The sequence below is a fragment of the Canis lupus genome, chromosome 10 (assembly GCF_011100685.1).
Source record: "Canis lupus familiaris isolate Mischka breed German Shepherd chromosome 10, alternate assembly UU_Cfam_GSD_1.0, whole genome shotgun sequence".
NCBI lineage: Eukaryota > Metazoa > Chordata > Mammalia > Carnivora > Canidae > Canis > Canis lupus.
The window spans coordinates 28,676,737-28,959,704 of record NC_049231.1 but is presented as its reverse complement, the minus strand read 5'-3'; the positions used below and the strand labels follow the sequence as shown (position 1 = coordinate 28,959,704).

The 282,968-nt window shown below is 49.9% G+C and overlaps 5 protein-coding genes, 3 long non-coding RNA genes and 1 other non-coding gene across 13 annotated transcripts in view; 4 read left to right on the top strand and 5 right to left on the bottom strand.

The window, feature by feature from the left end:
* Positions 1-11,554, bottom strand: part of TXN2 (thioredoxin 2) — a 12,969-nt gene extending 1,415 nt beyond the window's left edge. For both annotated transcript variants that reach the window (XM_038550687.1, XM_038550688.1), the window contains exons 1-3: positions 11,398-11,554; positions 10,378-10,631; positions 8,301-8,424 (exon numbers count right to left, since the gene is read on the bottom strand). In XM_038550687.1, the coding sequence (XP_038406615.1) occupies positions 8,301-8,424; positions 10,378-10,631 (378 nt within the window). In that variant the 5' untranslated portion in view covers positions 11,398-11,554. The remainder of the gene's footprint in view (positions 1-8,300; positions 8,425-10,377; positions 10,632-11,397) is intronic.
* A 243-nt stretch (positions 11,555-11,797) lies between these two features.
* LOC111097833 lies at positions 11,798-13,081 on the top strand. 2 transcript variants are annotated; one of them, XR_005365172.1, is made up of 2 exons: positions 11,798-12,647; positions 12,893-13,081. It is a non-coding gene; the product is annotated as an uncharacterized LOC111097833 (long non-coding RNA). The 2 variants fall into 2 exon arrangements; XR_005365171.1 differs by having other exon boundaries at positions 11,798-12,653.
* Positions 13,082-35,604: 22,523 nt separating this feature from the next.
* Positions 35,605-50,798, bottom strand: FOXRED2 (FAD dependent oxidoreductase domain containing 2). Its single transcript, XM_038550686.1, has 8 exons — positions 50,236-50,798; positions 48,067-48,318; positions 47,634-47,897; positions 46,340-46,506; positions 44,052-44,217; positions 42,558-42,799; positions 40,815-40,985; positions 35,605-37,657 (listed from the first exon to the last, which is right to left on the bottom strand). Exons 1-8 carry the CDS (start codon positions 50,781-50,783, stop codon positions 37,413-37,415), a joined length of 2,055 nt encoding a protein of 684 aa, XP_038406614.1. The 5' UTR covers positions 50,784-50,798; the 3' UTR covers positions 35,605-37,412.
* Positions 50,799-54,524: 3,726 nt separating this feature from the next.
* On the bottom strand, positions 54,525-68,548 carry EIF3D (eukaryotic translation initiation factor 3 subunit D). The gene is made up of 15 exons (XM_038550684.1): positions 68,398-68,548; positions 65,882-66,014; positions 65,538-65,583; positions 64,558-64,694; positions 63,802-63,887; positions 63,123-63,195; positions 62,091-62,203; positions 61,060-61,192; positions 60,362-60,509; positions 59,458-59,588; positions 58,513-58,598; positions 58,301-58,430; positions 55,615-55,757; positions 55,154-55,437; positions 54,525-54,669 (listed from the first exon to the last, which is right to left on the bottom strand). The coding sequence occupies exons 2-15, from the start codon at positions 66,002-66,004 to the stop codon at positions 54,656-54,658; spliced, it is 1,647 nt and encodes a 548-aa protein (XP_038406612.1). The 5' UTR covers positions 66,005-66,014; positions 68,398-68,548; the 3' UTR covers positions 54,525-54,655.
* LOC111097659 lies at positions 55,143-63,936 on the top strand. Of its 2 annotated transcripts, XR_005365631.1 has the most exons (4): positions 55,143-55,890; positions 56,942-57,075; positions 57,201-57,344; positions 57,487-63,936. It is a non-coding gene; the product is annotated as an uncharacterized LOC111097659 (long non-coding RNA). The 2 variants fall into 2 exon arrangements; XR_005365630.1 differs by having other exon boundaries at positions 55,145-55,890; positions 57,201-63,935.
* Positions 68,549-96,844: 28,296 nt separating the features above from the next.
* Positions 96,845-208,481, bottom strand: CACNG2 (calcium voltage-gated channel auxiliary subunit gamma 2). The gene is made up of 4 exons (XM_038550683.1): positions 207,698-208,481; positions 110,648-110,731; positions 98,605-98,745; positions 96,845-97,533 (listed from the first exon to the last, which is right to left on the bottom strand). Exons 1-4 carry the CDS (start codon positions 207,906-207,908, stop codon positions 96,998-97,000), a joined length of 972 nt encoding a protein of 323 aa, XP_038406611.1. The 5' UTR covers positions 207,909-208,481; the 3' UTR covers positions 96,845-96,997.
* MIR8827 (microRNA mir-8827) lies at positions 98,513-98,655 on the top strand. Its single transcript, NR_128770.1, has one exon. It is a non-coding gene; the product is annotated as a microRNA mir-8827 (primary transcript).
* Positions 208,482-208,989: 508 nt separating the features above from the next.
* On the top strand, positions 208,990-238,252 carry LOC111097658. Its single transcript, XR_005365170.1, has 2 exons — positions 208,990-209,383; positions 237,749-238,252. It is a non-coding gene; the product is annotated as an uncharacterized LOC111097658 (long non-coding RNA).
* A 13,328-nt stretch (positions 238,253-251,580) lies between these two features.
* On the bottom strand, positions 251,581-270,046 carry IFT27 (intraflagellar transport 27). Of its 2 annotated transcripts, XM_038550681.1 has the most exons (7): positions 269,830-270,040; positions 263,254-263,333; positions 262,815-262,874; positions 261,478-261,537; positions 259,381-259,498; positions 258,311-258,420; positions 251,581-251,807 (listed from the first exon to the last, which is right to left on the bottom strand). In XM_038550681.1, the coding sequence occupies exons 1-7, from the start codon at positions 269,861-269,863 to the stop codon at positions 251,709-251,711; spliced, it is 561 nt and encodes a 186-aa protein (XP_038406609.1). In that variant the 5' UTR covers positions 269,864-270,040; the 3' UTR covers positions 251,581-251,708. The 2 variants fall into 2 exon arrangements, with proteins under 2 accessions (XP_038406609.1, XP_038406610.1); XM_038550682.1 differs by lacking the exon at positions 261,478-261,537 and having other exon boundaries at positions 269,830-270,046.
* Between the last annotated feature and the right edge of the window lie 12,922 nt (positions 270,047-282,968).

Here is a 282,968-nt window from a genome sequence, read left to right as displayed (position 1 = left end):
GGCTCACGCTGAGCTGCTCCAGGCAGGCCCCGTCAGCACGGTCTCTGTGTTCCCATCAGCAAAATGGAGCTGCTGGCAGCACTTACACCAGGTCTGGGGCTGCATGAGCATGGCGAGCAGAGTCTAACATGTGCCCTGCACCTGGCAGGGCCCTCAAGTGTCAGGACCTGGCAGAGGGCCCAGTGTGCAGGAGCCCCCGGCAAGTGGTGGCTACGGGGAGCACGTCAGGAGCTTCTAACACAGGCCCCATGTGAGCCACATGAGCTCGTGGCCGTTGAATGGCCAGCAGGGTCCAGAAACTCAATGACTCATGCTGGACGGTGTGGGATGAAGGCCTCGGCCATGTAGGAGCTGAGGTTTATTTATTAGGGGGATGGAGGCAGCATTCTTGGCCTATGAAGCATGTTCTCAAGTTCCCTCAGGGGACCCGTACGGATTCCATGGCATGTAATGAGGCCCACTGCCCACTCTGGCATCAAGCATTTTCTGCGCCCTGGGCTCCCTGCCTGACATTTGTAGACATTTTTTTTTTAAAAATGGGTAAACAGAACAAGATAAACATTCTTTTCTTACACATGTTAACTACAAAGTAACAACAGCAATTTACACAAACATCTCAAGTCTTCACCAATTCCGAGTACTGTCCTGCCCATGAGTCATCCTGGGAAGCCAGACTTAGGAGTCAGGATGTTCAAACTGTGCCCAGGTCAGTTACAAAAGGAGCTGTGGGCCTGACAGGCCGCTCTCCCACCTCAGCTGGGTGCCACCCACCAGGTGGCAGGCCCTGCCCTCCTCCCCTCCTCCCCTCCTCGGCTCTGGGTGTTCTCAGGCTCTTGCAGGGAGTGTCCTGGGGCTGATGCAGGTGGTAACTGACACACTTCTCAGAGGGAAGATGCAGGCAGACCCATCTGGCAGCGGCCTGACCGTGGGTGCTGCTGCTTGTGGCCCTACCACTAGCTCCTGCCCTCGTTGTCCATGGCTGTAACACAAGAGGTGGCAGGAACTGCAAAGGTCCAGCATGTGGCTCACCCTGTCTCCGGGCACAGGCCAGGACCCAGAGTTGTGCATTTATTTGTTTTTTCAAGATTTTTTTTGGGGGGGGGACGCCTGGGTGGCTCAGTGGTTGAGCGTCTGCCTTTGGCTCAGGGTCCCACATCAGGCTCTCTAAATGGAGCCCGTTTCTCCCTCTGCCTGTGTCTCTGGCTTTCTCTGTATCTCTCATGAATAAATAAATACATAAATAAAATCTTAAAAAAAAAAAAAAGATCTTTTTCCCAAGTAATCTCTACACTCAACCTGGGGCTTGAACTTACAACCTGAGATCAAGGGTCACACACTGGGGGTGTGCCTGGGTGGCTCAGTTGGCTGGGGGTCTGCCTTTGGCTCGGGTCATGATCCTGGGTCCTGGGATTGAGCCCCGTGTCCAGCTCCCTGCTCGGCAGGGAGTCTGTTTCTCCCTCTCCTCCCCACTTGTGCTCTATCCTTCTCTCTCATATAAATAAATAAAATCTTTTAAAATAAGGGATCCCTGGGTGGCGCAGCGGTTTAGCGCCTGCCTTTGGCCCAGGGTGCGATCCTGGAGACCCAGGATCGAATCCCACATCGGGCTCCCGGTGCATGGAGCCTGCTTCTCCCTCTGCCTATGTCTCTGCCTCTCTCTCTCTCTGTGTGACTATCATAAATAAATAAAAATTTTAAAAAAATTGTAAAAAAAATCTTTTAAAATAAGAGTCACGCACTCGGAATGGGCCAGCCCGGCTCCCCAGCTGTGTTCTTATGCGCCCTCTAGTGGCCTGTGATGGCAGCTAGGGCACCTCAAATCCAGCCCCTCAACTCGGGGACAAGGTGCAATCACTAACTGGATCTTACCCAGGCCCGTTTCTTCAACTGATATAAAAACTATGTCGTATATATGAGAAGCGGTCTAACTGTTTTTGCGTGTCCTCTAAGTAGGACTATGCTCGCAGTGGACTCCATTTTCAGACTCCAGACCAGCTCTGTCACGATCACGTTTGTGTAAACTCATGTGTGTGTAGGCGTGCACACGCGCGCGCGCACACACACACAAACACACACACGGCCACACTGCAGTCAGACGTACAGCAAACTCTCCAAGGTCTAGTCATGACTGACCAAGGGCATTCTTTGAAGTGTCAGTCTAAATCAGACGAGTACACACAGCAACAGGCTGGCCAGAAGCTGGTTTTCCAGGCCACTGCTGTAGTACCCGGGGTGGGACTGGACCGACCTCCCTCCCGGCAAGGAGGAGGATGTGGCTTTGCCGATCCTGTGTTTGGCTCACAAATCTGGAGGGGCTGGTGCTTGTAAACACTGCCTTAAATGGAAGTGCACAGGTCCCTGGCGCATTCCTCTGGAATGTGATCTGAGTGTGAGGGGGCCGTGGTGGAACAAGAATGCTGCTTCCCTCTGAACTCTAGCAGCACCAAGGGGACTGAGTGGCTGGAGGAAAGGTGAACAGACATGTTAGGATGCGCTGCTTCTCCTGCTCTGTGACGCCACCTGGAGCCTTCGAGGCTGAACCTGAGACCCTGAGAAATCAGGGCGGGATGAGTGTGTGTGTGTGGTTGGTTCCCACTAACTGGCAGCTCTCGGGCCGCACTGCCACTGAGCTCGATGGTCCTGCTCAGTCCTCCCCTTCTGTGAGGGCCTACCGAGGGACAGACACAGTGACAGTTGTCACAGCAGGCTGGCAACCTCCTCAGCTAAGTGCAGAGCTGACGCGAAGGAAAAGATCACTGTCGGCCAGGCTGCTAGACCGGGGGTTCCTCAAGTGTCAGGGGTGACACTAACCACTTGCATCCTCTACTTCATGAATTCTCACCTCAAGGTGGGGCTTTCAACATGAGAAGACGGAGGTACAAAAGCTGAGTGACTAAGTGACAGAGCTGTGGTCTGACACAGGATCCGTCTGGCCCGGCTGTCCGTGACGTCTAACTGCCACACGCTGGCCTCAGAGCTACTGAGTCCCAGCAGGGCGAGGAAGCCCACGTAGGGAAACACGGGAAGGCTGACTCCACGCTTCTAATGAGAAGCCTCTGGACACAGGAGGATTCTTGGAGAAAGTTATGAGTATGATTATTACTTTTTTTAGGATTTTCTTTTTTGAAGTAATCTCCACACCCAATGAGGGGCTTGAACTCACAACCCCAAAATCAAGAGTTGCATGTGCCACTAACTGAACCAGCCAGGCACCCCAGGAAATAATTATTTAAAAAAATCAAATCCTGGGGCACCTGTGTGGCTTGGTTAGTTAAGTGTCTGACTCTTGATCTCTGCTCAGGTCTTGATCTCAGGGTCAGGAGTTCAAGTCCCTTGCTGCGTTCCGTGCTTGGCACGGAGTCTACTTAAATAAACAAACAAAAAAATCAAATCCAACTATATGACATTCTGGAAAAGGCAAAACTATGGAGACAGTAGGAAGATCAGTGGTTGCCAGGGGCCCAAGGGGAGGAGGGAGGGAAAAGGTGGGGCACAGGGGATTTTTAAGATGGTGAAACTCTTCTGTACAAAACCGTAACGGTGGATGCATGTCACTGTACGTTTGTCCAAACCCATGAGATGGACACCAGCAGGTGTGAACCCTTGCACGCCCCCAGAAGGCTAGCATAGGACTTTGAAACTTTTGCATCTTGATGTTTGGTTCCAAACTGCTGGCAGTGGTCACAGAGAAGATTGTAGAGAAGCAGAATCCTGGGCTCTTCCTAGACCTACTGAATCATCCATCATCTGTTTTTAAGCAACATCCCAGATCATATGCATGATTGTGAAGCACTGATTTAGAATACTTTCAAAATAGGGGGATATAGTAATGATTGAATACAATACTTTCTAGCACCAAAACATAATTATTCAATGAGATGTCTATGAGGTTAGATGAAACACTAAGAGGAAAAAAATTCAAATAAAAGCTTAAACCACTTCCCCCAAATCCTGACAGTGATTGTGTTGGGATGGCAAGATGACAGGTGACGTTTCCCCCTTATTACTTATTACCTGGCTGTTTTTCTAACGTTTTTTAAAGGCCTTCTATATATGAGGAAAAAGTAAAAGCATAACAGCTCCAAGTGTCAAGTCCAAAAAAGCCCCAGAGGAAAGCATAAAGGCTCAAAGGTCCACATCTGGATCTGCTCTTTGCCCCCAGTAGCTGTCAGGGTCTGAACGATCAGGGAATGCCCGGCCATTCAGTGGGGACGAAGAGATGAGAGAGGAGAGAGCTTTTCATTTGGCCAAGCCAAGGCAGTGTGCAAATGGGGGTGGGGTGGGGGACACTGAAACCCTGAGGCCCCCAGCCTTTCCCTTCCTTCTCCTTTGGGAGACAGTGGAGTCCTAGGGTGGATGACGAGCTGAAGCAGAAGTGTGGTACAAGGGGAATGTGTGTGAGGAGGGAGACTCACCCAGAGGGTGTGTGCCTGGCTTGGGGGAGGTGTTCTGGAAACCTCAGGTAGAGGCACCAAATTCCTTGAATACAACTTAAAGCAGTTTCTCCCACATGTTCACCCAACACTTGGAAAAGGAGGAAGCTGTCTCAGGAGATACTAGGGATCTCTCAACTCAAACATCTCCTTCAGGCTCTCTTCCAAAAGTACAGGTGTGAAGGAAGGAAAGGGCTGGGGGAGGGGGTCAGGAAAACCCTTGCTGGAGGTCCTTAAGCACAGCAGTGACATCCGCCCGGGGCTTGGCAAAACAAGGGGGCTGGGACCAGGTGACGTGGGCCCAGCTGTCCTGAGGTCCTGTGTGACTGACACACTATCTGGACTGCAGAGCACGGAAGGAGGGAGCCAATCCTGTAACACACGCTCTCCAGGCCTCATCACAGGACCTCAGTGGCCAGCCCAACATCACCAGGCTCCCTAGAATGCAGGTGGGGATGATCTTGGGAACCTTATCACCAGTGTGACCACTGTTGGAGGGAACTGGGTTCTTCTTGCCATCTGCACCGGCTAACCACAGATCCTGGAATATGGCTGGGGCTCACGGCGTGTCCACTGAGAGTCCCACTGGCTGAGGCTGACTGCTGTGCTGGCAGGAATTGGCCTAAGACACCTTATGCCTGCCAGTTACCCCGGGGATGTCCTAGCCGCTCCAGCCCTAAGCTCTGCCTCGTGGCCCCTGTGGGCCTTGGACAAGTAGGACAAAGGGAGGAGCATCTGAGTGGCCAGTAATTGCCCCCACCCCCGAAAGATCGGCAGGAGATCTTTAAAAAAACACCTCGGGACACCCAGCTGGCTCAGTCAGTAGGGCATACAGTTCTTGATCCTGGGTCTGTGAGTTTGAGCCCCACATTGGGGGTATAGTTTACTTAACACAACAACATCAAGTGATCCCTCCCCGACAAGCCCTTGTAAGCAGCCCTGAGTCACTCAGTGCCACGGATAGTCTTCTTTCGGCAACACCCCTCTCCCAAATGCAGTGGTCACCAGCGGCTTTGCCTCTGGCTGGGGCAGCCTGATGTTCGGGTGGGTGATCACTCCCACTCCAGTGCAACAGGCAGCCAGCCTATTCTCACCCTCGCCCCTCGGGGGCTGGCTGGAGGTGGCACCTCCACTTGAGCTGGTCTCATGAGAGCCGAGCCTGGACTTATAAATCCTGACAAGGGAACAGGCCCCCTCTTTCGGTCACTGGAAGGAAGGAGGGATGAAGGTTCACGCTGGCCGGGTCCAAGTACCTCAAGAGAACCAGAAATCTGGATTTTGACATGAAATCTCTGTTATAAACATTAACAGCTGGTTCAGTATTTAAAAAAGAACCCAAGTTAGATCAAATGTGCCAGGGAGCCAGATCTGGCGACGGGACACTAGGCATGACCCCGGCTCTGTAATAACAGTATCCTCAGCATGGCTGTCCAGACCCCTTCCCCTCGGTCTGTGGCCGACTGTCACCCCCTGTGCTCTCACTCCCTCCTCAGCTCTCCACGCTGGCTACTGGCCACAGTGCACTTCTCCCCTTTCTCCGGCTGTTCTGGTCTCCAAGGCTGGAGGGTATCCCCAATACTCCATGCATCCCCTGCTCCGGGCACACATGCACTGCTATTCTATGAGCAAATCGGGTTCACTTTGACCACAGGGCCTTTGCATTGGTATCTGCTCTGCCTGGGTTGTTCTTTTTTTTTTTTTTTTTTAAAGATTTTATTTATTTATTCATAGACACAGAGAGAGAGAAGCAGAGACACAGACAGAGGGAGAAGCAGGCTCCACACAGGGAACCCGATGCGGGACTCGATCCCGGGTCTCCAGGATCACACCCCAGGCTGCAGGTGGTGCCAAACCGCTGAGCCACCAGGGCTGCCCTCCACCCCTTTAAAAAGATTTTACCTATTTATTCATAGACACAGAGAAACAGAGGCAGAGACACAGACAGAGGGAGATGGATTGTTCTTCCAAAGTGCTGCCTGGGTCATTTCCTTACTCCCTTCAGGTCTTTGCTCAGATGTCAGGCTTCTCAAGGAGACCGTCCCAAGCCTGCTTTTATTTTTTAATTTACTTATTTTTATTTATGTATTTTTAAACTAAAGCTCTACATTCAACATGGCACGTGAACTCACAACCCCGAGATTAACGGTCACATGCGCCACTGAACCAGCTAGGTGTCCCTGCCACACCCACCCTTTTAAAAATGAAACCCTCCCCAGCCCCATGGTTAGCCCCATCTCCTTTTCCTGACTTATTTTTTCCCCATTTTTTTTTTTTTTTAAGATTTTATTTATTTATTCATGAGAGACACACAGAGAGGGGCAGAAGCAGGTTCCCTGCGGGACTAGATCCCAGGACCTTGGGATCATGACCTGAGCAGAAGGCAGATGCTCAGCCACTGAGCCACCCAGGTGCTCCTTTCCCATTGTTCTTGTTATCTAAAGCAGGCATCAGTGAACCATGGCCCATGGGCCAAACTCAGCCTGCTGCCTATTTGTGTGAATAAAGTTTTATTTGCACACAACTATGCCCCTTTGTTTATATACTGTCTCTGGCTGTTTCTTCCTTCCTTCTCTCCCTTCCCCCTTTCTTCCGTCCCCTCCCTCATTCTTTATTTATTTTTATTTTTAAAAAATTTTATTTATTTATTCATGAGAGACAAAGAGAGAGGCAGAGACAGGCAGAGGGAGAAGCAGGCTCCATGCAGGGAGCCGGACATGGGACTCAATCCGGGAACCCCAGGATCAGGCCCTGGGCTGAAGGCGGTGCTAAACCGCTGTGGCACCGGGGCTGCCCCTTCCGTTTTTTTAAGGAAAAAAAAAAAAAAAGAAAAAGATCTTTACTTATTTATTTGAAAGAGAGAAAGAAAGAGAAAGAGTGCACAAGTAAGCAGATCAGGGAGACGGGGAGGGAGGAGCAGACTCCCCGCCCGATGCAGGGCTCAATCCCAAGACCCTGGGATCATGACCCGAGCCAAAGGCAGACAGACATCCAACCAACTGAGCCACCCAGGCACCTCGGTCTCTGGCTATTTTCAATGGCAGCTGAGTACGTGCAGTGGAGACCAATGCCCTGTAAAGCCTCAAGTATGTTCCACCTGGTCCTTTAGAGAAAAAGTGTGCCGACCACCCATCAAAAATACTAGAATGCAGGCTCCATGAAGGCAGGGATTTTCTCAGCCTCGTTCACTGCCTTATCAACAACCAAGTAACAGCACCTGGTATTTAAGAGAAAACACACCTGCTGAATGAACACACCCCCCAACCAAACACACGAGACTCCCTCCTGTCTCAGTGTGTGCCGTGCTCTTGGCGTTGCTTCTCCATGCATCCTCCGTGGCCCCACTCAGAGGTCCCCCTAATGGGAAGCATTTCCCTTGCACCCCAACAATCAGTGTCTTCTTCCTTTGTGCACCTCTGCTCTCAGCACTTCTCACCATACAGTGAAATGATCTACCTGTTGTTCTCTTGCTAGACTGAGAGTGCCTGACACAAGGAGTTCATCTTTGTTGTGCCAGAATCATGAATGCCTGGCACATGGCAGGGCTCCCACACAACTGCCAAATGAATATGTGCATGGATGAATATATGAACGAAGGAATGCATCAATGTCCCAAGCCTTAGAGAATAAGCTGGTGTTTTGGATCATACATTCCACTTCCTAAAGGTGGTGAAGAGATATAAGCAGCTCAGAGGACCAATATAGTCACACCTGCAAAGTGCTCTGAACTCCTGAAAGCTCCAGAAAAAAACTGAGACATCCCTTATTGGCTACCTGGTGGTCCCCAAGACATGTCCCGCACCAGCTATCCCAGGGTCACAAGCACCCCCAACACCAGCTGCACAGCGGCAGCTCCCCGCTGATTCATACCTCATATTCCAGGGCGAGGTCTGTGTGGTCATCAATATCCACCTTGGCCATCACCACTTTCCCATGCTGCTTGGCCACCACCTTCTCTAACCTGGGCCCCAGGATCTTGCACGGGCCACACCACCTCAGAAGGGGAGAAAGGAAGCATCTCGTCACAAGAGTGCTCAGCAATCCATCTTCTGTCTCCCTAGAACCTTCCTTTGACCCACATCTTTCTGAGGGGCATTTTGTCCTTGTCAGCTCTGTTTACAACCTTTGAATATTAACCTGTAACGTTGACATGCCCAATGATAAAGCCAGAACTCTGCAGCAGGGGGATTTTCAAAGGTCCCAGGCTTCTAAAACACAAGTCCTCATTGGAAGACGCTGATAAAGGTTATTTCAGCACGCGTAAGAGAAATACACCACCGCACAGAAAAATATGAAAGTTGAAGTTAAAAGGTTTGGGTTCCAAAAGGGACTCCTCACCAACCAGCTGACTGTTCTAGAGTCTCAGTTTCCTCTTTTGAATAAATGAGATTATGTCTCTCAAAGCAGTGATGAGGCTGTGGAGTTATTTCAGACAACCTCATGGACCCAGAACTACAGGGAGAAGCCAGTGCCAGGGGGAGTCTACAACATGCTCGTCGCTATGCTGGGACCTTCTCACCTTTTACTGCCCAGAACCCTCAACCCCACAAAGGAAAACACCTTCCTAAGAAATGAAGGATCCTACAAGTTAAGGAACTCATGGCAAGGTCCCAGAGCTGGTTAGAGGCTGGTGTTGCGTTCCAAATGTCTTCTTTCATCACTGGGTTATCCTGTGTCCTCCCCCAGGCCCTGGGTCAGCTGTTAGCACTGCACCGATCACAGGTGCTCCCCTCTGGGTGGTGAGCCCTGTGAGGACAGGTGGTATGGATAGTGCCGGGCACTGAATGAACAAACTCACATCTTACTTTGTCAGAGAAGAAAATGAGGCATAATCCCATTTATCATTCATTTTGGAAGTCCTCTCTGGAGTGCTCACTATACCACGATGGGAGAAGGCTCTGCCTGCCATGAACCCCTGGCCCATGATGGTTATTTTAGTCTCAGCCTTTAAAACGCTTTACATTTAGAGATTTCAATTAATGAACTCACAAGTTTGCAACACCTCATCTCCTATTATAAGTGAAGAAAGGGAGGCATGAGGACATCAATGGCCAGCCCAAGGCAACATGGTGAGTGAGAGAAAGAACAGGAAAGAAAGCAAAACAATCTGTCAGAGATTTGCCCAGAAGGCCTCCCAACGTCTAACCCAGGCTACACCAGGATGCCTCAATCTGAGGGGTTTGTCCAAGTTCTTTTGTAGCTAGGTGGCTAGTCGGGACCCAAAGTCCAGAAATGAAAAAGGCCAAGCTAACAATCAGGTGGCTAGAAGCATTGAACTACCCCTACAACAAACTTACATACAGCACTGAAAAGAAAACCCTGCCCATCCCCTGCGTGCTTGGGCACCACTGTGGTGCCACTGATAACTTTTTGCCAGCCCTTCCCAGTTTTGGTGGCAAGATGTTAAAAATCAACTCATCCGCAGGGTCAGGAACTGGTATACACCCAAAGCCAGAAAATGAGATAGTTAGTCCTATTTTTCTTGCTTTGGTCCAAGCTGAATGGGGACTCTCAGCCATTTGGGCAGCAAGACACAGAACATGAGTGTTTCTCAGCTTGCTCCAGTGACAGTGAGCTCTAAAGACTGTTGACTGGTCTGTGTCCTATCAGACTACACTCCATCTCTGAGAGCCAGGACTGGGTCTTACCCGTCTTTGTAATGAGACTATGCACGTGAAGCATCAGACGTGGGACTGAGACATGACAGCTACTCAATAAATCACTTTTTTTTTTTTTAAGATTTAATTATTTATTCATGAGAGACAAAGACAGAAGCAGAGACACAGACAGAGGGAGAAGCAGGCTCCTCACAGGGAGACTCCATCCCAGGACCTAGGATCACGACCTGAGCCGAAGGCGGATGCTCAACCACTGAGCCACCCAGGTGTCCCTACTCAAATTCCTGAACAAGTAGCACCACGTTCTTCTGCTGACCCCCAGGACTCACTGTGCATGGAAGTCCACAACCACTGGTGTTTCGCTGTTGACAACTCGGTCTTGAAAGTCAGGTCCATCCTGGATGTTGAAGGTCGTTGTGCAGACTCTGGTGGTGTATATTGACCGGGCTTGGGTGGGTGTTGCTGTCAGGTGACCAGGGCTGCACGGCAGGGCCCTGCAGGTGAGAGGTGCCCATCGACCCTGAGGGGGCTTCCTGGAGATGACGGAGGCCAGGAACCTCCTCAGGAGAAGTCGCTGAGCCATCTGTGAGGGGGAAAGGCAGAAAGTTCGGGAAGCCAATTCACCAGGAAAAGAAAGGTTATTTGGGTGGTCCTGGGGGGAGAGGGGCGCCTCAGGATTTCCGGGCCTGAACAAAAATGCCAAGAAATGACATATAAGATTTTGAGAGTAGAGGTTAAGCGAAGCATCAGAATCAAAAAGCAGAAGCAATCCTACACCAGGACAGGAACACTGGGCTGGCAATCAAAAAGCAGTCGGGATATGGACGGGACTGGATCAGAAGGGAGGGCGGGAGCTCCGCTGGTGGAGCCCCTGCTGGGGCAAGGGCAGCCGCGCCCTCCCGCGCCCGCGCGCCCGTCCCCCGGGGTCACCCGCGGGCAGCCGGGCCCTACCCCGGCGACGAGCCCGGGCTGCGCGCGCAACCAACCCAACTACTAAAGGAGCGTCAACACTGGAACCCAAGGCCGTCTGCAACTCTCTATCACTCGTTTAGGAGGCCTTCTGACGGGAAATTAAGGGGAAAGGGGGTTGTCCAAGGATCAGAAGAGGAATCGCAACAGCTCGAGGGGAACGAAGGGGCTCGGCAACAGGAGGGAGTGTGGGGTCCTAAAAACCAAGGGACGTGTCTGACGGACTGAGTCCGACGCCACCGGGGATCCCGGCTCCGCGGGGGGCAGGTCCCCCCGCCGCCCGGGGCCTCCGCCCGCTCGGCCGCCGGCCAGCGGAGGAGAAGGCCCGGAGCGTGTCTCCGCCGCGACACCGCCTCGAGCCACCCCCACGAGCCTCCTACCTCCCTGCAGCCCGAGCGGAGGGATGCACTCACTGCCCGGCCCTCCCCGCCAGTCAAGGGCACGCCCTTCGTCACTTCCGGGGGGAGGGCCTTTCGAACGTCACTTCCGGGGACAGGCAACCCGGAACGCTTCTCTCCGCAGCTTGAGGGGTGGCTTGGATTTCCCACCAATGGGGATGGCGGGAGACGGCACAGCGGAAGGGGTGGAGCCTCAGTTAGGGACCGGAAGACGGGCTTCTGGTGGGGGAGGGGAAGAGAAAACGGAAGAGGAGGCGGGTTCGCAGGGGGAAGGACCGGAAGAAGGGGCGGGCCCTCGGGCGCCCGGAAGAGGGGTGGCCCTCGGGGGCGGGGCCGGAAAAGGCGGGCGGGTCCTAGAGGAGGGTCCGGAAGAGGGGGCGGGGGAGGAGTCCACGAGCGGAAAGGGCGGGAGGGGGCGTGGCCCCGGGCGCTGCAGCTCCTGGGCCGCCCCCCTCTGCCTCGGTGCCCTCCGGAAACTGGAGGAGCCGAGGACCCCCGCCCCGTTCCGGGGAAGGCAGGCTCGGTTCCGGAGGCGGAGTGCTGGCTGCGGGCTAAAGACCCCGAGGAAGGAGGATGCTCCGGCACGACCCCGAGGTTTCGGGCAGCCGCCCTGGCGGGGGCCCTGGCGGGGCCGCTGTGCCCAGTCGGTGACCTGGCCAGCTGGGCTTGCCTCCAGCCGGTCTCTGGGAGTCGCTGGGGCCCGGGTCTGTCCAGGGGGCCAGGCGGTGGCGGTGGTGCGGGGAGGGCCACGCGGCCCCGGGGACTCGCTGCGGCCCCGCCTTCCCCGCACCCGCCGTCGCTGCGGTGGACCCCGCCGGACCCCGACATCGCCACCCCGCGAGGCCTCGCCGATCTAGGACCATCACTGCCTTTTCCTTCCCTGACTGCTTAACCCGAACTGCCTTTGCGGGGGCGCCCGGTGGCTCGGGCGGCTAGGGTCGGCCTGGGGCTCAGGACACGATCTCAGGGTCCTGGGGTCGAGTCCCGCCTCCGGCTTCCTGCCCGGCCCGGAGTCCAGTCCGCTTCCCTGCCTGTGCTCTGGCAAAAAGAAATAAGAACTTTAAAAAGAGGAAGAAGAGATGCCTTTTTTCTCTCTCCACTGGGTGGAACACCTACTCATCATCACTTCTTTGAGCAGCGTTACTTGCCTCCTCGTTTTAGGGCTTTGTTCCTGACTCTCGCGTATCCGTCCTTGGTGCCATCTCTTCCCCCAGACCACAGGCTTCCTGACAGTAGGAGTTCGTGGCTCTTACTTGACTCCCCGAGCCCCGCAATCTGATACAGTGCCTGGCTCACAGGGGATGTTCCCGAGAAGCTTAGTAAACAGAATCTCAGGGAAAGGTTTACAGAAAGGTTACGGACTTGTCCAAAGTCAGGGGGCAGGAGAATAGGCAGAGCCCCGTCTCACACCTCCAGTGGGAACCCCTTAGAGCTCCAGGGTTTGCTTAAATGTCTCTCCTGTCCCTGAATGTTGCAGTTGCTGCGACGGCTGGAAGGGGATTCCCTGTACTCTCCATGGGAGAAAATGCCACCAGATGCCGGACGAGCATCATCTTTGGAGACCCTTCCCTGAGCCTCCTTGAGCGGGAGAGATGCTCTTCTCCAAGCTTCCCTAGCCCCTGTGCACCTTATCAATCATCACACTCAACACGCTGCGGTTACTGTCTCTTTCTTTGTTTCCACTGTCTTTATTACTAATATTTTAAAAAAATGTTAAAAAAAGAAAAAAAAATGGTATCTGGCTGGCTCAGTCGGAGGAGCATGTGACTCTTGATCTCAGGGTTGTGAGCTCAAGCTTCGTGTCGGGTGTAGAGATTACTTTAACATAAAAATGAAAAATCTAGGGGTCCTGGGGTGGCCCAGTCGGTTAACTGTCTGCCTTTGCCTCAGGTCATGATCTCAGGGTCCTGGGATTGAGCCCTGTGTGGGGCTCTCTGCTCAGCAGGGAGTCTGCTTGTCCCTCTGCTTCTCCCCCCACTCACGCTCATACTCTCTTTCTCAAATAATTAAAATCTTTTAAAAAAAATGAAAACTCTAAAAAACAAAGAAACCTAACTCATTCTCAGTTTTCCAACAGCTCTCATCCTTCCCTCTGGCACACACAACTCCTGACCTGTTTTCTCAGGGCCAGTTCATAACTGAACCTGTTCACTGGGTCCCTCCCCTGCTTATCTCAGGGCCTGGTGCCGTAGTAGGTGCTCGGCGATTATTTGTACCACAAGCAGAGAGCAGGAGCATGAATCACATCTCCTTATCCCAAATCCCATTTTCCCTGCCGTATAACAGGGCTCCATTAGACCCTTCCAAAATCGCTACCATAGTCAGTTTTGTTTTGTTTTTTTTCCCCACTTTGTCTTGGCCATACATGTTCTCTGTGCAGTTGGCGGGCTCATGCCCTCACTCCCCTGGTGTGCACAGCCATAGCGTGTAGGCCTCCTCCCCTGGGATGGGCAAGGAACTCTTTGGAACAGGCCTATCCCCCCTCTGGTCATCGGCTGTGTCAGCCTTTCACTTTTCTGAGTGTCCCTCATGGGCAGGAGACCAGGAGAGTACGTGGGCAGGCCTGGCCCTCTCCACTCTGTCTTGCTCTGCTTCCCCCTGGCCTAGGACTGGAGCCAGTTGTGGTAATCCACAGCGGGAGCCCCAGTTCTTCTGGCCCCTCTGACGTCAGCGCCCCTTGTGTGCAGCTGTTTCTGCTAATACAGATGCCATCTGGTCGGGGTGCTTGCTTCCCCTTTGCCCGTTATTTCTGTTTCCCTGTATCTCCTGCACTTTTTCTTCCAGTCACCTATTCATCCTATTCATCAATGTCCACTGCATTTTCTGGAAGGCCAAGTTCCCTGCGTAATTCACAGTCCAAACTCCAAAGGGGGACAAGTCCTGTTTATCCTTGTTCCACAGTCATGTGTCCTCTTTGGCCTCTGTCTTCTCATCTGAGAAATGGGAAGAATGATGCCTTCCTCCTAGGGCACTGTGAGGTTGTGGGAAGAACTGAGAACAGGGCCCAGCACATTGTCAGTGCCCGAGGAATGATGAAATCTCTTCCTCTCTCTTTCTGCAGGGAGAGAGCCTCTGACAAGGCTGCACTCACAGTAAGCCACAAAGGGGCTCCTCAGCTCCAGGCTGGCGTGGCTGCCCATCCAGAGCCAACCTGGCGTGGGTCCAGCTCGGGCACCACGCAGGCTCAGGGCACAGGTGTGAGAGGAAGGGAAGGGAGCCAGGGCTGCTGCCTGAGCTACGGGGTAAACCTTCTCCTGCTGTCTCTTGCAGAGATTTATTGCAGTGCTTTTCAGACTGCGGTATGTGAGCCATTGGTGGGTTTGTGAAATCCATTTAGTGCATTGTGATCAGCTTTTTTTTTTTTTAAGAATTTATTCATTTCTGAGAGAAGAGAGAGGCAGAGACACAGGCAGAGGGAGAAGCAGGCTCCCTGCAGGGAGCTCGATGTGAGACTCGATCCCAGGACCCCAGGCCCTTGAGCCATAGGCAGATGCTCAACCACTGAGCCACCCAGGCGTCCCTGTGATCAGCTTTAAAATAAACAAATGGAATTGAAAATGTCAGAGTACGTTATAATACTTTATATTATAAGTATTATTTTGTGGAGCAGTTGTCGGTGTTAGGTCTATATCTGTGTGTCCTGGGTTGTGATGTAGAGCGTGTTTCTTACTGTGGGTCATGGTCAGAGGGTTTGAAAGCTACTGATATACTGGAGAGTTACCAAACGCCTGACACTGTGCTCAGCACCCTACAGGTACCAACTTATTTAATCCTACAATCCTGTGAATCTCCATTTCGCAGATGGGGAAAATGAGGCATAGAGAGGTGAAGTAGCTTGTCCAGGGTCACCCAAATAGTAAGAGGTAGAAGCTTAGAAGTGCTCTATAGCCCCTAGTAAGGGGCTGATTGGATTCTAGACAGGTGCTACCCCCGCTCCGCCCCCCCCCCCCCCCCCCCCCCCCCCCCCCCCCCCGACCAGCCAGCCAGTCTAGGCCATCCGACTGCAACTGTGGGGCTTGGACCCCCGGGCAGGGTGGGCGGTGGGCAGCCGTGGTTTTCAGCAGCGGGCGTCAGCATCGGTGTCCACACGGTGGCAGTGTGGCTCTCACAGTGTCCCCAGCGGGCCAGGCAAGCTGGGCCCAGCCCTGGGGAGCCAGCTGCCTCGGGTCCACAGGGCAGGGACGGGTGTGGGAGGCAGGTGCGTCTCAGTGACCGCGCATCCGAGGATCTCATAGCCGAAGGGAGGCACTTTAGAAAAAAAACACCGCAAAGAGAGGTAGTGGGCCACAGTCTAAGCTCAGAGTGTTTCCAAGAGGTGTCTCTCCTAGAGTATGTGCTTTCAGTTTCCATTTTGATGGTAATTTTTTTAAATTTTATTTATGAGAGACACGCACAGAGAGAGAGAGAGAGAGAGGCAGAGACACAGGCAGAGGGAGAAGCAGGCTCCAGGCAGGGAGCCTGATGTGGGACTCGATCCTGGGTCTCCAGGATCAGGCCCTGGGCTGCAGGCAGCGCTAAACCACTGAGCCACCCGGGCTACCCGATAATTTCTGTTTTAAAAAAATTGTTTTTATGTGGGCAGTCTGGGTGGCTCAGCGGTTTAGCGCTTGCCTTTGGCCCAGGGTGTGATCCTGGAGTCCTGGGATTGAGTCCCACGTTGGGCTCCCTGCAGGGAGCTTGCTTCTCCCTCTGCCTGTGTCTTTCATGAATGAATAAATAAAATAAAAAAAATTGTTTTTATGCTTTTGCAGAACAATTAGAACTGTAATGTACATTTTGCAGTTCAAGAAGCCGGTTTCCTGTTCCGTTGTGATTCATGTTCTGTTGTGTTTCCAGCAATCACAAAATGTCTCCTCCTCACTCCTTTCTGAAGGTGAAAACTTGACACCAGGGCAGCAATGGAACCCTTAACTCCCAGACTGGCCACTGCGCCTTCTTGGGATGGCGGGTCTGGGGTGCAGGGACTCTCGTGTAGGTGGGTGTACGCTGTCGTCCCCACATGCCCACCCGGGTGCCCCCCTGTGGACACTTGCGGGCTGGGGTGCCAGGGCTTATTCCAGATCCCGCTCGCTGTTGGGGTGAGGCTCCTCACGTGCTCTTGCCCAGGCAGGTCTGGTGGCTCAGATTCTGCTGATGTGTGTTAAACAACTCGGCTCTGTGCCTTTATCTATAAATAAGAGTTAACATGTACAAAACTCTGGAAAGGTATCCTTTAGAATCAGCCTTTGGCCCTGTCATGGACTTTTCTTGGAGGTGCCAATCACAGAACCGAGCTGGGAAGGTGGGCCCCAGGTGTGCTGGCGTTAGATCGGTGGAGCCCAGGTTGGTGAACACACGTGAGCTTGGAGTCAGATGGACCTGGATAGAAATCCTGGCTCTGCCCCTTACACGCATTGTGATGTAACCCATGTAAGGCTTGGTTTCCTCATCTATAAAATGGGGCCAGCAGTATGTACCTTAGGCACTGTTTATGGATGGCAAGTCAAGTCTTAGAGAGGTCATGTGACTTACCAAAGGCACACAGGTAGTTACAGGTGAGGGCAGGCTCACATCCAGATCTTCTGACCGTGTGTCCTGAGTTCTTGCTGCTGATTGCAAGGATGTGGTGAAGCTAGGTCTGAGGGTAAGTATATTTGTCTTTAGCTTGTGAAAGTGTCACTGACAAGAATTATAACAAGGTCCAGTGAATAAGAATGACTTTCGCTTCCTGAACCTTTGTTTGTTTGTTTGTTTTTAAGATTTTATTCATCGTTTTATTTTAGAGAGAAAGAGAGCGTGAGGGGAGGAGCAGAGAAAGAGGGACAAGCCGACTTCACACTGAGTGCTGAGCCCAATGTGGGGCCTGATCCCGCTACCCTGAGGTTGTGACCTGAGCCAAAAGTCAGACACCTAACCAACTGAGCCACCCGGATGCCCCCTGAGCCTTTGCTTTACATGTAAAATTGGACCAATAATAATACTCACCAATGTCTTCAGGTTATTGTGAAGTATTAAACAGGATAATGCAAGTAAAGGGCTCATAGTAAGTGCCCTTAGATTTCAATCTTGAAATTTATGGAGGGTCGCATTAAGGTCCAGCCTATGGTCTGTCTTTGTGAATGTGTACCCAGAAAAACTATCTATTCTATAGCTGCTGAGTGGTGTGTTCTATAAATGTCAATTAGGTCAAGGTGGCTGATAGAGTGTTGGTTAGCTTCTCTATGTCTTTACTGAGTGTTCTGCTAGCTGTTCTATTAATTGTCAAGAACAGGATGTTAAAGTCAGGTATGATTGTGAATTTACCCATTTCTCCCTTTAAATCTGTCTACTTTCTCTTCATTTATTTTGAAGCTTTGTTATTAGGCTCCTGCAGATTTAGGATTGTTGTGTCTTTCTGATGTATTGACTGTTTCACTATTATGGAATGTCTCTCCTTAATGCCAGCAATGCTCTATGTGTTGAAGTTTACTTTATCTGCTATTTATTTATTTTTTTAAAAGATTTTTATTTATTTATTCATAGACACAGAGAGAGAGAGAGGCAGAGACACAGGCAGAGGGAGAGGGAGAAGCAGGCTCCACGCAGGGAGCCCGATGTGGGACTCGATCCCGGGTCTCCAGGATCACACCCCAGGCTGCAGGCGGTGCCAAACCACTGCGCCACCGGGGCTGCCCCTTTATCTGCTATTTAAAGAACCACTCCAACATTCTTAGGATTACTGGTTGTTTAATATATCTTTTTTGATACACTGTCAGCTTATCTGTGAATTTATATATAAGTGCATCTCTTATAGTGGCATATTGTTGAGTCTTGCTTTTTAAAAATTTTTAAATTTTTAAATTTTTTGCTTTTACTTTTTAAGGAGACTCCACACCCAACGTGGGGCTTGAACTTACACCCTTGCAATCAAGAGTTGCATGCTGGACTGATTGAACCAGCCAGGTGCCCCTGGGTCTCACTTTTTTTTTTAATTTTATTTATGTATTTATTTATTTATTTATTTAGAGAGAGAGAGAGAGGACACAGGCAGAGGGAGAAGCAGGCTCCATGAAGGGAGCCCGACGTGGGACTCGATCCCAGGTCTCCAGGATCACACCCTGGGCTGCAGGCAGCGCTAAACCGCTGCACCACCGGGGCTGCCCCGGGTCTCACTTTTTAATACATTTTTACAATCTCTGCCTTTTAATTGGAGTATTTAGTTCATTGACAATGAACATAATTATTGATATGTTTGGATTTAGATCTATTATGTGACTATTTGTTTTCTGTTTGTTCCATATGTCTTTTGTTCTTCTGATCTCCCTTTCCAGATTTTCTTTGGGTTAACTAAACATACATGTCTTAGAATTCATTTAGGGGATCCCTGGGTGTCTCAGCGGTTTAGTGCCTGCCTTCGGCCCAGGGCATGATCTTGGAGTTCGGGGATTGAGTCCTGCATCAGGCTCCCTGCATGGAGCATGCTTCTCCCTCTGCCTGTGTCTCTGCCTCTCTCTCTCTCTTTCTGTGTCTCTCATGAATAAATAAATGAAATCTTTAAAAAAAAAATTCAATTTTAATCTATTTACTGATAAATCTATTTGCTTTTTTTTTTTTTTTTTAGTTGCTACGCTAGGGATTGCAGTACAAATCCTTTGCTTTCCACAATCAAACAGAATTTTTAAAAAATATTTTTATTTATTTATTCATGAGAGACACAGAGGAGAGAGGCAGAGACATAGGCAAAAGGAGAAGCAAGCTACCTTTAGGGAGCCCGATGCGGGACTCAATCCCAGGACTCCGGGATCACACTCTGAGTCAAAGGCAGACGCTCAACTGCTGAGCCACCCAGGCATCACTCAACTTAGAATTAATATTAATATTGTGCATGTAAAATAATGTAAGAATCTTGTAAGTGGGTACATCCATTTGCCATCTCTTCCCATCTTTTATGCCATGTGGTCATATGCACTATATCTCTACACTAAGAATCCTATAATTCAGTGTTGATATTTTTGCTTTAAATTATTACTTACAGATGATATTAAGAGGAAAATGCAATCTTTCATATTTACTCTTTTTTATTTTTTTAATTAAAATTTTTTAAAAAGTAATCTCTACACCCAGTATGGAGCTCAAATTCACAACACTGAGATCAAGAGTTGCATGCTACACTGGTTGAGCCAGCTGGGCACCCCTAATATTTACTCATATATCTGTCCTTTCCGGTGCTCTTCAGTTCTTCTTGAGGAGATCCAGGTTTTCATCTGATATCATTTCCTTTCAACCCAAAGAACTTAATTTAGTATTTCTTATAGTTCAGGCCTGCTGGAAATTGGTTCTCTTCATTTTAGTTTATCTAAAAATGTCTTTAATTTGCTTTAATTCTTGGAGAATATTTTTATTGGCTATGGAATTCTGGTTGATGTATTTTCTTCCCTTCCTGTTAGCATTTATTTTTTTTAAGACTTTATTTATTTATTTGACAGACAGAGCACAGGCAGGGGAGCAGCGGAGGGAGAGGGAGAAGTAGGCTCCTCATTGAGCAGGGAACCTGATATGGGGCTCAGTTCCAGGACCTCGGGATCATGACCTGAGCATCATGACCTGAGCTGAAGGCAGATGCTTAACCCAGTGAGCCACCCAGTGTCCCTCTTGTTAGCATTTAAAAAATGCCCTTCACTGTCTTCTGGCTTCCATAGTTTCCAATGAAATGTCACCAGTTCCCATGTGTATAATGTGTTGTTTTTCTTTAGCTGTTTTTAAGATCTTTTGTTTGTTTATCTTTGGTTTTCAGCATTTATGTAATATGCTGGAGTATAGTTTTTTTTTTTTTTAATTTTTATTTATTTATGATAGTCACACAGAGAGAGCGAGAGAGGCAGAGACACAGGCAGAGGGAGAAACAGGCTCCATGCACCGGGAGCCCGATGTGGGATTCGATCCCGGGTCTCCAGGATCGCGCCCTGGGCCAAAGGCAGGCGCTAAACCGCTGCGCCACCCAGGGATCCCTGGAGTATAGTTTTCTTTGTGTTTATCTTGCTTGGGGTCACTGAGATTCTGGAATCTAAATTTATGCATTTCATCAAATTTGGGGAAAATTCAGAACATCATTTATTAAAAAAATGTTTTTATTCCATTTTCTCTTTTCTCTCCTTCTGAAATTCTGATTACATACATATTAGAGCGTTTTATATTGTCCTCTCATAACTGAAACTTGATTTCCCAATTCTCTTACTCTGTGTTCATCAGATTGGATTATTTCTTTTCCTTTTAAATATTTATTTAAGTAAGTTCTACACCCAACCTGGGGCTTAACTCATGACCCCGAGATGAAGAGTCACACACTTTTCCAACTGAGCCAGCCAGGTGCCCCTAGATTGGATTATTTCTATTGATCTATCTTTACATTCATTGATAATTTCTTCTGTCATCTCCAATATGCCATTAAAACTGTCAAGTGAACTTCTGATTTCAGGTATTATATCTTTTTAGTTCTAGAATTTCCATTTTTATAAATAGTTTTTATTGGAATGCCTGGGTGGCTCAGTGGTTGAGTGTCTGCCTTCTTCTCAGATCATGATCCCGGGGTCCCAGGATCGAGTTCCGCATTGGGCTCTCTGCATGGAGCCTGCTTCTCCCTCTTCCTGTATCTCTGACTCTCTCTGTGTGTCTCATGAATAAATAAATAAAATCTTTTAAAAAGTATTTTTTATTTCTCTATTGATATTTTCTATTTATTTACTCATTGTGAGCATTCTCTTATGTCCTTGAGGATATTTATATTAATTGCTTTAAAATCTTTTCTGATATACCCAGCATCTGGGTCAACCCCATGTCATTTTTAATTAGTTGCTTTTCCTCTTCAGTATAGGTCATATATTCCTATTTCTTTATATATCTAATAATTTTTGATTATATCACATTGTGATTGAAATATTCATTGCAGATACTCTGGATTCTGTACATTTCTCCAAAGAATGTTGATTTTGTTTTGTTTTGTTTTGTTTTGTTTTAGTGGAAAGTTAACTTGGCTCAATTTAAACTCCCAGCTCTGTTTCTTTTGTGGTGGGCAGCACTGAACCCTGTTCATTTTTCTGCCTTAGCTGAGCTATTTATTTATTTATTTTTGTTTTTTTTTTTTAGCTGAGCTATTTATAATTCACCCTACACATGGTTAGTTTAGGGGTTAGCCAGAGATTTCTACAGGGTTTACATGCAGAATTTGGGCCCCTTTTCTGTGTCTTCAGGTAATTTTTATTTTTTATTTTTTTGTTTTAGTAAACTCTACACCCAATGTGAGGCTCAAACTCATGACCCTGAGATCAAGAGTCACATGCTCTACTGACTGAGCCAGCCAGGAGACCCCTTCAGGTAATATGCATATACTGGGATCCCCAGGCGGCTCAGTCAGTTAAGCATCTGACTCTTGATTTCAGCTCAGGTCATGATCTCAGGATGGTGAGATAAAACCCTGCATCAGGTTTTTATCTGCAGCAGTATACCCAAAGCCTCCTTCATCTGCTTCCCCTCCCTGTTCATACTCTTTCTCTCTCTTTAAACAAACAAACACGGGGGATCCCTGGGTGGCGCAGCGGTTTAGCGCCTGCCTTTGGCCCAGGGCGCGATCCTGGAGACCTGGGATCGAATCCCATGTCGGGCTCCCAGTGCATGGAGCCTGCTTCTCCCTCTGCCTGTGTCTGCCTCTCTCTCTCTATCATAAATAAATAAAAATTTATAAAAATAAATAAATAAACAAACAAACACGGGCATCTGGGTGGCTCAGTGGTTGAGCGTCTGCCTTTGGCTCAGGGTGTGAACTCAGGGTCCTGGGATCGAGTCCTGCATTGGGCTCCCTGCAGGCTCCCTGCTTCTCCCTCTGCCTATGTCTCTGCCTCTCTCCTGTGTGTCTCTCATGAATAAATAAATAAATAAAATCTTAAAAAAAAAAAAACCCAAACAAACAAACATCCATATGTTGGGGCATCTACATCCACACTGGGTGTAGAGATTGCTTAAAAAGTAAAACCTTAAAAAATAAAAGAAAATATTCATATATTATCCAGAGTTGTTGTCTGTGAGAGGATTTGGTCCAATCAGGGATATTCCACCATTATCAGAAGTGAAGCATAAGTGCTTAGAAATGTTTGCTATTATTATGAACATAATGCTTTTTTTCTTTAAAGATTTTATTTATTTATTTGTTTGAGAGAGAGAGAGAGAGAGAGCCAGGGAGGGGTAGAGGGAGAAGCAGACTCCCTGCTGAGCAGGGAGCCCAACACAGGGCTTGATCTCAGGACCCTGGGATCGTCTCCTGAGTCAAAGGAAGATGCTTAACTGAGCCACCCAGGTGCCCCTATTAACATAATTTTTCAATATTTTCTGAGTAGCCCATAAACTTACCACATGAAGAATGTACTCAGTTGTTCTATGAGACAGTAATTATTCAGCTCTGTGACACAAGAAGCAGAAGTTGGGGTCAGGTCAGGTTTCATGTCCCTTATTTTTACTTTCTGTTCACTTTTACACACATGATCTATATCACCACTATTTTATGTTTTCTGAAACTCAAAATTCCTGGAGCACAGTTATTTCTTTCTTGGAACACGGTTCGAACTATTTTTATGTTTAGAAAAATGGTTTTCTTTGTTTAGAGCTTTCCTTAAGCTTTCCAACTAGATCCAAGTTGAAATTGGCCTTGGAAAGCTGACCCCAAGTCTAGGGGTCATAGGGTAAGAAGAAACAGGGGCACCCAAGATGGCTAAGTTGGTTAAATGTCCAACTCTTGATTTCCTCTCAGGTCATGATCTCAGGGCTGTGAGATCGACCCTTGCCTCAGGTTCCATGCTCAGCCTGGAGTCTGCTTGAGATTCTCTCTCTTTCTCCCTGCCTCTCACCTTGCTCTCACTCTCTCTCAAGTAAATAAATAAATAAAATATAAAAAAAAAAGTAGGAAGAAACAGCTGTTCTGGGTGAGTTAAGATGTTTAGGAGCCTACACAGTTGGCATACATAGCTTCCCCCAAGGAACCGGTTACCTGTCTGTAAAGATGACTCAGATTATTCTCAAAGGAATCAGTAACAGCTTCTAAGGAAGTCATTTTGTTTCTATTCTAGAGGCCAGGGCTTGGTCCAGTTGTTCTTATCCAACACAAAGATTCACTGAGGTATATGTAAGGGAGAGAGCCCACTGTTATGGGTTAAATGTTGTCTCCCCAAATTTGTATGTTGAAGCCTTGATCCCCAATGTGATGGTGTTTGGAGGTGAGGCCTTTGAAGAATAATTAAATTTAGGTGAATCTTGAGGGTAGGGCCCCCATGATGGGACTGGTGTCCTTACAAGAAGAGGAAGTGCAGTCTATTAGCCGTGTGAGGTTATGAGAAGGTAGCAAAAAGGTGTCCATCTGCAAGCCAGAAACAGAGCTCTCCCCAGGAACTGAAGCTGTCAGCTTTTTGACCTTGGACTTTCCAACCTCTATAAGTATGAAACCTAGATATCTTTTGTTTAAGCTACTCAGTCTGTGATATTTTGTTACAGTGTCCTGAGCTAAGACACTTACCAAGAGTTAAAAAAAAAATATATATATATATATGCACATACATATATATATACACACACAATATATGTATACATATTACAAATATATGTTATTATATATTAAACAAACAAACAAACAAATAAATAAATTTTTTTTTGAGCCAGGATACAGTGCTATAAAAGGTTGGTTGAGGTCTGACTTCAGCTCAGGTCATGATCCCAGAGTCCTAGGATGGAGCCCTGCATTGTGCTCCACGTCAGCAGGGAGTCTGCTTCTCCTTCTCCCTTTGCTTCCCCCCCACTCACGCTCTCTTTGTCTCTTAGATAAATGAAAAAAATCTTTAAAATAAAAGAAAGATTCTTTCTCTCTCTCTCCCTCTGCACCTTCCCTTGTAAAGAAAAAACAAAAGCAGAAACAAAAATAGTAGCTGGAGTTAGTAAAAATCCTAACTCAAACCATGTTTTTGACCAGAAGATTTTCAAGTAGGTTATTTAACCTTTCTAAACCTTGTTTCTTTAAATATGTAGAATGAGTATAAAGTTGAAATCTTATACAATTGAAGCATTAAAATGCAAACATTCTTGGCACGTAGTAGGCATACACTAAAGGATGCTTTTGTCTATGAGAAACAGAATGCCTATCCAAAAGTGGCTTATATTTGAGGTTTAGGACCTTATAAAATGAGTAGTCTGAAGGTAGGTAGTTTCAGGGTGATTAATTCAGGGTTCAGTGATGTTAGGGCTCTAGGTCTGCTTTTCTGCAACTTTCTTGGCTTCTCCCACCTCCACGATCACTGGATGGGTTTCATGGCTGCAAGCATCATATCTTCCCATCACATCCTCCCAAAGCAAGTAGATTTTCTCGTCCCACATTATGTGTCTTTTAAAAATCAGGCAGGACAAGGGCGCCTGGGTGGCTCAGTCAATTGGGTGTCTGACTCTTGGTTTTGGCTCAGCTCATGATCTCATAGGTTGTGGGATTGAGCCTCCAGTCAGGCTCTGTGCTCCAACATTGGGGGGAGTCAGCTTGAAGATTCTCTCCTTCTGCCCCTGCCCCTACTCATGCACGTGAATGTGTGCATGCGTGCTTGCACTCTCTCTCTCTAAAATAAATAAATCTTTTAAAAAAGAATCTGAAAAAAATAAAAATAAAAATAAAAAATAAAAAAAGAATCTGGCAGTACAGTCTTTCCCTGAGACCTTCCTTTACTTTTCCGTGACCAGAACTGGGTGACATGGTCACTTCTAAACCAATAACTAGGGACAGCTGGGTGACTCAGTGGTTGAGCGTCTGCCTTTGGTTCAGGGTGTGATCTTGGGGTCCTGGGATCAAGTCCCACATCAGACTCCCTGCAGGGAGTTTGCTTCTCCCTCTGCCTGTGTCTCTGCCTCTCTCTGTGTGTCTCTCATGAATAAATAAATAAAATCTTAAAAAATAAATAAACCAATAACTGGCAAATGGGGATGGATTAGACCAATTGCAGGGCTCATTCTCTGGAGCTGGCCCACTTGTCCTGAGCTCCTCCAGCCATACCATTCTAAACAAAATCAGGAAGCTGCTAGCAAGGAAGGAATGAGGGAAAGGCTACTGGCTAGGTAGCTAATAATTACATTATTTAATAATTATAATAATACATATTAATTATATAATAAATTATATAAATTATAATTTATATAATAAAATGCTGGAAATTTATAGAAAACAGTAAAATAAAGTACACCTAGTCTCAGTAAATGAGGGGTTCAGACAACTCAGTGATTCTGGTGATGCAGAGATCAGGAGAGAGAAAAGCCAGAGGCAGAACTTATGGAAAGGTTGTGTGGTGGAGACTGTTGTCTTCCGGAGTAACAGAATTTCAAGTTGAGCCTAGACTCTTTAGCTAAAGACTGTATCTCCCAGCGTCCCTTGTGGTTTCCCCTGGCTGTGTAACTAGGTTGTGAGAATGGAAGTCATTTGTTCAACTTCCAGGCTGTTCTTTTAAAGTCAGGGCCAACAAACTTTTTTTAAAGGTCCAGATGATAAATACCTTAAGCTTTGCAGGGCCTAAAGTCTCTGCTGCAACTGCTCAGCTCTGTTGTTGTTAAGTGCAAAAGCAGAAATAGACAATGCATAGATGAATAGACATGTCTGTGTCTCAATAAAACTTTATTTACACAGATAGGCAGAAGGCCAGATTTGGCCCGTGGGTAGTAGTTTACTAAATTCTGCTCTAAAAGGATGGAGCAGGGATGCCTGGGTGGCTCAACCGTTGAGCGTCTGCCTAAGGCAGCCCAGGGCATGATCCTGGAGTCCTGGGATCAACCCACTGTCAGGTTCACTGCAGGGAGCCTGCTTCTCTCTCTGCCTGTGTCTCTGCCTCTCTCTCTGTGTCTCTCATGAATAAATAAATAAAATCCTAAAAAAAAAAAAAAAAAAAAAAAAAGATGGGGCATGCCATCCTTTTCTCCTGATTAGAAGGTGGGTGCATTAGCTGGAACTGGAGTAACTACTTTGGACCATAGGCTTTAAATCATGTGTTGAAAATGGTGGAGAAAAAAGGTAGGAGTTGGAGTCCCTGACCCTGCAGAGCCACATATCTTCTCTGCACTGTTCATGCCAACTGTCACTTGGGAAGGACTAAACATATCTTATTTATATCACTTGGATTTTGGGCCATGCAGTGGCCACCATAGCTATCTTACTCCATAGAACCTGAGAGATGTAAATTGTGCAACTATTTCAGGTATCACTAAGGAATAAAAACACTTCTGTGCCCATTATTAAGCTTTGTTTCTCAACTCCAGATCCACTCTTACATGTGTTTTGTGATGACAGCGCTAGAAACCTGTGAACCATGGTGCCTCTGCCTGCTGGCCAGCTTCTGCTGCTAAGGATCATTTGAAGGAGACTAGAAGGCAGGAGGATGGAGAAGGGACTTGTTCCTACCTATTTACTTCCCATTCTTTTTTTTTTTTTTAATTAATTACTTTATTTTAGAGACAATGTTCATGAGTGGGGGGAAGGGCAGATGGGGAAGGGAAGCAGACTCTTCTGAGCGAGGAGCCCCGAGGCAATGCAGAGCTTGATCTTCCCACCCAGAGATCATGACCTGAGCCTAAACCAAAAGTCAGATGCTCAACTGACTGAGCCACCCAGATGCCCCTTGCTTCCCATTCTTACCACTGTCCAGAGCGCTTGCCCCCCACCCAGGCAGCAGCCATCACCTCCAGCCTCTGGTTTTCTTCAGGATCTCAGAACCAGATTCATTGTACCCCTCCACTAGGTAAGCAGCACCTCCTTTTCAGAGGTTTGAGTCCCAGCTACTCCCAACAGTTAGCACATCCCAAGGAAGTGGTGGTGCTGGTTTTACACTTAGTATTCCTGAGTTATCTCTGCATTCCCTTTGCCTTTTCGGTCTTCAGTGCCTGTATAACAAATTCTCTATATTAATTTTCCTCACTTGAAATGTGTTGTGTGGCTCCTGTTTTTCTCATTGAACCAATCATAATAAAACTGTCAGTTATTACACTAGACACAATGTTTCTCATTAGAGTTCTTATTCTACGCTTATTGGAAGAGCTCTTTTTGATTGAATTTTTAAATTTTTATTTATTTATTTAAGATTTTGTTTATTTGGCAGAGAGAGAAAGAGAGCACAAGCAGGGGAAGTAGCAGGCGGAGGGGGAAGCAGGCCACCAGCTGAGCAGAGAGCCTGATGTAGGACTAATCCCAGGACTCTGGGATCATGACCTGAGCTGAAGGCAGATGCTGGACTGACTGAGCCACCCAGGTGGCCTGATTGAATTTTAAAAAATATTTATTTTAGAAAGAGGATAGAGAGAGAGAGAGAGAGAGAGAGAGAAAGAGAAAACGTGCGTGCATGTGGTTGCACAAGGGGGGAGGGGGAGAGGGAGAGAGTTTTAAGCAGACTCCTCACTGAGTGCAGAGCCCCACTCAGGGCTTGATCTTATGACCCTGAGATCATGACCTGAGCCAAAACCAAGACTCCAAGGCTTAACTGACTGCACCTCCTATGTGCCCCCAACTGATTGATTTTTTAAAGATTTTATTTTTAAGTAATCTCTATTCCCAATGTGGAGTTCAGATTTATAATCCTGAGATCAAGAGTCACATGCTCTACTGACTGATCCAGCCAGATGCCCTTCTTTTTGACTTATCTAAAGAAAACTTAATATATGTCTTGTGCCTATATAAAAAAGAAAACACTAGTGAATATGTTTGGTAAGAAATTTCTAAACTTCACACATTCAGAATCCAGTTCTTCTGAATAATTCTTGATTCATTGACATCAATATCCATATTTTCTCCTAAAAAATACCATCCTCTGTGCCAAAAAGAAGGTTGGTGATATAATAGTTCTCTTGAGTGTTCCACTATTGACTCCAGAGTTTTCCCCAGTTATTGATATTACTTCTAAAAGTTTTGATGTTAGCATTTTCTTCATCTTACCAAAGTGTCAATAGCAGGTTTTTTAGCAATAACCAGAATTTGTGTTCTAGCATTAAATAGACCCTAAGTGGTGTATTGACCAAATACATTAATTGAATGAGGGCTGAGGCTGTTCAGTCTTCCTCTAGCAATAACAACTACATCATCATTGCCACCTCATTGGCCATGATTGTAAAACCCATTTCTAGTTTGAGAGTTGAATCTAGTGTGAAAAAGGCATATTTTACAGTCTAAGAACTGCAATAACATGGGTGGCCTCATGTGTTTTTTTCCAACTTCAAACAATTAAATCTGACATTATCTACCTGAAGGTAGTGTGGGACCCCACAGGTGAACGACTTAGTCCTATAATCCCAGCCCCCACCCCTTCAGACGCCAATCACAAGTCCAGGTTATCACCTGTCCTTCTGACAACTGGCTATAAATTGGAAGTTCCCATAACTCCCATCCTTGGTTTCAGTTAATTTGCTAGAGTAGCTCACTCAACTCAGGGAAACATTTCCTTACATTTACCAGTTCATTATAAAGGATTTTGTAAAGGATACAGATGAACGACTAGATGAAGAGGGACATAGGGCGAGGTATACGGGAAAAGGCACAGAGTTTCCATGCTCTCTGGATTGCCACTCTTCCCATATCTCTCCATGTGTTCACCAACCAGGAAACTCATTGCATCTCTTTGTTCAAGAGGTGTGTGTGTGTGTGTGTGTGTGTGTTTAATTTAAGATTTTATTTATTTATTTGAGATAGAGAATGCAACCGGTGGGGTGGTGTGTGTGGGGGGCAGTAGGAGAGGGAGAAGCAGACTCTCTGCTGAGCAAGGAGCCCGATGTGAGGTGGGGGCTCCATTCCAGGACCCCCAGGACTATCACCTGAGGTGGAGGAAGATGCTTAACTGACTGAGCCACCCAGGTGTCCCTGTTCAAGAGTTTTGATAGAACTTTCTTTTCTTTTCTTTTTTTTTAAAGGCAATCTTTTTTTTTTTTTTTAAAGATTTTATTTATTTATTCATGGGAGACACACAGAGAGAGGCAGAGACACAGGCAGAGGGAGAAGCAGGCTCCATGCAGGGAGCCTGATGTGGGACTCGATCCCGAGACTCCAGGATCACGCCCTAGACGAAAGGCAGGCGCTAAACCACTGAGCCACCCAGGGATCTCCTTGATAGAATTTTCAGTACAAAGATATGATTGATGAGAAATCACTGGCTGTTGAACTCAAACTCCAGCTCTCCTTCCCTGGAGGTCAGGGGTTGGGGCTGAAAGTTCCAGTCCTCGACTCATGTGCTTGGTGTCCTTTCCCTCCCCCATCCCATCCTTAGGGACTTTCCAAAAGTCCCCCCATTAACATAAATTCCTGCAGGTCTCAAAAGGGTTTGTTAGAAATGGCAAAAGACACTTTTATTGCTCTTATCACTTAGGAAATTCCAAAGTTAGGAACTCTGTGCTGGGAATGGAGATGAAGACCAAATATATATTTCTTATGGCAAGCCACAATATCGCAAGTGGGAATAAAGGGGAGTAGTCAGGGCATGGCATTTATGTAATCCCTCAGCACCCCTCTTTCTTTATCCTGAGGACTTCTTGTTTAACATCTGTCTTCTCTGTTGGACTATAAGCTCTGTGATGAAAGGTATTCTGATTCTTTTATTCTCCATTTTAGCCCCTGATGCGCAGCACAATTTACTATCACTTTTAATCTGTTATGAATGGAAGCTCCGTCATTCATTGATGTAGGACCTAGTCCTGTGCCAGAACACAGCCAATGTTTGTTGAAAGACAGAGAGAAAAAGAATGAAGTGAGAAGTGGCTTTAGTTTTTGGTGCGTGAATGGGAGTCCTGTAACCCGGCCCCCAAGGATGGCCCTCTTTGAAGCTTGTGGTAGTTGGGACTCTAATGCAGCAAGTGTCAGTGTTTGAGCAGGCAGTGAGTTAGGTTCTAACAGGATGCCTGGTAGCCAACAATGAGGAAGTGCTGGCCAACCATTGGAGCATCCCGTTCCTGGCAGCCCTACCCAAGAAGCCAGATCAAACCAGGCAGGCCCACAATGGTGGATGCCTGGACAGGAAACCTCTGACCATATTACGAAGAAAAAGCATGAACCCCTGCTTCCCTGCTCTAAGTGATGAATATCCTGCCCCCTTAGTTCACAAGTGCGGCTAAAAGAAACCCAAACCCGGGGAACTCAGCTCTCTTTGTCTTGAACCTGCCCACGCACACATCTCACTAGTGTGCTTTCCCTGTAATGAACTTTTCTGCTTGTGTTGCTGGTCCGCTGCGCTGAGTGTTTGTCCTTGAATTCTTCTCAAGACAAGACAGAGATCATTTGGTGACTCCTTTGAGAAGCAACTCAAACCTGCTCATGGAAAGGGTCTTGTTAGCTTGTACAACTGGCATGCTCAGGATGCAGCCAGCTGGCTTGGGCACAGGAGGATCAGAGCCCCAATAACAGGAGCTGCAGGGCTCCGAGGGCTTTTCTTCACATGTTTTGGTTTTCTCAGCATGTTGGTTTCATTCTCTATGTGGTGGGAAAGATGGTCATCACCAGTCACAAGAAGTCTGACTCTGGGTGCACAGTCTGAGAACAGGAAAGTAACTCTCCCTCTCAGTGTCCCGGCGTCAAGTCCCAGGCAAGGCTCTGATTGGCCCTGTGTGGCTCTCTTGTCCAGCCGTGGCTCATTCTCTGATTGGCCAGTCTGCATGATGGGGTCTACCCCAGGGTGGGTGGTCCCAGAGCACTGGGTGGATGCCGAGTGGGTTCTCCCGGGGAAGGCGTGCAGATCACAAACATACTTGTACTAAGGAGCTTTTGCTTCAGGTCCAATAACAATCCTTCCATTTGCCATATGACTCCTTGATCTGTTTGTGTCTGACAAAGTTGGGGAGTCTTTGATGCTGGAGGATGGTCCCTTGATCAAAACCAGTTGTGTTGGGCCAGTTGAGGTGAAAATCCCTTTCAAGGGCGGAGTGTTTGATCTCAGTGAAATACTGGTTTGTCTTGTTGACATGCACACAGGACTCGGCAGGCTACTTGTGGTTGTCCTGAGGCAAAGGTGGACATCAGACTCCAGAGTTTTCCACTTTATTTCAGGCAACTTCCTAACAGCTGCTGAGTCTCCGTGCGCTCTCTTCTTTTAACTTGCTCATGCTTCTCTTTCCTTCATTTTTCTTTTTTTCCTTAAATAAATTTTTAGAAAGTATTGATTGATTGATTGATGGATCAGTTGAAGTACTCTCTACATACAATGTGGGGCTTAAACTCAACCCCGAGATCAACAGTCACTCGCTTTTCCGACTGAGCCAGTCAGGCGCCCCTCACTTTTCTTTATAACTGATCCCTCAGTGTATGTACACTAAATGGCGCAATACCACAGCTATATTTTACCAAGAGTTTTTCCACGAGTGTGCTTTGCAATTGTGATACACTTATTAGCAATTGTCAGCACAGGGGCACCAGAGTGGCTCAGTCAGTTAAATGTCGGACTCTTGATTTCGGCTCAGGTCATGATTTTTGTGCTGGGTGTGGAGCCTGTTTAAAATTCTACCTCTCCCTCTGCTCCTACCCTCTCTAAAAAAGCAAAAACAGAAACAAGAAACAATGCTAATGCAGATAGTGGACCTGCTTTAGAGGTGTACCTTCACTGCAGCCACCTTCTAGCCTCTCCATGGTGTCTGTCCGTGTTATCTGCTGCTGTGTAACAAGCCACCCCAAAACTTAGTGGCTTAGGACAATAAGCATTTTCCTTACAAATATGAAATGTGGGCATGGCGTGGCAGGGATAGCTCATCTCTGCTCCACATGGGGACTCAGCTGGGACTGGCGGAGCTCTTTCCAAGATGGCACATCCACGTGGCTACAAGTTGGTCTGGGCTATTAGCTGGAAGCTCAGCCAGGTGCCTCACTTCCTCTCTACATGGGCCTTTCTCAGTATGGTGGCTGGGTTCCCAGAGAAGTAGTGGAAGCTGCCAGTCTTCTAGGGCCTGTGCCCAGAGGCTGGTGCGGCATAGTCCCAGGAGACACCTTAGTTCAAGAGGAGGGGACATAGATCTCACATCTTGACAGGAATTGTCAACATTTTTTACCATCTTTAATGTACCACAGTGCTTCATAGTGCAGGCTTCTGGACTCTTCTTCTTTTCCTGGTAGACTTATTTAAAACTTAAACAGGGGGATCCCTGGGTGGCTCAACAGTTTAGCGCCTGCCTTTGGCACAGGGCATGATCCTGGAAACCCAGGATCAAGTCCCACATCAGGCTCCCTGCATGGAGCCTGCTTCTCCCTCTGCATGTGTCTCTGCCTCTCTCTCTGTGTCTCTCATGAATAAATAAATAAAATCTTAAAAAAAAAAACCCCAAAACTTAAACATAGGGGCACCTGGGTGGCTCAGTGGTTGAGTCTCTGCCTTTGGCTCAGGTTATGATCCTGTGGTCCTGGGATTGAGTTCCGCATCAGGCTTCCTGGGAGGAGCCTGCTTCTCCCTTGGCCTGTGTCTCTGTCTCTCTCTCTGTGTCTCTCACAAATAAATAAAGCTTAAAAAAAACAAATTTAGACATAGCTGGTGTTAAGGGGGCTCATCGCATACATTTTCGTAGTTGCTTTATTTCTAAACTACAATGACGGATTATAATACACTGTGAACATTTTATGATAGATTGTTGCATTGTCTTTTTTTTTCTGGGGGTGAGACTTTTCTGCATCTAATTGATTTACAATGATTTGGAATGACTTGAGAGATTGGGCTGAGACAGTAATATCTCAAAAAGAATAAAAAAAACCCCAAACAAACAGGTGACAGACTTTTGAAACATTTTGCAATGAGCAGGAAACTTGGGGCTTTCTCCAGAAGTGCCGGCAAATCGGTTTTACTTCTGCAGAATTGAGAAAGGAGCGAGACAGGATATTCTGCTGGTCTTTTTTTCCGTGCTTAAATACATCTGCTATTTTTTATTTCAGGATTGATGGATTCGTCGCATGATGTACTTGGATTAAATACTTGGGCTAAGCCTCTCGTATATTTGCCCATCAGCTTCACTTGGTGGCAGATTTACATTCCGTCTGGATGCCAGATTGAATTAAATGCTTCTTTAAAGCCTGCAGCCTGACAAAAACCTTTCCCCAGTCAGCATTTTTACTGTATTAAAAAAATTAGCATCTGCAGGGAAATGATGCAGCCTACAGTTTCTTTTCTAGGGAAGAATCCAATTTAGCTTTTGGGGGATGATATTGTAATTGGTCAGAGAACTGAGGATCCTAAATGAGGCTGGAGCCTGGAGGAGGTGGTTGCTTCAGACTCCAGAGCTTTCCTCGTCCCATCTGAGTCACCCTGCCCCACCTGAATCACAGGAGATCTGGTTGACGTTGTGGATGAACACTCTTTGAGGGTAACTTTTGGCGTAATCAGCATTTCAACACTTCCCTGCCACCCTGTGGGACCACACACACTTTATTTACTGTTTCTTAGGTTTGAGAATTGCTTAGTCCCTTAGCCAGTGTTCAAGAGAAGGAAACTCATAGGTGACATGGCTGCTTTAATGATTTAATATTTAGATAATGGCTGGAAGGAAGTGGATTCTGGAAGCACCTGGCCACTGACCTGCTGTGTAATTGTGCTCAGCATAAGAATGGGGAATAGGATAGGAATAGGGGATAGGATTATCTATCTTTTAGGGTTGTGGTGACAAATTAATGCAGGTGGCTCTTCAGTGCATATATTAGTTGTCTATTGCTGTGTAATGAAACAACACCCCCTACTCTGCACCCCAAAACTTAGCAGCTTAAAACAACACACATTATTTCAAAGTTCTGTGTGGCAGGAATCAGGGAGAGGCTGAGCTGGGTGGTCCTGGCTCGGGGTCTCTCATGAGGCTGTGTTCAAGGTGGTGGCCAGCACTCTGGTCATCTACAGGCTGGGTGGGAGTAGGATCTGTTTCTAGGCTTATGCACACGGCTCTTGGCAGGCCTTAGGCTCTTTGCCACATGGACCTAACCATACCTGGATGCCTGGATGCCTTTGCAACATGACCCAAGCAAGTGATGGGGCGGGGGGGAGGGAGGGGGGAGACAGTCTCTTGGTGGGTGAATGCTAGTTTTTTAATGACCTAATTTTGGGGGGACACCTGGGTGGCTCAGTGGTTGAGTATCTGCCTCTGGCTCAGGTCGTGATCCCAGGGTCCTGGGATCGAGTCCCGCATTGGGCTCCCCATGGGGAGCCTGCTTCTCCCTCTGCTATGTCTCTTTCTCTGTGTCTCTCATGAATAAATAAAATCTTTATAAAAAAATTCCCTTCTCTAGAGGGCGTATATCTTCCCCCTCAACACTGGGTGCGTCTTCCCAGCCTGGGAGGACAAAACCATGGGCATGACCAGGACTGGAGCAAAGCATATTTCTTGGAGCTCCCTGCTCCTCTTGCCCCTAGCAATTTAAAATCCCAAAAGGAGATGATTTAAAAAAAAATAAATATTTATTTCACTATAGAGTGTAACCACAAATTTTGACAAAAGAAGAAAAAGGAAAGAAAAATGCCTCCATAAATCTAATACAACTACTGTTGACATTTTCTGGTATATCTTTTCCAGAGTCTCCCCCGCCTGTGGCTTTCTAGTTTTATAATAATAAGTAGCTCACAACTATAATCTCATAGCTTGCTTTTCACTTGACTTTGTCACACATGTAGCTTTGTGGCATGATCTTTCACCATCTCTGAGTTTTTGAGAGCTGTGTTGTATTTTCTTAGGTGACTGTCCCATAATTTGTTCATTCTTTTTTTTTTTCTCACTAACCCCATTCAGTTATGTATTAAAGATATTTATTATTTATTTTTATGTGTATTATGCTGGCACTATTTTTACCCATGCTATTTGCCTTTTAATTTTTATCTTTTTCTTTAAATGGTCACATTAGTCACATCACTTAAGTATAGGGGGTGGTGCAAGGGCACCTGCCTGGCTTGGTCATGGAGAGCATGACACTTGATCTTGTGGTTGGGAGTTCGAGGCCCACATTGGGTGTAAAGAGTACTTAAAAAGAAAGATATTTCACCTGAAACTAATACTCTGTATGTTAACTGGAATTTAAATAAAAATGTAAAAAAATTAAGTACGGGCTGGAACCGTTAAGCCTTCTCCTTTGGTGAATTATCCCATTGCTTCTGAAGTTGGACAGTCCTTTATTATAACACCCTGTCACTTCCAGTTTCTAAATGGCTTTTAAAAACTGCTCTGGAATTAATTTTGAAGTGCGGTATGAAATAGGGATGCAAAACGAGGTTTATTTTCTTTTCCAAATTGCTGCCTGGTTGTACAAGGAGAACCAGGGAAGGCATCTCTGATCAGCTGAACCATGGAACCATGTCTAAGGAAACACAAAGAAGGCTGGCTGAAATGTTGGTACAATTAACCACATGGCAGATGATGGGAGAAGCAGCAGATGTCACATAGTTGGGCATTCGTGAATTATTTGTTGCAGGACCTCCAACTTGATGGGCACAGGGCGCTTAGCTGCCTTCAGTGGCTGGGAGGTGTGATGTGCGTAGCACAGGGCTTGACATTATGGGAACAGTCCTAGTGAAGAGATTTGTTTTGAAAAAGGTCTTGGGAAAGGAAGGGTGGGGGGCTGAAGGGGCCCGAATCTGGTTTATGTATCATCTTTATGCATATGGTGAATCCAGCTTTCTGGATTTAGGGAGACATCTTTACATGTTTCGGCCCTGGGGAAACTATGCCAAGTACTGTTACAGGGTAAGCACCTCTGGACAGGCTCAGGCTGTCGAGTGTCACTGCTACAACTGCACGCGGCTGGAGGGAGAGGTGTTTGCACATAGGTCGTGGGGCCCAGTGGTTGAGGCCAGGAGGAAGAGGACGTTTCCAGAAACGTGGATCCAGAGAGCTGCATCCCTTGAATTCTGAGTGGATACAGGGCCCCGCAGAACCGGTGAGAAAGTGATCATCAGTTATTTCATGTACAAATGCTTTCCGCAGCCTACTCCTAAATGGGTCAAGAGTGCCTGATGGGAGTGTGTAGGAAGGCAGCAGAGTCCTGGCAAGGGAGAGAGTGAGAAGGGCTGGAGTAACCAGGAAATGCAGTTAGAAACGCCTCCTTGCCCACGCTGAGCCGGGCTCTGTACAAACAGCCAGCGAACCACCTTGGAAAAGATCCTCACTGAAGGACGGCATGGTGACAGTCTTAAAAACTTGCTCGGGCAGACCAGGGGCACGGCGTTGTGCAGGAAGCCGGAGGGCAGGGGCAGGGCAAGGTGCCCAGTAGGAGAGAGAAGACGCAGATGTTGAAGATTGAAGCCAGGGAGTGCAGTTGTGGGGCGGGAGCCCCTCAGTGCTGCTGCTGAGGCAGAAACCTTAGATAAGGTGGCCTTGCGGGAGCCGTCCTATTTCTGTCTGGTGACAGCAGCCAGGCCTGTGATGATAAGCAGGGCTGCCCCCACCTTCATGGCTTCTGGAAACGGGTGGGGGCGGGGAAAGGCAGACTGGTCAGGTGAGCAGAGTGGCACAGGCCTCGGGGCTGTGGGATGGGGCTAGGGACGCCTGGCCGGACCCCTGGAGTCGCCTAACTTCTCTGAGCTGTCTTCATCAGGGGTGACAGTCCCACCCACCCCAGGTGGTGGAGGGTATTAGAACTTCTGTTTGAAGTGCCTGCCACAAACCCTTATGAAGATGAGGACAGCTCCACCTGTGCCATGGCCCACGGGCAGGCAGGATCCCGGTTCATCTGAAGAGTGGACCAGAAGGAAATGGGACTGCTGGGCACATGATGGGGAGAGAACCGAGCCAGGGTGAGAGCCGGGTGCTCAGTGGCAGTTTACTTGCAGACAAGCCTGGCTTGTGGAAGGCGGCTCTACCTGGCAGGTGATGCCCTTCCCTGGACCCCGCCTCCTACGCACTGAAGGACCGGACCAGAGGGGAGACCGCTGCACGGCCACCCCTCCACCTCGACACGCTCTCCGTGTGGTCTGGTCACTGTGAAGACCTGAATGGTCTTTGGCAACCATGTGTCGGTGGGACAGAGGGGCTGGCTGTGGGCCTGGGTGGGAGTAGCATGGCTGTCAGAGCTCCTCCTTGTTGCCGTCGAGGGGCTGGACCGGAAGCCCTGGGGCTGGGGAGCTACCCACTGGCCGCTGGCCCCCATCCTCCCGGGGCCTGCCCACGGTGGCATAGTCCCGCAGGAGCCCGCTCTCTATTCCGTGCCGCCGGAGGCTCTCGGTACCCATGAGCCCCTGCATTCTCAGGTACCCTTGCTGGCAGAAGGGTGGCAGCTTCTGGTGTGTTAGGGCAAACAGGAAGCAGGATTCTACACAAAAGCAAAAGGAGATGAGAGGGTAAGATAAAGAGGTATGGGGAGAGGTGCAGGATGTGTGGGTGCTGGTGCCCCGGGGCCTCACCCAGTGCCCTCCACCCCTTAAGCTGGGGAGCTGACTTCTGTAGATCTCATCTCTGACCTGATCAGCCACGGATCCTGACCCTCCCCGAAGTCCCAAGAATAGGAGGCTGCCCTGACATTCTGGAAGGACGAGGCTCCAAATGGAAAGCAAATCACAGAAATGACTCAGCTCCCAGAGATCAGGGCCCAACAGGCTGCTCTGCAGGAAACCGGCACCGGCTGGGAGCTCAGCCACTCAGGAGCAAACCCTCAGCCTCTCCTTCTGGAAGCTGGCCTGGCTGGGCTGGGAGCTTGGGGCTCAGTGGTATTCTGAACTCAGAGCTGCCTGCAAGGAATTATTCCCTCAGCGATCTCTGGGTTGCAAATACTGCGTGTAAAGTGTTGTTGTGAGCACGGTGGGTCATGGAAAGAGAAAACGTGTGAGCCCCGGTCTGTGCCACGGTGGGAAGCTGGTGCAGGGGTCCAGGCAGCTCTACTGGGAAACAGCTGTGGATGTTTATCATTCAGACACATGAAGAAACCACCAGAGAAGCTAGAAGTAGTTCCTTCTGGGACTGAGGGTGGAAGTGAGAAACAGTCTTTTAGCTGAGTGCTTATATAACTTTTCACTTCAACAACAGAAAAGATGAAACAGTCTTCTTGGGGATTTAGAGACAGGATAGGAAGGAGCGAACGTCCAAAAATTATTCTGAGTCGTTTCTCTCAAAAGAAATGGGCACCTTACAAAGGATGTTGTGAGGCTCACATGGGTGAACAGGCTGCAGAAAGCCACACAAATGGTACTTCCGACTTTCTGACCTCTGGCACCGAAGGCCCCCGGCAGAACAGGCAAGGCCAGTCCTCTCTGAGCAGGGAGGACTGCAGATGCAGGGGGAAGATGGGAGGGCAAGTACCACCTTCTGATGACCTATGCTGCCCCTTTTGCAGGGGCCGGGGGCAGAGGAGCCCTGCAGAATCCAGGGCCAGAGCTAGCTGCTGCATGTCAGCTAAGTGGGCAGAGAAAAGCCCACTCTCTGCCAGCTGGCTCCAAGTTGGGAGAATTCTTCCAAGCTGGACACGGTGATGCTCAGAGGTTTGTAGTGTTGAGCAATACCTAGGGAGCGGGAGCCAGGAGGCTCAAGGGTCTGGATGATGCAGCCAGAACCCAGGGCAGGATACGCCCCTGACCAGCACTGCTTTGTGTGCTCCTGACACCTTGAGAAACAGGCAGAGGTTTTTTTGTTTGTTTACAGGGGAAGGTTTTGTATGGAGATCTCTAGAGCTGCGTCATGTACCATCCTGGGTGAGCGTGTGGTCACAGCTGACAGTCTGCAGAAAGCCAGCACTTCAGAGCTGCTTAGCCCTGTGCTATGAATCACCTCTAGGTTTATTTAGACTATGGGCTTGCACTACTGTTTTATGCCATCTCTCTTCATGTACACATTTTTTTATTTCAAAGTTGATTGGATCTGAAACAAAGACACTTGCTCTCTGACCTGCAGGCCAGAGACTGACCATCTGTGAGCTGGTCTTATTTGAGTAGTGCCTGATACACAGCTAGTGTTGTATGATAGAGAAGAGTAGGTAACCTAGGCATTCAGGGTGTTAAAAAAAAAATAAAAGGCAAAAATTTGGCTTAAGTTGGTTCTCCCTCTGGATCATCAGATTTCTCTGTCAGCTACTTTCCAGTTCACCAATTCTCTCTCCATCTCTGTCTAATGTGCTACTTTATCTTTGAAGTTCCCCGTCCGCATTTATTTATTTATCCCCTCTGCCTTTTTAAAGATTTATTTATTTGAGAGAGAGAGAGAGAGAGCGAGTGAGCATGTGAGCAGGGGAAAGGGGCAGAAGGAGAGGGAGAATCCCAAACAGACTCCCTGCTGAGTGTGGGGCCCCAATGGGGCTTGATCCCAAGGACCCCAAGATCACGACCTGAGCTGAAATCACGAGTTGGACGTTTAACTGACTGAGCTACCCCAGCGCCCCTAGGCTGAGTTATTACATTTTTTTTTCATTTTCCAGAAGTTTTATTTGGATCTTTCTGAATGCTGCCCCTTCCATGTTTCTGATAACTTTTTTCATTTCTTTACATATTTTAGACTTTGTATCCTGTTTGTTACTATTCCAATTCCTGTAGTCTTTTTGGTTTAATAGAGAAGTTTGTTGTTTCTACTGACCCTCCCTCATGGCAATTTGTATCCTTATGTGTTATGTGCTTTTTCCTTGGGGGGTGGGGGTGGTATTGGTTCAACTTACTTGGAACTTTATCTGTGGGAATTTTTTGACCCCTGTTTTGTATGTATGTACATATGTATTTCTTCAGTTTTAAAGTTGGTTTCTTCACAGAAGACTTGCATTTACTTCTTTGGTTTTTGCACCATGATGATAGTATGAGGTTTGGCCCCAAACTCACATGAGTGAGGCAGTTAGAAATTCTCAGGGGAGGGATACCTGGGTGGCTCACTGGTTGAGTGTCTGCCTTTGGCTCAGGTCATGATCCCGGGGTCCTGGGATTGAGTCCCACACATCAGGTTCTCTGCAGGGAGCCTGCTTCTCCCTCTGTCTTGGTCTCTCATGAATAAATAAAATCTTAAAAAAAAAAAATTCTCAGGGGAGATTTTCCCTTTATCTACCCAGGGCCAAAAGGATGAGTCTCCACCATCTTCCTCTTGAGAGTGTTTTGTGTTTTCTAGCTGATCCACTGAGATCCAAGCTTAAGAGAAGGTCTCTAAACAGACCTCCTATCCTGTTCCAGCCTCACCTTCTCACCCCCAAGTGCTGGTCAGTTACCCAGACTCTAGGCTACTGATTTTTGGCAGATATGCCACATCTAGTGGTAGCTTTATACTTTTCCTAAGAGTTCCCCTTTTCTCCTGCCAATTCTTTGAAAATGACATCCTATTCAGCAACTTCAAGTGTGCGGCACCAGGAAGGGTTTCTGTGAACATCTGATCTACCTTGTGGATAACAGAATTCTTGGTTTTGGGTTTCTAGATATGAATCCTGAAACTCCACAGGGCATTGGTCTATTTGGTCTTTTATCAATCCCCCTGCACAGTTCCTTGGCCCTTCTAGGAACTTAGGTTACCTGCATAGAAGCTTCGCAAATCAGTGTCCAGACAGTTCTCCAGGAAGCGCCTCAGAGGTAGGATGTGCCCCACTGGGGCGGTCCAGTCGGTCAGGAAATCTTCCACAATGTGGTGGATGGCCGTGGGCCGAGGCAGGGCCCAGTCAGCAGGGCGGAACCTCACCTCCTGCTCTGTGGGGAGGAGATGGGGAGCCGTGTCAGAGTGTCAGAGCCCCGAGGCTGGGCTTCCCATCCTGGAGCTGACCATGGGATCCCCACACATTCCAGGCACTTCCCTTGCCCCCTTGTGCTCGGCTCTCCTGACACACTCCCTGCGGGCAGTGGCCAGCCTCTTCAAGGGTCATCTCTTGTGTCTATAAGCTCGGCATGAGGAAGAGGCTACATTTGTTCCTTGTGGTATCAGAAAGCAGAACCAAGAGTAATCACTCGCACTTAGTGTTTTTCTAAGATGCATGCGGACTCAGGTGCACTGAGCCTGTCTCAGAACTGTACTTTCTACGAGGAGACTCAAAGGCCCTGCATCAGAAGGGGTCTGAGAGCTCACCTAGTCCAGCTCCCGATCTGGTGGGGCCTCACTCCTGTGGTGTCCCAGGCACACGGCCACTAAGCCATGATTCGACCACCCTTGTATCGGGAAACTTGGCTTTAGGCAACCCATTCCATGTCGGACAGCTTTGACTACTAAGCCTGTGTTTCTGTCACTTCTTCCAGCTGATACTATCTCTGGCTGTTTGTAGAGCATCATCTTCCAAGTGATAGCTCCTCAGTTTCTGAAGCAGGGGATGTGTTCTGTAGGGGGGTTCACCTGCTGCTAGCTACTCTGGGCCAGGGACTGGGCTTGTGTTCTGTGCTTCTTTTTTTTTTTTTTTTTTTAATTTTTTTATTTATTTATGATAGTCACACAGAAAGAGAGAGAGAGAGAGGCAGAGACACAGGCAGAGGGAGAAGCAGGCTCCATGCACTGGGAGCCTGACGTGGGATTCGATCCTGGGTCTCCAGGATCGCGCCCTGGGCCAAAGGCAGGCGCCAAACCGCTGCGCCACCCAGGGATCCCTCTGTGCTTCTTTAAAAAAAAAACAACACTTTTTTTTTTTTTAAAAGTAAGCTCTATACTCCCTGTGGGGCTTGAACTCACAACCTTGAGATAAGAGTCACATGCCCCACTGACTGAGCCACCTAGATGCCCTGCATTCTGCATTTTTCATCTCATTTATCCTCACACAATCCTATGGTTATTCCCATTTTGCAAGTGAGGAAGTGGAGGCTCAGAGAGATTAAGTAATGGTCCAAGGCCACACAGCACAGCCTGAGGACACCTGAGAAAGCACATCCTGAGGACACTGCCCAGCTCATATGCATTTAGGCTGCATACTCCTATTAACCACCCCCAGCTTCTATCCCTGTTCCCTCTGGGAGTCAGTCTCCAGGTTTCCTCCCCCTCCATGCCCAGCCTCCTTTGGCGACACATAGCAAGACAGTGTTCCTCTTACTATGTGGCGCCTGGAGGAGGTCACAGCACTGTGTAGCCTGCCCAAGTCACACGGTATGCGCCAGAATCTGGGGACACCGTGTCTTATTCCTAGGCCTTCCGCCCCATTTGGTTTCTGGGTGGTGTCCCCCAGTGTCCTTTGTCAGCTGGGAGAGTTGTGTGAGGGCTTAGTGATGGCAGGTGATAGACCGTGGGGTCCAAGCAGTGCCTGGTCCTAAAGCCCGTGCTCGGGGTACAGCAGAGGCCTGGCTCACCGGTGGGGAGGTGCCGGTAGTAGTAGATGACGGGATGGAGGAAGTTAGACTGCCAGGCGTCTTCTGTGTGCCCCACAGACCGGTCATAAAAGAAGACGTCCTTGTCAGGCCCAGAGAAGTTTCTGCCGTACTCCATGTTGATGACGAAGAGCCCGTGCTGGGCCTTCCTTCCTGTGATGGTCTCCAGCTGCGCCAGCATCTGCATGGGAAACTCCTCCAGGTACTCAAAGGCTGTGGCGTTCCTGGCGATAAGAGCAGTGTGGGAGGGCCAGAGCCTCAGTGCTGCAGCAGAGGAGAGAGGGGCCTGTGTGCACGTGCATGTGTGTGTGTGTCTCCTGTACAATCCAACAGCATACAAGCTCTGGTCATCCCCACGCATCTCATTTTACAATTACTGTAGCAGCCGAGCCCTGGCTTACACCTGGGACAGACTCCAGAAAACTCTGAGTAACCCGAGATGTACCTGGGGGAAGGAGGACCCAGGCTGAGAGAACTCTCGCAGAAAAGCCCTGGGAGGGGGTGAGTGCCTTGGTGTCTCTGAGGGGCAGGAAGGCGGCCAGCATGGCCAGAGTGGTCTGGCGGAGAAGCAGGTAGAGGAGGGCTCATGTGTGCAGCGGCAGGAACTTTGGGATTCACGTGGCCCGAGAAGGGAAACCCCGGCCCCTGGAGAGTACTGAATAGAGACGAGTGTGTGTGACTTGTGTCTTAGGGGCCCACCAGGCCGCTGTGTTGAGCCGGCCGTGGGGCAGAGGTGGGAGGACAGTTAGTTCAGGTGAGATGCTGGGGCTGGGGAGAGGCAGTCAGATTCGTGACACAACGTGAAGGGAGAGCTTACGGGGTTTGTGGAGAGCCTGAACGTGAAGGTCAGGTATGGCAGGAGGAGTCAGGGTGACGGGAGGTCCTGCGCTGCGCACTGGGACTTCCTTGCGGTCCCTGCACTAGGTGCTGGGTCAGGCTGCTCCCCTCTTACTGTGGGACTCCCTCCCCCGCTTCTCACCTGCCACCTGTCCTCTGAGTGCCCTCACCTGCAGCCCTTCTCCCTCCCAGCTCTGCCGGGGGTCATCTGTGATCTGCTACCCATCACTTAACTGATAAGGAGCCAACATGGTCCTGGCCCGAGGGAGTCCCTTTGGGCCACCCTGGTGCTACGCATCATTGTGGTTTACTGCTCACCTGCTCGGTGCCAAATGCTCTACCAATTCCCTTTCCTCCTGTCTGCGAGGTGATATTATCCCCATTTTGCAGATGAGAGGAAGGCTCAGAGAAGCAGACTGACTTGCCCCAGGTCACACAGGCAGAGCTCAGATGCACACCCAGGTCTGTCCGTCTGCCTGCAGAGCTCGTGGCGTTGATGTCATGGTATGTTTTCCTGCAGAGCAGATCCCCCCTGCCCCCCACAGGCTTCACCTTAGGAGGGGAGTCCGGGGCCACTCCACATGTGGAGCAGGCAGAGAAGAGCTAGGACAGGGTGAACGGTGAGGCTGGGCTACTCACTCCTTCAACAGGATGATGTCGGCCAGCACGCTGAACATCTGGTAGAGCCCAGAAGCCTCGTTCACGCGCCGGACGATGGAGTTGGTCAGCTGTGAGATGGGGTGCTCGGTGGAAGGCCAGGGGATGTGGTGGTGGCGGTGCTCCAGCAGGCGGTGAACAGCACGCACTGAAAAGACCGGAGGGAAGAACAGCACACCGCACTTGAGATTTGATCTTTCACCACCACATGGAGGGATGCACGGTCCCCATTGCCTCCTTAGAGCTCAAGACACGCTTGTAAGCATGGCTCCAAGAGGATGCCTTTGGAGCAAGGTCAGCACAGGCTTCCTACCAAGGGCTGGACGGGCCATGGTCCAGGCTTTGCTTCCAGTGTGAAGGCGGCCCTGGACAGGAGCTGCAGGGATGGGCGTGGCCAGTGCAGACTCCAGGGCCCTGTGAAATCCCCGCACAAGCCTTCCCAGGTCTGCCAGCACTGGACCCTGCACCTTCCTCTCACCCTGCTCCCCTTCCATGGCTCCCGTTTCTCCTGCTAGAGACTCTTTCAGTGCCCCCTCCCTTTCACGTCTATATCCAAACCATCACTAAATCCTACTGGGCTAAGGCCAGAAGAGCGACAGCTGTCTGAAATGACAGAGACATGTACTGCTGCATGTCTGGTGCTGCCGTACACAGTTGGAAATCGGGCCTGCTCTTCCCAAGCCGATCAACACAAGGCCCTAGTCCAAGAGAGGCAAGGACACAGACAGTGCACATGACGGGAGACTCCGCAGGCCAACGGTCTCAGGAGAGCCGTTCGGCCCCACCAGACATCTGGCTCTGGAGGAAACAATAGCTAAGCTGAATTCTGCACAGGGGTCAAGGAACAACACAACACAGCTGGTGGGAAAGCGGGAGGTGGGGAGCCGCTGAGAGAGGCTTAAGGCCTAAGCAGAGGAAAGGTAAGATTTTTTTAAAAGGGGGTCTTGGCGGGGACCATGCAGCTGGATGGAAGCCAGAGAGACCCTGAAGACACAGGAATACCAGTCAGGAGAGACGAAGGGGATACGTGTCAGATGGAGGTGGGTGGGCTGACAGAGATATAGCAGGGGGACAGACAGGCTGGGCGTCTGGCATGTCCTTCCACACGGTTATGGTCCGTGCTGTCCATATTTTATCTTCTGTTGGCTTTCCTCTGCCTTACTGAAGGCTCCTGGTCTCCCCCGGGACCGGTTTCTCAGGTTTGAGCAGGATGTGCACAGCCACACCAGCCCTCCTGCTGCAGGGTCCTCGCGGGTAGTAGTGGCCACACAGCAGTGGCTCGCTGGACACATGGGGCGGTTTCCTATGTGCCTGGAGCACAGTGGACGGCTGTGAGCTTAAAGATCAGCCACCGGTGGATTTAAATGACCCTTGTGCCGTCCTCTGGCTGGGTGACTTTGGGGAAGTTACTTAGGTTCTCTGTGCTCAAGGGACAGGCTCTTCCACTTCGGGTTGTGGGGCTGGGTGTGATCTGCAAATATTTTGGTTTACAGACAGCTAACACTCTCTGGTTTCCTTCTCTAATATGCATGGGACGTAAAATATACCGTCTGGAAACAAAACACGGTTATTTTTCCCTGCCAAACTGGAAGGACAGTAAAAGGCAAAGCTCATAGAAGTCCTCAAATTAAATACAGAAAAGCCAAGATGCAGGACGCAGGACCCTTGTGGTGTTTGTGACAAAATTAATAGGCCCGTGGAACACTCGCTACGCATCAGAGCATCCACCCTGCAGCCTGCCTGGAGCACAGAACACTTACACCCTCAGGACTCATGTGATCCAACTGTAGTTTTTATTGGAATTTGTTGATACCCAGAGAATCTGTGCATGATGTCTTGTAGCTTCAGGGTCCCTGGCTGTTGCCTTAGTTTGTACAACAGCTCCTCAAGGGTGGAGAGCTCATCTTATTTACATCTCTGACATCAGGCTGTCCATGGGAGGCTTATAGAGGTCACGAAGCCTCGCCTCTCAGACCACCAGCTAGGGAGTAACCCCCACGAGCACTCCTCAAGCTCTGCCTTCTTGCCAATACCTGGTGCTTCACTGGCACAGGGCTGAAGCATGTAACTGGCCACCCCCAGATGTACTTACTTTCACGCCTTACCTGATACTTTTCTAGATCTAGCCTTAGACCACGAACACCTGTGGCCATCTGTCCCAGACGGGGAATTTAAGGCAATCGACGACCCAACGAACCCTCCCATTAAGACTGCTGCAAATCAGGAGTATGTTTACAAACTCTGGGGATGTTTCTCTCTGTCAGGCTCACCTGTGTATCGGAATCCATGGATGAAGCCCCCAGCAGATTTCCGGTAATCCACAGAGTGGCTGGCGGTGCCCAGGACAAAGAGACCCCGGCTTCCTTTGGATTCATAGCTAGCTTTGACCAGTGGGTACTTCTTGCTGAACTCACCACTGGAGGACAATCTGAGGGACCTATAGGGTGGAAAGGGTGGTTAATAAAAACTGCTGGGGGCACCTGGGTGGCTCAGTGGTTAGTGTCTGCCTTTAGCTCAGGGTGTGATTCCAGGGTCCTGGGATTGAGTCCTGCATCTGGCTCTCCGCAGGAAGTCTGCTTCTCCCTCTGCCTGTGTCTCTGCCTCTCTATGTCTCTCATGAATAAATAAAAATAAAAAAAATACAAATCACTGCTGTGTACAAATCACTAACTTACACACTCAGCACTGAGCTAAGTAAACGTGCTTTATATTGCTTATTGTACCAAAAGAACACTGGGACCATAGTAGCTGGGTAGGGTGATCTCTGTTTCACAGATGGAATAGCTGAGGCTCAGGCTGAAGATGTGGTGCGTCAGGGACAGAACTAGGATTCGAGCCACACGTGAGGCTGGGCTCTGGGCTCCAACCGGGTCCTGTGTGACCCGCTGGGACATGGGTTTGCCTCAGGCTCTCAGTTTCTCCTTGTCTGCCTGTGTCCTGGCCAGAGGAGAGTGAGGCACTGGATGGATTTTTTGATACCAAGCCTTGCCAAGGGGCTGTGGCAGCAATATCCACAGCAAAGCAGTTGAAAACAATTATAAGTGATGTTGGCAGCAACCGTTTTATTAAGTGTATGATACATGCTGACTGCTTTCCTATGTTAATCCTCACGATAACTGTAGGAAGGGAAACTATGATCCTCATTTTAGTGATGGACAAAGGGGGCACAGCATGGTTAAGTAGCTTTCCCAGAGCCTGCAGACATGGTCAGTCGAGAATCTTAGACTGACCCCAGTGCCTATCCCCTTTGCCACTAGGCTACACTGTCTTTTGGCAAGTTCACTTCCTCATTCTGACTGAGCTCACTCTGCCCTCCCTCGGGTGGAAGATCACAACGCAAATGAAGTCCACTGTCCAGGTCCTGCTGCTGCTCCAGGACGGAGGGGCTCAGGGCCACCTGTCCTTGTGAGGACAGAGAGCTCAGGTCCTGGGCGGGACTCTGACAGTGGAGTCCTGAAAGCCCTGCCGTGGGCCGCTGGATGGGGACTCTCCCCTCCCCACCCCAAGGGAGGTATTAGGAGGGGTTTGCAAAGTGATCTCAGCTCCACCCCAGTTTGAACTCACTTATTGAAAATGGAGAAGTCGAACTTCCAGCCCAGGCAGCGGATGACCCGGTCATAAGCCACACGCATGGCAAAGTTGTCGTTGTCATCCTGGGGGAGGGTGATGGCGTCGGCACTCTGGTTGCTTTCCTCCAGAAAGAACTTCAGGGTGATGCGGAACTTGCCCTCATGGTCCTTCACGACGGCCAGATCTGTCAGGTCGGACTCAAGCAACCCATCCAAGGACTTCAGCTGGTAGGTGTCCAGCAGGCCATTGTTGATGGCCCTGGGGCCCAAGGGAAATGCCAGGAGAGAGAGAGAAAGAGAAAGAGAAAGAGAGAGAGAGAAGTCTGAACAGGGTACCAGGGAGACTCCGAAGAAGGGGTGGTTGTGCCAGTGGGGTCAGGAATGGCTTTGGAGGGGGCTGGCAGGAGAGAATCCAGCCCCTGGCATACCTGAGGTCTCCAACGTAGTGGGTGGCCCAGGATAGCCGGACCCGGGAGCGGCTCAGCATGTGGATGAAGTTGGTGACACCCAAGATGTTCTCTGCCGTCTCAAAGGCAGAGTTCCCACGCCCCAGGATCAGCACATTTTGACCCTCGAAGTCCCTGGGGTCCACGGACACAGACTCATAACCCTCCACGTGTTCAGAGCCAGGAAAGTCAACCTGGTTGGGGACCCACAAACCAGTGGCTACCAGAAGCACACTGTGGGGAGGAGACAGAGGGAAGACGGCTTAGTTTCGTAGCTGTAAGACTGTGACATGAAAATCACTCCCTGGACCTGCTGCCTGGCTCACTCACCTCACCCAGACTGCCGGTTCCTAAAAAAAATCACAGAGGAAGGTCCATTCATTCACCTGTTGACTGACTTCCCCCACAGCACCTGAGACACTGCACCCCTGCCCCTGACTGAGCCTGCTCCAGGGGACAGTTTCCCTTACGCCTTAGTGGGATGATGTCAAACACGAGAACTAATCTAGCTCTCTGACCGGGGAGAAGGTGACACATGACAAATCGAATAATTCACCTAATTTTGAACATAGCAGCGAGGCCAAGTATCGCCGTCAGTGGGGAAAATGAAACTTGGTGGTCCATTTTGCCTTTTCGGATGGCCGGGCTGATGCAGGGGACTGCCCAGCAGAAATTCTGCCCCAGGCTCCCTACCAGGTGTTTCGAGCATCATCTCGCTGCCTAAAGCAGCCCTGAGTTGGTGTTACTTGGCCTGCTTTATGGGTGAGGAGACACAGGCCCTGCAGGCCCACCGCCTCCAAAGCTCCTGCGACAGCAGAGCCAGAACCTGAAAGCGGATTAGCCTGACTCCCGACTCTTGCACTTCAACTAGTGGGCATTACAGTCCTGTGCGGGGGCAGCCGGGAGCTAGACCCTGCTGTCTGCAGAATGGTCTGATTACGAGTGGTTTTGAAAACAGAACTGTGTGGCCTGTAGAAGACATATGAAACCCCCGTGGGTGCTTGTTTTTGGACCCTCATCCACCCAGCTCAGATCTGACTCCCCTGTGTTGTCGCTGGGCTCTCTAAAATGCTTGAAAGTCCCAAGCCGGCACAGTCCTTCTTTCCCTCGGCTGTCATGAGCTGGGAGCAAGGCTGGGCCTCCCACGAAAGGCATGAGAAGATGAACTCTGGGCACCTGCTTGGAGCCAGGTGCCTGACTAATGGCTAGGAAGGGAGAGGCAGTCGTGTGTAACAGAAAAAACAGAGGCTTTGGGGTTGGGAACACAGGAGCTCAGATAACGCCAGTGCTTACTAACCTACTACTGTGACAAAGCATCAGTGACTCAACTTCTCTGGGTCTCAGCTGTTCATCTGTAAAACGAGGATTAGTGACCTTTCCCCAGGGTCCTTGTGAGGCCTGAATCAGGGCAGTAGAATGTGTGGTTCTGAGTTTGGATTGTCTATACAACGTTAAGCTTTCTCCCAAGCCAAACCAAGCTAAAGCTGAATGCTGGCATCACTGCCTGTGGGGCCTCCCACTCTAGCCCAATTCTGAAATCCCACCGAGCCTATCTAACACTTGCAGGACATTTTTCCCAGAATGTCTTTTGAGGAACACTAGGTCTGGGAGATGCTCTTCAGAAAGGGCTTTGTGCGTACATAAGCCACATGATGTGGAACACCCAATGCTGATGTCACAGTGAACGTGTTATTAAATGCTGACAAATCCTGGAGGAGGCGCTGGGTCGTATTTTCCAAGCACATTTGATCACAATTTTCTTTAGGACGCATTTGGGCAATGATGGCTGAGCTGAATCCTCTCAGCACTGGATTTCAGTGGGAGCAAAGAATAGCAGAAATGACATTCCCTTGGAGCGCCTGGGTGGCTCAGTCGGTTGGGCGGTGGACTCTTCATTTCGGCTCAGGTCATGATCTCAGGGTCATGAGATGGAGCCTGGAGTCTGGCTCGCACTCAGCCCAGAGTCTGCTTGAGAGTCTCTCTCCTCTGCCCTCCCCCCGCTTGCACGCTAGCATGCCCGTGCTCTCTCTAAATGAATACAATTCTAAAACCCCCCCCAAACCCAAGAAATGGCCTTGTTCTCTCATTTTCTCCACACCTACCGGCTGATCAAGGGGTGCCAGCAGGTGGGCTCTGGGACCGGTTCCTTACCTGCACCGGTGTGCCTGGCCCGTCTGGTCGGTCAGGATGAAGTAATGGCCATTCCAGGCCTGCCGGTCCTTGTCCAGAGTGACGTGGGCAATGGTGGTGTTGTAGAGCACGCGCAGCCGCAGCCGGTCTGCGAAGTCGCCCAGGTAGCGCACCATGTCGCCCGCGTCGGGGAAGTAGGCGCGGGAGTAGTGTCTGAAGAGCAGCTGCGGGTCGTGGCTGAGCAGAGAGTTCCAGTCGTGGCGCAGGTTGAACTCGGCGTTGGCCTTGCCCGTGTGCCGCTTGTTGATGCTGATGAGCCTGCGGTGGCGCGGGTAGCGCGCGAAGAAGCTGCCGGGCCGCGGGGCGCGCTCGAACACGGCGTAGTCCCTCCCGGCCCGCTGCAAGAAGTAGGCCATCTGCAGCCCCGCGGGCCCGGCGCCCAGCACGCAGTAGTCCCGGTGCGGGGGAGCCGCGGTCCGGCCCGGCCGCAGGCACAGCGCCGGGTGCAGGGCGAAGGTCAGGAGCAGCCCCGGCGGGCCCCACAGCCGGGCCGCGGCCGCGAGGCGCATCCTGCAGCAGCCCGGGACGTGAGGCCTCGCTCGGGGTGGCCCCTCGAGGCCGGGGGTGGGGGGGGGGCTGGCGTGGGCGCTCAGCGCCAGGCGCGGTCGAGCCGGGACCACGACCCAGGGGCCTCCGAGCTCATCTGCCTGCCTCCTTCCTTTCAAGCTCGAAACTGGGGCTCCCCCCAGGGAATCCGAACGCCTCCATCGCCTCCGGGGCCTCGGTTGCCAGGGGAGCCACCCCCCTACTCATCGCCACGGTGGCACGAGGGTAGGTGTTCCCCCGTCCGCCCCCTAATTTGAGGGGTGCCCAACACCCTTCCCGGGTCCTCGCCGCTCACTCTCGAGGGGCTCCAGCCCGAAGGAGGTGTGGCCCGCAGGACCGCCCCCTGCAGGTGGCCGGCGCGCCCGACCGCTGACCACGTGACGGGGACGGCCCGGCACACCTGCCGCCGCGCGCGCTCTCCGGGGCTGCTCTCCGCGCGTGCGCGCTGTCCTCGCCCGCAGCGCCCGCCTCGCCGCACGGAGCGCGGACCGAGCCGCCGGGACGCAGCCCGCGGAGGACTAAGGCGGCGCTCCCCGCAGGCGCCGCGGCCACCCCGCCCCTCCCCTCCCGCGCGGCCAATCGCAGGGGCCGCCGTCACGTGCGCGGCGCGCGGCACGCCGGGAGGGGCGGGGCGGCGCGGGACGGGCGCGCACGTGCTGGCCGCGGGCTGCGGGGCGGGCGCGGGCGTTCAGGCTCAGCCTCTCCAGGTGCGGGGAGGCGCGGGGGCCGATGGCTTTTGGAGATCAGTGCAGTGCTTCCACCCCGCCGTTGACGTAGCCAAACCCCTGCGGGCTCCCCACCTTTGGGGGACGGGAAGCCAGGCCGAAGGTGGCACGGAGAACAGCAACTAACAGGTGCTTGCTGACTGACAGGCGTGCCTGGCTGGGTGTCCCACCAGCCGGGAGAGGTAGGCGATTGTTTCCCGCATTCTGTAGTCACCGGCCAAATGGAGGTTTAGCGGCGATTCGCAGAAGAGACCAACCAGTTCAGCGGAACCTGGAATTCATTCCCCAACCCCCTCTTTACTCCAGATTACGAGCTCTTTCCTAAGTGTTTTATTCACGAATCTTGCTTTGCATTCTCGGTAATGTAAACAAAGTGGCCTACGATAGGCCAGTGTAGACGCCAATCCACTGCTCATACACAGGTACCAGTGGAGCTGAAATGGAGGGAATGTGAACAGCAGGAAGATGATCCTGAGCCGCCATTGAGGTAAACTGGGTGATCAAGGCTGGCTTTGCACGGGTGGAATGTGGACCCTGGCTGGAGTTACAGGGGCAGAACCTAGGCTGTTTTGAGAGGAGTACAGAAACCTTCAAGGGTCATTATATAGTCCAGTGAGATGGGGCTGAGGGTTCTCACGGGAAAGCAGCCATGCCTGCTGTGGAAAGAACTTGATGGTCTATGGTCTAGCTTTGCATGGCTGGAGCTTATTAAAAATTTTCCCTGGGGAAGAAGTCTTCCCTGACCTCTCAGAACAAAGTACCCATTAAGGAGTGCCACTTCATCCGTTTATAGCCAGTATCCGTATCAGAGAAAAGGCCCATAGAGCAGAAATGATCTTATTCTCTCGTGACCTCAGTGCTTCCTCCAGCACCTGGCATACAGGCTACCAGTAACCATCTGTTCAATCAACACTGAAACCAGACAGGCTATGCAAAATACCAAAAATAAGGTAGGAAGGCCTACTTCTTGGTGGTTGTGAAGATGTGAGATTGGGTGCTGGCAAATAATCAAGTACCTGAAACTAGATGCTCATCCTACCTGATGAGTAAAGGGAAGGCAGGACTGATAAATTATGGCAGCGTCTGAAAGCTGGGCTGAAAAGCAGCAGGATACAGTGGGCGGTTTGAGTCAGCACTGAAGCAGCAGCTTGATGGCCCCAAGCAGGACACATACAAGTTGGGGATAAATTGAATAAATGAAGCATGTGGAAGCTGGTGCAAAGTTTTTAGGGCCCAGGGCTGAAACTGACTTCCACCTGCCCACTCATCCCAGCTAATCCTGCTGGACTGCATCATGGGTCTGCGAGAGGCAGTCTGGTGACGACCAGGCCCAGTTCTGAAACCCCATGGCACTTGTTACATCACTGTAATGTGTACTTTTTAACAATCTACCTATCTCAAAGGCTCTACAATAAGCATGTTTCAGGGACACCTTGGCGGCTCAGTGGTTGGGTGTCTGCCTTTGGCTCAGGTCATGGTCCTGGGGTCAAGTCCCACATCGGGTTCCCATGGGGGGAGCCTGTTTCTCCCTCTGCCTGTGTCTCAGCCTCTCTCTGTCTCTCTCATGAATAGATAAAATCTTAAAAACAAACAAACAAAAAAACAGCAGCATGTTTCATGTCCTAGTTGTTTAGCAAAACCAGTAAATGTTTGGTTGCTTTCTTAGGCTCAGTTATTTTAAAGATTTTTACTTATTTGAGAGAGTGCGTACACGCACATAAGCAGGGGGAGGAGCAGAGGGGGACTGAGAGACAGACTCCCTACTGAGCAGGGAGCCCAGTGTGGGGCTCAATCCTAGGACCCCAGGATCATGATCCATGCCAAAGGCAGACACTTAACCAACTGAGCCACTTGAGTGCCCCTGAGGCTCAATTATTTTGATTAAAATAGTAACTTCAAGAATGTTACTCAAAAGCTGAGCCTGTTTCCTCATCAGTACAATGGCATCATTTCGACCAATATTCCAGTTTTGGGTCAGGCTCATGAGGTATTTATGGAAAGCTTAGTACAATACCTGGCAAGGTAATTACTTCAAACCATCAAGATTAGAACATTATTCACTTACAAAAAGTTTATATAACTGAAGATGTATAATTGATTTATGACACATTCTATGAGGGCGCCAGCTTGGGACTGTCATCGCCCAAACCAAAACAATTTACAAACAGCAATCACCACCCAGTGGAATATCTGTCAAAATCTCCTGGGGCCCATTTGCTTCAATGTGGATGGAACTGGAGGGTGTTATGCTGAGTGAAGTAAGTCAATCGGAGAAGGACAAACAGTGTATGTTCTCATTCATTTGGGGAATATAAATAATAGTGAAAGGGAATAGAAGGAAAGGGAGAAGAAATGTGTGGGAAATATCAGAAAGGGAGACAGAACATAGACTCCTAACTCTGGGAAATGAACTAGGGGTGGTGGAAGGGGAGGAGGGCGGGGAGTGGGGGTGAATGGGTGACGGGCACTGAGGGGGACACTTCACGGGATGAGCACTGGGCGTTATTCTGTATGTTGGTAAATTGAACACCAATAAAAAATTAATTTATTTAAAAAAAAAAATCTCCTGGGGCATGGCCCTCATGAACAGTAAACCCACTCTAGCCTTCAAAGACCATGCCTTGCTCTGCCTTTTATGAGTTATTTGTGTCTCTAAGGGCAGCAGCTGGGTCTGGCACACAGCCAGCAGGCACCCACGTCTGTACAAATGGACATCTTATGGGGACTTCCATCACGCGCTGACACATCCCCAGGGCAAAATCCCCAGGAGAGGATCATGTCAAGTGGTTCTAAGAACAAAAATATCGAGGACATTCACCCTCTAACAGGACTATACGATGAATGATGCTCAGGAACAAACTAAGGAGCCCTGATTATGAACTCCAGATAGTAAACTGCTGTTGCAAACTCTCCCTCTCCCAAGAGCTCCTGGGGGAAGGCATAAGGGCTGTCAATCACAATGTAAGCATGTGACGAAGGTAGGAGACTAAATGGTTAGACTTTATTCCACCTTCAAACCTCAACAATAATCAGACAAGCATTCCACTGGGCATCCAAAGCCTTCTAAGCTCAGTGGAATCACAAACTCCAGCTCCACGTCACCATCCGGTTTAAGTTTCTTCCTCTGAAAGACACAAAATGTCAGAGAAATGAGCCATGTCCTACTGGCGCCCTGCTTGTGATTTTTTTTTTTCTTTTTTCTTTTTTTTTTTTTTTACCATCTCCACTTGGAAGTTAAGCCTTTTGGACTGTTGTGGGGCTAAGGGGAATTTCCTTCAGTCACCAGCTGGAATAGCAGGCACGAGGCAGCTTTGAGCCTGTGTTAACTAGCACAGAGCATCTTTTCTCCTTCAGACCACTGGCTAACCATTCCACTGCCTTTCTCTAGATGCTTCTTCCTCACTCTAGCCTCTCAAAGGCCACACTCCCCCTGAGCCCCTCAGGTGATCTAAAGGCTCTTAAAACAGCTTCTGGCTCTATAGAGTGAAGACTTCTCCAAAGTCTAGTCTCAGGGAGCTCTCCGGCAGTTCTATACCAGGGCTACAGAGCTCAGTCCCTAGCTAGCCTATAGCCACCCTGGACCTCAGAAAGAGGCCTGCTACACACACCTTCCTCCTCTTCCTCCTCCTCCTCTTCATCCTCGTCATCCTCATCAGAGCTGAATGTGCCATCAGGCAGGCTGTAGACGCGGATGACCTGCTTGTTGGGGTCCTTGAGGATGAGGTACTTGCCCTCCTCGAGTTTCATGCAGATGTCAATGACGCAGCGCAGGATGCCCCAGGCGTTCTCCACACTCAGGTTGATCTGGCTGGCAAACTCATTGGGCTTGAACTGCTGGGTGCCCAGGATGACATGGCGTGAGGAATCTTTCACGTGGTACCGGGACACATAACTAGCGGGAAGAAAGGGGTGTTGGTGGTGGAGGCAGGCCTGCACAGAGTCACAGCAACACCCAGGGCCAAATAATCAGTGCTTCCCAAGGGAGAGGGGAGAGGCAAGCCCTGCTCTCCCTGCCCACAGACCCCTCCTTGTAGCAGATGCATTCATGACCCCTGGACACAAAACTCACCCAAGCTTGAGATACTCAGATCCGGCCAGCAGAGCACAGCAGGTCCATCGGGCCAACTTGTAGCTGTTGTTTTTCAGCTCAGTGGCAATGACAGCCCCTCGCTGAGAGTCCAGCTTCTGACGCCAGTCAACGCCGTTACAGTGCTGTGGAAGGCAAGCCCAGCACAAGAGTGAGGGGCGGCTCCTCCTGCCCGAGGCCTGGGACCTCCTCCAGCAGAGAAGGAACTCCCTTGTGGGCTTGACTTGGGAAGTGGGTTAGTCTGCAGGTAGATCCCAGGTAAGACTGTCACCTCTAAAACAGCAAAGACATGGTCCCTCTGCACGCAGCCTCCCACACAGCAGGCACCCAGCAAAGTGTAACTCCTCTTGTCTAGACAAGGACACATCTTTTACAAGTGAACAAGTACCATATGAATGGCAAGGACAAGCGTTCAGCATGTGTTGTGTGGTAAGGAATGGTTCCATGGAGGAAACAGAATAGCTAACCAAGGGGAGGACATGGACAGAGGCTGGAGGTGGTGTGATCTGAGAGAGACAGGGAAAGACAGGTCATAGGCCGGGTCAGCCTTGCATGGAGGTGGAGGCCAGAGTCTAACCCTGTGTATATGCACGTGCATAAAAAGAAGGGATAATCTTCTCCAACCACCTCTCTCATACATGTAGAACTTGGGACTCTGAGCGAAGTGACTAGTTGAGGGTCACATGGCAGAGATTCTCAGATTGCCTTGGTTCATGGAAACCAGAGGCTAATAAATACTAGAGTTCTTTTAGAAGCTAGGCCTAAAAAATTCAGAGATAGATATGTTTCCCTCAAAAATCACCCTTACGAGACTGCTGTGGCATTTCATGAGCCTCTCCACACATCTGTGCTGGACAGAAGCAGCGTGGGGGGGTGGGTGGAGGAGGGTGCTCAGGAGGTCAGTAAATGCGCAGTAACAGGCATGATTAACAGTGTCCTAAACTGGGGTGATGTTGGCAGAACCAAGGGAGAGGAGATGTTTGAGGCTGAGCCTAAGGGAGCAGGAGAGAAATGAAGACATTGGAGGGAAAAGAGATTTCAGCAGAATAACAATGGAAAAGGAATCAGAGCAGATCTGAGGAATCACTGTTAGAATTCACTGTTGAGGCTTCGAGTAGGCATAATTCTAAGATGACCCCCAATGGCCCCTTCCCATGTGTGCATGGCCCCGTGCCGCTGAGGAAACATCACGCCCATAATTATGCTACCCCTTCTATGTCAAAGGTTTTCTGTACACATACTTAAAGTCCCTTAACAAAGGGAGACCACCTGGGTGGGCCTTACATAACCATGAGTCTCTTAAATCCAGGTGTAAGCCAGACACAGATGTCGGAGTTTGGAGGCAGGAGAAAAGTGCTGTGCTGTTGCTGATTTGCAGATGGAGGGGACCCTGGGGCAAGGAATGTGGGTGACCTCTAGGAGCCGAGAAGCCGCAGGCGACAGGTAGCAAGAGAATGGGGATGCTCAGTCCCACAATGGCAAGGAACCCTGAATTCTGCTAAGTAGAATGAGCCTAGAAGTTTCTTCCACAGCCTTCAGATTCATTTTAAGCCTGTAATTTGTTACAGAGCAAAAGAAAACTAATATGAGGCGGTATACAGACGTAATTGTGGCAAAAAGAACTCCCTGAAAGAAGGATCCATTGGAGGTCAAAAAGGAGGAGAACCAGCAGAGAAAACAAGTGAAGGGAGGGAAGAAACATATGGGTCCAGGTAAGGTAGCAGCACAGGGGGCAAAGCCACATGGCTACAGTGATGCCAAATGCTATGGGGAGGCCTGGTGGAAAGTCTAGGATGAGGCCACTGGCCCCAGAGCTAAGTTTGTAGCAAGGCTTCTGGTGTGCTCTTTCATCAGGTGACAGAGACTGGGGAGTGGGAATCAGTGGTGGTAAATGCTAGCCCCAAGGCTCTAATGAAGGCAGAGCAAAATGGCCCATAGACTCCATCTCATCAGACCCCGTTTGACAGAGGCTCAGCCTGAGCCGTCCTTCCCATGGAGGACCCTTTATTTGGTACACAGCCCCAGGAGCACTGCCACCCACTGTAGTCAGGCACATAAGCCTGGGCAGCTTCAGGAAGGGGAGCAGCCCAACAATCACAGAGCACTAGCGTGAGAGGGCAGCAGAAGCAGGAAAGATGAAGGAAGCACGTTTCTTTCAAGAGGCCTCCTGAAGAGTCAAATCTTCACTGATCTGAGAATCTCTGAGTTCAAGAAGTGAAGGAGTTGGAAGAAGAAACCAAAAGGTTGGAGAGAAGGTAGTGGCTGCTTTCAGTGAAAGAACAGATCAAAAGAGCTCCAGGGCTTCCAGGAAACCCGCCAACCCAGACGATGAGAGACCAAACCCCCACGCTTGCAGAGGGCAGAAGCCAACAGGAGGGCAGACTGGAACAGTTTCAGATGAAATCCCATGAGAAGGCAGTTACTACCGCTTCCTATGTGCAAAATAAGAAAACTTCTTAAACTGTAACCACATTCTCTACACATAGACACAAATCTCCTCAATGAGGAATTATGGGGAGGAAAAACTCAGATGGGGAAAAAAAAAATTCCTGGTAGCTGTATGATGCCCGGGGGGGCATGAGACCAAGGCTCAAACGCTAACCAGGGAGTTCGCCAGTGATGGCACACCCTGCAGGAAGAATGGCCAGGGCGACCAAACGCGCCTCACCCTGGAATCCCACTCGTTGAGTGTCTTGATGTTGATGAAGGACACTTCCCCGTTGGCTCCAGTCATGACACCATCGTGTTCACAGCGCACAATAAGGTCAATGTCGTCTCCAAGTTTCCACCTGCGGTACCTGCAGAGCCAACAAGGAGCCCGTTTGGTACCCAAAGCTCCCGGGTTTCAGAGAGGCCGCCCTGCCCAGGTGGCTGACATACCGATAGGCGACAGAGGCGACTTCGTTCTTGTCCATGTCGTCCTCCACAAATGGGTTTGGGTTAGGGAAGTTGTATCTTTCCTTCCCCTGCCAACAGACAAGGGTGTCACGAGACAGCAAGCACCCGTGGCTGAGCCCATGGACCAGCCCCTGCACTCAGCTTACAGTCCTGGCTGGCTCCCTGCAGCCCTTGAGGGGGTGGTGGGCTCCACATGCACTATGTCGTGGGCTGCTTACTCCTCCCAACTTCAAGCACAGACCCCCTGTATCTGAATTCGCAGCCATGACTGACCACTGTCCTGTTTCACTTTTTCTAGAGTACATGCCACCACTCGACATGACATAGGTTTGTTTAGTTTACTATCTTTCCTTTCTGTTATAATGAAGCCTCCTAAGGGCAGAAACTTTGCTTATTACTACTAGATCTCCAGCACCTAAACAGTATATTGTATAAAACAGCATGGGGATCCCTGGGTGGCACAGCAGTTTGGCGCCTGTCTTTGGCCCAGGGTGCGATCCTGGAGACCCGGGATCGAATCCCATGTCGGGCTCCGGGTGCATGGAGCGGGCTTCTCTCTCTGCCTGTGTCTCTGCCTCTCTCTCTATCATAAATAAATAAGTAAATAAATAAATAAATCAGCAAGTTTGTCAAACACCTGAAAGAACCTCTACATCCTGTCTGGCTGAGACAGGTATGCTTAGTATTTTAACCCTATAGAGAAGAAACATACCACACACCACAAAGCTCTGAAGTGGTGAATCTAGGGTTCAGTCAGGCAGTCTGACCTCAAAGCCACAGCTTGGAGCTCTTCTGTGACAGGAAGAGACCATGCCTGCCCCTGCTCAGTCCCACAACCCCACAGCCTACCACAACGCAGATATTCAATGGGGACACTGGGAAGGGGACAAAAGAGAATCTGGTGCCCAGATGCTCTCTCCGCCTTACCATTCTCAAGCACTGCTGGGAGAAGTTGTGATTGATGTAGGTTGCTTCCATGGCCAAGTTGCGGGGTGAATTGAAGGAATTGCCTTCATCTTGTGGGGGCTCATTGGCAGTCTCACTCACTGTCAGGAGGTCTGCAAAAGTGGCAGCGTGGTCACCCACCAGCGAAACCGAGTCATCAACAATGTGCCTGGCAATGCAGGGAGGGGCCACGATCCCAGCAACACAGGCCCATCCTTCCAGCATCTGCTAACCCAGCTCTCCCAAGCGCGGGGTGCAGAGGCGAGGAAGCAGGAAGCACTACTGGGTAACTTCGGATCCTCTCTAACATTAAATTCAAGCACATCATAAGACAACGATCCCCTTTCAGTCCCTTTGGATTCCTCAAAATAATATCTGATTTTGTCAGCTTTTTAACAAGAAGAAGGTCCTAAGCCTCTGGTGCGGAATGTAATTATATCATTCCATCTCACTGCTATCAAATTTCAGTGACATGGTTTCCCTTCATGGTGTGTCTATACACATTTATGTTGTTATCAAATACATGCACATGTAATCTTCCCTTTATAAATACACTGAAATAAAGGTAAAAGAAACATTAATTTAAAGAAAACATGGAATAAATGTTAAAGGTGGTATGGAGCATTGACAGAAGCCAGGAAAATGCCATTCAAATGAGTAACACCTGCACACATAGTATTGGGGCTATGGGAGGACTCAGAAATCTGGCACCTCGAGGAGGTAGTGCATGACAGGCCTTCGCTGAGGAGGCGGGGAGGGATTCAGCTGCAGCCATCAGTGCTTGTGAGGACACAGACCACTTCCCGTCCACTCTCTAGTAGCAGGGACTTGCTCGAAACCAACAGAACACCTGACACCTTGTGCTGCTCCCAGACAGGCTTCTTACCAAAATCAGAGTTGTCCCTTTTATCAAAGAAGAGCTTGGACCCAACTCTTTGCACAACAATGTCCCAGGAATACACGGAGCGGGTGCAACTCATCAGTGTGGCCAGAATGGCATCAGTGGCAAACACATTACCCTGGGTTTTTGCCAGCTGCAAAGAGGACAGAGAGAAAGAGAGATGTGAAGATACACTTAGGCCAAACAGCCCACGTGCACGGAGGACTCCCCTGCAGGGAGCTTTCTTGCCTTCAAGCACACGTGCACACCCCTCTAACCTGTCTTAAGGGGTGAGTCCGGCAAACCAGCCCACAAGCTTCCATGGCCAGTCACCACCCTGGGATACAGGGACTGCAGCTCTCTGAGCACTTGCCATATTCCAGGATGGCACCTTGCAGTGCTTTCGTCCTGCCTCCAGTGGCTGGTGGTAAGCACATTCAACCCATCTCATGGGTAAGCAAAAAAGGCCTCAGGTAGGTGGTGCGGGGGAGCCCGGTAGAGCTGGGATTCGAGTCCACCTCCGCTTAACCCCAACATTATGGTGTAGCCAGCAAGGTGCCTGTATTCCCATCTAGTCCTGTCCCGTTTGGGAGCATCTTGTCTAAAAGGGTTTCTGAGGTCCCAAGATCCATGGATGTGCCTGTGTGCTGTTCCTTCTGCAGCCTCAACTGTAGAAGCCAGCAGCACTCCTTCAGGGTGCCCACCTTTCGGATGACAGGGTCATCTGTGGTGGTGACAGTGTGGAAGATGCGCTTGATGCTCCGCAGCGGCTTCTCGCTCCTCGTGGTGATGCGGTCGAAGGCTTTATCGTAGTACTCCAGGGCACCACAACACTCGCTGACGGGACAGTGGAGAAGACACACAAAGGAAACGGGAAGATCATCAGCTGCTTTTGTTATTTTTTGTTTGTATTTTAAAAGCCATTATAGAAGGGTGCCTGGGTCGCTTAGTCCACTAAGCAGCCAACTCTGAATTTTGGCTCAGGTAATAAACTCAGGGTGGTGAGATCAAGCCCATATCAGGCTCCACACTCAGCAGGGAGACAGAGCCTGCTTGAGATTCTCTCCCTCTCCTTTTGCCCATCCCCTTGCTTGTGTGCGTTCTCTCTAAAATAAATCTTAAAACGAAAAGACATTGAATCCAAACTCTTATCCAGAAATCTAAAAAATAAGAAATGGTTTTTCTTTGATGAGAACAGAAGACAAGTTCTCAGAGTTCACTCAGGGCCCGTCCCCTAAGCTCTGGATATGGCCCCACAGAGCAGCATGAACAAAACTGATTGACTCAACCTCCACATTTTAATGACATGGTGACTGAGGCCAAGATGAAGAGACAGGTAGTTCTAGAGGCCTCCAGATGCACTGACTTCTAACCTGGTACTCCGGTCCCCACTGACATTGATCTGCTACTTGAGGTAAACAGCTCTTTGTAATGTCAGGAAAAGCTTTGCTTCTGACAAACTACTCTCTCTTCTTGCCAAAAGAGCCACACAACTTGATTTCTCTTTTGCTCACGATGCCAGGAAGTGGAAAGAAATCTCTCAAGTTTAACATCAGCGAACTTCTTTCTCCTAGTCTCGCCTTAGCCTTGATTTTTAAAAACACATTAATCTTGTGCAATGTCTTAGCAGCTTCAAATTCTCTTTTGGAAATACTATGGCTTAGGAACATAAGTCACCAGCAGCAGGTCCACACACCTAAGTGCGTGGCGGAAGGTAGCAAACGATGCCACTTACATGTCCTGTGGCTCTGATACTTCCAAGTAGCGCATCTTCATTAACTGAGGAAAGTCCATTTCTTCTTTTACCTCCCAGTCACTACGGACTTCAACTGAAGAGTCTCGGGGTTTCTGCAGTGCAAAACCAGTGGAGGGAAAAGAATTACAACTAGGGCATAACACAAGCAAAAGGCATGTTAACAGTGTGAAGGGTTTTTAGTCAATAAATCTCTTCAGAACATTTGCCATGTGTTGGCTGCTTTATAAAAGAATCCCTGACTCTTTGGAGTTTATGATCTAGAAAATGACTGAAGGGGTCAAGAAATAAAAATCAATCAGGACTTTTACTTGAAGGTGATGTCAGCACCCAGGGAACACCAGCTCTTTCACGTGTATGTATTTCAGAAAAGAAGCTTTAGCAGTTTTTTATTTCTCTCAGGACATTAACACACAACGAGCATTGTGTCCAGCAAAATCTTAATTGCTGCCACTGAAGCTTCTCTCTTGCTTACGGGTGTCTTCTATCCTCACAGTGCCCACATAAGCACCTGTACACGAATGCTTATGGCAACATTTTTCATAACAGCAAAAAGCGGAAACCATAGTGAACCGATAACAAAACGTGGTATATCCATACAAGTTTGGCTGTAAGGAGGCATGAACAAACACCACGAGGTGGATGAACTATGAAAACATGCTCAGTGGGAGGATCCAGACACAAAAGACTACATTCTGTTTAGGATTCTGTTTATGTGAAATGTCTAGAAGCACAAATCCAGAGACAGAAGGGACTGGTAACAGCCAAGGGCTGAGGAGAACAAGGACTAAGTGCTGAAGGGTACCGGGCTCTTTTCAGAATGAGGAGAATGTTCCGAGACTGGCTGCAGTAACACTGGCCCGTATCTGTGAATGTACCAAAAACCACTGAACTTGTATGCTTTAAGTAGGTGGATTGTATAGCATGTGGATTTTGTTTCAATAAAGTGGTCATAAAACCAAATAAACCAGCAAAATTGAGTTTCTAGAGAAAACTCTGGTGTGGATACACTACCTGTGACTTCTGGTCCCACTTCTGCCTCACTCCGAATTGTTTCTGGAATTTTTTCTGCAGCCGTATGCGCTCTCTAGAAAGGTAAAAAGATTGTGCTGTGGGTGCAGACCTTTAAGTCAATGGCTTCTCAAAAGGCAGAAGCTGCCCTTCTCTTCCACTAAACCTCGTCCTCAACATCAGGACTTCTCGCAACAAAGAAAATAGGGGCTTAGTGAAAAAGAGTCTAGTGAAAGCATGCCATGTTAGAGTGCTAGAAGTACGCTGCTCCCCAGTGCCGAGCAGGTAGGCTTTGCCCCCCCTGCAGAGTCTACTGGCAGCCCCAGCCTGAGGCAGGGCTGCTGCATGACACAGCTCCCAGGGCCCAGTGTGAAGGATGCCCCTGGACTTGTGCCACAGCAGAACCGAGCCTACGTGAGCCCCAGGGCTTGACTTACTTGCCCTCATTTCCTACCAGTGTGCATGGCCACTGCCAAGTACCATCCAGCTCCTCTATCTGCCAAGAATAGCCCTTGGAGGACGATGGCAGGCTAAACCAGTGGTTTCCCTGGAATCAGGGCGGTTTTGTTTTGTTTTTTTTGCAATTATGGGGAAGACAACCATCCTCCTGCTTTGGCTCAGTGATTTCAGAGTACAGTCAGTCTTGAAGAACAGCGTGTTCCAGGAGGATGGAAAACCTCACCTCTCTTTCTGCTTGGCACTCTTAGGCAAGGTCTGCAGGTTGAACTGCAACATATTCCGTCGATCTTTGTCTCTGCGGAGGTTCCGCTGGGAATTAAGAAAAAACACCCATGTCAAAATCTTGGGGATTTGACAGACAAAAGGCAGTGCTCAATGGGAGCGCTTGGGTTTAGCCTAGACATACATTTGCACGTTTTTTATTGAAGTAGGCTTATGGGCTTTTATTAGAGTTACAGTTTGCCTCTTTACGTAGTAAGATGCAGCCCGACTGGACCTTCTACTTAATAAAACCTGCACACGGCAATCAAATGAGGCAACAGGCCCCTTTCTACGTGACATAAACACCTTCTCTTAGCACAAAGGCATGATGCCCTAGCCACTGGGCAACAAAAACCGAAACTATCTGAATGCCAGGGTGGTTCATTTGGTTAAGCACCTGCCTTTGGCTCAGGTCATGATCTCAGGGTCCTGGGATCAAGTCCTGGGTTGGGCTGTGCTCAGTGGGCAGCCCTGTTTCTCCCTCTGCCCTACCCCCTCACACCCCTGCTCATGCTCTTTCTCTCAAATAAATAAAACCTTTAAGAAAAATGCATCTTTGGACCCAGTGTAAGTTTACTTTAGCACAACGTGTCACTGGTCAGCTACTTGAAAGTCACTGGAAGACCTATGAGAATGCACTTTCCTCTCACCAGTATGCACAAGGTGGCAACCAATGGTAATGGCTCCAAGATGGTAAGATTGCTGGCCCTTGGCCTACCTGTGCAAATCGCATCCGATTCCGCTGGTAGGCAGTCTTCTGTGTGCGTGCTGTGTCCACCAGTTGGAAACTAGTTTCATCCTCTTCATGGAAATAAGCATACTGACTTCCACCACCAAACTGAGAGGAGTACTTATCTGTAAGCAAAGGCAGTGATGTGTAACAGCTACCACCTACAGACTTTACACACATGCTGGTGTAAAGCCCTGCTACTTCAAGCATGCACTCAGGATCCTTCGCAGAAGCGCATGCATATGGACTCGCCCCAGATCCACTCAATCAGAATCAGCCTCTTAAGAAGATCCCAGGAGATTCATGTGCACATTCAAGTTTGAACAGTTCTGGTCTAAAGAACTTTTTGAGTCAAAACAGAGTCTGAGGACCTCAAGCCCATTTCACACCCTGCCTTATTCTGTAAGAACAGGAGTTAAGATTTACTCTCCCAGAAGGGACAAATATGTGGCATGCATAATGCAAATATGCAATTATCTGCATCAACTGCCTAATGGGTTATGATATACTTTACTGTTGACCTCAATCCTGATAAACTTAACTTAGTATTCCAACTAGCCACTTCCAACAATCTCAACTGGCACAGAAAAACAAACAATAACCCATTTAGTCCATCAGGATCTTAAAATCTGGAGTCTACTGATTGGCTTCAAAGGTTCAGTAACTCCCAGGCACTGGAGTGCAAAAAGGGAATGAGTTCAAGGATCTGTGAAAAGGTTCATGGCTCCCTAAAAGTGGGAGGAAAAAAATTCCACTATAACAGATTAAACCTCTTTAATGAACAATCTAAGTTTGGAGTCCATTAAAAAAAAAAAGTAGGTATTGTCTACAGTTCAGACTATGCCCTTAAAAACCATGAATTATCATTAGCATTTTGTTCCTGTTCTAGAATGCTTTTGGATGGAGGTTACTAGAAAAAGTAACAATCCTCCCAAGGCCCTGATCTGGGTAGTCAGTTGAACACTTACTCGTGTACCTCTTATCTTGGTATGTGGCACCTGTCCAGTCTGCAACCTGTAAAAGCAACAAGAGAAGAAAGAGCACACAGGTCAATCAGACATGCTTCTCCTAACCCAGAAACCCCTGTAAGTGAAGACATAGTCTGGGAACAATGTAAGAAGGACCGGCTCCCAAGGCCTTTGTAAGTGCCCAGCTTTCCAATGATGACTGCAAGTACCCAGATGTGAGAACCTTCCCCAGCTGGTGTCCCTATAAGGAACTCACAAGTTATGCTTTTGAGATAATACAATTGGAATTAACTAACAGAGAGTAGCAGCTATAGCTTAAAAGATTTACTTTAACAGGTGAGTACCTTTCCTAGCCGATCTCCTTTGCTGAATGGCTGGTAGGGCATATCCCGAAACTGCTCGGGCACCGCACATGGACCCCAGCCTGATGGGTTGTCCTGGATCACGGGTGTCATGAACTTTGCCATCTTCTAAAACCTTAAAAATACAAATAATGTGAGTAGCTTCACGAAGAAAGGCCTCCAAACACAAAAAGCCTACTGAGGTAATCTAAGACACAATGATAAAATTCAAAAAGCAACACACAATATGGAACACCCAACTGTTGAGCTCTACTATTTTCCTATAGATAATATTGGAAATACTTAGAAGACCACTAACAAAACCAAATTACCATATTGCATTGATTCTGTGACACCCGCTTTTCCCACTATAATGTCTTTGAAATGAGGCTGCATCTCATGCTTGATAGGCTGTCTTAATTGGCAGGTGTTCTTTTTTAGTGCTACATAACATAGTAGTGCTTTTTAAACCGAGTGGTGTCTTAGATTTGATGGAATGAGTAACCTTGTCTCAGAGTGGTGTCTTAGATTTGATGGAATGAGTAACCTTGTCTCAAGTGTAATAACCTCATTCTAGTTCTCAGAAACACCTCTGCCAAGGTATACAATTTGTAGCTTCCTCAAGCCTTGTCTTTTCATCTGTAAAATAAATCAAGACCCTACAAGATCATTGTGAAGGCCTTGATAGTTACATGTAGGAGAATAGTTTCATTTTAAAATGCCACACAATTACAATTGGGACTTGCAAAAATATATTTACATGCAGAGTGCTGAGAAAAAAAGGAGTCCAGAAATATATCCTGATATCTAACTTTTCTTTCTTGTTTTTCTAATTTTCTATCAATATAAATCCTTATGCAGAACAAGTGGACACAGAGCCAAGTTAAAAGCTGGTCAGAAAGCTGAGGTTACCATAAACTCTAGGTCATAAAAGTGGCCATACATCACATGTTTGTAGATATTATCAGTACCAGTTAATGTTCTTATCTACCCTGCATAAAGTCAGTGAATGCCCCCAACAATCCTGAGGGAGCGGCTAGCGTCATCCCCACTTTTCAGATAAGAAAACTGAGGCACACACAGAAGCTAAGAAATCGTTCAAATTTGCAATGCTAGTTGATGAAAAAATTGAAAAAAGCAGTCTGGCTGGAACCCACACTCTGCGTAATGCTATAGCTCCTCCCAAGTGAGTAAAAGCCACGGGCTACAGAACAGATCTTTGCCTGACAGTTCCGATCAAAGACCTATGCACTTATCATCCATCTGTCGTAATCCTCAGGTTGAGTTCCCAGAGGAAAATTCATTTCGGGAGCCTGGAGAGTAACCACAGGGAACAGGTACAGCGACTGTAGTAAGTTCTCCTCCGTGTCCCATACTGGGGAGAGTCAGGCTTCCTACAGAAGCGACACCGGGAATCAGAGCAACAGGGAACGTTCCTGAGAGCTCCCTCCTCCGATTCTCAGCTTAAGCTATACTAGGGGAAGAGGACTGAGAAGAGGGGTGGCAGTTTCACGACGATTCATGTTAAAATGAGTATTTACTGAGCTCCTACGATGTGTCAGACACTATGCTAAAGAAGTTAACAGCACTAACCACACCCACACGCCCTTTTTGGAGATTAAAATTTTGCAGCTCGGCCAATTAGGTTGTCCATCTGCCCACTGCTTCAAAACACAGTTGATTTCCAGGGTTGTCTGTCTTAAGCCCAGCATTCTTCCCGTTGTTATAGCTGGGGAGCAGCCCGAGAAGAAACGGGGCTTTAGGCGGTACCTAGTAACACACTAATGATATTTAAAAAATCTGGCTGTTCTGCCACAGTTGACGAAGGAAACAGACCCAAGGCTTGGCATGCATTTTCCAGCGGGTGGGAGGAAGTCCCTTGGCTTCAACGCGTGTAAAGTAAAAGTGAGCAGGATGGAACCAGAAGCAGAAACAGCCGGTGAGGTGCGCCGGTGACAGCCGTACCGGCTACAGGGGCGGGGGAGGCCCCTCCGGGCCTCGGCGGGGGCGCTCGGCGGGGGCGCTCGGCGGGCAGGCCACTACAGATCAGAAGCCACCGGCCCCGGGGGGAGACCGCCTCAGATCAGACCAGACCTGCGCCGCCACCGCCGTCCATTTCGCAGAAAAGGGAAGAACCTTTGGGCTGGGAACCCCTGGGAGCAGGTCGAGCCCTGCTCAGCCTGGAGCCCCCCATAACCTTCACACAAACTCAGCGAGCCGCAGGCCCCTCTGAAGGCCCGGAGACCCAACGGCGCTAAGAGATACTGTCAAAGACGCTCAGGCCGTGGCCGCAAAGCGGCGCCTAAGACCGGGGGACCCCACCCTCAAGGCCGCGCCCCGCATCCCTAAGTGTGTCGGGCCCCGGGGTCCCCGAAGGCGGAGTCCTGCCCCGCCCAGCGGAGGAGCAGCGGCGGCCGCGGGGTACGGGGGTCTCTTCCGGGAGGCCTCCCCTCCGAAGGCCGGGCCCAGCGCAAGCCGGCTCCAGAGACCCGCGGAGCCCTACGGAACACTCCTCTCACCTGTAAAGGCCTCCGCCGGCCCCGATGGCGAGAGATGGTCCGGGCCGGAGACCGCGCACCCGGGTGCCCTCCGAGGAACCCGGTAAAAAGGGAGGAAAGATGCGCGCGCACCGGCCGGCGCCGCAAACACCATCGGCGCTGTCGTAAACTGCCCCCTAGCTTCCTCCGGAGTCGACCGCGGAACGCACGGGTCGTAAAGCGACGGTCTCCGTCGCACGCCCGGAAGTTCGTCACTGTTCTCTGCGAGGTGGCCTTACGGTCTCCGAGGAGCCCAGACGCCGGAGGTGTGTTTACAGTTACGTCACGGGCGCGTCCGGCGGCGCCCCGAGAGGGCGTCCCGAGTTTTTGAAACGTGGCGGCCGTGCCCTGGAGGCAGGAGGCGGGGAGCGCGAGGGCAGCTCCGCGTCCCTGTGCTTCCCCGACGCTCCGGCGCCTCGGTGTCCGCGGGGACCGGGGCTCCGGCCTTTTCCAGCCGTTCGTGGGGCTCGGGTCCCACAGCAGGGGCCAGGTCGAGGCCCAGAGGGCGGAGGGGTCCCAGGGAGCCCGGGCCGCGAATGCAGGCGGGCCGCCCTCCGGGGTCGGACTCCGCGCACGACGACGTCCGCCGCTGACGTGGAGGATGCGGCCCCCGGGCTCGCGCCCGGGATTGTGCCACCGCGTCGTCCGGCTGGAGGCCGGGAACCTTGCGTGTTCGGTAGCGGTGGGGACTCAAGTGCGCAGTGATGTGCTCGCTGTCCCGTCTGCGACTACCGGCCTCGAATTTCTCCTGGAATCCTAGTCGGCGATTTCAAAACCACCGAAAGAGAATCCAATCCGAGGATGTGTTTTTATTCCAGCCGCAGGTCCTTTGCTATCCGGCCGGCTAGGGTTCCTTACCAGTCTTCCAGCCTGACCTCTTCATTGGAAAATAAATCCCTTAGATCCGATTTCCTGCTCGGCTCTGCCACTCACTAGCTGTGCAGGCTTCACCTCTCCGGGCCTCAGTTTTCTTATCTGCAGACTGGAGATAATAAATAATATTGGGGCCCTATGAGGGTAAAAATAAGTTCGTGTGAAAATAGTAAATGACACCCACAGGTTATTCCATCTCTCTCAAGCTGTTTACTCATCTGCAAAATGAAAATGTTACTGGGTACTCTTGTTTCCACAGATTGTCTCCCAACCTGCTCAGTTTCCAATTTTCCTAATTTTTGTTGATGGCACCCACTTAATGGTGCTCGGTGCAAAGCCGTGTAGTTATCGCTGGTAGTTCCTTTTCCCTTTCCGCCGTATTCCCACATTCAGTCCTTAACCCGGGGCTGCTCTTTGTTCTGCTTTCAAAATACATCTTGAACGCTGGCACCTCCCCCACCAGCACCAGCGTCCTGCTTGGACTCCGCGTGTCCACTCTTGCTCCTCTAGGTTCCTCCCCCAGTGGTACCCAAAGCGATCTGTTGACAGTCCCCTAGCAGCTTCCTGTTACGCGCTCAGAGTGAAACATGAGTGTCCTCCTGTGGCCTGTCTGGTCCCTGGCTACCTTTCAACTTTATATCCTTTTTTTTTTTTTTTTTTTTTTTTTTTTTTAAGATTTACTTATTTGATAGCAAGTGAAGCAGGGGTGGGGGTAGGGAAAGAGGGAGAGAGAATCTCAAGCCGACTCCACACTGAGGGCAGAGCTCCACAGGGGCTCCGTCTCACGACTTGAAATCACAACCTGAGCTGAAACCAAGAGGTACTTAACCAACTGTACAACCCTGGTGCCCCTATACCTGCCTTTCCATGTGCTGTAGCCACCCTGCTCATTTTTTCTCTGCCTCAAGTACATCAACTTCATATCTAGCTCAGCAGGGCCTCGGCAGTGGCTGTGCCGCCTGCATGGAACACTCTTTCCCAGATTTAACTGTAGCTGCCTTGTCCCATCATTTACATCTCTGTTCCAAGAGTTCTCTCCTCCGTGAACGAGATCTTCTCTGACCACCATTTCTAAGGAGGCTGTTCCTCCCTGCGTCCCTCCTCACCCTCTTACTCTGCTCCATTTCCTTCGTAGTTCTCATCATGCTCTGAAAAATTTTCTTAAAAGATTTTATTTATTTGAGAGAGAGCATGAGCGGGGGGTGGGGGAGGTAGGGGGTGCAGAGGGAGAGAGAGAAGCAGACTCCCCACTGAGCAGGGAGCCTGATGTGGGGCTCCATCTCAGGACTCTGGGATCATGACCTGAGCTGGAGGCAGATGCTTCACTGACTGAGCCACCCAGGTGCCCCTGAAATATTTTTGTTTTCTTGTTTAGGTTTTGTCTCTGCCTCTAGAGTATAAACTCCATACGAATAGAGCCTTTGTCTGTCTTGCCTAGAGTAGGGCCAGTAATACAGACTTATCGAATTGTTGAGTGAATGCATGGGGATTTTATGAGAATTGAATGAGAAATTTATCACATTAGCCTGGGCACATAAACAAGCACTCAACATTAGTGAAATTAAGATCAATATTAATTGTAAGGTGTTTTAAAATGTAAGGGGAGATGTATTTTTGCTCAATTGCTTAGAACATGTCTTTCTTTTTTTTTTTTTTTACTGTGGGTTCACAGGCCATCTGCTGCAGTCTCTCCCTTGTGTCAGAGTTTAATCATCTTTCCCATATTTTGGCCCAGACGTCTCCCCAGATGGAGAAGGATTTGGAGTGTCCTGTCTCATTCTCAGTAGTGGGCCTATGGCTTTGGGTTGGAGATCTTGCCTTCATTCCTCTTCTCAGCCCACACCTCTGCTGCTTCTCTGTCTTTCCCACTGTCCACATGTAGCTGGGATGACCCTTCTTTGCATTAAATCAGAGTGTGCCCGACCTGCCATCTTCCTCCTTCAAAACGGTTTAGTAGCTTACCTCTAGCCTGGGATAAAATCCTGCACTCTGTTCTGTGGCCTGCAAATTTCGAAATGGCAGCTTCTCATTGGCAGTGTTCTCTTTCTGGGTCATACCCAGGTTCATTACTGCCCAGAGACCTTTTTACCTGTGGTCCTCTGGTGCCCAGAATGCATCTCCCCTAGATCTTCATGCACTCATGTCTTCATCAGAGATTTCCTGACCACTCCTCCCAGTAGCCTCATGCTGTGCTTATTTACTTTCTCACTATCACATGCCTGGCACTATTCCAGGGATTTACATTAACTTATTTAATTCTCACCACAGCTGTGTGAGGTCAAGCCTACTATTCCCGTTTTGCAGATGAAGATAGGGAGGAGTTCTCTAGGCCGAACAGTATATTGTGAAACTGGGGTTTTGAACTGAGGAGGCCACGTGGCTCCTGCTGCTTTTTGCTTCTGTGTTGGTGTTTTGCTGGATGACTAACATTTGTCTTGTAAAAAATTATCTTGTTTGTTTTTTTTATCTCCTTATTAGAAATGGAAGCCTCATAAAAGGTGGGATCTTACATGCTTTGTTCACTGTTGTATCCTCAGCATCTAGAATTACCACACCATTGGTGCTTGAAGATGTTTGCTGGATACACAAGTGACCTCTGTGGACAGGTCCTTTCCTCTGTGTGTCCACAGCACTTGGTGGAGCCCTCCATTGCTGTGCTTACAACATGTCTGGTTCTGGTACCTGTGTCCCCCACCTCTGATAATCCAGACCCTGAATTTGCATTGTTTCATGAGCACAGTGCCTGGTACGCAGAGCATGCCCAGGAAATGCTTAATGAATCCAGCGCCTCTGGATATTGCCTTTAGAGGCTGTAAAATTAAAAACCTTAACATTCTTGCCAGAAAAATGTAGGTTTGAGGGCAGATCCCCATTTCTCAAAAGATTTCACAGTGTCTTCCCACTTTGGAGAGGCACAAACACTGCCTTTGGGCAATTGAATGACTGATTTGTCATTATCAACAATGGCTATCATCAGTCTTTCAATTTGTGACAAGGTCCTTAACCTCATGACTACAATATCTTTTTCTTTTTTTTAAAAGATTTTATTTATTCACTCATGAGAGAGAGAGAGAGAGAGGCAGAGACACAGGCAGAGGGAGAAGCAGGTTCCATGCAAGGAGTCCAACACAGGACTTGATCCCGGGACTCCAGGATCACGCCCTGGGCTGAAGGCAGGTGCCAAACCGCTGAGCTACCCAGGGATCCCCACAACTACAATATCTTAATAAAAATTTTACAGTTGGTCCAGTGAGGCTCAGAGAGGTAACGTCACTAACACAAGGTCACACAGCTAGTGAAAGGCAAAGCTGGGATCTTATTTACTCATTCAACAGACATTTGTGGAGCACCTTCCATGTGCCCAGTATAGGCTAGGTGTGGGACACAGCAGGGAGCAAAGTGCACGAGGGTCTTGCTCTGAAGGAGGGGAAGGTAGACATTGGGCAGATGTACAGAGATGTGAGACGTAGGTAAAGATGCTGCACCAGGTCTCTGTGTTAGAGAATGGTCTGGGGTGTGGCACTTATAAGGGGGGAGTTCAGGGAGGCCCCTCTGGGGAGGTGACTTTTGAGCAGACACTGGAGAGTATGAGGGAGTGAGCTGGGAGATCCTGGAGACCAGCATTCTGGAAGAGGGAACAGAACCCTTCTCTTCCCTTATGTGGCCTTCTGAGGAGGGAAGGACAAATTTTTGTGTGCCAGGGACTTCAAGAGATTTCCTTAATCATCCATCCAGTCCAGCCTTCACTTTAGACAGGCATCTCCTTGTCACACCTGTCTAGCTGGTTGTGTTACGTCTGCTTGGATGTGCCCAGTGCTGGGGAACTCATTCTCTGATGCCACTTTACCCTCTATGGACTTTTCGGTAAACATTTCCAATTCCTTTGTCTATTTCTTGGTGTCACTTCAAGTGCCACTTGGTCCTCATTTCCCCACATTGGGGAATTTTGTCAGAATTCTAACAAAATGGCCACTTCTGGAATCACTCCTCCCCTCTTCTGGGTTCTCTGATTCCTGCTTGGTTTCTTTCTTCTCTCTTTTTATTTTTAAAAGATTTTATTCATTTATGAGAGAGAGAGCACAATCAGGGTGAGGGGCAAAGGAAGAAGTGGGCTCCCTACTGAGCAGGGAGCCTGATGGAGGGCTCAATTCCAGGTTCTGAGATCATGACCTGAGCTGAAGGCAGATGCCTAACTGACCAAGCCAGGTGTCCCTCCTGCTTGGTTTCTACCTACCTTCCTTTTTGGAGACTTAACTTCCCTCTCTACACCCCCCTTCACATGAACACATTCTCCCTCTTCTGACCTCTCTGTCCAGGCACCCCTCATCTTCTTGGAGCTTGCTGTCTGCCAGGGTGGATGAGCTACTTCTCAGCTGCTGGCTTGGGCATCTTCATTGAGTTGATGGCCCACATTCTTTTCAGTGCCTGGGTTCTATGACTCTTTCTTCCTCAAGAATTCCCCAAAAGCTATCATCTCTGCATGGAAGTCATCTCTATTCTTTGAGTATTTTTTAGCTCTTGGTTAAAAGGCACTTCCTGGGGGACACCTTCCCTTCCACTCCCTGTGCTTCCTCCTCTGAACACTTGTAGCAATGGTAATTAAATGATTATGTGCATACATATTTGATCCACATGTCTCTTCCATCACATGGAGCACCCTGAGGGAGTGGCGATAGGGCTTGCATTCCCATTTGTTAGAACAGTGCTTGACGTAGAGTAGGTCCCTAATTAGTATTGGTTGACTAAGTTAGTGGATAAGAGGATCAAAAATTGGTCTGTGATCATTCATTCAATGAGTATCATTGAGAGCCCCCCTCTGCAGCAGGGCCCTATATGTGTAATGACTGATAGTAAGATTCTTGTTTTCAAATAGCTGCAGGTCTAGCTGAGTCAGTGACTACAAAGCAATTTCTAAATTGAAAAAAGAGCCACAGGTGACTGCCAGGCCCTCCATTAACATCCTCTCGCTTCATGTCTCTAAAGGTGAGGCATCGTTATTTCCGTTTTCTGACCAGACTTTTGTACCATTCTGGCGTGTCCCTTCCAGATAAGGTAAAGGCATTTTCTAACAGGAACCTCTACTACCTTCAAAAGAGAAGTAGCATTTTTGAGTGCTTTATATCATTAATAATCTCTTTGATTCTTTCGGAGAGTTCTCTGAAACAGGCATCAACCCTCCCATTTATGCGGGGCGGGGTGGGGGAGGAGAAGCAGGCTCAGGCCAGTTGGGCCCATCGCCCAGTGAATAAGACTGAGACAGGATTTGAGAGCAATTTTGTGGATTCAAACGCTCCCCTCCCTTACAGTGTGGGGTGCGGAGGGGAAGGCCTTTCCTGAGGTTTGGAAGGCTCTTTTTCTCCCTCTCCTCCTCTGTCTCTTGCCTCTGCTATCTCTAATTTATTCAGACCCTTACTATCCTGAATATCAGTGGCAGCTCCAGAATTTCCCCATGGGAGGGGCTTAGTGACAGGAATCTGGTGAAAAGGGGGAACTCTGGGCTTGTCTTGAAGCTGTGTTTGTGTAGCAGGTGCCCTGTTTTCACTGAGGCACGTATATTAGAGGAAGGCACTCTGGAGCTTGCGAGGGGGCTGCGCCTGACGACATCCCTTGGCAAAACTGCTGAGCATTCAGACAGAACAAAAAGGGAGAAGGGGAAGGGACAAAAAAGCAAGCATCCATCTCTTTGAATGCTGCCTACATGCGAGGCATCTCATGTATTTTGATTATTCTAGACTGTGAGGCAAAGCGTTGTTAGGATCTAGGGTATGCTCAAGAACTTGAACATATAATTTACCATCCAAATTGGGGCACTTTGGGGAGACAAAGGGGTCACTATCAAGAATTATACCAGACAAAAGGTATAAATTGGGACAGCTCCATGCCAACTGGGAGTTTGGTCTCCCTAGGCAGGAGGGAAATAAAATTGCCCTCTGTTCTGGTTATCTATTCCTGTTCAACACATCCTTCCAAAATTTGGCAGCTTAAAACAACAATAATCCTTTCATTATCTCTGTTGGTTTCTATGATTTCAGAATTTGGGAAAGAGTTGGCTGGTAGCCTGGGGTCTTCCAGGCCATATTAGTTGGACGCGGGTGGAGTTGGAGTAGCTGGGGGCTGGCCAGAACCTTCTCTTTCTCTCTCCATCTAGTCTCAGGGTCTCCTTATGGGGCGAGTCCATGCGGAGAGATGGGGTTTCTCACAGTGTGGTGCCCTCAGGGCAGCCAGACTACTTCCATGGGGGCTGAAGATTTCCAGAGCAAGATTCTGGCTGACAAGCTGGAAGTGGTGGCACGGCCTTCTACAACCTAGTCTCAGAATCAGGCAGCATCAATTCCACCCCTTCTCTTGGTGACTAGTGAGTAACGGGCCTGCCCAGAGTCAAGGCACAAGGTTCTAGAAGAGTACGTGGAGAGAGAGATTGTTGTGACCATTTTAGGTGCCTAAAATCTGCCACAAATGTAAGCTGGTCTGGTCTTGCCTTGCCTTGCCTTTTCTCCCCTCCTCCCTTTTGGGTAAGATTTATGTATTTATTTTGAGAGAGAAGAGAGATTGTTTGCTCAGTGGGGAGGGGCAGAGGGAGAGAGAGAGTCCCAAGTGGATTCCACACTGAGCCCACCATGGGGCTCGATCTTACGACCCTGAGATTACAACCCAAGCTGAAACCAAGAGTCTGACACCCTGGTGCCTCAAACTGGCCTTTCCTAAGAGTCACCAGTTGGTTGTCAGCAAATGTGTGACCAAAGAGTTTGGGACACATCAAATACCCGAGTTTCTGAGGAGGTCAGGCTGGGAGGAGGGCTGGCTGTGATCATGGTTTACTAAGGGAAACCTGCTCACGGGGAATGGAGGAGTGAATGGAAACATGGGAATGGGAGAGTCACAGAGCCAGAGGCTGGCCTTGTCTGGGGAGCGGGTTCTTGGCTGCACTGGCTGGCACAGCATCCTCACTTCCTGGGCGAGGCTGTCCTCTCAAGCTGCCTCTGCTGAGAAATGCTTCTTCAGAATAATGCCGTCCCTTGTTCTGACTCCCTCCCACCCAGCAGCCCTGTGAGACCGTGAATCCTCACAGAGCTTTCATCGCAGGGCAGTATATGCTGGTCAGGCCAACAAAAGCTTCCTGTCCAGCTGATGGTTGTATTTCTCGTGCTCTCTGTTAATAGATGGATCATCTGTTTATATGGCAGCCTTAGGAGATTGGTTTCAGGGAGTCTGCCCCTGCCTTGTGTGCAGATAGACCCCAAACTGTTCTGATGGATTCACCAAGGTCTCCTGGTGGTAACCTGTCAGCCTGGTTAGCAAACTGCACCTGCTTATGTGGCTTCCATGAACCTCCACAGGGATCATTGCCCTATTTTCTAGGTGAGAAAACTGAGATACAGTGAGGCGGTGTCTTGCCCAAGGTCAGCCAGCTGGTACAGGTGCAATTAATGGTAATCCAGGTGCACCTGAAACCAAAGCTGGCATTCAAATACAATCCCTAAATCCAAAACTCTGAAAACCAAAAGTTTCCTCATGAGATTGGCGCAAGCACTTGGTGACAAACCTGATATGAATTGGACATGATGTTACTTATAACCTTTATCCTATCCCCCCTACTATGACTATTTATACATTTTGTTGCATAAAAATTGAAGGGTTTATGGAGTACCCTTAATACATCCCAGAGCTCTCTGGGCATATTCCATAATATATGGTAGACTCTCTATAAACCTTTCATGAAAAATGCAAAGAGCTCTAGGTTAATCAAACACATCGAGTCCCAGGGGTTTCAGATGAAGAATTGGGAATGCATGCCAAACTTTGCTGACTCAGCATCAATGCGAGACCACTGTCCCATTTTACAGATGAGAAAGACTGAGAGTGGGGACCATAGTGGCCCAGGCTGACTCCCATAGAACCACAGCATTTTATCATCTGTTGGAGGGAGTGCTGGGAGGAAGGGAAGCCTTTGAGTCACCAGCTCACTCCGAAGAGCCTTGTTGCCCCAGCAAATTTTTAAAAATAGAAAACCTGGAGGGATTAAAGCCCTAAAGGATGCTTCAAGTCCCCCGGAAGAAAGGGAGGCTTGCTGTATGTTCTGATGGTCTGCATTCAAATTTATTTTTTATCTCAGCTGGATGTACACTCACCCATCACAGGATCAGCTCTCAGAATAGAGAGCTACCTGTTGAATCATCCACCCCACTTCCTGCCTCGTGCGGGCATCTCTCCAAGTGCTGAGCCATCCGCTTCTCTGCCGGGGCCTGAGATATATCAGGATTTGCAGCCCTGGTGACAGGAGACAAAATAGACTCCCATTTCCTTCGGAACCATTTAGCTGGTTTAGAGACTGCTTGATTATTTCAGTGGGATGAACAACAACCAGGCCTCTCCTTGGCTCCTTCACTCCACCTTAAACTTGCTCTTCTGTTGGAAGTTGGGATGTGGTGTCTCCTGGGGACAAAGGCAAACACTGATTTTGGCTCAGTTTGGCTGTGGAGCTAATGGGTACCCCTCTCTGAACCTCAGGCCCACTTTCTGCGGCACAGACTTTGCTCTCTTTCTCTGTTCGAGCTACCTGCGCTGGCTCCCAGTGGCCTTAGGACTAGAAACTGTGCCTGGCGGGTGCCTGTTGGGGCCAAGTGACTGCAGGGGATCTCGAAGGAGGTCTCCTAGGGTAATACGGTATCATGGCATTGAGAACAGACATCCGTGGAGATAAACTGCCTGAATTTGAATCCAGGTTGTCACTAGCTCTATGGCCATGGGCAGGTCATGCAACTTTCTGAGTCTCAGCTTCCTTATCAGTAAAATGGGTGGCATCATAGTAGGCAGTAAGAATTAAGTCAGATAATATGTGAAGTACTTAAAGCAGTGCCTGATGTGCAAGAAACTCTTAATCCGTGACAGTTGGATTAGCATGGGCACTGGAAGCCTGTGGGGGTTTTCTTTCTGGGGCAAAATCTTGCAGCATTTCGAAAGCAATCATTGGTCACTTGTGGGGATCCGGGCCCTGAGTTGGCCACTCAGAGTTCAGAGACAGAACCAGGTATGCTCTCAAGTAGCTCAAAGTCTAGTGGGAAAGCAGGTGTGGCTGATTCAGGGGCTGCAATACCTATAAAGTGCTTAATGAAAGATATTTTGAGTCTATGTTTAGAAAGCAGATTTCACATAAAGATCCAGATTTTTGGCTTCTCTTATGATCTAGCAACACCAGACTGGTTTTTGTGCATGGTGGTAAGAAGCTGGAGCTAACTAGGTACTGCTATCTGGGGCGGAGTCTCTCTACTTTGCCCCACTCCCCACTCTTCCCTATTGCACCCCACCTGCTCATCTTCATGTTCATGTGTGCCTGCTGCCTGGCCTTTCGGGAATTTGCAGGTAATTTACAATGTGATGCTACGAATGCAGTGGGAGCATGATGAGGGATAATAACTCAGCCGTGGGCAGGGAGGAAAAGCTTCCCAAGGGAGGCAATGTCCCAGCTGCTTCTCTATAATACCTGCAAGTGCTGCTGAGCACCCTTGTCTTTATGGCTCAAGGATGTGAATAGAGGACGTGAAGTCCTCTGAGCTGGCAGGGATCCCTGCCATAGAGCATCCAAGGCTCAGTGGCTTGCGTGGTCACACAGCCAACTGATGGCATACCCCAGCTGGAACCAGGACTGTCAACCAGAAGCAACTGTGGGCTTTGGGATTCCAAAATTGGTCTTCTGGACTCTTAATCCTGTTTCTGCCACTGACCTGCAGCGTGACCATGGGTAACTCATTTAATCTCCTTAAACCTCGGTTTCCTTGTCTGTAGAATAGGGCTAAGGATTCTGACCTCAAGGGAGCGTTCTGGGACAAGATAATGAGAAAATGGGTAGGGGAGCATTCCTAAGTTCAAAGGGACTCTAGACCTATGATGGGCATCTCAACTGTTGATAAATAGCCGCCTTCTTCCAAAAGCTTTGGCACATCTGTTCAACAGACACCTTGAGGCGGACCTGTCCCCTGCCCCGTGCCTTTGCCACTCCCACATGTGGGAGCACACATGGCCCTTTTCCAGACATGGGCCCAGGAAGGGAATGTTTTGGCATTCCCTGACCTTGACTGTGAACAGGACAGGACTCTGGGTGCAGAGCTCAGGGGCTCCCCTCTCTCAGGAGGCTCCAAGGTCAAAGGAGATGTTGAGATACAAGAATGAAGCCGACTTCCCTGGGAAAAAGAGGAGAAATGTCAATAATTACTTGGTTTTCTCCAAGATATCTACCACTGCATATCAGGGGCTACCTTTAATTAATCAATCAATTAATTAATTAAGATACATTTATTTATTTGAGAGAGAGAGAGAGAGAGGGAAAGAGCATGAGCAGGGGGGGCAGGGAAGAGGGAGAGGAAGGGAATCTCAAGCAGACTCCCTGATGAGCATGGAGCCCCATGCGGACCCTGAGATCACAACATGAGCCAAAATCAAGAGTCAGACACTTAACCGACTGAGCCACCAGGCACCCCTATTTATTTTTTATCTTTTCTTTTTTTAAGTAGGCTCCATGCCCAATGTGGGGCTTGAACTCATGACCCTAGATAGAGAGTCTTGTGTTCTTCCAACTGAACCAGCAAGATGCTCTCAGGGGCTACCTTTAATGTTTGGTGACTTAAACTATTAAAACAATGTAGCATTGTAGCTGTGGGGATTCCACCGTCCAGAGCTCAGATACTGACTTTCCTCCTTATTAGTTGAGTGTGCCTTTGGACAAGGTTTTAAACTTCTCTCAATCTCAATGTCTTCATCTGCAAAATGGGCCTCTTAAAAGTACCTATTTGGTAGGGCTTTGTGGGAATTAAATGAAAGTATATGGTGAGGGGTGTAGCATAGTGAGAAACTAAAAAAAATGCCAGATATTACTATTATCGGAAATAGTAATAAAACCGTACATCAGGTTTGTACAGTATTTTACCATTTATGGTAACTGGTCAGGCTTTTCTTATCCCCTTTGACCTTCACAACTCTTTGAGGTGGCCAGTGCAGGGGTTATGACCTCACTGCAACAAGATAAAACTGGAGCCCAGAGAGGGCAGCAGTCTACTCGAGGTCACATAGCTTGTGAGTGGTAGAGCCAGTTCAAGTCTTCTTGGATGAAGGATGCATGGTGTCGTTCACAGGGCCAGGCTAGACCACCTGCACATGTAGTTGGGCTGCTCCTTGGGTGCTCTGGTTCTTTCCAAAGACCCTTTTAAAGGGAACTAATCCAGAGTGTTGCTTCAAACCCTTGTTGTACCTACTTATACTCTGAGCCTATACCACCTCCAGGTGTGAAGAAACTTCTTGTGCTGGCGCTTCAGGCTGACTTTTCCTTGCCTCTGTCCTGTAGAATGACCTCTGGGGGGGTTCCCAGCAGCCCCCTCCCAGACTGATCCGTTTACCAGAAGGTCCCTGTGTTCTGAGTTCTGGCCACAGGGTGGCGCTGCTCTCCAAGCCATGAAAAGTCCAGCCCCTCACCAGGACTGCTTTTCAATGGCTTAAATGTGGATTAGACACCTACTGTGTGCAAGTCACCATGGTCACTAAGGAGAGGGCTTCAGTTATTCACTATTGTTAAGATACATGAACAACAACAACAATGAAACCAATAGCACTGGAACATAGACTCCTTGGTTCCATTTGCTAAATAATCCTGATGTATCTGATGAGGAGAGTCTTTCCACCCACATCTGAGGAGGAAATTGAAGAGGTCACGGGGCTTGCATAAACGCACAGAGTAGAGTGACACATGGTGGGCACTCAGTGAGTCATAGGTGGTAGGTTGAATGGGGGAGGCCAGGCATGTCTCCTCCTCCATACCAGGATCTGTCTGCGAGGACAGGGGCTGTCCTGTTTGCCTTTCTGTCTCCACCTCTCCCTGTCCCACTCACCAAGGGCTTCAGCAGACATCTGTGGCAGGGAGAAGAGAAGCGGGGGGCTCCCTCCATGCTGCAGTGCCCAACAGCATGCCAGCTGCAGCTTCCAGGCCAGGTCTGGAAGTCTCTCCGGGGCACTCAGGCTGAGAGGTGCAGCATCTGGGTTGGAGCCTGTGAAGAGACCACAAAGAGAGGTAACCACTTTCACCGCGAGGCATGGGCAGGGTGTGAGTGACTCACCGTAATTTGGCCCCTGAGTGATGGCTGAATGGTCAGGAATGATTCATTCATTTGTTCACTCATTTCTTCATTCAACAAATGTGTCCTAAGTGCCTGCTATGTGCTCAATACGAGGGATACAGAGACGGAAAACATAGCCCCTGTCCTCCTGGGACTTTCAGAGCAATGGGGAAGACAGAGGCCAAATAGTGAACAATACGGTTTGGTAGTGTTGCCTGGAGATCTGTTCTAAGTTCATGGATGTGAGTGAGTCTACCCAGGGCGAGAGAGCAGGCTACACAGGGGATGGAGCCTCTTGCAGGATCCTGAAGGATGACACAAGTTTGCATGTGAATCAGGCACTTGACAGGATGAGCACTGGGTGTTATGCTATATGTTGGCAAATCAAACTCCAATAAAAAGAATACCAAAAAAAAAAAAAAACACCAAAAAAAAAAAAACCAAACCAGGCAAAAGGAGCCTGCAGGTGGATGGAGGGAGAAGAGTTGGGGATAATGATGTGTGTACAGAGGCAAGAGCTGTCAAAGGTCACCGTGTGTTACTGGAAAGAGAGCAGGACAGCTGCAGAGGGGCCTTGGAAGTCATTCCAAGGACAGTGGATTGTGTCTTACAGGTGAAAGAAAACATTTCAGAACTTTTAATCATCATGCTAGGAGCCACGCTGAGCTTGAGATCCAGAGTTGAACACTATGGTTCTTGGCCGTCAAAGAGCTCAGAACTTCATGGAGAACATGGACAAAGAGAAGACCCTCACTCACACTGAGCGCTATTTGCACTCATGGTGCCAACTGCTTCCTGAGCGTTGACTTGTTACCTACCTTACAAGGTGGGTACTGTTATCATCACCATTTTTGGGATGAGTAACCTGAGGCTTGATGTGCTTAAGCAAGTTGTTGGACGTCATAGCACTAGGAACAGTGGAGTCAGGACTTGCCTTTTTTTTTTTTTTTGCTTTTTAAAGGCCACCTTCACTAAAGCTCATTCATTAATTTTGTATAGATTTTTTTATGCATATAGTATGAAATTCAGAAGGTGCCCAGTAAAAGTGCTTTTGCTTACAATCCAGCTTCCAGCCCTCCCTCCCCAGAGGTGACCACTCCTAGTAGTTTCTGGTGTTTTCTTTTAGAGATGTTCTGTCCAGACTTAAGTCCCCAAAGTAAGAAAAGACAAGTGCATGTTAATCACACACCTGGGCTTTGGGAGCAGCCTGCTGGGGGCTGAATCCAGACTTTTTTGGGTGATCTTGAAGAGTGTTACAACTCAATTATGGTTTGAGCAAGGGGCAAGGCTTGGAGGGAGGGGAGAACATGACAAAGGGATGTGTATGAGGGCAGAGAGCTGGACTTGGTGGGAAGGGTGTGGTGACAGGATGGAGGGAAAGGAATGAGGACCAGTGGGGCCCAGAGAGGGACTGGGTGAGGGCCAGGCTGCAGGCTGGGGTGGGGGCAGGGAGGGGGTTGCACAACAGGCGGCTGTTTAGCAGGGCAGGAGGTGTGCTGAGAGGGAGACAGGTGGCCCGTGGGCTGGGACAGTCCCTGTGTGAAGCCTCATGCTGACTCCTGGAGCAGTTCTGCTCTTCTGGTGCACACCAGAGCTGAGCTGTGGGCTGACTGCAAGGCCATGGACTCAGGAGTTCGGGAGGTCCAGCCTGAGTGGCCAGCAGGGAACTCTGGGCGAGCCACTTCCCTCCCCAAGCTTCAGTGCCAGTTAGCACTTCACTGAGGTTCATCCACCCTGTCGTTCCTCTCTGTGGAGGTAAAGGCTGGGTGGGGGTGTTGGAATGGACTAGGAGCCTGGGATCCTTCTCTGGACATTTCCAGGCTGCATCTGAACAAGCATTCACAGCTGCAGAGCTCTCCTAGGCAAGGTGGGAGCCTGTATGTAGATACACTGTTGCACATTAGATCTCATACGTTTATAATACATGTAATGATATGTAATATATACATTATTTTGTTTGTAACCTTCTGTTTTGAAACCAGTTTTCAAAATAACAACCTGGTTGTGTGGTGTCCTCCCCTTCTCCATGCTGAGATGGTCTTATCTCTAGCCCATGGGAGTCCCTTCAAGTTGGACACTGAGCCTTGAGACCCAGAGACCCAGCCTGCGTCATCTTGGAGAACTTCCTGGCTTTCTGGAAGAACAAAATGTTCTGGACTCATCTTTTACTTTTCCCTTCCCAAGTCCTGGAATCTGCCATTTCTCTGAGGAGCCCTGGTTCCCTTGCATGAGAAGTGCTGTTGGGAGGCCACAGTCTGGGTTGGGAAGATGGAGGAAAAGCAGCAAGCTCTGGGCCAGCAGCCCATAGTCAGGCAGCCCTCTCCCCCCACCCAGGGGTGGGGGATTAGAGGTCCAGTTAAGTTCTTTCCAGACTCCTCTGAGGCTGAGAACAAAGACGTGGGAAATATTCACACTGTGTACCCTTGGGCTGTGATGGCACACTGGAAGCCCGTGGACCTGGATTCAAGCCCCAGCTCTGGTGCTGTGTGTCTGAGTGACTCTGGGCACGTGATTTACCCTCTCTGAGCCTCTCAGGAGCCTCATCTATGAGATGGGGATAATGCACTCACCGCACGTGGAGGAAGGTGGCACGAGACAGCACGCTTAGATTTCGGACTTATCTCACTTACAGCAGGTGCTCAGTGAATGTGAATTCCCTTCTTATCCATCCTTGACCATGTGACTTCAGCATCCCAGGAGGCCAGGACTGGATTACTGGATACTTTGGGACAGGCAAAGGGAGGTGGCTAGGGAGGAGGAAGAAAGTGGGAAATAGAAGTCTGTGGACAAATAAATGGGAGGGGAGGTCAATTCAAAACGGGGAAGTTGGACAGTCAGATCTGTCCAACAAAGGAAGGTTCAGTTTGCTTGGGAAAGGTGGAGAGCCTCCTGCTGCTACAAGTGTGTAAGTTGAGGCTGAGGGACCACTGCCACAGATATGTTTTTGTGAAGACTCCTGCATTGGCTGGGAGGTTGATTCAGTCACTCAGCAAACTTCTGGAGTCCTCCTCATCCTTGCCCAGCCCTAGGATGGGACAGGGGATGCCAAGGTGAATGGGATATGGTTCCTGGCCCAGGGAGCTCCCAGTCCAGGAGATGAACTGACCTTTCAGGTCCATGGGCTTCTACTCTGCGGTTCTGTGCTTTAAAGTGTCCAAGCCTTGGAGGGAATTGGCTGAGGATTTTCAGTGTGTGCCTTTTGGTATTGATCCACCAGAGCTGGAGCTGGCTGGGGAGCGGCAGGAGGACACCGCAGTGTTATTAGTGCGGAGGACACGCTGTAATCTGTCAGTGTCACCCTGGTCGCAGCTGGTGGGGGAGCCATCCTGCTGTTAACTCCTCCCCTCCCAGCAGCCACCGAGCACACAACTTGTATAGCACCCTCCCCAGCACCTCCATTTGTCCCTATAGGAGAGAGAATTTTTTTCTATTTCTCCTTGGCATGAGCCCTCTGCCCCTGTCATACTGATTTAGTCAGTGTTTCCCACATCTGTACCTTCAGTTATCAGATTTCTCTACCAGCTACAGTCACTAAATCCACATCCATCCATCCATCCATCCATCCATCCATCCATCCATCATCTTAGCATCTACAAAATCTATCCATTTTTCCATTTATGCACCAATGATTCATCTAAATATCCATCCAATCATCCATCTCTCCACCCATCCATCCAGCTAACAACCATCCACCTATCTATCCATCTGTCTATCTACTCACCCTCCATCCATTCAGCCTTACAGTTCAGTTCATTCCAATTCAATTCAGCCCAACTAAGTTCACTTCAATTCAGTTCATCTTTATTCACTTCATGAGATTATGAGGACTTGCCACGTGCCAAGTTGTGATAAGTGAGTCATGTCTCTGTTGTCAAGGAGCCTATGAGAAGAAGAATCCTTGTCTTTCATGGCCAGCTTTGCAACTTACCTCTGTTAGCCCTTTACTGCTCTGTTAGGCAGAAGCAATTGACTCTAAGGGACTATCCTATGGAAAAAAGTTTAGCCTGGTTTTCAAAAGCTCCATTGGGCAGAGCTAAGGCAAGGAGGGAGGGAAGTGAGTGTGAGGTGAGTTAATGGGACAGGGATTGGGGTTCTGTAGAGGGAGGCACATCTGTTCAGGTGTGAGCTCTCTAGATACTGAGTGGATAGGTACTGGGGGATAAAGAGAAAGTGAAGGGGAACAAGAGACCACCATTAGAGAAGTGGGTTAGAATGGAAGTTAGAATGGGAGATCCAATAAACTGCCTGGCTTACTGTCCCAGCTCCACCATATTCCTGCTGTGTGACTTTGGGCCTATATCTTAATCTCTCTGATCTTCATTTCCTCATTTGTAAAATGGGGCTACTAAATAGGATCTATGTCATGAGGCTGTTATTAGCATTAAAATGTCAAGTGTTTAATGGTTGGCACAAAGGAAAGGCTGACTAGATTCTAACCATGATTAGTATGACTCTTCACTGAGCACTACCCACATCCAGGCTCTGTGCTAGGAGCTTTCATGTTCAAGGTCTCTTTCGGGTGTCCTGGCTGCTAATCTTATGTAGGGATTATCAAACCCATTTTGCAGATGGGGAGATGAAGGCTCTGGGAGGCTGTCTCTTACTTGCACCACCATCACAGCTGGCAAAGTTAACTGGGCTGCAAATACAGAGGTCTTTGTAACTCTCCTGCCTGGGCTCTCCCACCTCCCCTTTGCTGCTTTCAGAGGATGGCTGCCCTGAGACATGAGGATACTGGGACTTCCATCTTGAGTTGTTAATTATCATTTCATGTGTGTTTTCTTTCTTCTTCAGAGAGCACAAGATTGAGAAACAAATTTTTCTTCTCTGTAGCAACTGAAGTGTTGACTTTGATAATGAAAGCTACAGAACTTGTGGTGTTTCCCTTCTTGCCTCGCCTGCCAGGAAGCTTGTGCTTTTTGTCATATTGCTTCTTTTTCCTTTACAAGGTTTGGTTTTCTACCTTTAATATTGTCTTTATTTGTGGATCTTTTTCTATAAGCTCTTCTGCTCATAGAAAGAGCTGCTGCATAAATAGAGCTTAATTGAATGGAAAAGGGCACTTTGCAAATCCCAAGTCTGTAATTCAAGTAAAATTATGAGCTTCAGGAAGGAGATGTACCTTACTTATATCTATCCCCCTGGAGTGTTTAGCCCTGGCTCTGGCTTAGTGAAGTTTGTGCAGAAAGCTCAGTGGTGATTTTCCTTGTCATGTGTGGTCAGGGGCACTCCTTTACTTTAGAATAAGATCCAAAGTCCTATTCCATGAGGACTGAGCCCTGCCCACGTCTCCCTTCTCATCCCATGTCACTTGTCCCTTGTTCATCAGGGATAACCATCTGGGTCATCTTTTCTGTCTACTAACGGTCCAAATTCTTTGCCTCAGGAAAAGGAGCTTTGCACATTTTGTTCCCTCTGCCTGGAACTGTCCCTCCTTTCCCATCCCCTGTTTTTGCCCGCTCACTCTTCTTACCCTGCAAATTTTAGCTGAAAGTATCAGCAAGAATCTCCACTGACTGCTCTAACTGAAGGGGTTGCTGTATCTAACGTTCAAAGGTGGTGCCTGATGGCTCTTCCCCTCTCATCTGCACACTGTTAATTCCATCAGGGGGTGGACCCAGTTTCTCCTCTCTGTGGAAATGGCCTTGGGATTTGCTGTGACCAACAGAATATAGGGGAGCTGATTGCTGAGATTTCTGAGGCTGGGCTCTGGGATGATGAGCAGCCTCCCGTTTCTACCGCTTGGAACCCAGCTGCCAGGCTGTGAGAGGCCCAAGACACATAGAGGAGCCACAGGGGGCAGAAATGAGGGGTTCAGGTTGACAGCTTTTCTGAGCCCCCAGCGAACAATCAGCATCGATTACAGCACATGCGAGAGTCCATTTGGTTGTTCCAGCCACGTCAAGCCCTTGGATGACTTTACCCCCAGGCGTCTCCCTGTGGTGCAGAACTGTGGATTTTGAGGGATAAGAAAACAGTGATAGTGGTTTTAAGCCATTAAGTTTCAGATGACCGAAGGCGGGGTCAACCCCTGTGATGTTTTTAAGCCATTGCCCCAATGCATTTACTTTGTAACACTCATGAAAATTTGTGATTAGATGATTATTGGATTCTGAACTTGCTCATTTTCCTGCTTCTCCTCTGGAACAGGACTTACAGGAGGCTGGAACCGGGTCTGTCTTGATTATGACCCCTACTCCCACCACCAGGCATTGAGGACAGAACAGCATGTAATGGGAGCTGAATGAATGGGTGAATGGAGGAATGAATGAATGAATCAATTAATCAATCAATCAGAGTGGTCCTGTCACATCCCTGAGAATCAGGCAGGGCCAGCACCAGGAAGGACGTGAGTATGGCTCAAGCCTTAGCTCTCAAGGTCTTTCACAACTCAGAACTGTGAAGCTTCTCCTGGTACCACCCTTGTACCCTGGACCTCGAGGCCCCTGCCAGGGAGAATTGCCCCCTCCCTTGTCTTTCCCCCTGTGTACAGCCCTTAATTAAGGCACTCTATGTGCGTTTTGTGTGTAGGTGATGCAGGCAGGACCGAGGAGTGGGCCTTTGGACTCTGGACCCAGAGACCCTGATGTCTGAACTTCCACTCTGCCACATTCTGGTATGTCTTGTACCATGGCTACATTTTTTGAGCGTTAACTCATATAGAGGTGCTGTATAAATGGTATTATGTATCAGGCACTGTTTTAGTGCCTTTAGTTCATTTAGTCCACATAATGATCTTATCACATAGGTGTTATTAATATTATTTCTCCTTTACAGATGAGGAAACTGAGTCAGAAAAACTGAGTCAGAAACTGCAGATTACCTCTGACTCAAGGTTAGGCTGCTAGTAAGTGGCTAGAACCAGGACTGAATCTGGGCAGTGAGACTCCAGAGCCCACCCTCTTAACCCTCATACCTTTCTTTCTCTTTTTTTTTTTTTAAAGATTTTATTTATTTATTCATAATAGACAGGGAGAGAGAGAGCAGAGACACAGCCAGAGGGAGAAGCAGGCTCCATGCAGGTAGCCTGATGCGGGACTCAATCCCGGGTCTCCAGGATCACACCCTGGGCCAAAGGCAGGCGCTAAACCTCTGAGCCACCCAGGGATCCCCCCCTCATACCTTTCTGCCTCTCTGCACTTCAGTTTCCATATCTGTAAAGAAGGTAGTAATACCTGCTTAACATGGCTGTGATGATGTATGATTTGATAGTACCAGGCACATTGTAGGCTCTCAGTAAATCCCAGTTTGCTGTGGCAGTGCTAACCAAGAAGGACATTGAAGGCTTTACTGGGAGGGCCCCGGGGAGCCATTGAAGGTTTTTGAGTGAGGGAGTGATACAAACAGTGTTTTAGCTCAAGTGCTCTCCTTTCCCTCTCCCTGCACCCAGGACCCACCTCTGGCCACTAACTACATCATGCCTGAGTTTCACCCCCTATGTCTTATCTCCCCTGTAAGAAGAGGTAGAACTATTTAAAGGCCATGAGAGGTCATTCTAGACTTCCTGAACTGAGTAGGGTAGGAAGGGATACTGTCCTCCTCCTCATGACAGATGTTCTTGCTCAACTCAGAGCCTCAGAGCCTGTCTGTGGTCCTCTTCCTTCTCTGCTTCCAGCACTAGCCACTGAGCCAGGTACCTGAGCTGTTCTCACCATTTACTTCCTATTCCCTGGGAATCCTTTGCACAGCAGTGTGGGTGGGCTGAAACAAGACTGGTAACTTGGTGGGAGAGGGAGAAAATAAGGGAGAGATCAGGAGAGCCCATGCAGGAGAGGGAGCCTCAAGGAGAGAGGGGTTGACCGGGACATGGATAGATACTGAGAGGTTGGGGTTGGGGAGGAGGGAGGGAGGCTGGGTTCACTGCTTCAGGGCTGGTGGGCCTGGTGACGAAAATGGGCCATCTCCCCCTGGACCAGTGTTCCTTCTTTCTAGGCCATGCTTTGAGCATGTATGGGTGCACAACATAAGCACACCCATGCACACATGCTAGTGGCTGATAGACACACCTCATTCTCACCTGGTGCAGGAGATGCACAAGTAAGTCTATGAGTGCATAGACTAAGTGCAGAGAAATAGGTGCAGTGGGTAGGCATATCCTTGCTGAAGCACCACCTGTTCTGGGCCCCCACCCTGCGTCCTGGAGGAGGTTCCACTCTTCTCCATGCCGTTTGTACAGCTTTATCCTATTTCTTGGCAATCCTCTGTGTCTCTTCCGGCAGGAAAGCTCATATCCTTGTCATGTCAACACACTTGGGACCAAGATCAAGGACTAGGAGAGAGGACGTGGTCAATAAAAGCTGACAGACTGAATGAATATGCTTATGTGAGTGGGTCTAACTCCAGAAGTGTGTGCGCGTGTATGTGCATAAAAATATGTACATGAACACACACACATGCACACATACTGTGAGGGGCGTATGGATGTATCTCGAAGATAGGCAGGAGTGAGCCTATGTGCACATGCCATATCTACTGATTTATGCAATGGTATGCCAGTAAATGTTTGATAGTCAGCTCTTCTTTAAAAAAAAAAATCCCTGGTTTACAGCATTTACCCCCTTCTGTGGTGTAAGCACTCCCTCTATGCCCATTTTCAAGGTGGCATTCTGGACACAGAGTTGAAGGGATGTGCATGGCTGGCTCATGTAAGCCTGTAGGAGGCAGCCCCAGCACATTGCTGGATTAACACCTGTGCCAGCCCAGGGCAGGGGGAAGGCAGTCGGTCAAGCTCTTCCCGCCTGGAAGAAGTCTTCCGCAAGCTGGCCCGGAGATACTTCTTTCCAGAACCTGTGTACCTGGGATGTTGGCTACCAGCCAGCTTTCTCAGTGGCCTGCTTGGAAGCCAGTCCAAATGGACGCTCCTTGTTAGGCAGGTCTAGACACTCACTGAGACATCAGCCTTCCCTCCCTGTGTCTGCACCCCTCCTGCAGACACTCCCAAAGCCTTTGGAGTTTGGGGAGGACCGCACTACTGTGGCCAGGAGACAACTCTAAGCTTGGAGTATGAATGGAGGAGGAAGGAGAAAGAATTCTTCAAACCTCCATCAGAAGGGGTGGCTGAGGACTGTGGAGTTTGGAGGTCAGAGGTCAGGAGACTGGGGCCTGGAGCCTGCTTGAAGCAGTTCACTGTGCAGATGTGCACACATTGCTTGCCCTCTCTGGACTCCAGCAGTACCTTTTTACATGAATGGATGGGTCTTTTGCATGAAGGAATCAAAAGAACCCCACACTCAGACAAGAGGGACCCCTGCTTTGGACATTGGGCTTTCTGGAACCTTACTCCAGCCCTCCTTGGGTCATGCCCCCCTCCATGGCGGGAAGAAGAGACCATAGTCCAAGGGAACGTGCTTGCCCTGAGCCTATGCCCCTCTCTCAGGCTTCTGTCTGGTGCCTGCTACTCTAGAACTTCTGCCCAAAGGATGCTAAGCCAGCCTCCAGAGTTGGTTACCATCCATCTTGAGGGTGGAGTGACCCAAGGTGTGGCCAAGTGGAGCTGGAGGTGGGTAGGGAAGGGGGCCGGGCTGGGGGCCAGGAGCCAGGGTGGGTTTGCCCCACACCACTTTTTGGGTACAGAATTCAGACAAGGTTGAGATTTCCAAATTCAAACCTAGTATTTTAGGTCAGCGTAAAGAAATGTTTGTCAGGAGAGAAGGATGGAACATATTTTAAAGTTTGTTCATTTGATTCTTAGGTGTTAAATATTCAGATTTATGCTATGTGAGCTCCATTTGTACTCCTACTCTGGGGCCTGTGAATATTAGGGGTGAGCATGGAGGAAGAGATGCTTGAGACTCTATGGAAGGGCTTAGTGGTGTGGCCAGAGGGGACTTCGGCAGAGCAGAGACTTCTAAATGTTGGCCAATTCCAGGTAGAGTTTTCTGAGACCTCATGGGTGGGGATGGTCTTCTGTTAGATCTGTGTCACTTGGGTCTCCTCCACATACCATCTCCTTTCTCTTGGGCCCCAGGGAGACATGTACAATGACTAAGCCTCCTCCCCACATCTTATATAGTGTCTCCCCTCCCAGAGATCCCATCTTTTTTTTTTTGTTTTAAATGTTTCTTTTTTTTTTTTTAATTTTTATTTATTTATTTATGATAGTCACACAGAGAGAGAGAGAGAGAGGCAGAGACACAGGCAGAGGGAGAAGCAGGCCCCATGCACCAGGAGCCCGACGTGGGACTCGATCCTGGGTCTCCAGGATCGCGCCCTGGGCCAAAGGCAGGCGCCAAACCGCTGCGCCACCCAGGGATCCCCTCTCCCAGAGATCCCATCTTGCAGAGCTTATGAAGAAGCTAGATCCATCCATGTCAGGACTGGGGTCGTGACATCTGGGACCCTCCCCAGTCGCTGTCACTGTATGTTACCATGGCTGTTTCTAAGATCACACCCAAGTCACCTTTCTGGCTTTCCAAATGGAAACATGAAAATAACCAGGTCAGTAAAGCCCAGCCATTGTAATGAATGAGAATCTCTGTGCTTTTATTTTTTTGGTCTGTGATCATGGATGTCAGTAGGACAGAATGAAGCTCTTTTCTCTTTTCAGAACTATGTGACTTCATCTTAAACAAACTTTGGTCAGCTTTCCATTTTCCTGTTTGTCATGTGTTCGGTTGTGGGTCTGTACCTGACCTTGCTAGTTAAGGATAATAAATTCAGTAAGGTGGTGATGGGGAAGGTGGTCCCAGGGAAGCAATAGAAGAAGGAGGAAGGAAGCATTTTACAATTTGCCAACGGATGATTTCTTTTTTGTTTGTTTTTTAAATCTTGATTTGATTTGAAATACCTTCTTTCCTCCCCTCCTGTTCAGTATGACAGTTTTTTTGAAAGTTAAAAGGAACTAAATTAAATGTATTTAATGGATTTTTGAGAGGTGTTTACCTCTTTCAAATAGCTGATGCTGGCAGTTTGACCAGACCAGGGCCAGACATGGGCGGGGTGGTTCTTTAGCTGCCTGCAAATAGGGCCTTTTGCCAATGTCAAGGGTCCAGTTCTCCTGTTGGCATCCTGTTATGGGCTGAATGTTTGTGGCCCCCTGAAATACATATATTAAAGCCCTGACCTCCAGTGTAAGGATATTTGGAAGTGGGGGTCTTTGGGTAATAATGGGTTAGAAGAGGCCGGGAGGGGGCTTCCATGATGGGATTAGTGACCTTACAGGAAAAGCAAGAGAGACCAGAGCTTGGTGCCACGTGAGTCCACGAGAGAAGGTGACCATCTGCAAGCCAGGAGGAGGGTTCTTACCAGGCACCGAATCTGCCAGCACCTTGACCTTGGACCTCTTAGCCTCCAGAACTGGGAGAAGTAAATGTCTGTTGTGTAAGCCCCCCAGTCTAGGGGGTGTCCTTAGAGCAGGCTGAGCAGGCTAGGACACATCCCATTTTGCCTTTCCTAGTTGTTCAAATTGGGAGAGTTCTGGGGTCCCTGCTAGCCCTTCTCCATTTGTCTCCCAATCCACAGTCCTCACCATCCCCTCCCTCAAGGCCTAGGAAGTCATCACAGTGGGTTAAGGACCATTAAGGATTGGGAGCTTGAGGGCAGCCCTGTGCATGGAGCCCTCTGAGTACACCAGTTGGGTCACATTCATTCCAGGCTGCACACTTTCATGGGGAAAACTGAAACCTGGAGTGTCACTGGGATGTTGAGTGGGGCTGGTTTTTTCTAAAACAGGAAATTCTACGACATCGTGCTCATGCTTGAAATCAAGTATTTAGAGACAATTGTGTTAGAAAGGGAAGGCATTCATTCAGTGTTGCTGGATTCAAAGGAAGATGTGGATTGAAATTCGTCTTGTAGAGGAGACTTTGACCAATAAATGCTGCCTAGCCAGGGCTGGGCTGCCTCTAGAGGGGATGAGCTTCCTGTCACTGGAGGTGTGCAAGTATCCTTCAGGGATATTTCAGAGGACACTTACGACCTGGAGAGTGGGGTCACTACTGCAATTAGCTTCTAGGCCTCCCATCCCCCACCTCTGAGAACCTGTGGCTTTAGCATTGTTTTAAATGAGATGCCAAGATCGGGAAAGCAATTAAAGAAATCCAATGACGTGAGGACCAAGCTATAAAAAAAAAATCTTTATTTCATGTACCAGGATTTTTTTCTTTTTTTTTTCTTTTTTTAAGTTTTCTGCTTTTTAAAATTTTTTTTTTTTCTGTTAACAGTCTGAAAAAAAAAAAGGACCCACCAAGAAAATAAAACGGAGGTTGGTTTCTTGAACTGGTTTGAGCTGGACATGAGCAACCATCCACCCTGGCAAGCAGTGCCCTCTGCAGTCCCGCTCCCGGCTCCTTCCCCCTAGCCCTTTCTCAGCAGTACTGATTTCACCCCACACCCAGAGGGCCTTCTTTCAGCAGGCCCAGGACCCAAGGCTCAGCCTGGAAAGAAGCGCCCGTTGCCATCCCAAACACCCCGCTGGAACTGGGACCAATTTTCCTCTTGGAACAGCACCCGCTTGCTTGCTCTGTTCTTGGGGCCTCTCCTTCTCTCTGGTCCTTCATCTTTTTGGGTTTGGGTTTGGAAGCTGGTGGGGCGAGGGAGAGAGAGATTGTGATTTCTGCCCAGACTGAAGAAGTGCTAGGTCACCCACCACACTAGCCTTGGCCGTCAGTGCTCTGTCCAGAGCCTGTGACCTGCTGGACTGGCAGATGCTCTGCCTCGTGGCTCAGGCTGAGTTTAGGGTTCCAGCTGCAGCTGACTTGGAAACAGAGCGTGGGCAGCTGGGAATGTGCAAGCCCCCCAAGGCCTTGATAGCCACTCCCCACAACTCCCCAGGGCTCAACTTGAGGAACTTAGGCCAGGCCAGTGTCGAGGAGGCAGAGCAAGACCCACTGATGGGTCTAGCAGGTGCCCTTCCCCTTCAGCAGAGTGGCTGGCAGGCTGGGCTGAAATGCACTCTCGAGAAAGCTGTTGGGTTTCTCTCAGTCTCAACTGGCCCTTGTTGCTCTCAGGAGAAGGAGGAGCAACACGGGATGCCCCAGACTTCCGTGGTGTGGTGTCAGCTTTATTTTGGGGGTTGGTCCTCAACCTGTGACCAAACTTTGTCAAGCCGTCCCCTCCATCCCTTTGACCTTGACCCCTCCCAGCAAACCTCCGAGGATCCTCTTTTTCTCTGACCCCCAGAGATAGCGGGAAAGGCCTGGTGGCTGATCTCTTCCCTCAGAGAAGCCCTCTTCACTCTCTGTGACTGGGTTATGGCACTAAGGAAAGGGGATACGAAGTAAAGAGTGACTCTGGGGACCTTTGTGCCTTTTCCCCTCTCTGTTTGAATGGCAGGATACGTTTGCTCATACATGCGTATATTTGCTCTGACATTGGATGTGGGGGCAGGGGTTTGGGAGCACAGTGAGGAGGCATATGGGGTGTGTGTGTGTGTGTGCGCGCGCGCGCGCGTGTGTCTGAAAGGCTGATGATTTAGGAATGTTCTCAATGTCTGGGGGCTGGATGGCTGCTATTTTGGTCATCCCTGGCATCTTCCTCTGGGCAGGTGGCAGATCTTAAAAGTCATTGACACTAAGATTAAGAATAGGCCTTTGGAGCTCATCTAGGTCAATCCACATGCTTGCATAGGAGGAAACTGAGGCCCAGAGAGACCATTGCAGCAAGGGATTCCAGAATCCAGAGCTGGATTTTAGACAGGGGCCCTTTCCATGCATGCAAGTGGTGTGTGTGTGTGTGTGTGTGTGTGTGTGTGTGTGTGTGGTGGTTGTTCTTGTCAATGGCTTTGGAGGGCGGGAGTCAGCGTTCTCTGAGCCCTGCCTCTGGCTTTGTATGGGGAGGGAAGTGTTTAAACTCAGTGTGTATCCTGGTGTATTGGAGCTTGGGGCCTGGAGGGCTGTGTCTGTGTGTGTGTGAGTATGTGGAAGTTGTGTACGATCTCCTTCGTGTAGACCGGGTTCTCCATTGTGATTCTCTCTCTCTCTCTTCCACATTAGCAGCACCTTCCTGGTATAAGGAAGAGATCTCTGTCATAGAACCTCCCTGCCGCTCCCCAGGGCCTTCCTCTTCTCCCTCCATCTTGAGCTCAGCCCTGATCTCTCCCAGCAGGTTTTGTTTTATTTATTTTTTAATGGATTTGTATATTTGTTTTCTGTTTTCCCTTTACAAGTTCCCTGCTAAATTTTAAGTCCCCCACCCCACCCCATTGTTTTGTTTTCACAGTTTAAAGCTGGAAAAGAATTAAAAGAAAAATACTATCTGATTTTCTTGCAAGTAAATCCACTTATTATATATTTACATTTATTTATAGTCTGTGGTTTTTTTATTAAAAAAATCACCACTTGTTTTTCCTTTTTTTCTTTTGTAAAAAGAAACCTTTTTGCAGTGTCATTGTTGGACCTGCTGGGCCCCAGGGGGGCGTCAGTGAGTCCAAGGACCCCCAAAGGGTCAATGAGCCCCCTTCCCAGGGGGCGGTGGGGGGCTTATGAGTTTGGGGGTCCACCATCGCCCCAGGGTCATCAGGTGGCCCTGAGGTGAGAGGTGAGGAGGGAGAGCTGCTTTATGTCCCCCCGGGGGGGTGAGCATCTCCTGCTCCCAGGGGCAGGAGCTTGGGGTGGTGACCCCAAAAAGCTCACCCTGAGGATTCCAGGGTTTCCGGGCATCTTGCAAGCCAACGGGCAGCCATCCCCTCTCCGTCCCCTCCCTCAAGGCCTAGGAAGTCATCACAGTGGGTTAAGGACCATTAAGGACTGGGAACTTGAGGGCTGGGCAAGCCCCAAGTGCACCCCCCTCCAGGCACCTTTCGGACAGGAGGGACCAAGGACTTGAGTCACCTGGAGGCCTACAATTGCCCCATAAGTGCCGGGTGGAGCCGGCTCACAAGCCTTGGAGCTTGCCCAGCGTTCCTGGGGCACCCATCCAGAGGCTCCAGGGACCTGGCAGTGACCGAGGGGCTTACCTGGCCCCGAGGCCCCTGAGTCTCCACCCCCCACTCGCCCAGGGAGGCAGAGCCCGCTTGGGGTTAAAGAGAACAGAAAAGTAACTCTCCCGCATTAAAACAAAAAGTAACAGAAACTCCTGATAAATGCAGAGAACATTCCGCTTCCTTTCTGCTCTTCGTTTTTTTTTTTTTTTTTTTTTTTGCTTTAATGTTAGTTAGCTTGGTTCCCTTTTATTTTTTCATTTAAATTGGTTTTTATTAAATGTTAAAATAATGGTACATGGGAAATCATGCATTTTCTTTTAGATTTATTTTCTATTTTTAATTTTTTAACCTCTCTCGCTGTTTTTTTTTAAAGTTTATTTTGCGTTCCCTCGGTTAGTGTTGTTTTTTTTTTCACATCTCCTGTCCTTTTGCTTCTATGTTCCTCTTATATTTTGTTCTTCTTTTTTTTTTAAATTTACTTGTTATGTTTTTCTCTTTTTTTGTTTTTTTGTTTTTGTTTTTTTTAATGCTTTTTTTTTGTTTTTTTTTTTGTTTTTGTTTTTGCTTTTGGAAGGTCTCCCCCCTCCCGCCCCGCCCCTGGATGGTTGGGATCCCGCCCTGTGCCCCGCTTTCCCCGCACCTCTGGGCCCACTGCGCGGGAGGGCGAGGGGGGCACCCCGCGCGCCCCTCCTGCGGCGCTGCCAGGCTCTGTCCCCATCCATCCCCCATCCCCACCCCACCGTGGGCTTCATACGGGGGTGGTCCGGCGGTTGGCTGTGTTGGAGTGGAGAGAGTCTTTGTTCTCCTTCTGGATACAGTTGTGGACTTGGAGGAAGCTGTTGTCTCTGTCCGAGTTGTAGGTGGCGGTGGGCGTGGTGGCGGCCTTCAGGGGGTCCCTGCTGAGGGTGTACATGGAGATCTCCGTGGACGGCAGGGTGTTGAAGCCCTTGATGCCCACGGGAGAGGCGTCCCTAGAGTGTGAGGGCTCGGTGGAGCGGGAGCTGGAGCGGCTGCGGCGCTGGTAGCGGTAGCGGTAGCTGGGGATGCGGGTGATGGCCGAGGCCTGGAGGTAGTCCGTGGCACGGGCCGTGGCCCGCAGCTGTTTGTGCCGGTCGATAAACATGTGTACCGCCAGCACCCCGACCATCTCGGCGATGATGAAGGACAGGGCCCCAAAGTAGAAGGACCAGCCATACGAGTAACTATTCTTTTTGGAGTCGCTCTTGGAGGGGTCTCCGGCATTGGCAGATATGTACACTATGATGCCAATGATGTTACTCAGACCTGCGGGCCCGGCGGGGGAGATCAGAGAGGGGTGGTTAGTGTCCCAGGCAGTGTTGGCCCCGAGCTGGACTTACAGGGGAGGGGACAGCTGGAGTGGGGCCTTCCCCTCTCCAGGGCTGCCAGCACCAGTGCTGTAAGGGGCTGGTGGCCAGCATCACCTTGATAGTTATTTGATGAGCCACAAGGGGAGGGCTAATGGAAACAAAGGTATGGGGGGGGGGAGAAGAGAGAGGCATTGTACCCCCCACTGAATAATAGTAACAATAAATATTGTTTATGGAGCATGTGCTACCTGCCTTCACCGTGGAGTGCTTTCCAGGGAGTTTGCCAATGAGGCAATGGAGCGCAGAGAGGTTAGGTAACTTGCTCAAGGCAGCACAGAGGTTTGGAGCCAGTATGGCAGGGGGTTGAGACTGGCTCCTGGAGCCAGACTGCCTGGAATCCAAAGCCTTTGTAAGGGTAACCTGAGTCAGAGTTTCCAGGTCCATAAAGTGGGGAGGATGATAGGGCTCGCTTTTGCAGGGCCATAGAGAGGATTACATGATTTAGGACTACCTGTGTGGGGCTGTTGGGGGCCGGGGTGTGGTATGTGCTACTTAAACATTCATCATTCTTATTAAATGGCTCATGCTACAGCCGTGTGCTTTTTCTGGCATCTGAAGTGATACGACTTGTCCCATAAGGGGCTGAGGTATGCGGTTTTAGGTCTCTGCCTGCTCCCACCGGGGTGGGACAGTGAGGGGACAGGGCAGGGAGGCTAGGCCGGTATCCTGAGAGGGACCTGGAATTTGGGCCCTTTTCTAAAAGGTGGGAAGAAGGTGGTCCACTGGGCTGAGAGACGGGGTTCGGCAATGTTTCTAGAGGATGCAGTGGGGGCTTGGCTGTTGCTATGGGGCAGGAGCCCCAGCACAACCTGCCTTCTCTGTGATGTGACCTGTTGCAAGTCCTGGAGGTTCCTCTTCTCCTTCCCTCCTCTCTCTGCCAGTTCTTCCCAGCGGCCCAGCTCCCTAACCTCGGCTTCCTCCTCGTGGTGAGCCTGGGCTCTAGCCTGCCCAGCTCAGAGCCCATTACCTGCAGACACGAAGAAGATGCCGGCACTCAGGATGATGTTGTGTCGAGTCTTGTAGAACTCGCTGGCTGCGATGCAGAGTCCACCCATGAAAAGCAGAATCACACTCAGGATCGGGAAGATGCTTGAGGCCCTCACGGCCCCTGCGGGACACCGAGAGTCAGAAAGAGAGAGAATTGCACAGCTGTGAGGCAGAGGGATGCATGGAGGAGGAGGCAGTGGCCCACAGAGCCAGGGTTTCATGGACACAGGGCCAGAGCTATGTTCGCTTAGGGAGGGAGGGAGCCAGTGCCCAGCTCGTAGCCCTTCAGGGGCTCCTCTTTGCCTACAGGCCAAACTCCAGTGCCTCATGAAGTCTTCAGGGTCCCTGTGTGACTTGGCCTCTGCTACCTCCAGCCCCACGGCTCCTGGTCCCCTCCCCGTGTTCCCTCATGTCTAGCCGCAGCATATGTCATATGTCATGTCATTAATGCTTCTGGCTTTTGACATACTTACCCTTCTTACTAGAATGCTTTTCCTATTCTTTCTGACTCAGCAAACTTCTCTTCAACCATCAAGACTCAACTCAAACTCGCCTCTTCTGTCAAGCTTTCCCTGACTTCCCTGGGCAAAGTTATCCGTCCCTTCCTGTGTGGTTTGGGACACCTGGGGCACACGGAGAGGCAGTGTGTCATCATGGTAAAGGAGCCACATGGCTCTGAATCTGGCTTTCGCATGTATTAGCTGTGTAGGGTTGGGCAAGGTGTCTCTCTGTAACTCAGTTTCCTCATCTATAAAATGGGAATGGTAATAGCACCTGCCTCCTACGATGGCTGTGAGGATTAAATGAGTTGATGTTGATAATGCACTTGGATAAGTCTCTGAGGACATGTAGTGAACGCTGGGTAAGGGATAGTATAGGAAAAACTTGTTCTGTGTATGCTTCTACAAGCCATGGGGCCCCATGAAGGCGGAAACTGTGGCTTTTTTTAGGGGGAGGGTCTCTCTTTTTATTCTGTCCCCACCACCTCGGTCAGGTCAGTGCTGAAGACACAGTAGGCCCCCAATGCAAGGTCATTGAGTGAATAAACAAGGTGAGGAGGTCCAGAAAGAGGAAGAAGCAGACATGCCCAGAAAAGAAAAAGTGAAAAACAAAACTCCCTAAAAACGCCTTCAGGGTAAGGTGAGAAGAAAGGACCGACAAACAGGCACAAGAAAAGAACACCCTGAGGAACATTTTACTCCCACATATGGGAGGACAGGAGGACAGAGGGACGCAGATGGCTGAGGGCGGGGGGAGCAGGCCAGGCTGGCAGGAGGCATCTGTGGGGGACAGTGTCCAGATGGGGACCCAGAGGTGTGGGGTCTCCACGAAGTGTCTCTGGAGGGTAAAACAGTCTTTCTCTCCAGATTCAAATAGGCGGTGAGTGACCTCAGGGCTCTGAGTCCTGGGAGCTGCGGGCCAGGCTGGAGGCAGAGCATCTGGAGGCTCACGGGAGGGAAAGGAGGTTTTCTTTACATGTTTGGGTTGTTTAAGTGGCTTCTGAGGAAGTTGGGTCCTGGCTAGAGGGTGGGTTGGCAGGATGGGGCAGGGTAGGGGTGCATTTTGGAGAGGAAGGTGCCAAGAGTAGAGCCTCCCCTGGCTCCCTGCCCCTTTTGGTGGCAGTGTGGCCACGAAAATCTGTGGAGAAAAGAGGTTTTTTTCAATACAGAATTGGAGGACTTTTTCCAAGAGGATTTTAGGCAGTTTGCTGTGATGTGTGATATAAAACTCCTCCTCTCTCTTCCCCATGGATCTTCAGGAGATCCACACAGCTTATTGATTCTGTTGGGTGAATGGGTTATTTTAGGGGGACTTGAAGAAGAATGAACCAGCACTAGGGGCCAAAGGATGAGGCCCATGGGGAGTGGGGGGCGGGTAGCAGCTGGGTTACTGGGCAGTTGGACTTCCTCTCCCGCGGGTGGGGATGGGCCATCTCCCCCCAGGTCTGAGTGGACACTCTCCCCCAACAAGCCATTTTAAGGTAACAGTTGTGTCGCCAGCCCGATCCCCCAGCCCCCACACCCCTACACACACGTACATAATGCCTGGACATGCACACCTGAGTGCTGCCTGAATCCTTATCTTCATAAGCACAGGGGGACAGGGGAGCTTATTAGAAGACTCACGAGAAAATAAAGAATCTTTGATAAGCACCTACTCCGTATCGAATCTTGAATGAGTACCTAATATACATTCTCTAATTTAATCCTCCTAAGAGCCCCATGGGCTGTGTTTTTTAGCCCCAGTTTATAGACAAGAGACCTGAAGTTTAGAGAGGCAAAGTAGCTTGCCCAAGGCAGCCCAGCTAATGAGTCAGGATTCAAGTTCAGATCAGCCCAACTTTTGGACCACCCTATACTCTTCCTACAGGGCTCCCAAGGAGCCTGGGAAGGGTGCTGCAGAGTACAGAGATCTGGGTTTGGGGTCCCAGCTGTGCCACTCACTTGGGCAGAGACCTCACCTTCTCTAGCTTTCCCGTGTGTAAAGCGGGTGTGGACCTTTAGATGATTTCTTATGCTTCTGCCCTCTCCATGTGGATATGATTTCTGACCAGCTGGAACTGGAGGGTGACAGCAAAACGGAGGCAAGAGAGGTTGGTGTGACCTCTGAGGGGCAGCAGCGGTGGTTCAGTTGAGCAGAGGGGAGGAGGAAGGTCTCCAGTCTTTTCCCTCTCAGAAAGCAGGTGTCTCCTGCCCACTGTATACCTGTATTTGGCAAACCCAGCCTGCACCCTCTGAGCAAATGCCTCACAGGCAGCCAGGGCTTGATGGTGTCAGCTCCGTCTGCTGCAAGAGCCCCGGATGTCCCAACTCAGCCTTCCAGCCAGCAGAGAGAGGGAGCTGGGATGCTGTGTGTGTGTGTGTGTGTGTGTGTGTGTGTGTGTGCCTGCCCATGTGTGCAAAGACAAGATGGAAGAGGGCAGGAGAGAGAGGTCTGTTATGTTGCAGCCAACAGAGAGTAATGTGGAGGAAATGGGACCACTTCGGAAGGTCCTTTAGCAGCTAATGATAAGCTCTAGAGCATGGCAGCCAGCAGGCAGTACAAAACAGAGGCCTCTCCGGCAGAGCCAACCCAAACACCAGCCTCTTGGAAGAGGTTTGCCCAGTACGAAGGAGACAGGGGACAGCCAGTAGACAGCACCATGCCTAGGAAGGCTAATGTTTTTAGGACCCAGATTCAGGCTGGGCAGGAATTGGCTTCAGAGCAAGCAGGGACACCTACGTTGGAGAAGTTTCTTGAAGGAGGTCTTTCCGGCTGGGGGTGGGGGGGTGGGGTGGATAATTTGGGAATTTACTGCACCTGAGTACTTATCCTGGCTTTGTCACTCACTCACAACGTGGCCATGGGCAAGGGTCTCTACCTCTCTGGGTCTGTTTTTGCGTCCTGTAGAACGGGAAAAGTAACCCTAATAGCCAGCTCATGGGAATGTAAGGCTCTGCGACTCAAAGGGCAGTCAGCGAGCCAGCCAGGGAAGCATCACGGGAAGCTTGTTAGAACTGCAGATTCTCAGGCCTCCCTCTGCAGCTGCTGAGTTAGAATCTACATTCTCCTGAAAGTGCTTAGCACCAGCAAATGCATGGGAAAGTTTGAGAAGCCCTGTTGTCAAGATTGAATTGTATAATATCTTTACTGATTCTACCCTGGAAAGTGATAAAAGGTATGATTTTTGTTACTTCTATTGTCCACCCCCTCCCCTTCATCCAGATGCTACTTCCCCACGAATCGTCTTGTTGATTCCCACTGAAGCTGGTATGGTTTTAGCGCTAAAATCTGTCATGAGGAGCAGAAGGTATCTGATTTATTCAATGAACAAATATTTATTGATCTCCTATGAGTAAGCATATGGGACTACGCAGTACCTACCAACACTTATGGAGCTCTTCCTATGTGCCAGGCCCCATCCTGGCACACGGGTAAACCCATTTAGACTTCATACGAACCCCATGAAGCCATTGCTTTGGCTTCAAGGAGATTACAAATACCTAAAGCAGGTATTGGCAGACTTTTTCTGTAGAGGGACAGCTAGTAAATATTTCTGGCTTTGCTGGCCATATGTTCTCTATTTCAACTACCCAGCTTAGCTGTTGAAGCATGAAAACAGCCTTAGGCAATATGTAAACAAGTGAGTGTGGTTCTTTTCCAATAAAACTTTATTTACAAAAACAGTTGCTGGGTCAGATTTGGCCTACTAGCTGTAGTTTGGCCATTCCTGGTTGAGAATGTAATATGCTGGACTGGGGAAAGGCTGCATGGTTAGAGTGGGGAAATGCTGTGTTTTTGACTAGCTGTGAGTCTAGTGAATAAATAGAGACCAAGTGCCTGCCGCTGTGCCAGGTTCCATGCTGGGCATGGGTTCACCCAGTGAGGAAGTAGAGACATTGGGCTGTGAACCCAGGCCGTCTGCCTCGAGGGTCTGTGTGTCTAACCACTGTATTCCCCTGCTTTCAGTCCTGCCTGCACTTCCCACCCCTCAGACCATCCTCTGAGCTCATGTGGGGGGCGAAGAGGACTGCCCTGAGGGAGTGATGTTGGAGCTGGCATCTGATGCATAAGGAGAAGCTAATGGGGCTGAAGAGAGGCAGGGTGTGGAGTGTTCCAGGGAGAGGAAGCAGCATGAGTAGGCTGGAGGAAGAATCCTTGCTCACAGTACTGGAAGACCCTCAGTCACTAAGAGCCACTGGAGAGCCTGGGGGGGGGGGTGGCTCTAAAGGAAACGAGGCAGGCCAAGGCCAGGCTGGAGTTGGGGGTCTCACAGGGTAGATGTGCAGGCTTGGGGCCCAGAGGTAGGGTCTGGGCTAGTCGTAAATGGGGGGTTGTAGACACAGAGGTGAACACAGGAGAGCCTGCCTGTGGAAGAGTAAGAGGGCTAGCTAGCTTTAGGGTTGGGGGATCCCCAGTGTTTAGTGATGGCTCAGGAAGAGCTTGTGCAAATCATGCAGCGGTGTGCCTGGCTTCCACTTCCATGTCTGGATTAGATGATCTGTAGGGTCCTGTCTGCCTTTGATGGTCCTGTGCACCCCAGAACCTCCCATCAGGGTCCCCTTGGCCAGGCCAGTACACCGTCTTAACCTATTCCCAGTGCCATTTGTGGCTTTTGATCAAAATGTTTGTCATTACCGAATATATGGAGCGTGGGCTCCCTATTTCCTGGGCATGGTGCTCAACTCTTTTTTTTTTTTTTTTTAAGGTTTTATTTATTTATTCATGAGAGACACAGAGAGAGGCAGAGACGCAGGCAGAGAGAGAAGAAGGCTCCTTGCGGGGAGCCTGATGCAGGACTCAATCCCAGGACCTCGGGAATCACGCCCTGAGCTAAAGGCAGATGCTCAACCACTGAGCCACCCAGGTGCCCTGGCGCTCAACTCTTTATGTCTATTATCCCACTTGGGATTTGGTCCCTTCTCACAGGATGGGATCACCCAGGAGTGGCTCAGGAGTTGCTTTTAGGGTCTTCCTTGCTCCCATCCACACTGTGCTGGATGGGGTGGCCAGGACCACAAATGTAGGTGTGAGCATGAGTGTATGAATGTGAGGGGAGCGGGGAGAGACAGTGGAGGAAGGAGAGGGAGGAGGTGTTCCTGGAGGGGAACAGACTCGGGGAAGGAGGAAGAGGGGAGAGAGATGAGTTGAGAGTAGTGGTTAAGAGTCTGGGCTCCACACGTGGCCTCCCTGGGGTCCCATCCCAGCCATGCCCCATTGGCAGTGTAGCCTATGTGCCTCCCCTTTCTCATCTGTGTAATGGGGACACCAACAGTACCTGCCTCACAGGATGTTGTGAAGGGCAATGCAGATAATGTATAAAGTAGTCAAGTGTGCAGTATATAGTGACATAGGAAAAGAATTCCGGAAGCTCTGTGAGCTTCCTTGGGGATTGCCATCTGCACAGGTGCCAGATGTTGTCCCAGTCTTCATTGTCTCCAAGACTAGTGATCAGTGGCACCAACTCAGGGAGAGGCGGCCTACGTGCTTCTCTTGGCTGTGCTGCCTGCCCTCCTGAGTCTCGGTTGTCCCCCTGCCATAGGGAGATCATGAGCACAACCAGCTCATAGCCTGCGATGAGGAGTAATGAATCAACACATATTAAGCAATTACAACAGCACCTGGGACATGCCTGGGATGTGCCAAGCACCAGGAAATGTTAGTTCTTGTGGCAGAAGGGACTGTTGCAGTTTCTCATGGGCCCGGGGTTACCTAGACTGTGTTTATCACAGTGCAGGTTGTGAGTCAGGACGAGGTGATGAAGTCAGCGTGCCGGGTGCAGCCAGCACTTAAAGAAATGAACCAGGACAGAATTGAAAGTGTCAATGTGTACGGCGTGTGCGAGGTCAGCACCGTTTTGAGAAATGTTTGCTCCGGTTGCATGATTGTGAGTGAGTGTGGGTGGCAGCTTAGGGTGTGTCCAAATCACACCATGACCACTGGGGAATACCAACTCCTATTTCCTGGACACACAGACACACACCCTGCAGGGACCCGCAGACACAAGGCAACACACAGCCACTTTCATATTCAGACAGACACTCCAACGTATGGACACACAGGCACCAAAAGACACAGAACACAGCATAGACTCACAAAGGCAGACGCACGGACACATGCTAACAGTCAAAGGAAGTCACATCCAGGTCACCACTGTCTCTGTTCTTCACCTGCTCTCAAGCTTTGCTAAGGAGGGATAAGGATGAGGAAGCACCTGAACAGACACACAGGTGGCCCCTCAGAGCTCACTGGGAAAAGTTCTGGTCATCTTTTGTTTCTGGGTAAGCTAGCGATGGGTGGGTGAGGGCCACACTGGCCACACCTTCCTGGGGCCCAGATGTCAGGAGGCCCAGGGTGGTGACCAGGGCCTGTCACTAGAAAGCCCCTGGACTCTATGGTTCAGAAGAAGCCATGGAACTCCTCAAATATGCATGGGGTTTGCGGGGTAAGAGCATTCATCCATTCATTCTTTCATTCATTCACTCATCCCATCAGATATTGATTGGGTGCCTTCATCTGCCAGGGCCCCCAAGAGGCGCTGGACAATGCCCAAAGCTTGGCCTGATGGCCTGACAGCAAGTGATCCCCACTTTCTTTGCCACCCCAGGAGATGAGCTCTGCACTCCCACCCAGCCATGCCCTGCTGGTCTTCTCTCTCCTCCCTCTCTGCTCTAGATCCTCAGTCGAGCTGGTGGAATAAGGATGGTAGGGGTGACCCAGGGCCACCTACTAGCCACCCTCCTCAGCCTCCTTCCCTGGGGCCTTCTCATCTTCCTGGTTTCTAAGCCTTGGCATCCTGGGGCTCAGACCCTACACCTCTTCTCTGCACCACTGCCCTGGTCCATTCATCAAGTCTTGTGGCTTTAGACACCATCCACCTGCGGACAACTGGCACACTCCTGTCTTGGGGCAGGACTTGATCTGGGAGTCCCAGACTGCAGGGCATCTCCCCAGGGAGTCCCATAGCTTCTCTGACTTAATGGAGCTGACACTGAGCTTCCCATTCTCCCCAATCCCAGCCTTGGACTCAAACCTTGACTCCTTCTTTCCCTGAGAAATCCACATGCAGCCTTTCAGGAAATCCAATGTGCAGTTCCTCAGGAATATTTTCTGGCTCTGACCCCTTCCCACCTCCTTCAACTGCTTCTATCTTGGTTCAGGACGCCACCTCTTGTCTAGATTATCGCCAGCAAGTTCCTAACTGTTCTGCCTGTTTCTGTCCTTGCTCTATTTCAGTCTCTTGTGAATGTGGCAATCAGAGGGTCCTGTAGGATGTGAGATGGCATCACTCCTCTGCTCAGACCTTCCCATGGCTTCCTGCAAAACCCAAGCCCTTTCTATGACCCACAGGGGCCCTGAACCTCTCTACACTGACTCTTCCTTGGCTCCCCCTTGCTCACTCTACTCTTGTCTTTCTGGCCTCAGTCCTATTCCTCAAATATTCCAGACCTGCTTCTGTCTCAGGGCCTTTGCACTTACGGTTCCCTCTTCCTGGAACATTCTCCTCTTGGCTTTCCACATGGCTCCCTCTCACCTCCTTCAGTCTTTGCTCAAACTTCACAAGGAGGATTTTTATTGACCTCTCTCCCGACCCTGGAACTTCCTATCCCTGCTTTCCTGCTGGATTTTTCTCCATGTCACTCCTCACAGTTTAGCAGACTATATAATTAACTTGTTAATTTCATTTATCATAGATTGCAAATGCCATGAGGGCCGGTCTTTATTTTGTCTGCAGCCAAAAAGGACCCATGGCCCCTAGGGAGCTCAGATCTCTTCTGGCCTCTTGAGTACCAGGATGCTCAGCCCCACAGAGCCGAGGAGAAGACCTCAGAGGGTTTTCCGGGAATTATGGCTCTGCCAGGCAAGGCCCACAGTCCCATATGGTCAGGCCTTGGTTCATTCCACAAGTGTGCTGGCCCTGTGTCAGGCTCTGAACAGATCCTGACCCTCGGTTGAGCAGAGTCCGGTAGATTGTGTCCCCGACCTGGGGAAGAGCAGGTGCTCCAGCCACCTTTCTGGAGCCCACCCTGCCTGCCCCGGTGCCCCTCTGAGTCTGAGGCAGGCTGGGTGTCAATGGTCAAAGCCAGAGTGTCTCTCTTTGCTGAGCGCCTTTCCACTCCCTAGGTCGCCTGCTCCCATCCTGTTCCTCCTCATGGTCCTCTGCTGTCCTTTGGAAATCCAGCAAGGGCCTGTCCCTGGGCCCCCACCCCCATTGCCTGGCCACCCCACTCCTCTCAGCCCTGGCTTCCAAACAGCCCCTCACTTCTTGCCATCCCCACAGCTAATGCTCTGATCGAATGGCCAAAGCCTGTCACCAGGATGTCTGGGATGTCTGTGAGGGCTGTAACAGCCTCCACTGGTCTCCCTGCCTCCCTGGCCAGCAGCCAGAATTGACCTTCCAAATCTATCTCCTGCCCATGGTTCCCATCATACTTAGAATGAGATCTGATTTCTTCCCAACATGATTAGGCTCCTCTACTCCCTCTCTGACCTCCTGCTGTGGGATGCCCTCCATTTGTGCATTGTGCTCAGCCAGTCCAGCCTTCCCCCCACCCCCAAACACTCCCTTCTCCGCCCTGCCTTAATAAGGCCTTTGCTCTTGCCATTCCCTCCTCAGGCACGCACTTCTGCTAGATCCTCTTAGCTCTTTTCATTTAGAGAAGTGACACCCCCCTGCTCTCCACCCGCCCCCTCACTCTCTGTGCCCTGAAAGCTCTGAGACTATCTCGGGGTTATCTGTGCTCCTGCTTACTGCTTGTTTCCTTCTTCCTGCTTGAAGAACATCCCCTTCGCAGAGGTGCCAGCTTTGTTTTGTTCATGCTTGGGTCCCCTGTACCAACAACAATGCCCTGCACGGAGAGTGCTTAGTGAATGTCTTATGAAGTAAATGAGTTGAATGCCTCTAGAGGCCAAGTCTCTTTCCTTCTGGAATGATCTCTGGTTTGGGTTAGGGACCAGGCTCCCTCTAGCACCACACTCTTGCTTCTATCCCTGCCTGTGTGAGGACATGGGCCCCTTCACTGGCCTCCCATGCTGCAGACTTGCAAGTGAGGATGGGTGTAACAGACCTGAACTGGGAGAGGCTTGGGCTCCGCCCACCCACCTTCAGCCCCGCCCACTTCCATGCGCAGCCCCGCCCACCTCAAGTGTTCCCACTTCTAGAAGAAGCTCCGTGGGCCTCTCTGGGCCTTAGCTCCACCCACTTCAGGGGGACTGGGGATCCTTCTAGAAGAATGATCCCTTCCTTCTAGCTTCTTTAATCAACCAGGTTAGAGCTTATTAAGTATGAGAGAATCTGGGGCACCTGGTTAGCTCAGGTCATGATCCCAGGGTCCTGGGATGGAACATTGGGCTCTCTACTCAGCAGGGAACCTGCTTCTCCCTCTCCCTCCACCTGCCACTCTGCCTACTTGTGCTCTCTCTCTCTGTCTATTATCTGTATAAATAAATAAATAAATAAATAAATAAATAAATAAATAAAATCTTAAAAAAACAAGAAAGCAAATCTAATTAGAATCTATTAGGATTAGAATCTGTTAGAGAATGATAGGAACTCACATCTTCCAACTTTCAAAAATTACTTTTGTTGCTTAGCCCGAGATTAGCACATTATAGATCAGGGGTCAGCAAACCACGCCAAAGGCAGCCTGCATATGTCTACAATACTCCAAGGCTGTATGGCCCACAAAGCCTAATATATTTACTGTCTGGCCCTTTATGTAGAAAAAGTTTGCTGACTCTCATTACAAATACTCAAAAAATACTGTTGGATTAAGTAGGCTTAAATCAGAGCCTTGGAATCCTGCCCTGTTAACACCACCACTTCAAGTCTTTTGTCTGGGGACACCAAAATGAACCAAACACTCTAAGCTCTTCTCTCTTTAATAATAAGGATATGGAGGTATGGAATAGGTAATAATAGCCACTGAAGAATCCTGCATCTGTCCTTTAGTTAACAGACAGGCATTTATGGAGCACCTCCTTTATTCCAGAGGCTGTTCTAGGCATAAGCAATGAAGTGACAAAATTCCTACATGGAGCCCCCGGTGTCTGGCTGATTATATATCACATCCTTGCTGTGCTCAACCAGTGTGGCTCCCGGCGTGAGGCTCAGCTTTCGCCTCCCACTTGCACCTCCAGCAGCAGGTGGCATCTGTGCCATTGCCCCCGTCGCCCAGGGTCCTCCCTGCCAGCTGGGCCTCCGCCTGGGGCCACGGATCGCACACCGTTCTTTGACATCGATGTCCCCAGGGCTGAGCACAGGCCCCAGCACACAGCCTCAGCCTGCCTTTCTGCCACCACCAGGCTCCTTCAAGAGCCTCGACATGGTAACGGGGGATGACAACCAACCGGTCTTTTAGGAATTCCACTTAAGAGCAGTGTCTTTTGGGAATTCATCAAAGGAAATGATGAGCATTGTAAGATATTTTCCTCTCTTTAAACAGAAATCTATAAATTACATCGTGTTCCCTTCCTTTCTCTGCCTCGCTGCCTGGCTGACTTTGTGTTCCACGGGCTTTTCAATGAAACCAGGTTGATTCCAGGCTGACCCAAGAGTTGGCTTTGATGTGAGGAGTAGTTATTGAAAGAGACAGGGTGATCTGTGTAATGAAATGCCTCCTACACTTTCCATAAAAGTGATCGGAGTGTGATGCTGGCCGTTCTGCTGTGGGGGATGGGAGGGAGGCTCTAGCAGCCTCTGAGCAGCTGGGAAAGGCACCGGGGGCTGAAGGTGGGCACGCTCCCGGGAAGAGAGCAAACCTCTCCTGGAATAAGCCTCCTGAGAGCAGAGCTTTCAACCACTTCTGCTCAGGTGGCTCTACTGTCCCAGGCGTCAAGGACCCTCAGCCCCTCTTCTGGAAATCCCTTTCTCGGGGAGCATTTTACCTTGTTAGTTTTTGCTGATTCTTGAGAAATTTTCTTTGGGACTCAAAATGCTTTTTCTGATAATATGCCTCTGGTGGATTTAAGGTCACAGCTATTACTTCAGGATTTAACCTGGACTCAATTGTGGGGAAAGAAGAAAAATCTCATGTTTTGTCTCAGTAGAAGTTCCAATCTGACACTGCCTGATGAGTTTCTTCATTTGGTTATTCAATAAATTTTACTGGGTGCTTATCATTGCTGGGAATAGGAGCAAGTAAACAAGATAGGGAGGATCCTTGGCCTCATAGAATTGGCAGGACTGCCAGGGAGATGTTTACTCGAATAGACAAGGAAGGACCCTACAGCATGATAAATGTGCTGTGCTCTGGGAACCCATTCAGGGGCACGGAGGACTTCCTGGAGGAGGTGATGTTTCAGCCTGAGACCTGGAAGATGAGTAGTAGTTTATCAGACAAAGAGAAGGGAAGAGTGTTGTCGCAGAGGGAACAGCATGCTTGAAGGTTTTGGCCTCCGGGCAGGAGGAGGGGAGGGAGGCTCAGCTTTTTCCTGCCCTCTGCCGAGACAGGGATCTCTAGACAGTCCTGGCCTTTGACTCTCTGGAAGTTGCAAGGACAGGACCGACCACTAGAAGGGAGAAATAAATTGCATGCACTCACGGAGGAAATATTCTGCTGTGTCAGCTTCGTAATCTGCATCCTCTGGGAAGTGATCGATTTGCTTGCAGAGACCTTTGAAGTTCCCTGGAAAACAAGAGGAGAAAGGACACTTGAAACATCAGAGTCTCTGGGGGGCTCAGCGCCCACAGGCCTCTTGCTGACTTCTCTCCCTCTTCTGAAACTGGCTCAGCCCTCTCCCTGGCCCCTGAAGGAAGGTATCACTTGGTCTGTTTGGACATCTGCCCTGTGAATCAAAACACACACCCCCGCGGTGCCGCGGAGAGGATCTAAGGCCCAGGACTTCAAAACCCAGCCTTCCATCCCTGCGCCGAGGCTTCTGAGGATTAGCTGAAGCTTGGCGGGCAGCAGAGGTTTGGCTCGGGGCTGGGGACTGCCACCGAGCAGGCTGTCGGAGCCGGTCAGTCCTCAGCCTCCCCGCCCCGGCTGGGCTGGGAGTCACCTCGCATTTTGCATGCCAGAGAGCAGATCGCTCCCTCCGCGGAGAAGGCGGACCCGCGTGGATGCTGACAAACATTCCCACAGCCTGTAAACGAGCTTGCAGAGCGCCTTCCCATCTGCAAAGCCTGGAATTCACTGTGCCCAGGCCCCAGCTGCGCTAAAAATGCTCTGGGGTGGGGGTGGGAAGGAGGTTGAGCCCCGCCCTGGGGGCTGGGCCCTCTGCCAGGCTCTTGAACCTGGGCTCATCATGGCTCTACCACAGGCCTCTCAGAGGGGTATTGTCTCCTCCACTAAACAGATGAAGAAACTGAGGCTCCTCCAGGAGGCTGCGTGATCTGAATAAGTACTCGGGGGCCAGGAAATGATGGAAGCGGGGCTCAAAAGAAGGCCTGTTGACTCCAAATCTTTCCTGGGGCGATGGCTGAGAAGGTGAACAGGGGCACAGGTGAAAACCCAATGTCACAGTGGCCCCCCCTCTCCCCACCGCCAGCAACCACTGTGATGAGTGAATGAGCGACCTATTGAATGCGATCTTCCTTAAGGACCGATGGCGCTGCTCAGGGTAGAGCTTGCGAGTAGGTCTGCTTGGTGACAGCAGAAGCTTTGGTCTGTTGCACACACCATGGTACCCCTGGCAGCAGCCCAACTACAGCCAGTGTCGTAGAACTTTCTCTGAATGCATGAATAACCCACCCTGTGCTGGGAGAGGGGGCAGCTCCTGTAGCTGGGCTGCCTGGAGGAGGTGCCTGCTTCCTCGTCTGAAAAGTGGAGACCAGAGCTCTCCCTTTGTGCATAGTTGGGGCGATTGGATGTGCTGACGCATATAAAGTGCTCAGAGCGGTGGCTGGCTGGTCGGGAAGAGTGCTTGGAGGCATCACTGTGAGGGAGAATTGGACACTGACTGTATTCAGCCACTGACATTTGGGATTTTTCTGTGACAGTAGCTAATATAACCTAATTAATACCATCCTCAGTACGAGTTAGCAATTTATTTTCCTATAGAGTGCTGAACCTTCAGTTCCTGCAAAGTAGGTTTTCTTGTGTCCTATAGATATTATTTAGGAATTTTAAGGCATTCTTACGTAGACCTGTATATATCATATACACCTGCTTGTATAGGATACACAGGTGTACTTACATAAAGATAGGCGTTTTAGGTATTTCTAGCTATTATATGTTGTAGAAAAGATGGTTGACCCCCCATTCGCTGTCTCTGCACCAAATTCACCCCCTTTCCTGCCTTCTACAAGAAATCAGTTCCCCAGAGTGCATTGGGGACTTAGGGTTAATGTCACTGAAGCTTTGTGGCATCTATGGAGCACCTTTGGTTCACTCAAAACACTCCCCTGGGGCAGGCTTCCCCTTTAAGTATTCTGGGCGGTCCCTCTTCTTGTTCACCGCTGCTCCCCATGTCTCAAGAATTCACCGGAGGCCTCAGTTCCCTCTAGGATTTCTCCCTTCCTCGGACCACACATCCTTCTCTCCCGAGATGTCTTTGTATCAGCTGCTAAGAGGATAAAATATCCTCCCTATTGTTCAAATGACAAATCAGTGTATTTGTAGAGCACTTTGCAAAGCACTTTCATTTTCTCTCAATTCAATCTGACAAATATTTTGTCAGTGCCAACCCAGATCTTTATAAGGGGCCTGTGCAGGAGGTGAGGTGCAGATCTCACTACTGATGTGCCCCGAGGCTCCTCACAAGTCAAGGACGGTGCTCCATCCTAGACCAGGGCTCCTGAGTGGTGCCTCTAGTCTCTCCTCTAAGGGCCCCGTGCTTTGCACTGGCAGCCCAAACCCCTGCCTGCTCCTCTTGCAGTCTGGCTGCTCCTCTGCAGGAGCTGTGCCCAGCCCTTCTTAGACCATGGGCTCCTAGTGCGGTGCCCGGCACAGAGGAAGGGCTCAAGAAATGCTATGGAGAGGCTGTGTGAAGTCACCAGCGGCCCAGACTCTCCAGGGTGAGCCAGACCTGGTATCCGCCTGCCTACCTGATGTGTCCTGGCACAGGTTTCAAAGGCACTGTCCATTCAGTACAGCCAACTCTGAACTTCTAATCCTTCCCTCAAGCCTGGTCTTCTGGAGGCACCAACCAGCTCAGGGAATGCCTCTCCATCGCTGCCTGTGCCAGCTCGAGCCCACTTGTCACTGCCTACACCTCTTCCTCCTCACTGCAGGCTCCATCGCTCAGGATGCTCTCAGTATCTCTCAAAACTGTCAGTTTCTCTCCATTGGCAGCAACACCCACGGCCAGGCCACCCTCCTGGCTTCCCTGCATGGACTATAGGGGCCTCCTCACCCATCATTTTGTACCCACTCTTATCTCTGTCTGGCCCTATTTCCTGCCTACCTCCCTCTCTGTACACATGTCATCTCAGCTCTTCTTCATGCATGCTCCCTCCTACCACAGGACCTTTGCACATACTGGTCTGGCTGCCTGAACCCCCACCACATCCTTTGTTATCTCCTTCCCTCAACCTCCCTCTGCCTCCCTGCACTGTGCTAGTGGAGTGTCTGCTGCCCTGCTGTCCATTCTGTGTTGGGGGGAGATGTTAAAGCATGAGCAATGCTGGTGGGAATGTTCTAGTAGAGCGGGAAGACGTGATGACCAGAGAGAGGAGGGAGCAATGCAGGAGCAATATGAGAGGGGATGAGGTCCAGGACAGAGGTGCAAGGGTGGCTTCCTATGGAGTGGATGGTGGTGTGTGTACTGTGGCAGAGGGGAGGATGCCACTTATGGGTGCAGGTGCAGGGGAGGAACAGACATAGTGGGAGCTGTGACACTTCTGGTTGTTTCTATTTTCTTGAGGAAATGGGAAGCAGGATCATTACTGGAGCATGAGGAAGGGGAGGCACGTTGGAGATTTGAGAATGGAGGAAAGGAGTGGGATTTTTCTCCAGGAGATGAGGGGAGAGAGAATGGACCAGGCCTGAAACATGAAGCATGTGTGTCTGGGCCTTGAAGATCCCTTTGAGATTCTGTGGTTTTCTCTAGTGACATTTAGGGTGTGGCTGAGTCTGGCTGGAGGGTTGCCTGTGGAGTGGGGGTCTGTGAGATGAGGACAAGAGCAGGGGTAGTGGAGGCAGTGATTATGAAGATGGGTCAGACTCTAAGCTGAGGGAGGGGGCGAGGTGGTGGGGTCAGTGCACTGGGAGCCTCGGTTAGGGGTCAAAAGACTGTCAGGGGAGTGGGCTGATGAGGGTAAGCTGGAAGGCTGGGGCATGGGAGTCAGAAAGTGGGTGCCAAAGATTGAGATTGTTGAGGAGTGTGGTGATTGGACATGTCAGGTCAAGACAAGACCATGAACTGGGTGGTTCAGGTTGGGTGGAGGTAAGGATGACATTCAAAGTATCTAGCGACCGGAAAGGTCATACCAATTAACATAGACGACAAAACCAAACGTTCACCTTGACTCTGCATATGCGATCAAGTACGTGTTTGGAAACTCCTTACCAAGTTATGGTTGATATGCAAAGGATTCATCACATTATTCTGATAAACCCTAAGTCCTCAGTTGGTTTTTAGAAACTATTGGTGTGAGGCTCTTTCAAGCTGAATGATGACCCTGTCTAGACCATGATTTGACACAGGGAACTGTTCCTGGTGCTTCCAACGCTCCTCTGTTAGAATAAGACTTGTTTCATCTCAGTGAGTACAGAATTCTCTCCTGCCTTGTCCCATGCCATTCCACGGGGGACTTCTTCCAGAAGGTAGCTCTCTGTCCTGGGCCACCCAGGAGGTGGGGAGGGATGCTCCTGGGGATGGTTGGGGAGTGGAGGGTGGGGAGGAGAAGTGCAGGAGCTCTTATGGAGAAGTAGTGCTCTCATGGGTGGTGGGCCCAGCCACTCTGGCCGAAGGAAGGTTCTGTTCTTCTGAGGCCCTTGCCCATCCCCGCAGAGGCAGATGTCTGGGCTGGGCCCACGGCTTGGAGAACTGCAGGGCCTGGAGCACAGAGCTCAACCCTCCACCCATTCTTGGGGAGAGGGGAGAGGAGATGGAGCCTCAGTTCCAGCCCCTCCTGCCCCGTCTGTCCCAGTCAGGAGCCACCCCTACCCAGCCCAGACCTCTTCCTGTGCTTCATGGGGCTGATTGGTGAGCAAGATTTCAGCACTTAACAACCTGGGAGACAGGACCAGTATGGGCTGGCTGAGCAAAGGTGGGCCAGGCCAGGTACCGGGGAGGCCTGTCTGCCTGATTGTGAAATCCACGAGGGCTGCGGGGTGGCCTTGGAGAACGAGGCAGGCCAATGCTTGACTCCTCAAAGAATGAGGGGGAGGCCCATGTTGGGAATGGGAGGAATGAGTCGGGGAAGAGAAGGCTGGGTGAGTTTCAGAGAGGCAGGGCTTTAGGGAGGAGGCAGTGAGGAGCAAGGGAGCGTCTTAGCACCTAGGGGTTGTGGGCCATACAACATCCCCTGTGAAGGATCGCAAGGGGGTGGTGTCCTCAAGGGACAGCACAGTTTCTATCAAAGTGAGCTGAAAAGAGCTTAGGAATATGGGGAGTTTGCTGACATCCAGAGAAAATGCAGGCAAGCCCAGGGCAAGGATTTGGAAAGCTGGGAGAGTTGGAGATTGCGTCAGATTGGGAGGTGAACAGAGCCCCGAGGGACACATGACTGGTAGTGGGGGGACCCAAGCCATGATGGGATCCGTCCCAGTGAGGCTGATGGTGGCGGTGAGGCGGTGAGGGTGGGCTGGAGGTGTAAGGGGTCTCCAGGAGCCCTTGGAGCTCTGTGGCCATGGACTCAGTCCTAATAAAGTGGTGCCGAGGTTCATGAAGGAGAGTTGGTACCAGCGGTACTCAGTCACCTTTGCTGAAGTTTAAATTGGGTAGAACACCTGTGGGACATCACAACAGTCAAAGAAGAGGGTGTAATCTTGCTTTCCTGATGCCAGCCTGGATGGAGTTCTGCTGTATTTCTTTCTGGTTGGTGGTCATCAAACCCAGAGGATGTAAGGCTTCAGGCACAGATGGATCTAGGTGCTCAAAAAGCAGGAGCATCCTTCCCCACCTCCTGGGTGGCCCAGGATGGAGAGCTACCTTCTGGCATCTCTCTCCATCTCTGGTTTTCCTCTCAGTTGGCTTCATCCTTAGGCAGGGGTTCTCCCCAAGGTAGGGACTAAGAGCCGCCCCAGTGCCTGGCACTGGGGTGGTGGAGGGAAATCTAACCCGATCCCTGTTGTTTGGGGGCTCACAGTCTGGGGGGAAAGACTGCACAGAATTTACTAGAATGTAATGTCTTACATATTCTATTAGAGAAATGTACAAGGCCTTCTGGGAGCAGAGTTGTTCGGCTAACATTTGTGTGGCACTGACTAGAGGCCACTGTCTGAGCAAACTGCTGAGGACACAAGAAAAAATCTGCCTTCTGTCCCTAAGGAACTTGTAGTGTGTGGTGGGAGGTGGACGATAGATGCCGTGGTGTATTGGGATATATGCTGTGTCAAAGCAGAGGGTGTCTGTCTGGGAGCACACAGGAGGGGTGCACGTCCAGGTGTGTGAGTGAGTGTGTGTGTGCCTGTGTGTGCATGTGTGTGTCTCAGGGCATGATGTGGAAGTGATAGGGGTGAGAAGAGATTTCTAGGAAAGGGATCAGCAGAAGAAAAGGCAGGGAAGACAAGACAAGAGGGGACAAACTATCTCAGGGGGTCAGGAAGGTTCCCCAAAGCAGAGTTGGGGGTACACGGAAGCCTGAAGGCAGAGGTGTGCTGGAGCAGGCTTGCACCAGCTCCCGGGGGCTGCTTAGTAGCGTCTCTTCCTAACTCACATGAGCAGCTGGAAACCAGCCACAGTGGGAGGATTTGCACCACAGGAATTGGCACACACTACAAATCGAGGTCCCCTTTCCCTGCCCAGAGTCAGTTGTTAAACATTTACAGGTGCACCGCTGCATGAAGGGCAACCTGTTTGAGGGGTCAGCGGGTGCGGATACAATCTCCTAGTGGGATTGGAGATATAAGAAGATGGGGCCCCTGTAGAGGCTCGCTGGGTGAGGGGGACAAATGCTGGAGAGGAGGCACAGGCCAGGCAGGTCCCCAGGGGCTTGTGGCCCAGACTGAACCATCTTACCAGCCACTCAACCTCCCCCAAAGGCTTTGAGCTTTTAGCTTTGAGCTTTTAGAGGATGAGGATGTAGGGGGGACTCTCCTACCATGATCTATAAAGGATTATTTGGCCAAGGGGCCCAACAATCGTGAAATCTCTCCTGAACACCCCCCCCCCCCCCAACGGGCAGCAGTGCCCCGCAGATCTCACAATGACTGCAGGGCAAGCAGAGACAGAAAGACAGAAAGGCTGAGGGCTGTGCCTCAGGCTGCCGCAGCTCTGCCTCTAGGAATTTGCCCTCAGACTGAAAATTTCAGCTTGCAGGTATTAAGTAGTTTAAAGAAGGTTTCATCAGCTTTGTAAAAAGCACATTAATATCTCACAACACCAACTGCTGTCTCATTTCTTTGAGATACAATAAGCTCTTCATAAACCTGGTCATTAGGGGCTGAACAGACGCTGTTTTATTTCCCACATATTCATGAGAAGCTGAAGGAGCAGCGCGGAGCTGGGCTGGTGCACGGAGGGAGGGGGCGAGGCAGCGGCAGGAGGCTGGCTAAGTAATTTTTTAAGTGAAGCAAATGAAGGGTTTGGTGGGAGCTGCTTTCTCTGTGTTTTAAACCTTTTCTGCTCCTGGCTGTTTGCTTTGCTGGCAGGGCCCTCCCTGCCCGTGGGGATTCAGGAGACCTCGGGGCGGGTGGGCAGTGCCGGGCTCCTCCCTGGCTGGAACCCCAGCACCCCCCCGCCAGGCACAGTGTGGGCAGCAGCTGGTGCTGGAGGGTGTGAAGCGTCCTGGGTGGGGTCTGTGAGTTGGCCCCTGTGTTCATGCATTCATTGGACTGTTTGGAACACCCACTATGTGCTAGGTCCCTACCAGGCACCGGGGCAGGGTGAGAATGCGGTAAGGTGTCTGGCTGCCTGCCTTCCTTCCTCGACTCTGCCCTTTCTGTTTGGTCTAAGTGCTTACCTCCCAGAGGTCCTAAGCACAGCAGGGAGTATTGTATCCTGTGCTGCTTCTGGTCTCTACAGCTACTTTGTAAGTTAAGTTCTTTCCAGGTGATGCAGAAGAAGAGGCTGGACTCCAGACTCCGAAAGCTCTGCCTTCTAAGCCTGGTTCTGCTACTATTAGCTGTGTGGCCTGGAGCTAATTATGTGACCTCTCTGTGCCTCTGGTTCCTTAGCTGTAAAATAGATAGTAATCCCTGCCCCGTGGGGGTGATTCCAAAATCTTAATGAAATAGCAGAAGTGAAGCTTCCTAACCCAGAGCAGGCACTCATGGAATATAGTTTTTCCTCTTCAAATGATGCCTCTTTCAGGAAGCCTTTCTTAATTGGTCCTCTACTGGAGAGACTCTTTCCCTTCCCTATGTGCCTCCGCCTGCTTCTTAGACTTTAGTCGGTATGGGAATCACTTGGGGTTCATGTTAAGCCAGATTCTAACTCTGGTTTTGGGATGGGGCCTGAGACTCCATTGCTCACAAGCTTCTGGGTGATACTAATGTCACAACATCCCTTGTGGACCACACTTGGGGTTGGGTAGTGAGGCTTTTAAACACTCTGTATCTGCTTTGATCATAGTCTGTGTTCTGGTATCATTGGGAACTAGTAGCTGCAAGTCTGTAAGCTCCTAAGGGCAAAATTTCTTCTCGAGAACTCCCCAAATATACTGTATTTCCCTTGATTCTAAGATGCTCATGTACACATTCCAGTGTTTCTGAAATTGGAATGTGTCTTATAATTGATGGGTTCATTTACTGCACTCTGTTTCTTTTCTTCCTGAAGAATCATTATTATATGGATGGTGTGTCTTAGAATTAACGATAAAGGCTGCATGACAAATGTTTATTGAACAAATGGACAAATAAATGAGTTTGTGTGTGCGTGTTTTATGTGTACACACACATGTGGGTGGGCAGGGAGTGTTCTATACATTTCCATCCTCCTAAATGGATGAACACTATCCCAACTATTAAACCTCTGGGAGCACTGGCATCTTCTGCACCTGTCTTCTTAAAAGCCTATTTGGCAATATGAAAATACGGGTATATCTCACAACCCAGCAATTTCTCTTAGAAATTTGCCTTGGAGAAACCCTAGCATGTAGGCACGGGGAGAGATATATGAGAATCTGTTCCTAACAGCCCTGCCTATAACAGCAAAACTCCCGCAGCAACCCACATTTCTACTGTTGGAAGAAGGATGGCACCTTGAGCTACATTAATCAGATGGAATATTATACAGCAATGAACATGAGTGGATCACAGCTATTCACGTCAACACCGTGATTCCCACTCACATAACATGGAACACAAAATCAAGTTGCAATATATATATAGACACACACACACATGTATATGGTATGATTGCATTTTCACGAAGGTAAAAACTTGTACAACTAAGCTGTAGATCACTTAGAAATACACATTTGTGGTGAAATGGTAAAGCCAGGCTAGGCAACGAGGGACCCTGAATTCAAGAGGGTGTGGACCTGATGTGGGGGCTGTGGGTGGCAGCAGGGAGGGCCCAGGATGGCTTCAATGCCCTGGGTGCTCTAGCTCTTAACCTGGTGCCGAGGGCACAGGGGCTCATTTTATAGTGATTCTCTACACCGGGCAGTGGCCCAGTTCCCTAGCGCCATGTTTTCTACCTCTGGCCATGTTTTGCCCACACAGAGGGCTCCCAAGGACCTGCACTGCTCCCGCAGCATCCTGGACATCTCCCCTCCAGAGCTGAGTGATGAGGGAGAAGTAAATCATCCTTTGTATTTTTTAGTTAAAAAATAAAAGCCCTGGGAGCCAAGCCTACTGCTAATGAACATAATTGTACATGTTAAAATAGTCTTTCATATGGATTTGTTACTAGTCAGTTTTAGAAGGCAGCTTATTGAACCCTCGGTGCTTGCATATAGCAAGTGTGCCCTGAGTATCTAGAGACGATTGGATGAACGAACGAATGAATGAGGAGGGGTCTCAATGTCCCTCACCCTGTCCTTGTTCCGGATGAACTTCGCTACTGATGGGCCCAGCCGTGGTGGTGGAGGAAAGGCAGGGCATTGCCAGGTAGTCCGCCTTGGGCAAACCTCAGGCAGGAAGAATGTGACAGACCCTGGTGAAGACCAGGAGGCCTCGAGCTTAGAGACTGGGTCAGCGGGGTCAGAGCTGGAGGTGGTGGTGATGCGGGCCCCATGCTGTCTGACTTCACTAAGACTGAGGACGTGGGAAGATCTGGGTCCTGAACTTCCAGCGCCCTCATCCCAATTTTGTGCCCTCCCCCCTCCCCCCAAGTGTTGACACAGGCCCTGGAGACAGGAGAACCTCTGGCACACTTTACTCCACAATGTGATGGAAAGCCTGCTCCACATCAGGCTCAGGACCCTCTCACAGGTAACAAATCGACCTAAAACGTACTCTGTGGAGTAGACCTTTAGGCTTGGGTGTTGTCATAAGCCATAAGGAATCTTCCCAAAATATAGTTTGATGAGTTCATTTTCTACTAGTAGGGAGGCAGTGAAGGTCAGTGGTCAGCCTCAGAATCTCAAGGTGGTTTGAGTCTGTATCCTAGTTATTCCACTGGACTTCTCTGAACCTCTGTCTTCTCATCTGTAAAATGGGGAGGCTGTGGGGCCTGTCCGATAGCATCATGAGAATTGCCTAAAGCACTGTATTGAGAGGGCTTAGTGCAGCTCCTGGTACTTGGTAAATGCTAGGTAAGTGAGTGGTAGGTGCTATTGCCTTTGCTGGGCTCCATGCTGGGGGGCGCAGTTGGATCACACAACAGTCCCTGCTCGCAAGAACTCAGAGACTAGTCGAAGAGAGTGGTGATTACACTCCCAAAATGTCAAGAGAGGTCCCTGGTGGAGGCATGCCCGGAAGTGTGGGAACCTGATACGCATGGATCCTAGGAAACAAGATTGTTCAAATGACTCTGTCAACCCTGGAGTCCTAGGAACAGGTGGATATTGAATAAATACTGTCATGTGTCAACAGCTCTATGTTCATCTTGAGAGGACTTGTGGTGTAGTGGAAAGGTAGGCTTGCCACTTAGAGCATTCATGTTTGAGCCCCCTTTCTGTCATTTGTTAGCCATGTGAGCTTGGGCAAGTTGTACATTTTTTGACTCATTCAGTATTTTGGCTGGTCCTCAACTTTTACTGAGTGCCTGTGATCTATGGGCTGGGTACCACGACAGAGAGGAGATTGATACAGCAGGATTTCCTGTTCCCAGGGGCTGAGTCCAGGAGGCACCAGCACTAACTTGTATGACTTGGGGGTGGTGATGGCTGGCCCCTTGGAGAAGCTCCCATGATCCAGCTCAGTGCTTTACATTGATTCAATCCTCAAAAAACCCTTTCATTCTCCAATTTAAAGGTATGGGAATGGTGGCGCAGAGGTGAAGGAATGCATCTGAGGACTCACTGCCAGTGTGAGTGAAGGAGCTAAGATTTGACTCCGGGCAGTGGGTTTCGAGATGATCCCTGTGTGATATTGCTACAGCAGAGCATGGGGCACTGGAGCATGGGCAGAAGGGTGCGTGGCTCAGGCTGGGTGATGGTGGGTTGTCAGGAGGGCTTCCTGGAAGAAGCCCCATCTCAGATGAGCCATGAAGGGTAAGTCGAAATTGGCAGATGAAAGGCAAAGCAGGCAGATGCTAGAGGGAGGAGGAAGGGTTAATAATCAGAGACAAAGGACAGGATCCTGAAGGACAGATGGTTCTGCTGGATATAATCGTGTGTGTGTGTGTGTGTGTGTGTGTGTGTGTGTGTGCGCAACCAGTTGGGAGAGATAGTGGCTGCAGTCAGATTATTCAGGGTCTGATAAGCCATTCAAAGTATGGGTTTAGGAACAATGGGGAGCCACCAGAGGGTTTCAGGCAGGGGGTTAATGTGACCAGACTTGTGCATTAGGATGTTGGTACCGGTGGCCAAGTGGGGAACGGGCAGGAGGGTCAAGACGGGAAGCCACCAGCCCTAAGGGAGTCACCAGGGCCTGTTGCCTGGATCACTGTGGCAGGTGTCCAGGGGAGAGATGGAGGCAGCCCCGGGAGGGCAGGGGCAGTGGGGATGGAGAGAATGGATGGATGTATAGCCGGCAGAGATTTGTGTGTCCTGTCAAATGGGGACATGGCCCGGTCCTGCTTCCCTGATGGTGTAAGGGAACAGATGAAGGGAGAACTAATCAGCCCACTTGATAAATTGCAAACCCTGTGCAGATGATCAGCACGGCCATCCCTTAGTGAACAAGACTGGGCTTGACACATGTCTCTCCCTCCTTACAGACACTCCTACTTGCTGGACAAATTGCTACTCTGAAGGTCACTAGTTGTGTGACCTTGGGCAAACCACTTCCCCCAACCAAAGTTTTTCCTGTGAAACATGGGGTGAGGTTGTAAACATGAACAAGATAATTTCCAAAAGTGCCGGACACCATGCCTACCACATAATTAATACTAGAGAAATAAAAATCCCTAAAAGGGATTTTTAGGGACAGTGTCTTTTTCTGCTACCCCTTGCACAAAGATCATGGGGCCCAGCTGCCTGGACCCCATGGACATTTAGATAGCATTTCATGAAGATCTCCAATATGTTGCTCAGATTCCTCCATGGAGTGAGAAAATGCCAGAGTCCTTTCCTGCTTTGCATAATCCACCTTAATTTTCTGACAACTGTTTTTTTTTTTTTTTTACTTTCATTTTTTTTTATTGGTGTTCAATTTACTAACATACAGAATAACACCCAGTGCCCGTCACCCATTCACTCCCACCCCCCGCCCTCCTCCCCTTCTACCGCCCCTAGTTCGTTTCCCAGAGTTAGCAGTCTTTACGTTCTGTCTCCCTTTCTGATATTTCCCACACATTTCTTCTCCCTTCCCTTATTTTCCCTTTCACTATTATTTATATTCCCCAAATGAATGAGAACATATAATGTTTGTCCTTCTCCGACTGACTTACTTCACTCAGCATAATACCCTCCAGTTCCATCCACGTTGAAGCAAATGGTGGGTATTTGTCATTTCTAATAGCTGAGTAATATTCCATTGTATACATAAACCGCATCTTCTTTATCCATTCATCTTTCGTTGGACACCGAGGCTCCTTCCACAGTTTGGCTATCGTGGCCATTGCTGCTAGAAACATCGGGGTGCAGGTGTCCCGGCGTTTCATTGCATTTGTATCTTTGGGGTAAATCCCCAACAGTGCAATTGCTGGGTCGTAGGGCAGGTCTATTTTTAACTCTTTGAGGAACCTCCACACAGTTTTCCAGAGTGGCTGCACCAGTTCACATTCCCACCAACAGTGTAAGAGGGTTCCCTTTTCTCCGCATCCTCTCCAACATTTGTTGTTTCCTGCCTTGTTAATTTTCCCCATTCTCACTGGTGTGAGGTGGTATCTCATTGTAGTTTTGATTTGTATTTCCCTGATGGCAAGTGATGCAGAGCATTTTCTCATATGCATGTTGGCCATGTCTATGTCTTCCTCTGTGAGATTTCTGTTCATGTCTTTTGCCCATTTCATGATTGGATTGTTTGTTTCTTTGGTGTTGAGTTTAATAAGTTCTTTATAGATCTTGGAAACTAGCCCTTTATCTGATATGTCATTTGCAAATATCTTCTCCCATTCTGTAGGTTGTCTTTGAGTTTTGTTGACTGTATCCTTTGCTGTGCAAAAGCTTCTTATCTTGATGAAGTCCCAATAGTTCATTTTTGCTTTTGTTTCTTTTGCCTTCGTGGATGTATCTTGCAAGAAGTTACTATGGCCGAGTTCAAAAAGGGTGTTGCCTGTGTTCTTCTCTAGGATTTTGATGGAATCTTGTCTCACATTTAGATCTTTCATCCATTTTGAGTTTATCTTTGTGTATGGTGAAAGAGAGTGATCTAGTTTCATTCTTCTGCATGTGGATGTCCAATTTTCCCAGCACCATTTATTGAAGAGACTGTCTTTCTTCCAATGGATAGTCTTTCCTCCTTTATCGAATATTAGTTGCCCATAAAGTTCAGGGTCCACTTCTGGATTCTCTATTCTGTTCCACTGATCTATGTGTCTGTTTTTGTGCCAGTACCACACTGTCTTGATGACCACAGCTTTGTAGTACAACCTGAAATCTGGCATTGTGATGCCCCCAGCTATGGTTTTCTTTTTTAAAATTCCCCTGGCTATTCGGGGTCTTTTCTGATTCCACACAAATCTTAAAATAATTTGTTCTAACTCTCTGAAGAAAGTCCATGGTATTTTGATAGGGATTGCATTAAACGTGTATATTGCCCTGGGTAACATTGACATTTTCACAATATTAATTCTGCCAATCCATGAGCATGGAATATTTTTCCATCTCTTTGTGTCTTCCTCAATTTCTTTCAGAAGTGTTCTATAGTTTTGAGGGTATAGATCCTTTACATCTTTGGTGAGGTTTATTCCTAGGTATCTTATGCTTTTGGGTGCTCTGACAACTGTTTTCCCCAAACCCCCTTTGGTTCATTTTCATTGCTTCGGCACATTTCAATTTCATGGCAGAGATCCAGGCCAAAGTGGTCAAATGCCATCTAAACCACTGACCCATGAGGACTGAAACGTTTTATGCGATGAGGATCCATGGGATCTGGGGATGCCCACCCAAGCAAACTCTTGTTCCCAAGCCAAACATACTCCCCCACTTGGAAATCTGAAAGACCCTGAGAGCCTGTTGCACAAAGGGTGACATCTGGTGAACCAGACATTCCCAGCTATGTTCAGTGGGACCCAAAGCTTTTTACCTTATCTGCTCTGACTCTCCTCTCCCAGCTATCCCTGTCTCAGGAAAGCATTTGCCCTTGTCCCATTGCTAACCTTTGCTTATACCTTCCCTCCCAGGAGAATCAAGCTCTTTCTTCACCTAAAACAATACCAGCTTTACTGCAGAGGGACAGGTAGGAGCCACCATGGACAGGTAGGCGCCCCAGGCCTGAATCTAGGGTCTGAATCTAAGAGGTGCTCACTTTTGGGGCTGTGGGAGGGTGTAGCAAGCACCTCCTTTAGTTTTGCACCTCCACCTTGCCTGGTCCTGTGTAGGGCAGGAGATAACAGGTCAGTACTGGGCCAGTGTGGTGGTTTTCAGAACCACCTCCCAAGGTAGTGAGCTACCTGTCCCTGGAGGCATTCGAGCCGAAGGTGGTCAGCTGCCTCTTAGAGATGTTGAAGAGGGCATTTCTTTAATAGCTGGAAGCTGGAGTAGATGATTCTGAGTGGGGTCTTCTACACCCTGGAAGCTAGGATTGAAGGAGCCTTCCCTGCTGGTACATCTCAGAGCTGCCTCTTTCCTTCCAAATCTGCTTTTACGTCCAACACTGACCACTCATCCAGCCGTCAACCACAGGCTGCCTCATGACAGCTCTTGTACCGCTGGCCTGTCTTGTTATTTTGAATTTCACGAGTTTATGTGTTATTTTCCTAATAGTGTTCTGCATGCATCAAGGAGAGGAACTGAACTACACCCTTTCATTCTCCCAGTGGGTGTGGGAGACTCTCCTATTCACTGAAAAACCTCTCTGTGCCAATACTTCACGTCTCACCTGATTCAATGATCATATCAACCGGTTGACTAGGTTCTATTAATGAGCCCATTCTACAGATGAGGAACTGGAGGCTCGCAAAGCTTGATAGGTACTAGTTACTGGATAAATATTACCTGAGTTTCATAGAAACTCAGGAAGGATGCTGTCAGAAGGCCTTGGTGTGTAGCCTCGGGCAAGTCGTTTAACCACTTTGGGCCTCGGTTTCCTTTCTGTAAAATGGAATAATAAACATGACCTATTCCAGAATTTGTTGTGTGGGTTAAATAAGTTTAATGCACAGGTAAAGCTCTTAGAACAGTGCATGTTGTGAGCTGCAAATACACGTGACCTGTTAACATTGCTGTCAGAGGAGTGGTGGGTCCTATCATGTCCAGAAAAAAAAAATGATCAGAAGTTGAGTCTTAGCACTGCAAGGTGTTTAAGGAGACCTGGATCGGTCACCCAAGCGGGAGCTTCTGATTCTTCTGAACTGTTTGCCACCAGGAGAGAGAATTCTGCTCAGGGGGCATTTGTAGGAAGGAAAAGGTGGGTCTCCCAGGAGTCCCCTAGAACTTGATCGCCTTTGGGAAAAGTGCAAAGAGAGTTCTCAAAACTATAACGCTGAGGACAAGACCTGGTCTTTAATTATTGAGCCATTCATCGATTGAAACACATCGGCAGCCTTTTTTGTGCCTGGCACTCTGCTAGGGAAGCAGGCAGGGATGGAAACACTAGAATCTGCTCTGAACCTTCAGCATCTGGGCGTGGGGGTGGGGTGCTGGGCAGGGTGTGGCCCCGTGAGCCCTGGCCCCCCCCCAGAGCCAGCCTGTGCTCAGAGCGGGGCAGCCCAGAGTAGTTGCAGCTGATCCAGACAGCTCCATGAGGCCTGGGGAGATGGGAGGAAGGCAGTGTGTCCAAGAGCCCGGGGCAAGCTTGGGGCGGGGGGCTCACCGAGGCTTCCCCACCAAGTGGAGGAAGAGCATGCTCTGGAAAGACCTGGCCTGTCTCTGGTTGGCTGCTAAGAGCAGGACTTTGGCTGCTGTGGGGAAGGCGCACGCTGTTTGCATTTCTGTCACTTAAAACAATGTGGTGTTGTGACACTCTGGAATCTGAAGATAAATGTTTAATAGAAGGATTCAATTTGAGATGATGTCAGAACTTAATTAGATCCACAGCACACGGAGGGCTTTGTGGGCCTTTAGACAGGAGCTGCTTCAGGGACTGGCATGTGTGGATCTGGGGCACCTCGAGGGGCTGTGTGGGCTAGGTGGGATGGCACCTCCCAGCCTCGAGGCCTGCGGGCTGCAGGTCCCAGTTCTGAGGCACTGCTTTTGGCATCTGTGTGAGAGATGCCGCAGGGTCCTGGCCAATCTGTGCAATTGCAGGATTGGGGCTAGAGCATGTGACTATAGAGAGGGCCCTGAACTTGACCTACCTCAGGCTTGGGGCTGGGACCCTGGGTCAGGGCAGGACTCCTCAGAGGAGGCCAAACTTGCATGGGAAAACTGTCTTGGAGCCTACCTGGCCCTGATTCCTGGGGCACTGAAGGTCAAAGCTGCTGGAAACTGGTAAACAATTACGTTTTTGGTCCCAGGCAGGGCTCACAGGCCGTAGGTATGTACTGATATAGCCACACTGGCTGTCAAATACTGGTCAGGAAAATGATTGCTCTCCAAGCAACCCCAGCTCCCTTTCTCCCTCTGCCCTGGCCATGCTGGCCCCTCTTTGAAGACCGTACCCCTAACCCCATCCCAGCAAATAAAGGGTGGGAGCCTGTGCCACGCGAGTCTCTGGTATGCTGTCCTACTACAGGCGGTGTCCATGCTGCCTGTCAGGCCACCAGGCCTCTGCAGAGGTGAAATATGCTGACTATCACCTCAATTCCAGCCTGTAAAAATGACCGCAGTCTGGACAGCAAGACATTATAGGCCTAGGAGTGTGAGCTTTGGAGTCAGACCCTCCTGAATTCAAGGGCCTCTGCGCTGCCTGCCATGAGCTGCGTTAATACTCCGAGCCTCCTCTGTAAATGGAGTTTATAACACGTACGTCAAAATATTGGGAAGATGAAGGAACATAAACAATGTGGGTGGCTCCGGGGTATAACGGTTGGCACTTTAGATTCAGACTCCGGCAATCTAAGTTCAAGTATCAGTGGGATGTTTTAAAAGGGTATAGAATGCAGAATTGAGAGAGTAAAATATCTGGAGCAGACTGTCTAGGTTCAAATCTCTGCTCTGACACTGCTAGCCGTGGCCTTGGGCGAGAAGTGTCACCTCTGATTGTCTCTCTTGCTTTATCTAGTAAATGAGATAATAAATATCTACTGGGTTGTTGGAAGGATAAAAAAGCCGATAGACTTAGGAGAATATCTGGCACAGAGTAGGGATTCAATAAATGTTAGCCATGATTATGTCCTTATTATGTAGCATGCCCAGCACATGGTAGGTGCTTAATAAATGGTAGCAGGTGCAACCACTGAGAGACTAGTCATTATCAGTATACTTCCTGGCCTTTTTCACAATATTTTCCATGCTGTTTTTAGTTCCCCAAACCTCACAACTTCTTGGAGGAGTGAAGGCCGCCTCATGGAGGCATTTCTTCCCTCATCCTGCGACACTGGCGGTCATCCGCCTGGTTATTTGGCTGGCCGTATCCTCTACCGGGAACATGCATGTCCAAAGAACGCCCTCCTTGTCCCTCCTCAATTTCTGTCTCCCCAAATGTGCCACGTTTGCCACCCTCCAGGCTATGCCACCACCTAGTAGGCACCCAGTGCATTTTAAATCAGTGAATGAATGGGGGACTATTATACCCCCCACAAGCTTGGGAGAGGATGCTTTTCACCAGTGATTTACCAGCTGCAGAAATTTCATCAGACATGCCTTTTTCCATTAACACTGCTTTTTCCAAAGCTCGTTTTGCTGATGTCAGCCCAAGAGATGCTAGTGGGGGATACGCCAAATGGGATTCCATTGCCAGATAAGTTTGGGAAATGCTGGATGAAAGGAGGTTAAACAGGTTTCTTTACCACTGGGCTTTTTCAGAGGCTTCGCTGTGCTAATTGCATCGTCAAACCCTGATGTGAGAATATAGAGCGCGACCCTTCTAAACGTGCGATCGCTACAGACTGTGTGTGCACATGTACGCATGTGCGGCTTTCATCTCCCGGGGCTGGATTCCTCAGATCATCCTTTGGGAAACACTGCACGAAATGAATCTTGGATTTTCTACCTGTACTTTCATGGAGAGCAGAGGGTCATGAAAAAGTAGGGTACAAACATTTCCAACACTTTTTTTTCCTTTGCGCGCTAGCATGGGAGGCTTTTTACACATCTTCATGCCTCTGCTGTGCCCTGTTGGCATCATTTGACCCAGCCTAGCACTCTGGCCTCCCGACATGCCTTTTTCCCTGGGCGCCTGGGACAGCCCTGTTGCTGGTTTTTTTTTTTTTTTTTTTCCTGTTCATTTTCAGACTCTCTTCCTCTGATTATCTAGTAAATTTGATGTTCTTGGGACTCTGCCCTTGGCCTCTTCACGGTTCACTCTATGAAAGTTCCTCATGTTGTGACTTCAGTTTTCCTCTGTGCAGTGAGGACCCGAGAATCTTTATCTCTACCCCAGACCTGTCTCTCAGCCCCGACTCGTGCACTGGTGTCCCCCCACAAATATCCCACAGTTACATGAACTTACTGTCTGCTTTCCCTGCAGACCCTCTTCCCAGAGGCTCCCCCTCCACACACCAGCCTTCATCCAGCTGGTTTCCCAAGCTGCAGATCTGGGAGTCGTCCTTGATTCTGACCTCTCCATCCCCACTCTGGTCTAATTGCCAGTTCCTTAACAGGTCCCGAATCACCCACGCCTCAGTCCAGCCCACTGCTGACTTTCCCTGCATTATTAGAACACCTCCAAGCCCCAGCTGACTTCCCTGCCTCCCTCTTGCCCACTTCCAATCTACTTTCCATTCTGTAGCCAATGTGATTTGCAAAAGGCAAGGTCTGGGCTTCCTCTTCTTTTCCCAAGGACCCTGTCTGCCACCCTGTTCCTCCAGGATAGGATGCGGACTCCTTAGCCAGGCTGGTGGGATCCACTGCAATTTGCTGCTGCTTGGCTCATTGCTCTTCAGAATCTGCTCTCCAGGGATGCCTTGGTGGCTCAGTGGTTGAGCGTCTGCCCTCAGCTCAGGGTGTGATCCCGGGGTCCCGGGATCGCGTCCAGCATTGAGCTCCCTGCATGGAGCCTGCTTCTCCCTCTGCCTGTGTCTCTGCCTCTCTCTCTCTCTCTCTCTCTCTGGATGTCTCTCATGAATGAATAAATAAAATCTTTAAAAAAATCTACTCGTCGGCCATCGTGAGCTGCCATGACTCCCACCCTCTACTGCGCACACTCCTATCTCAGGCTTTCTCACTGGACTTTTGCCTGGACTCCCTTCCCTACTTCCCTACCTCTCCTGCCTCCCCGCCCACCCCCTGGATGCCTCCTATTCATACTCCAGCTCTCCGTTGACACATAAGACTCTTTCCCTCATGACCCCAAAGAGCGACCGGCCCCTCTTCTGTTTCACCCAGCTCAGCCCTCCAGGCTGGCCCATTCTGTAGAAGCCACATCACACTGAGGTGGCACGTTGGCCTGTGTCCTTGCCCATCCACCCCACCCCCTACCCTCACAAGAGTGCTGCCTCTTAAAGAGCTGCTGTGTTTACCATCACGTCCATAGGCAAAAGGTAGCCAGTCCGCCTTCTGTGTCTCCAGACAAGCACGCACACCATCTCACCCTTAGCAGAGAGTGGACAGAGTAGGGAGCAACAGGTAGCGGGGACTGTGGTGCCACAGTCAGTTTTGCTGGGCTAGAGTAGCTAGTGAAAGCTTCAGAGGGAAGAGATTGCAACTATTGACTCAGTGAGGTTTGGGGATTTCTGTGGTTTGCAGGGATCCATTTGCCCGTCACCAGCTGTGCTGTGGAATTGGCAGCACTGACATATGGGCCCGACCTACTGCACAGGAGGGGAGGGAGCTTCAGAGCCTGGAGGCACAACCTGGTTCTCCTTCTCCAGCTTTCCTTGTGCCTTCTCTAATGTCCTGAGCGGTGCCAGACGGGTGGCAAGGGCCTTTGTCACCAGGCACCATGACTCAGTTTGCTTCCTCTCTCCCTCACTAGGGGATGCCCATCGTCGGAGCAGGGACTGTAGATGTTTTATTCACGGTGTATCCCTGCCGCCCAGCAAGGGTGTTGGCTTGAACGCCAGGTGCTCAGTGAGTGTCTGGGGAATGAATGAACGGAACGGTGCACTCACAGCCATATGCCCACTACAGCATGGAAGTCCCCATCTGACTGTTGAAGAGGGAAAGTGTGTGCACAAGATTGGCAGCTATTAGCTTGGGGTCTCACAGAGAAGACCTGGTCAGCAAACTGCATGGATTGCTGCCCACTGTATACATTTTGTGTATCTCGCCAGTGCCATGCCCACAGAGCCCCAGCTGGTTTAGTGGGGATTGACAGCTGCCCCTCTGCTGCTTCTCTGCCCTATTTACTCGGCTCCAACCACACTTTGGCTCCAGCCAAACTCCAGCCAGTTTGTCCTTAACCACACAGAGCAGGCTTCCCCCTCAGGGCTTCTGCTCTTGGGACTCCCTGCCTGCCACGCCCTTGCCCTGTGTCCACTTGGTGGCCTCTCTTGCTCCATCCTGGTCTCTGAGCAAAAAAGTCATCCTCTACTCCCTTAGCTGGATTTACTTTGCTTCTTATTTAATCACTAGCTGATATCTGATTGCATTTTGATTGTTTACATGTTTACTCTTTGTCTCCCTCATTAGAATGGAAGATCCATGAGGGCAGGGCTTTACTTTGTTCATTTTGTAAAAGCTCCAGTGTTTATTTTATTTTATTTTATTTTATTTTATTTTATTTTATTTTATTTTATTTATTTTATTGGAGTTCAATTTGCCAATATATAGCATAATACCCAGTGCCCCCCTCAGTGCCTGTCACCCAGTCACCCCCACCTCCCACCCACCTCCCTTTCCACCACCCCTTGTTCTTTTCCCAGAGTTAGGAGTCTCTCATGTTCTGTCTCCCTTTCTGATATTTCCCACTCTTTTTTTTTTTCTTCCTTTCTCCTTTATTCCCTTTTACTATATGTTTCTCATTCATTTAGGGAATATAAAAAATAGCTCCAGTGTTTAAAACAGTTCCTGGCACTTAGTAGGTACTCAATAAATACTTGTGGATTATATGAATAAATCTTTTGCTTATTCTTATTTAGCCTTCTACTTTCTGAAGAAATAATGTCACAGGGGACACCTGGGTGGCTCCGTGGTTGAGCGTCTGCCTTCAGCCCAGGGTGTGATCCCGGGGTCCTGGGATCGAGTCCCACGTCAGACTCCCTGCAGGGAGCCTGCTTCTCCCTCTGCCTGTGCCTCTGCCTCTCTCACTCTGTGTCTCTTATGAATAAATAAGTAAAATCTTAAAAAAAAAAAAAAAGAAAGAATGCCACAGTAGAAATCAGTTTAAAAAAAAAAAAAAGACTTTACTGGCATACTGCATTTAAAAATAAGAAAATGTGCTTATGTTCATCCCCCCATTTATTCCTCACCACTACCTAGTGGCTAGTAGAATTTTCATGTCCCATCATCCTAACCCAGGGCTCAGAAAAATAGTCATCTACCCAAAGACTCCAAATCTGCTATCTCTTGAATAACAATATCCTTAAATCATTTAAATTCTTGTTACCTTGGTTTCCCCATCTCTGCTATGGAAATAAGAAAAGTATGTGCCTCATAGATTGCCGTGAAGGAGTTAATTTGGTCAAATGCTCAGAGATGAGCCTGACACATACTAAGAACTCTTTAAATGCAGTTATTTTTGTTGGGTTATTCTCCTATTGAATTTGTATTGAAGTTCCACTGTATTAGAATTCCATCTTGAATTTCTTATGTATTTTTCATGCAGTTGCATTGGAGATTTACATTAAAAAGTTGTCTTTTATTATTGAGCTTTATCCTGGTGAGAGTGTGTCATATAAAGTAGGGCCTTACAATTCACTAGATATTATTGTCTCCAGTTCATGTCACTTTGTTTTCCCAGTGAGTAAGTCCCCAAAGGTGAGAGAGTGTGTCACTACTAGAGGTCTAGATGAAGCATTATTGCCTTTCCTTTCTCATTTAGATCTGCAATCCATCAGAGATTGATTTTTTCCTGTATGGTGTGAGGTAGGGGTTGGCTTCCATGTTGTCCCCATGTGGCTATCCAGTTGGCACAGCGCCATGTGTCCTGCTCGGTTGGCTCATAAGGTGCTCCCTTGGGGCACCTGGGTGACTCAGTGGTTGAGCATCTGCCTTTGGCTCAGGGCGTGATCCTGCAGGGAGCCTGCTTCTCTGCCTATGCCTCTGCCCCTCTCTTTGTATCTCTCGTGAATAAATAAATAAAATCTTAAAAAAAAAAGGTGCCCTTTCCCTGGATTATCAACTCCCCTCTCGTGATCCATTTGTCTCCCGTATTCTTCAAGGCGCGACTAAAATCCCTTCCCTTCACGAAGTCTTTCCTGACTAATTCTTATTCAACTATTGTGCCATGATTTATTTGTCTTCTACTCTTCTTTATATGTTTATTGGTACTCTTCAGGCATTGTGCCATGCATTGGGAATGCTAAGCACTGGGGAGAGAGTGAATAAATCAGGGGCTATCCCTGCACTCAGGACACAGCCCAATGTCTGTGTCTCTGGTGGGAGACACAGACATTGGGCAAGTTTTGGTGCATGTGGAGGGTACCAGGAAGGAGAAGTTCTGAGAATCCTGGGGATGGGTAACTAACTCCTGAACTGAGTTGGGCTTTCAGTGACTTCCTCTCTGAGGAAGCTCCATCGAGGCAGGGACCTGAAGGATGACTAGGACCTAGCTAGGCAGAGGACAGGGAAGTGGGGAGACTGATGTTTCCCCATTGTCTAGTCTTTTAGAGCACTGAGATATTTACTATTCTCTCTTCATGTTTCATGTTTTATCTCCCTGTCTGGATAGGTGTTCCTCGGGGGCTAATTTTTTAAAAAAATTATTACAGAGCTAGCATAGGGTCGGAAGCAACATCGGTACTCAACTTAAGTTCCTTAATGGTAGGTAGAGTTATCCTAACAATCTAGTCTTGTTGAGAGTGCTGTAATCTGGACAGTTGCTCAGAGGAGGGACTGGAGAGAGGGAAGTGCAGGGACTTTGGAAAGCAGACAGACCTCATGGGAACCTTGGCTTTTTCACTTACCAGCTAGTTTATGTTAAGCTGCTTACCCTATCCATTTGAGTCTTAGTTTCCTCCTCCAGAAAGGATGTATAATCATATCTACCTTATAGGTTTATTATGGAGATAAAAGGAAAAAAATCTATGTAAAATCCCAACTTCTGGCACTGAGTAGGTGTTCAATAAAAAATTAATCTCTTTTCCCCTCTTAAATGCAGATGGTAATATGGTGTGGTGGGAGGTATACAGGCTTGGGAATTGGATGGTCCAAGGACTGAGCTGTGCCTTCATCACCCTTCTGCTCAACCTCTCTGAACCTATTTGATCACCTGTAGATGGGATAATAGCTCCTGCTTTTGAGGATTTCTAAGATGATTAGCTGAGATAATTTATGTTGAACACCCACCACATTCTAGGGTCTGATAGCTCTGTTAGCCATCAGTCTAAAATTTAGAAGCCTATATGTTTTAGCTGCTTGCCAAAAATATAAGCATAAGAGCCTTGCAATGTCTCTCTGGCCACAGCAACTGACCAGTACACATGTGCTGAATGACCGTCTCTGATTTTAGGTGGCTAGAAGCCATCCTCCATGGAAGTGGAGCACAGAGGGGAGGGACAGGTAGTGAATTCTGAGTTGTGTGCCCATGACACCTGGCGGCCTTTGGACGGGTTCCAGGACTCCGGGCCTGGGGCCACTGCCGGCTTCTCCTCTGTGACTTTGTTCCCTTGGGTTTTGGAAGGGCCGACCTCCTCTTTCTTCCCGAAGAAAAGCCTGCTGCCATATGGCTGTGTCTTCAGCTGGGCTGGAACCTGGGTAGAACCCAGAGGAGAGCAGCCAAGTGTGCCTGCAGGGGCCCCTCGGAGGCAGCTGCTCCTCTGTCACATCCCAGGCTGCAGAGGCTGCCCTGATTTGCTGCCAGGTCTGCTCCCTGCCCTCTCACCAGTGACCGGCTTTCCCCTTCCTGGGGAGACAGGTGGCAGCTATATGTGCTCCGTCTCCCTCCACCTCTCTGCCTTCCTGATGGCCACCAGGGCTTGCCTGCTCTGGTCTGGACCAACATGAAATGAGAGTTGTCACGGACAGTGGATGTGGTTGCTATCCCTGGCCTAGCCCCCCACTTTCGAAAGAAGGAGAGAAACAATAGAATGGCATGCAGATGGGGATATACAACTTAGATCTAGAAAAGGACAGGAAATTCACTCTTAGTATCTACTGCATGCCTGGCACGTCCCGCAAAAGATCTTTTAAAATTGTAATGGCCAGCTTGGGAGGCCAATGCTATTATTCCCATTCAGATGGAGAAACTGAGTCCCAGAAAGGTTAATAAAGGATTGGCCAAGATCATGCTGGGGCTATGTGGCGTGGCCAGGGTTTAGACTCCATTCAGTCAGGCCCCCTGTTCTATGCTCATTCTACTGCCTTTAGGGGTTCTCAAACTCAACCAGTGTAGGGGTGTGTTAAATGCACAGAATTCTCACGGCTCTGCAGGATGACAGATTTTTTAAAATTCTGATGTGTAAAAAGTAAAAGCATATTGCCAGTTTGCAAATTTCTTATGCTCACAGCCTAAGAGTTTACAGGTCTTATACTATTGTAAAATATATAAACCAAATCTACCAGGGAAAATACAGAGTTGCAGTATTCATCGAATTCAAATCAACAGCACTGATTTAAAGTGATGGATGACGTTGTTTTGCTGGAGCCTCTTTTGAGTTCATTATGCATTGGCCAGGATGTGCCGAGTCATTACTCTGGTTGTCGACCAGTGTTTTCACAGTGAATTATCTCAAGACCCTCATACATAAAGGCCACCAGTTCACAGGAGCTCGTCATCCATGTTTGCTTCTCGTCCTTTCTCATTAGTCTATGATGATTAAGGTGGTACATTTCCTGCCCAAAGATACTACTTTTGTGACGGAAGAGCAAAGTCTCAATTTATCAAATAATTTAAGTGAAAACAATATTCTGCAAACAGAATATTTCCATTGAGCAGATGGCAAGAGAGAAGTTGATAATGGAAAAGATTTCAAGCTGAGAGGCGATCGTTGTCGCTTGAAAGTTGGTCATACCTGTCACTGTAGGCTGGATATGTCTATCAGCCTGTTACGGGTTAAATGGTATCACTTGGGGTCGTTGCTCTATACAAAGACAAGCTCCAGCACTACAACGGTGTTCAATGGTATCACTTGGGGTCGTTGCTCTATACAAAGACAAGCTCCAGCACTACAACGGTGTTCAGAGGGGCCTCTGCAAATCCGCATAAGCCAGTTATGCATAAGTGGATTTTAAAAGATTATCATCAACTAGAGAACACATATGTACGTGTGTGTGTGTGTGTGTGTGTGTGTGTACACATGCACAGTGCCTGGACCATGAGTCTAGGAAGGCCGGCACTCTGGGAAATCCTCCCCTGCCTTCTCCCCTGCTCAGATTAGAGCAGCAAAGACAAGTAATTGGACACTCAGCTTTCAGCACAAACCTTCCAAATCTGTTTGCAGAGGGCAAGCAGCTCAGAGAAGCATTCCCTTCCTGGCTTGATAACTTAAGGCAGGTGGTCCTCTGGGAGGCAATTGAATGACTCTCTACGAAGTGATAGCAAACCCTTGGTCCAGAGCAAGGCTGACAGTGTGGGGAGAAATATGTTCACATGGATACACTTGAAGAAAAAGGATTCTATGTTTTTCCCCTTTTCCTTTAGTAATCCCACCTAGAAAACCTCTCTGGTCCCTTCTGCCAATTCATTTGTTCTACAGAGTGTTTAAGAGCGCAGATTTATGAGTGAGGGTCCCAGGATTTGAGCGCCAGCCACACCACTTGCTGACTGTGTGACCTTGGGCAGGTTACTTAACCTCTCTGATATTGTGATTGATAAAAAATATCTATTCGGTCACTCAAATGACCAAAATATAGTTCTTGATAACTGATTTTGTCCAGGGCTCCTGGCTTACTCCTAAAACTCTTGGAATTGTCAGTGATGAGGGCCATGAAAACATCTTGTGTTATGTTAATGAGGTGACCTTTGGAAAGCCCTTAGGTAACCTGAGGGTGGGGGGTGGCCTGGAGAACCAACTGTGTAATTAGAGGTCAGAACTTCCAGTCCCAAGCCCCTTACCCTCAGGAGAGGCGAGAATGCCAGGAGAATGAATCAGCCAATGGTCAGGGATTTAGTCTTGACTATTCAATGAAGCCTCCAAAAACCCAAAAGACTAGTGACAGGGGCTCCCTGGTTGGTGAACATGTGAAAGAGCTGGGACGCTGGTGCCCCTGGAGAGGGCAAGGAAGCTCTGCACCCTTTCCTCAGACCTCACCCTAGGCATCTCTTCATCTGGCTGTTACTCGTATCCTTTATCATGACCTTTAATAAACTAGTAAACCTAAGGGAGTGTTTCCCTGAGTGCTGTGAGTTGCCCTAGCAAATTAAAAGAACTCAAGGAGGAGGTGGTTAGAACCCCCAATCTGTAGTGGGCAGGTCAGAAGCACAGGTGCCAGCGAGGGGCTTGCGACCCACATCTGAAGTGGGGGGTGGGTCTTCAAACTTGGACCTTGGGCTGCCTCTGGGTAGATAGTGTCAGAATTGACTTGAAATCTTCAACACCCTGTTGGTGTCAGAATTGCTGGGTGTTGTGGGTGTGGCAGGGTGGCACCCACACCACATTAGAATTGGGTCTGGGAACCTAAAAGAACTCTGCCTTTTTTGTTTTGTTTTGTTTTGTTTGCAAATCTGTAAAATGGTGCTGGTGGTTATGTGTGGCCACCAACTGGGTTGGTTGTGGAGGAGCTCACAAGAGGTGTGCATATTAAATGCTCTGCATGGGTCTTGCATCATTGAGTCCTCAGAGCCAGTGCAAGATCACATTTGCATTATTCACCAACTTCTCTCTAGCATCTGGCCAGAGGCCAGTAGGAGCTCCAAAAGGAAGGGATATTTAATAATTCAAGTCCTTATCTTTCAAGAAAGCCCACTTGGGTTGCACCTCCTCTGGGAAGCCTTCCCACTTCCAGGAGCTCAGAGTGAGAGCTGTCTTCACCAAGTCTACGCCTGGCTGCTGCGTTTGCCTCGCAGTCCAAGCCTGTCTGTTCTGGTCACATATTTTTTCTTTAAGAATTTTATATATAATGAGATGGGAATAAATTGAGGACAAAGATGACTTTTGCTTTTGGATTACGGCTGGGGCCTGGATGAATGACTAATAATGATATTGCATAGGTATTGAGCTCATCCCTGAAACTGATAAAGGGGAGTTCAGGAGAACAGAATGAATTCCATCCCTAGTGCCCATATGTGCTTCATATTAAAAAGAAAATTAGGGCACCTGGGTGGCTCAGTGGTTGAGCATCTGCCTTAGGCTCAGGGCGTGATCCCTGGGTCCTGGGATCAAGTCCTGCCTCAGGCTCTCCGCAGGGAGCCTGCTTCTCCCTCTGCCCACATCTCTGCCTCTCTCATGAATAAATAAAATCTTAAAAAAAAAAAATCAGTGATTAAGTAGAGTCTACGCACGTGCACAGTCCCCCCCCCCCCCCCCCCCCCGCTCCATTCTCTCTAGGAGCCTTTCCTTTCTACTGTACAGCCACGAGTACTGTGACACATGCCTGTCCCCTGCCCCCTCCCCAAGTGTGGTTGCACTTGTCTCCTAGGACAGAGTCTTACTCCTCCTGGCATCACAGACTTGACATGGCACTGGCAAGTAATAGACGCTCAGTGATTATTTCTTGAATAGCTGAATTAAAAAGACAACAGGGGCTTCATCCATTTAAGGCAAACGTGGGTTTGCAAGGCAAGCCACCCTGTTTGCCACCGTGTTAAGTATGCACGTTGGCTCATGTACTTGCCTATGACAACAACAATTAAACAGCAGGTGACATTTACTGGGTACTCTCTGCTGCTCACTCTGCTCAGTGCTCTACATCTGTGATCTCGTTTAACCCTCCAGACATGATTACAAACAGGCACTATTGACATTCTGCTTAGAAACCAGGAAACTGAATCACAGAGAAGTTAAGTGACTTGCCCAAGATTGCTTAGCTAGTCAGTGGAAGGGCAAGACTCAGACCTGGCCAGTTGGCTCAACCTACTTTTCCTTAGTCCCTACCACACACTGGGCACAGACTAGGTGCAGCACAAATCACCTCATCTATACTCCTCACTTGTCGGCATACCCCAGAGCATCTTGGAGGGCTTGTTGAAACACAGACTGTTGGACTGCGGCCCCAGTTTCTGATTAAGAGTGTCGAGTGGAGCCAGACAATCTGCCTTTCTGATGAGTTCCTAGGTGCTGATGGGCTGGGGATGCATTCTGGGAGCCACTGGTCTAAATCTTACCTTCCTTACCCCTTAGAATAGGAAAAGCAAGTTCAGCGAGGTATATAGACACAAGCCATCTGTGAGTGGGGCTGGGTGCCCAGCAGATGCTCAGTGAAAGCAGAAAATCAGCTCTGAAACTCCAGAGGAAAGAGTGAACAAGTTCTAGGCCCCCACTATATGCCAGCCCTGCCTTACTAAATCACTTAAAAGCAAGGCAAGACATCTCACTCGGTCTTTGGAATTTGGAGAAGTAACAAAGGCACACGCTGGAGAGGCTTTCAAAGTGTTAAGAGTAGAGCCTTTGGCATTCACACACTGGGGCCAGACTCTCAGTAAAGATCATAGCCCTGCCCCTTCCTGGGGGTGTAATCTCAGGCATGTGGACTTCCTTGTCGTGGTGCTTTAGTTTCCCAATTTTGGGAATCGGAATAGCAGGAGTACCTACCTGATAATGCTCACTGTGAGCATCAAGTGAGTTAGAATAGTAGCGCCTGGCCTTGAGTTTGTCAATGACTTTGTTAACAGTTAACACAAAAAGGAGTCTGAAAGAGTATGGTTCACGCCACTGAAAGGGAGCTGGGCTGAGAGTCTAAGGGAATTGCTTACAAACTAATGTTAATAATAATATTAATGATGATGATCATCATCATAATAACTGTTATTAGTATTATTCATCGAGACATTTGTGGGCTAGTCATTGTGCAAAATTCTCCCAAGTTCTCTTACTAATGCTGTTACTTCTCCTGTCAGGATGAAGAGATTGGGGGTCCAAGAGGTTAATCCTTATAACACTGTGTGACCTTGGGCAAGTTGCCTAACCTCTCTGGGCTTCCAAGATGGGATTGACCTTGGTGTTCTCTAAGGGTTGTGCTGCTCCTGTGACTGCTCACCCCAATCATTAGGACGTTAGTTCTGAAAGCCTTGGCCATCCTTAGAGTGGGGAGCTCCTCTCCCTTGAGCTTTAGGTGTCAAAGGACCAGATTCCCTGGAATTTGTGATTTGGAATTCTAGATACCTCACGAATCCTATCTGCCATACAACACCTTCCAACCCCGGGCATCTGTGTGGGAGGTGGCGGGGTGGCCCGAACTGAAGCTGTGGACTGGGAGGAGGCTTTCTGGCACCCTCTTGGCCACCCTGATAGTGGGGGCAACTGCTGTCCTTTACATAGCACTGACTGCCTGATGGGCACCACATGTCATCCCCTTGAGCTCCCCAAGCCCTGTAGCAAGCCATCCCTTTCACAGATGAGAAAACAGGCCCAAAGAGGTCAGGCTGCTCGCCCAGAATCACCTGGCTCAAGGGTCAGAGGCGGGATTGGAATCCGGGCCTATCTGCCTCCCAAAACCATGTCAGTGACCACTGCTCCAAACTGTCTCTCTGGTCTCGTTCTTCCTCTTTCCTTTATTCCTAGTCATCCCTTCATCCTGCAGGTCTCACCTCTGAACCTACTTCCCGTGTCCTGGGAAAGGTCTGATAAGCTCCTTCAAAGCACTAAGAAGCAGTAAAGACACCAACGCCCAGACCCTATTTGGTAGCTCTGGGGTGATGTGCCCTCTTGATTATAAACCACTGGCCCAGATGATCCATGGGATCCCTTCTGGATCCAAGATTCTTTGAGACTAGGATCCTGAATGTGTTCAGAAGGGACCTCTGTAGCTCTCCTAGCTTGGAGAAATCCCAGGTGTGGGATGGCAGCACATTTCAAACTTTCAACTCAAATCTGTTCTTTATATAGAAGAAAGAGCATTGGATATGGAATCTGAAAAAACTCATTCTGGCTCTCCCCAAAACTCACTGTGTGACCTTGGGCAAGACCCTTCCTCTTTCTGGACCTCATAGGTGAGAGGATCCTACTGGGCTCTATAATTTGGAGGTCACATTCTGACTTCACATTGCCTGGAGGGCAGGGTCCTTCAAGGCAGGGCACTGACCCCCCTCATTTGCCTGGGTCAATGTCCCCAAGGTCCAGACAGCAGTTCTCACAAACTCTGTGTTTAGTAAATACTGTAGAGTGAATGAATGGGTTGCTCCAGTCTGCAAACTATAAATATTAGATCCAGATAATCACCAACGATAGTAGCTAATCTGGTCTCCGACAAGAAACCATATTATGTTTTGTCTGATTTGATAGAATAGCTCAGCTTTGGAGAAATCATGTTTATCTTTAACTACAGTTAAAAAAAATTTTTTTTGTAGCAAAACCTTCTGAAAATGATTTGACTAGATGGGTTTTTCTACCTCTAGTTATTTTCTTGGAGAAAAGCAAAAAGTGAAAACAAGTGTTAGTAATAGGCAATGCTGTTTGGGAATTTAAAGGCACAGACATGAAAAATTTAGCAGAGCGAGCTAGCTGCCTCTGGAAACCTGCACTGACATCTTTACAATTGGTGTCAATTGCAGACCAGCTAAGGTCTGCAAATTCTAATCCTATTTCTGACCCTGACTTGTGTTAGTCTCTGAAACGAGTCACTTAAATGCCAGACCCAAGCTTGCTCCTCCGGCAAAGGATGACAGCGGCGACCTACTTCATTCTTGCCTCTTGTTTGTTTCTTTTTTCTTTGTCTTTTGAAAGAATCATCTAATCCATATCACTCTTGCCCATTTTTATCCTCTTGTTCCTTCCTCCTCCTGCATCTTTACCTCCTATTCTTCTTTCTTCTTATTTTTTTAAATAGATTTTATTTATTCATGAGAGACACACAGAGAGAGGCAGAGACATAGGTAGAGGGAGAAGCAGGCTCACCTGATGCAAGACTTGATCCCAGGACCCCGGGATCATGCCCTGAGCCAAAGGCAGACACTCAACCACTGAGCCACTCAGGTGCCCTTTTCTTCTTATTTTTTAATAGGTGAAAGGTGGGATTAGAAGTTAGAAACTACCAGGCTTTTGTTGGTCTGTTTTCCTCTTTATCAATGAGGACAATGTTTACAGAAGATCTTGTGGATCTCACTGCAAAGGCAAGTTAAGAATCATAACCAATTGGGAGGGGGCTTTTTCAAGAGTCCAGTAATATTTCGGTTTTCGTCTACTCGCTGTTTTGCTTTTGAAACCAGATTCCCAGACCTTTGCAAGAGTTCCCGGCTTCAATGATAAAAGGCACCTCTTTGTGCAAGCAGAAAAGTCCCAGCTGATTAAGAGTCTGCAGCTACAGCCAAGACATCTCAGCCTCGGGCTCGGCCAGAGGGGAGGACTGGCAGTTCTGGGGAAGACTAAGGCCCCAAAGATGCTCAGTGAGCACATGGGGAAGGCATTTATTTGGTGCAAGCTTTCGTCAGAGATGACTTCATTTAATCATGGTATAATTGTGCAGGCTGGTATCCTTATCCTCCTTTTACAGATGAGGATTCACCTTTTACTGAGGTTCACACAGGTTAGGTGACCTGGCCAGGGCCACACAGACAGGAAGTGACCCAGCCCTTCTGACGTCATAAGCCTATTTCCATCAGAGTTTGTCTCCTTTCTGCTAAACAGTGCTGCCTCCTGGCATCAGGCTTGAGATGAGTGGATTGTAGCCTGCCAGGAAGGGCCTGGGCATCAGGCAAAAAAGTCCCTTACTCCCACAGCTGCCTCCCCAGGACTGGGGAGACATGAGTGGGGGTGGAGGCTGTGTACCTGGAAAAGTGAGAGGGGCAATGGGCAATGGGCTGGGGAGGGGGCCTTTTGTGGGGGGGATGTATAGACAGAGAGAGGGAAAGAGAGAGAGAGAAAGAGAGAGAGAATGATAGAACCAAGGTAAATATGTAATTAGGTTAGGTGTTGCTTCCAAAATGAAAATAGCATTATGATTTATTTCTAATTTTAAAAGCAAGGCATGCTCATGGTAACAAATTTAGTCTGTACAGAAAGAAATAATAAAGGAAGTGAAAACAGCCCATAATTCCACAAACTAGAAAGAACCGTGACCCATAGCTGGGCTTCAAGTTCTGGATTCTTGGGCTTAACTACCTGAAATTCACCCCAATCTTGCCTGTTGTCGAGTTGCCATAGAGACCACCAAAAAGCAGTTAACATGAATAACTGATTTTTGAATTCTGGACTCACTTTGGGGTAGCTGGGTTGTTGTCACCTGATGACTTCTTTAGGATTTATTTTCTCTAAGATGGATTTTAAAGCTAGCAACATATGATTAGCCCATTAAAAGTCATGCTTTCCAAAACCTAGCAAAATGAGAAAAATTTTGATATGATGTTGAGACAAAAGAGAACATAAAACTGTGTATCCAATATGATCCGACCCTGGATTCAGATATATATTTATATTCACACACACAAAAAAGACAAAGAATTTGCAGTAATTTTTCTCAAATGTTATCAATGAGTATTTCTGGGTGAATTATTTTAATTGTCTTCTTTATATTTTTCTGTATTACTGAAGTTTTTATGACGTGCGTGTTTTGCTATACAGTCAAAGAATAATGTGCTATTTTTAAAAAAAGGATAGATGTTTGGGGACGAGATGTTTTTGAAATACACAGTGACTAGTATGTGCAGAGACAAAATAAAGCAGGGTATTAAGCAATTTCCTGTTGACCTTAATCAACATTCTACCCTGGATGGTTGTTGGAGAGAGAGGCGGGAGTAACTGGTTGAGGGAATGTTCATTTGAGTTTCTGAAATATTCATTTCCGGCACATCCTCTACTCTGCTCCATCTCCTATGGAAACGCCAGTTAAAATGAGCAAGAGAAAGATTCTCTTTGTAGGAGCCTCAAAAGTCCTAATTTATGGTTAGGTTTCTGCTCTCCCAGCAGAGACTGGTGATTTTACCCATGGACATCTGCCAGAAATCAAACAAAAGGGACAGGTAGGAGAAAATGGTCTGTAATTTCGGTTCTATGGATGTATGTCATATAGTAAATTTCCTCAGCTTGGTGTGTGTTTCTGGTATGAAACTGTCAGGCCCTCCTGTGAAAGCTCCCACTGCTTGGGGCCACTGGCAGGGACAGTATAAGCCCAAAGATCCCTCCTGGGTGGACCTAACAAGCCTCTCCAGCCTCCCATTGCTCTGTCCTTTCCAAATGAGTGGTAAAGACAGCAATAAAAACCAAGAATCCTTAAATCTCAGGGGAGAATGGAGAGGTGAGGGAAGGTCTGTTTTATGGCACACCTTCAATAAAAAAGATTTACAGGTAAGTCATTTTCTCTTCTTTCTAGGTGTTAGATTGAGAGGATCCAGTAAACTAAACCCCAGAGAGAGCTTGGTATAAATAAAAAAATCCGACAACTGTCAAAACAAATAGCAACCAATCAGAAATACAACGTTGAGGGAAGCTCTAGTTCCCAAATAATTTAGAGAAGTGTTAGCCTGTTACAGCAAGAGTAAAGACTTAAAGGAACCTTGGGAGGCAATTTAGGATGCCCCCCCCACCCCAAATCTCAAACTTGGAGATTTGATTGAGAGAAATGGGTAATACAGGTCTAGTTTTATCTCTAAGGAATAATCAGAGCCTTAACTATCAGTGAAGGATACATTCTTTCATTCATTCACCAGGCAGTCACCGAGTGCCTTCTCTGGGCAGGCTGTCAGCTGGGTGATGGAGATGCAGAGTGGAAGGACACAGACTTGTCCCCACAGAGCCCAGAATATGGGAGGAGGAGCCATAGCTACAGTGCAGGGTGTTTTATACACTGATAGAAGTAAATACTGGCTGTTATTGTGGAAGATAAAGGAGAGGCAACTCTGTGTGTATGTGTGTGTGTGTGTCTGTGTGTGTCTGTGTGTGTCTGTGTGTGCTGATGATTGGCAGAGCTGAATTTGAAGGACAGGAAAAGTTAGGCAGGTAAAGGGGGCCAAGTGATAAGAAGCATATAAGCCAGAAGGGTAGAATGGTCATTTTTTTCATTCATTGATTTGACACATATATTGAGCTCCTTTTGTGTTCCAGGCACTGTTCCAAGAACTGAGTGAACAAGATAGACAATGTCCTTGCCTTCAGAGAGCTTATATTTTAAGGGATCAGGCAATGAACAAGTAAGCAAACAAGTCCACAAAGGAGAGGCTTTCAAATCATGACATTTTGTGAAAAATACAAGAAAGTATAATGTGATCTGAGGATGTGGTGGGCCCGAAGGTGGACAGGAACCATGTCAGAGAGATGACCTTCCACACTGTGCCGAGTCAGCAGTCCAAAACCCCAGGGAAGAACATTTAAGGAGGTGGGAATAGCAATGTAAGGGCTTTCAGGGGGAACGAGCTTGGTGTCTTCAAGGATCAGAAGAGAAGGAAGAGTGTGAGAGAGACTGTGGAAGGGGGTGATGTGGTCAGAAAAGTAAGCAGGGGTCAGATCTTGTAGTGCTTGTGGGCCCCAGTGAGGACTTTAAGAGTTGTTTGTAAGGGGCACAAGTGGGTAGCTAGACCAGTTGGTCAGCTATTGTGATAGCCCCGCTGGGAAGCCAGGGTGGCCCTGGTGGATGGGGTAGTTATGAATATGGTCAGAAGATGACAGTTTGGGATTATGTTCTGGAGGTAGAAGCAGCAATATCCATGGAAGGATTAGAAGTGATGGGAGAAGGAAAGAGGAGTAAAGGACACCTTCTGAGATGCTTTTACCTGAGCAGCAGGTAGATGATGGTCATTTACAGAGGTGGGGGCAGGGGGTTTTGTTTTGTTTGAAGTGGGGCATAGTAAGCATGGCATGAACCCAAGTTTATAGACAGGGATAGGAGGTGGCAGGAGGGGCAGTCAGAGGTCAGGGAGGACCAGTTGGCCCCATGAGAGTGCCAGACACCACACTGAAGCCTCAGGTAGCCAGTGAAGACTTTTACAAAGGGCAGTAACACTGTCAGGCTTCATCTTTTGGGGGAATGTGCTTCCGGGGTTGGTGTTTGCTTGCAAGGATGTAGCAGAAGCAGATTAGTCAGGATGCTGTTGTGTAATAACCCAGGTGGAGTTGGCGGTAGCTGAGGTAAGGGTGCACAGAGAGAAGTCGGCAGGTTCTCGAGCTGTTCAGATAGAAGATGCAGGACACAGTGGCTCACTAGACATGTGAGATGAGGTAGATCATGAACTTTCTGGGTTCCTTGAAGTTCGGGGGTGATGTTTGCATTCGGTGCAGTGCAGAGCGTGCAGAGCATGCAGAGGGTTGAGGGGTGAGGAGTTCAGTTATAGGCTCCAGTGTGGCAGATATGACGTGTCTCTTCCCTAGTAGCCATTTGGGTCTTCCTTCTTCCCTACAGAACACAGATTTGTCCATCAGTCGCCTCCCTGCCCCTCCTTCCATGCAGTCTGGTCCTTCCAGGGAAGCTGACCTTGCCCTCTGCTGCAAGGATGGACTTCCTGTCTAGGCAGGCACCTCCTCTCTGGCCAATGATTAGGATGAGAATGGTCATGGGACTCACTTTGTGGGATAGGAGGAGAGGTTTCCCGGGGAGCTTCTGGGAGAGCAGGTACATTGCTCTTCCCCGAGAGCACCTGGAAGTGACCGTCTCTGGGCCTCTGGGTGCTGCCCTGTGAGGACCGTGTAGCCCCAAATCAATGCAGCTGTCTTGCCACCACTCTGGGGATAATGAGACCCAGGCTCAGGCTGGGGCTGCCCAGCTATGTGAGGAAGCCGTTTCCATGTTGTGAAGCCAGTGTGCATTTCTCTGACTTGCAGATCAGAGCATCTGAACAGATACCAGGGCCAGGGGGAGTAGGGCATCAGGTGGAGATTTCCAGAAGGCATGTGAGCTTTCTATGGGGGCCTGGAGCTCCAGTTAGAATCTGAGGTGGAAAGAGAATTCTAGCCCACACTCCTCTGAGGGTTGGGATTCATAGGATTATTTTCCTATTCAAATAAGACTTAAAAGAATTTTTTTTTTTAAAGAAGAGAGACGTAGAGTAGTAGGAAGGAACAACTTCCTTGAAGAGCACTCTGTCATACAGTAGTGTAGGGGTGGATTGTGGAACCTCTTTAATTAAAAATCTAAGGGAGAGATGCTAATCATTGGAATGATTCAGACTCTGTTCAAAGAGAAGCTGAATGACCTATTTTCTGAGATTTTTTAAAGTGGGAATTCATTTTGTGTTGGTTGCCCCAGACAACCTCTAAGAGATGAGGACTAGCCCAGAGGAAAGACGGGAGCTTTGGGGTCTGGCACCTAACGAAGGCCAAGTCCAGCTTTCATGCTTTAGGAGCTACTTTATCTCCCTGAGCCTCTTGTGAAGTGCCCCCCACTCCCCACCCCCTAAGGTGATCCTGTGAATTAGATTGGGAAACTCCTGTAAAGAGCCTGTACTGTGCCTGGAAAATATTGTGGGGGGCGGTGGTGGAGGGAGGGAGGGAGGAGGAGGGGGGCAGGAAGAGGGGGAGGAGGCGAGATCCCCCTTTTTTCCCATTCTCTCTCCATCCTCTCCCATGAAGCTTTCATCTCCAGCATCCTCCTCTGACAGACTCGGTTACCAGTGAGCTCTCCTTGTCAGATCTGACAGGTCCCTGTCCTCATCTTGTTGGCCCAATAAGAGTGGCATTTGTACTGGCCCATCACTACTTGTATTTCCTCACTTGCCTTTGGCATCCCCCAACCCAAGCTTGGTCTCTTCCTGCCCCGCTGGTTACTCTTTTCTGTCTCTGCTGGCTCCTCCTCATGGTCTAGACCCCAAGAAGTGGAGTGCCCTGGGACTCGATCCTCAAGCCCCCTCCTCTAGCTATGCTCACCCCTCAAGTGCTCCTCCTCTCCTTAAGCAGAAAGCCCAATGCCCTTACCCTAGGCCATCAAGCTCTGCCCAATCTGCCCCTCCCAGTCTCTTACCGCCATCCCTGGGCTCACCCGCTCTCCTTGCTGTTTCTGGAAAATGCCATACACACTCTCCCCTTTAAGCCTGTTCACTTGCTCTCCCTCCTTCCTAGCATCTCACTACCTTTCTTCTCTTAGGTCTTTGTTCCAATGTCACCGCTTCAGAGAAACCCTCCCCAGCACTCTGGATAACCTACCATCAGGCTGCATCCTCTTCTGCACCACTCAATGCATTATATATTTATTCGTGCATTTCCCCCATTAGAATGTCACCTCCATGAGGTCAGGGATCTTGTTTTATGCACAGAATCTCCAGCTTCCGTAACCGTGGCACGACATGGGCTCTCAACAAATTTTTGTTGAATGAACACATTCTTTGAAGGTTGTTGCTATTGTTATTACTAGCATCATTATTTTTTTTCTCAGCTTGAAGATTCTATGGTATATGCATGCAAAGAGGGAGCGCCAATGACTTCCCGAGGTCCCTCTTGGTTTTCCAAGTCCAGTAGACGCTCTGTAAATTGCTTACATGGGAACAGATCCAAACAGAATTACTGATGCTCAGGGGCCTCAGATCTACGCACTGCTGGGCGTCCTGCACTTCCTAAAAAGCCATCCTGAGCGATATGGTTAGACAGCCATTTAGACATGTCTGTTTTGGAGGCAGTTTGACCTATGGTGAGAATGTCAAATGAGACAGAAACATTCTGACATTTTAAGAGCTTTAATTTACTCACGATAAAAGCCATAGCATCTGAATATGTCAAGTTTATAAGGCATAGACTTTAGAACAGGAATATGCCTACCTAATGTGAGGACATGTCAGCAAATTGATTGACTTGTTGAAGGAGGACACTGAAGCATATTTGGAAGAAACAAGCTGCATCTGCAAAATACATCTGAAACTTGGTTTTAGGGTGAATCTGCCACTCTCAACACAGTTTGAAGTTAGGTTGTGAGCGCGATTAAACAATTACCAAGGTGATCCAAGTAGGTGCATCTCAGAGGCCCCAGAAGGACAGCACCCCGACGACTGCTGTCCATCAGTAGGGCATCGTGGAGAAAGGACGGACTTGGGAGTTATACAGTCTAGAGTGTGAATCCTAGCTTTGCTATATAACATCAGGAAAGTTACTTAACATCTCTGGGCTTTGGTTTCTCCTGTCACAAGGCAAAGATTACTGTGAACCACCCAGTCTGTTTTCCCTGCAGCCCAGTACTCAGCTGGACTGCCTTTCTTAGCCTTCTTCGCACTTAGGTATGACCACATGACTGAGTTCTGGCCTGAGGAATGTGATGAACATAATGTGAGTCATGAGCAAGCAAAGCCCATGAGAACCTCCCATGGGCTATCCATCCTGCTCTTTCCCCTTCTGGTTCGAGGCAGAGGAGCCTAGCACCTTCAGAAGCCATGTGCCAGGGATGGTGGAGCCACAAGATCAGAAGGCATGGGTCCTTGAATCAGTGCATCCAGAGGAGCTGCCTGTTTTGGATTTTGAGTGAGTGAGAAGCAAATGAGTGAGAGAAAAAGTGAGTGAGAAAGAAAGTTCTAGGGATGCCTGGGTGGCTCAGCGGTTGAGCATCTGCCTTTGACTCAGAGAGTGATTCTGGAGTCCCGGGATTGAGTCCCACATCGGGCTTCCTGTGTGGACCTTGCTTCTCCCTCTGCCTATGTCTCTGCCTCTCTCTCTCTGTGTCTCTCATGAATAAATAAATAAAAGCTTTTTTAAAAAAGAGAAAGTTCTGTGTATTAAGCCTCTGGGATTTGGGGGTTCCAGTTGTGATATCAGATACCACTACACTAACACCTTTGTAAAATGAAGATCAACCTCTTTTGGAGAGTTGAAATACATTTTGTGTTTGAAGCCCCCAGAACAGGTCTTGGTGTGCAGCAAGGGATTAATAGGTGCCTGTTCTTATGATCCTCTTGCCTTGCTAGTTAATCTACAAGAGGCATTACATGTCGACCCTGTGAGGGTTTAGTAGGGCCTGTGGGGCTATCATGAAGTATAAAACATAGTCCCAGCTCTCTAGTTCTAGTATGGACAGTGGGGAAAACAATTACCCTTCACATATGTCTACAGTAGTCTCCCTTTATGCACAGTTTTGCTTTCTGTGGTTTCAGTGATGCTCTGGCAGCCTTGGGCTGGAAGCACATGGTCCTCCTGACATATCACCAGGAGGTCATGGATAGATGTCATCACCTATGTCCTCCACTGCACTTCATCTCATTATGTAGGCTTTTTTTTTTTTTTAAAGGTAGAGAGCATGTGAGCAAGCTGGGGGAGGAGAGGCAGTGGGAGAGGGAGAGGGAGAGGGAGAGAATCTCAAGCAGACTCCGTGCTGAGCACAGAGCCTGACACAGGGCTCAATCTCATGACCCTGAGATCATGACCTAAGCCAAAAACAAGAGTCAGATGCTCAACTGACTGAGCCACCCAGGCACTGCATCATCACGTAGGCTTTTTTTCATCTCACATCACACAAAAAGAAGAAAGGTAAGTACAGGACAGTCAGATATTTTAAGAGACCACATTCATATAACCTATTACTTGTTATATATATTGTAGATTGTTATAATTGTTATATTTTATTATTAGTTATTATTGTTAATCTGTGCCTAATTTATTTTTTAAAAAAGTTTTTTTAAAACAGATTTTAGTTATTTGCTTATTTGATAGAGAGAAAGAGAGAGAGAGCGCACAATCGGGGGAGTGACAGAGAGAGAGGGAAAAGTAGGCTCCCCGCTGAGCAGGAGCCTGATGTGGGGCTGGATCCCAGGAACCCGAGATCATGACCTGAGCTGAGGGCAGACGCTTAACCTACTACGCCACCTCCAAAAAGGTTTGTATTTATTTATTTATTTACTTACTTACTTATTTTAAGCAATCTCCATGCCCACTGTGGGGCTTGAACTCACAAACCCATGATTGAGAGTTGCACGCTCTTCTGACAGAGCCAGCTGGGTACCCCTTACTGTGCTAATTTATAAGCTAAACTTTATCATAGGTATGGAGGTCTAGGGAAAAAATAGTTTACAGAGGGTATAGTACTGTCTGCGGTTTCAGTCATCCACTGCGGTCTTGGGATATGTACCCCAAGAGAGGGGGACTTCCGTAGATCCTAAAATAATCAGACGTCTGAAGGATAAGAGTGGAGTGTCTCTGGGATTAGCCATTAGAATTCAGAGGAAGAAGTTCCCTTTGGTTGAGCTAGTTAGGGAAGACTTAATAAATCAGCAGGTATCAGAAGAGATTATTATAATGTTACCTGGGTCACCACAGATGGTGTTCAACTAAAAAATTCCTGTTTCATTTTGGACACATGATATATTTATTCTCTTAGCAGTTACGCATTGCCAACCGTGTTAGCAGGGTAGGCTATTAGAAAAGTAACCTAGAATATGGAGAAGCTGTAAATTAGGACAAGGATGCTCATTACTGGGACACTTAAAATGTCAAATGATCGGTAACGACCCAAATGTCCAATAGTGGGAGAAGGCTTACGTAGAATAGGGGCATCTTTTTGATGTACTCTGTCCTGCGAAGCTCCATCTAAGTGCACCGTGCACATTACCGCCTGAGCAATGGCTCCTCCCTCCTTCTGGGACTTCGGCCCTGACTGCTCCAGACTCCACTCCCGAATCAGCTGCCTACCAGGTCTCTCCAAGACATCTCAGTGTCCCCAACCAGAGCTTCTGAGTCACACCCCGTCCGAACCCCTCCGCCAGGCCTGTCCTCTGGCCTCTCCTGGTTTGCCATCTCCAATTGTGAGAGTTAGTATGCTAGAAACCTCTTTTAAAGCCCACCGCATTCTCTGTCTCTGCTGCTGCCTCCTTGGGCTAAGCTGTCCTCTCCTTGTGCCTGGACTGTGGCTCAGTGTCCCACTCTGCCCCCCTGCAGGCAGCCTCGGTTCCTCTCCAGTCTGCTCCACGTCAGGTCTGAGCGTCTTGCCCCTGCTGTTCCTCACCCTGAAACTCCTCAATGACTTCCCACTGCTTTTAGAACAAAGACCCAAACCCTTCAGCTGGCCTGCTGGTACCTCCTTGTCTGAACCTTGCCTGTCCCTCCACCCTCTTGCTAGTCCTCTCCACCTCCTACCCCACAATCCAGCCACAGGTCATTGCTCGGCTGTTCTGTTCTGAACGCACTTTCTAAACCCACTCTCCTGCCTCCACACACACCACTGCCAGGCTCACTTCTGCATATCCTCCAGATCCCCTGACTCAGTCACCTCCAGGAAGCCCTCCATGGTTCTGCATCTAGGTTCCTTTGGCACCTGCTCTATAGCTTACACACACACTGGACAAAGGTGGAGATGGCTCAGGGGCCTTCTGGACAGTGAGGAGCCAGGTGTTAAAAAACATTTGTCACTGCTATTGTAGAGTGGATACTCTACCTTTATCCAACCAAGTATGAAACCTGAGGCATAATCTGATACGGAATTTGAATCTGGGCTAGTCATTTGTGCCAAAAATATTTACTATGTGCCAGACACTGTGCTCTTTCCCTGCTCTCCGGGAGCTTACCATTATTTAACACCTTTCAGAAATCTGGGTATCAGGAGAGCAAATCTGTATTCAGGGAACTCCTGTGAACGTGTTTTATTTCCTTGAGTAAGACATTTAATTTTCTGGATCTCAGTTGCATTAACAGCCCTCACTGACTGCCCTGTGGTGACTGGGGCTGGCATTCCCACTGCTAAAATGCTCAGACATCTTCAGGCCTTGGATGTGATGCAGAGGAGAAGTCGGGCTTTGAATCTGAGCAGTTGAAAGTGTGACTTTCCCAAGACCCCTCCTTGATCCCCCCAGAGGACTTGTGCTATTATGCCGGAGAGCAGAGCTGGTCCTGGCTGGCAAGGACCCAGGGATTAATGTCCAGGGCGTTAACATCATAATTGGCCCAGCTTTGAAGGCGGCAACATCTGCTGTGTGAGGCCCCGATGCCAGAGCCCAGGTTGAACCTCCCAGCTGGCCAGGACCCCTGTCTTGGGAGGCAGCCTGGGTGGCCCTACGGCTGCACTTAGCACATGCTCAATGGCTACTGTCAGGTGTCGAAAAGCTTTCATTAGGGCCAAGGAATTGACTTGTGTCCTGGCGTCTCAGGAAAACAATGGGGACCCATAGGAGCGGCTTTGTGCCGGAAGGTGCCCAGGGACTGGTAATTGAGTTACTGCTAAAGTGATGAGCTGCTGTGGCCGTGACAAGAATTAGTGGCACGAGGTTGGCGGGCTGTTGCAAGGCCATTCTGCACCTTCCCTTTGGCATGGAGTATATGGGGATTAATTCCGTCTTTAAAAATGTTTGCTAGGGCCATAGAGCCCAGTATTCAAGAGGGCAGCTGGGTAGTCAGACCACTAGGATCTGGAAGTAGCAAAGGGGGAAGTCTCTGTGCTCCACACAGTCACATGCATTATCTCAGTGACAAGTTTCCTGGGGGCCTGGAGGCTCCGACAGGCTTCATGGCCTGCCTGAAACCGCACAGGCACCAGAGAGAGAGCGTGGGTTAGGATCTTGTCTTTTTGCAAGCCGCCTCTGCCCTTACTACTTCGTGAGCGCATTTGTGGACACAGCCAAGTTAGGTCAACCTTGTTTTCGGCTTCTGAATGAGATCTCATATGCATCCACTTCCCTACCGCACCTGGCCCTAGAGGCTCTTCTCTGCACAACTACGGCCTCCTAACCAGCCTCTCTGCCCCTTCTCTGCTCCCCCTTGCCCACAGAACAGGAACAGATTTCAGGATGGCACTTCTGTGCTTCGCACCCCTCAGAGGATTACCATTGCCATGAGGCTGGAATCCAAAATACTTAACGAGGCCTGCAAGGGCCTCCTGTGTCTTCTGCTCCTTCTCCTTCCATTTCCCGACTCTTGGCTCTACTCATGTAGTCTTCCTGCACTTTCTGGAAGGCTTTACGCTTAGTCCTGCCTCGGGGCCCTCACATATGCCATTCCTTCTGCCTGAAACGCTTCCCTGACTTTTTCCTCGGTGACTTCTACTCAACCTTGAACGTTTCTTCCTCAGAGAATCCAGCCTACCAAAGCCCTCTCCTTAGAGTCCCCACCCTTCCATCACTTCTTGTTAATTATTTGCAAATATTTTTTTTCTGTGACATTGCTGGCTGCTTGCTTTGGTCTTGGTCTTTCTCACCCTCTGTTTTATGAGCTTCTTGAGGTTAGGGACCGGGATCATTCTCCACAGTGCCCCCGAATCAAACACCTTGCCTGACAGTGCATTTCCAATCAGAATGTGTTTCCTTTGTCAAATGAATAAATGGTTCTCACCTCACATCTCATCAGGGCTCCCTGCTCAGTGGGGAGCCTGCTTCTCCCTCTCCCTCTACCTCTCCCTCTTCTGCTCCCTCTGCTTGTGCTCTCTCACTCTTGTTCTCTCTCAAATAAATAATCAAATCTTTAAAAAAAAGAATAAACAGTTCTCAAAAACTGTTGGCATTATCTCTGACAATGTAAGTGCACACGAGCATATTTATAGAAGCTGATTGGTTCATTCTAAGGCATTTCCCATCCGTTTATTCATCCATGTGCCCTTCCCATCAATATTTACTAAGTACCAACTGGATGCTGAAGATGCAAAAATGGATGAGAAAAGTTGCCAGTAACTCAGTAAGTTGGGGGTGGGGTAGGGCGAAGTAGAGACAAAGCCTGAGCTTCTGAGTAATGTTGGGGTCACTGATCTTCCAGCTACTCAGTGTGTGACTTTGGGCAAGTCACTTCACTTCTCTGAGTGGCTCATCTGTAAAATGGAGATAAGCAGACTCCTCTTGCAGGGCTATTCTGATGCTAAAATGAATGAGATGAAGTATATAAAAGCAGAGCTCAACAATAAGAAGATGTTATTTTCATTTTTATTAGCTGGGTGGGGCAGAAAGGGGGAGCTTGGTCCTCTACCTGAGTGTGGGGGGGAAGTAGAGAGGCTCAAATACAGGATTAAGGACCTTTGAGGCAGGGTGGAAAAGGGGGGCTTTTCGTGTGGTAGCAGAGAGGTACTTCTTGGGGGGATCTGGATTATGGTGTTTTGAGAATCAGCATTTCCTCATTTCTTTCTCCTTGTGGGGGGGCACACATCTTTTCTCAGAATAGTTCAGTTTGTCTTTGGAAACCCTGCATACACCCCACCTCCTCCACTCTCATGACTGTTCCCATACTGTGCCCCTGCCCTAAGCCTGTACCTCTATTTCCCCTTTCTTCTCAAAACTGGGAAGAATGGGGGATTGGAAGCATCTCTGTCATCCATCAAATGAAATTAGAAGCTGACAGCTATGGTTCTATTGATCACTACTCTCCTCTGCCGACATCTGGAAGACTTGAACCCAGGATGGACAAGCCAGGGATATAAGACTTAGCGACAACTTGGAGGTGGGGACTCCAAAGCTCCCTTATCTGGTTCCCATCCCAGGTGGGGGCCCCTGGCAACATCTTGAGGAGGGTCCCTGCTGGGCACTCTCCACTGTGCCCTGAGGTCACACCTGGTGGTCAGTTTCTGTATGTTATCAGTCCTGTGAACTTGAGTCTCCGAGCCCAAAATTCAGTAGAAAACTACTGAAAAGTAAACATCTCTTCAAGGAAGAAATGGCATGATATTGAAGGGTTGGGGCTCTGACAACCTCACTGCCAGGATCCAGATCTCAGCTTTGTCACCTCGAACTGGTTAACACAGCAGAGCCTAAGTTTCCCGATCTGTAAAATGGGAACGATAATGAAAGTCCCTTCAATGGGAGCTGTTGTGGGGAGGAGTTGCACTAACAAGTTGGAAGCCCTTAAAACACCGCCATGTCCACAGTAACGACTTGATGCATGTTGACCATTATCATGAGATCTTGGTGGGACCCTGCCAAAGCAAGGGCCCAGAAAAATCCCCAGCCTCCCCAGATTCCTCTTTCTGCTCTTGGAGGACTAAAATTCCTTCATGCTGCTTTCATTGTGTGGCAACAGAGAAGCTCGTGGCAGAGTCAAGAGAGCCAGGCCTCTGCAGCAGGACTTGGTTTGGCTGTTCACTAATCACCTGGCCACAGGGGTTACCTACCCCTTCTGTGCTTCTCTTTCCTCACTTGCCAGGTGGAGACCATCCCCTCCACGTGAGAAGGTATGGTCTGACCTTTCAGCATCACCTCCCCTGGTTCACTCCTGTCTAGGCTACCTCGATTACTGGTTATAGCAGCTGTCTCCTGATGGGCCTCTGTTTCCACGCGGGTTCCCATGTAGGCTGCACTCTACCCACCACCCAGAGCAAGCTTCTGAAAACCCAAGTCAATGAATGTGGACTGTTGCTCCATTTCTTAGACCCTCCGATGGCTTCTAATGTCCCTGAGTCAGTTAATCGTCCTAGCTTACAAGTACTTCCTGTTTCCTCCGTGTCTCTCCACCACCCTTCACCCCACGCCTTCCCATGTGCCTCTTTCTTGGAACACACAGGGCCTTTGCTCTTGCTGTTCCCCCATCCTTCAGCCTGGAGTGCAACCCCCAGATAGCCACGTGGCTCCCTCCTTCTGCTCACCTGTCACCTGCTCTAAAGAGAGTCCCTTGCACAGCCACCCTGTCTCTCTCAGCATTCCCTTTGGGGCACTCTCTCTCCCCCTTACCCTGCTGGATCTTACTGCACAGCACTTATTAGGGCCTGACCAATGTTTATCTATTGGTTAGTTTACTGCTTCTTTCCTCTCATTAGGCTGCAGAGCCCAGAGAGAGGAGAATCCGACTCTGATCTCTGCTGGATCTCTGGCACCTGGCACAGGGCCTGGCTCAATGTAGATAGTCGTTTTTGAGTGAACAAGGGCAAAGTGTGCCCAAGGATTAACATTGTTTGTGAAAATGGGCCTGGTCCATTGTAGGTGCTTGATAAATGTGAATTTTTAATCCCTTCATTATCAAACTAGAAAGGACATTTAAAAAGCAAAAACCCTTGGGAGGGGCAACACGTTGATTTCAATTCACAGGGGGTTTCTGCAAAAGGGAGGATGGGAGCTGGGGGGGTGGGGGTGGGCGGGGAGGGAGGCAAGCCCAGGGCCCTGTAGTCACACTCCACTTACTAAGCAGTTTTGCCTCTGGCCAGCTCTGTTTATGCCTGTGTTTCCACGATTCTCCAGGCAATTGAATTGAATTACCCTTTTCATTCTAATAATATGAACAGAATTCAGATGTGGTATTTGATGATGTCTTGTCTATTGAACGACTTCAGGACTGCCTGGCACGTTGCAGCAAATTACTGTCAACTTGAGGGCTGCCGTGCCTCCACCGAAGTGCCAATATTTCCGTGGAAAATCCCGGTCATTTACAGTTTATGTCTCAAAAATGAATTTTTATTTCATTGGCTTAATCTTTAGAGTTATCAGAAACGTGTGTTTATTCCCAGGGAGACTTCAAATGCGTGATTCTTATAACAAGACCAGAGCTGGAAGATTTCCTGAAGTGGGAGAAAGAAAAGCGCTCCCTGCCTGGTTGGAATTGCTGTGTGCACGGTGCCCCGCAGAGAGAGAGAGAGAAGAGAGTGGGCTGGATGCCTTCCAAAAAATCAGAAGGGAAGCTGATTCCTACTTGGGAGAGTGTTAAAATCTGAAGAGCAAGGCCGACAGACCGAGAGGGGAGAAAGTGGAGGAGAGGGAGACGTGTGAGCATCGTTTCCAATTTTTACTGTTTTCTTACAGCCAAATGCCTGGAAGTGTGCAGCATCCAGCAATTCCCAGCCGTGGCACATAGTAAGCACTCAGGAAATGTACGTTGAATTGGAGTTGAATTTGGCTGATGAGGATTTGGATGTTGTGTTAGCTGCTGTGATCTGATTCGACCAAGTCTCCCCCGCCCCCACTCCCACCACCCCCCCGGTATATTCATATCGCCTAATAATCTGTCACAAATAGCAGCAGCACTGAAGCCTTTGGCTGTGTCACAGGGAAGGATCCACCCCTTCCCGGGGGATCTCCCTGGCACAGGAGACTGCCCTACTCCACCCACACACTGGGTCTCTGAGTCAGAAGGGCATGTTTTTTGGAACTAATTTTACTACTCTTGTTTCTATCCCATTGGTCAAAACTTGCTAGCTTTTTAGGGAAGGGGTCTGTACCAGCTGAGATCCCAAGATTAGTTGATCCTGATAAAGAGGAATTTCCCTGACCAGCCTCCCATCCTGCTTCCTCATTTTCTGTCCTTAGACAACGTGGGAAAGACAGACTGTGCTGTAAACAGCATCGTCACTGAAACAACTCCTGCAGCTCGTCTGCCTGGCAAGGACTCTTGGAATTATAGATAATTAGTGAAGTTGTAGCAGCCAGCTAACTCAGCACCAGTGCAAAGCTACTGGGTTAGTGATTGTAGTATATCCAAGGAAAGGGATTATTCCAAGTGTCAGTTATGGGCAGATGCAATTGCCTTGTACTGTCCCAGGCTTTTGTGGGTATAGCAACGAACAAACCAGACAAAACTCTTTGCTCACTTGGGGCTTATATTCTAATGATCCATCTGTCTATCCATCTTATGCATTGACCTGAAATAACATAGACAAAATTACACACACACACACATCAGGAGCAAAGAATATGTCAATGAGAAGGGAAGGTCAACATCAGAGGAGAAGAAAAGAAATACCACTAGGCAAGCCATAGGGTCCTATAGAGCTGCCAATGCTAAGTGGGAACTTTGGCCCAGGGCTCCCTGATGGCCAAGGTAGAAAGGGAAAGTGTATCTGTCACATGAGTCTCATTGTTCAGAAAGGGATATCATTACTTTCCCTATTTCTTGTCGTAATAAAATCTGTTATCTACTCATACGACCTTATTTAATAAGCCTTAAAATAATCTTATGACTCAGTGGCCACTCTTAACTCCATTTTATAGACGGAAAAACTGAGTCTTAAAAAAGTTGTGTGCCTTTTCCAGGGTCACCTCTGGAAAGTGGCAGAGCTGAAGTGAATTTTCAGGCAGTCTAGATTCAGAGCCAGTGCTCTTAACCAGATACCACTGACCCTTGAACCGCCCAGTCAAAAATCTGAATATAACCTTTGACTCCCCAGGATGCTTGGGTAGTTCAGTTGTTGAGCATCTGCCTTTGGCTTAGGTCATGATCCCGGGGTCCTGGGATGGAGTCCCACATTGAGCCCCCCGTGGGGATCCTGCTTCTTCCTCTGCCTGTGTCTCTGCCTCTCTCTGTGTGTCTCATGGATAAATAAAATCTTAAAAAAAATAACTTAAAAAAAAAAAAACAAAAAAAAAACAAAAAAAAAACAAAAAAAAAACTTTTGAATTCCCCTCAAACTCAATTACTAATAGTCTGCTGTTTACTAGAAGCCTTACTGATAACATAAACAGTCGATTAACACAGTTTGTAGGTTATATGTAATCTATATTGTATTTTTTAAATAATGTAAGCTAGAGAAAAAAATGTTAAGAAAATCCTAAGAAAGAGAAAATACATTTACTGTACTGTGCTGTGTTTATATAAATAAATTCTACACATAAGTGGACCCACATATTTCAAACCCATGTTATTCAGGGGTCAGCTACTCCAGTATCTCTCCCCCAGGGCAAACTGAAAAAAGTACATGAATGGTCCTTGGGCAAAAGCCTAATTGCCCTCGGAGATGGTCTCTTGCCAGAGATCAGGGAGGGGGAAGAAAAAAGGGAGAGGCACATCCACATGAAGTGGGAACATGATATTAAGTACTTAGTTCATCAGCTTCTAGGTCCAAGACATCCCAAGAATGGGAAAATCAGAGGTCTTAGGTCCCGGGCTTGAGATGGCTCAGGCTAAACTAGCCTGATAATCTTGTACCCATTTCTTGTTGTCATAAAGGCAGAAATAAATAAAAAACAACCCCCTTCCCTCCCTTAGCTTGGCTGTGCCTCTGCTCAGGCTCCTGCCTTACCCTGGAGCCTGGCAGGGGTGCTCTCCTTGGTGCTGAAGCAAGCGGCTCTTTTCCTTTTCAGGTGGGCTGCTTGTCTCAGTCACTATTCCTGGTAACCATGTGAGTGAAACAAAACCACTCCTCAAAATAGGAGACAAACCCCATGACCAAGTTGAGAAAATGTATCTATTTCAAGTTTATTTACAGGTGATGCCAACCCTGAGAGGTAGCATAAGGTAAATAATACAGGTTGTAGCATGGGCTCTGAAGCTGGACTGCGTTGGCTCAGCAACTCGCTAGCTGAGGGACCTTGGGCAAACTCCTTAATGCCTCCTATGCCTCATTTCCTCACCTGCAAAATGGTGGTAGTAGTAAGATAATAATCATAATCATACCGATCCCAAAAAAGAGTTGCTGTGAGAGCCAAATGCATTACAAGTTACTAAGCATTTTCAAAGTGCCTGGCAAATAACAAGTCCTGTACGTGTATTTGTTAAGAAAGTCCGTTACATCTCTTAGAGCAAAATGGTTTGGTAATGGGGTCATTTCTGGGATGATGAACCTAGCAGTGTAACTGCGTGCTGTGGGGTAAATCCAGCCCCAGGGGATGCAGTGATGGCTGGTGACATAGAAAATAGCGTCTCACTCTTATCTCTGTCACATTTACATGACAAGGCAAAAAGCCTGCATCAGACGCAATTTTCTCTTGCATCTTGGACTTCTGAGTCCCACAATTTTCTGAAATGTTGAATTCTGTTTGCTCTACAGTTTTTAAACAACAGCTGTTCATCCACCCCAGAGGTGGCAGCAAGTCTGTGTTGGGGGATGTTCAGCACATACCCACATCCCTCGGCTCCTCACGGGAATGTTAGGGGGTCTAATTAATTACTGTTAGCAAAGCATTGAGAAATTCTCTAGTGGAAGTTGCTATAGAAATGCGAGTTACTGTATTATTATTACATGTGCTTGTAATTGTTTTCAAAGTTTACTTATTGGGCTGGGAGAGAGGGAGAATGTAGTTTTCTTTTCCTTGATGGCAGTGGAAAATGCTTTGTAAATTGGCATTTATAGATGTCAAATCACTTTATGGAGACATCTCCAGAGCTACAGGAATCTCATAATGGGAAATGTACATGGAGCATTTCTTCTTTTGCTTTTGTGCCTCCTCCTCATTCAATTCCTATTTCCACAGTGAAACTAATGTGAAAAGAGACATTGTAAGAAGCAACCATGTGTATCCAAACTCAAAAAACCCCAATACATATTTCTACATAAAATTTCCCACATAGAGTCAGTTTTTTCCATATAGAACACTCTTCCCATTAATTTATGCTAAAGGTTGAACAACATTAGGTTGAAATAAAATTTTGAAGAAGAAACAAAGAAAGTTTAGGGATTGATGTAAACTCCAACAATTAAAATTTTATATCGACTCCTCCAAGTCTTGGCTTGGTTTGATTTTGTAAAAAAAAAAAAAAAAAAAGAAGAATAGTGAAATGATTAATAGCAAGCTCCCACCTGAGAAATATCTTTCCACGGTTATGTATGCATTTGTTTTTTTCTTCACTATCTACTTCCCCTATTTTTTAAAAAAGATTTTGTTTATTATGAGAGACACACAGAGAGAGGCAGAGACACAGGCAGAGGGAGAGAAGCAGGCTCCCTGCAGGGAGCCCGATGTGGGACTCGATCCCAGGACTCTGGGATCACGACCTGAGCCAAAGGCAAACGCTCAGCCACTGAGCCACCGAGGTGCCCCTACATTCCCCTATTTTATAGAGAAATACCTTTTTTTATGGGAATGGTTGACCACTCAATAAAGCCACCCATCTTCCTCTACTGTATCAGTTTCCTAACTCAAGTTTGAGATGGAGATACCAATCTCGGCATACTAAAAAAAGAAAAAGTTGACTGGAATGAGAATTTAACACTACACAGAAGCAGTGCATAAGACCTTGTTTGCAAGCCGTTTAAATGGTGATGAAGGCTGAATCAGATAAGAATGCTATCATTGCTGCCATTAGCTGATCCTCTGCCAAGTTTTATCTATAGCCTCACAAAAATTGATTTTCAATCAGTTATATTTGTATTTAAAAATCCCATAAAATCTAAGAAGCCTATTTTAGTCCATAAAATGGAGCAAATAATTTCCTCTTTTATGTGAATAAAGTGTAAAACCCATACCTGGACTAATGGCCATTTTCTTATTCCTCAGAAGGCACTTTGAGCTCCAGCCACACCACACACCTCCTTGATGTTCTACTTTTATGCTCTTTTATTTAGTTTGGGATTCTCCATCAGCCCGTTACTTCCTTCCCCTGCCCTGACGCTTACCAGCTACAGACGTTGATGCTCTCTGCTCTGCGATCCCCTACTATCTTATATGTTATGAGATTTCTCACACACTAATCAATAAAGAATGAATCCATGTGCTGGGGCTTACTTCATGAGGATGGGGACCCTTATTTTATATTTGCTCATAGCCCTTGGTATGGCGGTCTGATGGCAGAGGGCAGGTAATGATACTATTTATTCCAACCATCCAGTGCCTGTCAGCTCACAACAGCTCTGGATGGCTTTTGTTCCTAGTGGATTAGCCATATTGCAAATGATCAATAAGTCAAATAATCCTGGCAGATCTTCACTTAAAATTCTCAGGGATGCTGTCACTTACTTAACTACATGCAGTCCTATTGATTTACCTCTCACATCCTTCCACTTTTCTCCCTTGCTACTGACCATCCTAGTCCCGGCCACCACCATCGCTCACCTGGACAGCTGCAGTGGCCTCCTCACGAGTCTGCCCTCAATCATTCAAGCTCCTTCTTATCTCTTCATCTGCATTGTAGTCAGAGGGCTCATTTAAATGCAAATCTTATCACCTTGATTATGGGTTTCTTAAGACCCGTCAGTGGCTCTCATTGCTTTAAGGATAAAAGTAAACATTTGCCTTTTTTTCCTCCATCCTCAAGTCTTGCTTCACTGTCTTTGCTGCATCCACTCTACCTTTCTTCCTGGTTATTAATGATCTCAGTTTGCTTCCCTGCCTCAGGACCTTTGAACGTGCTGTTGCTGCTGCCTGGAACACCCTTCTTCTTCACCTTTTGCCTAATTACCATGTTATTCCTTAAAGCCCAGCTTCCCCAGGCAGGCTAAACCTTTGCTTGCACACTCTTCTACCTCCCAGTGCTTTTTCCTACACAATACTTAGCATAGTTTTAGGTATGTGTCTAAGCTCCATGGGAGCAGGAACTGGCTCTGCTGTTTGCTCCTCACTCTATTCTGAGAGTTTGGAATCCCCTGGGACAAAATAAGGATTTAGAAAAAAAAAAAAGTTGTTGAATGAATGAGTAAACTCCAGGATAAATTTAAGATCTTTGTCTAATAAAACAGGAGCCAGAGAAGAAATTTATATGCTTAAACGTCTGTTTTCCAACTGCTGAGAATGTGTGCCATCATCCAGGTAATAGGATCACCTGCTCTACCATCAGCAAGTCCTTGGTATCAACCTGAGAAATGATGTGATTTTACCCCCAATATAAGTTCAGCCCTTTATAAAAGAATTCCAGCACATCGTGGCAAGTGTCTGAGAGGCCCATAATCAAATACAAGCAAAAAAAAATTAAAAAGAGTATATGATTTCCAAATCAAGCAACAGAAAAAAAATACCATACAATTGTACAATGATGATTCCTTATCAGTGAAATAAATAGTCCAGAAGTCATTGATGTGGAAATGCCCCGAGACCCAGCACTCTTGGTAAGGTGAAATAAGCGGCCCTCCTTCACTAAGTTCCCACTGGCACATATAGCTGGTGTTGCCGTCCGCCATTCACACCTGCTCCAGCACAACCTTAGAGCACCCCAAACAAGTCCATGTGGGGAAGGGGGTTCTTCTTCCTCAAACGGCCTACCTTTCCCATCACCTTCTTTGCCCTTCCATTTCCACACCTCTGGGGCAAACATCCATCCCTGCCCAAGTAATACCGTATCCAACAACATTTCCTTATCCAGTTGAAATTTCAATATCGAGCAAAAGGCCCTTCCACACCCTCCATCGGCTCACGATAGAACCTGGGGGATCATCCTTGCTTCTTTCTTCTCCCTCCAATCCCGGGAGCTTCACATCCATCAGCAAGTCCTGCCCCAAGTCTGGTCTTTCCTGAAACTCCATCCTCTTGATCTTAACCACCATCCTCCCTGCAAAGGTTTTCCGATGGGCCCTCCCAGTCCCCCCTTCCCCCAGCAGTCAGCACAGTGTTCAGAACATAAAGTAGTAAATTAGCTCATACTCAAGACTCTTCTTTTGCCTTTTGCCGAGGAAAACATTCCAATGCCTCCGTGACCTACAAAGCCCCACTTGAATGGGTTCTTGCCTTTTCCATTCTTGCCGTCCTCACCTGGTGGCCTTCTGATGCAATATCTCCCCCTCTGGTGTCTCAAACTTGCCCCTTCCTAGTGGAGCTCCCGACCCCCTCTGGCCCCCAGTCTGTCTGTCCCCAGCAAACTACCTCACAGGTGCTCAGGCCAGAAAGCTCAGAGTCCCCCTTGCCTCTTCTGTGTAATAGATGTCCTGTTTGCAATCAGCCAGCAAGCCTTGTCAGCTCTGCTTTCAGAATGTGCCCCAGAAATGGCTGCCCCTCATGGCTTCTCCTGTGACCACCCTGGTGCAGGCCACCACCAACATAGTGACATGGACCATGTTGCCAGGACCATGGTGACAGCCTCCTGGCTTGTCTTTCAGCTTCTGTAGTCCTGCCCCATCACCACCTGTCTCCTTTCATTAAACCCTCATTCCAGCATCTGGAGTCCTGGTGCTAAAACAGGTCAGGTTAGGTCACTCCTCTGCTCAAAACCCTCAATGGCTCTCACCTCACTCAGAGTCAAAGCTGGCATCCTCATAGTGGCTTCTAAGGCCTGATGTGGTCTGCCCCCCATTCACCTCAATACCTATTTAGTCTTGTCTACCTGCTTCTGTTTGCTTGCTTCATTTCAGCCACACTGGCCTCCTTGCTGTTCCCCAACACAGCAGGCCCACTCCTGCCCCAGGACCTTTGCACTAGCTATTTCTTCTACCAAAGACACCTTTCCCTAGATAGTTATTATTTATTTATTATTCCCTAGATATTATTTGGTCCCTTTCAGGTAGTCTTCCAAACATTACCTTCCCACTAAGGGCTTTCCTGTCCAGGCTCTAAAAAATTGCAACTTCCTTGCCCCAGAAGCACACTAGTCTACTTCTCTGGTGTATTTTTCTGCTTAGAACGTGTCTATCTGCAGTATGCAGGGCTGGCTTCATGGGTGTCCATGATCCTGTGTGATCACACAGCCCCTGTGCCTATAGGGGTTCTGCACTTGGCTTAGTGCAGCCTGTGTTGCTGAGTCTAAATTCATAAGATACCTTGTTTAAACCAGGGACACTGCAAACTCATTTTTGCCTTGATCCCACAAGTTGTGTGGCTGGTCCTAGCAATGTGCTATATATTTCATTTATTTTGTTGCTTACATCTCTTCCCACCAGAGAGTGAGCCACAAGGGCCAGGGTCCTCACCTCTTTTACCATCACTATAACCCTAGACCTAGAACAGAGCCACGTATGGGGTATGCTCAAGAAAGATCTGTGAATAAGAAACAACAGGTGTTGGCGAAGTTGCAGAAAAAGGGGACCCTCTTGCACTGTTGGTGGGAATGCACACTGGTGCAGCCACTCAGGAGAACAGTATGGAAATTCCTTAAAAAGCTAAAAGTAGAGCTACCTTGTGACCCAGCAATTGCACTACTGGGTATTTGCACAAAGGATACAAAAATACAGATTCAAGGTGCACCTGCACCGCAATGTTTACAGCAGTATTATCAACAATAGTCTAATTATGGAAAGAGCCCAAATGTCCATCAACTGATGAATAAAGAAGACGTGGTGTACAAACACACACACACACACACACACACACACACACACACACTGGAATATTCCTCAGCCATCCAAAAAATGAAATCTTGCCACTTGCAATGATGTGGATGGAGCTAGAGAGTATAATGCTAAGTGAAATAAATCAGAGAAAGACAAATACCATATGATTTCATTCATGTGAAATTTAAGAAACAAAATAGATGAACATATGGGAGGGGGAAGAAAAGAGAAGGAAACAAAGCATAAAAGACTCTTAACAATAGAGAACAAATTGAGGGTTGATGGAAGGAGGGGGAGGGGATGGGCTAGATGGGTGATTGGGTATTATGGAGGGCACTTGTGGTGAGCACGGGGTGTTGCATGTTAGTGATGAATCACTGAATTCTACTTCTGAAACCAATATTGCACTGTATATTAACTAACTAGAATTTAAATAAAAAGAAATATTTGTGAATAAATGAGTCCTCCCAGTTTAACCATCCAGGAATCTGGGAGTCATCCATGTGCTCTCTTGATTGGTGCCTCTTTTGCCCACAAGACCATAGGGTCAGAAGGGCAGGGACCACACCTCTGAGACCTTTGCCTAGCAGGTAGTCAGCAGGCACACAACAGGTGCTCAGTGATGCTGCTCAAGTGAGTGAACCTGGGCAGGATGCCTTGCTGAGCAATTAATTTAGGTTGGGTCTTCACTGGCTAGTTAGCTTTCAAGCTTGGGGGCGTGCTATAGGGCCAGGATGCTGGAAGGCTTGGGCTATATGCAGAAATGTTTTGTTTGGCCAGCACAGAGTTGGTCCACACAGTATTTCTTTTCTTTTTTTTCAATTTGGTTGAGTTGCTAACATTGAAAGATGGGGAGATTTCACATAAAAATTTGAATATTTGGCTTCTTTTGAAAAGTTGAAAGATCCAGCAACCTTGGTGCCTGCAGTGCAGCAGTTGGCAGGAGCTGACCGAGGCTGCCCTGGCTGGGACCTGTGTGGGGCACTTGCCCACAGTCCTCACCTGGTGGGGTGGGGGAGAGTTCCTCCATTAGGGCTACCTCCCTGGCCTCTCTGTGGTGTCAGCCTTGGCTCAAGGAAACAACAGAACTGGGCTATATGAAATTAGAAGGGCTCCAGGGGTTGCTGGAGGTCAAGGAGAGCCAACCTGGAGAGGCCAGAGGTGTTTGCTGAGCCTAAAGGCTCTGGGCTCTGTGGGGGACCAAGGCACTAGGTTCCCAGCCTGGGCCAGTCTTGTGTCCACACTTGTGGAAGTAATGGAGCCGCCCACCTTGAGGATGAGATGGGTTTGGACAAAGAGATGACCTGGAAACTACAGGCTCTTTCTTTTAGGTTCTTGATGATGTCAGCCCTAAAGGATTCTTGCAAGAAAATAGGGAGAGAAAGAGGCATCTCAAGAACACAACTGATGTCAGATTTGTGTGTGTGTGTGTGTGTGCGGGGGGATACTTTCAGGGTCAGATTTAAGTAGTTTTATAATTTTTTATTATTATTTTAGATCTTTTTAAAAAGATTATATTTATTTATTCATAAGAGACACACACACAGAGGCAGAGACACAGGCAGAGGGAGAAGCAGGCTCCCTGTGGGGAGCCCGATGCGGGACCTGATCTCAGGTGGGATCATGCCCTGAGCCATGGGCAGATGCTCAACCACTCAGCCACCCAGATGCTCGTATTATTTTAGATTTAAGTAGTTTTAGAACAAATAAAATAATGCAACTTTCTCACATACAAGAGCTGTGGTCCAAACTCATACATGCCTCATCTAAGTGGTATTTCCTAATTTCTCAAAGGAGAGTCACCCTTTCTCTTAGAGGAACATTTTTCATTCCCTCCTCAATTTGTTTGTACTAATAAATGAATTGGGCTTTATCCCACCTGTTTCCCTTTCTTCTTGTAGTTTTAAAAACTGGACTTAGAAGAAGTCCATGATAACCCTGCTCACGACATGTATTTTGGAGAGCCTGTGGAAAAAGCTGCCTTAATGTCAACCTTATAAAAATGTTCCAACTTAATTCAGGCTTGTTATGGTGTCAGAGTGATCTTCATCTACAAGAATTTCAAAAGGTTATCTTAGAACCTGAGGTGATCGAGTTTCTCCTCCTTGTGAGGCCGTCCAGTTGTTAAGGACAGGATTTCAGATTTTTTACACAAACGTGGTGGGACGCATTCCTGCTCTTCTCCGTCCCAACTTAGCTTTTGCCAAACTGGTGTCTGGATCTTTGTCGTGCAGGATCAGGAAAAGTTGAAAGCAGCAGGGAGGCAGGAAGAAAGGGGATGTGAGCAACATAGTGTAGCTGGAATTCATCCCCACCAAAGGGAGCTGTGGTGCAGGAGGGGAGAGAACGAATGCTGGGGCCTGGGCTGGGGAATTTTGGGGTTTGGTGTAGGAGGCCCTAGACATGAGAGCTATTTCTGTGGGTTGGAAATTGGATCCTCTTTCATGGTCTTTAGGGATCAGGAGTAGACATTGGATTAGAATTCTTTTAATTACCCTTTGACTAATATGTGACTTTTTTTTGCAGAGCTGAGCCACTTGGAGCTCTACTATTTTCTAGGATTCTACAAGTTTAGTCTCTACTAGATTTACGACAGAATCGTTCCTGTAAGGAGAATATCAACTTTTCTACCCAAGGTCTTAGTTAAGCAATTTGAGTCTGGATCCAGGGAAGCCTTCCTCCATCCTTCAGCAATTAGCAAGCTCCTTGACATCCCAGCACCAGTTTGGTTATGGCTCTATTTTAGAGTTCATCCTCATCCCACCCTCCTTGATATGATCATTTGTCAGTTTATGTGTTTGTCTCCCTTCCTTGGACTGAAAGCTCTGGAGAATAGGAACCAACTATGTTTTATGGCTCTTTACAGATTCAGCCCATAGTTGAGACCATACATACTTGCTGGTACAACACCAGGTAATTAGTAAATGTTTTTTGAGCAAATGTATGAGGCTACCAATGGCTGAGATTTGCTTGAGACTTCTAAATCTCTCTTTAATTAAATCCAACAGCTACTAGAAACATTCAAGCAGTATAGGATGGAATAGTCTAATAAATAGACTCTAACTTGTTACCTCTGGGAACTGATCTAACTTAGGAAATGCATGTACCTGAGAAATGGTGTTGGGCTCCTGTAGTCGACTTTCTTATAAATGATTTGGGGACTGGAAAGATGGTGCCTTGGTGAGTTTGCGGCCGATTCTAAGCTGGCCCCCAAACTTAGACTCATCCTCCACTTCTGTTGTTCTCTTGGAACCCACAATCAATCCACACCACATCCTGTTGGCTTTATCTTCAACACATAGCCCAAATCCTACCACTTTTCACTACCTGCCCTGTCCCTAGTCCACCAATCCCAGTCAGGTTCTCGCTCACCAGGACTGTTTTAATGACCTGCTGACTGGTCCTACTTCCACCTGGCCCCTGTGATCTGTTCCCCACCCACCAACCAGATCATGACCCTCCTCCACTCAAAGCCCTCCGATGGCTTCCATTGTGCTCAGAGCAAAAGCCCAAGAAAGTTCTTTCAATCTGGCTCCAGGAACACTGGCTTCCTTGCACTTCCTCAAATGCACCGAGCACATTCCTATTTCTCCTGCCACACAAGGCTCTGCCCCAGATATCTATGTGGCTTTTCCCCCTCACTTCCTTTATGTTCTTTCCATTGAGGCCTCCCTTCTCCAACCTCCCCATGGCAGATTGCAGCTCCTCTGCCTGGCCTGCCTCCTTCCCTATTGAATTCTCCAGAGCATTTACCTCCATCTGACCTATATTTTGCTTTATTATTTGTTTCTTGTCTATCTCCTGGAGCATGAGGGTACGACATGAGGGGGAGGACTTTTGTTTGCTCTGCCCACCATTGCATCCCAGTGCCTGGCACGGCACCTGGCACAGAGAAGTGCCCAACAGCAATCAGGGAATAAATATCGAGAGCTCTCACGAGTGATAGGCAATGGGTGGGCTGCTCTACATGGCACAAGCCTTGGTTTCTGATCATGATAATCGTGACAAGATGATCGTGTATACATGTGGAATGTCCGTGGCTTAACTGTTGAGGATTAATATGTAATTCTTGCCTTGTTGCCTTCTTTAAGGGAGGTCAAGTAGCTTTGGGCATGGAAGGCTAGCTGAGTAAAAGAGAGCCTAGGTGTCCATTGTCTGGAGTTCCAACAGTGGATGGAAACCAAAGCAGGTTATGTTTTGTGGTTAGACCTCTGGATACACAGAACCTCAGAGGAAAGGCCCTGGTCCCGGAGGACACATTTGGCTCAAGGGTAAAGGACAGAGGAGCTTGGCCCCAAGGAAGCTTTGCCTGGGAGGAGAGGGGTGTGGAGGCTGCTCTAAGAGTCAGGCTGGGGCTGGAATTGCCTGCACTTGGATCAAGTTTCCTGGATTGAAGAGCTTATTTGTTTCCTAAATTGGATGGGACTGGACACTGGATTTATACCCTGTGCCCATAATTTTTTTTCAACTTTACAGAGTTTTCATTTTAATAAGTCTTAAACTTTTTTTTTTTTAACTGGACAATAAGATTGACCTGGGGCTGGGCAGTGCTGCAACAAGGAAGAATGTCCTGAAGTTGGGGTGTATCTTCTGCAATGACCCAGGGAGTAGAAGTTTTTGGTTCCAGCGGTCTCTGGGACCCTAGTGGACCAGGCAGATGGCAAAACCCTAGTATGGTTCTGGTGCCCAGGGGCGCAAAGCAGTTCTCAAATTCTCGTCCTCTTCCAGCTGCTCTGAGTGCCCAAGGCCCTACAGAGGTTCAGTGAGACCAAGGACGGTCATGGACTTTGTGTTTGGGGGGATCAGCCTATAGGCTTGTCATTTCTTGGGGGCCATCTCCCTCTTGGATTGTCATAGGTACGCATATTATGTTGGAGTATTATAGGATGTCCTGGTTTGCAGTAGGTACCAACATGGTCCCTGGGAATCCTAACAAAACAAACGCAACAAATAAGAACAAAGACTTCACAAAGCCACAGGAGTGAACGAAATAATGGCAGGTGTAAAGGGAAAATACTCTGACCTTTATTGGGAGGAAGATGGGCCCTGGACTGCAAATTTCAAACCAGGACAAGAACCAACGTCAGGGCAAATTCCTCCCTTACCATTAGGGGACCTGCTGCCCCTGCCGGAAGAGTAGGGAAGGGATGGTCACCACTGGACAGACTGTTGGAGATTATTGTGGGACTGGGCGGAGGGAGGCCAAGCAGAAAGGAGAACTCAACGCGTGCTGGGCATTTCGTGTTCCCATTTTACAGATGAAAACAACGAAGCTCAGAAGTAGATCATTTACTGCCTATCTCGCAGCTTCCGAGTGTTGGAATGGAGTTCAGACTGAAGGCTGTCCTCCTCATCCATTTCTTATCCAGTCCCTTCCTTCTTTTAGGACATTTGTAACCAGGGCCCCATCATGTGCCAGGCTGGGTACCCGGCCGTGGCCAAAGCAGGAATTTTCCTGTCCTCATGAGGCTTCTGATCTCCCAGGAATATTGACAGTGAGCAAGGCAGACATGATCATCACAGCTGAGATAGGGCCACAGAGGGGGCCACTGGGTTGCAGTGATGGGGAGAGAATGGGATGGGCTGTCCTTAGGCTGGAGGAGTCGGGGACAGAGAGAAGACGGAGCCCCGCGTGGGGAGGGCCAGGTGGAGGAGCAGCAGTGATGCCAGGGAGGGACAGGGTCTGCATGTCACAGGAGCGAGCAAAGGGGAGTGTGAGTCAGAAGGTGTGTCTCCAAAGTGTGTGCCGGCTTTGCAAGAAGGGAGCTCCAGTCAGAAGAGGAAATGCCACACTGCCCAATGGGTAGGGAACTTCCCGCCTTTGGAAGTCAAAGAGATGATTGGGGCCAGAAAATATCAACAGCTTCCCGAGAGGTGTGGATCCAGTCCCACTGAGAGATCATCAATGAACGCAACATTAAGGCAAACCGGAAGGCGGGGCTCCATCCCCTCCATGGGAACATCTTGGCCAACTACCTGTCTTCCCTCGGCACCAGCTCTGATCCCAGATCAGAAAAGAGGCTGGGGTGGGGCCCCGTGGGAGTGGGAGTGCGTGGGGGTCCAGTGTGGGAGGAAGCCCATCTACCATGGAGATCCTGAAGGCATTTCTCACCGAGGAGAAAAGGAGAAGAGGAAGGGAGGTAAACCTGGTCAGATGCCTTCTCTGCTGAGAACTGGGTGTTAACCACTCCCCATGCCTCACTCCCTAGAGGCCTCTCAGGTCTCCACCTTATAAGAGGGAAAATGAGGCTCAGAGAGGTTAAAGTAACTTGCCCAAGGTCACTCCGCTGGTGAGGGTGTGCTGACTTCCTGACTCCCAAATCCAGGTCCTTTCCTGTGAACTGGGCTGAGTGGCAGCAGATCAACCGGGAGGGAGTGAGACCAAAGGAGCAGCACCTAGGGGTCATTCTGGGGGAGGAGACCGAAGGCAGGAAGGGGGATGGTGAGAGGACCAGGTGGCACAGTTGGAACTCTGGGGTACTGGGCTGGGCTTTGCTTTCTGGATCAGACTGACTTGGGTTCGAATCCCCTGGTGCCAGTTGCTGAAATCCAGCAGGGAGAGGGGACATCTTGAGCACCCTAGTTTTCCGTGCTGCCCTCCCCCAGCCTGCCACCTCCAGAGGAGGCCCCCACAGCTCCTCTTGCCTCTGGCTGCCTGAGTAAGCAGTCCCCCAGAAGAGCCTGACTCATTCGCCTTGGCTCCCTGCCACCTGAGCCGCAGGGAGGACAGTGGCCCAGTGGCCCCGTACCTTCTAGCTTGGTCCAACTGCCCAGCCCCCTCCGGGGGACAGAATGGGACAATCCCATCAGGACTCTGCCGCTGCTACCTGCAGAGGCCTCGGCCGTCCAGGTGGTCCCTCACCACCCAGCACATGCCTGTGCTGCCTTCCTGTACGTGGCTGCATGTCAATGTGTCACTGTCCCTCACTAGACTGTGAACTCTTACAGGGCAGGGATGAGCCTGAGTCATCTCCTGTCCCCGGTGCCCACGACAGGATCTGGCACGACATAGGGGCTGCTCAGCAAATATTTGTTGAATTCCCTTCCTAATCGAACGGGAAATTTCCCCACCCCTGCCCGGGGACGATTGCTGGTGGAGACAGAGCCCTGTGGCCGCAGCTTGTACTCGGGAGGCTCACCCCGCTGCCGCGGCCCCGGGGTGCAAGGCGCGCAAGGCACCTGCCACATTTCGGCATTGTCTCCTCCTGAGGCTTTCGTTCCGGCCCATTCTCACTTTCTGTCTTGGAAAATCACAAGGAAACTCCACGCTGCTCCTGGAATTCTTGCCAACGTGATTCAAGCAGAATGGAGCACATGGCACTGGGTTCCCACACAAACAAAGACGTTGCCACTTTCAGCTCGGTGGCTTCCTTCCTTCTGCCAGCCTGGGCCCCCCACCTTGCCCAGGCAAGAGGGGGCAGCCTGCGTGCCTGGCTGGCCACGTTCTCAGCCACAGGGCGCCCCAAGGTGGGGGCACCTGGGGTCGGGTAGTGGGTAGTGAAGTAAACAGAGGCCAGTTGCCTAGGAACAGCCCGGACACTCGCCGCACCCCGTCCCTACTCTCTGGTCACTCACCCAGGGCTCTTTCTGGATTCGCGCTTAGCTGTGCCACCTGGAGCAAATGATCTACTGTCTCCGTGCCTCGATGTCCTCCTCTGGGGCTCGGAGATGGTCATGGCACCTGATGGCTCTGGGGATTCAATGTGATACAATGAAAGTGCTGCGTCGTGCTTGGTATACAGTGAGTGCTAACTGTTGGATGCTGAGGTCGTGGGGGTCGGTATTAGCACTCGTTCTGGGAGCTCATGCCTGCCCAGGCCAGTGCGTTCCTGGGCCATACATCCCTGGCCTGTGAGGTCAACCGTGTTCCCGGGCGCGCCGTGTGCAAGCGGGTTTGGATTGCGGCTCCCCTCCAAATCCAGAGTCAAGAAATGGAAGAGGAGTGGGGTGGACCAGTCGGTAGACACATCACTGGCCTACCCGTGGTTCACTCCAGTCCCTCCCTGCAGGTTGGCGAGCGATATTCAAACGCAGGGCTCCTGAGAACACATTTTAGGCTGAAACACATCTACTACTTTGTTAGGAGATTGTAGGGTCTCCAGGGAGGAAAAGGGTGGCATTTGTCGCTTCTGAGCAGAGTGGCTGAGGCTAGATGACTCCCCTTCTCCGGCGCCCATGCCCTGGACTGTGAATGGAGTTGGTGACTGTACCTCACAGGGGGTGTCAGGGACTCGGGGCCATCTGGGGTGTCAGAGGCTTGGCAGGGGTCTGTTCCTAAGAGCCGGCAGCTTGACCAATGATGCTGTTGTCCTGAAGCCTCTGGGGTTTAACCGGAGCCCCTTTGTGAAGGGTTGTTATCCCCGCTGGGAGGTGGAGCCCCACTGCATGTCACCAAATGGAAGGGACACCAAAACTGATGGTCCCCAAGGTGGGGGGACCCGGCCCAGAACATGTCACAGGACAGAACTTCTGGGATTAGGGGTAAAGTGGCCTCATGGGCTGTGGCATCGGAGTGACTGGATTTGAACGGTGTTTCCACGCTCACCCCAAGGGGGGCCCCAGAAGTTCTCTAATATTTCTGAGCCTCCGTGTCTTCACCTGAAAAATGGGTGTGATAATATCCTTCTTTGTGAGACTAGAGAATGTATAACAGCTTATTAATTGTATTCTAAGGCACTATTCTAAGCCATCCCACGAGGCACTTCACAGTTGGGGAAACTGAGGCACAGAGCAGTCAGTAACTTGCTCAGGGTCACTCGTTCATGCCATTTCCTGACCTGGTCCCTGCTCCCTCCTCTGCTCTCATATCCTGCTCACCTGTATGTGGGGATCATGACTGAATTGTTCACATTTCCCCAAACTCGCCAGGCTAATCCACGCCTCTCCATCTTTGCCTTCCTTCTGCCTTCTACGACTGTCTCCTTATCTCTACCTGACTAGGTCTTGTGAGTCCTTCAAGCTCACCTTAGGTGTCGCCTCCCCCAGGAAGCCCTCCTGCCTAGTCACTAGAAGTAGGTGCTCCTGTAGCCTGGCCTCCCCTATACGCAGGCTCGCACCACCTGCACAGGACTAATGGATTCAGTTTCCTTAGCACTTTCTTTCTCCCGGCTGTGCGCCAGGCCGTTTGTGCCTGTCTCCAGTGGGGTTGCCCTTTTCTCCGTTTCATGGTTGAGGAGACAGGATTCGAACTCAGGTTAGTTCCCGGAGGCAGCTAGGCATGCACTCCTTTTAACTTGTCTCTTCTGCTGGACCCTGGCTTATTTACTCTGTGTCCCCACACGGCCCTACACCACATAGGGATTCAAACAATAGTTGTTGAATGAATCCCGAGCGCTCATGGTTTCTAGAATAATAATAGTTAAAAAAAAAAAAATCAACCCAGACAGATCTCAATCAAGTGCCCCAAGTTCCCATCCCATCCCATCCTCCTGGCTGGTTGAAGACAAAGGCCTGATGGGGGCAGAAGAGCCCAGACCGCGAGCGCAGACCCCTGCCTGCATCCATCCACCCGTGCCCATCCCGGGGCCTGGCCTGAGGAAGTGCTCAGAATACACGGAGGGCGCGTGGGTGTGTTTCCCGGGGTCGTGGGGGCGTCGCCGACAGCTCTGCTCTCTGGGAACCCCGTCAGCTTGGGGCCCTCCCAATCTGAAGGTCTCTGCTTTAGGCCAAGGGGTGCTTAGAAGAATGAGTGATTCCCTGCCTCGCCCCGACCCCCAAACCAGAGAAACTGGAGGTCCGATGAGCGCCGCACGCACCAGTGAGAAATGACAAAGCGATGCAGGAGTGAAAGCCCGCAGAACACCATCTCCTCCAGCATCCTGGGTTTTTTTCCTTTTTAGAGCAAAGCCCTGTAATATTAATAAACGGCAGCGAGAAGGATAGAAAGTGACTCTTTCCCTTTGACATGGCGAAGATCACAGGGACTGGAGGGACCTTTAATCTTTATTAATGCGTCTCAGGGGGGCCTCTCCCACAAGCTGTGGGAAGCAGACATGCAAAGAGTGTGCTTGCTCGCGGTCCTCAGCGTCCCCGGGCGCCTCAGATGACTGCCTGATACTGTTCAGAGTCCAGCAAAGCCACGTCACGGGGACCTGCTGTGTCCCGGGCAAGAACAAGGCAGCCCTAACCCAGCTCCCATCTGTGGGGGGCTGGATGACAAGGGAAATTCAGGACACGGGCCTCAGTCACATGGGCCCCGCTTCTAACCAAGGGCACCCGATGCCCTGAAGAGGCTCGCGGGGAATGAGGCTGTCAGTGGCTGTCGGTGGCAGGGACGGGCACAAAGCATGCCTGGGAGGGGCTGCACCTGAGTTCACCAAGGAGCACAGCCAATAATCAGCACCCTCATTTCCAAGGGCTCCCCGCCGCACTGCCTGGCTAATGGCTTCTTCCCACCCCTCCTTCCCTCCGGCTGGGCCTTGGCGCGCGAGGTGGCCAAAGAGGTCTGTAACTTGATATCATGCAGACCTAATTCCACAGACTGGAGTGAGTCAGGAATCGCAAGAGAGGTTCAGGCGTGGGCCACAGAATTGAAAAGTTTTATAGTAAGGATGTAAGAGCCGAGAAAGTTGCGGGGTCTCTCTCTCTCTCTCTCTCTCTCTCTCTCTCACACACACACACACACACACACACACGCACACACACACACATGCCTGTGCATGTGCACGCTGAGAAATAGAAAGGCACATTTTGACATTTATTCTTTCAAAACCGCCTGGGTGCTAAGCACCGTTCCAGGCACCGGGGAATCCAAAGGTGGACAGGGCCGCCGAGCTCCTGTTCCCCTGCACGCAACCCCCCCCCCCCCCCAGGTTTATGTTCATCCCAGGGTCCTCGGGGGAGTTTCTCCGGGAGCCAGGATGGCCCAGGGTTAATCTCACTAAAGCCACATTATAATACAAAGTGGGCGGCCACCCCCATCACCCCTACTTTCTGGACAAGGGACCCAAGCTCAGGGAGACCCGCCTGTCCCAGGCCGCCCACTAGCTTGGGGACCGGGGATCAGAGCCTGGTTTCCATGTCTCTTCCCTTTCTACTCGCTGCTCAGAGGCGACAAAAGAAACCCAGGCTGGGAGGGCTGGTGCAATCCGGGAGGAAGAACCCGGGTGAAGTGTGCTCAAATAAAGCATCACCTAATTCGATTATGTTTGCTAGACTGCAGTGTAATAAAGCGGAGTTCCTCATAAGCATCATCTTCTGATGTTTACAGAACAAGAAAGCAGAATTAAGATAGGAATTTCCAGGGAGAAAAGTGTGTGTTTTGCGCTGAAATGTAAAGAGAATAGACCCAGAAGAAATTGATTCCTGATTTTACAAGTCAGCTCTGATGAGGGGGTGCTGGGTGCACCGGGCGGCTGGCTCCTCGGGGAGGGCTGAGCCGGTGCCCGGGGGCGCTGCTGGGTCGGGGGGTGGAAGGTCCCCCTGGAAGGATCTCCGGATGGGGCAGAGGGGCCAGTGGGAGGAGACTTGTTAGAGGCAAGAAGTGCTGCCAAAGCAAAGGCTTGGGGGACCTGCTGGATTTATTCCAAACATCTCCTCGCTCCCCTCCAGCCTCTGGCTGGTCCTCCCGGCGTCCACCCTCACATGCAGACCAAGTGATTTTTCTAGGCAAGAGTAGAGTCTGCGACTAGCGTGTGGATCCTGGGGACACGCTGCCTGGGTTTGAAGCCTGCTGTGCCACTTCCCGAGCTGTGTGGCCCTGGGCAGATTATTTGCCCATTCTGGAAATCCATCTCCTCATCTCGAAGTGAAGGTTAAAGTGGTGCCAGACTGGCAGTTGCCTTGAAGATAGAATGAGCCAGTGTGCCTGAAGCACTTAGAGCAGGGCCTGGCACACAGTAGGTGTTCAATTAACTTGTGCTGCTCTCATTATTTTAAATCTGCATATACCACTCCCCTTTCTAAAACCCAGGAATAGAGGCTGTTGATTGCCCTCAGAGGAAAGCCACACTTCCCAGCCTGGCATTCAAGGCTTTTGGCGATCTGGGCTCTGAGGGCCCTTCCAGAAGGTTTTTTTAAAAGATTTTATTTACTTATTCATGGGAGACACAGAGAGAGAGACAGAGACACAGGCAGAGGGAGAAGCAGGCTCCATGCGGGGAGCCCGATGTGGGACTCGATTCCAGGACACCCTGAGCCAAAGGCAGATGCTCAACCTCGAAGCCACACAGGTGCCGTGGCTCCCTCCCTGCCTTCCCACTGGCCCCCATGACCAGCAGCCCCTGCCAGCACTTTGCTCTTTCCCTCCTCTGGGCCTTGCTTGTACTTTGGCCTCTGCAAGGATCCCTGAGCCCCTGACCATATGCAACATGGAATTAGCTTTCAGACTCAGCTTCTGCCCTGGAAAGAACTATCAGGACCCTTGTGTCCACCCTGGAACTCACCATTCCCTCTTCTGTGCCTCTACTGAGCCCCCTGTAGAGTCTGGTCCCTGGTCCCCTCATGATTTCATTGTTCCACCCTGTTCACACAGCCCCCACTCACCAGTTAGGGGTTGGCCCTTTCTGAGCTCCTGGGCTTGTCTGGTACGAAGCCCTGGGCCTCAGCCACTGGCTACTGAATGAATCTGCCCATTTAACAAGGAGAAAGTGAAGGTCAGAAGGGGCACTTGCAAACCAGTTATTATGATAAAGTAAGCACGTGCCTAGTGATGGGGAACATTAAGTCCACGCAGAACGTGAAGGGGCTGTTCAGATGATTCCCTGGTTAAAAACCCTTTGAGACAAAGAGTCAGAGGGGAGGAAATGCTGCATTTTGCCATCACATCGCCTCTGGATCAGGGAGGAATAAAGCGAGGGTTCATGTTTCTCCTTCGAGAAATTAGGTCACTGGGTGTTGTTAAGTGTGCCTTACAGAGCTATGCTAATCAGTTCTCTTCTGGCCTAAATATCTGGTAATTATCTTGGTTTTTTTGCTTTGCCAGACTTGGCTTCCTAAAGCAGTTCATCCATGCTGTTACTTCTCAAGATCTTCAAGGGTAATGTTAACCATCACCACCACCACCGCCACGACCAAATGGCAAGCACGTCCGGCTCCTGCCTGGTGCTGGGCGCTGTTCTCAGCAGTTCAGGCACCCAGACGGCTCAGATCTCTGTACAATCAGGAGGCAGGTGATACTATCACTCCTTGTTTCTGGGGCCTTTGCCATCTTTGCTCAGCTCCCAGCCCTCTCTTTCTGCTCCCCCTGTTTTCTACTCCCTGCTCCACTCCTCATCCTGGCCACACAGGGCATCCCAGGCATAAGCCAGAGCTCCAGGGTGATCCGGGCTCCCTGCCTCCTGGGTGCCCCTGCCCACCACCCCGGGATGTCTGCCTGCCTCTGGTCTGTACCCTGCATGCACCTTCTGGGGTTGGCTTGAGTCTAGACTTTGCCAGAAAGTTCCGTCTGAACTCTCATTGCACTCAGAGTCCAAACACCTGCTTTAATGTTTAGCGGTTCACTGGTTGTGTGTGCATGTGTGTGCACGCACGAATTTATGTGTGTATGAGTGTGCATGCATGAGCATGTGCATATGAGCATGTGAGTGCATATCAGCATGTGTGAACATATGCATATGCATGTGCATGTATGAACACATGCACGAGTGTGCATATATGGGCATGTGCACATCAGCATGTGTGCATGTATGAACACGTATGTGCCTGAGTGTGCATACATGTACACGCTCCTGTGATCACTCTCTTTCCATATATGGATTTTATACTATTTGAATACAGGGATCAAGTCTCCTTCTGTCTCTCAGCTTCCATAGAACACTGATCCAACTATAAGATTCTCCTTATAGACTTTGTTCATTCGAAAAAAAATCAATAACAAGATGTATTAAACATCCATTGTGTACCAGATACTGTGACCAGCTCTGGGGCATCAGGCTAGACCATGACTTGCTGCTGATGAGAGGGCAAACATGATGAAAGGGTTAAGGAAAAACCCAATAGGTTTGGGGCAGTTCATCTTTTGAAGCTCAAGATTCCACAACTCAACTTTTGACCTAACATATCAAATTATGTCAGTTACAAATAACATTCAACATGAAATGTAAACGCAGATTCCATAGCTTAGCATCTTCTGACAAGTTGGCTTGTTCGGAGGGATCTATTTTGTATCTTCATAACCCGATGATCTTGCTGGGCCATTACAGAATGAATGATTATCATAATAGCCAAATAATTGAGCTCTAAAATAGGCTCTACCTTCAAGGAGTTCAGTGTCCAGAATACTCTCAGGGCAGGCCTCCTCAGACCTGTTTCTTTTTCTTTCTTTCTTTTTTTTTTTAGACCTGTTTCTCTGAAGGAGAAACTGAGGCTCAGAGATTAAGTCATTTGCCCAAAGGGCAGGCAGGGCAGGCAGGGCAGGCAGGGCTGCTGGGATCGCCACCGAGTCCAAAGTGTCTGTTCTTTACTGTACTGGGTTTCTATGCCTACGCTTCTAAAGTTCTAAAATTATAGAGAAAGAAAGAAATGTTTTGACCTTGTGCTAATACATTTTCTATAAGGTCAGAAATAAATAAGTGAAAATTAATCTGACAATCTGCAAGCAGGCTGAAAAATACCACTCTACTTTCCCCTTGGATTCGACCCCCATAATTGTGCCACTCATTGACAGCTGATTGGTTTAAATAATTCATACCCTTTCGTGAGGCCTATTGCTTAGAATTGGCATTTGCTTGATGAGGTCTGTGACTGACGGGCGATTATAGGCTGACATGTTCTAGAGACGGGCTCAGAGCTGCCACCCCCCCCCCGCACCCTCCCCCCAACGTCGTAAGGCAGATCTCTGTGTGAGGACCTCACTGCTCTGTAAAGCACAGACTGTGGTCAACCGACAACTTTTTGGATTTTCTGACCAAATGTGCATTCCCAGGCTTCCTGTTGACTGAAGGGAGAGAGCTGGCCGTGTTTCCTGGGACACTGGAGACACTTGGGCTCTAAGTTACAGATGGGACTGGACCTATGTGCTCCAAGGGGCTCTTGCCTCACCTCCTGCAGGACAAAGCTCCCATCTCCTTTCTGGGCCATCAGGAACCCAGAGCTTCTGCTAGCAGGGTGGGACTCCAGTTTGTCCCAGCCCTTCACCCAGGAAAGAAGCTTCCACTAGTGGGAAAAATGACTAGCCTTCTTGAAGAGCAGAGAGGTATATCCAGAGAGAAGAGGGTAGGGATGGGGAGGGGCTCAGAGGGGCAGGTCAGTGGTAACCCCAACAAAAGGCAAGAAAGACGGGCACTGAGGAGTGATGGGGAGCACAACCCAGATGAAATTTGCAGAAAGGCTCAAACCCTTTCCTTGGATCCAAAGTAGGAGAGGAAGGGAACACAGATCTCACTTAGAGCCACAGCTGCTGGGAGTGTGTGGAGGGGAGGCCAGAGAAGGGCGGCCTTTTGAACAGATAGGAAAGGGAAGGGGTGCGGGAAGAGGCTGTGAAACCATAAGCACAGGCGTCCTCCGCCTGGCTGGCTTCAGTGAGGCTCTGTGCAAATAGATAGTGGCGACTCTCATTAGCTGGGTCTTAGGATGTTAGATACCCCCAGCTTGTTGGGGTGACCGTGAACCTGGGAGCAGTTTTCTTTCCCTCCCAGCTCTCCATTCACATGGTCAGTCCTCCATCCCCACGTTCCCGCTGACATGCTACCTCCCACATCATTGCCACCATCTGACTCCACCAGACCCCCTTTTACACATGGTTTCCCCACAGCAGTGGCCCACCCAGACCCCCTGAGTCTGAACCTGTGTTTTAACCAGACCCCTGAGGGGCTTGGTGCCACTGGGCCAGGCTGCTGTCTTGGCTCTACCACCCCTGAGCAGGGGGAGGGGCCACCACGGGGAAAGCTACTTCTCCTCTTCCTCAGCGTGGACCCAGGATAAGCTCATTTCAGCCTCGTTTAATGCTTAAACCACACCCACAACAAGGACCCTCTTAATCCCCATTTTACAGATGAAGAAGCCAAGGCCTAGGCCAGGCCGCTGAAGAGTTGAGTTGAACGCAGGCCGTTGGAGTCCCTAGACCATGCTCCGACCCACGGTGCCCGTGCTGCAAGGGCTCAAGGCAGACACCCTGGGGGCAGACTTGTAACCTGCTCTCTGGCTGTGTGAATTCCCCCAGCCTCTTTCCTCATCTGTGCAACTTCAATGATAGGACCATCTTAGAGGGTTGTTGTGAATCAGAATTCAAATAAAATCACGCAAGCCAGTCATTTCGAACAGCACCTGGCACATAGTGAAGTGCCCAGCGAGTTCTGGCTCTCGGTATTCATAGGCTTGGGGAGGATGGAATGTGGCAACTTAACAAGATGAGTGAAAGAAACAGTATCCATCCTTTCCCCGTTCTCCTTCTCACACCCAACAGGTAAGCTCCGGCGAGTTTCTGAAGCCAGATGGAAGTGAATTCCATCCTGTGACACTGGTGCTTTTGGATGTTGACTTTTTTCAGAGAGCTGGCAAGTCTCATGTGTATGGATAACGGTCCTAGGAATTATGTCCCATCAAACAACCACGGGCCTGCTGGGCTACATTAAGTCTCTGGGGTCACCCTGCCAGCTGAAGACACGGCTGTCATTGCGGTGTCAGGGGCTCTGCAGTGCCTAGCTCACTGCTCCCTCCCTCTCCGTAGGGAGGTATTTGAGAAAGAGAGAGAGAGAGAGAGAGAGAGAGAGAGAGGGAGAGAAAGGCCGATCTGAATATTCTGTGACTGCCACTGAGCACAGAGGCTATCAACAGGCATAACAAGAGGGTAGTGGCCTCCATCCTGTGCTACAGCGCTGGACCCTCACGGCGACCCTAGGAGGCAGACATGCCCACGCACCCCTCATTTTAGGAGGCACAGAGAGGGAAGCAGATCTGTGTCCACGTGCCTGGGAGGTGGTGGGGGCTTCCCAGTCAGTCACACCTGACCAGTGGGGTGCAAAGGCTCCCTTGCGGCCCCTCCCCAGCCCTCGTGGAGTGGGCTTGCCCCGTGCTTGGAGGCCAGACATGGGACGTGGGCTGCCACACATGAGTTTTCACAGACACAGTTGATCGACCCTCCCTGTAGCCATAACCACACACCAGCAGTCTGCCCTTGGACCATACCTTAATTACTATGGTCTTGGAAGTGCCTCTTAACCTGACTCTTGGGTGGCAGCAGCAGATCCTTCTCCGGTTGGGACCACGGCCCCCTCTTTAGGGGAAGGCTATCTGCCACCTGTAACTAAGGCGTGTTTCTACCACTCACGGTGTACCTGTCATGTGTCAGGCACCTGTCGCAGGTCAGGAGCTCACTGGCATTGCAATATCATTCATCTTGCAAATGAGAACAGCAAGGCTCAGAAAGGCTAAGCCATTGGCCTCAGGTCACCAGCTGACTTTATTTTAAGTCACTGGAGTCTCAGATCCACCGTGCGAAGCCCGGGCCTTGCCAACACCCCCTTTCCTGGGAGATGGCTCGGGGGAGGCGCTCTGCCTCTGCGGGAGGGTCCTCTGTGGGCTGTGGCTCACTCCGGAGGCGTTAGGGATCATCTGCCCTCTCTGGTTTACAGAGGGACAAAGGGCCTCGGAGGGTGAAGAAAGGGCCTCCATCAAGGTCACCCGGCCCTGAAGTGCAAGAGCAGCCCGCCTCTAGCCCAGATTTTCTGCCTCCACACCTGGTGCCCTTTCCCCTACCCCGCTGTCTGGGAACATCTGCCCGCCAGCCTTGGCGAGTGCCCTGGGAAAAGGGCAGGGACCTCATTTCCCTCAGCTGCCGATCGGAAGACCTGTCTGTGTCTCTTTCTGCCTCTTGTAATATGAAGTGTGTGCGCGTGCACGCGTGTGTATTTTAAAAATCTTTTGTCAGCACCGAATTCATCTGAAATTGCAGCAGGAATAATACTTCAGTGTCCTCTTTACGCTCTTTGGTTCTAACAATCTCGCAGTATCAAACGGCCTCCGCTTCAGAGGAAAAATAATAATGAATGACTTAAAATAACTCTGCGGAGGAAAATGAAGGTTTGATTTGAATTGCAGAGGGAATGGCTCTCTTTCAGTCCCTCTGTCTTCACTTCCTGGGAGAAGGCTTTCAGACTCTGCAAGATCCTTCTGCATTCAAAGATTCCAAGAGCCCAGGAAAACCAGAGTCAAATTATTCCATCTAAAAGTGTCTTTGCTGGTTGTCTATCCCCGTGATTCCAAAATACCCCCAGTATCACCTTAAGAATCCTATTCCTAAGCGTTGGTGCTTTGGTCTCTCCTTTCTTAAACACTGCACGGGCTACAGAGGATGATCCGGTTTCCCCATCACTGTACTGTCTACACGAGCATCTTCCTCTGGGATGCGTCCGAGCGGTCCACACACCGCAGAAGCCTATCTCATTAATCACTGTGATCTGTATCAATCGAAGGGAATTCTCAGAAGAAGCTGAGAGGCAGATTTAACCAGTGAGGTCCTATCCGTGCAGATTCATCGTAACTCCTTACATAGGTCCCAAGAGGACATGGCAGGTCAGGAGTGTACCGCCCGCTTTAATAGAAACCCTACTTAACCCACATGGGCATAAATGAAGCTGAAATTACTGGAGAAGTTTATCCTGGCATGTGCTGACCCTGTGGCTCTGTTCAATCGTAATAAAGTTCTGCAGATTTAATACATTTTCTCCGTAGAGTGTCACAGCGGACAGAGTTGTGAACAGCACATTCTGTTTTTGCCTTGAGAATAGTTCTATTCAACCAAGTGGCCAATAAGAACTCGGTTAATTAATAAAATACCTTCCTTTTAAGTACGGCTTGAGCACTGTTGTGGCTTGGCGGTCTCCCGATTGCATGGACTTGAACAAAGCCAGTTTGGAGGTCGCTAATATGAACTTATTACTCAGCTGTTATTTACAAAATGTACTTTGAGGCTCCGAGTCATGAGGTCAGGCAACGATGCCAGCGGGTGGAAAGAAGAGAGAATTGGTGTTGAATTTGTTGATACCCTGGAGCCGAAAGGGAGGGTGGCCGCTCACCAGGCTTACATTCCTGGGTAAAATGAGGCCACGCCAAGCGATGGACTTGTTACCTTCCCCAACGTCAGTTGGGGCTGGCTTGCAAAGCGCTGAAGAATGAATCACACCCTGTCCTGGCCGAGGCTCATGACACACAATTTGGGGTAGGAGGAGGAAGAAAGCCTGACTTTGTCCAATGTTACATGAGGGAAGCCAGCAAGTCACCAGAACTGGGAGAAAATGCCCATCGGTCAGAAGCTCAGTTTTTAACCCTTGTGTGAATCAAAGGTGCTTCCTCATCCCCTTCCCCTCTGATCTTAGCGAATCAGCCCACTCTCTCTATCACCTTCTACTACCCTCTTTCCACACACATTCACATTTGACCCAATTCCCCCTTCTATCCAAAGACACGACCCAATTCTCGAGCGTTCTCCCCTACAGTTCTGACCCAATTCTCTCATCATTTCCACAAAGACGTGACCCAATTTGGCTCCATCCTTCCCCATGCACATGCGATAACATTCCCCCTACGCCTCCCCACACTACAGATCTGACCTAATTTCCACCTCCATGCTAGTCATTCACACCTGTTCCCCCCTCCCCCGGCCCAGTGGACCAGAGCCAGATGGTTACCTTCCCTTTCTACAGGTGGCACCAGCCCCTTCTTTTAACACTGAAGACACAGCTTACCCCTGGCAGCAACCTTTTCCCTCCCCAGGTCACTGCCTCTGCGGGAGGGTCCTCCTCAAAGGAACGTTCACTCCTCAAACCCTATCAGGCCATCGATGCCATCCGAACCCCCTCTTCCCAAAGACATGTGGTTTGTGTCGTTGCTGGAACGTCCAGCCCTCTGACACAGCTAACTTTCCCAAAGTTTTCAGCACAACCTGGAGCAGGACATTACTTTGGCACCTGGCATGGCCAGAGGAAACCACAGAGCTGCCCATGCCTTAACCTGATGTTCGGTTATTAGGTTATTTTTGAAGAAATCATTTGTTGGCAGCATATCCATCAGCATTTTGAGTTTTCTTTCTTTTCTTTTCTTTTTTTTTTAAATATGATATGTGAACAGTTCTGGTGAAGTGTTGCAGATAGTTAGGGGCTAAAGACCTTTACAAGAAAGGGTGGAAAAAAGCACAGGCACCAGCCACCAAACGCCCCCCTTGCTATGTCAGTAGGACTCCTAAGAGGTTATAGGAGATTGCTCTCCATGGACTCCTCATTCTTGGCTGCTACCTAATTAAAAAGTGAATACGTTTCAATTATCACAAATGATTTTTATTTAGCCACTAGGAACCAGATCACAATCATTTTTGCGTTTTATAAAAGCTCCTAAACAGCTATCAGGTGACAAGGGCATTATGTACTATCAATTTTGGGGACTGATTTGGGTGAATGACCTTGGGCCGGGAGCAGCTGGTTGAGGGAGGGCGGGAGAGCACTTTCACAGCCTCATCCTCACTTCCATAACTGTTTACTTGTCCCTGTCCAGTGGTGCACTTGTGTTTGATGCAGGAAGAGCCTGCTGCTCTCCTCACTTTTCTCTGAACTTGGCTGAGCTGGGGTGACACTCAGGGTGGAACCAGAATTGGAAATAGTTGTTGTTTGACAAATCCAGCATATTGCTGTGAACAGTTACTCTACTAAAATGAAGGCTTTGGATACTGTGAAGAGTGTTCCAAATGATCTTATTATAACGACAATCCTTGTGATCATCACTGCCATCACCATCTCAATCATCACCACTTTCATTACTACCTCTTCATCACCATCACCACCACCACCATCACTACCATCATCACCATTACCACCATCATCACCACCACCATCACCACCATTACTATCACCACCACCACATCACCATCATTACTGCCACCATTACCACCATCACCCCAACCACCATCACCCCAACCACCTTCATCACCATCACACATCGCCATCACTACCATCACCACCATCATTACCACCACCACCACCACCATCACCATTGCTGCCACCACCACCACCATCACCACCACTATCACCATCACCACCATCATCTCCACCACTGTCACTACCATCACCACTGTCACCACCATCACCATCACCACCACCACCACCATCACCACCACCATCACTTCCTTCATCACTACCTCCATTGTTACCAGCATACTGCATCTAACAACTTTGATTCTGTCCTGCACTCTTCCATTCTTTTTCTTCTGTCAACTTTAAAAAAATATTTTATTTATTTATTTATTCATGAGAGATACAGAGAGAGAGAGAGAGAGAGAGAGAGGCAGAGACACAGGTAGAGGGAGAAGCAGACTCCACGCAGGGAGCCTGACATGGGACTCGATCCTGGGTCCCCAGGATCAAGCCCTGGGCTGAAGGCAGGCGCTCAACTGCTGAGCCACCCAGGCGTCCCTCCTGTCAACTTTTTAAAAATTTATTTTTTATTTAAAAAAATGTTGAAGTTTTATTTTATTTATTTGATATGGAGAGAGTGAATGATCAGGGGGAGGGGCAGAGGAAGAGGACTGTAAGCAGATTCCTCACTAAGCCTGGTGCCCAGTGTGAAACTGTCTCACAACCCCATGATCACAACTTGAACTGAAACAAAAAGTTGGATATGCAGCTGACTGAGCCACCCAGGTGTCCCATACATTTATTTTTTTATAAAGAATAGGAATGAAAAATAGAAAAATCATTCCCTATGCTTTATTCTATGTAAAAATTTTCATCTGCCTTCTTCATGAGTAAGTTAGAAGTTCAAGATCTGCCTATCTATATCTATTGATTGATCTATCTATCATCTGTCATCTACCTATCATCTTTTTCTTTCTCTTTATGGTTATATTTCTGTGACTTTTTTTTCTTTTTCTTCAGACCTCCACCCTCACTTGCAGTGGTTTAGAGCTCAAAGCCTAAAGCTAACGGTGCAGCAACTTAGCACATAGAGAATGATTCCAAATGCCCTCGTACAGAGACCAGAATTTTCTTATTTGGAAACAGCACAGTGAAGATCAACTAAGTTATTTTATCTTTCTGTGGGGAAAAGAGTACATCTCTTTATTCAGCATCAAAAGTTCTAAAATGGAAGAAGGAAAAAAATCCAAACCTTTGGTGGCACCTGGTGCTTTAGGGCCATGATGTGCACATTGTTGACAAGCAGTGAGTGCCTGCTGAATTGGATTTGACTGTCAGCTTTTGGACAGGAAAGGACTTAAATCCAAAGTCCCTTGGGCAGCTACGTTTATTCTGAGTCTCTTCTTGAGTCACAACCTTAATCTCCCTTAATTTCCCCCACTCCTTTCTCTTGTCCTTTATCAAAATTCATGACCCTGATACTGAAGTAAAATTGATTACTAATGTTTGGAATTCAGTACCCAGAATAAAATCCCAACTCTACCAACAACTAACCTGAAAAGATAATTTCTCTTTTGGCCTCAGTTCTTTCATCTGTGCAATGGGAATCACTGCCATGCAGGAAACACTGTAGGAATTGAATGAAAGAAGGTCTATACAGTTGTAGCTCCCAAAGCATCCAGCCCATGGTAGGTGTCTGCCTGGTACATGTACACTTCCTGCAGAATGTCACTTCCTCCTCTCTCTGTGGTGTCCATTTCTGGTACAGCTAAAGGATGCCTCGGCTGCATGCTCTTGGGGATCAGCTCTCCTTCTACCGTCAGCTTATCTTTACAATGCTCAGCCATTAGGAGAATCTGATCATTGAATTAGGGAAGTGTAACATCGGCAGACCAGGGAGGCAGGATGCCCCTGTGAATTTGCTGCCTTTTTACTCACTGCAGGAAGGCTCTGAGACAACCCATCTCCACGGACAGGGATGGTTCTCACAGCATGGTGATGCCTGGAGAAGGAGCTACAGGGCGGGAAGCCCCCTGCTGGAGGCTGAAGAGGGAGCCGTGAACCTGACTCCCACCTCTGTACCTGTTAGCTATGCCTCTTTGGGCGAATTAACCTCTCAGCTCCTTAGTCTCCTCCTTGCTACACAGGGACCCTAACACAGATGCTGCGTGTTGTTCTGAGGATACAATAAAAGCACTTAACACCTGGTGGGGGGCAGGGGGCGTGCTCAGTAGGTGCTTTCTTCTCTTCCTTCCCTCTCTAGCCTCGCTTTCTTTTTGAAGACCTCCTTTACTTTGCATTTCCTCCTCTTCCTAGACTTTGTGACACAAGACCTTGAGAAACGCTGGCTGCTCACTGGTGGCTTGTGCAGAAACTGTAGTTGCTGGAAGGATGGCCACTAAAAAAATCCAATAAGCAATAAATGTTTGATTGTATAAATAAGGAGAGCAACAACACAATTATTTGGGATCATTATTAAATTGTGAAATCAAATGAAGCCAAAGTGATAATAATTGCATTGAAAGTCAGTGGACAGCTACACCCTCTAATTTGTTGGAAAATACTACCCTACTTTATTATTGATGCTTAATCATGCAATTATTAAAAAGAAGACCTCCAAACTGACAATACTAATAATGGTGATAAATCTTCCCGACACGGAGGGCTCTCACTTTGTTTTAATTGAAGGGAAGCTATGGAAGTGTTTTCCCTCATTTGAAAAAAAAAATCTTCCTTTTTTTCTCAGGCCATCTGTCTGGCTATTAAAATCCCATCAGCTTCATTGCGAGAACGCTTACTTCCCCCACGCCTGCCATCCCAAAGGGGGCTCTTACAGCCAACTAGTTCACGACAGCTCAGGCCCCTCCAAAGCGAAAGCACGCTGCTCTCGATTCTTTCTTTGATACATCCTGTCTTTCCCAGTCTCTCTGTTTGTGGCCACATAGATGGTGATTTATATCCAGGCCCCCACATTAATACCCAGCAATTAGTTTATACCTTTAATAACGTGTTGATTTGTTCAACTGTTTAAGAAATAACTGTCTCTTCTCAGCAGTCTAGGCTGCAACAAGACAGTGCTGGATCTTCAGGATAAACACGCTCGGGGTGAAGTTCAACACTACGATTTCAAGAGCACGCTCTACAGATGAGCCTGTGAAACTAAGTGGTTGAGTCAGGACCAAAGGTAGGGAAGGACATATCCTGTGTTCCTCTGCTCTGACCCAACACCTGGAGTCCTAACCCACATTATTCCATACCTGTCCTATATCCCTCCAAATCCTTTCTGCTGTTACTGTCATGCAAGACAGTCATTACTATTTCTACAAGGCTGGCCTCACCCCGGAAGGACAATTGTTTCTGAGAAATCTCTAAGCGCCTCTTCACACTGGGGGCAAATCCCTCAATGTCTGAGAGCCTCTAGGGTGGAGAAAGAAATCCCTTCACTTCCAGTAGATGCAGAGGAAAGAGCTAATTCCTCTCACTCAGGTGGTCTTGGAAGGGGGCATCTCCTGAAGACCCTACAGGAAAACAGAGGGAAAGTCCTCTGTCAGCAAGGGCGATAGGCTCTGGGCTCTAGTCCACATCATTGGATGTAAGAATGGGTCCAATTTTAACGAGGAGCTGAGTGTTCCCAATGCCATAGAAAGGCTCTTGGGGTCCAAGCAATTTTTGTGGATTGGCCTCTGACCTCTTTGCTCTCCATCCCAGTGTCCCTCTATCACGAAAGAAAAAAGCCGATGAGCAATGGGGATGAAGGGACACCAGTCTCTCCAACTTTTTCAAACCTGATGGATGGTTTATAAGCCAGAATGGTGCTTTTGCAAAGTGAATGATGGGCTGTTGTGGTATCTGAGATGAATTTACTTGGTATAGGGATGAACACTTCAACAGATTTAAGTGAAGTATTTTTAGTGTGTTAAAATTTTAACTGGCACATTAAGCCAGTGATTCCTTGGCTATTATCACTTAGGATGAGGCTAAAACAGGACCAGTTAAAGATAAGTGTTCAATTAATAACAATGTAGGTGGTACCTGAATATGGCAAACATAATGAAGGTGGTACCCAAGTGGCTGAAGAGTGGGAAATCTTGATTTACAATATCAATGATCTTTTGAGCCGCTGCTCTCTGTAGGAATCGAGTTTTTTTTTTTTTTTTTTTTTAGGATTTTATTTATTTATTCATGAGAGACACACAGAGAAAGGCAGAGACACAGGCAGAGGGAGAAACAGGCTCTCTGTGGGGATCCCGATGTGGGACTCGATCCCAGGACCCCAGGATCATGCCCTGAGCCAAAGGCAGATGCTCAGCCACTGAGCCACCCAGGCATCTCTATAGGGATTATTTTAAGTTTGCTAGACCGCTGCAGGGTAGGCATAATTATTCCTGTGTTCTGTGGCAGACAAGAGACGGCAAAGAATAACTCCCCTCCCCGAGGTTGCTGGGCTGGTCGGGACTCAAACCCACGCCTGGCTGATGCCCGAGCAGCGAGCACTCTTTCTGCTGGACCGCGCTGCTTCATCAACCAGGGAAGAAACTAGGGCAGGATGTGGTTGGGTTCTAGGGAAAATCTATGGTCCCAGGTTGCTCTGGGGTGCGGTCCTGTTGCCTGGCCTGTAATTTTAGCTCAAATCCTGGCCACAGGCTTTTCGGCTTTATCCCTCATCCACGAACATTCCACCCCTGCCTGGTTGGTCTCTGCACTCTCTGGGTCTCAGTGAGTTCTCCTTCCACAGGGATTTCGGGGCTCGAAGGGGGTGTGTGTGTCCCCGGGCCTCTCTCCTCATTCTGCTGCTGCTTCTCTTCCCTCCGACCAACTGTCATGGACCCTCTGGCTCCCCTGTTCCATCTGCTCCGAGTGGGGATGGCCCCCATGCCCGGCGTCTTCCCTCCATCCGAGCAGCGGCCTGTGCCCATCCTTTGCACGCGCTCCCCCCAACACCAACCTCATTTCTCAGAGCTTCTGCTTCCCATTTGTTCCTCAGTCCCGCTCTCCCAGGCTCTCCCTTTTTAAGTCTTAGATGCGGAGGCGCGGGGGGCGGCTTCCCTTCCCCGGAGCTACTCTTCCCTGGCATGCTTCGCCACCCCACCTGTTCTGCCTCTGGCCATGTCCTTGTCACCCCGGTGTCAGGTACCGTGGCCACGGGCCCCTGGGAAGCCCGAGAGGCACCGTGTTCTCAGCTGGATGGGAGGCCCTTTGAAACAGACTCTGGGCCAGGTTATTCTGTCCTCCTGGGAGCTAGGTCCCGGGGGAGGGCATCTGCTATTGCAGGGCTGAGGCGGGAGAGCGGCCTGTTCCTGAGCTGCTGCTTCCGTGGCGGGCCGAGACTCAGACCAGCTGATCCCTCCCTTCCTGCGTCTGTCTTTCCATCCTTCCGTTCCTTCCCTCCTTATCTCCCTTTTTTCCTTCAAATGATTTGCTGAAGAGCCAACTATGTGCCTGACGCTGGCTTGGCTATTTCGTTCTGACGGATGGGTCAGGCCCCCACTTATTGACCAAGTGCATGTCATGTGCCAGGCAACCCCCCCGGGGGGCAATGGGGCACAGAGGCACATCGGACAGCACCCCCGTCTTCCCGCCTGCTTGAGGAGACGGAGGCTTGAAGACAGAGAAGCCTGGCAAAGCATGAAGCATCCTTGCGTACACCTGACGCGGTCAGAGCAGCAAACCTCTGGCATTCGCGGTCTGGCCCGTGGGAAGCCGGAGAGGGTTGCCGCCTGGCTCCGGGCTTTACTCAGCTTTCGGCCCTGCGCTCCACCTGTGTCCACCTGTGTCGGTGTAAACACGGCCACTGCGGGACGCCAGGCAGCTTCCTGCCACTACCCCGCCTGGACCTAAAGCCCCGTCTCCGAGCAGATGCCCCGTCCCTCTGTTCCTCAGCGCTCCCTGAGGCTCTGTCTTGCCAGATCCTATTGCCCTCACCCCACCCCGTGTGACTTCGTAGGACTGGCCGAGAAGCCCGGAGCTCACCCAAGGGTGTGCAGAGGCTTAAGCGGGAGCAATCGGATAGAGGTCCAGGAGCACAGGCGGCCCTGCCCAGAGAGGCAGAGCGTATGGTCCCGGGGGAATTGCTTGGTGTTGTGGGATGGCAAGATCCCTTTGGCCCCACAAGCATTACTGAGCTCCTACTATGTGCTAGGTGTGGGGCCTGCACTAAATGCTGGGATGGAGCAGGAACGTACAGGTCCTAGTCCCAGCTCTGTCGCTGGCGGGCTCCATGGCAGGGGTGGTCTCTTTCCTCTCTGGGCCTCAAGTTCTTTGATCACAAGGTGAGGGTCTGGACCCAATGGACTCCCTGGATACACTGCTAGATACTTTCCCTCAACCTGGAATAAAGATTACATTTTTCAGACTTCCTTATAGTAAATGTATGGTCAGGTGACACACTTTTAGCCAGTGACACACTTTTAGCCAATGAGACCAAAGCAAAAAGGTTGTGTGATGTCTTTTAGGAAACTTCCTTAAGAACCATGTGACAGGTGCCCTCTGCCCGGGTCTCTTTGTACTATTCTATCCCTTGATGCCTGGAATGAGAAGTGGCTGGAGCACTGGCAGCCATTATGGACTGTGAGGTTGGAGGCCACACCACAGGGATGGTGGAGCAGGGAGCTGGTGGGCACCTGCATTGCTAACCTGTTTGTGGTGCCTCTAGACCACACTTGTACTACCTGTCTCCAGACTGGTTTCCTTACGAGAGGCTAAACTTTTGTCTTATTTCAGCTTCTGCTAGTTTTATGTTTCTGTTACTTGTCAAATCGAATCCTTCCTGATACAAGCTCTGAAATCCCTTCCACGAGTACCATTCTGAAGTTGTAACATTAGGGGATCTTTAAACACTCACTTCTCATACTGGGCAGGATAATGGCCTCCTGAAGATGCCCACATCCCAGCTCCTGTAACCCGTGAATATGTTACATTGCGTGGCAAGGGGGAATCAAGGTTGCTAATCGGTTGATCTTAAGAGAGGGGAGATTATCCTGGATTATCCAGGCAGACCCAATGTAATCACGAGGGTCCTTAAATGTGGAAGAGGGAGGCAGGAGCATCAGAGTCAGAGGGATGCAACAGAGAAGGACTCTGCCTGGAACTTGCTGGCTTCGAAGATGGAGGAAGCCTTTCTGCCCCAATAGAACGTGGACAGCCTCTAGCAGCAGGAAAAGGCCAGGGAACAGAGTCACCCCTAGAGCCTCCAGAAGGAACACAGCCCCATTGACACCTTGACTTTAACCCAGTGAGACCAATTTCAGACTCCTGACCTCCAGAACTGCAAGGTGGTAAGTTGGTGTTATTTTAAGCCATTAAGCTTGTGCTGATTTGTTACAGCAGCCATAGGAAACTAATACACTCCCTCTGGTTCCCCCTGGGAAGCTAAGAATCATAACCCCCACACTATAGAGCACTGTTGTGGCCTAAGCAAGGTGACACGCATGTGGTCCTGAGGACACGGCCCAACACACAGGAGATCTTCAAACACCATCAGCTCTTAGGGAAAACCATCCATTCCTGTCACACCTGTGGGCACCACCTTTAACCATAAATAACATTAGCTGAAGCATCCTGATTGGAAGTGCCCATGGGATGCCTGGGTAGCACAGTGGTTGAGTGTCTGCCTTTTGCTCAGGTCCTGGATCGAGTCCCACATGGGCTCCCTGTGGGGAGCCTGCTTCTCTCTCTGCCTGTGTCTCTGCCTCTCTCTGTGTGTCTCTCATGAATAAATAAATAAAATCTTAAAAAAAAAAAAAGGAAGTGTCCGGGACTGAGCTAATGGCTTTACCAAATTCAGGCGCTCTGAATTTAGGCAGTGCTTCGGAGGAAGATCGTTATCTTCATTTTAGAGGTGAGAAAACAGGCCCAGTTGGCTGGTGGCAGAGGTAGGATTTGGATCCATATATTCTGGCCATGCTCCAAAACCTTGCTTCTCAAAGTGTGGCCTGTAGACCTGTGACATCAGCCTTGCCTGGGAGCTAGAAACAGCCCCTACTTGGACCTTTGCATCAGTACCCCCCCCACACACAAGGTGGTTAGTGTTTACATCACAGTTTGAAAATGCTGCTCTAGAACAAGCTCTCTGCTCTCTCCTTGGCTCCCCTCCCATCATAGGGGCAGCTTCAGGTGGTGTCCTGTCCATCTTTGGGCCTTTTTCTTCCGATCTACTTGGCAAACTCTTATTCATGCTTCAAAACCCACTGTGGAGGCATTTCCTGAAAACCCCTTTCCTGACCTCCCCAAATAGGGTTGCTGCCTTGTCCCACCCCTTCCCCACACCTTTATCAGTGCCTGACCTCATTGGTGATGCTCTCGTATGTGTCTGTCTCTTCTTCTAGGCCCCGAACTCTTTCAGAGCAGGGGCATGTCTTCTATCATCCGGCAAACATTTACTAAGTACCTAATATGTGCTAGACGCTGATCTTAGTCCTGGGGTTATGGCAGTAAACAGGACAGACAAGGACCCTGGTCTCCCAGAGTTTTTATTCTGGTTAGAAGAGAAATAATACACACTCTAGACAAATTCAGAGAGTAGGAAGCATGATGCAGAAAATGAAATAGGAAGGAGAGGCTGGGGGAAGTCAGCAGGGGTGATTGGGGCAGGCCCCCTTCCCCGGGAGCTGACTGGTTTCTGAGCCCCATGAATTAGCACAGAGCCTGGCGTACCAGACATCCAACACATGTCCAACGGGATCACAGTTGACCAGTCTCCCAGATCAAACTGCATGTCTTTACGTTCACGTCCTACCAATTCTGAGCAATTGCCAGGTGTCTCCCGCCCCCCACTGAAGACTCTGGAAATGTCTCTCTCCTCTCTGAAGCTTTCTGAGGCAACAAGGGAAAGTAAGAGAATCCCCTGTGCCCCGGGTGCTCCAGCAACACACCCCCTCCTCAGCCAGGCGGACAATGTGGGCTGTCTCCCTGGCGCCTGCCATTTAGTTATTGAATAAAGCACACCACGTGGTCTGCACAACAGGGTGCACTTCCCGAACTGGGGTCAAGGTCAGAAAATGTCAACCTCTGAAAGAGAAGCTATGGGGGTGGCATAAAATGGGCGAGACCTCTCTTTAAAAGCATCAAGTTACCGCAGAGATGCTTTGTAGAAAGGGGCCGTGAGGCCTGCCTTCCACCCGAAACTCGAATCTCATCGGCAGGCACTGCCGGGAACGTTGGCTCTTCATGTATTTATTTACGGAGGCTCGGCTTGGTTCACTCCCTTGGCTCTGCCCTGCCTGGGCTGCTCTCTTGTTTTGCTTACATTTTCAGCATTTTGGGCCATCAGAAGACAAAGGCTCCGCCTATAATTTGCCATTGGCATTAGAGGAGCTTGGCATTCGAGGCGGAGCAGCCAGGGAGGACACTTGGGAGCCCAGGAGGTTTGGGGGGAACTGCAGAGCCCCTGCCACACCTGAAGGAACACCTACTGCCCACCCAGTCCCTGCCAATGGTGGCCAAACAGAAAAGGGGCCTGGGGTTACGAAAGCCTGATTGTTTTTTCCAAGAGAAGCCCCAAATAGGGATTTTTGTAGGAAAATTCTTCATTTGTGGGAGATTTGAGGGATAAACACAACTCACTTGCAGGTTACCATTTGCAAATGCTAGGTCAGAAAGCGTAATCCATAATAGCCACTTGACGGATACGTAAGGCAGCTGGCCTTTAGAGAGCACTTACTATGTACTAGCATGTTGCTGAACACTTTACATGGAGCATCTTACTAAAATTTCAGAACCAACTCATGAGTGAGATACAACTTTTCCCATTTATACATGAGAAAATTGAGTCAGAGAGGTAACATTCCTTGTCCAAGTTCACCTAGCTGATAAGTGATAGGATTGGGATTTGAACCCAGGCTGTCAAATGCCAGAGCTGACATGGGCTCTAGGCCTGGCTGGAATACCCTTGATTATGATGGTGCTGGAGAAAATCTGAGGTTAAATAGCCTAATCTCTAGATGCAAAGCTATGTTCTTTGTCTTTTTCTATATTCTTTCCTTCCTTCCTTCCTTCCTTCCTTCCTTCCTTCCTTCCTTCCTTCCTTCCTTCAACAAACACTGACTGAGCTCCTTCTACATGCCCGGCACTGAGCAAGGCCCAGGGGACACAGGTATGGAATCACTCTACCCAAGATGAAAGGTCCCCATCTTCTTCTTTCTTTTTAAAGATTTTATTTATTTATTCATCACACACACACACATACACACACACACACACACACAGGCAGAGACACAGGCAGAGGGAGAAGCAGGCTCCATGCAGGGAGCCTGACGTGCGACTTGATCCTGGGTCTCCAGGATCAGGCCCTTGGCTGAAGGCGGTGCTAAACCACTGAGCGACCTGGGCTGAGCCTGGTCCACATCTTTTTTCTGCAAATTTCTCCTGTTTGCCCCCCGACTCAGGTGAGGTCACTCACTGTCACACCTTATTCAACACAACAACAGTCTCCAGGTCTAATGGATTGTCCAGGGTCAGTCCCCTGCCCTGGGTCCCGAACCATGCTCCCAAAGTGTGAGTTTGACCATGTCATTCCCTTCTTGACATTCTCCTCTCTGGTCTCTTTGCACAGCAGAGCGGTCCCTCCACAATGTGGGACTGATCTTGTCCCTCGGTACTAATACCCTCGCCTCCCTCCTCTCTGAGCAATACCAGAAACTTTGTGAGGCCCTCTCACACCTCTTCCTGGGGCAAGGTCCCCACCCCGACTGAGTGTGCTTGCTGGGGTCCCTACGTCCCCCACTAGAGCACAGGCTCCTGGAGGGCAGGGGCCGCGTCTTCTCATCTTTTTTAAACCTGGAGCCTAGCATGGCATTTGGCACATAGCAACTGAGTGCATTTGGTTGATGAAGTGGGTGAGGGAACTCGTGGTCTAGAAGTGGAAATAGAACTGGAAACAAGCAACGGGAGGACGGAAGATGAGTTAGACGCATGCGTAGATGCTGTAGAAGGAAAGAGGGATGTCGGCGAGGTGGGAGGCAGCTGGGATGCTGGGGAAGCAACCATTTAGCCTAATCCTGGAGACAAGCAGAATGTGGTTGAGAACAGGCCATCTTGGCAGAGGGTGCGGGTGAGGGACCCTTTCCCCCTCCAAAGTGAGAGGGACATCCATGCGTTTTGAGGCATTCTTCTGTTCTCAGAGCAATGAGAGAAACTGGTGGTGCCCTACTTTTCCCCACTCTGCCCTGTGTAAGGAGCATATGTGAATTTAAGCTTCAAAGTTTTGAAAGACTTTCACGCGTGAGGTACAGACAGCAATTTCTGCTCAGGCTTGCCTTTACCCTTTCCAAGAAACTTATTTGTAAATTGGGGTGCTAGGGGAAAAGTGTAAATATAATTAGTGTTGTAGAAGGCTGCGCACAGGTTTTGGGGATGGACAGACTCGGCCTGGAATCCCAGCTCTGCAGCTCTGCTGTGTGACCTCAGCTGAGTTACCTAACTTCTCTGAGCCTCTCAAGATGGAGATAATGGGCATCACCGCATGCATCTTCAGAACTGTCAAGGCTAACTAAGAGCTAACCTCTGGAAAGCATCTAAATAGTGCTTAGCACGAAGAAGCACTCAATGAGTGATTGGCTATTATTATTATTATCATAGTTATTATTGGTTTTGAAGTGATACCCGGGTTACCTTCTTTGCAAAATATGTTGGATGAAACCTGGAGAGAAGAGTTTCCCGACCTTAGGGAAAATTCCAGGATGAAGGATCGGACGTGTGCAGACCAAGGTAGAGGAGTGGGGAGTGACAGAAAGGAATGAATGATCCTTTATGCAGAAACAGGAGAGCCATGGGGCAAGACTGGAATAAAGAGAGGTCTCCCGGCCAGGCCAGGGAGAGGCTGGCGCCGGGGGATTTAAATGGCCTGGTGGATGGAGTAGCCGAGCAAGGTGCCGAGTCTCTGTACAACGAGGCTGTGGCGACCGTGCACCTGGGATCTCATACTTAATCCCCGGCATTCTTGTTAGCGGCTGGAAGACACCCCAAGGTCAGGGAAGTTCAGGAAAGAGTGAGTGAAGCATCAAGGGGAAGGAGTGGCGGCTCCTCAGAGCAGGCCCGGGGCTGCTTAGTCGGGGCCTCTGGGCCAGGTGATAACGAACAAGGACTCAGATGGAGAGAGAAGGGGACTGTTGCCCGGGAGGGAGCAGCTCGCAGCGGCAGCTCAGCAGCCCTGATGCTTTATGGCAAAGCCGTGGCCCAGAGGAACCCCAGAGAGCCTCCCAGGGTGCAGGGCGCAAGGGGAACACCTGCCAATTCTCACATCTCGCACAGCGTGGTTCCAGCCAAGCCCAGGAGAAGAGACTGGTCGGGAAGATGCTGGGAGTTTTGGTTTAGAAGCCCGTCCCCTCCCTCGGTGGGAGCTCCTTGAGGGCAGGAGCTGTTTCTTTGGTCATTCGTCCAACGTGTGGCTCCTCAGCACGCTCTCGGTGCCAAGGCAGACACGGCGCCCGCCTTCCAGGAGCACACCGTTACAGGGGACACAGATCACGGACAAGGAAATGCTAGAAAGGGAAAAGTCAATGTTAAAGGCTGAAGAGGGCAAAGGAAAGAAGGTGACAGGACCGGGGGCTTCTTTAGAGAGGGTGGTCAAGAAGGTTCCTTGAGAACACAACACTTGAGCAGAGACTTCCTGCATCTTTGTAACCCCGGGGGGTTTTGCCGGGGAAGTCAGAAGAGAAGCGAGGACCTCGGTGCACCTGTTCTGTGCATTCCTTACAGTCTTCTCGCTCCTCTCTGTTTACTACAACCAAGTCCGCGAGGTCACCTGCTTATGGCGACAACCTCCACGTGGCGCCTCACCCCTTCCCAGGGTCGTGCACCAGCTGCAGCCGACCCCTGATATGCCCCCCGAGCCCTGATATGCCCCCCGCGGGAACCTCAACATCCAGTGAGCTCACTGATGGCCAAGCCACTGGCTGCCCTTGCGTGCGCCTCTCCGGGCCTCGTGTTCTCCCGTGCTGAAACCCGCACGGCCCCGTGAGCCATTTCCAGCCCTTCGGGAGCACATCTCCACGGCCTCCCAGGCTCTCCCTCCCAGCTGGGCGGGGGACCCTCGGCGTGGCGGCCTGGGCATCTGTTTCTGCACCTGGCCCTTCCTTTGCTCTGAGACGCTTCCTCTCCCTACTTGCTCACCCCTATGCATCCTTCAGAACCCGGTCTCCCGCAGCATCCGCTCCCCCCCAGTCTCTGTGCTCCCAGAATCCCCTGTGCCTCTGTTTCCTGCTGTGCTGTCATCACAGTCTGTTCACTGGTGTGTCTCCTCTGCTAGACAGGAGGTCCCCTCCTCTCCAAGGGCAGGGACTAGGGCTTTACCTCTGTCCTGGACTCTCACATGCTACCTGCTAGTGCTCAGAGAACAGCTGTCAGACAGAGATCCAGTATCATCCTCTTGCTTGGCAAGAGAGGTGCTGGGAGGACCACAATCTTCTTCCCTCTGCTGCTCCCTGAGTCACGGGACAGGCACCAGCTGTGGGCCAGCGACATCCCTTGGGCTCTCTCAGCACCCTGCCTGCATTTCCCTCTGCCAGCAAGATAGCTTCCCATCTTCTTTAGGTTCTAAGGCACATATTTTAGGTTCCCAGGTTTCTGAACCCAGAGTGTGATTTACAATCGATGAGTCCGTTAAATTCCTTCTCCCCTCTCCCAAAAGCTGTTTCAGTACATAATTCACTTTATAACTGATGGCGCCTCAGAACCGAGGGAAGACAGGACTGGGAGAGGAAAGCCCTTTGGAGCCAGGAGAGGGGACCAGGATGCCGCGAGGCCCGCGCAGCTCAGCAACAGTCCCACAACAGTTGACATGCATTTCTTGGCATCGGGGAGCACAGTGAACATCTCTCCTCTTTCATCCCTATTTTCAAAAAGTCTGCTGGATCTAACTGAGCCGCATTCAAATTCCAGCTTAAATCCTCCATGCTCCTAACTGATTGTAAGAGACGCCAGGAATCTCTGAATCTGTGGGAGGGGGAGGCGTGGTGGCAACAGGCTATGTCAAATGTCTTGTATGGATGGAGTAGAGCTGCTTTGCAAGATGCCTGTTCTTGGGGATCCCCTGAGGGGACTCACCTGGATGGTCCTCAGGCAGGTGGGGGTCTGCTCACCACTGCCTTCCTGTGTTAGCACAGGCTGGCACCTGCCATTAACACCTCCACTGAGCAGGTTTTGAATTTTGCTGATTGGACTTGGGTCGATCTGTTCCCTCCCTTGTTTGCGCTGTCAGGGGAAGCTCGGAGGCCAAAGAGACCAGCACCATCAGATTGGGATGGAAACGGGAGGAGCACGACTAGAAGAAGAGGGAGTGGGGTTCGAATCCTCACGATGACCCTGGGGACAGGCACTGTCATCTCCACTAAAAGGATGGCACAAAAGAAGCACAGAGATGGAATTAACTAGTCCAAGGTCACACAGCTTATAAGCAAGAAGCCAGAAGTCAAAGAGCAAAAGTTTTTAACAAGACCCATAAGGCCCCACACCTTTGAGACTTAACTACTTCTGCACCCCCATCCCCACACCATCCAGCACTGTCCCCCCACTACATACTCCAGCTCTTTACTCCAGCACCCCAGCCTTCACCCAGGTCTTGTCTTGCTCTTCCTCACTGATCTCTGCACTCGCTGCCTTCTGACCTGGAATGGTCTTTCTTCCTCTCTTCACCCAATTAACTCCTACTCCTCCTTCAGATATTCATTCTTGTGTCCCCTCCTCAGGGAAGCCTTCCCTGATTAGATACCACCTTAATATTCTGAACTCACAGCCCCGTGCGACCTCCCTTAAGAGTGCTTATCATAGTTTACATAGATGTGTGCGTATATATTCTTTGAATTGGGGCCTATCTCTGCCAGTAGGCTCTCCGGACTGACGGTGGTGACCCTGAAAGGAGTCCCTTCCCATCATGACTTCAACCTGGTGCTCTGCGGAACTTCACCAAAGATTTAACAAATAAATGAGTTGAAGGAATTGCCTAATCTGTACCTACAAACGAACCCAGAAACTTAAAATACGTCTATCATTTGAATACGGGTATTTTGGCCAAAATATTTATATTTGAGACTAAAGCGGAACCAGTGAATTTTGAACAGGTTAAAAATCTCTTGCACTATTCATCTGGTATCTTCTCCTCCCCCCTGACCTGAAAGCGAACACTCACGGGAAGCTCTCCCCGAGGATCTCTGTGACAGCCGCTCTGGATGATGTGGAGGCAGGAAAGCATGGCCAGGATCTATTTAGAGGACGCTCACCCCCCAGCACTTCCTTCTCAGGCATTTATTTTTTCTCCAAACACTTTCCTTTTTGTTATCTTTCTTTATTCTTGTCCCTTGTGTGTTGAACGCCACCCTCCCTTCTCTCTCTCTCCCCCCACCTCTCTCCTCTTTCACTACCTCCTCAACCCCCCTCCCCCCCAACTGCCACCATGTCAAGTTCACTATTTTCTGGAATGCCAAAAAAAAAAAAAAAAAAAGGATCTTTTGCCACCACTGATCACTGTGTATCACTGAAAGAACAATCCTTTGACGGTGTAAAGGGACCGCTACTTCCGAATCCCCACCCCCCAGCAGGCAGGGCGCGTTTGTTCATTCCCCAGCAAAGGCAGGGTAGGCATCTTGCAGCATCCTAGTTGCCGTGGCTACAGCAAAGAACAAAACAGACAGCAGTCCCTGCCCTCATGGAGCTCACAGTCCAGGGGTGGAGACAGACAACAAATATCACGAGTAGACTACATGTGCTACAAGGTGGTAAGTACTCTGTAAAGAAAAAGAAGACAGAGTAAGAAGAGTAAGACTGCAAGAGGGGTACGGGGGGGGGGGGTGTGTTGTTGATTGCAACCACAAATAAGCCGGTCAGAGAAACCACCCCGTGAGAAAGCTATTTTGCTTTCTTTTCACAGAGAGGGAACCAGGCTTGGAGAGGTTAAATAACTTGCCCCGGATCTCACAGGCTGCAGTGCTTGGAATGAACCCAGGCCCATGTGGCTGCAAAATTCTTTCCCCCACACCACATGCCCCAAAGCTTCATCCGAAAACTTCCATGACTTACAGAGGCCATCATTTGCTATTTTCTGAGAAAATGCTTACAAACATAAAACCAATGGAGAGTTTGGTACATTAAGGACGCTTCCGAAAATGAAAGGGCAAACCCAAAGAGGCACGTGGTTGGGTCTGGCCTGAAGTTCAGTGTCGCATTCCCTTGGCCTCATGGGAGTGGGGGGATCACGGTAGAACTGCAAGGCACAGGGCAGCGGGAGGGAGAGGCACGCTGGGGAGTCAGGTGGGTCAAAGCTCAGATTTCCTGACAGGCTTAGGCTGGACCCTCGACAGGGGGGGTGGGGGGGACACTTAATGGGACACAGAATAAAATCCAGTGCTAGCAGTGAATATGAGCACAAGGCCACAGTATGTGCAGAGAGCCCTCTGGAGGCTTGCAGGGTGGAAATGAGGGGTTGGATTCAAGTTCTGGCTCTGCCCATGTGGCCTCGGTATGTGACGTCACTCCTGTGTGCCTGGTTCTGCTCAGCTGTAAAGCGCAGCAGGCAGTGTGAGTGGGCAAGTTTGTTCCTCCATAAAGTGTTCAAGTTTGCCTTCTCAGGTGAGGATGCTTAAGAGTGTGCGGTCTGGATCTATGGAAAGCTGCTGGTCAGAACCTGAGACCTTGGGGACTGTTCTCGGCGTCCTGGGTGGGTGGGGAGGTTTGCTAGAGAATAGAAGATTCTGGGGTATGTAAACGGGGACAGTCCATAATGCCCGCTCTCTACCTGAAGTGTCTATTCCAGTGACTGTTCCAATTCAACTGGACTTTGGGGTACTTTAAAAGCAGAAAAGAGGAGAAAATCAATTGGTTATTTTTTTCCTTGCTTGCAGAGACGGAGTCTACTGATAATTTTCTGCTAGCCAATTAGGAGCCGCAGAACCCTAATGACGGACTCCTTCTGAATTGAATTAATGAATTCGGTGACTCATTATTATTCTTTTAAAAAAGAAGCCCCAGGAAGAACAAACCAACCATCCTGACTTCCTCACCTCCTTCTTTCTCTCTTGATTACTCGCTTGGCACATATCCTCATGATGTTTCAATTAATTTAAATCATTTTAAGAATTTCGAAATCAATCCACGGATAAATATTTGTATGCACCTATTGTGCGCAAAGCACCTGTAAAGAGTCAAATTATCTTGGGAATTCTGGAGCGATATGTACATCACGTGACGGCCTGTTAGTAACTCCCATACTCAGCTCCTGCACACTGGATCTGTTGGCGTTCCTAAAATAAAAGATGTATACTCTCCTTCTGGGGAACAAGAGAGCCATGGCTGAACCCAGTGTGGAGCACTCGCCACCTCGCAGGCCAAGCCAAGGGGAGGTAATCATAAACTTGGCAAAGACAGTGCAGGAAAATCGAGACACTTCTTGCTCAAAGAGAGAAGGGATGTAGGACGGGCGGCAGAGCCACCGGGAGCAAGCAGCACGTGGAAGCCAAGACGGGAGAAGCCGTGGATGGAAGAGGAGCTCAGAAATTCAGCAGAGAGAATGTACCAGTGGAGCCAGAGAGGAAGATTTCTGCGCTGCTTCACAGCAAGGGAAGGGGCGAGAGGGGGAGGGCGGTTTGTGCTACAGACCACGTTGTACCGCCAGGCGTTGGCTCCTCCTCTGCAGGGCTGGAAGTCCTCTGGGGGAGACGAGGAGTCCGAGCCCCGACAGACAGAGGGGAGGAAGGCGCAGGAGAGAACAAACACACAGTGAATTTCTTGCTGCCCCTGGAGGATTCCTTTCGGTGACAGCAGAGGTTAATATCCTGAGCAGCAAGCCACAGCGCGGCCCAGAGACGCGGCGCTCGGAAGGGCTGTTTTCCTGTCCTGTTGTGGATTTTATTGAACTATTCCCTGAAAGGGCCAATTCCTCTCTCTGTTCAGAGGCTATCTCGGCGCAGTTTTCCTGAAAAGTTCAAGGACTTCTCCTATCATGCTCCACCCACCAGGATCCACCTGCAGACTATCCCACCCCTTCCCGCTAAGGACCCCAGTCTGCTAGGGAGTTCAAGTTCACACACAGAGACACCGCTGTTTACTCTGCAGAGGGAAAAATAATAAAGGTTGTAGCTTCTTGGTTTCTCTGGTGTCCCACTGTGTGTCAACCCCTAACAGGTGGTCCTGTCCCACCTCATTCCTCAGCAGACTGATTCACTTCAAAAGCAGCTACAGAGGCAGAGAAATATTTTCTGATTTTTATTTTCATCAAGAAGTGAATGGAAATTAAGAAGGGCACTGGATATGATGAGCACTGGGTGTTATACTATATGTTGGCAAATTGAATTTAAATAAAATATTTTTAAAAAGTGAACAGGAAAAAAAAAGCATCTCAGGTGATTAAAAAAAAAAAAAAAAAGCCCGAGTGAAAACCAGAAAGTGGAAGAGGTCAGAAGCAGACAGGGTTGTTTTTTATCTGGAGTTATCAGCAACATCTTGGGGGAGATTTGAAGTCTGTTTATAACTTTTTTGGGTATGGGCAGGAAACAAAATAAAGAGGTGATGAGGGAATCTTTTCTGAAAGTCCAATTTCTCACACACAAAAACATTAAGACTGGGGGAAACTGAACCACTGACAACCTGATTTCCATAAAGGCTGACCCTATTTTGAATGCTCCAAAAAAGCAAGCACAGAAACACGCCACGAGAATCATCTACACCAATCTTCAGAAATAAGTGCTCTTATGGTCTTGGGGAACCAGTGCAGTCTTTGAAAATAAGTGGCTTAAAATCTTTAAACCACTTCCTAAGTGGCCAAGGCCCAACTTCCTAAGGCGGTCTCAGGCCCGCAAAGCCCCATTGGGACAGAGGCTTTGGAAATTGAAGGCCAGGGTCAACTGGAGCCCCAAGCACCCACCCTTCCTGCCCGGGGCCTTGGCTAGAAGTGGAAAAAGAATAGCATCCTGAAGGGAGCTTGGCCCAGCCCTCCTCTCCCTGCCCGGAGGCCCCAGGCCAGGGAGAAGGGCCAAACCCACAGCTCCCGTGCACATCACACAACCCTTGGGAAAGTGTTGTAATCCTAACCCTTTGAGGGAGAATTCAGGGGTGGGGGGAGTGGCAGGGGGTACAGCATGGAGAAAAAGTTAAAGGGGGTGGGTAGCACATTTGGGGATGTAGACACCAAACAGATGGAATTTAAACAAAACTACTTCAGCCTTTTTAAATACACAAGTGATTTGAAGCCACCTCTAGCCCTCTTGCCTTCTGGGAATTCAAAAATTGTTTCAAAGATCACAGTACGGAGAATTTGCAAGTAAAACCCTGATAACAAACTATATTTAAACCAACTTACCAATTTCTGAGTATATTTCTCCTAAAATAATGTTCCGTCTTTCCTCTAATTTCTTGGCTACATATCTCCATCCATCTAACTAAAATCCAAGGAAGGCAAATTGCTACTATGATCATTTCCCTAAAGCAACTCTCATTCACTTTGCTTTTCTTCTCTTTTGGAATAGCAGTCTGCCATAAATGTTTAATTAAATGGAAGCCTTTCCACTGTTAATGACAAGCTGCTTGAAAGGCTTTTCATTTTTTAAGGACGGGTGTGTTTAAAACAGTCCCTATTAATTTCCTGATATTGATTCCCTGGCTGGGGAAGAGCATAGAGTATTCAGCATACAGCTCCTCTGCAGACTATGTTCAAGGCAGCGGTTTGGATTGAGAAAGGGCACCAAATGCAGTATGCGTCAAATAGACCATCGCTCAATGAAGTCACTTAGCTATTCAAAACATGTTCAGCCATCACTCAACCGTTTGCACCAAGAATGTTGGGAGGGGGGCACGAAACTGGTGCTCTTTCCCAGACATAACCATTTCCCAAAGAGCGGCTTTTGCTCAGTTTGGGTTAGACCCTGGGGCCACCTCAGTTTCTCCCTCTCCTGTCCACTTCCCTCTCTTCTCCCCCATCTCCTGGCTTCAAGTCCCTGCATCACTATCCCATGTTGAGCTTAACAAACAATCCTGCAGTCCCCGCTTCCCAGCGCTGCCTCAAACGGCCTCCGGCATTGGTTCATGTCAGAAGCAAAGCACATAAGCCTTTCTCTCCACACAGAAACATGTATCTCTCTGTTCCCCTCTTTCGATGGGTGGCTGTAGCTTGTACATCCACATATGGATATATATAGAGCCACTCAAATGCAGTCCCTCATATTCAAGTCTGTTGCTAAATGCAGGCTGTATGACCTGCAGGAGTTTTTTTTTTTTTTTTCTGTGCTTATTAATGTGTCTCAGAAACACATGCCTTCATCTGTACCCTGATCTCCCAGGCTTGACACCGTGGGGACCCCTTGGCCCACAGCACATGCAAGGCACACATGACTCAGTGACCCTGCAAGATCAAGGCAAACAGCTAATACCCCCAGTCCACTGCACCCCCCCCCCCCCACCCCGCAAGCTCCCCAAGCCCTCGCCTCCCTCCCGGCCTCCCTGCACAATGTCTGATGCTCAAGCTGGCTGCAATGCTGACTGTACTCGCTTCTGGATAACAGACATGTCACTCTGCGTGGAAGTGAATTGGTTCTCCGCCTAACCTGCAAGTGAATTGCTGTTTATTAGAACTTGGGCTTGTTTCCTGTGAGAGACGTATGTATTTTTAGACTTTGTAAATGTTAAAATACACACATACACACACGCAGCCAGTTGCCCCAAAAGATATGTGTGGTTCATAGACATTACGAAATGCTCTTGAACTCAGCTTGAGATCCTGGAATAATTAGGATTTACCAAATAAGGATTCTTAGAAACAACAGATTTTTTTTTTTTAAAAAAAGGAGATTTGCAGATGATGATGTGTCTGGGACTTTTGGGGAGTAAGGGGGAGGAGGAGGGGGAAAGGAAGAGCATTTTTGAATTCTTCATTACGAAAAGAGGAGCAATGTTGAGAGAAGCAATTATTTTCCCCCCTCGTAGATGGCAATGCTACACCAAATGGCAAATCCTAATGATTCCAAAGCAGGCAGAGCTCATTCGACTTTTAAAGACAATCTCTTGTTGTTTTCATCATATCATAGATTATTCCAATGAAGAGGTTTAGGGGAAGGAGGGTGGCGGAGGCTTGAGAGTTGAGTATGGTTTTTGCTTATTGATTTTCTTTCCTCTGAAACTAACCCAACCAGCCTTGATCTGTGGTGGAAGGAGTGAAGTAAGAAAATGGTGGAATGTAAAGGGGACTTATTTGGAGGAGGGTGGGGAGGGGGAGTGAAAAGGGGAGGGGTGAGGTGGAGAGGGGGAGGAGATGGGAAATCAAATACCTTCTAGGCAGCAGGTTCTCCATAATCCAGAATGGGTCATAACTTCCTCGTTCTTTTTGCTGGTTTCATTCTCACTGACACTTTTGGTCTTGCAAACCCCTCTGGAGTAGAGCCAATAGTCGGTTCCCACAGCTATGGTCATCAGACTGAAGGCAGCGAAAGCACCAACGGTGGTTAAAAGCATTTGAACACCTCGATCAAACAGCCCCATAATTCTTCATTATATAAACACCCAACCGACTTCTGGTTCTCGGGAGAGTGTGTGTGAGGGTGCGAGTACTAAAGCAAAAAATAAAAAATAAAAAAAAAATAAAAATAATTCCACTACTAATATAATGGATATATGTGTGAATAGAGACTATGGAGAGATATAAAAACAGGGAGGTAAGAAAGCTCACGGAAAAGAGTGTAAATTATAAAGATCACACGGGAAGAGAGGCTTGCCTTTTGAGATCAGAAACTGTTCCAGTTGCAGTAAATTTTTTTTTAAAAAAAAAAAGGAAAAAAAAAATAAAAAGACACCCCCCACCCCCCCAAGTGAGATGCCTTAATCTCTTTTCCTAAAATTCTGGTCTCCAGTTTCCATATGTGACAGCTAATTTGGAGATGGCTTCCACAGTGAACCAGGGAACAGCCGCATTCTCAACACAATCTCTCATGGTCGGGACCTAGACAGTTAGAGATTGTAAAAGCCGGGATGCAACCTTCGGTCTTCGTGCTCGGCTCTGCGGCCTGCGCCATGAAAATCCTTTGCTTCGCCAGTTCTCTTCCTTGTTGTGGGGGGGGGGGGGGGGGGGGTCTCGGGCGCTTTCGTTTCAGACCAGACTTCCCAGTATTCTGTAAGCCCTTGATCTCAGCTGAGCAGGTGCGGGGGTCTCGCCTTCCATGGTGCTGCCCCGGCGGCGGCGGCGGCGGCAGGGCGGGCAGGGCGGGCAGGGCGGGCAGGCACGGCGGCGGCGGCGGCGGCAGGACGAGCAGCGGCGGCGGTTATTGTTGTTGGCGGCGGGGGTAGTGTTGGCGAAGTGGGGGAGGGAGGGGGTTTCTCCCGGAGAATCGAGGCGGGCTTCCCTCCCCCTATCTGCAAAGCTCCTGGAAACGAGGGAGCCGGCGTCTTGCTGCAGGATGGGCCGCCCGCCCCCCCGCTGCCGGCTCGGCCCCCGGCGGAGGCGCTCCCACCTACTGCATTACCGGGTGGTGCTGAACTGGACAGCTCCCTGCGCCGCCCGCCCGGCGCTCCCCGGCTGCTGGGCGGCCCGCCAGGAGGGGGGCGCGGGCCCGTCCTCCTCCTCCCTCCGCCGCGGCCGGGGGCGGAGCGGGGGCTGCCTGCCTCCGGTTACCCCTCGCCCCAGCCCTAAAATGCGCGCTCGCTGGGCTCCCGGAGCTCAGAGGAAGGCGTAGCTAGAGATAGCTCGCTCCCTCTCCCTCTCCCTCTCCCTCTCCCTCTCCCTCTCCCTCTCCCTCTCCCTCTCCCTCTCTCTCGCTCTCCCTCTCTCCCTCTCTCTCTCCCTCTCACTCTCTCCCCTGCCCTCCCCCCCCCCCTTGGTGTTTCTTCCAGCTCAGCCTCCTTCTCATTCCATCTCTACGTGCCCAGAGCTTCAAACACAACCCTCCCATCACAGTCAGATGGCACAAAACTTCAACCCGCCGTTTCTCTGCCTGGAAGCGGTGAAAATATAGCCTGGATGGGTAATTACAAACACGGTCTATACGTGTTTTCACTTTGCTGTTTCGGGGGGTTTGTTTTGTTTTATTTTATTGGCACGTTAGCCGCGTCTCCTTTCGGTGGTTCCTCTCTCTGTCTCTTTGTCTCTCTCTCTCTCTCTCCCCGGCTCACAGGGGGTGTGCAGGGCACTGTGTGTGTGTGTGTCTCTCTGTAGTTCTCCGTGAAATTCTGAATCTGCTTCTACAAGCAGACATTTTGGAAAGATTATTCACGGGAAAGGGGGGTGCGAAAGGGTGAGTGGTGGCTGGGGCTCCGGCAATGGTTTTCATCCCGGGGATGAACATGTTTGCAGGGGAAGTGGGTGAAATGTGAATCCTTCTAAGTTTCCGTGTCATTCATAAACTGGATTGGAAGAGATAAAAATCTCCCTGCTGTGAACACTGAAGCACATCAGAAACCAGCCCCCCTCTCTTCCTCAACAGAATGCTATCTTGGGTTAATTACAGCGCTACCTCTTCTTTTTACATGTGCAACTTTTCCTTAATGTGACTCCGGGAGAAAGAAGCCCATCAGATTCCTGCTGTTATTGATTACATTTTTCTCTGATCAGTTTCGTAGTTAAGTGAGTGGGGAGCACATGAGGCGGCGTGATGCAGGTGCACTGTTTTTCATTTTTGCGGGGAGGAGCCTAGAGAGAGGTGTGAGTCTGGTGGGTCCGTTGGGGCTTAGAGATGTTTTAATTGCATAGCTCAATTATTCCATACTTCCTTCTCTTTTTTTGTCTTGAGATCATTTGTTTGACAATCTCTCAGTGATTTGATGATTATCAAAGAGTATATAATAGACGACTGAATTAAAAAGCCTTTTTTTTTTTTTGATGTTGCCTAACTTTTTTCTCTTAGCTGAGAGTTGGTCTGCAGGTATAACCAGCACATACTTCTTGGTATAGAAAGATGACCTGTTTCTCCACTCTGCATAAAACTTCCTTTTCTCATGCTCTGTTCCTTTCTCAGAAGGGAAAGACTCCTACAAGGGGCAATTGCTGTGCTCCTGTGCTCCGGGAGGTGGTCCCGGTGTCTGGAGAACAGAGGCACAATTTCAGCAAGTCCTGCTAAGGTGCCTTTAGGATATAGCAAGACACTTGCAGACTGAGGATTTCTCCAGTTTTGTTTCTTGTTCTGTGAGGACGGGGATGGGAATCGGGATGGGAGAGGGGCTGATGTGCTGTTCCACTGAGCAAGGAACTTAGCAAGTTCAGCCAGTGTTCAGGTGGGTGATTTTCTTGGCTCTGGTCTATAAGGAAAAAGTGAAAGACAAGCAGGAAGGCTCCTTACATGGGCTAGGCCTTTCGGGGGGAGTGGAGAGACACTTGGCTGCAGCCACACAAGACTGAGCAGCTTGCCTTCTCCTGTGCTTGTCACCTTGGTTGCCTCTGATCTGTCCATGAAGTCCCTTCAGACTAGAGCTAGAGCCCTCCTTCTTATCCGCCCATCCCATTTCAGACCAACCCCTAAGTCTTTTGCCCAAATGGAATCAGTAACAGAGGCTCAGAAACTTCTGTTTGTCTACAGAAGCAGCTAACGTCTTAGCCACTGACTGTAGCTGCAGCTTTAGCGGCTTTTGATTAATCTCCTGGCTAGATAATCATTGAGAAAAAGGAAAGGGGGTTGGGGGGGAGTGTAACAGCTTTGGGCTGTCAGTGTGGCCAGAGCAGACTTCTGGAGACAGAACAGGCCTAGAGCCACAGATCGCCTCTGCTGCTTAACTGCATGACTGCAAACTAGTTGGCTTCCTAGAGCCTCAGTTTTACAGTACCTGCCTTTTCCTCCTTTCTGGGGTTGTTCCTAGCACCTCCTATTTTTCACGGCTGCTGCCACCACCATGCTCAGGGGTCAACCATCCCATTTCTAGCACTTTGTTGTGCATGCATCATCTCTCTCACTAACTCGTGAGCCCTTGGATGTGTCTTGTTCACTGTGATGTCTTTGGGACCTATCTGATGCTTGATAGCAATGGCTGAGTGATGCTAGTATGAGATAGGTGATGTGCCCCGCACAAGAGGCACTCCATAAATGTGGCTTCCTCTCTTTATCTCCCCACTTCCACAGCTTCCTTTGGTTCCCAGCTTCCTTCACTCTAACATCTGTTCTGCTCCCCTTCCCCTTCACTGACCCAGCCCTCTCCTCAGGTCCCTTCTGCAGACCAGACAAGGCTACCTGGGAAGAGCTGGCTTGGTGTGAGCCCTGTTACATGGTTTGGGTCCACCAGGCACACAATCTTAGCAGCTGCTGAATGGGTGCTCTTAGGGGAGCAGCTTTGTGTGCCTGCAGTTGGTTACTTGGGAAGGGCTTAGAGGAAATTAGCTGAAATGCCACAGGCCTATTTTGAGCTCCTTCTTTGATGGAGTGGAAATAACATGGGATTTGGGTGCAGCAGACCTGGCCTTGAAGCACAAGGCTGCCATTTCCTTATTTTTGACCTTGAGCAGTCTCTGAACCTCCCTGGAAGCCTCTCTTCATCTATCAAGGAGGACCATGGGAGGAGCCTCACAGTGTGGTTGTATCACAAGTTAATAGCAATAACAAAAGCTAACATGCCTGAGACTGATCTAGGCTGAACCCCACAATAATTCTATGGGACACGTATGGTCATGATTCCCATTTTACAGATGAGGAAACCAAGACATGTAACGATTTAAGTATCTGACCTAAGGCTGCCCAGTTAGTGAGTGACAGCTGGGAGTCTAGTCTAGCAGCCAAGCTTAACGACCTACGGCTTACCCACTGTTCCTTGACCCAAGATACGACCTCACACTGAGGTGAGGAGAATGTCAGGTGATGGATGCTGGGGGGCTATGAAGTAGGGAGACCAAGCCCAACCTAGGGGGTGAAGGACATCCCCCCAGGAAGACAAGATATGTAAACTGAGATGTAGGAATGAGAAAGAGTTAGCTAGGCCAGGATGGGGGTGAGAGGATGAAGAGGAGCTGAGAAAGGGAAGAGCATCCTAGGCTGAGGGAACAGCATGTGCCAGGGTTTAAAGGTATGCACAAGTGGGAAAAGATGATTGCCCCATTTTAGGAAAAACGTGCTAAGTATGGCCTATCTAAAGACAGTGATGGGAAATGTTTTAGGCTAAGAACTGGAGGCCATGGAAAGGAGGTTGGAGCCTAAGAAGCAACCCAGAGGAGCTTGGGGGACAGGGAATGTGAGAAGCAAACCCAGGGGCAGGGAGACACCAGGGCAGCTGTGGCGGGGCCCCCCAGCAATAGACAGTGGTGGCCTAGACCAGCAGTGGCAACGGGGATGGAAAGAAGTGGAGGTATTTGGGGGTGTTGGGGAGAAAATTAATGCATATTGGTGTGTGTTATTGAGATAGCCACTCTGAGGAAGAAGCAGGCTGGGGAGGGAGTGGGTGTAGGGAGGTGGGTGCTGAGAATTCTGCTTTGGTCGTGCATGTCCTTTTGCCACATTCTGTTGCCTCTTCACTCCCTGCTCCCATTCTTCCTCTCCTCAGCATGTCCATTAATTAATTAAGACTATAAATCATTCACTCCATTACATTCTATCCCCCCGCCCCGAATTAAGCCTCACAAACTCAGGGATTTTGGTCTGTTGTGTTCACATTGTATTTCCAACACTCAGACTAGTGCCCAGCGCATAGTAGGTGCTCTATAAAAAAGAATTTATTTGTTGGTACACAAATCTAAATGCATGCATCCAAATGCATATCCGCTCTGTGTCAGGCAATGTGCTGGGAGGTGCTAGGGAGGCAGATGAGATTAAAATACCCAAATCAGGGAGGTTGGCAAGCAGACAGCTAATTCTGGGACAGTGTGACCAGCCCAGGGAAGATCTGGTGTATGTGGCATTCCCCGCTGTGTGCTCCCACAGCCCCCCAGGAGTTCTCCTCTGTCGTACTTATCTCCAGATTTGGAATTTCGGTTTAATGGTGGGCACATAGTAGGCCCACAGTACATATTTGATGAATGTATGAATGAATAATAAATGAATAAATTGAAGACACATGCTACGGAAGTCCAGAAGGAAGCATCTATTTCTCCCTTGGAGTGGCTTCGATGGCAAGCTCACTCTCAAAGTCCCGGAGGAGTGGTCATAATTGGTCAAGGAGGAGAGGAGGGCATTGAAAGCAGAGGAACAGCACATACAAATACAAAGAGGTCTGAAGCAGTGTGAGCACTCAGGAGGTCGGTGTGGCTGATGGATGGACAGGAGGAAGGCTGGGGCTGACTCCAGAGAGACTGCTGTGCCCAGGGGGATGGGCCACCCATTGGTGTCACTGCCCTTGTGGCCCTTGCCCGGGGAAGAAGCAATGAAGCTGGGTTTGAATCCCCACTCTGCTGCTTGCTCTCTATATGACCGGGGTGAGTCTCAGTCTCCTCATCTGTAAATGGGGGTAATAGGTGCCCAATCCTTTCCTACCTGAAGTCCTTTGTACTTACTATTCCTTCTGTTGGAATGTTTTCCTCCCTAAACACTGGATCCCTGGCTCATCATTCAGGTCATTCAGGTCTTCGCTGAAAGGCCACTTCCAGGGTCATTGCTCGTCCAACGACATGCCACTCTCTACAACACTGGCCTGTTCTGTTCACGTCATTGCACTTGTTGCAACTTGACCTTTCTCATTTATCATCTGAAGCCTCTCCCTACCCACCTGCCTCTCCTAGGATGTTAGACCACATTGGTCTTGTTCATTATAGTATCCCCACTGCCTTGAAAGTGCTGGAAATATTGTAGGTGCTCAGAGAATATTTTTTGAATGAATGAATAAGGTCATGGTTGTAAGGATTAAACAACAGGGGCCAGATATAAGCATTTGGAAGATAGTGGGAGCAAGCCTCTAGAAGCTCCTGACACTTGGTGGGTGGGGGTAGCGGGGAAAGGAGAAGGTGGTTCCAAGATGCTACAGGAGGCCTGAGGGGGCACATGAAGGGGAGGCAGTTCCTACCGGTGTCAGGTCTGGGGAGGCCAGGTTTGCCCGGCTTCTCCATGTTGCTCCTCCTGGGCCTGCTCTGCTCTCTTGACCCCACGCACAGGCCACCATGGGTGTTCAGAGCCTTCTAGCCCCCAGAGCTGCTCAGCCCCACGCTAGAGCAGGTGCTGCGGGGAGGCCCTGATGGGGTCAGGAGGGAAGGAGATGCTCGGAGACATGGCAGGTTTCATGCCTTGTAGTGCTGAGGGCAGTCGAGAGAGCCTCAGGGAGCCCCAAGGGTCTGCTACCCGAGGAGGCTGGAAGAGTGGGCTCCCTGCCCCCCAGCTCGTAATAGAGTATGTGGGGTTAGCCCTGAGACTGGTGAGAACCAGAAGCTGAAAATCCACACGTGGAGATGGCCATGTCCAGAAATCCCACAGAGAAGGAGCTTTCCCACCCGGGACTTGCAACCCCAGTCCGAGCTCGGAATCTGCAAGGCTCTGTCCCACTCCGCGCCGTGCCCCGCTGGTGTGCTAGTGCTCCAGGAGCTCAGCCACGGTAAAGAATCTTATGATAGAAAATCAGTCATAAAGTTACAGAGTAGAAAAAAATAATACAATAAAGAGGACACGTAAAGATGCAGAAGTGAAGGTAGACACAGAATGTTAAAGGGCAGAAGGGCATGGCGAGAAGGCGATTTCCAGGGACTCCTTAGGGAAAAGGAATCCAGTGATGGCACAGGTGACAGGGAGGCAGTGCTCCTGGATAAGCAGCTTTGGGAGGGGACAGGGAGTGGGTCCTGGGTGTCTTCATGACCAGGCTCAGCCAACTCGAAGCCCCTCCTCTGCCACTTCCCTCTCTCCCTCTTCTCCTCCAGTCAAACCAGACTCCATGCCTGGATCCCACCGTCCCACACCTACCCTAGGGCCTTTGCATCACAGTTTTGGTGTCTGAAATGCCTGTCTTCTGGCAACTGATTTAATCCCTCCTCCCCACAGCCGTGTCTGCTCAGAGGCCCAACTGACCACCCGATAGAGGAGCCCACCCGCCCCTCTGCCATCATTCTTTACCTGCTGAAATTTTCTCCTTAACCCTTAACAGCACCCCCTGCCCCTGCAACCTTGTGTACACATTTATTTTCTGAATTCTAGTGTAAGGGTAGGGGGCTGGGCGATTATTATTATCCTCCTTGCTTCTCGCACGGTGTCTGGCACATAGTAGGTGCTCACCAAGCCCATGGGCCAGTAGGAGGAGAAACAGAAGAAGCTCCAGCACATGAGAGGGGGCAGGAGATCGGAATGGCCTGGTTGGAATATCCCGGGAGAGTTGGCCTGGAACTCTGCACAGGGAAGCCAACAGTGTCTTCAGAAGATCCTGGAGGTTTCTGGGAGGAAGGGGTGGGGACTTCCAAGGTTCCGGGGCAAAGTAGAGAACTTGGCCATGTGACAAGCAGGAAAATAAAAGGGAAGGAAGGCACTCCTCTCTGTGCAGATTTCAGGCGGATCAAGTGGTGGGGGGGCTGCTGAGGCGGCAGGGCAGGACCACGCAGGAGCCGAGGGGTGGGGTTCACATGCTTCCGTGCAGCCTGGCCTTGGGCAAGTGACCAGACATTCCCAAGTCTCGGCTGGCCTGACTGGAAAACGGGGCACCGCCACCAGCCTCAAGGGGCTGCGCTGACAATGAAATGAAATAAAAAAGTACTTCTAGTGCCTCCTTCGTGGTAAGCCCTAAATAAATATTAGCTGCATGTTGAGCTCCTATTGGGTGTTATGTGCTTTGAATAAAACACAAAAGTGAAAAAGATGTGGTCCCTGCTCAGAGGCAGTCAGTTAAGTGGAGAGAGACAGGCCAGCAGACCTCAGCATGATGCCGATGGAGGGCGGAGGCGGGCACGCGGGCACCGTGAGCGGGCGAGGCAGTGCCACCTGGGTATAGGGCATGGGACTTGGTGGCAGCGGAGCCGGGGGGCATGAGTGGAGGACAGGAGCAGGCAAGGCCACGCACAGGTTTCTAGGCAGAGGCAACGGAAGGTCCAAAGACAGAGGAGGTGAAACATTCACTCACCAAGAATTTGCTGGAAAATAGACACTTAAAAAAAAAAAAGGTTTAGAGAATCAGTCTCTACATCTTTTAATTATTTTTAGTGGAAGAGGTTTGGGCGAGTTTTGCAAACTATCTGTTAAAAATTAAAAGGACATTGTCTGAGACAATTTTTTTGATTGAGCACCTGCTACATGTCAAGGTGCATGAGTGAGGGAGCCCGGATCCCGGCCCCGGGATCACACACGCCCAGGAGGCAGACCCTGGGGGATCAACTATAAATGGATTGTTTAATTGCAAGCACGTGTGTTTGGGGGGCTGCAGGTGATTCTGTTTTGCCAAAGCGCTGGGGTGGGGATGGGGGAACCTAGCAGAGATCAGGCTGGCAGCGGAGGTGGGCCAGGTCGGGGAGCGCCTTGCATCAAGCACAGTACTTACTGGGTGACCGCTGTGTGCGGGGCCTGCCAAGGGGACACCAGGGTTGGCGCTGGCAGGAACCGATGACCCAATGTGCAGTGGCAGGAGCACGGCCTGGAAAAAACAGGGGGAAAGGCTTCCCGGAGGTGGTGACTTTGCCTCTTCCTCCAGTGGAATAGAAGTCCCAAGGCCAACTGGCCTGCCTTTCAGCAGGGGGCGGGGTGGGGGGGCTTCTGCCCCTGCAGGCTTGAAGGGACACTAGTCCCGCCCAGGGGTGGCCCCAGAGCAAAGGGTTCTGGGCCAGGCAGAGTTCCTTCTCTAGGCCTTGGATGTAAGGGAGGGAGGAGTTGGCATCACACTGAGCTGTTGACCCAAAGACCAGAGCGTGGGGAGGACCAACAGGCTGCCTCTGTGCGGGGCGGGTGGGGGGGGTGGGCAGAGCTAGAAGTCCTGCCTCCGCCCCTGCCTCAAGGCTGCGTGAGCTCCAGAGGGTTAACCGGCCTCTCTGCCTCTGCGTGCTCCTCTGTAAAATGGGCACCGTGGTGGCTTTATGGGGCTGTTGTCATCATGAAGACTGAGCGCCAGTCTCGCCTTGGCAGCTTTACAAATGACTCGTCGTAACGGCCTGCCGAGCGTACACCCATTGTGCAAGTGTGGCTGACCCTGTAGGAGCCGTCAGGACGGCTAAGGGGTGGGGTGCTCCGTGGGAGGGGCGGGCAGCCCAGCGGAGCCTGCGGGATGCGGCCCAGCACCCCTGGCCTGCCCTGGGGCACACACAGCAGGTAGAGACCTTGCCTCCTGACCCGATGGTTCTGCAGGTGTCAGGTTCCTCTTTCCCTAACATAGCGCTCCCTTCTCCACCCCCTGGGCGCCCGCGGGCCCGTCGGTGTCTCTTGCACGTTGTGGGCTCTTCTCTGAGCCACTACCTTCCGGCAGGATAACGCGTCCCCCTGCTCCAGGGCCCGCGTGGACTTCAGGCCGAGGGGCTGCCTCCTGGAGGGACATGGGGCCCCTTCCAGGGGCCACGGGTGGCGGCAGGTGCAGCCTGGCCCTCACCTCCTTGTGCTGCAAATACGGTTTGTCGTCTGTCTTGGTAAATCCTGAGTCCTGGAGAGGCTGGATCCTTCTCCCTGGAGCTCGTCACTGTGTCCTTCGCATCTCGCGCAGACGTTGGCACAGAACAGGCTCTCAGCAAGTGTTTGCTGATAAATGGGGTGGGAGTGGGTGGAGGGAGAGAGAAGAGGAGCAGAAGTGATACAGCAGCACATCTTCTTCAATGACGGGGGTCCTCGTGACCAGGTTTGTTGAGCGCGGCCTCTGTGCCGGGTGTGCTGCGCATCTCGGATCCTCACAGCGAGCCCTCCAGGGGACGTCTGTCGTGGTTCTCATTTTACAGGTGAGAAATCCCAGCACAGAGAGGTTAAGCAACTTGCCCAAGGTTGCACAGCCAAGAAGCGACGGAGTCAAGATTCCAGCTCTCATGCTTTCAGGCTGTAGAGTCTCATAGCTGTTGATTGCCTACTGTGTGCCCCCCTCTTTGTCCTTTAATACTACAGAAAACCTGGGGAAACTGAGGCTCAGGGTGGTGAACCTGCCAAGCCAAACCGCCAGCAAATGGCAGATTCACGATGATTGGCACACAGCTCTGCCTGTATTTGGTTTCTGTCCCAGCGTGGGGAGAGGTCCTGTGGGTCAACCGTCCCTCCCCTTGCCTGAGTCAGTGGCAGGTGGGCATCTACTGGGCTCCTGCCTTCTTCCTGGCCTCACACCCAGGCCCGCGTCTGCTGCTAGGGGGTTATCACAGAATAGAGTATCAGAAAGAACATTGAGTCTGGAGCCAGAAGACCGGGTAAGAGCCCCAGGGACATTGTGGAAGATGCTTCCCCTCTCGGAGGCTCAGTTTCTTCAGCTTGGAAGTGGGAGGAATCACATGGCTCCCTGAGTTTATGCCAGATTCATTCAGACCATGTACCCCGGGCCACATGGAACCTCGAGAGCGCCCGGGAGGAAGGGGTGAGATGGAGGCATCTCCTTGCTGGGAACCTCCAGTGAGCTCCACACTGTGAGGCCCGGCCCCGTGCCCTCCAATCTTGTCCGCTTTATCCCCCCCAGGACCCCGACCCCACGTGGACGCTGCGTCCCAGCCACACTCACCTTTTTCCCCTGGGATCCGTGTGGCGATAAGGTGCAGGGGGCTTAGCCGGGACAATACCACACACGCCGGATTTCTCGGTCTTTCCTTTTTCCTTTCGCTTGCCTCCCTCATCCCTTCATCCCCATGTAAATAACCAGTGTATTTCCAGTATTTTTCCACATGTTCACCAATTGTAAACAAAACATCCCTGCAGCTAACGTGCACACGTGAACACACACCTGCGTCTGTTCCCACGCATATGCAGGTGTAGGGCCTGGGCACTGTTTCACAAAGGGGGGCCGCGTGAGGCCCCCCTCTGCATCTTGCTTTATCGCCCAAACAGCAACACCTGTGAGGCTCTGAGTCAGCTGCAGTAGCCCTAATTCATTCTCGTAATGGCATCATTATATTTCAGAGTGAGCAGTGACTATGGTTTCCTCATCCGGTCTTGTCCTGATGGGCATTCGTTCTACATCCTGTCCTCCGGCTGCACCCGAGCCTGCAAGCAGTGCAGCAGTACACACCCTGGACATGTGTCCTTCAGCGGGAGCTCTTCAGTGGACTAGAGCCCCAGGAGTCGCATAGTTGACGGGTGTATGTATTTTTTATTTCAGCTCGCTTTCCAACAATGCTGTACCTTGTCACCTTTCCAACAACAATTTTATGAGTCTACTTACCCGCATCCACACCAGCAATAGGTGTTAGTAGTATTTTTAGTTTTTGCCAGTCTGATGGGGACAAAGTGAAATCTCACAGTTACTCCAATTTCAGATTCCCGTACAATTAGTGAGTTAGTGCCTCTTTCCATATGTTTGTTGGACATCTGGATTGGCACCACATCCTGCCGAGTCTTATCTTTTGACTCAATCCTTCTCTTGAGTTTCTTATCAGTTTGTAAGAGCTCGTTGCATATTATAAATATTAACTTTTTATTTGACATCTGTGCTGGGAATAGTTTATTTGAAGGAAAATGGCATATAACCTTATATTAGTTTCAAGTGCGCAACGTGATTGGCCCCTTGTATACACTGCCAAATGTCAAATAGTTTTATAGTTTTATACTTGGATTCCTTATTTTCATATTGACTTCGTGAATGGAATCTGTTGCCACAAAAGTAATTTTGGGAAGTATAATGTCTTTTTTTTAAAATCATTTTTTTAATTTTTATTTATTTATTTATGATAGTCACACAGTGAGAGAGAGAGAGAGAGAGAGAGGCAGAGACACAGGCAGAGGGAGAAGCAGGCTCCATGCACTGGGAGCCTGACGTGGGATTCGATCCCAGGTCTCCAGGATCGCGCCCTGGGCCAAAGGCAGGCGCTAAACTGCTGCGCCACCCAGGGATCCCCAGTATAATGTCTTTTTATGTATGACTTTTTTTTTTTAGTTAGTTAGTTAATTAATTAATTAATTAATTTAACAGAATGAGAGCACAAGTGGGGGGAGTAGGAGAGGGAGAAGCAGGCTCCCTCCTGAGCAGGGAGTCCAATGCAGAGCTCCATCCCAGGACCCTGGGATCATGACCTGAGCTGAAGGCAAACGTTTTACTGACTGAGCCACCCAGGCACCTAATTTTCTCATTTTCTTATGCACTGAAACTGATCCTGTCCTCTTCTCCATTTTATCCCAAGATATTTATTGTTTTACTTTATTTTTTGGATGTTAACTCGTCAATCCATCCAACGTCAAGTGAGGTTTCCACTTTCTTGCAAAAGAGAGCTGGTTGTGCAAGGTTCATCAATTAAACAATTACTCTTTTTCCAACTGAATTGAAATATCATCTCTGCCCCATATTGAATTCCCGTGAATATGTTGCTCTAGTCCTGTTCTTTCTGTTACACTGATCTGTGCATGGCTTCCCCACCGCACCAACTGAATTTGGTAACAGGGGCCTCCATATGTTCTCACTTCTAGTAAGTCATGTTCTTACTTGATATTTTCCCTTGTGTAGGATCTGGTTATTACCAGGTCTCCCTTCTTTGCGAACTTTGAGATTATTTTAGCCAATGGCATGTTGGTCACCACTGGATCCCAGTGACTTACGTGGGGTCAAGTGTCCAACTGGGGAGCAAGAGATAGTTGTTGAATGTTGCAACTGCACTTCTCTTTCCACAATGGACACGATCCTTCCACCTTGAGGACTGTAAAAGGCATTAAAGAGCAACATTCAAGGCAAAAGTGAGCTAACATGAAAATGGGTACAGGGTAGACAACTCTAACTAGAGAAAGCCGCAGAGATGTTGAGACTCTTGGAGACATTTAAAGCAAAAGGAGAGAATCATTGGTTTTTCCCACCCCTGTTTATTGAACAACTACTGTATGCTGGGCCTTATTCTAGGTCTGGGGATTTAGTGGTAGCCAAGGCCAAGACAAAAGTTTGGTTTCTGGGGTGTGACAGTGGTGTTGTGCTCCTTATTTTTCAGTGTGATGATGATATTGTGGTTATAAAAAGAGTCCCTGTATTTTAGAGATACATACTGAAATATTTCCAGATAAAATTATATGAAGTCTGGAATCTGTTTCTAAATAAGCTAAGAGTGGGAGAAGTGAATGAAAGTACAGCTCAAACAAGGCTGAATTGATCATTATGGAAGCTTAGTGACGGTTTCATAGGGCTTAATGGCTTCATTGCATAATATTTATTATGCCACTCTCCCTACTTTTATCTATGTTTGAAATATTCCATAATAAAAAAGTTTTTAAAATGCATACAGAGCTTATTATGTTTCAGGCATTATTCTAATTGCCTTACATCCATTAATTCATCAAGTCCTCAAAAAAGCCCTGTCTTCGTCAGCTGGGGCTGCTATAACAAAATGCAGGAGGGCCAAAATTAAGGTGCTGGTGGACTCGGTTCCTGGTGAGAGTGCTCTTCCTGGCTTGCAGACGGATACCTTCTTGCTGTGTCCTCACAATGCAGAGAGAGAGCAAGTGAGCAAGCTCTCTGATGTCTTCTTATAAGGGCGGTGAGTCCCTCATGAGAGCTCCTTCCACAGATCCCACCTCCGAATACTGTCACATTGGGGGTTAGGACTTCACACAAATTTAGAGGTGGTGGTGACAGTGGGGGACACATTTCAGTCCATAGTAAGCCCTACAATGTGGATATTATCATCCAAGTTGAGAAAAACAAGTCCCCACAAGATTCAATAACTTGCCCAGGATCATTGCTGGTAGGAGCAGAACTGTCTGGCCCCAAAGCCCTGCTGTCAAGCATTGTGTTCTATTTTTTTCTTTTAAGATTTTTTTTAAGATTTATTTATTCATTTATTATTATTATTATTAATTATTCATTTATTCATTCATTCATTCATTCATGATAGATATATAGAGAGAAAGTGAGAGGCAGAGACACAGGCAGAGGGAGAAGCAGGCTCCATGCCGGGAGCCCGATGCGGGACTCGATCCTGGGACTCCAGGATCGCGCCCTGGGCCAAAGGCAGGTGCCAAACCACTGAGCCACCCAGGGATCCCCTTCTTTTAAGATTTTATTTATTTATTTGACAGATAGAGAGCACAAGCAGGTGGACCCACAGAGGCAAAGGGAGAAACAGACTCCCCACTGAGCAGGGAGCCCAATTCAGGGCTTGATCCCCAGGACCCTGGGATCATGACCTGAGCCAAAGGCAGATGCTCAACTGACTGAGCCACCCAGGCGCCCCCACTGTGTTCTACTTTTATGTCTCTTCATTCCAGTGAGCCTATAAATGAAGAGCTTTATATAAAACATATGATATAATATCTGTAATAAAATAATTTCATATAGCAGAAAGGGCTATGAAAGATTAAAAAATAGAATTGTGGGAGAGCAAGAAAGAAGACCAGCAGTGGGAAGAGGAGGGTCTAAGGCGGTCGGGGGTGGGGGTCAGGATCCTCCTTCAGCAAGTGTGGCCAGAGAAGGGTCCTCCAAGGAGCCAAGACCTGAACAAAGATGGGGAAGCCGTGTGGAGGTCTGGGAGACGTTCAAGCAGAGGACTGACAGGTGCAAAGACTCTGAGACAGAGACAAGGGGTTTGGTGGGGCTGGAACACTGTCGGTAGGGATGAAGGCGATGTAAGCAGGGTGGCAGGAGCAGATCTTACTGCAGACCGTGGTGAGGCACTTACAGGTTCAGACAGAGGAACTAAGAGATCTCAGTAGGATCAAAACGATTTATTGGATTTATTAGCCCAATGATCATTTAAATACATTTTCCTACATTTTGCTGTGCTAAATTCATCTGTAACAGAAGAATAATTTAATTCCGAAGCCAAATTAACTGCTCTTTGCCTTCTTGCGAAGTCACCCGCTTTAATTTTTTTTTTTGCATAACTTGATTCAATTTTTCCACTCTTGCCACATTTTCTCCAGCTCCTACACACTTTTTGAGGTGGTTATAACGTTATTATCTTATTATTAGTCACTACCAGGGATAATTCACTTTCCAATTGATCTATGCTGCTTATAAAATGCCAGATCTACTGGAAGCCAAGGAAGCAAGGGGTTAGTGACTCCTGAAAGTCAGTGTAAACAGAAAACTGTGCATGAGAGGCTGGGGGCCAGGCTTTGCCGATCTCTGATGAGGTGAATTTACCTGGTCGAAAAGGGCAAATGTCAGAAGAGCATCTACGTGGCAGTTTGTCATGGGCGTAGGTGGCGATAGCTGCTTGCCTCAGATTCATGTTATGTGTGCTTAATATTTCTCCTGGTTCCTGCTAGTTTGTATTTGTTCTAAGTATCCAGCAATGTCAAGTTCAGTGGATTCTGTAGATACACTGCGTCCAAGCACAATGTTTCCCTTGAAAAAAAATTGCTGGCAACACCAGGACATTTGTCCTGTAGCCTTCACACAAGCCACACATATGAGGGTCAAGTGGGAATGCGTATGTGGGGGCCAGCTGGCCCTTCTGCCATTGTGATGCGAGCCTGGAGTGTCAGTCATGGACGAGCAAGGTTTGGGGTATAGACGTTTGCTGCTTTATTGTATGCCAGGTTCACCTCTGATGTTGCAAGTTGGAAAAAAAAAGGCTGAGGACCAGATAATAGATGGACAAAAAGAAGAGGCTATAAAATAAAACTTATTCTTTGGGTAAGGGGATACCATTGAAAAGACCTTTTATTCTGAAGGAGTGTTCCTGGTCTCTCCTTTTAGGCTGTTAGCTAGTGAGGTTTGGCTGAGGTTTTTTTTTTTTTTTTTTTTTTTTTTCCTTTCTGATTCTTGATTAGTTTTTTTGTCAGGGGACAGGGGTGTGTGGAGGCCACAGAATCAAGAAGAAAGGGGCAGAAGGAAATGACAAGCCCTCATTTAAGGCTCAGTGGGGGGAATTTTTCAGGGTGCTGGAGGAAAGCATGTAGAAGGAACTGGAGAGGAGGTGAGAGAGACTGATGGGAATGGGAAGGCAGATTTTAGAAAATTCTGCTGCAGTGTGTGTGTCCCTCTGTGGTGTCGGAGACACATAATTAAGGAGCTTGAATTATCTTGAGTGTTTTGGTTGTTGGATTGATTCTTTGTTACACACCCTTGTAGACTGGATCACATGAGCTATGGCTACAGCAAAGCTCCAGGGAGCCAAGGCCTGGATGCTCCGGGAGGCTGCTCGGGGTGGATGGCAGATTGGCTAAAGATTTGGTGAAAGTTCATGTCAAAGAAGACAACTTAGACGTTAGACATTTGTCTTTTGGTTTTAGGTGCTACATAAAAGAAGAAAAAAGAAGCCAAAAGAAATAAATAGCTCTGGATAGAGAATCAAGAGACCTATATATCTGTCTTTGCTAATTCATTAGATGGTCCTTTCCTTCATTCCGTAGATCTCTGAGTGATCAGTTCTACATGCCAGGCTGGAGCTGGGGGGAGGGTGCATATAAAGATACATTGTTCATCTTTCTGGGAATTTTGTGTTGTGTGCTGAAGGGTGGTGGGAGCTTATAGAGAGGCAACGGAAGGAAGGGAATTTTAGGCAGAGGGAACAGCATGTGCAAAGACATGAAGTTAAGTTTAAAATGGCAAGTCTTCCAGAAGCAGTGAGCAGTTTGTTAAATGAACCTCAAATCTAGAGTCCCTGTTGTTGGGAGAATATACGATTGATTTCCTAATTGTTGGCATTAAGGATGTTTCCGTTTTTCATGATTATAAAGAATGCTGAGGCGAACATCCTAATACATAAAATGGTTTCTGAATTTTGCTGTACATTAGATTCCTACGAGTAAGAATCACAGTGAGTTTCAGTGGGAGAGTAACCCGGTGGGTCTTGCCCTGTGACTTTGTCCAGGTCGTCGGCCCTTCTGGGTTTCCATTTCCCTGTCTCAGAACACGGATCCCAGGAATGAAAAGACCTTCCTAGCTCTCACACGCAGACACCTGGTGGCATCTTCAAACTGTGCTTTGTCCGGGACTTGCGAGAGATCTGGATTCCTGCCGCCTGAGACAATTATTCATTATTTCATCTCAAGCATGTCACATCCCTCCTGTGTGCCTCGATTTCTCTACTGGCTCAGCAAAGATCCTATAAAAGGCTTTGGGGGCCCCAAAGTGGTGTTCATGAAGCTTCTTTAATGAAAGAATTCTATAGTCCAGAGCACAGAGCTTCCTTCCACACCAATCCTTGTATGCAGCCTCCTCCTTCTCTTGCTCTCCTGTCCCCTGGCCCATTGACCCCCTTCCTCCTCCTCAGGGGGCTGGAGGAGGATGCACCCTGGGAATGACATCCTTTCTGAGGGTGGCCACTAGCTTTATCCATGTTCAGCAGCTATTCGTCACCACCAAGGCGCCGATATGCCCTGAGCTCCTCTTTCTGGAACCCGTTCTCCAGAGACTGCACCCCTCCTCTGGGGGGGTGGTTCCTGAAGCTCTAATAAGGGCCAAACTCACTTCTTTTTTTTTTTTTAAGATTTTATTTATTTATTTGAGAAAGAGAGCGTGTGTGTGTGTGTGTGGGTGAGAGAGAGAGAGAGAGAGAGAGAGAAAGAGAAAGAGAAAGAGGAGAAAGAGAAAGAGAAAGAGAAAGAGAAAGAGAAAGAGAAAGAGAAAGAGAAAGACTGCACATGAGCAGGGGGAGGGGCAGAGGGAGAAGCAGGCTCCCCATGGAGCAGGGAGCCTGATGCAGGACTTGATCCCAGGACTCTGGGATCATGACCAGAGCTGAAGGCAGATGTTTAACCACCTGGGCCACCCAGGTACCCCCAAAACTTACTTCTTTCATGTGTCTTCAGTCTTGGGATTGGCCCACCACCGTCAGACCGGTCTGGAGGTGTTATCTTCTGTCTGCGCTGAACATACACCAACCAAGTAGTCATTTATTCTCTGGGTTTGTTTGGTTAATGAGCCTTGGGAACTTACTCTTCAAGATTCCCAGCCCTTGCCTGGGTAGCTCAGTGGTTGAGCATTAGCCTTTGGCTCAGGTTATGATCCTAGGGTCTTGGGGTCGAACCTCACATTGGGCTCTTCGCAGGGAGCCTGTTTCTCCCTCTGCCTATGTCTCTGCTTCTCTCTGTGTGTCTCTCATGAATAAATAAATAAAATCTTAAAGAAGAAAAAAAAAAGATTCCCAGCCCCTCCTCTGTGTTCTATGAACCAGATGATCTGGGCTTACATTTTTGCTCTGTCATTGAATAGCTTTGTGAACACATGTGAGTACCTCTGCCTCAGATTTTTCAGATGTAACGTGGGAACTTAAAGTAGAACTTCTAGCCTTAGTTATTGTGCATCAAAGCACTCCCAAACTCAGTGACATCAGCTACAACCATGGTCACTTCACTCATGCACCTGTGGGGTAGGCGGGCTTCAGTTTTGCTCCTGTGAGGGGCTTTCTGAGGGCTGAGCTCCGAGCTGTGGATTAACCACAGGTCTCTATTTATCTTTCATGCTCTTTGTATCAGTGGCCACCTGGGGTCATGTTTTCCCGGCAGAAGACAGGAGTGTAGGAAGGTGAGGCCAACTATGTCAGCACATCATCAAGTCCCTACTGAGTCACATCTGCTAGTATCCAATTGGCCAAAGCAGGTCAGTGGGGCAGGGACCTGTACTCCCTCCATGGAAGGCTGCTGGTGGTTAGTATTTGTTGAATAATAGTTTTATCAGATTAGGGGCACCTGGGTGGCTCAGCGGTTGAGCATCTGCCTTCAGCTCAGGTCGTGATCCCGGGGTCCTGGGATCAAGTCCTGTATCAGGCTCCCTGCATGGAGCCTGCTTTTCCCTCTGCCTATGTCTCTGCCTCTCTGTGTCTCTCATGAATAAATAAATGAAGTCTACAAAAATTAATTTATCAGATAATGATATGGTTTGCTGTGAAGGTTAAATAAGATAATAACTTGGGGGTCCCTGGGTGGTTCAGCGGTTTAGTGCCTGCCTTCGCCCCAGGGCGTGATCCTGGAGTCCTAGGATCGAGTCCCGCATCAGGCTCCCTACATGGAGCCTGCTTCTCCCTCTGCCTGTGTCTCTGCTTCTCTCTCTCTGTATCTCTCATGAATAAATAAATAAAATAAAATAAAAGTAACTTTTAAGTGCTTAAAATAATACTTGGCACTTATGGTCTCAGTGACAAATACACTGTAGTGAATATTAATACTAGGAACAATATTAATATTGGCATTTGATTAGGATATGAAGCTACTCTTCAAAATACACATTCACACTACAGTGTAAATGTCTGATAAGACAGCGTGACACAGACCTCAAATGTTTATCTCGGACAGCTGATGTTGAAGCCCAAGGGGTGAATGCCTAAACATGGGCTTTTTAAGAATCAGTAAGATCTAGCAGCTGAGAAAAAGGGTTCTGGAATTAGTCAAAAGTGGGTCATAATTCCAGCTCTGCCACTTTTTTATTGAGTGATCATGGGCTTGTTTCTTACCTTCTTTTTGTTGTTGTTGTTTGGCTTTGTTTAAATGGTGGTTGAAATATTTTTTTTAAGTTTATTTATTTAAGTAATCCCTACACCCAACGTGGGGCTCGAACGAGCAACCCTGAGATCAAGAGTCGCGCGCTCTTCAGACTGAGCCAGCCGGACGGTCCTGGTTTCTTGTCTTCTCAGTGACTCACAGAACTGCTGGGCAAACAGGACACGGTACTGTAAGTAAAGCATGCGGTCAAGGGCCTGGAACACAGTGAGGTCCAGAAACGCCCATGATGAGAAAGGTCTGGAGTAGAGGAGAGGGGAAGAGAAAGAAAATCTCCCATGGAGCCCTGACCCCTCCCAGCCGGTGGGCGCTGCTTCCCCCCAACAAACATTCATTAAGTACCTACTATGTGCCAGGTGCTCCTCTGTCCGGTCCGTGCATTCCCACAGTTCACTTCCTCCTGGTAAATTCCATGGAATATTAGTTCCACCTGAGGCCTGAGGCCTGTGACCGCAGACTCCCTCCTGCTGAAGTGTCCGGGGCTTCCTCCACCTGACCTGAGCACACATCTTCCTCTCCATCCACTGCCACCGCCTGCTGGAGGCGTGTCCCCACCTTACTGGCTGATATGGCTTCAGTCCTGGTCTCCAGCCACCCCCCCACTCCGCCCCCCCGCCAAGGGAAGCAGAGCTGGCTTTTCAAAATTCATGTCCTTTGAGCCACATCCTGTCCCCTGACACACATAGTGTGGGGACCTCCTCTCTCCTTTGCCTTGCCCGTTCTGTTCCCCTCCCAGGACTCTATCCCTCTAGGGAGACTCCTGCTGTCCGGGTCTGGGATGGGAGCCCCTTTCTGGATCCTCTTGGCCTCTGCAGCCACCCTCTCTCCTGCCTAACGGTACTGCCTGGCACCCACATGCTTTGGACTGTCTTCTTCCCAGCATCTTCTGGGGGCCTTGGAGTGGGGACCACCTGTGGCCAGATGGTGGGGATTTGTGACTGTGGGCATCTCTCTGAGCCTCAGCATCCTGCTCAGTGGAATAGGAATCATGACCATAGCAGCTCGCAGGATGCCACGCGCAGGGTGGCTGTTGCTCTCCATTCCCTGTGCCCCTCCCTGGTGGGGTGTTGACAGAATGTAATGGAAGGAGCTCAGACCTAGAGCCTGGGTTCAAATCTCAGTTGTGAGACAAAGAGCAAGAGGACTGTACACCTTAAAACCTAAACTTCCCTCTCTGCCATATGGGATGATTCTGTTTCCCTTTTATTGGGCTGAACTGAGGATGACCAGAGGCTATGCACATACAAAGAACCAATAGAGAGAAGGTGTTTAATAGTTTTTTGTTTTTTGTCTTTTTGTTTGTTTGTTTGTTTTTAACCATTACAAGGCCTTGCATTCGATCAGCCCCACAGACCTGGGGCCTGTGGCTCATTGGGTTCCCTGAAAGCCAGAATGGGAAGGCCCCTTGGAGGACAGATGAGTCTACAGCCTCATTTACAGATGAGGAAACCCTCTTTTTGCTTCCCGTGTATCCTGAGCACAGCGTGAGGGTCACCTGCCTGAGGATGCAGGAGTCCAGGTTGTACCTGGCTGGTCTAGTGCGATTTGGTGTGGCTGCATCCTTCAGGGTCTTAGGCCCTCTCCACATGGCTAGGCGTGGTGGTGGCAGGAGATGGAGAGATGCCACATTCCCTAGGCCCTCCTCTGGCCTGGGTGCGGGTGCTGTGCTCCAGGCTCCCTGTACTGGCTAGCAGGTAAGAGGGCCGGTGTGAATCCTGGGATCACCACACCCCAGCTATGGGACCTTGGCAAGGTACCCTGACTTACCACATCTCAGTTTGCTCCTCTGTCAATGGAGGGATGATGGAGCAGTGGTGTTGCATGGATAGAAGGAGATAAAGCCCATAAGGCACTTAGCAGGGTGAAAGGCAATCACAGTCATCATTATTATCCTATTTATTACCAACCCTTAAAATTGGGGACCCAAGGGGGCCGGAAGACACACTCCCTGGTGTCTTTGGCCTCCAGGAGGGAAAAGTTCTATTACCATTTTGTCTCATGCTCCCAGGCCCAGTGGCTTGTCCACGCTCGGGGGCATTCTTTTAAAGTTGTGAAAGGCACAACCCAGCAGCTCCCTGGTGTTTGCAAAACCACTAGTGCCCGGCACGGGTGTAGCATTTCATAGCCCACAAAGCCCTTTATCCTGCGCAGTGCATCTCTGCCCCTCTCACACCTCTGGCAAAGCTTTACAGCTGATCCATCACCAAGTGTCTGCCGGGGATCAGGGGATCACAGTTGGGCCTGAGATCCTGTCTCTGGGGTGGCCCGAGGGGAGAGGCTCCCCCAGGAGTGAGGAGAGAGAGGTCCGATTCCGACTCTGCCCTGGGTGCCCCGGGTGTGCCGGCCCGGCCTCCCGGCCCCTCCCTCTGCCTCCCGCAGAAGATGGAGCCTTCCTGAATGAGGCTCGGGAACGCTGCCACCGGTCAATGAGCTAATGTTGAAATCGGAAACTCAAGGGCTGGTAGCAGAGGCAAAAAAAAAAAAAAAAGACAAGCTTTGATTCACGGGCCGGAGGATCAGTGAATGGGGAAGACAGCCTGCGGTAACAGAGGAAAAGCCTGAGTGGCACATCCTTCTAGCAGAGTCCCTCCCAGGGAGAGGAAGGTCAGGCTGGCGGAGGCCTTGTCAGCAACCGAGCCTGACGGGGGAGGCGTGGGAGCACTGCACTCTGAGCAGCCCCGCGAGCCTCAGCTCTGAACAGGGCAGGGTGGGGGGTGGCTGGACTGCCTGTCCCAGGGCTCCCCCAAACGGGGTGTGTAAAGTTGGCTGGTAGGAGCTAGGCGCAAAATAGGGGCTTGCTTGCAAAATGAAAACACCCAGAGACTTCTTCTATTAGGGCAGAGCGGAGAGGGCGTCCTGTCTCTTTAGAAGACGGGGATGAGATCTCTGGGCTGCCTCCACTAGTCTTGACTGAACGAACAAGGTCATTTTTTACACCATCAGATCTGGTTCCTAGTGGGGGGTAAGCAGCTGGGGGGCGCGGAAACATTTAGAAAGGGAATGACACATCTAAGGGGGGCTTTCCCATCCAGGCTCTTCCATCTGCTCTTCATCCAGCGTCACCGAGCTGGGTGTTGTAATCACAGTCCAGGTGAGGACTAGGGGACAGAGAGGGGCAGCGATTTGTCCCAGGTCACACAGCTGGTAAACGGCAGTAGTGGGCCTCCAATCCCCAGCTCCTTCTCACACTTCGTCTTAACTTGGGAGGAGATGGAGATGCCGGATGGGCAGCGGGGACAATGTTACAGCATAAGGAGCATATTATTGTACCTTGACTAGTTCCAGAAGCTTCCTCAGCCCCTTCATACTGGTGAACTTTTCTGCAAACGTGCCTTTTGGCATGAAGGCAGCGAAGCTGCAACAAGAAAGCCTCCAGCTCCTTAAATTTTGGTTTACACATCAGTTTCCTAAATTAATGGGGACTTCCTCTGTGTGCTGGGAGGGCGGCAAGAAAACTTCCCGGTCCTAAATGGGGCAACGATGGTAATTAATGAAGCCGTTTTACACGAAGGGCCTCTGCTGTCGAGGTAAACAGGAAAAGGTGATAATGTATTTTACTTTCTCTAGTAACTGCTTCCACTGTGCTCTCTTGAACTTTGTCTTTCTGGCTGGCTTCCTTCAGGACACTTCAGGCCCATTCCAGGCGTTCCCCATCACTTTTGGTCATTAAAAAGAATAATTTCATTTTGATTGTTAACACTCAACCTGCTTCATTAAAAAAAAAAAAAAAGATTTTATTTTTTTATTCATGAGAAACCCAGAGACAGAAGGAGAGGCAGAGACACAGGCAGAGGGAGAAGCAGGCTCCCTATGGGGAGCCCGATGTGGGACTCAATCCCAGGGACCCTGGGATCACAACCTGAGCTGAAGTCAGACGCTCAACCGCTGAGCCACCCAGGCGTCCCAAACTGGTTCATTTTCAACTGCCGATCTCACTCGAATTGTGGAGCTCCCCACTGGGGCTGTGTGTGTGTGTACATGTTGTGTGCATGAGCGTGTGTGCATGCCCGTGTACATGTTCACATGTGCACGCATGGTTGCATGAGCATACAAGTGTGCACACACGTGCACGTGCTTCGGTGTGTGCATCTTCTGGAGTCCAGGAGAAAGCTGGCTCCTCCTGTGACTGCCCCCTGCAGGTGGATTGGGCCCATCTGGTGGTTCAGACCCGCCGCCCTCTCTGCAGACAGGCCTGTGTCAGAGGTGGTGAGTTTGCTGCACCTCTGCCCCATGGTTTTGCCTGTATTTCTGTCCAACACACACCGTGGGTGCTGGCACCCTCTGGATACGGTAGCGGCTGGCACCCCTGGGAGGCTGGAGCCTGAGGGCAGCCTCTCTCCAGAGGAGGTGCTGGTTGGATGCGGCTCAGGCTCAAACTCTACCTCCTTCCTTTAGTGCTCACGGGCAGGTAGGGGTGCGCTCACAGCTCTGACTCCGAGGGGCCCCGATCTTGCAGGTTGGCTCACAGCTTCAGCTCCCAGGGTCCCTCCCTGATCTTGGCAGTGGGCCAGGATGTTGACTTAAGCCCTGAGTTTCTACTTTCATGTCTGCTGGTGCCATGGGAAACCCACGGGTCCTTGCCACACCGAGCAGTGGGCTTCCTCCTCTCTGTCCCGCTATCTCCCTGTCCCCTTCACACACCCCGGAAATCTCCCTGACTCAGGGGGGCGGGCAGGGGAGGTTGTACAGGGCATCCCAGGTCTCACAGGGGGGCGGCCGGATGCACATCCTGCACCCCTCCCCACACTCACCTCTAGCATGTCTCAGGGGGTAAACGCTGTCTCAGGGGGTAAACGCCGTCCCCCAGGTTGGTGTGTCCCACCCCGGGGCTGGGGGAGGTCCTAGGATGCAAGGAGTCAGACCTCCTTTGAGCTGGTCCTGGAGAATTCGGTCGCTTTGTTCTCTGCAGTGAACCTCTGGAGTCCCCTTCAGAGGGAGGGCACAGCCTCCTGTTACATGAGGTCCTAGGCCACGCTGGGCGCTGCCGGGGACTTCATAAGTGTGTCTGGTGATGCTTCTCATGACCCTCAGAGCGCGTTTTGTCATCCCTGTTTTATGGGTAAGGAAACCGAGGCTCATACAGCATGTGGCAGGACCTGAACAGGAACGTGAATCCAGGTCTGCCTGTCTTCTGAGCCCAAGGCCCTGGGTGTGGGTTGTTGGCGGCCACCCAGTGATTGATCCCTCCTTCTCTGGTCTTTGGGACAATGATCTCTTCCCCGTTGGGTACAGTCTTGGGGGCACCATCGATTCAGGCAGCCTGCCCTTTCTTAGACACCTGACCTAAACTTGACTTACTGCACCTTTGGTCTGGGACAGAGACAGACGCACAGGGACAAACATCCCCCTTCCCGCGGAAAGCCACAGAGATGGAGAGCGCACTCCCATGTCGGGCTTCCCAGGCTGTGGAGCTGCTGCTGTCTGGCCCACACGGAGCCCCCAGTTTTCTGGCTCCCCCATGGCTTCGGCAAGCTAGCCAAGTCTTCCCTCTACCCCCCACTCTGCCCGCTGGACACAGCTGGTTTCTGTCATTAAAAAAGTCCCATCTAGGGCAGCCCGGGTGGCTCAGTGGTTTAGCCCCGCCTTCAGCCCAGGGCGTGATCCTGGAGACCCAGGATCGATGGAGTCCCCCGTCGTGCTCCCTGCGTGGAGCCTGCTTCTCCCTCTGCCTGTGTCTCTCCCTCTCTCTCTCTCTCTCTGTCTCTCATGAATAAATAAATAAAATCTTAAAAAAAAAAAAAGTCCCGTCTGGTACCCTAAATGCGGTGTCGGGGCTCCCACTCTTTGCCTGATGGGAACCCCTCTACGATCCAAGAAGCCCTCAGGACAGGGCCTGGCACCCAACAAGTGACTGTTGCCGTTAATATTCTCATTCTCCTCTTGGGCTTCAGTTCACATCAGGGGCCAGGTGGGGTGCGCGGCCACATCTGCCCTCCTGGGCCTCGGAGCTGTCAGGGATCCTCACGCAGACCGAGCTGACCGGCCTTGGCTCAACTCCCTCCTTCACCCCACATCTAACCCATTAGGAAATCCTACAGTCACAATTGATCACTTCTCTCTGCTTTCGTCCTGGTTTGAACCGCCATCCTCTGGTGCTTGGATCATCCCATTGGCTTCCTAATTGGTCTTCCTGCTGTGATCCCAGCTCTACCTCCATCCGTTCCCACTGCAACAACTGAAATGATCCTTTTAAGATGTAAGTCAGGCCGGGTCACCTCTCTGCCTGAGCCTCGGCTCAGCCACCAACACTGGTTCCCTTGCCATCGCCCTGCACACCAGGCACACTCCTGCCTCAGGACCCTTGCCTTGGCCACTCCCTCTTACCCTGGATGCACACATTGCTCACTCCCTCCCCTCCTTTGAGTCTCTGCTCTACAGGATCCTTCCTCCCTGACCACCTAAGATTGCATCACCCACACCCACACCCAAAACTCCTGAGCCCCTCACCCTGTCCTACTTTTTTTGTTGGTTCCATAAATGCATTGCCTGCTGTCTATTGTCTGACTCCTGCTACTGGCGTGTTGGCTCCCAGGGCTGAAGCTCTTTGCCTGTGCTGCTCACCCCCATGCCACAGGCTTCGGGGACCCCGCCTGCACATAGTGGACACTCTGTGAATGGGTTCCTTATAGCTTCCCTCTGCTCCTCGACCTTCTCCCTGAAATTGGGGATCAGGAGAGCATCGGTTCATCCACTGCACTAGGTATTGTTAAAATCCCCAGGAAACCAAGTGATCCTGCCAAGTCAGTTGCAGACCCAGTGCCTGCCCTCACTTCTAAGGCTCACTCCAATCTTGTTCTCACCTTTAGGCTCTATCCTTGTTAAAGTCCTCGCAGGGCCCTGTGCTATCATACCTCAGGGCCTTTGCATGTGCTGTGCCTCTTCCACCCGGTTGGACTTCCAGGTGTCATCCACAGCCCTGGTTAGGTATTGCCTCTTCCCTGAGGTCCTCCGTGATACTCCCACCCTCCAAAGTCCTGAGAGACTCCTTCCTTCCTGAGTGACTTCTGTATCTCGTGTGGGTTTCTCCGTGTTTGGGTTCCCTGCCTCACGGGAACTCATCGTCAAGCCTGCTGCACCATCAGACCATGAGCTCCCTGAAGGCTGGGCTCTGCGTCCCGAGCTGGCCCAGAACCTGGCACACAGCAACTGCCTCGCCAGTGTTTGTTTGTTGGAGCAAATCTGACATGAGCCGGGAGAGAACAAAGACTGTTCGAAGACCCTTTCAAGGTCACTGGCTGGCAGGGAATGAACAATGTCTTATTATTTGATCATTTATTTATACTCTATTTTCAACTAGGATTTGAGGCAGCCTGAGATGAAAGACACAGATACGACAAAAACAAAGCCCTGTGCCTCACACGCTTCCCTCTCTTCCTCAACTGACTCTCCCTCCCTGGCCTATAAACACTCCCCAGCCTCTCTCCTCTTAACCAAAGCACCCCAGCACTCTGCGGTTCTCCGCACCCCTGCAGCTGGGCCTGCGACACCTGTCCCCCTCATCCCATCCGCTCGGCTGTCAGGGGAGCAGCTCCCAGGGAGGGCAGCAGCCCCCCTGTCACTGAGCGCTGTGGACACTTGCAGACCTAGGCCACCAGACCTCTTGACAGGCCCCCACTTCTCCAACCCCTTGCTCCCCTTGGCTTACGTGCTGCCATACTCTGGAAGTTTCGTGCTTGGCCCCCTGGTGGACGGCCTTCCTCTGCCCATCCTATAAACACCCGCGCCCCAGGCCCCCCTCCGCTCACCCTACACACTTTGCGTGAGCAGCTCTCTGTTCCAACGACTACGCCGAGTTAGGGATTAGTTAGGGTCGTTCTACACCCGCACCTCGGTGGCTGAGCACAGGGCTTCTGTCTCACTTACATGAAGTCCCTTAGGCAGCAAAGGGAGGGAGGAGGCCCCCTGCTCCCCTGCCCCTGCCCCAGCTCTGTGCTGTGGGAGGAATGTGCCTCCAGACGAGGGCAAGTGGAAGAGGGTGTGTCGTGGACGAGAGTGTGGCGTGGAGCACAGAGCGAGGCGGGTGGCCCAGAGTCCCCTACTCAGCCCATCCACGCGGCGGCCCCGCTGCCGGGGACAGTCACCTATCTCTCTGAGCGTCCTTTCTCTCTGGCCGGAGAGGAAAGTGCCGCTCACCTTTAGGCAGTTCTGAGGCCCTGTGAGAGCAGGGACTCATCATGTGCTGATTCTTGGGCCCAGGAGGGACCTGCCAGTTTGCTGAACCCGGGAGTGAGGCCTGAGGTCAGAAGAAGGATTCAGGAACCAGCCCTCAGAGGCTTGCTGTTGGGGACGGTGCAGGGACATCCTGGCCAGAGGGCCACTGTGTGCCCGGCTGCCCCTCTATAAATTCGTGGCAGTGTGGGAACTCACCCCGAGGATGGACTCAGCCTCCCGGACCATGCTCGGAGCCTGTCCTGGATGTGCGGCCTGGCTGATTGTCAAATCCATCACCCTCGGTCAATGGTATGACAGGGGGCATATGTCACTGGCTCTTGAAGCCAGACAGGCTGGACTCTCTGTCCTCTTTAAGGAAAAGGGAGCTGACATTGATTGAGCACCTACTGGGTGCCAGGCATTCTTCTAAGTGTCTACATCCGCACTCATTGAATTTTCACCACAGCCCTAGAAGGAGGGGCAGCTCAGCACCCCCATTCATAGGCCTTGGGATGCTGGGCATTTGGAAATTTCAGTAAAATCACAAGTGATGAGGAGGCTGCCCATAGATCAAGTGTTGCCAGGGTGAAGTGGCTGATGTTTGAGCTCTCACCCGACCCACATCTTTGACCCTATTAGGCCCATAAGCCAGAAAACAAGAGCCCTGGGCTGGGGATGGGAACACCTGGGCTTGCAACCTAGAGCCCAGCACTGACCAGATGAGCCACGTTGAAAAAAAACACTTCTACCTCTTAAAGCCTCAGTTTTCTCATCTGTCAAATGGGCACGATTATGCTTAGATGTTTCTTAGGGGCTTCTGTTTACTCCAGCTCCTTCCTCTGCAGCCTCTTCTCTGCATAGCAGCTAGAGGGATTCATTTCAGTTCATGTCACATCCTTGCTTAAAATCTTTAAATGGGTTCCTATGTGTTGCAGGTACCCTACATGATCTGCCTCTGCCTCTCTTGCCAGGGGTCTACCTCTTGCCCCTGCCTTTAGTGCTCTCTCACTCTTCAGCCCCTTGGCCACCTTTTAGTTCCTTCACTGCACTAGGCTCTCTCCTACCCCAGGACCTTTGCACATGCTCATCCCACTCCCTGGCACATGCTCTTCTCCCCCTCTGTACCCAGGCAACACCACTCCTCCTTCAGATTGCTGTAGACACTTCCTACTCTCAGGGATGTTCCTTTCTGCTTCTTCTATCTCATAAAAGACCTGAGATATGATATCTAAGCTTTGATTTCTTTGTTTGTACAATGGGAGTAACTGGGTTGGAAGGTTTGATGTGATCTGGTATGAAAGTGTCCAGCACAGTGAAGATATTTTAAAAATGCTGTTCCAGGGGTGCCTGGGTGGCTCAGTCAGTTAAGCGTGGGACTCCTGATTTCAGTTCAGGAGTCCTGAAATCGAGCCCCTTGTCAGGCCCCGTGCTTCGCAGGGAGTCTGCTTAAGATTCTCTCTCTTGGGGCACCTGGGTGGCTCAGCGGTTGAGCATCTGCCTTTGGCTCGGGTCCTGATCCCCGGGTCCTGGGATCAAGTCCCTCAATCAGGCTCCCTGTAGGGAGCCTGCTTCTCCCTCTGCCTTGTCTCTGCCTCTCTCTGTGTCTCTCATGAATAAATAAATAAAATCTTAAAAAAAAAAAGATTCTCTCTCTTGCTGTCTCTCTGCCCTTCCTTCTCTTTGCATGCTCATGTGCTTTCGCTCTCAAATAAATAAATAAATAAATAAATAAATAAATCTTTTAAAAATTAAAAAAAATTTAAGATAAAACTTCTATTCCGTCCCCATTTTACAAATGTCCCCACTCTCCCTGTGGGTGGTATTTCTCCCATTTTGTAGGTGAAGATGCTGAGGACCAGAGAAGGTTAGCAGGTAGCCCAAGAACAGCGACAGAGCAGGGCACGAGATGGGGTTTTTTGCACTTCATGTGACATCGGGCTGCACCGTCCACCTGCCAGCGGTTGGGAGCAGTTCCGGGATCCTCTGCGCAGGAACCAACCGTGCCCAGAGAAGGCCCTCTGCGCTCACAGGCCCCCCCGAGGAGAAGCAAGGAGGAGCCTCTCCTACCCTAGCCCTCTGGTCTGAGAAGAGCCACCAGCACGTCTGCCTCTCCTGCCCTGTCCCAAGTCTCCTCCTCACAGCTTCCCTCTGCAGAGCCAGCCCCAGGTGACCAGCTCTCCTCTCCTGGGGACCACAGGGCCCTGCTCCGCAACCGACCTACATTCCTCTCAAGTGCTATTCGCCGCCGCATTAGTCCCCTCCCAGCCAGCGCACACCCCCACCCCTGCACAAACACCTCCATCCACCCAAGGACGTGGTAAAAATAAAATGATCACAACCTGGCCCGCTGGGAACCTTGGCTTTACACTGTGTCCTGCTCCGAGGGGGAGGCATTCACAATCTGGTTCGCAATAGAGGAGGAGGGAGCAGACGCAGGCCCCCCCACCCAGAGGAGAGGCAGGGCAGGTACTCACAAGCTTCCTGGGGCGCAGGAATGGGGCAGACAGGGCACGAAGACAGGGAGGAAGGGCAAGAGGAAGGGAAGTCACCAAAGTGGGTGAGAAGAAGCTACGGGGACCCCTGGGGTGAACAGAACCAGTGGAGCCTCAGAAAGGGTGCTGAGTGGGTGGAAGCAGAGGAGAGAAGGGTCCTGGAAGAAAACCTGTGGAAGGGGATGATTGGGTGAAGAGGGCAGAAGACAGGCAAGTGGCCAAAGCTGAGCACTCAGGGCAGGGGACCCAGCTTCTGTGGGAAATAGAGACTGAGGGCATGAGACAGTCCAAGAGGAGAGCGGCCTAAAGGCTGCAGGTCCCAGGACAGGCCCGGCTGGCAAGACAGGAAGCAAGTTCAGGCCGGTGGGAGCAGCTGGGGCCTGGGGGACCCAGTCGACCAGCCTCGGGGGCTGCATGGGCTGTAGCCCCAGAGCTGGCAGGTGCAGCCTGCAGAGCTGGCTCCCAAGGAGTGTTCTAGGGCTCCACCTGCCTGCTGTACCCCTGACGCCCCAGGTGGCGGTCCAGGGAGGCCTGCTGCCCTCAGAAGGCCTCGGTGGCTTGAGAACATCTCTGAGGCACTTTGAGGTCTTGACAGAAGGCTTTCCAGTCACACCTTGGATTCACCTTTAAGCTGTTTCCCTGAGAGTGACCAGGCTTAGCCTGGACCACATTTCCTCCTGTGGATAGATTTCGAGAAGAGTCTTCAAGCCCAGCAAGGCCTGGCTCTGTTACAGTTTAATAGTCTGTTCTTTGGCTTCTTTTACTGACAGAGACAGGATTTGTACCCAGGACCCTGGTCTCCAAGCCTGCGCTCTTGCTGAGAGACACCGTTGCCTCTGGTTACAGTGGAGCAAGTGGGGATTTGAGGAAGCCTTGAAGGAAGGTGGGGAGCTGAAGCAGGAGGGGGAAGGGAGGGCTTCCAGGCAGGTCCGCTGCATGGACAAGACCACGGAAATGCACGTGGTGGGGGGCACAGAGAGGCATCAAGAGTGCTGGACCTTTTGATCGCTCTCTCCTGTGCCGTAGCCGTCATAGATCGGCTCCTACCTCCTCATCCCCCAACGGCACCCTTTCTGTCCCCTTCTATATCTTCCACACTCCGTTCCACCTGTCAGCTGGCCGCTCACAGAGGTCCCGCCTTCCCCAAGAATGCCCCTCCTCGTCCCGCCCCCCTGGATGGTGCCTTACATACCCTCTAGGTGCCGCCGCCTCCAGGAAGCCTTCCGTCCTAGTTAAGATATGCTAACTGTTATAAAAACATCCAGCACCACGGCAGCTTGGCAGGCAAGAGTTTATTTCTCACTTGGAGCACAGTTGAGTGAAAATCGGCTGGGATGAGATGGGCGGGCTCTGCTCCAGAGTTAATGGGGGCTCAGGTTCCTCCCGCAGTGGCTCCACCACCCTCTGGGACACAGATTGGGAAACTGTGACCTGGTTTTCTGTAAACAAAGTTTCACTGGGACATACCCACACCCATTTAGTTGCATAACCTCTAAGGCTGCTTTAGTGCTGCCCGAGAAGCCACGACAGAGAACCATGGCCGTAAAGCCTAGAATGTTTGCCCTCTGGCCTCTCCAGAAATGTTTGCTGATCCTTGCTCTAGGGTCTGGAGGCCTATGAAGAGAGAGTGGAGAGGTTTCCATGGGGCCGGGCCACGAAATGCTGTGCGTTGCTTGCTCTCACATTCCCCCCGGTGACAGCTGGTCATGCAACACCCCCCACCCCACCCCGCCGTGCTGCAGGGAGCTGGTCAATGTATCGCCCCCGGTGCTCGGTGCTCGGGAGGGAGGTGAAGCGGGGTGTCGTGAGCACACAGCCTTGTCCCTCCACACCTTTCCTCCCTGGCTTTGCGCCTCCTCTCCTCCTGCTCCCCGCACGCGTGCCCCACGGGACGGGAAGCCCCGTGTCTGTGAAGGCTGAGACTGTGTCTGTCTTGTTTGTCACTGTCGGCCCCGGGCTCAGCACCGGGTACATCTTCTGGAAATAGTTATTGAAGAAAGGGATGAATTGGTCTGTCGTGCGTGCTCCTGGAGCACTTTGTGAATACCTCTGATCTGGCACTGACCTCACTGTGTTGGAATCGCTCTGTGCCTGCCCCCCCCGCCCGCCACCTCCCCCCCGCCCTGCCCATCGTCAGACTCCCATCTCTGTTCCACCAGCTTCTTTCCAGGCATCTCCTGTGGGGTTACACTGTGCCAGGCCCTCGGCACGTCTTTGTGAACAAAACAGACCCAGCCGGTCCTCAGGGAGCTCACAGTCCAGCGGAAGAGACCTGCAAGGAGCAGAGAATCCCACAGCCGTGCAAATAAATGGAAAGTGACCACAGTGGTTGCAGGCTCTGCAAGGAAGGGCCCGGGTAGGTGCGCTGAGTGCATCCAAGGAGAGGCGATCTAATCCGCGATGATTCAGGGGGGGCTCCCTGAGGAGGTGATGTTTGGGCTGCAGTCTGAAGCACACGCGGACGTTAGGCAGGAGCGGGGAGGCTGGGCAGCAGAGTATGCCAGGGAGGGGGAAGTGAAGGCCCGGAGGTCAGAGGGAGCATAACCTCACTCATAACAACAACAACATCATTAATGTCATTACAATTCGGATGCACCGACTGCTTACTATGTGACAGACCCTGGATTAAGTTCTTTATGTGTATTATGTCCGTTAATCTGCACAATGCTATGAGAGAGGTACTCACTAGAGCACAAGCTGCTAACGTCCAGCGCCTAGTCCTGCAGTCCCCCCCAGAGGTCCCCTGAGGATGATTCTCATGCTTATCCCCAGCCTCCCGGGTGGCTGTGCCACCTGCAAGGGGCGGGCTGGAAGTGCCGGGGAGCCCACACTGCTTCCCAGGAGTGCCCTTGGCAGTGACACATGAGAATTGGGGTGGGGGGTGGGGGTAAACATCCCGGCTTCCTCGCCCCTGGGTGGGGAATTCGGTGCCAGGCCTGCCATGGCCTCTCCAAACCCCCTACCCCCACCCCCCAACCTGGAGGCCCTGTTGCCCACAGGAGTAGCCCCCCCAGGGCACCCTTCCCTGGCTTTCTCTCCCTCTTTCTGCACTGCACCCCTGTATCACCCCCAAAATAACCATTTGCTCATGAACTATTGCTCCTGAACACAAAACAGGCTCTGTTTTGGGAGTAAACCAAACGAAGACTCTATAAAGTGTCCCATTTCATAGACGAGGAATTGAGGTACAAGGGAGTTAAGGAAACACAAAACTGACACTAAAGCACCGTGTGTGTGTGTGTGTGTGTACATCGTGCATGTGTATAAAGAATTCATGTGTGTGCAAGTGCATGCATGTGTGTGTGCATGCGTGCGTGTGCATGTCATGGAACGGGAGGCCGGTGAGGTGCGTGTGTGCAGGCCAGGACAAGGATTTGGGTCATTAACTTAGAGTCACAGGAGGCTGCTGGAGGGCTTTATGCAGATGGGTGATGGGTTCTGATGGCTGCCAGGACAGTGTCGGGGTGCTGACCCAGGCAAACCTGGATTAGAAGAGCTACAGCACATGCAGGGGGCGCTTGGCAGGCCCCGGGGGAGGGGCGCCCTGGGGACCCCCCAGGGCAGGGACACGGAGCTCACCCATTGGTCTCTGGAGCTCTGCAAGGCACCGTGAGAGCCAGGGCGGATCTGGGCGTCAAAGGGGCTTGGCTCCCAGTACGCAGCCCGGGGTTCATCTCTCAAGGGGCTGCACACACCTGGTGTCCCAGCTGCTCCCCTCCTCAAGCCCCTTTCCTGCCCTTTTAGGTCATGGAAACCCCTTGCACCCCTGCCTGCCCACCTGCACTCCGGGGCCTCCATCAGGGAGGCTCTATGCCTGGGGCCCGGCAGCCCCTGCAGCTCAGCTGGGGCTGGCAGCTGCAGTGGGAAGGCCAGCCGGGCCTCCTGACCCAGCCTCCTGACCGGAGGCCAGCACGTGGCAGGCCGGGTGCCGGCCGTTTCTGCCCCAGAGCCCCATGCGGCCCCGCCACCGCCTGAGCAGATGGTCTTGGAAGTGAGGGCCGGCTGAACGGGGTCAGGAGGGTCCGCCGGTCCACCCTCTCCTCGTCTGTCTCTGCTGGGCTCCTCTGCCCTTGCCGCCGTCCTGGAGAGACGCCTGAGCCCGGCTGGCTGGTGGCACTGCGCAGCCTGGTGAGGTGTGACGCGGCGTGGCCCGGGCGTCCGCTAGTGCCGGGTCCATGGGACGTGGATCTGGGGCAGCTGTTGCAGGCCGGGAGCGTGGGAGGGTGGCAGGAGAGCTGCAGGGGGTGCAGGCCACTCTGCAGATGCCTCAGGGAGCCCCCCACTGCACAGTGAGCCCCTCACTTGTAGGACCTCCACCGGCGTTCCCAAAGGATGAGGCCAAGGGAGCTCGCATTTGTTGAGAGGCTGGTCCTCAGCTAAGCGTTACCTCAGACTAGCGCCTGCCCCTCCTCACTACTTCACACCTGCCTCCACCCTTCCTGGGGGGGGGCTTTCTCCAGTGCCCCCTCCTGTGGGTTCTAGCCCCCAAGATCCAATGTTAATTATGTGGTCTTCCCTTGCACATCCTCCAGGACAGCTGCTTCCCTGCAGGCCTGTCCTCGAATGTTCCTGGCTCTGGTGTCCTTCCTGGGCATGTGCTTGCCCCCTGGGCAGCTGCTTAGTGCCCCAAAGAGCACGGATTCCATGTGGATCCTACCCCAGGACTGAACTTGGGTAATTGGCTTTAGTTAAGTCTCTGCGTCCTCCTCCCTAAACATGGGGAAAACCATGCTCACAGGGAAAGGCTGGAAGGTTTAGAAGAGTTGCGGGCGGCCAGGTGCATAGCACAGAGAAGTGCCGCCTCGGGGGTCCTCTGCCTTTGCCTCTTGTGGGCCCTGTGGCTGGGGCAAGTCCTTCCACCTCCCTGGGCCTCAGCTTCCTCGGCCCTAAAATGGGTGCACTGTGCCCTGTCACATGGCGTGTGAGCTACAGGGGCTGTGCCCTGGGACATCTTGTGTCTGTATCTTCCCATCCAGGCCGTGAGAGGTCTGGGCAACAGGATGTTACGTCCCCACCCGGCCCAGCTACCGTCTGGGGTCTTAGGGCCTCTCTTGCTCCATGTGGCTCTCCCTCCCTTTGTCTCTCACTTCCAAGGGTCAGTGGAAGCCTCCCTCAGGCCTACACTCTGATTTTGCAGCCCACTGATGAGTCTAGTGGTCGGTTAGTCCTGTGTGGGGATCTCGGGGCCACCCAAGCTATGAGAGGGAGAGCTGGAGCCCCCTCTTAGCTTAAGGCTCGTATCTGAGCATCTCATCCCCAGTGTGTGGTGTCTGCTACCCTCTCGGGGCGGGAGGAGTGCCAGTACCTGGCCAAGAAGTGCATGTGGAAACCCCAGGAGAGTGAAGGCAGAGGAGAAGGCTCTACTGAAATCCACTACAGAATTGGGGCTGCTGCTCCTCTCTGCCTCAGGACCTTTGAACGTGCTGTTACTGCTGGCTGATAGAAAAATTTCCTGTTTTGCTGCCCAGCTCTTACTTGTTCACATCTCAACGTAGGGGCTTTTGCTGGACGACCCCCTCCCCAAATTAAGGTAGGTCTTTGAAACCTTGTTCAGAGAGCTCTGGTCTTCCCCTTCAAGGAGCTTTTACAACTGGTTTTGTGTGTGTTTGTGAACTTGCTTATTGTCTCTCCCTCCCGAGATTGTATGCTCCGTGAGCAAAGAGAGGGGCCTCACCAATCCTGTTCTTCCTGGAAGACCCTGCACATAGTAGGTGCAGCACGTAGTTGGTGCTCAAAAGGCCCAGGTGAATTGAGACACACTGTCCCTGTGCCTGTGGCTGGTCAATAAGCCACCTTGCCTGCTTGCTGTGCGTGGAGAAACAAAGGAGCTAGAACCACAGGACATTTCGGGATGGTTAGTCCAAGCTTGTCGTTACAGAAGCCCCTGAGACTTGGGCCTCCTGCTGAGGGATGGGGTGGACTTGAACCCAGGTCTCCTGGGCCCTAGTCAGGTCTCTCTAGTCTTCTCTGGGCCGTGGCGGGCTACTTCCCAGGGGTCACTCATTGGGGCTCAGGCCTCCCCCCCAGGGCTCCTTCAGATGAAAGGTGGGGGGCAGCACCAACCTTCCTTGAGATGTTTTCTGAGATTCACAGGTCCCCAAAGGTAGCTGTGGCCATTCCTGGAAAGCCGTATTTGGGAACCAAGGTCACACCCCAGTGTGTCTTCAGCCGTTAAGGAGGGATGTTGGCTTGGTCTCCTGGGTTGTTTTAAAGGTCGAATGAGAGGAAAGAGCTTGAGGGAAGCTTGGGGGAGATCCTGGCATAAAGCGGGACTCTCAGGGGCCAAGTCCTCCTGCTGGGGCCTCCACTTGGCCCCGGAGTCCCCACAGCCCCCGGGAAAGGGAGCCACCATTGAATCCATGAAGACACAAAGGGTTGGGGACAGAATAGGTTCCCAGATGCCAAGAAGACAGCCTGAAGTCACGGAAAGAGGCCTGAGTCGGAGGGACCCGGGTTTGAGTTCTGACTCCTGCTTGCCAGGTGAGTCCCATCACCTGGTGGAGTCAGTTTCCTTTTGTGTGCAATTGGGTGCAAAATGTCCACTTCGAAGAGTTGCCGTACAAAATAAAATTGAGATAGTGTATGAGTCACCGCCTGTTGTTCACGAAATGGTTTCTTGATCTTTGCTTGAAAACTTCCTTTTATACCAGCAAGAATCCACCATGACCTGGATCCTGGGTGCTCCTAATTTATGTATCATCTTATGAATGATACAGCACTTCAGAAAGTTCTGGACTCGTTCTAAACCCATGAACTCACCCTACTCAAGTAGTCAGTGCTTTCAGTTGGGATGGCTCTGTCATTTGAGGATTGATAACTTTGATCCTTGGACTAGTTCTCCTCTGACGGCTTATACTCCACAGAGGGACACTGAGGGGGTGAGTCAAAGGCAAGCAAACCATCATGACGTCCTCTTACAGAGTGATGCCCCAACTTTACCCAGCCTGCAAGAGCCACAGCCAGCCCGACCTCCATTTTTGTGTGTAGGGCCAGGCCTCAAATGTATCTCAATTTTATTTACTCTTCTCAAACCAGCAATAAATTTTAGTTTTTAAGCCATAACCAAAAGGCGGTGGCAGCAGCAGCAGCAGCAAGGTAGTTACCTACTATGTGTCCCGTGTGGGCCTCCCCACTGCCTCTCACGTCCAAGCTCCCCGAGCAGGTGCAAGAACAGAACGTCCCCTTGGCCTTTGGTGGGGAAAAGTCTTGCCCAAGTCCAACCTGTAACTTTCAGAACAGGGCCCCCTGGACTGTGAGCTCAGTGCCCAAAGCTCTTGGGATTTTAGAAAAACAGATAAGCTTTGAGCACAGCTGGGCTGCAGTTTTTTTCCCCCTTCAGCCGTGGCAGCCTGCTCCTGATTTCTCTGGAAAGGCAGCTCCTAATTAGAATGGATCGAAGAGTCTTTGCTTCAGCTTTGTTCTCGGTCTCGATTGAATTGTTGCTTTAGGACTTAATCTGGTGCAGTTGCCGGTGGGCCGGGATCCTTGGCTCTCTGAGCTCCTCTCAGGCTTGGGCAGGCTAGCCCTGGGATTGGCGGTGGGGGAGGGAGATGTGGGTGTGGGGTACCCTGCTGGCACCCCAGACCTCTGCATCTCCCCTCTCTCTGCACCCTCTCCCTCCAGCTCCTCTTCTATTTTTCTCCCCACCTGCTTTCTCTCCCTTTAATTTCCTTTCATTAACAACCCAAGGCTGTCCAGGACGCCAGTCCCTGCTGGTGGGAGTGCAAATTGGTACCATTGCTCTAGAGGGCAATTTGTCAAATGCTATTAAAAGCCTCCAAAAAGTGCATAGGCTTTGACCTGGAAAGTCCCCTTCTAGGAATTTGTCCTAGAATATAATAATTGGACAGGGCTTCACAAATATGTTGCTCTCAGTGCTTTTCATGAGTGACAACCTGGAAACCTGGAACCCATAACAGGGGGTCATTAAAAATGACCATGTGATACACCAACTAGAAAGGAGCCCTTTGGAGCTAATTGGGGAAATTTTAATCTTGACTGGGTGTTAGCTGCTCCTGAGGAATGGCTGTTAATTTTATCAGGTGTGAAAGTAGCCTCACGATTGGTTTAGAGACACATGACAGGAGGGCTGATATTTGTCTTAAACTGTTACAACAGTAATGAGAAGGAGAAAAGGAAGAAGCAATGCTGGCAAAATCTTGCGAGCACTTTTTTTTTTTTTAAGATTTATGTATTTATTTTAAGAGAGAGAGAGAGAGAGAGAAAGAGTGAGCAAGTGGGGGGAAGGGTAGAGGGAGAGAGAGAGAGAGAATCTCAAGCAGGCTCTCCGCTGAGCATGGAGCCCGACGTGGGGCTTGATCTCATGACCCTGAGATCACGACCTGAACAGAAATCACTTAACCAGCTGGGCCACCTGGGCACTCCAAAATCTTGCAAGTTCTGAATCTGGCTGCCGGGTTATTTGAGTATCCATCACGCTCTCCTGATTTTGCGCATGTTTTAAAAAGTTCGTGATTTAAAAAGAAGTAAGGGCAGTGGTTTAGCGCCGCCTTCAGCCCGGGACGTGATCCTGGAGACCCGGGATCAAGTCCCACGTCGGGCTCCTTGCATGGAGCCTGCTTCTCCCTCTGCCTGTCTCTCTCTCCCTCTCTCTCTCTCTCTTTCTCTGTGTGTGTCTCTCATGAATAAATAAATAAAATCTTAAAAAATAAAAAGAAAATGATCGTATAGAAGTATATTTTTGACCTAAAATAATGTCCAGAAGATATTGCTAAGTGAGAAGAGAAAAATCCCAAAAAGCATATATGGCATTATGATATTCTTTTGGTTTTAAAAAATATACATGGAATTTTATATGCAAAAGAAAAAAGGATGGAAGGGCACACACCAGAATGTTAGTGGTGGCTGTTCTGGGTGGTCGGATCTGTATCATTTCCATTTTCTTTTTATACTTTACGGTTGTTTCTGACTTTTGTTTTTGCAATAAGCATACGTTACCTTTATGCTTATAAAAAAGCCACAGTTAACCAAAGAAGGCCTAGAGATCACCTACTACGGACGCACCGAGCGTTACTCTATGCCATGTCTGGCAAAAGGAGGTTTTTTTTTTTTTTTTTCAAAAAGGGTTGGACGTATCTTAATTCACATGCAGGAATTGGTAAGGTTGACGCTGTTATGTCCGTTTGATGAGTGGGGAAGCTGGCCATCAGAGAGGGTGAGCGCTTCGCCTGCAGACACACAGCCCTGGCTCTAGTTCCAGAGAACCTGCAGAGTATCAGGCGTGGGCTCTGCCCTCCAGGAACCGACACTGTCTGGTCCCCCTGGTCTCCTGCCCCCATGTTCTGCTCCTGAGTCCCCCCCCCGCCCCAAGAACCAGTTACATAATGGTTTTTGCCGAGAACGCATGTTCCCCGCTCCCGTCACAGGTGACACTTGAATGCTGCACCTTTGATATTTTCTCCTAATGAGCCTTCCCAGGCTTCTTGCCTTTTTAGGATGGAAACAAGCGCTCAGCTGTTATCCCCCTCATATTTATCAGCTCAGTTTACTGGCAGAGCGGAAGGGTGAGCGGGCACTGTATACATAAATATCATAAAATCCACAGAGGGCTGGCGAGCTGGAGTTCTTAATCCAGGCTCCATCACTAACAATTTGCAACCCAGAGAAGTCACTCTCTCTCTGTTTTCTCTGTCTCTAAAGTAAATAAAGGATAACCCATTAGAAAAAAATCAATTGGTGCTCTGAAGAAAGGAGGGGGGATAGACAACTCTAAGTTGGGCTGAAAATACAAGGTTTCTCAAGTTTTTGCTAATGTTGGAAATGGACAAAGCCTGGTCTCCAACTCGCCCCATCAGCTCTCAGCCAGAGTGCTGTAACATCTCTTACCTGGTCTCTAAACTCCATGCTCTTGTTTGTCTTTCCCCCCAGCTCTCACCGGCTGGGCACCCCTCACTCCTTGCCTTTGCTCTGCATGCAGTTTCCAAGAGGGGTCCAAGCTTCATACCTCAGGGCCTTTGCACATGCTGTTCCCTTTGGAATGCCCTTCCCCAGCTAGCATCAGGTGTTTCCCTGCAAGGTCCCTGGAAACCCTCCCTGCCCACCAGACCTGAGCTCCTCGGGGGGGACAACATCAGTTACCTCCAGCAGGTAGCTGGCCCTGTACAGACATGGACACAGGAATGGGGCAGGCAGGGGCAAAACTGAAGGCTTCTCTCTACATCTCCAGGATGGGCAAAACCTGTCCAGATTTGGGTTAGAAGAATACTCTTTCCATCCTAAGCTCCATTGAATCTGTGCTTATTGCCACCCCAGTTTGGGACAGGACATGTCTCTAATATTCTTTTTTAAAGTACGCCATTTTAGTACCAAAATGCATGTATTTTGTTTTCCTTGGGGACAAATCCCCATTCCTAGGATAGGGACCAGCACATAGTAGGTGTTCAGCAAATGCTGACTGAAGCTGTCTGCAGACCTACTGTGCATTTCATAAATGTTTGCTCCCTGAGAATGGGGTCTCTAGGCAAGTGAAGCCATTAGTAATCACTTACTAGATTCCCCAAATAGTGTGGGGCGCTGAGTCCATAAAAGCTACGCTGTTTTCCACTGGCTTCCTATTGCCTTTGCAATAAACCCCAAATGCCTTCCACTATGGCCTCTGTGCTTTACTTCTGCTCTTCCCAACCCACAGCAGACTACATCTCGCTGGCCGTCAGTTCTTGGACATTCTGAGCTTGTTCAAACCTCAGGGCCTTTGCATTTGCTGTCCTTGCTGCCCAATGGCTCATCCCTCAGGGGGTCACATGGCTGTGGGGCCCTAGCTCAAATGTCACTTTTCCTCAGAGTCCATCCTGCCCACCTAACCCGGTTACCCCAGCACTGATCACAGCTCCATTTTATTGTCTGCATAGCACTTAGCATGGTCTGAAATGATCTTGATTGCTTATTTACTTGATATGTTTATTGGAGAATCTGGACCACCTTACTTTTCCTAATTGCTCTATCCTGTCACACTCCCTTGAGCCCCTCTTCCCGCTGGGTCTTCATGGCAGGGAGATCCCACACAATTCAGGGGCTCTCGCTTATTAGAACTCAGACTGGGCCAGTTCAAAACCCCATCCTGGCTCAGAGCTCCTCTGTGGGGGGAGGGGTGGGCAGGGATGTCTCCTCTCCTCCTCTCTGGGCTGCCCTGGAGCAGAGGGCTCGGGGGAGGGCTGCTTGTTTCCCTCGTATGCCTCTTGGTCTGCTTCCATCTGCTGACGTCTCCGTGGAGATGGGTGCCTGGTCATTTTGGGGCTGAGACTCCTCCGTGGCCGGCACCTCCCCAGGAGGGAGAATAGGCCCCAACCTTTTCCAGCTGGGAAGCAGCTCCTTTTGCTCAGGATCTGCCTGGGGGCCCAATGACTCTGCTCTAGGTGGGTCCTTCCATGAGCCCTCTGAGGGTCATGCACACCTGAGTTGGGGGTACCTGTTCTTCCTGCTTCTCCCCCCAGAACCCCCAGGGCAGGCACACCTCCAGGGCATGGGTGCCTGAGGCTGGCACCGGGCTCCTGCGGCTCAGCGAGCATCCAGCAGGGCAGCGAGGTCTCCGGTGGGCAGCGCCCTCTGCTTTGCAGGGTTCTGGGGCGGAGGCAGGAGCAGGGGTGGTACCCACGCACCAACACCACATCCTCACTCCCTCCTCCCGACCACTCCGCTGTCTATACAAAGGGAAGGGAGCACAGGGCGCTTCCTGGCAGCAGGGCCAGTGCTGTCACCTGCCACTACGCCCCAGGGAAGGTGTCTGGCCTCTGCCTTTGGTGATCTCTTAACATCTTTGTCCACAGCTGTGGGTCCCAGAAATGCCCCCTCTACAGCTCCTTGGTTGTTTTTTGTAGGTTTCCCTTGTGGGCCACGTGACACGAGACCAGCAGCTTGGCCTTGCTGGTGCCTAGAGAAACGCTGGACACACTGTAGGTCCTCAGTAGCCACCATCCGAGAGAGTGACTCAGCAGGGAGACTAGACTACTGTGAGCTCACGTGGGAAGTGACCAGGAGGGGAAGGAGCTACGAGGCCCAACGGGGTGCCACCGTGTGTCCCCCGATGCCTTTCACCCGTTAGCGTACTTCTCCTGGTGAGTGATGACCTCCAGGGGCAGCCTAGCCACCACCCTTGCCAGATGGGTGACCTCCACCTGCTCTAGGCCAGGCTAAGCTGCGGGGGGTGGGGGGGTTGCTGAGGGGACAGTAGGTGTTAGTAGGGCTCTGGGTCCAAGATCCTGGCTCTGCCACCCCTTGGCTCACCTACTGAATTCTGACTCCGGTTCCTTGTTTGTAGAAGTGGGCTGGGAAGGCTACATCGTAAGGATGAAGTTAGCTGATACAGGTCATGTGCTCAGCTCAGGTAGAGACACGGCAGGCCGTGAGCAGCAGCCAGTCATGTTCATGATCATCACTATCACTGGGGCACAGCCAGGCCGGTCTACTCCCGAAGCCGGCACTCTGCATGGAACCCGTCCCCCACCGTCTCCCATGAGGCAGGAGGGGTGGCACCCGACAGCGAGTGACGGGGAAGCCACCTGGGGCACTGGGGCTGGAGGAAGGCGAGGCCCCCAGGAATGGTGACAGGCGGCCTCCCGTGCCAGACCATAGCCCACGGCCCTGATGTAGAAGGCAATGAGGAACCTCTGTGGTTCTTTCATCAGGGGAGTGAAACGATGAAAGCGATGTTTTAAGAAGATTAATCTGGCAGCAGGAACGGATGGAAAAGACCAAGCTTAGTGCAAAGAATGATGACTGCCGCCGGGCTCCGAGAGGCCGGTCATTAAAGCCAAGTGGCCTGGTTGTCGGCTCCCTGAGCACTCGGGGTTCCCGGCAGCTGGGAGGGGCTGGGTGCCTCACTCAGGAGGAGGTCCTGAGGGGGCCAGCAGAGGACACTGTTTGGACAGGGACAGCAGCCACTGCAAGGGAGCCCTGGCATCTGGGCAGCAGCAGCAGAGCCGCACCCGCCGGGAGGACGCAGCCCGGGCCCCTTAGAGGCCAGGTCCGAGCCGAGCAGCCCGCCGCGGGCTGTGCTCTCCGTGCAGGCCCCCCAGGACGCAGACCACCGGCTCTGCCAGCTGCCAGCCCCCGCGGCTGCAGGGCCACCCCAGGTCTGAGCGCTGCTCCCAGGGCTGCGCTGGGACTGGTGGCCAAAGAACAGGACGGAACCAGCGCTGCCCCGGCCAAGAACGAAGGAGCTGCTGCTGCTCCTACATCTTCTCATTTTATTTAGAGCTGTCAGGATATGTTGGAGGTTGCAGGGCAATTCCAGCTTCTCTCATCCCGGAGGAGCCGGAGCCATGGCCAGATCCCCAGCCTCCCCGGGGCCCTCACACCAGCGCCTGGAAAACCTCCACCTTCTCCCGGTACAGGTGGTGGAACTGCTTGGCCAGGCAGTGGAAGGGGGCTTCGTAGTTCTCCATCTCCTTCTGTAGAGACAAGGTGAAGAAGTTGGGGGTGTTACTGCGTTGCTGGGACAGGGAGCCGGTGTATGTTCCCTCTCACCTTACGTCAGGGGCCACACAGGCCTGGCCTCCTTTGGCCTCCGCAGGTGGGGCTGGCTACCCCCTTGCCCTCTTTACAAGAAGGAAACAGATACATGGACAGGTTAAGGTAACTTGCCCAAAGCCTCACAAAAGCCTCGGAGCTGGGTCTGCACTGAGATGTTTCTACAGAGCCTGTACTTTCGGCCATGCTCGCCCCACATGGGACAGGATGTAGAGTGAGACTCTTCTCAGTTTTGATGGAGGCTCCAGAGGCCAGATCAGCAAAGTGGTCAGCAAAGGTCAGCAGAGTGGTGGCGCGGAGCCCTGGGGTGCCTCTCCCTCACCTCGAGCTCAGTGGGTGGCTCCAAGAGAAAGCCCAAGGCCCAGAGGCTCAGGCCAGTGCTGGAGCCAGGCCTGGGGGAAAAATTGAGGTCAGACCGGGGCTGGCTGTGTTGACGGCCGAGCCAGGAGAGGGACTGGCTGGTGGGCGGAGCAGGAGAGCCAGCCTGGAGCTGCCCTAAAGGGACTCCCCAGGGCCAGGTTCCAGGAGGGGGCTGGGCCCCATCTAGAATAAAGGGCCAGGAACCGAGGCTGCAGGAGGGATGAGGAGATGTCACCTGTGACCTAGAAGCTGCAGGTGGGAGGGTTCTGCCCATGGGCCAGGGAAGGGCATTACTGAAGTGTTCCCGGGGTGCCAGCCTGGGACACCAGCCAAGTCCAGAGGGGTCATGGCAGGTCTCAGCAAAGCCACCTGAGCTCCCTCTCCCACAGGCTGCAGGCTGGGGTGTGGGGGTGGGGAGGCGGGTGCAGGATGGCTGACCACCGGCCCGGCCCTGCTCTTCCCACCGTAGATGTGGGAGGAGGCACGGCTGAAGTCGTGAGGAATTTTTGGTCACCCGGCACTGTGCATTTTCATAACTGAGAGGAGTGTTTTGCGACTAAAGGTGCCCAAAGGACTTCCTGTTCTCTGAGAGATTAGACAGGTCCTGGAACTGGCCCAAATGTACTCTACAGGGTGGGAAGACCCAGCGCCACAGGGTGAGCATGGACAAGCTCTAGGGGAAGGAAGATGGTAGCCTCTCAGCTTTGCTATCATTCTCTCTGTGTGCACCTGTGTATTTTTTGTTTTTTTACGAAATAAGTTGGCAGAACAAAGAACCCACCACTTTGAGGAGGGAGGCTCAAGCTATGAATGCACAAGAATCTGTCTTTGAACAAACCTTGGCAGCTGGCAAAAGCACAGCTTTGACAAGAGGCAATGATACATCTCAACGAAAGGGAAAGATTTCCAAACTGAAAAAATGTTCTGAAGTCATCCAGCTCACTGCCCTTGTGTCCTGGGTGAGCAGTACATAGCCCAGGCGTGCAGCTGGTGTGTATAGAGCCCAGCCTCGGGTTTGAGTTTCCCAACTGGAGATGAGCAGCCTTTCCACTCGGCCAGCTGGGGAGACAGAGACGCACAATGGAAACCAGTTCTCATGGAGAACGTTACCTGCACTTTCTAGCAAGGGAGAGCCCGAGGGGGACAGGACAAGTTAGCCAAGAGCAGAAACAGAGGTGCAGCTGCTAAGGAACGAGGGGGCAGCCTGTAGCCGAGATGAGCACCCGCACTAAAGCCATCAGCCCTGCAGCCAGACATAAATCACTCAGTCACATCTGCAAGGCACCTTTGGTGGTACAGAACATAATGTCCTAGGTAGTGCCAAAAATGGGACACCAGGGTGAGAGGGCGCGTGGGTGGCTCAGTCGGTTGAGCATCTGACTCTTGATTTCGGCTCAGGTCATGATCTCAGGGTTGTGGGATTGAGCCCTACATTCAGCACGGAGCCTGCTTAAGATTCTCTCTCTCCTTCTCCTTGTGCTCCTGCCCCTCTTCCTTCTCTTAAAAAAAAAAAAATTACACTAGTTGAAAGCACAGTTAAGTAATGAGTGGAAAGAGAACGAGGCCTGCATAGGACACACACAAGGATTTCCAAATGAATCTTAAAACTCCTGAAAGCAAGATCTGGGGAGGATGCAACATAAAAAGTAAGGAATTTAGGTGGAGATGAGCCTCTGTACATACCAGGGAGCATCCTGAAGTAGCAGATGTAAACTGAACCATTTTCTGAATGCATTAAGAGGGTTTGCTGATGACAGGAATCATTTTGTTAAATAATCATAATCTCACTGACATACTACAGAGTATGTTTGCTTTGTGTGAAAGAACAGGTTCCTTAGAACAGGTTCTCAGACTAGTGCTCCATCTGGCCTAGAATTCTGCCCTTGAGAGTCCCTAAGTAGGTTCTGTGGGAGGCCAGAAGGTTCTCAAGCTTAGACTGGCATTCTAGACCTGGTTCAACCGCTCAAAAGCTGAACAACCAGCTAGAGCTACCCAGCCTTTCCGAGTCTGCTCGTCTTCCATAAGACAAGGATAGGCTGTCTTATACAGCTGCTAGAAGCTTCAGCAGCAGATAATGTGTGCAAATACCTAGCACACAGTAGGCACTCAACAAATGTCAGTTCCCTTCCCTCACCCTGATGCAAGAGGAGTCCTCCACACAGATCCTTCTTGAACTTGCTTGTGTTTAATACTATCCTACAGTAATGAATGGGGGCTTTTTTAGCTTGCTTAAAAAATGTTTTTTAATTTTTTGGTCTGAAAATGTCAAATATCGAATGGTGTTAGAAAATACAAGAAGGAAGCGTCTGAGTGGCTTAGTTGGTTAAGTGTTTGACCCATGCTTTTGGCTTGGCCCCTTTTCTCCCCCTACCCTTTGGGCTCTATGCTCAGTGTGGAATCTGCTTGGGATTCTTCCCCTCTTTCTCCCTTTGCCCTCTCCCAATTTGTGTGCGTGTGCACACTCTAATAAATAAAATCTTAAAAAAAAAAAAAAAGGTCCAGAGGAACCACAAAGTCCCAAAATAGACAAAGCAATCCTGAGAAGCAACAGAGTTGGAGGCGTGACTTGTCCCCGTTTCAAACTATATTATAAAACCGAAGTCATCAAAACACAATGGTCCTGGAATAAAAACAGACACAAAAACCAATGGAATGGAATTGAGATCCCAGAAATAACCTGTGTACATGGGCAACTAGTATTTGACAAGGGAGCCAAGAATACTCAATGGAGAAAACCTAATGTCTTTAATAAATGATGCTGGGAAACCTGGACATTCACCTGCAAGAGAATGAAACTGGACCCCTATTTCACATCATTCACAAAAATTAACTCAGAATGGATTCAAGATTTGACCTTAAGACCTGAAACCATAAAACTCCTAGCAGAAAAAATTGGGAAAAAGCTCTTAGACATGGAACTTGGCAATGATTTTATGGATATAACAGCAAAGAACAAGCAACAGAAGCAAAAATCAATAAATGGGACTATATCAAACTAAAAAGCTTCAGCATAGCGAAAGAAACAATCAACAAAGTGAAAAGGCAATCTATGGAATGGGAGAAAATATTTGCAAATCACACATCTGAGAAGGGGTTAATATCCAAAATATGTAAGGAACTTGGGTAACTCAACAGCAAAAAGTGATTTTTAAAAATGGGCAGAGGAGCTAATAGACATTTTTCCACCAGGTGGCCATCGGGCACACAAAAAGGTGCTGACACCACTCATCAGTGGGGAAATGCAAATCAGAACCACAAGGAAACATCACCTCACACCCGTCAGGTTACCTGATGTCTGTTACCCAAAAGACGAGAGATTAACAAGTGTCGGTGAGGATGTGGAGAAAAAGGAACCTCTGTGCACTGTTGATGGGAATGCGAGCTGGTGCAGCCACTGTGAAGAACGGCATGCAGGTGCCTCACCATGTTAAAAATAGAACTATGATACAGTCTAGCAATTCCACTACTGGGTAAATATCCAAAGGAAATGAAAGCACTACCTTGCAGACATACCCCCATGTCCACCGCAGCATCATCCACAATAGCCTAGACACAGAAACAACCTAAGTAACCATCAGTGGATGAATGAAAGAAATTGTGGAATGCACATGGACACAATCGAGTATTATTCAGCCATGAAAAGGAGGAAATCTTGCTACTTGTGACAACGTGGAGGAACCCTGAGGGCCTTATCAGTGAGATAAGGCAGACAGAGAAAGACAAATACTGCATCTTCTGACTTATATATGAAATCGAAAAAACCGAGGAAGTCACAGAAACGCAAAGCAGACTGATGGTTGCCAGGAGTGGTGGGGGACACAGGTGAAGGGGGATCAAAGGGGACCAAGTTCCAGTTTTAAGATAAGTTCTGGAGACGGAATGAAAAGCAAAGAGAAAAGTCAAATGACCACGTGGGTCCCTCCCGGTCTGCAGGACAGTGGCCGCTGCGTAAGGTGAGCGGAGCCGGGCACTAGGTGTCAAGGCTTGGCTGCGTCTCAAGCAGCATTGGGTTATATTTCCTTTCTAATTACAGCTTTCTTAACCGAGCTGCCAGTGGTGCTTCTGTTAGCATCAACTCGGGGGACTAGTTAACTTACACAGTTAATACCGAGTGCTTAACTGCAGCCTCCTCGGGCATAATTTATACCCACCCGTTTCAATAGCGTAGCAACAAACACCTACACAGAGTTTAATCGCGCAGCCCAGTGGTCTGTGATGACTCATGTGTTGGGGGTGGGCGTTAATTTTTGAGCTCCATCAAGAGTTCTGGGGACTATGGGATACTGGGGTGAGCAGGCAATTTCACAAATGTGAATGGAGGTAGGAGGAATAGTAAAATGTGGCTTGATGTGGGTAGCACTGCATATGCTTGGTGCAAAGGTGCGCTTGTGTGTACAAGATGAGAAGCCCTCTCACCCGGAAAAGCTGGCTAATTTGAACTTCATTAATTTAGTATTTGAACCTGGGTGCCAGTGGTTGCCTGTCTGCCTTCAGTTCAGGGTGTGATTCCAGGGTCATAGGATCGAGTCCTGCTTCTCCCTCTCTGCCTGTGTCTCTGCCTCTCTCTGTATCTCTCATGAATAAATAAATAAAATCTTAAAAAAACATCTTATCACTTGTGATCACTGGGCCTCAGAGGCAAGAGGGACCTTTATCTTTGTGTGATTTATGAAAACAAAACTTTTTAAGTAACAATAGTATAAAGAAGATTGCTAGGGGAATGGTTACACTTACAAAGCAAACGTTTATAGGGTGCTTGCTACGCACCAGACTTTGCATCAGACCGCGCTGTTTTTGTATTCACCATCTGACTTAACTCTCAACATTTGTCACTCAATAAGGAAAATACTTTCTTATTCCCATTTTAGAGGTGAGGGGGCCAAGGCACGAACAGGTCCATGAACATGCTAAGGGTCCCCCACCTAGTCTTGCGACCCCCATCAGCAGCCAGAGCACCTGCCCTACCCGCTACAGCTGCCCAAGGAAGCCCACCACTTTGGGGGATTTTAAAAAGTTCACATCCACACAGCAATTGAATGACAGCATTTGCCACGTTTTGTAAATGTGGCAACAGAAGCACCTACAGCCCGAACAGAATACAAACTCTAGGCTATTAACTAGCCCACTGGCTCTTTTGGAGAGCCAAAGAATCAAGGCCTGGAGGCCACAAGGCCAGGAGGGAGGTCCAAGTGATGCCCATGGGTGTTTTTCCGCTGTGAGGGGCTTGGCATGTCTCCCCACCATCCCTCCGGAGGGGTACTACAGCAGCACCTTGGCCCCTGCTAGCTCTGAGATGGAGGTTTCTGGGTTGCTCCTGCAGGAGCAAGTTGTCACTTTGCTCCCTTCTGGGAAGTCTCACACAAACGTGTCTGATTGGTGCAGATGGGGGTCACATGCCTGCACCGTGGCTGCAGGGAGGCTGGGACCTAGTCTTGAATTGAGGAAGGGGGTTCCCTGATGCTGGATGGCCAGAATCGTGATACAGTGCTCTGAAGGGGCCGGCAGCAAATCCTGCTGGCTGTCCCCTTTTACAGGGGCTCCTGCTAACTCTGTAAAGATACCTTATGGCCTGGCATGACCCTGGGCTGCAGCAAGGTGACACAGGGAGGCACAGATCGTAGGCCTGGCTCAACTCTTTACCAGTCATATGACCCTGGGCAAGTCACGTCACCTCCTCAACATGGAAGTGGGGCTTACGGACCAGCACCCAGGCTCCCGGCATTGAATGTGAGGATCCAGGAGGTAATGCTCCAATGGCACTGTAACCCACACTATCTCAGGCACCTGCCATGGGTCACTGCAATCAGACCCAATGCACTTGTATTTCTCATTAATTGAGATACAACTATTTCCAGGGCGGGCCACTGATCTGCTTTACTGTAGTGCACGAGGGAACTCTGCTATTTTGAGAAACGTTTTAGACTAAGAATGTAAGCATCAGTTTCCAAATTAGACTCTGCATATGGTGGAAAAACAACTCGATGCCTCTGAGGTCCCGTGAAAAGCCACTTCCAGCAGAGGCCCACTCCAGGCTTTGGCTACGGAATAATTGGAGCTTACTTACCACGGATGTTTCAAAACATTCCAGGCCTTGGCCCAGGGCCCACGACCGGGCCTGAGCTGAATCCACTGCTCGCCGGCTGGCCAGGTCTGTCTTGTTCCCCACTAACACACCTACTCAAAAGAAACAACCAAAGCATCTCATTTAACCGTGGCAGCCTGGGAGGGCAGCTGGAGAGAGAAAAAAGCCAGCACATGAATTTTGAGGGGTATGAAACACTGTTGCGGGGAGGCTGCCTCATTTGAGGTGCTGAGCACAGCTGGGGAGAGAGAGAGGCTCCAGGGTTGCCCCCCGCCAAAGCTGCCCCCCACCCCAACCCTCAGGGCCGTGGGAGAGCCGGGCTTTGCTTTTCACACGCTGCTTTTGCTCAGCCATTTTTCCAGACTTCACGCAGATCTGTCTGCCCTGTCTCCTTCGGGCTGCAAGGTGAGGGCCAAATTTATGTGAGCATTGCCGATAATTCCTAGCACATGGAGCAAACGTTAAAAATGGTCATTAATACTAATCTAAGGACTGGGCTCAGAGTCAGGGACTCAGAGGTAATTTAGAACCGTTCCCAGCTGCATCAGCTGCAGCTAATTTCTGAGCCCGTCTCTGGAGATTGCTTTCCCTGGTCTCTAATGAGGGGAATTTGTTGATCTCACATAGGGATGAAAAATAAACTGATTTAAAGCATTCAGAAGTGACAATAGGACTTGAATGTTTGCTTGTGCCCCACATATAGGAGAAAATGAGGAATTCATCCCCGGGGCTAGCTTTCAGAAATAAAAACTCATTCACATCACAGCACCTTCCCCACATTATTCTTGAGTCTCCTCTCCACAACCTTGTAAGGGGTGTGGGGTGCATCATCATGCCCATTTTACAGACTCACAGAGGTGTGTGTGGTAATTCACCGAGGTTTCCGTGGCTGCTAAGAGGCAGAGCCACTAAACAATCCAGGCCACTGTACTCAAAGCCAGGGGCACTGCACCCTCTGTTGCACACATAGCTACCTCTGCAATGACCCTGCGCTCATGAACTTGAGGGACAGAGGTGTTGCTGGAAGTCTCATAGGTGACTGCAGCTCCTACCTGGGAGCGAGGCGCCTGGCATCTGTGACCGAGCCTTCTCCAGCCACTTGCCGCAGTTGGCAAAGGACTGCTCGTTGGTCACATCATAGACGAGACACAAGACGTTGGGACTCTCCCACTGTGCAAGAGGGACAAGATGAGCACGTCAGTAACAGTGGAAGCAATTTCTAGGCTGGTCTTCCGAGGGAAATAATGAAGGTGGGGGTGGGGGTATGAAAAACTATAATGGGGATGGGAGTCAGAAACTGGAGCCCACCCACAGGAGAAACCAATTCACCCATGGGAACTGACGGGAAGGCTGGGCTGGTGGTGAGGCCAGGCTGTTGGCTGGGTGCATGGCTGAGAACCTCCCAACTTTGCAGGGCTGGTCTCAATGCCCCTACTGAGTTCAGAGATGGTAACTGACTTGCCAGATCAGACATGCTTTAATGACTGGGGCAGGACTGAGGGCTTTTTTTCTACCCAGAAATGCTTTTGCCTGCCACTGGTTTCATTCATTCCTCCTTTGTCATATTCCTATCGAGGGCTAGCTCTTATGCCAGTTATTGTTTTTCTACTTTGAGGCCTAAAACGGCATCCTTTCTTCCATTAGCCAGCCCCTGGAAGCTTGTTTGCTGGCGTCTTCTTAATAAGGGCTGGCTTTTCAAAATGCAAAGGGCACTTTCTGCTTCTCCTGCAGTGTATCAGCCTAATCCAAACCAGACCGACAACTGGACAGGGCTCACTGTCCCAATTAAGAACCAGGGCTATGCTCTTGGGGTGGTTGCCTTCAGGGGCGCTCAGAGTCCTGGGACGTCGTCCTACTGTCTGGCACAAGGGCACAGGATAGCCCTGCTCAGGCTGTGATGCTCGTCCTGGTGCATGAGGCTCTCGCCATGCCTCAGTCTCTGGGGACCCCCATCCTGCACAATTACAGCCTGGTTTATTTCTGGTGTGTCAGTATCTCTCAAGGGGTGGGGAAGAATCCTTTTCCTTGAGTTGTCCTTGGAAGGCCGGTCCAGACTTCGCTCTGGAGAGCTGGCTCACTGCACCCCAAGCCTATGCTGTCACTTTGACCAAACTGATGAACCCCCCACACCATCATTCCGCAGACTAACTCAAGAACTCTTGCTAGAACCACGGCCGACCTCTCCTTTCCACACGCGGGGGACACCTCCTTCCTCTAGGCCTCGGTGAGGGGACCCAGGATAGGCTTGGGATCAAGGTGAAGCCAGAGCGGGAGCCCTGAGTCAGGGCTGGCTGGAGGCAGGGTGTGAGCCGATTGGTACCATGTGACTCTGGCTGGCACAGACACATCTTCCCTTCTGCCCAGTAGGGCAGCACCCAGCAAGAGGCTGTGCACACAGCAGGCACGTTGTAAGCATCAGAGATTGATGATGCATGAAGTCAAACCCATGAAAAATGATTATCATTAGATCTATTTCTCTTAGACAACAAAAAAGGGGCAGAAAACAGTTTCTATTAAAACGTAGCCGTTCTTGGAAAGGCAGGGGAGGGCTCTGGAGAGCTCAAATCTTCTAATTAGCTCACTGGCCCAGATTAGCGGAACTGTTACCTTGGAAGGTATAGGGAGCTGGATCCTGTGAGGATGGCAGGGTGGGCAAGACAAGTCCTGGGAGGCAGCAGGGGCAGGTCCCAGAGCAAACCCCCAAGGCTGGGCCCAGAGGGTGGGAGGAGGTGAGCCTTGCTGCGGGGCCTGCAGGGTGCCCCCTAGAGGGGAGGGAAATGTTTGCTCCTGTCCTTGGAGGTTGGGGAGTGCTGAAAGTGCACCATCAGGAGGGAGCTGTAGAAAGAAGGGGAGCCCAGAGTGCTTCGGGGACTGAGTCACACAGCTCGGGCACATTTGGAACCTGGCCATTCCAGAGCTGGGGGGGAGGGGGGAATCACATGCATGAGCCAGTCCTACTGGCCAAGAAGCTGCAAGTCCCAAGGCTGGGAAGATTGCTGCTTAAAGAATTCCGCCATGGTAGCTCCTCTTGGCAGCCAGATTGCAGTGACATCTCTGGGAGAGCGTGGGGGGTTGGGGTGGTGGGGGTGGTGGAACTTTTTGACGGAAGATGGTAGTGGTAGTCAGGAAAAAGATCGCATTCTACTTGCCAATTTATCCAGCATCTCAGAAAACAGCTCCTTGCCGGCAGAGTCAAAAATGAAGAGTTCCTAGAACCAGAAAGGCATGTCCCGCGAGAGTCTACGCGGAGGGAAATCTCTGGCCGCAGGTCACCGAGATGACACTCAGCTCAGCAGACCTTAGTGGCGAGAGACACCCATTTTCCATAGAGCCACTACGTCTTCCCTGAAGTCTTCCCTGAGGCTAGAGGAAGAGGAGGGGGAAAGGAACGATCCCAAGAGCCTGGGACAGGCGGCGCAACAGTTTCCCACACCAACTAGCGCTTTCTGCGAGGCAGCTCACCTCTCCTAACCCTGAGTGCAAAAATACCAGGAACAAGCTGACTTCCCACCTGGCAGAACAGAATGCTAAACAGGCTGACAAGTGCTCTGGTTTCCAAAAGGTCATTCTGCACTTTGTTAACCAAATTGATTTTCAAATCTTAAAACAATTCTTTTTAAAGCAGGTCACTGAGTAAGCCTGGAGAAAGCCTTTAAAGTAGGACAGCCTGCCTTCATTCCCCCGGTTTGGACCCAGGGCACAGGGTGACCCTTCCTGCCCCTGGACCAGCCCACGGGAGAGCCCCTCCCCGACACTGCTGTTCAGGGAAGTCTCCCCCTTCGGCTCCCCCGGGGCACGGGATGCCCCCTGGCTGGCTTCTGACCCCAGCACAGGCTGTCTGTAGGTCAGTGCTGTCATCTGTGTCACATGCTGGTTAGCTCACTGTTTCCCTTTTCCTTGCATCGGGAGTACTTAAGGTTGTGTTTTCTCACGGACCTCTTTAAGAAGGAGGAGATTCTTTAACCTTCTCTCCAGGAGACTACTACAAACATAATGCCTTGCGATTTCATTTCCAGAGTTGTGGATTCCCAGAGAAGGACCCAGGTCAGGAACCCGATACTATGTCAGTTCTGTGGGGGCAGGGCCCATATCCCCAGTTCCTCCTTCTTATTCTTTGGCCCGTTGTCAGTGACTCTTCCCAAGTGCTCAGAGGAGCCTAGGCCAAGTCCTTGTACTGCATCCCTCTTAGGAGGGAGGATGCTGGGATCCCTGGGTGGCGCAGCGGTTTGGCGCCTGCCTTTGGCCCAGGGCGCGATCCTGGAGATCCGGGATCGAATCCCACATCGGGCTCCTGGTGCATGGAGCCTGCTTCTCCCTCTGCCTGTGTCTCTGCCTCTCTCTCTCTCTCTCTCTCTCTCTGTGACTATCATAAATAAATTAAAAAAAAAAAAAAAAAAAAAAAAAAAGGAGGGAGGATGCTGACCATGGAGACTCTGGGCCCAGCTAGAAGAGCACTGAGCTCTCTTGGGTCAAGGGCACCACTTACCACACTGTCCCCCGTGTCAGGGACTGGCACCGTCTTCACCACCAAATCTACCCCTGTCGTCTGCGGAGGAAAACCAAGAATAAGAGCGTCAGAGCGCCCCAAGAGGCGTGTTACAGGATAGGAACACTCACTCGATGCCCAGGAGGCACAAGTGATGTATTCTGGACTCATTGTTGGTGCAGAAGTCAGACAGGACCAACCAGCCTTGGCCAACTCCCAGTCCAGAGGAGTTGGTCATGGTGACCAAGCCAACCACCAGGTGATCTGTTCCACAGATAGCCTCATGTCCTGTGGCTTGTGGAAAAATGATCTCTACGTGGCCATTCAAACAGCTTCTCATCAGACCTCTTAGGGAATTCTGGAAAGTCACTCCCTCAGGGTTAGGGGATGATTACCTCTCTCTTAAAGCCTCAGCCAGCCCATGACTCCCACATCTCACCAAGGTGTAGTTCTTTTGGAAATGGGCCCCGTCGCTGCGGAAGATCTGTGCCAGGGCGGTCTTGCCCACCGCTGAGTCCCCTGTGAGATCAGACAAGAAGAAAATCATCATTGCTGTCCTGATCTGACTGGAGAATCTCCCACTCCAGAACGCTAGTTAGAAACCAGAAACTTCAATGACTTTTTAGAGAAAAGGGACTTGATTCTCTTGGGAATTGTGAGGTGGCTGGCAAGGCCATGCGTCCATGAGACCAGTATTCAAAGCCCAGTCGCATTTCTTCAAGGGTAATCCTTTCATCCGAAAGAACTGACCCAAAAGCTAACAGAGCTTAAGGGGGGGCTTCAAAGCACGAAAAACAGAACTGACATATCTGCCAACTGAACACACCCCATGGGGAAAAACTCTCACTTTCAAACTTGAATTTACTTTGAAGTTGAAGGTAAAGGGGTGTGACCTGTTCAGTCTTATAGGCTCACCTGCGTAACAGAACCAATTCGAGTTTAGAGCTTCCATACCTAGGACCTGCATGCTTCTTTTAGGACAGGGCTGTGGAAGTTGGGAGGGTTTCTGTATTTGCAGGAAGCAAGAAGTCAGGTGCTAAATTCATCAAGCTGAAATCTATTTCCAAGTCTACGTTCCGCCCCAGCTCCCTATGCCTGAGACCACTGCGGATTTATTTTCCCAGGGGCCTCTCCACATCTCTCTGCGACGGCTACCTTTTCCTCCATACTCGCCTTCTCCCTATTGCAGTTTATCTCCCTGGCCTTCCATCATGAGTCAACAGCCCCATAAATTGGTATCTCCAAACTGAAGGTTTATGGCATAGTTTCAGTCTGAGATCTGGACCTTTCGTGAGACTGTCGGGTTGGGAGCAATTTAATCCGGAGGTCCTCCCCTGCCCCCAAGAGTGCTGCAGGCTCTCCAGGCCCACCCCTAACTGCCCCCCCTGCCCCCTCCCTGGCCCAACCTTCCCTACGGATGGCTCTGCTCAGCCTTCTGTGACTCCACACTGTTCTCATTTGCAAGATCTTCTGGGCCACGATGCTCCTTCAGAACACCTGTGCTCTGCTCTCTCCCCCGCTGGCTCCTCAGCAAAACCACCACTGCACTCGTGTGCCTCTCTGACTTGTATCCTTTGGTGTGATCGCCTCACCTTCACTGTTTTATAGTCGGCTTCCTCGCATCTCTTCACTTGACTTCTCCATGGCCTGCTGCTCTGTTCACTTTTCAGTTTTGACTATTCCCACCTGTAATTTTCTCTTGCAAGACAATTACTTGACTACGTGTGGCATTTCATTTCCTGCAAACTCCTCCAGGACTGAGTGAGCTATTCAGTCTTGCTTTTCTATTTACCACTGTGACTTAGAAGGGAATCATTCACGCAATCCCCTGTTCCCACCTTCCCAGCCCCCACCCCCACACCAGGACTGTCATTAACCTCATTTGGCAGATGAAGAGTTGGAGGCTCAGAGAAAGCCGGGTAACTGGCCCAGGATTCCAACATCTCACTCTCCCTGTCGAACCCGCTCCTCTCCTAGAGGACACTCCTGACCCATTTCTAACACGGCCGCCACAGGCCCCCAGCAGCGCAGCCTTGCCTGACATCGGGGGCGTCCTCAGGCTGGACGGCGACTGGGGACCCATCCATCTCTGGGCAAACAGAGCGTATCCTTTTCCTTCTTGTGCTGACTGCATCCACCCTCCTGACTCCAATTTTGCTTCTGAATCCAGTTGGAAATTGGCTCTTCCTACTCGTGAAATTCCCCACAGATTTGTTCTAGTTAATTTCATAAATCTTTCTTCCGACCGTCAGTCAGAGTCACCCACACTTATGGAAAGCCTCGGGTGTCGGCTGAGGAGGGATCCAGCACAGGGAAGGGGAATGACTGAGAAACACATTTTGCAGAGCAACACGATGACAGGTGCAAAAGTGAATAGCACAGGCTGAGAACCAAAGCATCCGAGGACGCATGGAGGAAAGAAACGAACGAGCAGTCTCATCAGTGACTTCCCCGGGGGCGATGTTGAGTGGGGGTGGGAGCAGGGAGGGGCACTGCTTGACAGAGACGGTGACACCTGCAAAGTCACGGTGCAGGGTCACCTGTGACCTCCTAACTGCCAAGTCTGATGGCTTTTTTCTCAGTTGTCATGCTCCTTGGCGTCTCTGAAGGATGAGTCAGCCCCAAAGCAGCCCCCTCCTTCCCGAGTGCTCTGGCCCTGGCTGTCCTCACACGGGTCTGGTTCTCCCACCTTCTGCCTCCGAAGTGGCCACTCCTGTGGGTCTGTCCTTGGCCCTCTGTCCCAATCACTCTCTTTCCCCTGAAGCCCACTTCTCGGGTTGGGATCTTTCTCCCATGCTTTATCTGCATCTGCGACAACCTGTGGATGTTTCCACCAGAATGCTGGGCCTTCACCCCATCTGGTTGTGGACAGCCAGGCTCGTGTCGCACGTCCAGGTCCCACCGGCTCTTGCTCACCCATTGCACTGGTTCTGTTCACGTCACCATTTGCCCATGCCTCCTGGCTCGACCCGGTCACCTCTGGCGGCGTCTCCTCGCTCCTCCCATGCCCTGTGCTCTTTTCCTCGCTCCTGATGTCCTCTGCTGTGTCTCGAGCCTGCACTGCCTTTGTTGTCGCTGCGGACACCGCACTAGTTACTCATACCTCAACCTGGGCTCTGTGCCCTGTCTTGTGATGCAGGAGCCCGGACTCTGCAAACATGTGTCTTCTTTGCCGGGGGCTTCCTGTCCGGCTCTGCCAGTGCGAGTTCTAGAGAAAGACTGGCAGCTGGGGGAGGGGATGGGCCTGCCCCTTTCCCACCTGCCTGCTGTCTCTCTTAGCAGAACCCTGGTAATGGCCTTCACCCCAGCAGTAGGTAGTTATTTCTCTCCAATGTGTCTGCCTTTTTTTGCACTCGTAGACCAGCCTTATTATTCCCCATCAGAGATGCCAGCATCAGGGAGCAGTGCACCCCCTCTCAGAGATCTGCATCTCGGCTCTCCAGGGTCCTCCTGAGCTGCTGATTTCCTTTCGTCCTTCCAGGTCTCTAGCACCTGTTTGATCAACGCCCCACATGGAATCTCACTGGTGCAATACCTAACGTAGGTTCTCCTTTTTCGCCTGGACCCTCGCTTCTATAGCACTGGTAACAAGAGTAGTCTCAAAACCCAGACTCTTAGGATGGCCCGGAATGGATTTGGTCATATCCTATGGGAATTCCCGGCCCAGTTCTCTGCCAGGGGGAACTGGGTCCTAGTGATCCATGGCATGTGGTGGCATCACAGGGTGACTGAATTCTTGAGGTCCCATCCCAGCAGAGCCATGCCCCCTCCTCGGGGATCTGGATCCCAGTTCTGTGGGGTTCTTCCTCAAGCCTCTGACAACCCAACCTCTATCTCCCACTTCTGTGTCATCTTAATCTTTTCTTCTTGCTTTTCCAGTTCTCCAATCCCTGTTGAACGAATTCCATATAATAAGATGCCTAATGTATTTTCTGGTTACTTGATTGGGTCTCGCCTAAAGTGTTCCCCATCTGCCCTTTTCTGCTTTTCATTTTTCTCTTTGCTCTACCCACCCTGTCGGCACCAATAGATGGATCTTTCCAAGATAGTGTTTGATCCTGTCACGCTCTCCCGCAAGACTGACCAAGGATGCCTTCTATGGTGTACCCCCTCTACCATCAACCCCGAATCCACTTTCAATTTGCTCTCCGGCTACCCCTTACACCAAATCTGGGCCCTACACTCCTACCTACTTTCTTGCTCTCTGAGAATCCCTCAAAGGTAACTTTCTTCCAGGTCTCCCGGCCCAAGTCCAAATCCTCTGCCAGGCCAGGCTCAGTGTCCTTCCGCCACAGCCTCTGAAGGCCATCCCCTCCCTCTTGTCTTCTCCCATGAGGCTCTCTGCCAGTAGCATCAGAGCAACCTTCTGGCTTCCATCAAGGGATAGTAAATCCTAGTACTTAGTAAGGCACACACCCCAGCTCCACCACTTACTAGCTATGTCATCATGGGCCAGCGACCTCTCTCTGAGCCTCAGCTGCCACTTCTGCAAAATGGGAATAATAGCACCTATCCCATAGAACTGTTAGGAGGATTTAATAAGCTAACATGTACTGTGCCTCTTGTATATGAAGTAATATTTAAATTGCTTAAGTAAATAAAACAGATAAATGCCAAGGGTTGTAATCCCTCCTCATCTGAGCCAGAACAATTAGCAGCTCTGCCTTGAAGTATTTCTCTGGTATCTGGCAGACCAAGGGTATTCTATTCCTGTTTGTTGGATTATAAATTATTCTGCACATCCCAGCACTACCACGAGTGTAGGAGCTGGCCTGGTTCATCCCTGTATTCCCTCTGTACCTTGCACAGTGACTCACACATAGCAGGTGCTCAACACGTATCTGTGGAATGAACAAGCACTTGAGTATCTGGTCCCTCAATGACTAGTTAGAGGAGAGAAAAAAGGACAGATAAACTCAATTTAAAGGACAGAAGGGAAAGGAAAAATAAAACCAGTGAGGAGGTGTAGGTGGTAGGGATGGTGTAGAGAATGAGAATTTGGTGGGTGGTGGTGAGGGGACCTGATTCATTATGCTGAGGTCTCTTTGGTTTCTGGAAACTTCCAAGAGGAAATGCCCTCAGGCCCTCAAGTTGAGGACTAGGCTGGAGTTCAAGAATCACTTATTCAGGCAGTGGCTGAAATTAGGTGACACAGTGCCTGAGGAAGTGGATGTAAAGAGGGGCAAAGAGTCTAGAATCGGGGCTTGGGGACAGTACAGCTGCGAGCTAAAAACAAAGCCCTGGAAATCAGATCGCCTGGGTCTGGATGCCAGCCCTGCTGCATCCAGCTGTGTGATCCAGGGCCAGTGTCCTAACCTCTCTGGGCCTCAGGTGCCCCTCTGTAAATGAGAATGACAGTAACTCCCGCAGGGTTCTTGTGAGGATTCACTGAGATGCCTGTGTTGAGGGTTCTTGCACAGTGCTGGCACATAGAAGGTGCTCAGTAAGTTAGTCCCATGATGGAAGTTGAATTTAAAAAGAAGAGAAAGAACAGCTAGAAAAAGAAGCCCATAGAAAAATAGACAACTTCAGAAAATAAAACTGTAGTTCCCACAAGGAAACTAAGGCTCAGAGAAATGCTGTGTCCAAGATGACACAGCCAAAGAGGAAAAGCCAGAATTACTTTTGCTACACAATACTGCCTCCCCTGGCGCTCTGGAAACTAGGGACCTCTCTTGACAACCCTTGATTTTTTTGCTCTGGTGTGATCTGAGTTACTACGGTCAGTCATCGTTCTGCTATGACCATTTTATTTTCAAATTAGAAAAACCATTAAAAATATTATCCATTTCAGCCTGGAAGAGATGAATCAAAAAAGGAATCTCTTCTTCCTTTATAGTTTCTTTCTTTTTAAAAAAATTTATTTATTCATGAGAGACACACAGAGAGAGGGGCAGAGACACAGGCAGAGGGAGAAGCAGGCTCCCTGTGGGGAGCTTGATATGGGACTTGGATCTTGGGACCCCAGGATCACGTCCTCAGCCAAAGGGAGATGCTCAACCACTGGGCCACTCAGGCATCCCTTCTCTATAGTTTCCTACCATTTCTTTCCTGAGCTGGTCAGGGAACCCTGGAGAGATTGCAGGTTCAACGGTAACACAAGTGAAGAGTTTTGGAGTTGGGCAGGTCTGGGGGCTGAAATCCTGCCTCTGACTTTCCTTTCCTTCACGTCATCACCAAGGGGGTGACCTTGGGCAAGAGACTTGACCTCTCAGTGCCTCAGTAAGAGCAGAACGACACAGCACCAGCCGCGGTGTGCGACGGTGAGGGGAATGGATGAAGGACATGTGCCTGGCATGCACTAAACACTCAGTAAAGTACATGTGTGTTCAGGGGCCCCAGGTCAAAACCCAGGCAAATGTTTTCCTAAATGTGCAGTCATTACACGAAGGGAAAACCACAAATGTGAATGCCACATTGCCATTCATTCCACAAATTGCTTGAGACATAAGAGTCAACAAAATGAAGATTCCTGCCTTTGGGGGATTCAACATTCATGTCCTCCTGAGTGTGAGGCGGCACCCTGGCTCTTAAAGACAACACACATGGGCCTGTTGCAAACTTGGAGCAACTGTACATTACTGTTTCCCATCTCTGTTATCAAAGAGGGTGGTGTCAGGGGAAAAAAAAAAAAAATCCCACCAGTAAGACTTCTGAAGTCACCCAGATGCCTGACTTTGGGATTCAGCACATGGTTTACATGCAGCACTTACAGCCTGATTTTATTTTATTTTATTTTTTATTTTTTTAAGGAGTCTACTCCTCCTGACCACAGCTCAAAAACTGGAGAAGGTGACCTCAGAGTAGGGCAGGGAGTGGGGAAATCAGCTGGAACCACAAAGTGTGTTCTGGAAGATAATTCTCCCACCCTAATGGAATTTACTCTATCAGTAATTACATTAACTCGCTTTTGGAAGAGAAAAAAAGGGAAAGGAGGTAGGCAATTTACGTGAACAAAAGCTCTCCGTAACTTAGGAAGTCTCTGGGCTCCGGAGACTGTAAATTTCAAACTCACCTGCCAGGATGCACTTGGCCGCCAGCTTCACCATGGTAACCAACCACCTCCACGGACCAGAGAGGGCAAGAGCGGCTGCGAGAGGCTGGGGGCTTGCCTGGGACGGGGAGTGGGGGCGGGGGGGCGCTCCCCAGGCTTGTGGCCGCGGTGGGGACGGGGCCGTGGGGTCCCTCTGGGCGGGACTGGGGGCGGCTCCCGGGCGCTAGGGCTGCGGCGGGGGCGCGGAGGAGCGCCAGACGGGGCCCGGCTCACGGCCTCAGAAGGCGGCCTGCAAGGTGCGAGCGAGGCGACACGGCTCCCGTCCCGGCCCAGCCCCGGCAGTGCGGGCGGGGGAGCGACACCCCGCAAGCCCGCGCGCGGCCCCAGCGCAACCCGAGCGCCCCGCGCACTCCCGCTCACCCCCCGCCCGCCCGCCCCTCCTCCTCCCCCTCCTCGCCGAACCGCGATTGGCTGCCACAAAAAGCTCCCACCCCTAGGGCTCTCGGAGGCCAATGGGAGGAGGGGGCGGGGCTAACAGCCCTCCTTTGACAGACAGTTTCAGTGGTACTTGCGCCTCAAGCTCATCCCGCTTGGCGAATGGTCACAGGAGATGTCAATCATTACCACCTCCCGCCCCCCGCGCCGCCGGAAAGTTGGCGAACTTGAAGCTCCAATCTCCTTGGCCAGAAGCGGTGATAAGAGAAGCTTTCTGATTGGTCAGAGGTTGGATCGGACCATCTGCGGGAGGAAGGGGGATTCGCCGCTCCCCCCGCTCTTCCCGAAGTGAGTTCGCCCACGAGGGGGCCGGTCCGGCGCGCGGGAGTTTGCAGCGGCGCCTGCGCAGTAACGAGGCCGCGGCTGCCGAAGCGGAGCCGCGAGCAGGTTGGACTTCGCGGAGCATCTCGCGGCCCCGGTTCGCGGGCTCCTGGGGGCAAGGCTGTGTCGTGCGTCGAGAGTCTGGTCCTTGCCCCACGCCCCGCAGGAAAGTCCGGTTTTTACAGCCCGACGATATTATGCGCTGTAAAATCTAGAATGTGAAGATGTTTATAGTGATGTCTGTGAACCAGAGGGGGAGCAAGTAGACTTTGCCCGGGGCGAGGCTTGCTCTGCTTTCCGCTGGACCCACTTCCTCGCCTGTAGGGTGGAGAGCCTATGGCCGACCACCTGCCCGATGAAAGCCGGCGCACAGGGAGGCGCCCATCTCCCCTTTCGGGGGAGGCCTCCCTTGCCGGGCTGTCAGGAAACCAGGCTGAAATCACTGCCCTCTTCCCCGCTTGGCGCATCGCCTCACCCCGAGCTCAAGGCTCATCCCTGAAGAGGGGCCGGCAGAACCCATCCCTGGGGTTGTACCAGTAGGTGCCTGAGGCACCATAGGTGCTCACCAGTGATGGTCGAACGGATGAAAAAGAAGAAAGTTACCTGCACACATTTGGCTGGTCACCGCCTCGGTGATGACATCGTGGCCAGATGCGCCCCCGTCGTCACTCCTGCGGGCCCCCCTGGGGTGGCTGGCCCTGTGACACAAGAGCAGCCCCCGGGGAAGGTGCCTGCGCCCAGGATTCCCATCAGTAACCCCGCCGTCACCAGGCACTTGTCTCAGCTGCTCCGTGACTTAGTGGCTGCCAACCACGTGCGGGGCAATGAACACACACATGCACCGAGCTGCTATGAAGGTTTCAGCCCCGAATCTGGAGTAAAACAATGCAAGTGGTCTGGAATGTTCTCACCTTAGGAATCATTCCTAGTATTATCAGTGAGGCCTGTCTCTCCTTGGTTCCCTCCACCTGCTTTTGTTTTTTGAAGACATCGTGCACAGCTGTCTCAGGCACCTCAGGCCTCGGTGAGTCAGAATGCCTCTGCCTGGTCTTCCTGCTTCCCCCTCCAGGCTGTCCTGTTCATCGTGACCCCGTTAATCCTTTAGAGGACCCCTTGAGTGAGTCACCCTCCTGAGGCAGCTGCATGGAGCTGAGATACTGAAATACATCTGGGAGTATAGCCTTCTGGAGCCTCCATTTCCTCCAAGGGGATCGTAGCACGTCCCTCATAGGCTGTTGTCCTCTGCACCACATCCACTCTCCCTCTCCTTGTTGCTGCCCTGTGATTTGGGTCAACACCATTGCAAGAGCATTTTGGATTTTTTCCAGCGAGGTGCTAAACCGTGTATATTGAATTCTACCCCTCGTATGCCACAATCCCAAGGGCCTTCTAGATGTTCTTGATGACTAATGACAGCTGCCTGACTGTCACTGGGTTTAAAGAGGTCAGAGAGTCTTCAGGCCCTTGAGAAATTCTAGTCTCACCCCTCCCCGAGCAGCGGTAATGGCCAGAGCTGGCACATGTTGAGCACCTACTGAATGCTGGCCTCATTCTGAGTACTTTAAAGGCTTAGTTAAATATTTATGATCATATTTGATATTCATGATAACCCTTGTGAGGCTTGTATCATCCCTATTTGATAGATGGGATGGACCCAAATCAGGAAAAGTCTACCGCCCAGAGTCACAAAGCTAGTGAATGGTGGAACTGGGGATTGAACACAAATGGACTGTCAGGCCCTGTGGTGCCAACAGGAGCCTGTCCTGCCCCCATTGCCTCTCACACTTCCTCCCATCTTAGAGAATAAGTATTTATTGAGTTCCTTGCAGTAATGGCCCATGTCGATTGAGCATCATAGGCCAGGCATGTGCTAAACACTTCACATCCTCTCTCTTGTTTGCTGCAGTGACTCTGGGAAGTGGAAACGGTCATTACTTCAGTTCACCAGGCAAGAATCTGAGGTCCATGGGCAGCCCGTGGTCCCGCAATACGTCAGCTGGCGTCAGAACCGACCTCAGGTCTCCTGCTCTTGGGACTGATGTCTTTTTCCATTTCCTGGTGTGGGCTTCCCAGTTTCATTAATAAGCTTTCCTTTCCTTGAGTGCCTGCCCCAGGCTGGATCCTGTGCTGGTGGCCAGAGCTACAAAGTGAAGGTGACAGAGTCCCAGGCAGCTCTGTCAGACTGTGGCTCTGTGGGAGTGCTGGCAGGTGTTGCAGGCCTGTTTTCTAGAGGAGGCAGGAATCTGGATTTTGTGTGAAATCCCCTGACTCTCAAATTTTGGCCAATCCACTTAAATTTAAAACACTGCAGCCTCCCTAGAACCCCTTTGCCCAGCATGGAGGCAGGTGGTCAAGCAGTAGTGATCTGCACCTGCTTGTGGTAAGTGTTGAGCGGGGAAAGCATTTGTTGCATGAGGCAAAAATACTCTTTGCTGTGTCACTGGATCACTAGCTAACAGCCCCCACACCGGGACTTATTGGAAATGCTCATTCCCAGGCCCCACGTATGCCAACTGACCACTTGGGGGTAGGAACCACAGTCTGCTTCCATAAACCTTTTTGGTGATCCTGATGCATGCTGTTGTTTGAAAACATCTACTTTTAGGTCATGCTAGGACCCACCTTTATCCATTTTCTCTGTTTTACTGTTTCTCTAACTCCCCAAGACTCTTCCTACCTCAGGCCATTTGCACTTATTCTTCTCAACATGGTTGTATGACTCTCTTTCTCAAACCTTCAGATCTTTTTTCAAATGTCATCTCCTTGGAGAGGCCCTCCTCCCAAGCACCCAGTTTAAAGAATCACCCCCAATCTGTTGGTCTCAATCTCTTGGCTTTACTTTCTCATAGCACTCCCCACTACCTGATATTATTATACTTATTTATTTGTATAGTATCTGTCTCCTTCCACTAAAAGGTAAATTTCATGAGAACAGGGACTTGGTCTCTTTCGTCCCTCCCAAGATCTTGAACAACACCCAGCCTGGTGAGATACATGGTAAGTATTGTTGAATGAAGGAATGAGTCCTGTAGAGTTTACGTTTCTGGTCAGTCATTCATTCTACGAGCACTGATTGTTGAGCACCAGTTCTTGTGCAGGCAACAGGCTTGTTGGCCATGGCCATTGAGGTGGGGAACATTGCCTCCCACCCTTGACCACAGGCCTGGTGTGGCCTTCCTCCCCATCATACATCAGCTCCAGATCAGTAGAACTTCCAGAGCCTACAGATCCACAGGCTCTGTGGAGGTAGAGGGGTTAATAGCTCTGCTCCCTGGAGCCATAGACTCGACTGTTTGGGCTGATTTGGAAGCAAGGGCTTTGGGTGAGGCAGCTGCTGACAAATTCCCAGGGACTGTTCCATCATCCTGGGGTTGCATGCTTCCCGACAGCCCTGACAAACAGTGTGTGCCTACGCTACGGCTCAGTGCCAGGAACAGCCGCAATATTCCACACACGTGCTAGGCCGATGGCGCCTGCTGCGTGGCCCAAGTCCCTCTGCCATTGATCCAGGGGGTTCTCTTAGCTTGGACCACTCCTCAGAGCCCCCCTTGCTTGTAAAGTATATTATTAGCAGGACTATAGGATGCAAAACAATCCCTTTGGGTAAATAAGAGGCTTTAGGGGAAATTAGTGGGGAAAGCCTCTTGAGAGTTATTCAGCATGAATCCTTGAGAAGAATGCCTTTCATTACAGGAAAGCAGGTTTGCCCTAATGCTCTCATGTCAGGGGACAATGCAAAAGAGAGGACTAGTAGGTTGGTGGGAATTTTATGTATTTTGATGAGGGCTTCTTTGCCTTGGCACTATTGACATTTTGGGTTGGATGCTTGTCTCTTGTGGGGGGCTGTGCTGGATTTATATGATGTGTGGCAGCTTCTTTGGCCTCTACCCACTGGATGCCAGAATCATCTCGCTCGTTGTGACAACCCACAATGCCTCCAGATATTGCCAAATGTCCGTAGGCGGCCAAAATCATCCATGGATGAGAACCACTGATGTGTGAACTCAGTGAGTAAGGAGTATTGATTTTAAAACTGAAAGTTGCAAGAGCTTGGACTCAGACTTGTCTGGGTTTGAATCCTGGTTTGCCTCTTAAGTTCTGTTTTGTCATCTCTGCTCCTGTGGGTGCCACAAGGATCCGCCGGGTTAGCACCCAGAAGCATCTAGAACAGCACCTGACAAGTAGTAAAACTCACCATACGCCAGCTCTTACTAACAGCCACCGGGATGCTGACAAATCCCACTCAGGGTGATCTATAATGCAGCCCTGGCATCTGTTTTGCAATTTCCTATAATGCACCATGTCTGCTGGTGCACTGCCTTCTCATGGTAATGACCTTTGCTGTTCGTTTTTGCACTGTCCACGTGGGCCTGGTTGTTTATGCCTCCACTGATGCAGTGCTTGGCGGTGGCCATCTCGATAAAGGGCAGAGGAAATGGGATGGACTCACCTTCTGTGCGCCTGGAATGCAAAGTGGAGCCTTGAGCCCTGGCCTCCGAATTGCAAGGAGGCTGCGATGCCCCGATTCCGTCAGCAGAGGGCAGCAGCAGCTGGGAGAAATGCCTGTTGCAGGAGGGAGCCAAGGGCGGCCTGGCCCGTTTGGATTTACTTCGCTGCTGCATGTGTTTAAAGTGGAGCAAATCATCCCTCCAGAGCCACCCGCGGCCTCCTTTAACAGTCCGCGATAGCTCGTCTGTGGGAGCCAAGAGCTACTTTTCTAGAACATTCTACATTTAGCATCTCTATTCATTTCCAGATGGCTCAGTCTGAACCTAGGCCAAATTCTGCTAGGGGCAAAGTTAAGCTGGTCCCTGTTGCTCCCTGTTCCTCTTCCCCTCAGCTCACTCCACCCCATCCTGCCCACTTGTCTGAGGGACACAGTGCCTTCTCCAGGTAGCATCCGGCAGCTGCACCCCACGCTCAGGCCCCCTCGTATCATGTTCCCCATCTCCCCCTCACCTAAAGGGCATTCCTGAGTCTCATTCTCTCTCAGTGTCCCTGAATTCACTCTGGACCCGCCCCCCACCCCCCCACCCCCCATTTCTCCTGCAGCAGCCAGGGGACATCTCTCCAATTTTGAATAGACAATCTCTTCTCTAGATTTAAAATTTAAAAGATGGAAGAGAAAGGTACAGAGAACATTGCCTCCCAGCCTTGACCACATGCTTGCGGTCCCCAGCCTCAGGGGCCAACCACTCTTTTAACAGTGTCTCATACACGTTTCAGATATTTTATGTACCTGGCAGCAAATACACATGAACATTCTTACCCTTCCCGCTATGAATAGAAGCTGTCACACACATACTCTCTTGCACTTTGCTTTTTCTAACAATGTACTTTGGAGAGACTCCACGTCAGCATCCAAAATGCCCCTCATTCATTTTTTTTTTTTTTTACTACTTGTGCCCTTTTGCTTGCAGAAAATGATCTAAATGTTATCATATTTCCACTGCAACTCCCTCCCTCCCTCATATTTCCTTACTTTCCCCAAAGAGCTGTTAAGCCCGGTGAGCAGGCCTTTGCCTTGCTCCCTTTCTGTGTCTATGGCAGGCTGGCTTAATCCATCCTCAAACTTGGCCTGCCTCTCCTGCCCCAGGGCCTTTGCCCCTGCTGTCTGCTCCTAACCTATTTGCTCTCACTATGCTTTTGTCAGCTCCAACATTACTTATTCCTCATGTCCTGTACATCCCATAGCAGTGGTGACCGTTGTTTGTAGCACAGTGAGTAAGTCCTGGGCTCTAGACCAGAGTCCTGGGGTTCAGATCTCAGCTCGGGCCCTTTGTAGCTGTGTGACCTTGGGCAGCTTGTCACACCTCTGCCAAGTGGAATGGGAACAGTAAGAGATTCTTCATCCTGGGCTTTGGTGTTGAGGATTCAGGGACTGGATAGTAAGCACAGAGCAAGCCTCCATGCCCATGGTGATTGGAGCACATCTCTTTCATCTACTGAGTGCAAACCCCTGAGGGCAGGGACCATGCCATCTTCACAGGCATCATATCCAAGTGCCTGGTATAGAGCAGGTATTTTTTTTAAAGATTTATGTATTTATTCATGAGAGACACAGAGAGAGGCAGAGACACAGGCAGAGGGAGAAGCAGGCTCCTTGCAGGGAGCCTGATGTGGGACTCAATCTCAGGACCCAGGGATCACGACCTGAGCCGAAGGCAGACACTCAACCACTGAGCCACCCAGGTCCCTCTAGAGTGGGTATTCTATAAATATGGGCCAAATCTACTGGGCATACTTAGAGATTAGAAGGAGGCTCTGGAGGAATCCTTGTAGAACCCAGTGGCTTTTAAACTGTGCCCTTGTGATGCTAGCCAATAGTAGTTGGCCCATATGCCAGGCTTACCCTTAGATTATTTTACCCTATCCTCACAACAATCTTGACAGGTAGGGTAACATCACTATCTCTATTTCCCAGGTGAGGAAACTGAAGCACAGAAAGGTTAAGTAACCCGGGCAGGACAGTTCCATGAGCAACAATCATGGCCACTCGGCTGCACTGTCTCCGATGGGGCATCTCTGCCAAGTTGGCATGGCCAGCCTCTTTCCTCTCAGCCTTCTCCCTTCCTTGCTGAGTGATTCCCCTTTTCCTGGTTCTTCTGCACCCCTGACTGGTCTTTCTTGGAGACATTGGAGGTTACTCTGATCCCTGCTCCTAAAATAGTAGTTCCTGGGCTTTGTGCTCTGCCTCCCTTCCCTTGAGGTGCTCCCTGGGTGACCGTGCTCAGGCTGTGACTTACTGCCCCCAATGGGCTTCTGGACACAGGGGACTTGGGGCCAACACCCAACCTCGCTCTCTCAGAGTTACTGTGAGCATCAAAATGCCCAGGATATGTTTTGCAAACTGTAAAGTGCCAGGGCAGAGGTCAGGGCTGTCACCAGTACCATGATGGGCTCCATCCAGACTGGGATCTTGGTCTCCTGTTCTGAATGTTCTTGGAGGGTGTCATCAGCACCTGAACGTAGCACACATGAGTTGGACTCTGGTAGCCTGCAGAGAGGCTGTGAAAATACCTGATAGGCATTCTGAGTGAGAAGCTGAGAGGCCTTTTCCAAATGGAAAGGATCAGCACAGAGAGAACAGAGGCTGGCCAAGCATGTTACCTGGTTGGGCCGCCTCCAGGCCGTCTACTGAGCCTCTGACAGCTGTCAGTGGGCGTGACTGCTTGGACCGCAGGCCTCGTCCACCTTCGCAGAGGCAGCTGGCGAGCCATCGCAGCACCGAGCCCCTCGACTAACCACCACTGTGCCCAAGGGTGCCGGCACCCGGCTCTCGCAGGTGCCAGAGGGGCAGGAGGACAGATGCTGAACTCAGCAGACGTGCATAGAGAAGCCGCCTGAACAGAAAAATGTCTCCGGTACCCTAGTGCCACCCTCAGTATCGCCAAAGCAGTATCGACATCCTGCTTGCAGGGCGAGATTCTTAAAAGCTCACAAATTTCATCTTTTTGGGGGGTGGGGACAAAACCAATTTTGGGATACGCAAATGGAGAAGTAGATATCGGGTTGTGTGCAGTTGTCCCTCAGAGCGCTGGCACTCCACCTGTCTGGTGGCTCTGTCCTGTCCTCTCTGACTTTAGTGGTCAGCACGTCTAGTTCCAGAGGGGGAGACTGAGGCTCAGTTCACTGAGTTAATGGACCTGTCTGGTACAACACGGCTAATAAGGAAGCGTGGGACTGGAGTTTGCATCTCTTTTCTCCTGCTGGCTGGCTGGCTGGCCTTGAGACAGCTAATGAACTTGGCTGAGCCTCTGTTTCCTTATTTGTAGAATGGGAAGAATGACCAACTTCAGAGCGCTTCATATGCCTTAAATGAGGTGATGCAGGTAAAACACGTGATACAGCCACAGAGCAGACACTCAGCAAATGCTGGCAGTTATTGCTACTCGAGAGCACGCAGTTATTGAATGAATAAATGAATGAGTGAATGAATGAATGACTTAAGTATACTCCTACCCTCTATGGGGGGGGACAGGAAGCTCTCCTTGCAAGAAACCCAAGAGATGAAGGCAGTTTTCCTTTAGATGAAAAAAAGTGCCCATGGAAGCAGTTTATTGTAGCAGAAGAATTGGCCGCCACTTCCTGTGTTATTCCCGCTCGGAAGCAGAGAGAGGGCTGGCTCCCGGAGCGGACCAGACACCCACGACCATCTTTTTTGGCAATGTTGACAAGGTGGCGTTTTGTGATGATTACACAAGAAACCTTTCCAATCCCTGACCCTCTGCTCCAGCAAAAAGCTTTGAATTTTGCAAAACTGCTGGGGCATAGCAATTTCTCATCTGGCGCTGGCTCGCCCCACAAGCTTCACGGCCATCCCCAGAGTTGTCTGTGCAGCTCTCTGCTGGAATGACCGCCCTCTGCTCATTTCTCAGAGTGAACAGATGTGAGCATTGGGTGACAAGTGGCCCGAGACCTGGAGAAGCCAGAGTGGTTAGGGAGGTGCAGGTGTCTTGCTGGAGCACATCCAGGTCGGTGCCACGGACACCGTGGTGGACACAGAAAATGTTAGAATGTCTTCACAGCATGATGTTCAGGGGCCTCCTCCCCAGTCCTGCTCTGGGCTGCGGCTCGCTGGCTACTTGTCAGTTTGTGTCCCTAAAAGTAGAGGCACTTGGGGCTGTTATGCATGTGGGCACACAGAGCAGAGGGCATTAGAGGGTCTGCGCTCGGGCCCTGGGGTCACATAAACCCGATGTGGGCCCTGACTCCAACACTCTTAGGGTTTGCGGTTCTCCCAGGAGCGCACCCTGAGCATGAGCACGGACCTGATTGGAGTACAGTGGTTTGTTGTGAGTCAGCTCCTGGAAGCATCACCTGGGGAGCAGGGATGTGAGACGTGGTGGGGAAAGGAGGGCTCACCTCTAAGCCGACAGCTGCTGTGGGCCACTCAGCTCTGCTGGGGACTTGGGAAGACTGCGAGGAGCATGTCCGGGGTCACCCCCACTGGGGGCCAGGGGAGCTGGTGAGTTCTTATCCCACCTGCCACTGGATGCTGAGGGCTGTGCAGCTAGTATGCTCGGCCCATCTGTCTGACTTGCCCTGGAGATCAAAGACTTGGAAGGGAGTCTAGGTCTTCAGAGTGAGGAGTGGGGAGGGGGGTACCCGCCTCAGCATCTGCCGGGATCCTTCCCCCAGCATCTTTATTTAACCTCTCTGTGCCTCAATCTCCAAGCTATTAAAAAGGGACAATGATACCATTACTGGGCTTTGGTATAAGGATTAGGGGGAGGGATATAAGGCACAAAGCACAAGACATGCCTAACAAGTGTTGCTATTGTTACTATTATTATTATTATTATTATTATTATTATAGTTCACTGTTCATGTTTCAAGAAGATTGGTTTCCTCTTCACCAAAGAATTCCTATTTATCCTTCAGATGCCCAGCGTCAGTGTCTCATCCTCTACTTTTCTGTATGTATTAGTGTCCTAGGGCTACCATGACAAAGGGCCGTGAATCTGGTGACTTAAAATGAGAGAAGTTTATTCTCTGGCAGTTCTGGAAACCAGAGTCTGAAATCATTGAGGTGTCAGCAGGCCGTGCTCCTCCAGAAGGCTCTGGGGGAGAATCCACCTTGCCTGTTCCGGCCCCTGGTGGCTCCCGGGGCTCATTGGCTTATGGTTGTATCACTCCCAGCTCTGCTTCCTCTTTTACTTGACCCTTCTTTCTTGTGTGTCTTCTCCCTTTTTTCCTTTTTTTTTTTAATATTTTATTTGTTTATTCATGAGAGACACAGAGAAGCAGGCTTCTCTCACGGAACCTGATGTGGGACTCGATCCCAGGCAACCACTGAGCCCACTGAGGTTTCCCATCTTTTTCTTTTCTATCTCCTCTGATGACACCTGTCATTGGATTTAGGGTCCACACTAATCCAGGATGATCTCATCTTGAGAGCCTCACCTTAATTACATTTCCAGATATTCCAAATAAGGTCACATTCTGAGGTTCCAAGTAGACATATCTGTTCGGCCCTCCACAATACCCTTTCTAAGGTCTCTTTAATTCCTGCTGATTGGTCAGAATTATGTTTGTTTTAGGTACTAACCACAGCAACTCAACCCACCAGGGGCTTGTGTGCTGCTGTCAGAACCCTCTCAACCTCTGTGGCTTCTAGGAGCCCCGGGGAACCAGCTCCTCCAGTGTTCTGACAGCAAGTCACCAGCATGTCTTTCAACTCTATGGCTGTAAGAAGGCACCTCCATCTTTGGCACCAGGGCTGCATCCTAGACAGGATGAAGGAGAAAGACGAAGGCTAAAGACCAAGGGGTCTGCTTCTCTAGAAGCTTCTCTGCAAACCCTACCAGAGATCTCTTATATCTCAAAGACCAAAACCATGTTCCTGTTCAGGTATCTTTCCTGGGGCACATCACTGTCCTGCTCCCAAATGGGATTGTGGTAGAAAGAAGAAGGAGGTGAGAATTAGGACTAAAAAAGGCAAATTAAAATACAGTGTAGTATAATATAATGTAATATAATATGTCACCTATAAACAATTAAAATTCACATCATAGATTTTCCCATATTCTTAAGGAATATCCACAATGTCTGGCTTAAAGGACACCCTATGGGGGATCCCTGGGTGGCTCTCTCACTCTCCTCCCACTTATCTGTATCCTCTGGGAGCTCTGGGACATTCCATCCATCATTCAGCCCTCTGCCCGCATGCTGGTTGCTCCCTGCTCTTATCAAAGGCCACTCAGGCTCCTCCTCCGGGCCCTGAGCTCTCTCCCTCAGGGTCCCCAGCCTCTCCAGGACAGAAGGGAGATGGAGATAAGAAGGAGTGGTGGAGGAGTCGTGTTGAGCTGCTGAGCAAATGAAGAGGGTGGTGACCAGGTGCCAGGGTGACTCTAGCTGGAGACTGGTAGATGCGGGGCTCAGAGGATGTCCCCTGTGCCCCACTCCTTGCTGGGGTGGGAGATCTCTGTGGGTAAAGCCCCATGGCAGGGCGGGAAAGTAGGAGGCTGGGGTCAGGTCCCTGTTAGGCTCTGCGCTTGTGGCCTCGAGCCAGTCATTGGCCACCTTTGGCCTCTGTGGCCACATCTGCATCCTGGCACCTTTTTGTGCACCAGGCTCTGGGATCCAGCAGGGAACACCCCCCCTCCCCCGACATGACCTTGGGCATCTTATGATCTCTGGGGGACATGGATGTGAATTAGGTTTTCATACCTGTTTTCCCCATTTCACCTGTAGGAGAAGCTCAGATGCTGTAGCCCTGGCTGGGGGTGCCCATTGGGCGGTGGGGGGGGGGCTTCCCGAGAAGATGTTTTTCTCCCTTTTTTGCTTAAGTTACTCTGTGTTGGATTTTGGTCATTTCTAATAAAGAGTTAGAAATGGGTGTCCATCCATCCATCCATCCATCCATCCATCCATCCATCCACACATCCTGGCTGTATGGACTTACACTCATCACTTTCCTTTGTAAGACTTAGTTTCTGCATCTGTAAAATGGGAGTTTCATCACCTACCTTATGGGTGGTTTAAAGAATTCATGGGTATCCCGTGCTCAGTTCCACTGAGGTAGGGAGAATGGCAGGGAGAACAGAAAGGTCCAGGCTAAGAGAGCAGCTTGGAAGGGAAAGGTGGGGGACTGAGGGAGAAGGCAGAGATGAGGGATGATGGGTGGGAGAGGGGGGCTGGGCCATCCCCATGGACAGGGAAGGCTGTGCTTGGACTCAGGGTTCTGTTCTATGGATGGGGCACTCACGGGACAGTTTTAGGCAGAACAATCGGATCTGATCTGGTTCATAAAGAACCCTCGGGGGCTCTGGGTGGAGAGTGGATTGAGGAGGGGAGTGGAGGCCAGGCCACTGGCTAGGAAGCCACTGTGGCGGGCCAGGGGCCAGGGGAGCTGCCCCCAGCAGTTCTCAGAGCCGGCTTGGAGCCAGCTGACTTCCATGTGGTTAAGGGTCCCAGTGTATAGAAATGGCAAACCTGAGTTACCAACAGCGCCTGGAGCTATGGTCTCATTAGAAGAGATGCCCAAAAGGGGATCCCTGGGTGGCGCAGCGGTTTAGCGCCTGCCTTTGGCCCAGGGCGATCCTGGAGACCCGGGATCGAATCCCACATCGGGCTCCCTGCATGGAGCCTGCTTCTCCCTCTGCCTATGTCTCTCTCTCTCTCTCTGTGTGTGACTATCATAAATAAATAAAAATTAAAAAAAAAAAAGAAGAGATGCCCAAAGTTTGGACTGGAGGCTCTTCAGGAATGTGATACCCTGGTCACAGGCCTCTGTGGAGGGGGGACCCCTGCTCTAGCCTGGGATCAGGCCCGGATTCAGGCAGTGGTGGTGAAGGTGAGGCGAATGGACGAAATCTAGAGCTCTGTAGTAGGAGGCAGGA

Coding starts and splice junctions, on each gene's coding strand:
- FOXRED2 (XM_038550686.1), bottom strand. CDS start 50,783: ATGCGCCTCGCGGCCGCGGCCCGGCTGTGGGGCCCGCCGGGGCTGCTC. Junction 46,507..47,633: donor GACTTCTCCATTTTCAATAA/GTGAGTTCAAAC, acceptor TCCACCCTATAG/GTCCCTCAGATTGTCCTCCA. Junction 42,800..44,051: donor GACATCATCCTGTTGAAGGA/GTGAGTAGCCCA, acceptor TCTTATCGCCAG/GAACGCCACAGCCTTTGAGT.
- EIF3D (XM_038550684.1), bottom strand. CDS start 66,004: ATGGCAAAGTTCATGACACCCGTGATCCAGGACAACCCATCAGGCTGG. Junction 62,204..63,122: donor AGTGGGACCAGAAGTCACAG/GTAGTGTATCCA, acceptor TTTGCACTGCAG/AAACCCCGAGACTCTTCAGT. Junction 55,758..58,300: donor TCAACGAGTGGGATTCCAGG/GTGAGGCGCGTT, acceptor TGCCTTCCACAG/CACTGTAACGGCGTTGACTG.
- CACNG2 (XM_038550683.1), bottom strand. CDS start 207,908: ATGGGGCTGTTTGATCGAGGTGTTCAAATGCTTTTAACCACCGTTGGT. Junction 110,732..207,697: donor GAGAACCTGCTGCCTAGAAG/GTATTTGATTTC, acceptor CTTGTTTTCCAG/GGAACTTCAAAGGTCTCTGC. Junction 97,534..98,604: donor CATCTTCTTCGTGTCTGCAG/GTAATGGGCTCT, acceptor CCGGGCCCGCAG/GTCTGAGTAACATCATTGGC.
- IFT27 (XM_038550681.1), bottom strand. CDS start 269,863: ATGGTGAAGCTGGCGGCCAAGTGCATCCTGGCAG. Junction 262,875..263,253: donor TCCAAAAGAACTACACCTTG/GTGAGATGTGGG, acceptor TTTCCTCCGCAG/ACGACAGGGGTAGATTTGGT. Junction 258,421..259,380: donor GCCAGGCGCCTCGCTCCCAG/GTAGGAGCTGCA, acceptor TCTTTTGAGTAG/GTGTGTTAGTGGGGAACAAG.